The sequence below is a fragment of the Oncorhynchus gorbuscha genome, linkage group LG23, assembly GCF_021184085.1.
Source record: "Oncorhynchus gorbuscha isolate QuinsamMale2020 ecotype Even-year linkage group LG23, OgorEven_v1.0, whole genome shotgun sequence".
Taxonomy (NCBI): domain Eukaryota; kingdom Metazoa; phylum Chordata; class Actinopteri; order Salmoniformes; family Salmonidae; genus Oncorhynchus; species Oncorhynchus gorbuscha.
In genome coordinates this window covers 47,905,553-48,193,910 of record NC_060195.1, presented here as the reverse complement: position 1 = coordinate 48,193,910, position 288,358 = coordinate 47,905,553, and the positions used below count along the sequence as shown (strand labels likewise).

General features: G+C 43.0%; 7 protein-coding genes and 1 long non-coding RNA gene across 20 annotated transcripts in view; 4 read left to right on the top strand and 4 right to left on the bottom strand.

Moving 5' to 3' along the window:
* LOC124011239 (transmembrane anterior posterior transformation protein 1 homolog) overlaps positions 1–14,783 on the top strand; it is a 37,548-nt gene extending 22,765 nt beyond the window's left edge. Inside the window, exons 4-14 of the mRNA XM_046324397.1 lie at positions 4,606–4,768; positions 5,720–5,855; positions 6,091–6,188; positions 6,362–6,431; positions 7,025–7,105; positions 8,009–8,118; positions 9,080–9,139; positions 9,273–9,341; positions 9,619–9,695; positions 10,837–11,003; positions 13,637–14,783. Coding sequence (XP_046180353.1) covers positions 4,606–4,768; positions 5,720–5,855; positions 6,091–6,188; positions 6,362–6,431; positions 7,025–7,105; positions 8,009–8,118; positions 9,080–9,139; positions 9,273–9,341; positions 9,619–9,695; positions 10,837–11,003; positions 13,637–13,977 — 1,372 coding nt within the window. The 3' untranslated portion in view covers positions 13,978–14,783. The remainder of the gene's footprint in view (positions 1–4,605; positions 4,769–5,719; positions 5,856–6,090; positions 6,189–6,361; positions 6,432–7,024; positions 7,106–8,008; positions 8,119–9,079; positions 9,140–9,272; positions 9,342–9,618; positions 9,696–10,836; positions 11,004–13,636) is intronic.
* A 33,254-nt stretch (positions 14,784–48,037) lies between these two features.
* On the top strand, positions 48,038–170,836 carry prom1a (prominin 1a). Of its 11 annotated transcripts, none has more exons than XM_046323196.1 (28): positions 48,039–48,660; positions 84,837–84,895; positions 85,568–85,594; positions 93,865–94,070; positions 129,866–129,986; positions 130,248–130,311; positions 130,610–130,699; positions 133,655–133,678; positions 136,078–136,307; positions 136,486–136,560; positions 136,924–136,987; positions 137,264–137,423; positions 138,939–139,091; positions 139,321–139,444; positions 139,561–139,664; positions 140,582–140,666; positions 141,844–141,990; positions 146,333–146,404; positions 156,091–156,183; positions 157,709–157,762; positions 157,926–158,006; positions 158,094–158,162; positions 158,498–158,587; positions 163,263–163,378; positions 166,416–166,439; positions 168,210–168,313; positions 168,919–168,951; positions 169,243–170,836. In XM_046323196.1, the coding sequence occupies exons 1-26, from the start codon at positions 48,423–48,425 to the stop codon at positions 168,277–168,279; spliced, it is 2,640 nt and encodes an 879-aa protein (XP_046179152.1). In that variant the 5' UTR covers positions 48,039–48,422; the 3' UTR covers positions 168,280–168,313; positions 168,919–168,951; positions 169,243–170,836. The 11 variants fall into 11 exon arrangements, with proteins under 11 accessions (XP_046179150.1, XP_046179152.1, XP_046179153.1 ...); XM_046323197.1 differs by having other exon boundaries at positions 169,125–170,836; XM_046323199.1 differs by lacking the exon at positions 166,416–166,439.
* A 1,454-nt stretch (positions 170,837–172,290) lies between these two features.
* On the top strand, positions 172,291–174,225 carry LOC124011514 (fibroblast growth factor-binding protein 2-like). Its single transcript, XM_046324957.1, has 2 exons — positions 172,291–173,331; positions 173,561–174,225. The coding sequence occupies exon 1, from the start codon at positions 172,439–172,441 to the stop codon at positions 173,321–173,323; it is 885 nt and encodes a 294-aa protein (XP_046180913.1). The 5' UTR covers positions 172,291–172,438; the 3' UTR covers positions 173,324–173,331; positions 173,561–174,225.
* Positions 174,226–174,704: 479 nt separating this feature from the next.
* Positions 174,705–176,122, top strand: LOC124011257 (fibroblast growth factor-binding protein 1-like). The gene is made up of 2 exons (XM_046324449.1): positions 174,705–174,814; positions 174,972–176,122. Exon 2 carries the CDS (start codon positions 174,987–174,989, stop codon positions 175,647–175,649), a length of 663 nt encoding a protein of 220 aa, XP_046180405.1. The 5' UTR covers positions 174,705–174,814; positions 174,972–174,986; the 3' UTR covers positions 175,650–176,122.
* Positions 176,123–191,791: 15,669 nt separating this feature from the next.
* On the bottom strand, positions 191,792–217,190 carry LOC124010683 (annexin A5-like). The gene is made up of 13 exons (XM_046323342.1): positions 216,986–217,190; positions 216,740–216,780; positions 205,219–205,306; positions 204,322–204,416; positions 201,201–201,314; positions 197,185–197,275; positions 195,790–195,869; positions 195,419–195,469; positions 194,899–194,992; positions 194,454–194,549; positions 194,159–194,217; positions 193,896–194,018; positions 191,792–192,886 (listed from the first exon to the last, which is right to left on the bottom strand). Exons 1-13 carry the CDS (start codon positions 217,188–217,190, stop codon positions 192,827–192,829), a joined length of 1,197 nt encoding a protein of 398 aa, XP_046179298.1. The 3' UTR covers positions 191,792–192,826.
* Positions 217,191–229,197: 12,007 nt separating this feature from the next.
* LOC124011431 (cyclin-A2-like) lies at positions 229,198–234,542 on the bottom strand. Of its 2 annotated transcripts, none has more exons than XM_046324798.1 (9): positions 234,332–234,542; positions 233,924–234,228; positions 233,276–233,525; positions 233,045–233,145; positions 232,717–232,940; positions 232,334–232,538; positions 232,139–232,252; positions 231,221–231,354; positions 229,198–230,118 (listed from the first exon to the last, which is right to left on the bottom strand). In XM_046324798.1, the coding sequence occupies exons 2-9, from the start codon at positions 234,137–234,139 to the stop codon at positions 230,067–230,069; spliced, it is 1,296 nt and encodes a 431-aa protein (XP_046180754.1). In that variant the 5' UTR covers positions 234,140–234,228; positions 234,332–234,542; the 3' UTR covers positions 229,198–230,066. The 2 variants fall into 2 exon arrangements, with proteins under 2 accessions (XP_046180754.1, XP_046180755.1); XM_046324799.1 differs by having other exon boundaries at positions 233,924–234,187.
* Positions 234,543–252,724: 18,182 nt separating this feature from the next.
* On the bottom strand, positions 252,725–258,709 carry LOC124010767. The gene is made up of 4 exons (XR_006834486.1): positions 258,371–258,709; positions 253,214–253,487; positions 252,916–253,100; positions 252,725–252,797 (listed from the first exon to the last, which is right to left on the bottom strand). It is a non-coding gene; the product is annotated as an uncharacterized LOC124010767 (long non-coding RNA).
* Positions 258,710–259,381: 672 nt separating this feature from the next.
* On the bottom strand, positions 259,382–266,453 carry LOC124011460 (transmembrane protein 33-like). 2 transcript variants are annotated; one of them, XM_046324869.1, is made up of 8 exons: positions 266,321–266,453; positions 265,545–265,616; positions 262,377–262,471; positions 261,771–261,958; positions 261,328–261,395; positions 260,951–261,084; positions 260,681–260,764; positions 259,382–260,549 (listed from the first exon to the last, which is right to left on the bottom strand). In XM_046324869.1, the coding sequence occupies exons 2-8, from the start codon at positions 265,593–265,595 to the stop codon at positions 260,420–260,422; spliced, it is 750 nt and encodes a 249-aa protein (XP_046180825.1). In that variant the 5' UTR covers positions 265,596–265,616; positions 266,321–266,453; the 3' UTR covers positions 259,382–260,419. The 2 variants fall into 2 exon arrangements, with proteins under 2 accessions (XP_046180825.1, XP_046180826.1); XM_046324870.1 differs by lacking the exon at positions 266,321–266,453 and adding an exon at positions 266,222–266,244.
* Positions 266,454–288,358: the final 21,905 nt, after the last annotated feature.

Genomic DNA, 288,358 nt, shown 5'->3' with positions numbered 1-288,358 from the left:
GCTATCAGACTCATGGTGATGGCTGGTGCCAGGGGAACAGGGTTACACAGGGCCTGGCATTCACTAACATACACGGGCAGGACAGAGAGTACACTCTCTCTCATCGTGCATTTGACTTTAATAGCCTAAGCAATGTCATGTTATGGGTCATTCACTGGTCACTCCTCTGCAAAGGTCCACTAGAATGTGCCAAAGTGCTGTGTCTGAGTGCGGCCAGTAGAGGGTGCTAGAGCACCAGCAGTGAGTTCTTCCTTTTTTTGCCCCAGTATGAATTGGCATATAATATAGCATATGCTTCCTTCTTCCTCTCTTTGAGGTTATCAATGATCTCTAAATGATTTAATAAGTGAAAGAAAGATCTTCCAGGCCCCCAGTATTTATCAAAAATCAACAGTGACCCTAAGTCCATCTTGCCATAACGTTTATGATGATGAAGATTATGACGCTGATGTTGTTTGCTTCCCTTCATACTTCAATGCTCACTGCACACAATTTGGGAAGTAGATGAGACACCAGATTAAGCATTCAATTTGCACTTTCTGAATTCAAGCCCCTCTCTCGCACCCCAGCGTCACTGCCACCTTCCCAAAATAAAACTCCCGACAGACCGACTGAGCTATTGAGATGTTTGGCACCTCCTCTGCCAATCACCTTGTGAATTGTTATTCTAAGTCTTACTGCAGGCATTGAGAAATCTTAAAAGGTGATTTTTATATATATATATATATATACTTCTTCTTTAAGTTCACTAAGGTGAGGGTGTTGATGGATAGTCTTATTTGTGGGGTTTTATGTCGTTATTCAATCTATTGTTGATAGTGGATTCTTGAATATCGCAAAGTCAGCTCCATCCATTCGGGACAGGCTGCTGTACGAATCAAACACGCGCTTGAAAGCGCTATCCAGAAATCCACCGTCTGTAATCGATTTGAAATCTGGCCTTAGTTTGAGTAATACGTAGTGAAGTGGTGGGCATGCAAAGGATTAAGGTACTAGTATGCAGGAGTTATACTGGCTTAGATGTACGGTAGACTAGCCTCTGTGTGTGTGTACGTGTGCGTACAGTACTTGCAGATGTATGACTAGGCTGTGTGTGTGTGTGTGTGTGTGTGTGTGTGTGTGTGTGTGTGTGTGTGTGTGTGTGTGTGTGTGTGTGTGTGTGTGTGTGTGTGTGTGTGTGTGTGTGTGTGTGTGTGTGTGTGTGTGTGTGTGTGTGTGTGTGTGTGTGTGTGTGTGTGTGTGCAGATGTATGACTAGGCTGTGTGTGTGTGTGTGCATACATACAAATGTATGACTAGGCTGTGTGCATTTATGATGTGTGTGTGTGAGTACATTACCGGTCAAAAGTTCTAGAACACCTACTCATTCCAGGGTTTTCTTTATTTGTACTATTTTCTGCATTGTAGAATAATAGTGAAGACATAACTATGAAATAACACATACAGAGTCATGTAGTAACCCAAAAAGTTTTTAACAAATCAAAATGTATTTTAGATTTGAGATTCTTCAAATAGCCACCCTTTGCCTTCATGCAGCATTGCACACTCTTTGCATTCTCTCAACTACATTTGAAGTCGGAAGTTTACAAACACCTTGGCTAAATGCATTTAAACTCAGTCTTTCACAATTCCTGACATTTAATCCTACTAAAAATCCCCTGTCTTAGATCAGTTAGGATCACCACTTTATTTTAAGAATGTGAAATGTCAGAATAATAGTAGAGTGATTTATTTCAGCTTTTATTTCTTTCATCACATTCCCAGTGGGTCAGAAGTTTACATACACTCAATTAGTATTTGGTAGCATTGCCTTTAAATTGTTTAACTTGGGTCAAACATTTCAGGTAGCCTTCCACAAGCTTCCCACAATAAGTTGGTGAATGTTGGCACATTCCTCCTGACAGAGCTGGTGTAACTGAGTGAGGTTTGTAGGCCTCCTTGCTCGCACATGCTTTTTCAGTTCTGCCCACTCATTTTTTATAGGGTTGAGGTCAGGGCTTTGTGATGGCCACTCCAATACCTTGACTTTGTCCTTAAGCCATTTTCCTGACTGGTGTCTTGAGATGTTGCTTCAATATATCCACATAATTTTCCTCCCTTATGATGCCATCTATTTTGTGAAGTCCACCAGTCCCTCCTGCAGCAAAGCACCCCCACAACATGATGTTGCCACCCCCGTGCTTCACGGTTGGGATGGCTTGCAAGCCTCCCCCTTTTTCCTCCAAACATGATGACATGATGATGGTCATTATGGCCAAACAGTTCTATTTTTGTTTCATCGGATCAGAGGACATTTCTCCAAAATGTACAATCTTTGTCCCCATGTGCAGTTGCAAACCGTAGTCTAGCTTTTTCTATGGCGGTTTTAGAGCAGTGGCTTTTTCCTTGCTGAGCGGCCTTTCAGGTTATGCCGATATAGGACTCGTTTTAGTGTGGATATAGACACTTTTGTACCTGTTTCCTCTAGAATCTTCACAAGGTCCTTTGTTGTTCTGGCAATGATTTGCACTTTTCGCACCAAAGTACATTTATCTCTAGGAGACGGAACGCATCTCCTTCTTGAGCGGTATGACCGCTGCGTGGTCCCATGGTTTTTATTCTTGCGTACTATTGTTTGTACAGGTGAACGTGATGCCTTCAGGCATTTGGAAATTGACGTGTTGAGGTCCCCAATTTATTTTTCTGAGTTCGTGGCTGATTTCTTTAGATTTTCCCATGATGTCAAACAACGAGGTAGGCCTTGAAATACATCCACAGGTACACCTCCAATTGACTCAAATTATGTCTATTAGCCTATCAGAAGCTTCTAAAGCCATGACATAATTTTCTGGAATTTTCCCAGCTGTTTAAAGGCACAGTCAACTTAGTGTATGTAAAACCTCTGACCCACTGGGATTGTGATACAGGGAAATAATCTGTCTGTAACAAATTGTTGGAAAAATGACTTGTGTCATGCACAACCAACTTGCCAAAACTATAGTTTAACAAGAAGTTTGTGGAGTGGTTGAAAAACAAGTTTTAATGATTCCAACCTAAGTGTATGTAAACTTCCGACTTCAACTGTAGCTTCATGACGAAGTCATCTGGAATGCATTTCAATTAACAGGTGTGCCTTAAGTTAATTTGTAGAATTGATTTCCTTCTTAATGTGTTTGAGCCAATCAGTTGTGTTGTGACAAGGTAGGGGTGGTATACAGAAGATGGCCCTATTTGGTAAAAGACCAAGTCCATATTATGGCAAGAACAGCTCAAATAAGCAAAGAGAAATGACACGAGTATCATTACTTTAAGATGAAGGTCAGTATGGCAGCATGCCCTTTTTGTGTCTGTCTGCATGGCAGCGAAGCATGACTGACCTTTATATACACACACACACACACACCTCTGTTGTTGGCCTGAGCTGCAGTTAGTCAGCTAGGGGGCTATCAGATTCAGTCAAGGTCAGTCAATCTAGAAAATTTCAAGAACTTTGAAAGTTTCTTCAAGCTCAGTCACCAAAACCATCAAGCGCTATGATGAAACTGGCTCTCATGAGGACCACCACAGGAATGGAAGGAGAGGATAAGAGGATAAGTTCATTCAAGTTACCAACCTCAGAAATTGTAGCCCAAATAAATACTTCAGAGTTCAAGTAACAGACACACCTCAATATTGACTGTTCAGAGGAGACTGCGTGAATCAGGCCTTCATGGTGGTTTCTTTGCAGCAATTCGACAACTAAAGGACACCAATAAGAAGAGAATTGCTTGGGCAAAGAAACACGAGCAATGAACATTAGACCGGTGGAAATGTGTCCTTTGCTCTGGAGTCCAAAATGGAGATATGTAGCTCCATCCGCTGTGTCTTTGTGAGATGCTGTGTGGGTGAAAGGATGATATCCGCATGTGTATTTCCCACCGGAAAGCATGGAGGAGGTGGTGTTAGGGTGTGGGGCTGCTCTGCTGGTCACACGGTCTGATTTAATTTATTTTAACCAGCATGGCATCCACAGCATTCTGCAGTGATACGCCATTCCATCTGGTTTACGCTTAGTGGGACGATCATTTGTTTTTCAACAAAACAATCACCCAACACCTCCAGGCTGTGTAAGGCCTATTTGACCAAGAAGGAGAGCGATGGAGTGCCGCATCAGGTAACCTGACCTCAACCCAATTGAGATTGTTTGGGTTGAGTCGTCCCACAGACTTAAGGAAAAGGAGCCAACAAGTGCTGAGCATTTGTGGGCGCGCCTTCACGACTGCTGGTAAAGCATTCCAGGTGAAGCTAGTTGAGAGAATGCCCAGAGTGTGCAAAGCTGTCATCAAGGCAAAGGGTGGCTACTTGAAGAATCTCAAATATAACATGTTTTTTGATGTAACACTTTTTTTTGGTTACTACATGATTCCATATGTGTTATTTCATCGTTTCAATGTCTTCATTATTATTCTACAACGTAGAAAATAGTAAAAATAAAGAAAAACCCTTGAATGAGTAGGTGTCCTAAAACGTTTGACCGGTAGTGTACATGCATACAGTACATGCAGATGAATGACTTGGCTGTGTGTGTGTGTACATGCAGATGTATGTCAAGGTTCTATTTGTAACGTGTGTGTGTGTGTTCTGCCAGTGGCTCACGCCTGCTGCAGCCGGCCCAGGTGTGTGACATCTTGAAGGGACTGATAATGGTGCTGTGCTACTCCATGATGCACTACGTGGACTACAGCATGATGTACCACCTGATCCGGGGACAGTCCGTCATCAAACTCTACATCATCTACAACATGCTGGAGGTACAATGGGTTGGATTCAGAGCTGTTGTAGGAATGTGATCTAAAGGGTCCCCTCTATATAGCTTCCACTGATCCAGTCGTGTAAGGCCTATGTCAAGGAAAATCTATTGTTGTTGGCTGAAGTATTTGATTAGGGCCTCGGGATACCCTGTTTCATCTGAAATGGAGCAGGTGATATGTTATTAGGGGGAAAAACGAGTTGTAGCTGGCGTAAAAAGACGCTTGAGTGGAGTTCCTGCTTTCAGCGGGAATGGATGCGAGGTTGAATTAGCTGTATCCCTGAACCGGATATATCCGGTTGTTGGTAACTCCGCTAAGGATGTGCCGATATAAAACATACAATTTTGTTTTGTCATAGACTCAAGTCACGTCAATCAAGACTGTTCTCTCTGCTACCGGACGGCAAGCGGTACTGGAGTGCCAAGTCTTGGTCCAAAATGCTCCTTGACAGAATGACTATTTACATTGACCCACTCCCCCTTTGTTTTTACACTGCTGCTACTCACTCTTTATCATCTATGCATAGTCACTTTACCCCTACCTACATGTACAAATGACCTTGACTCACCTGTACCCCCGCACATTTACTCAGTACCGGTAACCCTTCATATATCCTTGTTATTGTTATTTAATTATGTGTTTATTTTTACTTTTTATTTTTTTATTTAGTCAATTATTTTCTTAACTTGTTTCTTAACTTATTTCTTGAACTGCACTGTTGGTTGAGGGCATATAAGTAAGCATTTCACCATTATCAGTCCCTTCAAGATGTCCCACAACACCTGTTGCATTCGACACATGTGACATAAAATTTGATTTGAGAAGTGACACACAGTCAAGCGCTGGTAATCTGTCATAGTCTATCACCCGTTGTATCACTTATACGAGGTCGCAAGTCACATCATTAACCCATGCTGAACTTGACTTGAACTACTTGCCGTCCCTGTTTAGGTAGCCGACAGGCTGTTCTCGTCGTTTGGCCAAGACATCCTTGACGCTCTCTACTGGACGGCCACAGAGCCCAAAGAGAGGAAGAGAGACAGCATAGGAGTCATCCCCCACTTCCTCATGGCTGTATTCTACGTCTGTATCCTTCATGGAGAACTAGGAAATGCACACAGGAAGAACTCTACTGTAGGAATTTGTGACACCTCAACTTCCATCACCTTACAGGCGTCACTTTTTTTAGTTAGTGTTGTTGTTTCTTTGATGATGTGTCAGTAATTTGAGTCCACACACGCTCTCACTCAAACACCCAGCCCTTTACTGCAGCGGATGCTGTTGCCACCATGTTCAGTGTTTTCCTGAGCCTCTGTCTCCAGTCCTGCATGCCATCCTCATCATGGTCCAGGCGTCAACGCTCAACGTGGCTTTCAACTCTCACAATAAGTCTCTGCTCACCATCATGATGTCCAACAACGTGAGTGTGCACACACTCAGAGACACACACACACACACACAGACACACACACACACACACACACACACACACACACACACACACACACACACACACACACACACACACACACATGTAATCGGAAAATGTAGAGGACACTCAAATATATTTTCCTGTATTTCCTGCATGTACAGTTTGTGGAGATCAAAGGAAGTGTGTTCAAGAAGTTTGAGAAGAACAACCTCTTTCAGATGTCCAACAGTGGTAAGTTACTGCCATAGGCATTACACTGTACATCTTAAATTGTGATATGGACATTTATTTTTAACACCATTTCTCTGATTCAAAACGCTCTACATGTTAGACAGTATTTTTCTATGCGATGGGTTAAGCCTTCTTCTCTCTCTCTCTCTCTCTCTCTCTCTCTCTCTCTCTCTCGTCCTTTTTGAAGCGGCAATCGGAGCTGTTTATTCAGCTTTGATAACACGAAAGAAATGCGCCATAGATTTAAATGCATTCTGAACTCTTCCTCTTTGTGCCTGCGGGCTGCATGTTTTCATCTTTGTTGCTGTCATTCTGCAGGAATGCAAGGACCTGAAAATAAGCTTTAATCATTTCCTATTTCCCCCCTCTTGCAATTTGCTTGTGTCTTTGAAGATCCAGTCTGTTTAGCAAGTTACACTTACTTCCAAACCACACAGATTTCCGACGAATAGGATATTTATGCCAAATGATGTATGTAGATTTGAAAGTACATGGAACAAATGACTGCCCTTTTTTGTCGATATTACATAGAATCATGTACCAACATAACTAAGTATTAGCTAGCTACGAATATGTATGTATTTGCATTTTAGATATCAAGGAACGGTTCACCAGCTACGTACTCCTTCTCATCGTCTGCCTCAGGAACATGGAGCAGTTCTCATGGAGCCCAGGTAACCAACATGCAAAGGGAATTCTTGGATCCATTTTATTGTGTTCACAGGAACGGGTGATTTAGTTGTTTTTTTTACCCCCGTTTTTCTCGCCAATATCGATCTTGTCTCATCGCTGCAACTCTCCAACGGGCTTAGGAGGCGAAGGTCGACGTGTTGGAGGAAACAGTGTTCACCTGACTAAAGCCTGCAGGCACCCAGCCCGCCACAAGGAGTCGCTAGAGTGCGATGAACCAAACCCTTCCCTAAAGCGGATGACACTGGGCTAATTGTGCGCCCCCTATGGGAATCCCCGATCACAGCCGGTCGTGATACAGCCCGTGAGCGAACCCGGGTCTGTAGTGACGCCTCTAGCACTATGATGCAGTGCCTTAGACCGCTGTGCTCAGGAGGCCCACAGTTTGCTGCTACTGCTGCCATTGAAAAAGTAATCACCCTGATCCTTGGTGCCCTTTTTAAAGCTGTTCCATTCAACCCCTAGTGGATAAGACATTGTGATGATGATAGTGCAGCCTTACTCTCATCATCATCCATCCTATATGACAGCTCTCTTAATACAGTCAGCTGGCCTGACAGATTTGGAATGTCAGTAACGGTGATGATGCTAATGTCGTACTCTGACCGGGTCTGAGCCTTATGGCGTAACCTAGACCTCATCCAAAACCATTTTGGGCAGACTTGCACCGCATGGATATGAAGATTGTATTTTATCTTGTGTTCGAGTCGAATCCACCACTGTTTAACTTATTGTACTCAGCCTAAAACAATATATGATTAAACCAAGAAATCATTAAATGTACAATTTGAGTCAATTAAAAAGAAAGTCCAGACATTCGGTGAGGTAAAGAAAGAATGGTGTATATTTTAGAAATTCACTTCACAAGTCAGTTGTCTTGTCTCCAGATCATCTCTGGGTGTTGTTACCTGATGTCTTCATGGTGATCGCCTCCGAGATCGCAGTGGACGTCATCAAACACGCCTTCATCACCAAGTTCAACGAGATCACGGCAGATGTAAGGATCACACGGATGATGACTAATGATTCGATGAGTTGCCGATAAATGAACTGAAAACCTTTCATTTCGCACACAGTCGCACACCAAGAGGGAACGGTGTATTTTGAGGTCAATCCCATTTTTAATTCACCCACTTCAAGGAATTAATTGAAATTCACAGTTCGCAAATAAAACAATCCCCATTAGGAATACATTGCACTTTTGAAAGTCTTGAATAAGAATTTCAATTAATCTACTGAATAAATTGATTAAGAAAACACATTTCCCTCTGGGTGTGTGACTGTGAAATGTATGTTCACTGGAGAGGGTCTGCTTCGTTCATGTTTGAAGGATTACACCATGGTTGGCCCTGTTTTTATGTACAGCGTGGGACTGTTGTTTAGGTTGCCTCCCACACTGCTGTGTGCCTCAATCTCTGTAGCGTGCCACGAGTCCCTCCGCTCCCCTCTGCCATCTTTCTAAATCACAACACATTATGCCCCAATAGGGCTACTGGGCTAGCAACGTCGTCATCCTCAGCCACAACAACGAGCTGTCCCACTGTCAGTCATGACCCATTCCCAGCTCTTGTGTGGCGAGAAACCTTGCCTAAGACCTGAAGGCATTAGATCGAAGGGCTGACAGTCTTAGGAGATGCGGGTTTGAATTCAGTCGGGATACATTGGTGCTGTTTATTCCGCGAGGAGGGGTTGGTCATAGGGGGGAGGAGTGTAATGGCGGCAGGTTTGGTGAACCATTCTCTCGCGTGACCTGAAAACTGCCTAGGCTTTAGCTCAGCCGGCTGACACGGTCTTCAAATCCAGTCGGTCATACTCACTTGTGGTCCAGTCTTTATCGTATCTGTGTTTTTCTGCAGAGCCATGGCAGATGGTTACAAGCTTCATATCAAACAACCGTAGTGATACATTCTAATAATGAACGTCTCTGTGATGATAACATGGCTGTTTTGTATCCCCAGGTATACAGTGAATACAGAGCCAGCCTGGCCTTCGATCTCGTCAGCTGTCGGCAGAAAAACGTACGTAGCATCTCTCGAACACCGTGATTAGGCATCCAGCTCCACTGTCCCTACAGTTTCAATCAATGTTTTTTCTTCTTTATCCGCTGCTGTAGTTGATGTGTGGTTGAGGCTTGTTTTTGTCAATGGGCAGGCCTGCACAGACTACAGCGATTCCGTAGCCAGGAGAATGGGCTTCATTCCTCTTCCTCTTGCAGTCCTGGTAAGATCAACCTTGTACACCAGTCCAATGCAGTGGTTCCCCTTCCATGATATGTAGATGGGCAGTGTGTTTTAAGTGGGCACTAATTATATGCTTTTGATTGACATCAATAAAAAATGCAATCAACTAAACAGTTCCGTCTTGTATAACGTTGTTTATTAGTTGCACGACAATGTAGTTGACATAACTACATTTTGTTGTCTTGATTTTTATTTCTGATTAACTGTAACGTGTGACAGTGTTTCTGCTGAAGCTTTTTCGATTTTGTAATTGACAGCTAATCCGAGTGGTGATGAGTTCAGTGAATGTACAGGGAGCCCTGTCCTACTCCTGTGTGTTCCTCTTTTACATGGGGTAAGACTCCAATCCAGTTCTTATTCTTTGTCATGTTCGATGATTTTCAATTACATAGCATCCCTTCCACGAGTTTCATAGACAAACCGGATGCGTCAGTCCCGCAACGGCTAGCGTTGTTTGCGAGCATAGCATTCACGCGTTATCCTATGCGTATTTAAATGGAGCGCCTCTGATGTCCGTGCCGGACTATTCCCATTGAGTTACTTTAGCATGGGTCTTCACGTTAGCCCTCTGCTTAGGCTTAGTTGGGGCTTTTTTTTTTCTCTTCACCCTCCATCTTTTCTTCTTCTTTTTTTCCACCCTGTGGGTATAAACCACTGAGCAATTAGCCTGAGGTGGAATACAACGTTGTCATCTCCAGTGCCCCCCCCCACCCCCTTTTTATTATTATTATATAATAGCTGTATTCCCAACAGACCCTGGTATCTGTGAAAAGACCACAGTCCAGCTTCCAAAAGCCTCGGAGGGGGGGGGGGGGGGGGGGCATTTGGTCCACAGACCTAAATGTGGCTGTCTCTTTCGATCGTATTTCAAATGCATCATAAGCTTTAGATATGCCGAAACCCTATTACGTTCCTGGAGCTGTTTCTATCCATGAACTGAGCGTTATAACCCTTCATACATAGTGTGTGGTATATGGCTGCTTTGTGGGTAGTGTTGCTATTCCCTAATGCGCAGGGCTCTACACAGACCTTTTCTAAGTTAAAAAATAAATGTAAAAAATGTAAAAAGGCAAACACTAAGAAATTTAGGAGCACAATGAAAATCATTTGAGGTATTAAAACTGGAACCCTTTATTTTTGTAGGCCCACTGGTGTTGCTAAATAGAAATTCCAGGTTGCACAGCTAAATATTTAGAGAATAATATGGTCACATGCGAGTAATATGGTCGCACTGTAGAGCCCTGATATGGTGAGATCGAGAAACTTTTGAATTGGCCATTAAAATAATATATATATATATATATTAAATATGTGCCATACCAGTATACCTTATAGTATACAGTATATAGTATACCTATATCAAATCTAGACCTGTTCACAATGGGGGGGGGGGGCGAAGACAAATGACTATACTGTAGTCTGCTTCTCTTCTCACTTTCACCTTGGATATCATTACTTGTCTTTTCCCTGTGTAGAATGGTGACCCTGAAAGTGCTTAACAGTATTGTGCTGCTGGGGAAGTCGTGTGTGTACGTGAAGAGAGCCAACATGGAGGACAAGCTGTTTGAAAAGCCCCCCACAGCCGTCCCCGGGAAGACGCCCAGTCGAACCAGCAAGACATCCAGGTGTACTGCCCCCTCAGGTACCCAGTGACAGACAATACCATTGTATTTATATTAATTTACCTTAATTTTTCCAGGCGAGGGAACATCTTCTCATTTATAATAATGAATAGGGAACAGGTAAAAACCTTGCATGAGACCATGAAGACTTGTGTTACCTCCCTAAGCCTTTCGCTCAGCGGGCTAACACAATCTTAAGGCATGAAGAGGACCCAGATTAGAACCCAGTCAGTCACATACAGCCTACCCAGCCTCAATAAGACACTCAATTACTCATTCTTCTGAGCAATCCCAGCTTGTCAAACCCAGCCTCAAGCAAGCAGATGCGTATTTCCCACTCGGGTCATTGACCCCCCGCATCGCCACACGCGCACGCACCTCTCCTTCATCCACATCAAAATTGCCACTGAAATTCAAAACTGAAACTGCTGCTAGGATGCGCATGACCGAGATAAATTGTGTGTGTGTGTGTGTGTGTGTGTGTGTGTGTGTGTGTGTGTGTGTGTGTGTGTGTGTGTGTGTGTGTGTGTGTGTGTGTGTGTGTGTGTGTGTGTGTGTGTGTGTGTGTGTGTGTGTGTGTGTGTGTGTGTGTGTGTGTGTGTGTGTAGCTTCAGTTTATTTTCTCCAGCATGGCAGACGATCCCGCTGAGAGCATTAGCGCGACAAGTGACACCACGTCACGTCAAAGCTTTTCTCACTCCTGTATTTTTACAGAGTTTTCAGGCAAAATAATCAGTGCCAATGCATATCAGGTGGGGTCAGAAAGTCACGGAATGCTTGCGCTGCTATTCTTAATTAGCCCATCTGTAACTGTACTGGACCCAACCCAGCTGTCTCTTCTGGGCTGCATTCATTAGTGCACGCCGTAGCAAAACGTTTTGCCTTGGAAAATGAATATGAGCTTCTCTTATTGGACGAGTTCAGGTAGTCACACCCTGTTTTAGTCCGTTTCATTCTGTTTGGTGCCTATTGAATACCTCCCTGGCGAAATAGGTTACTTTTAGCCCCCTGATTCCAATGGATTCCTTAACTATATTAACAGACTACATTGCCTCGTTCTTCATAACGATTTGGTTCTAATTGGAGGTGCCATATGTTTAAAGTGCCTATGGAAAGTTTTCAGACCCCTTGACTTTTTCCACATTTTATAAAGTTACAGCCTTATTCTAAAATTTTATTTAAAAAATATATATATATTTAATCCCATCATCAGTCTACACACACAATACCCCATAATGACAAAGCAAAAATAGGTTTGGAAATGTTTGCGATTTTATTTCAAATAAAAAACAGAAATCACATTGACAAAAGTATTCAGACCTTTTACTCAGTACTTTGTTGAATCGCGTTTGGCAGCGATTACATCCTTGAGTCTTCTAGGGGATGACGGTACAAGCTTGGCACACGTGTATTTGGGGAGTTTCTCCCATTCTTCTCTGCAGATCCTCTCGAGCTCTTGTCAGGTTGGATGGGGAGCGTTGCTACAGCTCTCCAGAGATGTTTGATCGGGTTCAAGTCCGGGCTCTGGCTGGGCCGCTCAAGGACATTCAGAGACTTGTCCTGTTGGAAGGTGAACCTTTGCCCCTGTCTGAGTGTTCTGAAGCAGGTTTTCATCAAGGATCTCTCTGTACTTTGCTCCGTTCATCTTTGCCTCGATCCTAACTAGTCTTCCAGTCCCTGCCGCTGAAAAACACCCCCACAGCAGGATGCTGCCACAACCATGCGTCAGGGATGGTGCAAGGTTTTCTCCAGACGTGACGCTTGGCATTCAGGCCAAAGAGTTGAATCCTGGTTTCATCAGACCAGAGAATCTTGTTTCTCATGGTCTGAGAGTCTTTAGGTGCCTTTTGGCAAACTCCATGCGTGCTGTCTTGTGCGTTTTACTGAGTAGTGGCTTCTGTCTGGCTGCTCTACTATAAAGGCATGATTGGTGGAGTGCTGCAGAGATGGTTGTCCTTCTGGAAAGCTTCTTCCATTTAAGAATGATGGATGCCACTGTGTTCTTGGGGACCTTCAATGCTGCAGACATTTTTTGGTACCCTTCCCCAGTCCCCAATTCCTAATTACATGGTTATACCACTGGTTCAGTACCACAATGCATTTTCTAAAGTAGGCCTGCTGTATCCCATGCTCATGTGTTGTTGCCTTTAGAGGAACACACATTTATTTCATGCATTCTGGGGAATACACACACGATTTGCTGCTCGCCTGGTGAAGTCTAATTTGCAACACACTCTTTTATATGCAAGTGAAGCATGTCGGCGCCTTAGGCAAATGGCTTTCTCCATAGAGTAGTAACCCATGTGCTGATATGCCTCTTCTACTTCACTCAACTTTATTTGAATTTATACAACGGGTGGGTCTAATCCTGAATGCTGATTTGGTTAAAAGCGCATTCCAGCTGGTGTCTATTCCACAAGTTACCACCGGCTAAATCTATTTACTATGTTCTATCTCACTGCGCAATCCACTGTCTCATCAGCCCAGGCAGGGAAGTTATAAACTTGATCTCCACTATAAAAAGCATGATTCATTGCTTACTATCTATGTGTGAGTGTTACTTACCGTTAGTGTTGCTAACTTTTCTCAAATTACCAAGTATTGTTTGTTTGTGTTAAATCTACCTCTCTCTCTGTCTCATTTGCCTCATCAGGTGATCTGTCAGGGGATCCGTGGTCTGAGCGGTCTCCATCCACTCCTTCCTGCACCTCCATCCCCCCCTCCTCCTCTGTCACCACCCAGCCTACTCCCACCGTCATCCCCACCCCACAGGCAGAGACTGTGGCCACTCCCACCACTTCCCCCACCACCACCCCAACCAGACCCTCCACCAGCCCAGAACCGGACCCTGACACCCTCACCCCCTCGCCCCCTGCCACTCCCGAGCAGAAGGAGGGGGATGGGACAGAGGGCACAGAGCTCAAGCACAGGACCCCTAAAAAGGACCTGCTGGACGTAGACCGCTTCACGATATGCGGAAACCGCATTGATTGACCCCTCTGAGCCCTTCCATTGACCTTTGACCCCCCCCCCTTCCCCCGATAGCCTCTCAGGAGAGGCGGTGAGCAAGACGCACCTCAGCACTTCTGCTCTCTTAGCGAAATCCAGTGGAAGCAGTGTATATTTATTAAGTTAGACATACAGTAAGTTATTGTGGACTCTGGGACATGCTGTTTAATTTAAGTTGACTTGCTGTTTTTCGTCTGCTGGGTTTGGGGCTCGACAAAGAGAACTACAGTTGGTTGAGCAACCGAAGACTGCCAGAGGAATTGTTGTTTTCATGACAACCTAGTTGTCTGTACCAATGATGTATATAAACCCTGGATTGCTTTATATTGGCCATTGAGAAGCTTTGAAGCCACCGGTCGGCCATATTCGCACTCCCCAGTATTACAATTCAATGTTTCAAGGACAAAATAACATTTATATAAGTGTTTTGTTGTTATAGTGGGGACAATTACATTTAGTAGTAAAAATAAATGTTTTAATAGTATAATATAAATACAAGTATGCATTAAGATGTCTAATAGAATAAATGTGTAAAAAAAACGAATGAAGACATTAATACATTTCTATAGCTTCTAAAATCTATTTTACAATGGAGGAGGAGTACCAAGATGGCTGCACGATGGCTTCAGTACAGCACCCCATTCCAGTCATCCAGGATGCTAGATACACTGTGTGTGTGTGTGTGTGTGTGTGTGTGTGTGTGTGTGTGTGTGTGTGTGTGTGTGTGTGTGTGTGTGTGTGTGTGTGTGTGTGTGTGTGTGTGTGTGTGTGTGTGTGTGTGTGTGTGTGTGTGTGTGTGTGTGTGTGTGTGTGTGTGTGTGTGTGTGTGTGCGAACATGGACCATGAGACATTGGTGCCCTTCTCAGATACACAGCAAAAGAGGAACAAAGTTATCTGTCAATGTTCTACCGTTTTATTTGGACATATTGGACAAAAACGACTGATTAGCTATTTGCTCATCAAAAAGCTTTACCCAGTTTATTGGAATTTTGCAGGATAAAAATCACTACTGGTATGAGCTCCATTTGGTCGTGTAAAGAACATCTCCACAGAAGTGAGATTTTTTTTTTAGACATCTTTCTTTTACAGATATTTTAATCTCATTCAATTTGACTTAAAAATAATATTTGATGGTTATTTGTTTGCCATTCCCGCACGTATTACTCATAATACATATTGCCTTTGGGGAAAAGTTCATACTAGCATTTTATGATGGCAAGAATCCCTAGTTTGCGCTGATGAAACGTTACCGTATTGTCTTAATTAAATATGCTACAGATGACAGGGTTTGGAGCTATTTCTCTTCATTTGACGCTCATGCAATGTTTTAATTACTATTGTAATAAGGATCTATTTTTGGAGCTGCCAGTTGTAATATTTTATAGTATTTTTGCGCATGGAACTTCCACTGAACTCTCTCCAAGGGTCACTTTTTGTAGTGTTCTTATGCAAGCAATGATGGAAAACTGTCCACTTTAATCTCATCTGTTTGGTTCATAACTTCACCGTGATATGAAATGGCCCTCTTTGGGATGATGATAATGATGATAAATAAATGAAAGTTATTTTGCAATTGTGGTGGCAATATCCAACAAGAACTGAGTGAGAGGGGAATCTCTCGGCCAATTGTCTCCTCAGGTGCTCCCTGGTCCGAGCGAAGCCCCTCCACTCCCCCTGCACCTCCATCCCCTTCTGTCACCAGCCCGCCCACCCCTTCCCCCGCCCTCACCATTGGAATGATGATTTTTCCATTGATGAATGAACATGGGGAGACCCTTTGTAGAGTAGATGTTATTTTTCAGTTGAGGTAATCTGACGGTCACACTCGCACCATGGGTGACCTCACCTTCTACAGACGGGGCGATGACTCAGGTTTTGTAAATCCACCCCCAGCCAAGCACGTCTTAGAGGGCTAAGCGTCTTACCTCGCAGGCTGAGCCGGCCCTAGCTCTCTCTCCTCTCTCAGGCTTCCAAGAAGCCGTTCCCTGGTAGAAGTAGTCTGGCTGGAGCCTGTCTAGTGACACGAAGCATTAAATGTACAGGCTCACTCTCGGGTTGTGTTTTAACAACTAGCGTTCACATAACTCCTACCCTAACCATATATACTGAACAAAAATATAAACATAACAATTTCAACAAGTTACAGTTATAAGGAATTCAGTCCGTTTAAATAAATTCATTAGGCCCTAATCTATGGATTTGACATGACTTGGCAGGGGCGCAGCCATGGATGGGTCACATGGGAGCCAGGCCCAGCCAATCAGAATTAGTTTTCCCCACAAAAGTGCTTCATTACGGACAAGCTGGATGGTGAAGAAGCTGGATGTGGAGGTCATGGGCTGTTGTGGTTACACGTGATCTGCAGTTGTGAGGCCAGTTAGAATACTGCCAAATTCTGTAACACAGCATAGGAGGCATATTATGGTAGAGAAATGAACATGTAATTCTCTGCCAACAGCTCCGGTGGACATTCCTGCAGTCAGTATGCCAATTGCACGCTCCCTCAAAACGTGAAACATCTGTGGCATTGTGTTGTGACAAAACTGCACATTTTAGATTGGCCTTTTATTGTCCACAGCACAAGGTGCACCTGAGTAATGATTATGCTGTTTAATCAGTTTCTTCACATGCCACACCTGTCAGGTTGATGAATTATCTTGACAAAGGAGAAATGCTCACTAACAGGGATGTAAACAAATTTGTACAAAACATTTGAGAGAAATAAGATTTTTGTGCAAATGGTACATTTCTTGGATCTTTTATTTCAGCTTATGAAACATGGGACCAACACTTTACATGTTGTGTTTATATTTTTGTTCAGTATATGTAAATTAACGTAACATGTTCCTTACGTTTTTGTTCATACACGCACACACAGTATTTTTGTGTCCAAAAAGTTTGATCCAGAACCGAGGACAATCAGACCCAAACTCAAATGGATGCAACGACAACTAGACCTGACCCATAACCTAGTGGGTCAGGATCTAGACCAGACCCGAGTGACAAAAAATGTGTTTTATCAGCCAAGTTGCTCTGCTGGTTAACTAATAGGTCTTTGTATGTTGGCTATGTCTTCTATAAGTCAATAAATTCACCTTATTAGCGTAAAATAAATAGGCGATAGGCTATGCAGGACCCGAGGGAAAATATTGGGTGTATTCCGGGTCGGGTGGAACCGTGAAGACCTCTAGCACACCTTGTGGTTTTTGATTGAATGTAGAACTATGTGTTGACATCTTTATGAGGCATAATTGTGAGGAAACAGGCTAAGTCGTAGTGAATGAGGATGCATGGAAATGTTGTCTAAAACAACTTGAAAGGATGAACGTACATATATCTGATCAAAGGCTGAACTGTTTCTCATCCCAATGGGAGTCTTCTGGCAGGGTCTCCCTCAAACACCTAGGAGGAATCCAGCTACTGTACATAATCCCATTTAATAAGCATGGCATTTTGTGCATTTCCTTTTTTTCCATCGACAGATCATAATGCAGCAAAGGAAAGGAAAGCGCTGACAAAATCCCCACATTTACCTGATGTGAAGTGAAAACATTGTGACTGTAGTTGCTCAACATTGACCCCTTGTGTTTGGCTACTCTGGGACCACATTTAAAATAGAACTCATATCCCTATTCAAAGGGTTTTTCCATTCACCTGATCTGGTTTGCCTCCCTCAGTGCGGATCTAATGTGTTGTGAATGCGCTGAAGGAAGGCGTTCTGTAGCCCTGATGAAAGGCCTTCCCACATGAAACCTGTCCAAAGGGGCCCTGACCCGCCACATTCTTGGAAATCAACAAGGACCGTATTGTGCGTGGCAATGCTGGGTGCTTCGAGGTCAGCAGAGGTTGTGGTCCCAAAGTATTTTGTGTCTACCCTCTGGAGGTGGGGGGCAGGGTCAGAGTCCGGGAGGACATTGAACACCTGTGTTGGGGGGGGTTCAAGACAGTTTGGCATCTGTTTATCTGAAAGTTGACACCTTAGTAGGCTGCACAGTCAAAAAAGCATACTCTAATCATTTTTATCTTAATATAGTCATTTTATTGGTGCAATAAACTGTTCTGAGAAGGGTAACTGACTAAAGGAACGAGAGAGAGCCCATTTTAGTGTGCCACAGCAGTATGGCAGGCTACTGTACATCTCAAAACAAATTATAGGCCTATATTCAGGAAAATCACGCACCCCAAAAATCGGAGGGGGCACAAAGTATGTAACGTGAGAATGGCTGGAGGGTGATCCTGAGGGGGGATCGGCCCCCTATCCGTAAATTGGATCATTTTTCATATACCTGAAACAGCTTTTTTTTGCTGCAATCTAGAGCCATAATCGTTATGATTAATCTATGTAAAAATGTATATATAGATATTTTTACTTTTCTGCATATCTAAGCGTACCTCTTGAGTTGTCTGTATCTGACTGGTAGTTTTTTTAAGACGCTGCATTTTTAAAACGCTAAAGCTGCATCTCTGCAAAAAAATATGGGTAAAAAATTGAAAGGAATGTGAGTCTTATTCAGTAAATTTAGTAATTGCTTACTTTCCTCATGTCTACCAACCTTGCCAGCAGGCATGCCATCTTAGATGGTAAAACAAGCTAACCACTCTAACTTGATTGGTAGCCTGAAATGGCTACTTGGTAGTTAGTTATGAGGTTGGGAGTTTGGGCAACTTCAAATTGCTAGGTGGCTAGTAGTATTACAGAAAAACAAAAATATTTAATATATATAGTACCAGTCAAAAGTTTGGACACACCTAGTCATTCAAGGGTTTTTCTTTATATTGAATGTTTTCTTAACTGTAGAATAATAGTGAAGAGTGTGCAAACTTGTGTGCAAAGGGCGGCTACTTTGAAGAATCTAAAATCTAAAATATATTTTGGTTTGTTTTACAGTTGTTTGATTACTACATGATTCCATATGTGTTATTTTGTCGTTTTGATGACTTCACTACTTTGTATGTGAACAGGAGAAATCTCAGGGGTCACCTGTCCCTGTTCCCCCTATGGGCATGACACCTCTGCCTATATTCATGTTCCATCTTTTCAATAATAATCTTCCAGTGTATCCTCCTTCCCTAACCTGATGAGGACTGCTTCCCATTGGAATTGTGTCGGGGGGCCCGACGATACCCTCGGACAGGGCCAACCAGGCAGGACATAACCCCGCCCACTTTGCCAAAGCACAGCCTCCACTCCACTAGAGGTATATCTTCAAACCACCAGCTTACTACCCTGAGACAAGGCTGAGTAGAGCCCACAAAGATCTCCCCCACTGCACGAGCCCGAGGGGGGCGCCAACCCAGACAGAAAGATCACGTCAGTGACTCAACCCACTCAATTGACGCACCGGTAAGCCAGTGACTCAGCCCCCGTAAAAGGGAATCCCAGTGAAGAAAAGGGAACCGGCCAGGCAGAGACAGCAAGGGCGGTTCGTTGCTCCAGTGCCTTTCCATTCACCTTCACCCCTCTGGGCCAGACTACACCCTACTGACCTACTGAAGAGATGAGAAAGCCCTGCCTCCAGCTGTTTGCTTAGAAATTCTAGGGACAATAAGGAGGCCTGCGTCTTGTGACCGTAGCGTACGTGTAGGTATGTACAGCAGGGCCAAATGGGAGAGATAGGTAGGAGTATGCCCATGTAATGCTTTGCAGTAAAACCTTGAAATCAGCCCTAGTATTAACAGGAAGTCAATGTAGAGAGGCTAGCACTGGAGTAATATGATCAAATTGTTTGGTTCTAGTGAAGATTCTGGCAGCCGTGTTTAGCAATAACTGAAGTTTATTTAGTGCTTTAATCTAGAAGTGACAAAGCATGGATTCATTTTTCTGCATCATTATTGGACAAAAAGTTTCTTATTTTTACAATGTTACGATGATGGAAAAAAGCTGTCCTTGAAGTATTCTTGATATGTTCGTCAAAAGAGAGATCAGGGTCCATAGTAACGCCGAGGTCTTTCACAGATTTGTTTGGGACGACTGTACAACCATGAAGATTAATTGTCAGATCCAACAGAAGATATCTTTGTTTCTTGGGACCTAGAACTAGCATCTCTGTTTTGTCCGAGTTTAAAAGTAGAAAATGTGCCGCCATCCACTTCCGTATGTCTGAAACACATGCTTCCAGGGAGGGTAATTTTGGGGCTTCACCGTGTTTCATCGAAATGTACAGCTGTGTGTCGTCTGCATAGCAGTGAAAGTTAACATTATGTTTCCGAATGACATCACTAAGAGGTAAAATATATAGTGAAAACAATAGTGGTCCTAAAACGGAACATTGAGGTACACTGAAACTTACCACAAAGACCACAGAGACAAACTGATGTTTCCGACAGATAAGATCTAACCCAGGCCATAACTTGTCCGTGAAGACAATCTCTCCAAAAGAATGTGGTGATTGATGATGTCAATAGCAGCACTAATGTCTAGGGGCACGAGGACATATGCAGAGCCTTGGTCTGATGCCATTATTGACCACCTTCACAAGTGCAGTCTTAGTGCTATGGTGGTGTCTAAAACCAGAATGGAGCATGTATTATACATTGTTTGTCTTCAGAAAGGCAGTGAGGGCCTGTTTTTTAACCTCAATTCAGAGGCCAGGTCTTAAATGACGGGACCAGACCCGCTCGTACACGATTTGTCTGGCGTACGATCTCCAGATGGCAGAGACGGGTATTTTAGATCCTGGTTCGAAGGACCAATTATTAAAGGAATTAAATTACTCTATGTTTTAATACCCAATTGAAATGAAACACTCTGTCAATTCATAAGTATTTGTAAGACCCTTATTCTATAATAATGGACAGAGCCTAGTCTTAAAGTCAATCAGCAGAGTTTATTCACAAGAGTACTGAACATGATACAGGTTACCACAGGTTATAAACTGAAAAGGACATCATTAGTTCCAGTACCAACCCGTCTCTTCTCCCACCCTGGTACAAAGGCAGTATCTCAAGCATTCCCACTTCCGTCTCCCTACCAATTTAATATAATTTATGAGCCAAGGTCTTCTCGTGTAGATAAGCATTCTAGCCAGTCTGAAGATATCGTTCATTCATTTCTACCAAGGAACAGACAGTCATTGTCCTAACTCTTGACCACATATACACACGTTATATTCAGCACTGGGATCAAGAAAGAAAACTCATACATATACAGCAACATAATAGCATTCGGATTAGTACATATACAGTAACATAATAGTATTCTGATTAGTCATTCCTGATTGAAATGTATACATAATTTGTCATCATTGATAAAAGAAAATCCCTTAATTAACACTGTGCTACAGCTTTTTCAAAATGTTTTCAGAGGAAGGGGAGATTCGATAAAGGCTGATAGATTTTTATATTTCTGGGTCAAGATTTGGCTTTTTGAAAGAAATGCTTCATTACTGCCACTTTTAGTGAGTTTGGTACAGGGAGCTGTTTATTGTGTTCAACATAGGAGGGCCAAGCACAGGAAGCAGCACTTTCAGTAGTTTAGTTGGAATAGGGTCCGGTATGCAGCTTGAAGGTTTAGAGGCCATGACTATTTTCATCAATGTGTCAAGAGATATAGGATTAAAAAACTTGAGTGTCTCCCTGGATCCTAGGTCCTGGCAATGTTGTGCAGACTCAGTACAACTGAGCTTTGGAGAAATATGCAGAATCAAATTTGCTCTCTAATGATCAAGATCTTTTCGTCAGAGGTTCATGAATTTATCACTGCTGAAGTGAAAGCCATCCTCTGTTGGGGAATGCTGCTTTTTAGTTAGCTTTTTGACAGTATCAAAAATACATTTTGGATTGTTCTTAATAAGTTAGAAAAATAGGATGATCGAGCAGCAGTGAGGGCTCTTGCGTGGTATTGTATTTCCAAGCTAGTTGGAAGCCTTCCAGTATGGTGGGGCGTCATTTCGTTCCAATTTTCTGGAAGCTTGCTTCAGGGCTCGGGTATTTTCTGTATACCAGGGAGCTAATTTCTTAAGAACGATTTTTGTTTTTAGGGGTGCAATTGCATCTAGGGTATTACGCAAAGTAAAATTTAGTTCCTCAGTTGAGGTAGGATAAGGGAGGTAAGGCAATAAATAGGCCATAGTGGCAAATAAATTGCAAATATAACAAGTATACACTGGAGGGAGAGATGTGAAGAAGATGAGTGTGCAGGTAGCTCAGTTGGTAGAGCATGGCGCTTGTAACGCCAGGGTAGTGGGTTCGATTCCCGGGACCACCCATACGTAGAATGTATGCACACATGACTGTAAGTCGCTTTGGATAAAAGCGTCCGCTAAATGGCATATATTATTATTATTATTATTATTATTATTATTATATATTAGAGATACTGAGGTGCAAAGGAGCAAAATAAATTAAATAAATAGTATGGGGATGAGGTAGTTGGATGGGCTATTTACAGATAAGCTATGTACAGGTGCAGTGATCTATGAGCTGTTCTGACAGCTGGTGCTTCAAGCTAGTGAGGGAGACATGAGTCTCCAGCTTCAGTGATATTTGCAGTTTGTTCCAGTATTTGGCAGCAGAGAACTGGAAGGAAAGGTGGCCAAACAAGGAACTGGCTTTGGGGGTGACCAGTGAAATATACCTGCTGGAGCGCGTGCTATGGGTGGGCGCTGCTATGGTGACCAGTGAGCTGAGATAAGGCGGGGCTTTACCTAGCAAAGACTTATAGATGACCTGGAGCCAGTGGGTTTGGCGATGAATATGAAGCGAGGGCCAGCCAACGAGAGCATACAGGTCGCAGTGGTGGGTAGTATATGGGGCTTTGGTAACGTAATGGATGGCACTGTGAAACTGCATCCAATTTTCTGAGTAGAGTGTTGTGGGCTATTTTGTAAATGACATTGCCGATGTTGAGAATAGATTGGATAGTCAGTTTTACGAGGGTATGTTTGGCAGCACGAGTGAAGGATGCTTTGTTACGAAATAGGAAGCCAATTCGAGATTTAATTTTGGATTGGAGATGCTTAATGTGAGTCTGGAAGGAGAGTTTACAGTCTAACTAGATACCTAGGTATTTGTAGTTGTCCACATATTCTAAGTCAGAACCGTTCAGAGTAGTGATGCTGGACAGGAGGGCGGATGTGGGCAGCGATCGGTTGAAGAGCATGCATTTAGTTTTACTTGCATTTAGGAGCAGTTGGCGGCCACGGAAGGAGAGTTGTATGGCATTGAAGCTCGTCTGGAGGTTAGTTAACACAGTATGAAGGGCCAGAAGTATACAGAATGGTGTTGTCTGCCGAGACGTGGATCAGAGAATCACCAGCAGCAAGAATGACATCCTTGATGTATACAGAGAAGAGAGTTGGCCCGAGGATTGAACCCTGCAGCACCCCTATAGAGACAGCCAGAGGCCCGGACAACAGGCCCTCCGATTTGACACACTGAACTCTGTCTGAGAAGTAGTTGGTGAACCAGGCGAGGCAGTCATTTGAGAAACCAAGGCTGTTGAGTCTACCGATAAGAATGTGGTGATTGACAGAGTTGAAGGGTCGATGAATACAGCTGCACAGCTGTCTTATTATCGATGGCGGTTATGATATTGTTTAGGACCTTGAGCTTGGCTGAGGTGCACCCATGACCAGCTCAAAAACCAGATTGCATAGTGGAGAAGGTACGGTGGAATTCGAAATGTTCGGTGATCTGTTGGTTAACTTGGCTTTAGAAGACCTTAGAAGGCAGGGTAGGATAGATATAGGTCTGTAGCAGTTTGGGTTTAAAGTGTCTCCCCCTTTGAAGAGGGGGATGACCGTGGCAGCTTTCCAATCTTTGAAATCTCAGACGATACAAAAGAAAGGTTGAACAGGCAGGTAGTAGCGGTTTAAACAATTTTGGCGGATAATTTTAGAAAGAGAGGGTCCAGATTGTCTAGACCGGCTGATTTGTAAGAGTCCAGATTTTGCAGTTCTTTCAGAACATCAGCTATCTGGATTTGGGTGAAGGAGAAATGGGGGAGGCTTGGGAAAGTTGCTGTGGGGGGCGCAGGGCTGTTGACCGGGGTAGGGGTAGCCAGGTGGAAAACATGGCCAGCCATAGAAAAATGTGTGTTGAAATTCTCAATTATAGTTGATTTAACAGTGGTGACAGTGTTTCCTAGCCTCAGTGCAGTGGGCAGCTGGGAGGAGGTGCTCTTATTCTCCATGAACTTTACAGTGTCCCAGAACATTTTGGAGTTTGTGCTACAGGATGCAAATTTCTCTTTGAAAAAGCTAGCCTTTGCTTTCCTAACTGCCTGTGTACAGTGCCTTGCGAAAGTATTCGGCCCCCTTGAACTTTGCGACCTTTTGCCACATTTCAGGCTTCAAACATAAAGATATAAAACTGTATTTTTTGTGAAGAATCAACAAGAAGAGGGACACAATCATGAAGTGGAACGACATTTATTGGATATTTCAAACTTTTTTAACAAATCAAAAACTGAAAAATTGGGCGTGCAAAAGTATTCAGCCCCTTTACTTTCAGTGCAGCAAACTCTCTCCAGAAGTTCAGTGAGGATCTCTGAATGATCCAATGTTGACCTAAATGACTAATTATGATAAATACAATCCACCTGTGTGTAATCAAGTCTCCGTATAAATGCACCTGCACTGTGATAGTCTCAGAGGTCCGTTAAAAGCGCAGAGAGCATCATGAAGAACAAGGAACACCCCAGGCAGGTCCGAGATACTGTTGTGAAGAAGTTTAAAGCCGGATTTGGATACAAAAAGATTTCCCAAGCTTTAAACATCCTAAGGAGCACTGTGCAAGCGATAATATTTAAATGGAAGGAGTATCAGACCACTGCAAATCTACCAAGACTTGGCCGTCCCTCTAAACTTTCAGCTCATACAAGGAGAAGACTGATTAGAGATGCAGCCAAGAGGCCCATGATCACTCTGGATGAACTGCAGAGATCTACAGCTGAGGTGGGAGACTCTGTCCATAGGACAACAATCAGTCGTATATTGCTCAAATCTGGCCTTTATGGAAGAGTGGCAAGAAGAAAGCCATTTCTTAAAGATATCCATAAAAAGTGTCATTTAAAGTTTGCCACAAGCCGCCTGGGAGACACACCAAACATGTGGAAGAAGGTGCTCTGGTCAGATGAAACCAAAATTGAACTTTTTGGCAACAATGCAAAACGTTATGTTTGGCGTAAAAGCAACACAGCTCATCACCCTGAACACACTATCCCCACTGTCAAACATGGTGGTGGCAGCATCATGGTTTGGGCCTGCTTTTCTTCAGCAGGGACAGGGAAGCTGGTTAAAATTGATGGGAAGGTGGATGGAGCCAAATACAGGACCATTCTGGAAGAAAACCTGATGGAGCCTGCAAAAGACCTGAGACTGGGACGGAGATTTGTCTTCCAACAAGACAATGATCCAAAACATAAAGCAAATCTACAATGGAATGGTTCAAAAATAAACATATCCAGGTGTTAGAATGGCCAAGTCAAAGTCCAGACCTGAATCCAATCGAGAATCTGTGGAAAGAACTGAAAACTGCTGTTCACAAATGCTCTCCATCCAACCTCACTGTGCTCGAGCTGTTTTGCAAGAAAAAATGGGAAAAAATGTCAGTCTCTCGATGTGCAAAACTGATAGAGACATACCCCAAGCGCAGCAATAGGTGGCGCTACAAAGTATTAACTTAAGGGGGCTGAATAATTTTGCACGCCCAATTTTTCAGTTTTTGATTTGTTAAAAAAGTTTGAAATATCCAATAAATGTTGTTCCACTTCATGATTGTGTCCCACTTGTTGTTGATTCTTCACAAAAAAGACAGTTTTATATTGTTATGTTTGAAGCCTGAAATGTGGCAAAAGGTCGCAAAGTTCAAGGGGGCCGAATACTTTCGCAAGGCACTGTATATTGGTTCCTAACTTCCCTGAAAAGTTGCATATCGCGGGGGCTATTCAATGCTAATTTGATTGCAGTGCTGGTCAAGGGCAGTCAGGTCTGAAGTGAACCAAGGGCTATATCTGTTCCTGGTTCTAAACTTTTTGAATGGGGCATGCTTATTTAAGATGGTGAGGAAAGCACATTTAAAGAATAACCAGGCATCTTCTACTGACGGGATGAGGTCAATATCCTTCCAGGATACCCGGTCCAGGTGATTAGAAAAGCCTGCTCGCTGAAGTGTTTTAGGGAGCGTTTGACAATGATGAGGGGTGGTCGTTTGACCGCAGACCCATTAAGGACGCAGGCAATGAGGCAGTGATTGCTGAGATCCTGGTTGATGGTGTATTTGGAGGGCAGGTTGGTTAGGATGATATCTATGAGGGTGCCCATGTCTACGGATTTGGGGTTGTACCTGGTAGGTTCATTGATCATTCCTGTGAGATTGAGGGCATCAAGCTTAGACTGATTATGATCAGTGATTAGTTCATTGACTATAATTGCCTTGGAAGTGAGGGATCTAATATTAAGTAGCCCTATTTTGAGATGTGAGATATCACAATCTCTTTCAATAATGACATGAATGGAGGAGATCTTTATTCCAGTGAGATTGCTAAGGCAAACACTGCCATGTTTTGTTTTGCTCAACCTAGATCGAGGGACAAACAAGGCCTCAATGGGGATAGCTGAGCCGACTACACTGACTGTGCTAGTGGCTGCCTGGCCTGCACCCTATCTCATTGTGGAGCTAGAGGAGTTAAAGCCCTGTCTATGTTCATAGATAAGATGAGAGCACCCCTCCAGCTAGGATGAAGTCCGTCACTCCTTAGCAGGCCAGGCTTTGTCCTGTTTTGTGGTATTCTCATCTTATCTAATCTGGGGAGTCCCAGAAAGAGGGCCAATTTGAGCAATCGGGGTAGAAGGGTCTTGGTCAGGGAGGTGACCAAGAACCCGATGGTCACTCTGATAGTGCTCCAGAGTTTCTCTGTGGAAATGGTAGAACCTTCCAGAAGGACAATCATCTCTGCAGCACTCCACCAATCAGGTCTTTATGGTAGAGAGGCCAGATGGAAGCCAGTCCTGAGTAAAAGGCACATGATAGCCCGCTTGGAGTTTGCTAAAAGGCACATAAAGGACTCTGACCATGAGAAACAAGATTCTCTGGTCTGATGAAACCAAGATTGAACTCTTTGGCCTAAATGCCAAGGGCCACGTCTGGAGGAAACCTGGAACCATCACTACGGTGAAGCATGTTGGTGGCAGCATTACACTGACACTCTACAAAATGGAGCTGACAGAGAGGGCTGCCTCGCTTCTAGTTCTTAGGAAACTTTGCAGTATTTTGTTTTTTATGTATTATTTCTTATATTGTTAGACCAGAAAATTGATTGTGTTATCACATACAGCCGGCCAGAACTATTGGATAACAGAATGGCGGAAACTCACCAGCTCTACCAGCAACACGACCAGGAATATAACTTTCCCAAAGCGGATCCTTTGTTCGCACCACCCAGGGCAATTGAACTGATTACAGAGGCCGACCCAAAACAACGCTGGCGAAGAAGAGGGATTCGAAGCGGTCTTCTGGTCAGACGTAGGAGGTGCGCACACCACACACCTCTTCCGAGTATATTACTTGCTAATGTTCAGTCCCTGGATAACAAAGTTGATGAGATCAGGGAAATGGTTTCTTTCCAGAGAGACATCAGGGATTGTAACATACTCTGTTTCACGGAAACATGGCTCACTCGGGATATACTGTCGGAGTCGGTCCAGCCATCTGGATTCTCATGGAGTAACTGTAATAACATACAGGCACTGAAGTCCTTTTGTTCAACCGACCTAGAATACCTCGCAATCAAATGCCGACCATATTATCTCCCAAAACTGCCCTCAAGGAACTTCACTGGACTTTATGCAAACTGGAAACCATATATTCTGAGGCTGCATGTATTGTAGCTGGGGACTTTAACAAGGCAAATTTGAGGAAAAGGCTATCTAAATTCTATCATCAGCATATTGACTGTAGTACTCACGCTGGAAAAACACTCAACCATTGTTATTCCATCTTCCGGGATGCATACAATGCCCTTCTACGCCCTCCTTTCGGCAAATCTGACGACAACTCCATTGTTCTCCTCCCTTCCAATAGGCAGAACCTCAAACAGGACGTACCCGTGCTAAGGACTATTCAACGCTGGTCTGACCAATCGGAATCCACGCTTCAAGATTGTTTTGATCACGCGGACTGGAAATATGTTCTGGTTAGATTCAGAGAATAATATCGATGTATATACTGTGACGGTTACTGAGTTTTCAAGAAGTGTATAGGAGATGTTGTGTGACTTAAAATCTACCCTAACCAGAAACCGAGAATAGATGGCAGCATTCGCACAATATTGAAAACGCAAACCACTGCATTTAACCATGGAAAGGTGACTGGTAATATGGCAGAATACAAGCAGAGTAGTCATTCCCTCCACAAGGCAATCAAACAGGCGAAACGTCAGTATAGAGAAAAAGTGGAGTCGCAATTTAACGGCTCAGACACAAGACGTATGTGGAAGGGTCTGCAGACAATCACGGACTACAAAAGAAAAACCAGTCACATTGTGTACACAGTCATCCATTCTAGCAAAGAAAGTGTATTAGGTATTTGTCGTGAAATTGTTAGATATTACATGTTAGATTTTTACCTTTATTTAACTAGGCAAGTCAATTAACAACAAATTCTTATTTTCAATGACTGCATAGGAACAGTGTGTTAACTGCCTGTTCAGGGGCAGAATGACAGATTTGTACCTTGTCATCTCGGGGATTTGAACGTGCAACCTTTTGGCTACTAGTCCAAAGCTCTAACCACTAGGCTACCCTTGCTAACCACTAGGCTACCCTTGATGCACTGTCGGAACTAGAAGCACAAGCATTTCTCTACACCCGCAATAACATCTGCTAAACACGTGTATGTGACCAATAAAATTTGATTTGATTTGGGATGTTTTTCAGCGGCAGGGACTGGGAGACTAATCAGGATCAAGGGAAAGATGAACGGGAGCATAGTACAGAGAGATCCTTGATGAAAACCTGTTCCAGAGTGCTTAGGACCTCAGAGACTGGGGCAAAGGTTCACCTTAAAATAGGACAATGACCCTAAGCACACAGCCAAGACAGCACAGGAGTGGCTTCGGGACAAGTCTCTGAATGTCCTTGAGTGGCCCAGACTTGAACCCGATCAAACATCCCTGGAGAGACCTGAAAATTGCTGTGCAGCAATGCTCCCCATCCAACCTGACAGAGCTTGAGAGGATCTGCACAGAAGAATTGGAGAAACTCCCCAAATACAGGTGTGCCAAGCTTGTAGCGTCATAACCAAAAACATTCGAGGCTGTAATCTCTGCCAAAGGTGCTTCAACAAAGTACTGAGTAAAGGGTCTGAATAGTTATGTTTAATATATATTTTCTACAATTTCGAAAAATCTGTTTTTGCTTCGTCATTATGGGGTACTGTGTGTAGATTCATGAAGAAAAAAACATTTAATCAGTTTTAGAATAAGGCTGTAACGGATCAAAATGTGTTAAAAGTTAAGGGGTCTGAATACTTTACGAATGCATTGTATATTCCGTACTTTCCCCTGTACCGGCCATGTAGTTTGAATAATCAGTGCCTTCCACCAATTTCCCCACACCCTTTCTGCATTGGTGTTGGCTTTTTCTTTTCTGCAACCTGTGGTCTTCGTCCCTCTATTTGAATTGTATATCCTCCCACCACCATTCAATATTTGCCCTTAAATCATGTCTTTCCCGTTTATTCCTGTCACTGTCAGCTTTAGGCCCTTTACCATGCATCCTGGAGTACTTGCTCTGCCTAGTGCTCTGTAGTCACGTTTCCCTTCATAACATTGCCAGCACACATGCCACAATTCCTCCCAGGATCACTGCAATCCTAACCCCCTCTACCTATTTTGGGCATTGGTGACAATGGGATGGATTCAGTCTGTCTGGGTAGCACACCAAGGTTTTCTTGCCATCCGGCGGGCTTCTGAGAACACAGTTCCATAGAACATCATCCATGCTAGTATTAAGTGGTTTGGAAATTCTAGGATTATCACCCTGATCTATAGATTACTAGATGCCATTAACCCCCTCCCGTTCTAAACAACTCATCACCCCCCTTTATTTAAAGGTGCACAATTTCTACACACAATGTCTATCTCCTACTCCTTATATAAAAGATGGTTGTTTTGAATGCAAAAGAATGGCAATCGGTATACGCCTTCTCCCTCTTCATTCTCTGCTACTTTTTTAACCTCTCTAAGCAGCTTCACTTAATCTTATTTCCGGGCGCACATCCTGTTTATTGCTGCACTCACACAGCACTTTCCTATCATCAACAATAGTAGCCTTCCAGCCAGAGCACCCACTGTTGTTAAAAACACTCCAGCCCATTCCCACAGCATATCCTTCAACGAGTCCCAGCGTACTGTTACTCCTCCCACAACCGTCTCCACTACCTCTCTATCTCCCTCCACTGCTGATTGCCCCCATAACTCTGGGACAGTACAGTCAGGACCCCAGACTGGAGCCATTCCTGCACTGCTTCCTACACGTAGTGTTGGTATACAGTACATATTGTTACTCCCAACCCAATCTAATCCTTTCTGCACTTTTCCATTGCACAAATCTCTCCGCCATTCATGAACTCTATATCCGCACCACAGCGGATTCTCTACGTGCATGGCTGGATGTTTACTTTCCTATTTGTTTCCCTAATTACCCAATAAACATTATTAAGCCATTCAAATGACCATTCCTGAGGAAAAAGCGTGTCCCATAATTCCCCCACTTACATAACTCCTACAAGAGCCCAGTTACTATTCTAACCCATTTCTTATCTTTCAATTGCTCCCATCTAGCCTTTGCTTAACCCAAAACGGTCCAGGCTCCCTCTGGCCCGTTCTATAACCACCTCTTTTAATTTCTTAGACATTAACCACGGAAACGGGCCCGTAGCGACGTATTGGTAGCTAGTCCAGTAATTGTTTAACCAGTCTAAATTATCCAAACATGGTTTCACATAATTATTTCAACACTTCTGTAGTTTGTAATCCCCACCCTACTCTTCCCCTATCCGTAGTGAAGACCTGTTTGTAAGACCTCAAATCACTTTTTAACAGTACCTGACCGCTGAAGCCCTGTACAATTATATAACCAGTATCCCACTTCCATTGGTCTTGTTTGACATATTGGGCATCTAGGAGTTCCTGATGAATTCCTTCTAAATTAATCTACGGGGAAGTCCCTTCCCTCCAGCATCTCTGCAATTGTCTTACTCACACACATATCCAGCTCTCTAAAATGTGTTTTGTTAACCCCCTTTCAAGTCCCCAGGACTAGACTGGCGTTGCACCCACGTCTCCTCTTTCACTTTCCCACATTCTTCTATGGGAGAGTAGGTGTAAGGTAACAGGTATTTTCCACACCCAGTCTTATTAATCTCACTGTCTATCCCTACCCTCATTATACTGTGACAACCTGGCCAATTTCCCCCCACCCATAGGATAAATGGTTACAGTTATTGGGGCCACACCCCCATGAGGGGCATGGTTGTCCATTCACCTACAGTCCTTTATTCGGTACGGATAAAGGACTGGGTCTACCTTAGTCTGTCTACTGCCTCGTGATTTTCCTTCAAGAGGTTCGCTCTGGGTCCCTTTTGCATTAACCAACTTCTCTGTTCTGGGATATGTCAGATTTGAGTGACCACAGGGTATGTTAGCCTTACACTCCTCCAGCCCTTGATTCACTGTTTTCTACACACTCCCTTTCCCATAAAGGAGTGTCCAGGTCCCCTTTGAAATACTGAGCACACCAATCTGAGTACAGCCTTGGTTGTTCTCCGTCCTTTTTAGTCCAGTTCACTTGTACGGATTTATCTTCTAGCCCAGTGCACTGTGACCCAGTATAAGTATTCCCTCAAAATATTTTCCCATTTCTACTGAAATTCCAGTTCCTGAATAGTGAACCCCTTTTAATGGAGTTCATTCCCAGCCACCCTTTCACATATCATCGGGAGGGCATGGGTCTCAAACAGTGGAATGTAGTCAATCTGGTTTAATCTTTCTGTTGTCTTTATCCCTACTTTATCATGCATTTGTTCCCAGCCTGGCTCCCCAATCATGTACAGAGTCACCTCCATCAGTACAAGAAACAGCATGCCCATGCTCCCATGGTAACAGTATTTACACATTGCTGGATGGCCCTGCTGAAGGAGAGGTTCATCGTCTGAGAGTGTTAGGGCGTCTAAAGAAGAACGAACACTTCCTGGAAGGCTCCCCACCACGCCCAGCTCTTCCTCCTTCTCCATCGTCTATACTCACCCTTTATGCAGTATCTCTGGCCTCCTACTTTGGGACCCTTTGTTTACCCTTCTTACCGCTTACTTTAGGTGGTTTCAGTTTCGGGTCTTTCTGACTCTGTAAATCCTGGTGCTACCTGCATAAAGAGTGAAAAAAAACACCTTTGCGTGGCACCACACCTTAATAGTTATTTCAAACAATTGTCCGGCTGCTCCCTCTGGCAGGAGCTTCCGAGTCCCTGAGATCATCAAGTGACCCTGAATTGCGTTCTTCCCCCTCCTAGCTCTAATGGTCACCCTCTCTGCATTTTCACACTTAAACAACAGGGCACCATCCCACTTACAGGTACAGTCAGTGGGCATCAATAGTTTATTACCCTTATTTTCTGACTCCTCAGCTATTTTCAGTCTAGGGAGTAGGTTAACTACTATCCATCTAATCTTATCAGGGCATCGTTCCTCCCCTGTAATCCTTCCTGGCCTTTCCTTCCCTGGACCCTTCCAGACTACTGGCAATGGCGTCCCGGGGCTGGTGGCACACTTGCAGTCTACCGCCACTTCAGACCTTCAGACACCTTGCTAGTCATGCCGCCCTTCGCAAACTCTAGTAGCGCTAAGGCTCTTCTGAGCCATATGTGGGTGTGTCCCCTTACAAGCACTAGGCCCGTCACATTCACTACCTCCACCAACAGATGAAATGCTACTTGAGCTCTAGGTTCGGTCATAGGGTCTGCCTTGGAGTGCTGATTTAGCCCACTTTTCCGATACTAGGTTATTAGCTAATCACAATGGGGTTTTTAATTGATCTACGCACTGTATTCCGTGTTAGCGTCTAGGACTTGTATTACCTTATCCTTTTGGTCGTATTGTCATTGAATAGGTCTGCCACCTGTGTCCTTTGCCTTATGGAGAGAGGACAGTGTGGTATCCCTAACGGTTCCTTTCCTGCCTATTTCTGGAGTCTCAAATGGCCACCCATTTAGTTAGTACGCAGGCGTATTTCTATTATCTTGGTTCCTATTGTTTATAAACGATCCTAATTTTGTCACTCCAGTGGTCATCATTCAGATTTTTCGCTATTCCATTTTTTTACAAGTGCAATAGACCTCTCTACCAGTCCGTTCGATTGTTTACTGGGGAGAGAACTCATACTATCCCAAATTCCTCAATTTCTTTTTAAAACGGGAACCATTGTCGTTCTCAATTCCCTAGTTATTCCTAAATGTTGGCACCATAATTGTAAAGTGACGAATGCTTGTTTCCCTGCTAGTACCTTTATTTATTGGCCTCACGATTGTATGTACAGGAGTCAGCAAGAGCACATGCATAATCCTTCTGGCCTTTCACTGGCAACGGTCCCATCATATCCTTTTTATGGAAAGACCAGGTTGCCGTTTTCCTGTTTTACCAGGGTTATACGTTTGACATATTGCACGGTCTTTCACTGTATTAGCCAATGTTTTACTTTTCACTGTATATGTCATGTATTGTCATGTTATGTCTTGTTCCTGTTCTTTCTCTTCTCTTCGTTTCCCCCTGCTGGTCGTATTAGGTTACCTTCTCTCCCTCTATCTCTCTCTCTCTCTCTATGGTCCCTTTCCTTCTCCCAGCTGTCCCTCATTCTCCTCTAACGACCTCGTTTACTCTCTCACACCTGTTCCCTCTTTTCCCTCTGATTAGGTCTCTATTTCTCTCTCTGTTTCTGCTTCTGTCTTTGTCGGATTCTCGTTTGCTTCGCCCTTGTTCTGTCCTGTCGTTATCTGCCTCTTCATTAGATGCTGCGTTTGATCAGGTGCCTCTGTCCTCTACGGCCCGCGCCTACCCGGAGGGACCTGCAGTCTGTTGCCGCTAGTCCTGCTATTCTCCTCTGCTGCTAGAAGGGGACTAGTCTACCGATACATCTGAAGAGGATTTATGTTTTCCCTGTGTTTGGACATTAAAAGACTCTGTTTCTGTTAAACCGCTTTTGGGACCTCACTCACCTGCATAACAGAAGAATCCGACCAAGAATGGACCCAGCGACTTCGGATCCTCTCCACTCAGCTGTCGAGATCCAGGGAGCGATGCTAGGCAGACACGAGCAGGAATTGTCTGTTGCTCGACATGCCGTTGAGACCCTGGCTGCCCAAGTCTCCGACCTCTCGAAACATATTCACCATCTCCGCCTCGATCCACCGGCTACTTCCAGGGCTTCCGAGTCTCCGGAGCCCAGAATTAATAACCCGCCGTGTTACTCTGGGGAGCCCACTGAATGCCGCTCGTTTCTCACCCAGTGTGATATTGTGTTTTCTCTCCAGCCCAACACGTACTCCAGGGGCACAGCTCGTATCGCCTACGTCATATCTCTCCTTACTGGACGGGCTCGTGAGTGGGGCACGGCAATCTGGGAGGCGAGGGCTGAGTGTACTAACCAGTATCAAAACTTTAAGGAGGAGATGATACGGGTTTTTGATCGTTCTGTTTTTGGGGAAGAAGCTTCCAGGGCCCTGTCTTCCCTATGTCAAGGTAATCGATCCATAACTGATTACTCTATAGAGTTTCGCACTCTTGCTGCCTCCAGTGACTGGAACGAGCCGGCTTTGCTCGCTCGTTTTCTGGAGGGTCTCCGCGCGGAGGTAAAGGATGAGATTCTCTCCCGATAGGTTCCTTCCAGCGTGGATTCCTTGATTGAACTCGCTATTCGCATAGAACGACTGATTGATCTTCGTCACCGAGCTCGTGGAAGGGAGCTCGCGTTATCCGTTGCCCCTCTCTCCGCATCACTACCATCTTCCCCCACTGGCTCAGGTGCTGAGCCTATGCAGCTGGGGGGTATTCGCATCTCGACTAAGGAGAGGGAACGGAGAATCACCAACCGCCTCTGTCTCTATTGCGGTTCCGCTGGTCATTTTGTCATTTCATGTCCAGTAAAAGGCCAGTGCTCATCAGTAAGCGGAGGGCTACTGGTGAGCGCAACTACTCAGGTCTCTCCTTCAACATCCTGTACTACCTTGTCGGTCCATCTATGCTGGACCGGTTCGGCAGCTTCCTGCAGTGCCTTGATAGACTCTGGGGCGGAGGGCTGTTTTATGGACGAAGCCTGGGCTCGGGAACATGACATTCCTCTCAGACAGTTAGGGGAGCCCACGGCCTTGTTCGCCTTGGATGGTAGTCCTCTCCCCAGGATTCAGCGTGAAACGCTACCTTTAACCCTCACTGTCTCTGGTAATCATAGCGAAACCATTTCTTTTTAAATTTTTCGTTCACCTTTTACACCTGTTGTTTTGGGCCATCCCTGGCTAGTGTGTCATAATCCTTCTATTAATTGGTCTAGTAATTCTATCCTCTCCTGGAATGTCTCTTGTCATGTGAAGTGTTTAATGTCTGCTACCCCTCCTGTTTCCTCTGTCCCTTCTTCACAGGAGGAGCCTGGTGATTTGACAGGGGTGCCGGAGGAATATCACGATCTGCGCACGGTCTTCAGTCGGTCCAGGGCCATCTCCCTTCCTCTGCACCGGTCGTATGATTGTAGTATTGATCTCCTTCCGGGAACCACTCCCCCCCGGGGTAGACTATACTCTCTGTCGGCTCCCGAACGTAAGGCTCTCGAGGATTATTTGTCTGTAGCTCTCGACGCCGGTACCGTAGTCTCTTCCTCCTCTCCCTCCGGAGCGGGGTTTTTTTTTGTTAAGAAAAAGGACGGGACCCTGCGCCCCTGCGTGGATTATCGTGGGCTGAATGACATAACGGTTAAGAATCGTTATCCGCTTCCCCTTATGTCTTCAGCCTTCGAGATCCTGCAGGGAGCCAGGTCTTTCACTAAGTTGGACCTTCGTAACGCTTACCATCTCGTGCGCATTAGGGAGGGGGACGAGTGGAAAACGGCGTTTAACACTCCGTTAGGGCACTTTGAATACCGGGTTCTGCCGTTCGGCCTCGCTAACGCTCCAGCTGTCTTTCAGGCATTAGTTAATGATGTACTGAGAGACATGCTGAACATCTTTGTTTTCGTTTACCTTGACGATATCCTGATTTTTTTCACCGTCACTCCAGATTCATGTTCAGCACGTTCGACGTGTCCTCCAGCGCCTTTTAGAGAATTGTCTTTATGTGAAGGCTGAGAAGTGCGCTTTTCATGCCTCCTCCGTCACATTTCTCGGTTCTGTTATTTCCGCTGAAGGCATTAAGATGGATTCCGCTAAGGTCCAAGCTGTCAGCGATTGGCCCGTCCCTAAGTCACGTGTCGAGTTGCAGCGCTTTCTCGGCTTCGCGAATTTCTATCGTCGTTTCATCCGTAATTTCGGTCAGGTGGCAGCTCCTCTCACAGCCCTTACTTCTGTCAAGACGTGCTTTAAGTGGTCCGTTTCCGCCCAGGGAGCTTTTGATCTCCTCAAAGAGCGTTTTACATCCGCACCTATCCTTGTTACACCTGACGTCACTAGACAGTTCATTGTCGAGGTTGACGCGTCAGAGGTGGGCGTGGGAGCCATTCTTTCCCAGCGCTCCCATTCTGACAACAAGGTCCACCCTTGCGCGTATTTTTCTCATCGCCTGTCGCCGTCGGAACGTAACTATGATGTGGGAAACCGCGAACTGCTCGCCATCCGCTTAGCCCTAGGCAAATGGCGACAGTGGTTGGAGGGGGCGACCATTCCTTTTGTCGTTTGGACTGACCATAGGAACCTTGAGTACATCCGTTCGGCCAAACGACTTAATGCGCGTCAGGCCCGTTGGGCACTGTTTTTCGCTTGTTTCGAGTTCGTTATTTCTTATCGTCCGGGCTCTAAGAACACCAAGCCTGATGCTTTATCCCGTCTCTTCAGTTCTTCAGTAGCCTCTACCGACCCCGAGGGGATTCTCCCTGAGGGGCGTGTTGTCGGGTTGACTGTCTGGGGAATTGAGAGGCAGGTAAAGCAAGCACTCACTCACACTCCGTCGCCGCGCGCTTGTCCTAGGAACCTTCTTTTCGTTCCCGTTCCTACTCGTCTGGCCGTTCTTCAGTGGGCTCACTCTGCCAAGTTAGCCGGCCACCCCGGCGTTCGGGTTACGCTTGCTTCTATTCGCCAGCGTTTTTGGTGGCCCACTCAGGAGCGTGACACGCGTCGTTTCGTGGCTGCTTGTTCAGACTGCGCGCAGACTAAGTCCGGTAACTCTCCTCCTGCCGGCCGTCTCAGACCGCTTTCCATTCCCTCTCGACCGATCAGACTATTGGTCGCATCTTACGCAGTCTTTCCTTTCGTAACCCTGCGTCTTGGGCAGAACAGCTCCCCTGGGCAGAATACGCTCACAACTCGCTTCCTTCGTCTGCGACCGGGCTATCTCCTTTTCAGAGTAGCCTCGGGTACCAGCCTCCTCTGTTCTCGTCCTAGCTCGCCGAGCCCAGCGTTCCCTCCGCTCAGGCTTTTGTCCAACGTTGTGAGCGCACCTGGAAGAGGGTCAGGTCTGCACTTTGCCGTTATAGGGCGCAGACTGTGAGAGCCGCTAATAAGCGTAGGACTAAGAGTCCTAGATATTGTCGCGGTCAGAGAGTATGGCTCTCCACTCATAACCTTCCCCTTATGACAGCTTCTCGCAAGTTGACCCCGCGGTTCATTGGTCCGTTCCGTATTTCTCAGGTCATTAACCCTGTCGCAGTGCGACTTTTTCTTCCGCGACATCTTCTCCGCGTCCACCCGGTCTTCCATGTCTCCTGTGTCAAGCCCTTTCTTCGCGCCCCCGTTCGTCTACCCCCCCCATCCTTGTCGAGGGCGCACCTATCTACAGGGTCCGGAAGATTTTGGACATGCGTCCTCGGGGCCGTGGTCATCAGTACCTAGTGGATTGGGAGGGGTACGGTCCTGAGGAAAGGAGTTGGGTTCCATCTCGGGACGTTCTGGACCGTTCGCTGATCGATGATTTCCTCCGTTGCCGCCAGGTTTCCTCCTCGAGTGCGCCAGGAGGCGCTCGGTGAGTGGGGGGGGTACTGTCATGTATTGTCATGTTATGTCTTGTTCCTGTTCTTTCTCTTCTCTTCGTTTCCCCCTGCTGGTTGTATTAGGTTACCTTCTCTCCCTCTATCTCTCTCTCTCTCTATGGTCCCTTTCTTTCTCCCAGCTGTCCCTCATTCTCCTCTAACGACCTCGTTTACTCTCTCACACCTGTTCCCTCTTTTCCCTCTGATTAGGTCTCTATTTCTCTCTCTGTTTCTGCTTCTGTCTTTGTCGGATTCTCGTTTGCTTCGCCCTTGTTCTGTCCTGTCGTTATCTGCCTCTTCATTAGATGCTGCGTTTGATCAGGTGCCTCTGTCCTCTACAGCCCGCGCCTACCCGGAGGGACCTGCAGTCTGTTCCCGCTAGTCCTGCTATTCCTCCTCTGCTGCTAGAAGGGGACTAGTCTACCGATACATCTGAATAGGATTTATGTTTTCCCTGTGTTTGGACATTAAAAGACTCTGTTTCTGTTAAACCGCTTTTGGGTCCTCACTCACCTGCATAACAGTATATCCCATTGCTTTCAGCTTTTCCCTAGTTCATTTGATCCCTTGGTGTCTTAACCTCTTAGTCCGACCCACACCGTATTCGGTCGCGTAATCATAGCCTCAAGCTCATTACCATAACGCAACGTTAGCGATTTCTAAAAATCGCAAATGAAATGAAATAAATATGCCTGTTCTCAAGCTTATCCTTTTCTTAACAATCCTGTCGTCTCAGATTTTCAAAATATGCTTTAGAACCAGAGAAAATCAATAATTTGTGTAAGAGTGGTGATAGCTAGCTTAGCATTTAGCGTTAGCATTTAGCACGCAACATATTCACAAAAACCAGCAAAGGGATCAAATAAAATAATTTACCTTTGAAGAACTTCAGATGTTTCAATGAGGAGACTCTCAGTTACATAGCAGATGTCCAGTTTTTCCTGAAAGATGCTTGTGTAGGACACAACGTTCCGTTTTGTTACTATGCATTTGGCTACCGAAACTAACCGAAAATTCAGTCACCTACACGTCAAACTTTTTTCCGAATTAACTCCATAATATCGACTGAAACATGGAAAACGTTGTTTGAATCCATCCTCAAGGTGTTTTGTCATATATCTCTTCATTGAAATGCCATTCCTGGAAGCCTGCATTGTTCTCAGATTCGGATGGAAAAATACTGGTAGGTGACTTTTGCGCACCAATTTCCACACAGACACCGTGCGGGACCCCTGGTAAATGTAGTCTCTTATGGTCAATCTTCCAATGATATGCCTACAAATACGTCACAATGCTGCAGACACCTTGGGGAAACGATAGGAAGTGTCCGTTCATTCCTGTCGCATTCACAGCCATATAAGGCGATCATGGAAAACGTGCCATCAGAAATCCTGTTGATTTCCTGGTCGCTCAAACATCTTGGTTTTGCCTGTAGGTTTTGTTCTAAGGCACTCACAGTGAAAATCTTTGCAGTTCTGGAAACGTCAGAGTGTCTTCTTTCCAAAACTATCAATTCCAAGCATAGTCGAGCAACTTTTCGTGACAAAATATTGCGCTAAAAACGGGCACGTCTTTTTATCCAAAAATGAAATACTGCCCCTAGAGTCTTAACAGGTTAAACCCATAGGGACACCAGAGATCAGCTCAACAGCAGCTTCCTCAGTAACCATTTGCCCATCAGAAGTATTTTCCCAGCTCCACCCCACCCCTACCACTAATATACTCCTCATCTGAGCAATAGCGTTCACTTCCTCATTTCCTTGCCAGTACTTTCCTTACTTCACATGAGCTTTCTGGTGTATTATTTAATGTTGCAAGTCCATTAGCAACTCAGCTATCTTAGCCTATACACCTGGTTCGCAAACTGCTTTCTCTTGGCTCCTTCGTAGCAATTTTGTTCCCATATCCCTAGGTCTTCTTTTAGGGCTCTATGACAGTAGTCACTATCAGTTATTATCTTCACGCTTTGCATGTGTTTGTCTTTAGTTTTCAATTGTCCATCCAGTATTGCTGATACTTCAGCTGTCTGAAGTTACCCGCAAAAGCCATAAGTGTCTAGTAAATGTTTATCTCTAGCCATATGTTGTCCCTCTTTTAGGCAACACTGTCTATATATTATATGTTCATCAGACTGAAGCAAGGCTGTCATGGGTACCGCCTGTGTTTGCATAACCCAGCTTCCTGTAGCAATCTGTTAGAGTTCAGATCCAAACTGCCAGCACTTCCTCTTGAGGAAGCACTGGGAGCCCAGGTGCTGTTGTTGTTTAACATCTCAGAGCTCGAATCATCTCCATCTGATTCTTCTAACTTTTCAGTTTCTAGTTTCAACGTTCATTATTTTTTATCTTTCTCCTACATTGCTGCAACATGACATCATGCGCCACTTTCATTAAAGACGTTTTGAGAGGGAGAATGAGGCCCTGAGCTAATATTAAGCGCTTAGTGGAGGGCTGGTTGGCAAAATTTCCATAATCCCCATAAGTGAACCGTGTCTCACGTGTTCCCTCATCCATCTTATCCACCCATGATCTAGGAGGGGTAACAATGAGCTGTTCTGTCATAAGAACATATACTTAGCAAAAATATATAAACGCAACATGTTTCATGGGCTGAAATAAAAGATCCCAGAAATGTTCTATATGCACAAAAAGCTTATTTCTTTCAAATGTTGTACACAAATTTGTTCACATCCCTGTTAGTGAGAATGTATCCTTTGCGAAGATAATCCATCCACCTGACAGGTGTGGCATATCAAGAAGATGATTAAACAGCATGATCATTACACAGGTGCACCTTGTGCTGGGGACAATAAAAGGCCACTCTAAAAATGTGTGATTTTGTGACACAACACAATGCCACATGTCTCAAGTTTTGAGGGAGCATGCAATTGGCATGCTGACTGCAGGAATTTCCACCAGAATTGTTGCCAGAGAATTGAATATTCCTTTCTCTACCATAAGCCACCACCCACGTTGTTTTGGTGAATTTGGCAGTACGGACTAAAAACCACAGACCACGTGTAACCAGGCCATGACCTTCACCCAGACAGCTGGTGAAACTGAGGAGTATTTCTGTCTGTAATAAAGCCTTTTAGTTGGGACAAACTCCTTCTGATTGGCTGGGCCTGATCCACAGTGGGTGGGCCTATGTGACACACTGGGTGTGGTGCACCTGTGGTGCCAGGTCTAGGTACTATGGCCCTGAACCTCTCCCTTCAGGTAACTGGTCCTGTCTATCCCACTTCTCAAGCAGCTGTAAATAGCGTGCCATTCCGTTTCTGAGGACACCATAGGTGTTGACGTTATAGGGGACACTGCATTACTGCTTGCCCCTCTCCCCCTGTCGCTTCCCCAGGGCCCCTCATTCACCATTTCTACCTTCTTATGTTACTATACCCACACACTGCACTAGGCACTCCCTTCTCATAGTGTAAGCTGAATTTATGGACTGCTTGTGTTACTATTGGGGGTGTGACGTTCATGACATTCTCTGGATCCACATACTCACATGTCCGTACACTCAAGGTGGGGTCATACTTACCAAACGCCACCAGCCATCTGTCCATTTTCCCTAAATTTCCCTCCTTTCTTCTTACATTTTTTTTTGCCAGGCCACCCAATTCTCCAGTGTTGCTTCTGCCACTACACCGGAGAGAGGGGCTCTGGTCAGTATCAGTCTATGCTGCCTTATAAACTGATTCCAGTAGAATTGCCCTCCTTTCAGCTCTACCATTACCGTAACCCCTTTTTTTACAGTTAATTTCTCCTCTCATTAACATCCCTTTTTCTTTTTCTGGCAAATTATCCCACACTTCTAGGATGGGTATTAGGGTCACTGGTATTGCTGAGCCTTCGTTTGAACCATTTGGATTCCTTTGACTTATATCTTATCCAAAATTAAAAAGCCTTTTCTTCACTAGTTACTTTAAGTTGCTTTATCTGCTACCGGGTGTATCCACCATGGCTATCCTGCACAGTTACTTTAGGTCATAAACCGTAACCATTTACCAATCTAGGGTTATAGACCAGTTGTCCCTAATTGGATTTTATCAGAGTTTTACTGTTTTTCACAGGGCCCCTACTAGTGTGGCACTTTGCCTTTAAATCTGTTAACCAGTTACTTTAGGTTCCTCTATAGATTTTTATCTATTTAGGGCCCCACCTTGGGCATCAAGAATGTCGAAGTGACAAGTATGGCCGCCTTCACTACTGCGCAGGTATTCTTACCTGTGGATCTTCTCTTGACCACACAGTGTGGGTCAACTACCACCGCGCGCCGGTGGGCCTGGATTATCCCGCGGTATGAGCCTCTTTGCTGGTGAGGGGGCCTCCCTGTCTTTTGACCCCAGGCTCCCCTCTTGGTCCATCTCTTGCTTGCCACAGAGGTTAGCTCACTCCTTCCTACTGTTAACACTTCACCGGTCATTTGTGATGCAGTATGCTTACGCGTCAGCGGGGCTATTTTTGTGTACAACACCAATGAGCAATCCAATATTTATTTATAGTCAGCTCTGCACTATTTTAACGTGGTTCAGCTCTTACTACGTGTTACACTACATGGCCAACAGTATGTGGACTCCCCTTCAAATGAGTGGATTCAGCTATTTCAGTCAAATCTGTTGCTGACAAGATGCAATCTCCATAGACAAACATTGGCAGTTGAAGGGCCTTACAGAAGAGCTCAGTGACTTTCAATGTTGCACCGTCATAAGATGCCACCTTTCCAACAAGTCAGTTCCTCAAATTTCTGCTCTGCTAGAGCTGCCACGGTCAGCTGTGCTGTTATTTTGAAGTGGAAATGTGGAAACGTCTAGGAGCAGCAATGGCTCAGCAACGAAGTAGTAGACCACACAAGCTCAAAGAACTGGACCGCCAAGTGCTGAAGCGCGTACCGTGTAAAAATCGTCTGTCCTCGATTGCAACACTCGAGTTCCAAACTGCCTCTGAAAGCAACGTCAGCACAATAACTGTTTGTTGGAAGCTTCATGTAATGGGTTTCCAAGATCGAGCTGCCGCACACAAGCCTAAGATCACCATGAGCAATGGCAAGCGTCGGCTGGAGTGGTGTAAAGCCCATCGCCATTGGACTCTGGAGTAATGGAAACGCGTTCTCTGGAGTGATGAATCACGCTTCATCATCTGGCAGTCCAACAGACAAATCTGGGTTTGGCGGGTGCCAGGAGAACGCTACCTGCCCGAATACATTGTGCCAACTGTAAAGTTTTATGGAAGAGGAATAATGGTTTGGGTGAAGGGAAATCTGAACGCTACAGCATACAATGACATTCTAGACGATTCTGTGCTTCCAACTTTGTTGCAACAGTTTGGGGAAGGTCCTTTCCTGTTGTAGCATGACAATACCCCTGTGCACAATGCGAGTTCCATACAGAAATGGTTTGTCAATATTGGTGTGGAATAACTTGACTGGCCTGCAAAGAGCCCTGACATCAACCCCATCGAACACCTTTGGGATGAATTGAATGCCGACTGTGAGCCAGGCCTAATCGTCCAACATCAGTTCCTGATCTCACTAATGCTCTTGTAGTTGAATGTAAATAATTCCCTGCAGCAGTGTTCCAACATCTAGTGGAAAGCCTTCCCAGAAGAGTGGAGGCTGTTATAGCAGCAAAGGGGGGACCAACTCCATATTAATGCTCATGATTTTGGAATGAGATGTTCAATGAGCAGGTGTCCACATGCTTTTGGCAGTGTAGTGTATCTCACCTATCACAAAGGATATGTTCAACCACGGGGTTATACTGTTTTTATAAGAGCGGCATAGTCTCAGATACTCCTGCTCGCGGCTGGTCCTCCCTTTCTAGTTGACATGACAACACCCTCACGGGTGACTCACACTCGCTAAGACCCGGGTATAGGGTTTCAGCTAAGACTAATATCTTGAAAGGAATTCTTAGTTGAAATCAGGGGTTCGACACTTTGTCTGAGTAAAGTCAAACTATAAATACCCAGTGCTCCTTTTGTGTGTCTTTTACACAACTACCCTTGAGCTCCCCTGTGGTACGAGCCCACAATATAGTCTGGCCGCGGACACCTAAGGTCAACCCGCTGAGCTTGTATGCTTCTCTTCTTCTTCAGCACTTTATTCAACAAATAATTGAACAAGTTAATGAAAACAAGTAACACTTCTCTTCTGGTTCCACGGTTTCACAACTGATGGATTTATTGTTTTTTAAATATAGCAATTACAATGTAAAAACTTCTAACAATAACAATCAAGTTCTGTTCTTACCCCAAAAGTCTTTTAACTTCTAATACATCATTCAGCTCCTTATCTGTCTTCGCCCAGAATCTCCGCTCCGCTTTCCCTATCTTTTACATGGGGTTTTATACCCCTTAACCGCCCAAGCCAATGCCTCCTTTGACTACAGACACACAAGAAATCCTCCCCCTTACACATGACATTTAAGCAAACACATTGTTACATAGCACATTGTCTCCTTTACATGTGATGTTCAGACAGAGTTAGGTAACACATTGTATCCTTTACATGTGATGTTCAGACAGTCAGGTAACACATTGTCTCCTTTACATGTGATGTTTAGACAGAGTCAGGTAACACATTGTATCCCTTACATGTGATGTTCAGACAGTCAGGTAACACATTGTATCCCTTACATGTGATGTTTAGACAGAGTCAGGTAATACATTGTATCCTTTACATGTGATGTTCAGACAGTCAGGTAATACATTGTATCCTTTACATGTGATGTTCAGACAGTCAGGTAACACATTGCCTCCTTTACATGTGATGTTCAGACAGAGTCAGGTAACACATTGTATCCTTTACATGTGATGTTCAGACAGTCAGGTAATACATTGTATCCTTTACATGTGATGTTCAGACAGTCAGGTAACACATTGTCTCCTTTACATGTGATGTTTAGACAGAGTCAGGTAACACATTGCCTCCTTTACATGTGATGTTCAGACAGAGTCAGGTAACACATTGTATCCCTTACATGTGATGTTCAGACAGAGTCAGGTAACACATTGTCTCATTTACATGTGATGCTCAGACAGAATCAGGTAACACATTGTATCCCTTACATGTGATGTTCAGACAGTCAGGTAACACATTGTCTCCTTTACATGTGATGTTTAGACAGAGTCAGGTAACACATTGCCTCCTTTACATGTGATGTTCAGACAGAGTCAGGTAACACATTGTCTCCTTTACATGTGATGTTTAGACAGAGTCAGGTAACACATTGTCTCATTTACATGTGATGCTCAGACAGAATCAGGTAATACATTGTATCCTTTACATGTGATGTTCAGACAGTCAGGTAATACATTGTATCCTTTACATGTGATGTTCAGACAGTCAGGTAACACATTGTCTCCTTTACATGTGATGTTTAGACAGAGTCAGGTAACACATTGCCTCCTTTACATGTGATGTTCAGACAGAGTCAGGTAACACATTGTCTCCTTTACATGTGATGTTCAGACAGTCAGGTAACACATTGTATCCTTTACATGTGATGTTCAGACAGTCAGGTAACACATTGTACCCTTTACATGTGATGTTCAGACAGTCAGGTAACACATTGTATCCTTTATATGTGATGTTCAGACAGTCAGGTAACACATTGTATCCTTTACATGTGATGTTCAGACAGTCAGGTAACACATTGTCTCCTTTACATGTGATGTTTAGACAGAGTCAGGTAACACATTGCCTCCTTTACATGTGATGTTCAGACAGAGTCAGGTAACACATTGTATCCTTTACATGTGATGTTCAGACAGTCAGGTAACACATTGTATCCTTTATATGTGATGTTCAGACAGTCAGGTAACACATTGTATCCTTTACATGTGATGTTCAGACAGAGTCAGGTAACACATCCGTCCTTTTAAAATTATTTTTTATTATATACATATATATATATATATATACAGTTGAAGTTTACATACACATGTTTGAATCATTAAAACTCGTTTTTCAACCACTCGACAAATTTCATGTTAACAAACTATAATTTTGGCAAGTCGGTTAGGACATCTACTTTGTGCATGACACAAGTCATTTTTCCAACAAGTGTTTATGTAACAGTATAACTTTAGACCGTCCCCTCGCCCATATCCGGGCGCAAAACAGGGACCCTCTGCACACAGCAACAACAATCACCCATGAATCATCGTTACCCATCGCTCCATAAAAGTCGCGGCCCTTGCAGAGCAAGGGGAACCACTACTTCAAGGTCTCAGAGCAAGTGACGTCACCGATTGAAACGCTATTTAGCGCGCACCACAGCTGACTAGCTAGCCGTTTCACATCCGTTACACTTACACAAAGATTATTTCCCTGTATCACAATTCCAGTGGGTTAGATGTTTACATACACAAAGTTGACTGTGCCTTTAAACAGCTTGGAAAATTCCAGAAAATTATGTTATGGCTTTAGAAGCTTCTGATAGGCTAATTGACATAATTCCCTGTGGATGTATTTCAAGGCCTACCTTCAAACTCAGTGCCTCTTTGCTTGACATCACGGGAAAATCAAAAGAAACCAGCCAAGACCTCAGAAAAATAATTGCACCTCAGGAGTAAATGTCAGTTGGCTTTTCATAGCCGATCATTAAGAGTATCTCTACCGCTCCTGCTGTCTCTAGAGAGTTGAAAACAGCAGGTCTGGGACAGGTAGCAATATATATAGAGATTACTGAATGTAAGTACATTATTTTCCTTTCAGAGGTGAATGTATATCATTTTAGTTGTCGTGATAAAAGTTTTTGTTGTTGTGTACTTTCCTCATATAGCATGGTGTTTTTTCACTGTAATAGCTACTGCAAATTGGAGAGTGCAGTTAGATTAACAAGAATTTAACCTTTCTGCCCATATAAAACATGTCTATGTCCTGGGAAGTTTGCTGTTACTTACAATGTCATTCTAGTCACAATAGCGCACATTAATAACAACTGTTCCGGTATAGGGACCCCAATCCCGTAGATCCTTAAGAGGTTCTCAGGTATTGATTGTTTTCACAGCTTTCTTTTTTAGAAGAATGTAGAATGGTCTTAATGTAATGCTCGAATTCCTGATAGAAAACACGGAAGAGTGTTTTTTTTTATTCGTGATTTTACATGTATGAATATTCAATTTTGCCATTGGTAGCACATTGGTTCCTTCGAAGGTGACGACAATCCGTGGTTTCATCTGCTTCACGTGCGATCAAGCAACTCTACCAACTCCATTTCAGGGCCGAGATCTGACAGGGGTGTCGCCATATACGATGAACCTCCGCCCTCCAGCAGAGGAACATCTGCATATGGTCCACCCACACCCGTCATTTCTTCTCTTCCTTTGACTTGGTCCTGCTGCTCTCTGGCTGCAGATGCTTGTGGTTGAGGCCTCTTCTTCCACCTCTTCTCATCTTTTCTTGTTTCAGTGTTACCAGAGTCTTGTCTGGGGACTGGGGGAGTCAACAAGAAATTGACTAGGCCCTTTCACAACAATATAAACATCTCGATACCGCCCAAGCCTACGTGGGTGATGGGTACTATATTTATTTGATATTATCTCAATCATATCAACTAAAACTGCCAATTTTTGTGCAATCAATTAGTTTAATTTCTTAGAGATAAAATTATATTTCAACAAAATAATGTTTCAGGAATGCTAATTGTATCTGCTACTAACAACAGATGGTGGGTGTCAAAATCCTCTTTCTTGTGCTTTTTGAGGTGGAACAACACAGTGGTGTTTTTACATATTGCATTTGTTTTAAACATGAATTGGTTAAAAAAGATGAGGAGGAGCATCACTCGCCAGTCACTGGGTTTGGCGGCATGCGCATTGATATGGGCTAGTGTGGATGAAATGCCAAGGCCGAATTATTGTTCCAGTCCGCCCCTGCCCGAGCCTCCCACATCCAGTAGAGTGAATGCGCACGCATTCTCTCGCGCAGCCATCCAAACCTTCCCGTTCCTCTAGCACACTGCACAGACGCTCCAGCCAATTTGACAGTCGGTCTGATATCATCTCTGAGGAACTGAGCGGTTGGAGGACCGGAGAAAAGAAACACGCGGTTTGCGTCCATATGAGGAGTCACTGACCGTGGGAACGATGATAATCACGAATCCTTCCCCGGACAGCAGGACTTAAAACCTGCAGTCCCACTGCTCAACCCTTCCCTTTTATTTCCACATTTTAGTAGAGATACGGACGTAGCGACATTTTTGTACCATCTCCCTCGTTGTAGCCTATTTTAACCCCTGTATATTGAGCTTGACAGTGTCTTGGGACGATGTGGAAAACCGGTCTTCTTCTCCTCTTTTGGGGACTATTAACGTCTGGTGAACTCCAGCAAGAAGAAACGGAGCCAGAGCGCCGAAGTCTGCCACCGTCGGGAAAGTTGGATTTTGGCTATGTGCCTCAGGGAGTTTACCAAACCCTCGCCTATTACGAACCTGGAGTAATAGGGTTACTGTTCCACATGGTGCACGCTTTCCTATACGTCGTGCAGCCCAACCCGTTCCCGGAAGGTAAGTGCGATGTTGTTTTGATGCCCATTGATGCTGTCCAATAACATTTCATAAGAATACACCGTAGGTAGTAACAAGCCATCTAGCTTCAACTCATTATAAGTGAAGCACAGTGAGGCACTTCGTCCTCGTTTAGCGTCAGCGCCGTCATTGTCGTTTACAAAGTTTGCCAATGGCAAGATAAGGTATTTGCTATGACACATGCGTGCAGAGATGTTCAAATCATCGCAGGAAGGGCTTTATCTTCTATTTGGCAGCTGTGAATATGTCACACAGGTTTACGCAAAACATGCCCATCCAATGCGTAAAATTGTGTTTATTTGCATCATATTTCTACATTCTTGTTGTGCTTTAAGAGTATTTTGCCTACAGTGTGCTGCCTGCCGGTGTCAACATAATTACAATTAAACCGACCCTTACTGACTTTGCATCATGTGGTCACTGGTCACTAAATAGTCTGGGCACACAATTCATGAGAAAATGCCAAGACCCAATGGGGAGGGAATGGGTTAGACGGTGGACCGTTGGTCCAATTTAATGCAATTAGGCCTAACTTTCCATATAACTCAAATAAGGTGTCTTCAAAGTAAGTATTTGTGTGGTCACTTGAATTGAGGGGGTTGGTAGACAATACTACCCCATCTCAGTGTTCATAATCATTTAGTAAATCTGGAGATTAGGAGTGTCTCCCTGTGTCACAGATTTAACTAGGTAATCCCATAATCTGGAATGCCATATGTTGCTGTGCTTTTAGTTTCAAGGGTTGTCAGAGGCATTCGTTGATATATGGCTCAAACTCACTTACACAATGGATGTTCAATTTGTTCATTGGATATCATTGTTGGGTTCTATTACACATCTATAGGTAAAGTTGAAATCCCATGTTAGAGATAGTGGGGTTTGTATTGTATGAACTGTCTATAGGAATTATGTCTTAAAAATGTTCCATGACTGCAATCAAAAAAATGAACACCGAAATTAATTATATGACCATTATTAGACAATTATTATTATTATTATTAGGCAATATATTTTAGACATCCATCCATATTACTGTAGGGGGTTTCATTATTATTTCAAATGAATCCTATGCTTAATTGAAACCAGATAGCCTCAGCTGTACAGTCACATGCCTGCCAATTAACTGGGACATAAAAATGCACACATGGAGATTTAGCATGATAATCCAGTGATCTGTCAGGCCTATTTTGATTGGAAGGGACAGGCTGTACCAGCCCCTAATGCTTCCCCATAACACTGTTGTGGCTGCCGTAAATCATCATGCATAGTGTGGCAGTGGACCATTTTCAAAGAAAAATTCATCTTGATTTCTGATTTCTTAATGCATTCATATAAAATGTATGACATACCTGTTCTCCTAGATTCATTTATTGGTGCACCACGGCCCCCAAACCAACAATCAGGGCTGTAAACTCCCAAAATATACCATTTGAAACCAATAGAGGCCAAATAATTAGTTCAGGTGGGAGGCAACAGAACTACAGGTAGGTGCACTGCACCAAAATCCCGAATTCAGACTTCTAATTATCCTTACACCTCTGAAGAATTTTGCCACTTCCATGCCAGTCGGAAGAACTTAAGTGTTTTATCTCTGAACACACAAAAGCTAGTTTTTCCAACGACAGTGGGATAAGAGGAAGCATGGGATGTTAACAGCACTCGGTGGATACTAGAGATCCTGACTGCCAATGTGTCCAGCCTGATACATGCCATTAAGGTATCCTGACACTCACACCTCACCATTGCTCAAAAAATAAGTCATGAAATCAGTTAAATAAATAAACTATTCATATACATTTGCACTGCATTGCTCCCCAACCCCAAAAAGAACACGTGTTCAAAAGTCAAGCAAATTATAAAATACAACATCTAATGAAGTAAAAAAATATGTAAAGTGTACAACATTACGCATAAATAAATAAAACAATATTCCCACAACCCCCGGCCAAAAAAAAAGTAATGAAATAACAAAATAAAAAAATGGCCAGCTCTAACAATGCAATCAACACACATTCATAGTATAAAATACACAATATCAAGACATTTATATAAAAAAAAAAAGAAGTTATAAAGCATTGTGAAAACAACATGGTATTGTTCTGTGTGTGTGTACACAGTATGTAACGATGGGTGAGTTGGAGATGCAAAAAAAGTTGAGAAGCAGCTGTGAAGAGTTTGTGAAAAGTATTTGCGTCTTATACATTTGAATATTTTTGTAATTTCAAAGACGCTCTCATGCAGAGCGACTTACAATTAGTGCATTCATCTTAAAATAGCTAGGCGAGACAACAACACATCACAATCGTATCATGTACATTTTTCTCCCCAACAAATTATTTATCAGCAAAGTCAGTGCTAGTAGGAAACGCCACATGGGGACGGGGGCGCGGAAGAGTCATGGTATTGATGTATGGACCGGTTTGGGTTTTATTTGAATGGTTGGTTTGTTAAATGTGATATGCCGTGTTGTAACGTCGATTTTTTTTTTTATCGTTTACACCGCTACTTGAGTCATCCCGATTAAAGCAGCCCCCACACCTCTCTGATTCAGAGGGGTTGGGTTAAATGCGGAAGATACATTTCAGATTAAACAACTGCTTTTCACACAGACATAGCCCCACCCCCTGTCACTCAAGGAGCGCATTTGTTGTTGCTTGACCACAAGACACTTGCGTTCAGTCTGCCTGGTCAATGCAGCGCATGCAAAGATGTTGATGACGATGTTGTTTCCACTTCTTAATATAAATCCACTAGCATTCTATAATTACACTATTAGTTTGTTTCTTACATCTGAAATCAGATAGTTTGTCTTTTCTTAGCATGTTTTAGCTAAATCGTGTTACCCGTTAATGCTAATCGCTAGTTAGCTGGCTAGCTAGCGAGCTAATACATGTACTGAGTCAGAGCAAATGTAGCTAGCTAATATAGCCTGATATCAGTGCAGGTGTAAGCCAAAATCAGCATGTTGATCGTTCAACAGTATCTGCTAAATCAAAGAGGAACTAGCAAAGCATGAATATGTTTGCTACATGAAGAAACATTTAATGTAGCCAAAGATTATAGGGTCCCCTAGGAAAAACTGGCCATGACTTTGGTTCGTACCCTGTCACAATAACTCCCTGGAATTTTAATTCATTGTCATGTCAAATACTATTCAAAGTGCCCACTATTATTTATATTCAAACTATGAATAAATATTATATTTCCATGATTCCAACAGTTCACCCAAGTGTATTGATCTAAATCACAAGTCAAATTGCAATTGCAACATTTGCTAAAAAAAATAGGGCCATGTTTTTTTTGTTCAAATCTTGCAGCCCTACATGGCAGTGTGTAAATGATCTCAAATGAGTGCAGGAAATGCAGAAATTGATGGAAATGCAGGAAATGATTTTAGTTGAAGTTTCATTGAACATAAAAACAATCAGAATGGCGAAAGACCCATGGACCCAATACCCATTGAAATGCATGTGTTGCCACCGTAGGGTCACGCACTACTCAAAGCACATGTAGAACTTTTATTATTAAAAAACACAAGATACGTCATAAGTCACATTTTTTAAAATACTGTGATATGATATTTTGGCCATATCGCCCAGCCAGGACAGAGAAGAGTTTTGACTGGGCTGAGTGGGAGCTGCCTTCCCGCAGGGGTCGGCGGGCCAAGAGACCAGAGGTGGTGGAACGAAGTGCTCTGGTTGGGATGTAGGGTTTGAGCAGAGCCTGAAGGTAAAGGAGGTGCAGTTCCCCTTGCTGCTCCGTAGACAAGCACCAGGGTCTTGAAGATGGTGCGAGGTGGAGCTTGAGGTGGTGGGCCGACATCCGAGCTGAGATGTCTGCCAGTCACGCAGAGATGCTTGTCGCCACCTCAGTGTCAGGAGGGGGAAGGAGAAGAGTAATTGAGTGTCAATGAGAACAGAGGAGAGAGTCCAGCTTTGGTAGAGCATAGAGTCTCTGTGACACAAGAGGAGAGTGGTCTGGAGGAGGGGATGGGATCGAGTGGGCAGGTTGTTGGGTGGCTGGGCATCACTAGCTGCAGGATCTAACCTGGAAAGAGACTTTTAGACTTTTACTCAAGTAGTATTTTACTTGGTGACTGTCGCTTTTACTTGAGTAATTTTCTATTAACATATCTTTACTTTTACTCAAGTATGACAATTGGGTACTTTTTCCACCACTCCGATTGAGTGCAGGAAATGCAGAAACGATAAAAGTGCTGAAATTTGTTGAATTGAACAGTATAAAACAAATAAAACAATCAGATTGGAGAAAGACTCATTGAAATCACTTAGAATGTATGTGTTGCCACCCTAGGATCACACTACTCATAAAGCCAATGTAGAACGTTTAGTATTCAACAACTAAAAATAATGTCAAATACCATCATTACCATCCATTAAAAAAAATACTGTGATATAATATTTTGGCCATATCACCCAGCCCTAGCCCTGTGCCACCATCTCGACCACCAGATGCTCTCGGACTATGAGAGAACACATAGTCAGATGACGCGAGAGCAGCTGGAGTAGCAGTGTTCTCTGGGGGAAACCATGTCGCCGCCATGGCCAAGAAGTCAAGGGACTGAAGAGCAACATGGGCTGAGATGAACTCAAAAGGCTCAGATGAGTTCCAAACGCTACCAGAGACTAGGAATTCCACACGGGTTGTGCGCGCAGGGTACACTAAATTAGGAAGGGTTACAGCCAGGAGCAAACTGAGATGTAACTTGCCAAAGCTGCAAAAGAGCAAAATGAGATCATCAGAAAATAACTAGGTAAGATACTCAAGTGAGAGTGTGGTGAGAGCCTTCCTCGAACAACTCGGCATAATGTCTTTGTTTCGGCAACAACACCGAAAAATGAACAATACAGACGCTTTTAGTACTAGCACTAAATGCCCAGTAGAGGTGAAGACACACCTCCCAGCACTGAATGCTGATTGTCTGGCAGAGCTGAAGAAAACACTCCCTACAATACAACACGCCTACAAATTAGCAAGACTGTTACACAAGTAGGCCTATAACTTATCCAAGTCCACAACGGCAGTCACACGTACTGAGCAATCAGACAGCTTATAGACTACTAGGTAAAAGACAGCACTTAAATTCAATTGCCCTAGCAAGACAATACCAACAGCTACTTATTGAATCCAAAAATGTACTTGTCGCTCTTGTAAGAGTTGATCCCTTTCCAAACTATAGATGATGCACTAAGACTGGGGCCAAGTAAGGCTCCTTAAATAGTCAGGGAAGACAGGTGAGGCCAGTCCTTCTTAAAAGACCCAATATTTACCAAGGGCTATTTACACACAAATTGGTCTGAAAATAATCCAAGCTCACAGTGGGAAAAAAATACATACTTGCTGATCCCCTTCCCCTATAGATGTGTGGGAGATTATGCACAAACATGTGTAGACTAACAGTGACATGTTTACATACAGGTCCTTTTACAACAATGCAGAGTTATAAAATGTAAGTGACATAAGGAGTAAATACACAGTGAATAACGAACAATAACAAGTCCAAAATAACATGGCTGTATACAGGGAGTACCAGTACCAAGTCGATGTGCAGGGTTACGAGGTAATGGAGGTAGCTATGTACATATAGGGGCAAAATGACTAGGATAGAGAATAGACAGTAGCGGCAGCATATGTGGTGAGTGAAGGTGTGTTGTGTCCTGTGTGTGTGTGCATAGAGTCAGTACAAGAGAGTTAGAGCAAAAAAGGGTCAATGCAGGTTGTCCGTGTAGTCATTTGATTAGCTATTTAGCAGTCTTGTTTAGTAGTATTTTGGCAAGGTGGTAGAAGCTGTTCAGGGTTCTGTTGGTTCCATACTTGGTGCACTGGCACTGCTTGCCTTGCAGTAGTAGAGAGAGCAGTTTATGACTTAGGTGTCTGGAGTCTGACAATTTCTGACCCATGCCAAATCTTTTCAGCTTCCTGCGGGGGAAGAGGTGCTGTCGTGCCCTCTTCACTACTGTGTGGGTGTGTGGACCATGTTAATTCCTTAGGGATGTGTACACCGAGGAATTGTTTAGGCTGTCTGTGGTGTATTGCACAATCATTTGTTCTGGGTCGGTCTGCGCTGGATGTGCATGCTGGCTCCGGTTTTAGTTCTGACGGCGCCTTTTCTCCCCATAAGCATGCTTGGCCCTTTTCCGGTCTGCTGACATAATCAGGTCCTCAAACTCAGGGGAGGTTATTAAAAATGCGTTGGGTTCCCCTGGGTCTGTCTCCACATCAGACATCATGTCTCCAGTTGCACCCGCAAATCACTGCTTCTCTACAGCAGAGAGTTATTTTGACCGACTGGCCGGAGCCTGTGAAATTACAGGCGACAATAAGTTATTCTGCCTAATTAACAAATGGTCTCCAACTCTGGAATGATAATATAAAAAAATATTTTAAAAAGCCCAAAAAGTACACACACTAAAAGCTGTGGAACAAGTCTCAACTTTTCAAAATTCAGTACTGCACTTCAAAATGTATGGATTGGTTTACATTTATAAACTAGCGAATACCGGTTTGCAGCTGCACCTGAGGCGTCAGTGTGTGGTGTATTAGCAGTGGTTACATGCATCAAAATCCTTGAGAAAATTGTAAGATATAGAATTATGTTACAGCCAGTCCATGTCTTTATGAGACCACTCACCTTCAAGATCTAGGTGAAACCAGGTGTATGTCGCAAATCTCTACTTCACAGGAGAGCCATTTGGACATAAACTTTTATTTTTATCAAAATGCATTTTTGGGCAGAAATGCCTTCTGGAACATGTGAACTTTCATGTGCCTTAATAATAACAAACTTGTATGCCATCTGCAATACAAATAACATTGTTAAATTACGAGCCTAAATTGGATTAGCCATGAAAAAGTTGGGGACCTTCCCACTAGCCATGATTGGCTGTGATAATGGGCAAGCAATGCCAAGAGATGAGTTCGGATTGGTCTGGTTTGTAGCACGCTTCTGTCTATAACATGTAGGTAATCCTTTCTAACGCAACTTTTTTACATTTACATTACATTTAAGTCATTTAGCAGACGCTCTTATCCAGAGCGACTTTTTTGAAAGATATCACGTAGTAAAGCAGCAAAGGTGTTGCTCTCCACTTTCTAGAGGACTTGAGTTTTGAAATCAGTTGAATGCCCAGAGGAGTTAGAGCATGATACCTAATGAGATGGAGAAAATTCTGCCGCTTGATTGCAAATATGCAGAGGGTATCGAAAAGAGAACACACAGAAGGCTATTGTATAAAACACCTGTCTCTGGATTACATCTTCAAACTAAGGGCAACCATGGCATCCGTGACAGAGAGGGAGAAGCGTCCATCCATGTATATGGGTAATATAGTCAAGCTAGCTACATTTTCAGATAGTTATAGCCTAATGTTATCTAGCTAGCTAACATTGAACCTGGTTGTTTAGCTACCTGCAGATTCATGCAGGGTAGTAACGTTATGAGTTGGGATTATGGTTCATTGTTTAGCTAGCTAGCTACATTTCTTAACAAAAGACTCCACTATGCAAGTAACTATTTCAATAGAATGTTCATGATGTCACTGCGACAACTGTCGATAGACGTAGCTGGTACATTTGGTCTGGCTATCTACTCCGATTCCAGAGCACTCGCGTCTGAGTGTGCCACAGTGCAGAATAACTGACGGATTTACGAATGCTCAAAACCCATTGAATGTGGCCGGTGTCAGTAAACGTTGGCAAAACAAATCGTAATTAAATTGTTGCCAGAAAAACAGTAATGTTCACCAACGCTCTGGATAACATAAAAAAACCTAACTAGCTCTGCTAGGGTGAGTAAAATGGTCAGAGTGAGTTGTCCTCTCATTTGTGTCTGAAATAGCTAGCAAGCTAGCCAACATTAGCCTGCTAACTTGGGACTGCTGCTGTTAGGTCAGAACGCTAGGATCAACCCTACTCCTCGGCCAGAGCATCATGTGTGTGGTCTGAACTCTCCGAGAGCAAAACGCTCTGAATGCACGAACACACCCGAGGACAATAGACACTGTGTTGGAGGCTATTAGCGTGTGTAAAGATCTTTGACCTCCCAGAGTCGGCAAAATCAAGACTGGTCAAGCTCTGTTTATATTCTGTCTTCTCAATACTGCTTCTTATCATTAAAGATATTCCGACTTACATGTACACACTCGGAAACAGGCCATTCTACGCAGTGGTTGGGATGGAGCTCACCACACCTAAGTAATGACAGGGGAAACACTTCTTACACTGGCAGAGGTGGTTAGAGGGTGTTCTCGTCCCCAGCACATTAGATTAAACCATCATGTCTATGGCACAGTGTTTCCTCTTGGTTACATCATCACAAACTGGTGCCGTGAGCACTGTAATGGACAATAATGCTTATGTCCATAACATCCATCATTTCATTATGATTTATGGGAGTAGCCTACATCACACAGCTGAACTGCGATATGTCACCATTCTGTTGTTAATAACACCTTTCCTCCACTACCCGCCAACCCGTAAGAGCTGTTATTAGCAATCTAGCAACATTTGTCAACTTGTCTGTCACTTCCACCCACTCATGCAACCATAGTGCTATCTGACACATATGGCCATACCCGTGCACATCAGCCACACATAATCACAGAGCAACAGAACCTGTACAGCAAATGTCTCATTCATGTTGTCAAGTTTCTGTCATCCTATAGGTGCCTCCGTTTGCTGTTATTTTAAACCGTTTGACCTATTTTAGTAGAACTGTTGTGTAATATAAGTCACTCTAAAACTTAAAACAAGATGTGAATGAGGTCTTCTTATGCCGTTTCTACTGTCATTCTGAGTCTGTTAGTATGAGACTAGGGGGATTATGCTAACTGAAGCCATGCGAATCCTGGTCGGAAAGTGCTCTGTGACAAATAGGTTTTCTCATTAACGGCACAATTCGAAAAGTATGTTTGATATCCCCTCTTCCAGACGTAGCTATGACAGGTGTAATATTGACTCCGTGGACTGGACACAGCAATTCGGCGAGGGAACAGGAATTAGTTAAGGCTAGGTAACAGTTGTCAGGGAGACACACACACACACACCGGCAGGCAATGTATTTTAATTTCCCTAATTTTGCATACAGTCAATTCATACAGTCAATTCAGAAAGTATTCACACCCCTTGACTTTTTCCACATGTTGTTGTGTTACAGCCTGAATTTTTAATGGATTCAATTGAGATTTTGTGTCACCGATCTACACACAGTAACCCATAATGTCAAATTATGTTTTTAGAGGGGTGTGAAGACTTTCTGAAGGCATTGTATGTCTGCATGCACTCATTTGATATAAAGGTTGAACTGAGACAGAGTTTGAGGCAACTGCAGCATTTTAGCGGTTTTAGCAACTCATATTTCCACTGTCCCGCAGGTGCTTCGCTGAGATACGCAGCTCCTTTCAATCCCAGTATTGAGTGTATCTAGTACTAAAATACATTGTTTTCATGGACACGATGGATTCTTTGTTTAACACATGAAGGGAGAAAGTGTTACATTTTAGTAGACCCTAGCCATGATACGCCACACTATAGAAGGCCTATGTCATGTTTCTGCAGTGGCACGGTGTCTGAAATATCAGTTATGTGCTGTGTCTGAAATGTCCATCATGATATGAATATGTTTATGCCTATGTTTTTGTGGATGTGGAAGGCAGTAGTGGGATGATGGGGCAGGGATTGGTCAGCTTGTCGCAGTGGGCATCAATCTGGGGTCACTTCTAATCACAATGGTCTCCCTCCTTAGCTCTGCTGGGTCCTCTCAGGACAACATGGCTGTGTCTGAATGTCCCTACTATGTACTCTAAACTAAAAGTGGACAAACAGTTTTTATAACACACTGTTTAATGAAAAAGGTATACAGTAAGCTATAAATATGAGCCTATGACTCATCCATACATACGGAGCACGAGTATGTGTCATTGTCTATCACGATTTGTTCCCTGACTGAACACCGACCCTTTTCCAGTTGTATTGCATTGTGGGTCTGAAATTGCGATATACTCCCTGAGTACTGCACATCAAATTCCCGCTGTGGTGCACAGTGAAATGAGCATGACATCCTGTCCATTTCAATTGGTTGCTTCTCACGTTCAGATAACACTTCTTGTGAGTGGGATACAATCAGAACACCTATCACTTGCTTATCAACCCGATGACATGTAAGCATATCTGTGTCTAGAGCTCTGCCTCACTGTTACTGTAACAGGACGTGAAAATGTGAGTGGGCTGGATGTATGACACAGTTTCCCTGGTGTGTATCAGCGCCTGTCACACACAGTCATGTCACTGTAGTGACTGTGGTGCCCGTAGTGTGGTAATGCTCCAAGACAGCCATGGGCATGGTCTTACTTGCCTAACATAATGCCAGCTGAACGCCTGTGGCAAAGTGCCACTCTGTCACGTAGCTAAGTCGGCCTATGCAGTCGCCTGCACCATATTGAGTCATTTCTTTCGTATGTTTTCAATTATTTGGGCTTTCTTTATAGACTTAATGTACTTTTAGCCCAATGAGGTAGGCTATAGGCTAACGTCTTGAAATGGACTGACAAACTCTGGTATCCAAAAGTTCTTCCCGGCTGTATGTAATAACACAAAAAATGTCCTAAGCGCCCGAAGCACGGCAGCCCTATTCGTCGCCGCCATTATCAGGTCCTTCGACCCTGCCTGAGGTCCTGAGCACTCTGCAGCAGGTTTTTATCAAGGATCACTCTGTACTTTGCTCCGTTCATCTTTCCCTCAAACCTGACTAGTCTCCAGTCCCTGCCAATGAAAAACATCCCCGAAGTATGATGCTGCCACCACTATGCTTCACCGTATGGAGTGTGCCAGGTTTTCTCCAGATGTGACGGTTGGCATTCAGACCAAAGAGTGCTGCAGAGATGGTTGTCCTTCTGAAAGGTTTTCCTATCTCCACAGAGAAACTATGGAGCTCTGTCAGAGTGACCATCGGGTTCTTGCTCACCTCCCTGACCAATGCCCTTCTTCCCCGATTGCTTAGTTTGGCCGGGCAGTCAGCTGTAGGAAGAGTCTTGGTGGTTCCAAACTTCTTACATTTAAGAATGATGGAGGCCACTATGTTCTTGGGGACCTTCAATGCTGCAGAAATGTTTCGGAACCCTTCCCAAGATCTGTGCCTTGACACAATCTTGTCTCTGCGCTCTACCGACAATTCCTTTTTGCACTGACATGTACTGTCAACTGTGGGACCTTATATAGATATGTGTGGGCCTTTCCAAATCATGTCCAATCAATTTAATTGACCACAGGTGGACTCCAATCAAGCTTGTAGAAACATCTCAAGGATGATCAATGGACACAGGATGTACCTGAGCTCAATTTCAAGTCTCATTGCAAAGGGTCTGAATACTTATGTAAGGAAGCTATTTCTGTTTTTTATTTTTAATACATTTGCAAAAATTTACAAAAACCTGTTTTCATATTGTCATTAAGAGGTAATGTGTGTAGATTGATGAGTACATATTTGTATTTAATCTATTTTAGTATAAGGCTGTAACTTAACAAAATGTGGAAAAAGTGAAGGGGTCTGAATACTTTCTGAATATACCGTATTTTCTTCCTATTACACAAAGCAAATGCCAAAACCCCTACCTTTGCTCTTATCTTTGGTTTCCCCATCACCATAGCTACCACAGTACTGGTTTGATTATTTGAAGCAAGTGATTCCTTTCTGTTAATTTACGCTAGGCTATGAAATGTCATACGAGTGTACCATTTATGCCGTTTTATGTAATGATATTGTGTCATTTGTGTCTGTTGGGATAAAGCATTATCTGATGAAGAATTGAGGATGTAGGCTAACCTATAACCGTTAATCCTGTTCTGCCAGGCTGTCGTTTCTCTCACCACAACGTCTTATAGCTTAACTATGTCGCACTGTCTAGAGGCCAGCAGCAATATAGCATAGATTCATGTGCACAGTCTGCCAACATTTGATATGCATGAGCTACAATATTGCCTGAAATCAACTCTCCGTCACTCATCCCATTCAAATGAAATAACGCTCTTAAAGATTACAGATGAAGGTTGAGTGAATTTCCTCCTCACGTTCCGAAATAACGCTGGAAACAAAATCCACTGCTTTTTGCAGACACAACTTGTTGAGACGGCTCTCAACTTTTCAAAGCAGTTTGAAGTCAGAGCTCTTCTCTTCCGTGCAGTTTATAACTAACTAGGCCTACACATGAATTTCTCCTCGACTTTAAGCCGACGCTAGAGAATCCAAGATTAATTCTGTCATATGAGCTCATGCCTCCCCCCCCTTTGTGATGGTTGCATTTGCCCCCCCCCCCCAGAAAAATACCTTTGCATGGTGTTCCACGTTCCACAGTGCAGTAATAAAGTAATAAAGAACCCTGCAGGAACTCGATTCCGCCAAGGGGATGGCAGCCAAATCACTACTGCTGAATGAAATGCTTAATTTTAGTGGAGCTACTTTCCTTCACATAGCTTTGGATGGGATTTCGCCCGAGCCGCAAGAAAAATAATTCCGAGTTCAGAGTGCTTGAAAGACTCCTAATTGCCCGCTTTTTTTCTTTATAAAGTGAATGATCGTTAAGTATGTCGGCAAATCTGTATGTGCTCTTCAACGGGGTGCCACAAATTGATTATAAAGGACATAAGGTATTTCCGGTAATTCTGATCCAAGAGGCAAGCGCTGTGTCTCATTAATTGAAGCTCGCCTTACCAAACACTAGGCTGGCGTATTGGCAGAGCGAGGATGGAACATATGATACGAGATATGGCATTGAGATGTCCTGGGACTTTGAGTCTTTCAGGTAATGCTATTCGCACAATGCCACCAACGTCGCTTCAATCGGCATAGGTTCAATCTGTCAAAGAAAGAAGGGAATGTGATGAAAAGACAGAGAGAGAACCACAGAGAAAACAGAGGGTAAAACGGAGGAAATCCACATAGCGATAGGAAACGAAACAGTCAAAGATCCAAACAGGAAGACAAACATGGCGTCCCTTAGAGAGAAAATAGGGAGAACAATATAAAGATCAAGAGAAGCAGTGAAGAAAAGGAGAGGGAGAAAGAATGAAAAAGAGAGAGCGCGTGGGAGAGACAAATAGAGAGAGCGCTGCCACATCATGAAGCGGCGGTTGCGGCCATGTCTCGCTCGGGCACGTCATATATGGGTCAGCCCAGGGAAGCCGAGCAGGCGAGCAAGCCACTGTCCTGGTGAATGGACGGCAAGTCATGCATCCTCTCCATCCTTTAGTTCAGCTTCATTGGCGGGTGCAGCCGTGCCCTCTGGGAGCTGGCACTGGGGACATGGTAAGTTGTAATTGCAGATGTGCTGCAGTAAGGGTCAACCTGCCAACGCCTGAGATGACTACTCGGACGACCTACTCTGCGTGGCATCAGCTTCAGTGCTACTTCAGAGTATCCTTTTAGCCTTACTACGTTTAAGAGACAGGGGGCCCTCAGTTAAATGTACCACTGATGGTCTGTGTCACAATGAAGAAGTGAGGTTAAGAGTGTGTAATTTAGCTCTTGAGGACTGGGATTGGTTGGTGTCAGGGATATATCAATTATCTCTCGAAAACCAATGCTAATGCTAATTGGTTTAGGGCGCACCCTAATTATCCTTCAATTACGTTTTCACACAGACACTGAGTGCAGTGCCTCTTTGCATGTGAGTAGTTTTTCCCCAACATAGAATGTCAAATAATCAAAAAGGTTAGCCTACTGAGGGGACCACAAGTAGGGTCCACTTTAAATCAGATGGCGGACTGAAAATTGCCCATGTGCTGCATGTTTAAGACCCGCGCTCCCGATAGCGAACAACACATGATGACACAGCTCCATCTGTTTTATTGACAGTGTGTGGGGTGGATTTAGGTTTCCTTCTCTGATCAATAGCCACCCGCCCTCTGTAGTTAGAGTTGTCTGTCCTTCATTGTTGCCGTAACACTGGTTTAGCTCCTGCAAACTGATGTTAATCAGGGATTGTGTCTACCTGCACCTCTGACGTGCATAGCCAATCCTCAGCCACCCACTGCTTTACAATCGTTAGCCTAGCTGTCATTGAGCTGTTCTTGTCTATTAATGTTCTGCATTATGTCATAATTCATGTTTTGTGTGGGCCCCAGGAAGTGTAGCTGCTGCTGCTCCCCCCCCCTAAAAAAAAATAATAATATATTATTATATATATAATTAGTGGGATACTGATTCAGATGACCTTTCCACTTTAACTATTTTGTGTGAGTCAAATCGCAGTTGAGCTAACTACAGTTCTCAAGTGTGTTTTATATAAACTACCAGTTATTCACCGGGAGTGAAGGTTTCCCACCTTCCCAAATCCCTATTTGTGAAATGTGTAAGATTTTCAGGACAACAGTTTTTCTGGCCTAGTTAGTAACCTTGAATATGGAACTAAAATAATACTGACAAATTCATAAAATGTTGGCAATAAGTAGGGCATAGAGTTCCGAATGGGTAAACCCATGAGTTTGGGGCGGGGGGATAATGTGTTTAAGGGGGAATTAAGAAGAATGTGTGAAAATCCTGAAAACTCGGCTAAACTTGGAATGTGTGATGTTCCACACCTTGCAGTAGACCTAGGCCTAAACCACTGTACTGTACAGTGCCTAACACTTGTGTAACAGTATAACTTTACGCTAACTAAGCTAGCCATTTCACATCCGTTACACTCACCCCCCTTTTGACCTTCCTCCTTTTTTCCTCAGCAACCAGTAATCCGGGTCACGGCACCAATGTAACAGTATAACTTTACGTCCGTCCCCTCGCCCATACCCGGGCGCGAACCAGGGACCTTCTGCACACAACAACAGTCACCCTCGAAGCGTCGTTACCCATCGCTCCACAAAAGCCACGGCCCTTGCAGAGCAAGGGGAACTACTACTTCAAGGTCTCAGAGCAAGTGACGTAACCGATTGAAACGCTATTTAGCGCACACCGCTAACTAAGCTAGCCGTTTCACATCCGTTACACTTGGATGTGGTTCCAATCTCTACAGAACAACGTGTGTTCATGTAGTGTAACAATGAGCTCATGCTAGTTTGACACATTTTATGGTCATTTCATACTGTTCTCCATGACAATTTCTCTCCCTTGGGTTTTTACTTAAGTGCTTTGAGTGAATCATGCAGCAAACAAAGAGGCAGCAATCAGGAGGCCATAACCCCAAAACAAAAACGAGACTGAAACCATTCCCCTTTTCCGAGCTCTGTTCTATGTGGCCTGTTACTCTTCTTTCCACCCGCCACAGTGAATAATAATGATTATTCTTAATAAGGATGTAAACAAGTGGAAATGATGTCTATGATGCTGCCTCGGGGTGAAAAGACTCAAATCAACGAGGAGAAAAACACGAAGGAAAACATTGTCTTTATCGCCAAAGCCCCAACAAGACGAGCCATTTGATGAGCTATGTGGAAGAAATATGTCCCTCTTGTGTTTAAAAAAAATGTATTTAAGGAAAATGACTAACAACAACAGGTTAAACTAATTTTGGCCAAGGAATCCGAGGAATAGGTTTAGACTATAAAAGACAATAAAATGTAATATTGTTTATGTTCTTAACCCTGGGAAACATGGCTCTTAGTCCACCAATTATAATTCTTTTATTTCAATATTTAAAATAAATAAATGCACTCTAACTTAAGCTTTAAAACTGCACATTTTTCCCTCTGTGCCATGGATTTTTTTTTTTATGACAGGAAATTAGCTGGAAACGGCCACATTTTCTCTCTGATGACAAGAGACGGGCCTTTTAAAATGTTCCTTCCCAGGGCCCGGGACTTGGTTCGCCTGTTCATGCCCTGCCGAAGTCATAGTAAAACTCCTTTGTATGCTATTTTTTTTTTATCTCACTCGAGTTCTGTTCTGATTATGATGGGGTCCCTACTGAATTTGCTATCACAAAAGGCGTCCTCAGCCCCAAAACATTTCAGAACCCCTGCTTTAGATACTGTTTGCATGAATGCATCTGCATGGTGAAAAAATGTGTATGTGCCTTGCTTTCAGTCTTGCCAACTAGTAACTTTATGGCCTCTGCATTCATTCTAACATTTGTCTGTATTTGTGTGTTTTTCTCAACTCGTCCATGTTTCCTATCTTTTTGAGTTCTCTCTGATGTGCTTTCATACTGTACGCACTGTACGTGTGTATGCTTAACCATGCCTACGTGTTTGTGTTTGTATGCCTGAGTAATACTCTGTGTTGGCACATGGACAGCATTAGTTGAGACAGTATTAGTGTGGACTTGGCAGATGCAGACAAGAGCTTCAGCTGCCTCTATAACACCTCTATTTGCCTGCAGCTTCACAAAAGAGCCTCAGCTGCCTCGATAAGACCTCTGTTTGCTTGCAGCTTCACACAAGCTCCTGAGCTGCCACAATAAGACCTCTGTTTGCCTGCAGCTTCACACAAAAACCTCAGCTGCCTCGATAAGACCTCTGTTTGCCTGCAGCTGCCTCGATATGACATCGGTTTGCTTGCAGCTTCACACAAGAGCCTCAGCTGCCTTGACAAGACCTCTGTTTGCCTTCAGCTTCACACAAGAGCCTCAACTGCCTCGCTAACATCTATGTTTGCTTGCAGCTTCACATATGCGCTCCTGATCCACTGCTACAACAGGAAATGCAAACGTGGAGTGTATTGAGTTTTAAAAAGGCTTCTAAAGTTTGTCCACTTTGGAAACTCAGACTTGATTAGCCCTAACGAAAAATGTATCAACCCCTACAAAATGTCTATTATAATCCACATAATAATGCACATTTCCCGTTGCTGCAGGATAATTTTTCTGCTGTAGAAAACGGGCTCAAATTAAGATCCCACACTTGTATCTGTCTAATAAAAACAGCAATTGAAATATAGCTTAATCTTAAACTAATTTGCCTTGTCTCCCAGCTTTCTAATTGAAATATGTGCGTTAAGTTTCTTCCAGTTGGTTATTACCTTATAAACCACTTAATACCTTTTTTATTAGCACTCAACTATTGATGCACGTCAGTGAAGGCTGCTGAGGGAACGACGCCTCACAATAATGGCTGGAACAGAGCAAATAGAATGGCATCAAATATTTGATACCATTCCACTTACTTCACTCCAGCCAATACCACAGGTCCGTCCTCCCCAATTAAGGTACCGCCAACCTCCTGTGATGCACGTCCTGAAAGACAAGACTTTCTCTCCATCTCGCTCTCTTCCTCAGACAGACCCGTTGGCTCTGTTTGTCAAGTGTGACCATTTTGTTCGCATATGCGCCTAAATATTTAGCTGCGACCGGAATTTGAATTTAGGAGCACCAGTGCGCCTAGAGAAAATGTGTGGTGCCAGGACAACAACCTCTTCCTCAACATGATCAAGACAAAGGAGATGATTGTGGTCTTCAGGAAAAGTAGGCTGAGCACGCCATCGACTGGGCTGGCTTATTGCCATCGACTGGGCTGTAGTGAAGCAGGTTGAGAGCTTCAAGTTCCTTGGTGTCCACATCACCAACAAACTAACATGGTCCAAGCACACCAAGACAGTCTTGAATAGGGCACGACAAAACCTATTCCCCCTCAGGAGACTGAAAGAAATTTGTATGGGTCCTCAGATCCTCAAAAGTTTCTACAGCAGCACCATCTAGAGCATGGTTGCAATACTACCTGGCATGGCAACTGCTCGGCCTCCGAATGCAAGACACTACATCACTGGGGCCAAGCTTCCTGCCATCCAGGATCTCTATACCAGGCGGTGTCAGAGGAATGACCTAAAAATTGTCAAGAACTCCAGCCACCCTAGTCATAGACTGTTCTCTCTGCTACCACATGGCAAGCGGTACCGGAGCACCAAGTCTGGGTCTAAGAGGCTTCTAAACAGCTTCTACCCCCAAGCCATAAGACTCCTGAACATCTAATCAAAAGGCTTCCCAGACTATTTGCATTGCCCACACCCCAAACCCCTCTTTTATGCCACTGCTACTCTTTGTTATTATCTATACATAGTCACTTTAATAACTCTACCTACATGTACACATTACCTCCATGACCTCGACTAACCGGTGCCCCCGCGCATTGACTCTGTACTGGTACCCCCTGTATGTTGTCTCGCTATTGTTATTTTACTGTTGCCCTTTAATTTCTTATTCTTATTCATATTTTTTTAACTGCATTGTTGGTTAGGGTCTTGTAAGTAAGCATTTCACTGTAAGATCCGACACATGTGACTAATAACAATTGATTTGATTTGATAAGCTGGAAGTAGAAGCCTAAGTGTTATTGTTTATTTGTTTACTCCAATTAGGGGAGGGGTGGTAGGGTTTGTGGGGAATGACAAAGGAAAATATATTTTAAAGGTGTGTGTGTGTGTGTGTGTGTGTGTGTGTGTGTGTGTGTGTGTGTGTGTGTGTGTGTGTGTGTGTGTGTGTGTGTGTGTGTGTGTGTGTGTGTGTGTGTGTGTGTGTGTGTGTGTGTGTGTGTGTGTGTGTGTATGTATATATATATATATATATATATATATATATATTAAGGGTGTGTATATACAGTATAAAAAATATATATAGATACGCCAAAAATATATGGGGGATTGGAAATGTTGCAGACAATTACATTGATGGAAGCTACAATCTATCTGCAATATTAAAGATGATCTACCCACTAAAAAAATTAAATAATACAAAGACATGAATGTCAGTCAATCCAGAAAATGTCAAGAGCTTTGAAAGTTTCTTCAGGTGCTATGATGAAACTGGCTCTCATAAGGGTGGTCCTTATGAGAGCCAGTTTCATCATAGCACCTGAAGAGGAGGAAAGGAAGACCCAGAGTTACCTCTGCTGCAGAGGATAAGTTCATTAAAGTTACCAGCCTCAGAAATTGCAGCCCAAATAAGTGCTTCACAGAGTTCAAGTAACGGACACATCTCAACATCAACTGTTCGGAGGAGACTGCGTGAATCAGGCCATCATGGTGGAATTGCTGCTTAGAAACCACTACTAAAGGACACGAATAAGAAGAATAGACTTGTTTGGTCCAGGAAACACAAGCCATGGACATTAGACCAAGGGAAATCTGTCCTTTGGTCTGATTAGTCCAAATTTGAGATTTTTGTTTCAACCGCTGTGTCTTTGTTAGACGCAGAGTAGTTGAACAGATGATCTCTGCATCTGTGGTTCCCACCGTGAAGCATGGAGGAGGAGGTGTGATGGTGTGGGGGTGCATTGCTGGTGACACTGTCAGTGATTTCTTTAGAATTCAAGGCACACTTAACCAGCATGGCTACCACAGCATTCTGCAGCGATACACCATCCCATCTGGTTTGCGCTTAGTGAGACTATCATTTGGAAGTCAGGTCATCTGATGCAACACTCCATCACTCTCCTTCGTGGTCGAATAGCCCTTGTACATCCTGGAGGTGTCTTTTGGATCATTGTCCTGTTGAAAAACTAATGGAATTCATAGCTGACCACCGCATAAACAATCAGTATTTACTACTGCAGGATAACCTATGCATTTATAAATGTTTATGTTGTAGGCTAATTAAAAACATGTAATACTGTATATAGCCTTTGTTATGTATTATTTCATTAATGCCTAATAGATGGGTTTGTTGTTAAGCAACAAAACGGACAAGTGCTCAACTTTAGGGCAATTGGTTAAGATTGGTGACAACATTCTTCTCCAATGTTTATTGAAAACATAAATACATTTGCAAAATGAGCACCGTCTCTGAAATGCATTGTTTCAGTTGTTGGTTAGGAAGCTAGTGAATATTTTAGATTATCATCAAAACAACTCAAAACAAGGCATGGTATCAAGAACAAGATAAAATTAGCTCGAACGAGCCACCCATGATTCCCAACATGGCAGCTTCTTGCCAATTGTTGCTAGCTATATAGCATTCCAGAATCACAACAACACATGGCCTTCTGCACCTTTGAAGCTTGTTCACCGTTTTTGCGAAGTTGTTCGCTAACCCATCTATTAGTTACCAAATTTCGTTATGTCAATAATACTTAATTTCACCGGCTATATCTCAATTTCCTCAGAGGAAGATGAAGTGACATCGTCACACCAGACTTCAAATAAAATCACATTTTGTGACAGTCCCTGCCAAGATGTTCCCCATTCAACACTCGTCAGGTTGTGCTTACTTCCCTGAACTAGGCTCTGCCTTTCCACAGACACAGTGGCTTTGTTCGGGAAAACGCAGAAGTTTGTCAATGCCATCCCTGACCCAGAAAATCACATTGCATTCTACTCTGCCTTACAAGCAGGGAGGGGTCGAGTGAGTTGAACAATACCTTGGAAATGTATCTCAAAGATATGCCGTTTTATACCGTTTCCACCAGTAAGCCTGTTATATGGATGTCCCCTATACGGAGGAGAAGGTTTAAGCTGGGGTAATATTCGTATTTTGACGGTGCGACTGGCTTTTTTTTAGCCCATTGATTAGTACTTTTCATTCCAACCCAAGGTCTCATCAGTCACAGTGCCTTCATGGGTAAATGTGAGTGATGGAAGAAAGAGTGCATGGGGCTTGACTTAACAGACTGTCTCTTTCTCTCTCTTTCTCTCTCTCTCTCTCTCTCTCTCTTTCTCTCTCTCTCTCTCTCTCTCTCTCTCTCTCTCTCTCTCTCTCTCTCTCTCTCTCTCTCTCTCTCTCTCTCTCTCTCTCTCTCTCTCTCTCTTTCTCTTCCCGCCTCTCTCCCAAACAGACACACAATATGTCCCTCCCTCTCTTTCTCTCCCTCTCTCTCTCTCACACACTTTACCTGGGTACGCTTCTTTGAGACATTGATGAAGCGATGCATTTTCTTTATATCTGTGTCTGCCTCTTCCGTTATACTCTGCTCAGTTGAGCGCAGAATAACAGATTTTGGATTATCACCTCATTTCGGTGGCCAAGACCCGAAATGGTTGCATAGTTGTACAAAAAAAATGGCATGCTGCACTAATATTAGGTTGAATAGGAATCGTATAACATTCTGGACTGCAGAAACTACCACAGACTACCATGTGTTTCACTTTCATTTTTGCTACTCTCCTCGTTCTAATTTAGACTATACAGGGTTTCTTCTGGATCTTAAAGGGGCTTAGGTGGTAGGTGTGGCAGGGGGCATGGAAGGGGTGTGACGGGGGTGCGGTCTGCCCGTCAGCTTGGTTGAATTTAAGAGAATATTTTAGAGGCCCCCCATCTTGGCCCCCAATTTCCTGCAATTATACACATTTCCCCATGCAGCCGAGATAGAATTTTGCAGTTGTAAAGCACATTTCCTGCAATTCTTTGCATTTTGCCATGGCTAATGCTGTGTTATTTTGCTCAAACATAATAGCAAAATCTAAATTCATTGTTTTTGGAATTTTCAATTCTCCCTGACTGCCTTGCCTAGCTTTTATTTTGGTGAATGTTAGTTCTCAAAGATCATATTATTAAAAAAGATAAAGGTCCATTATCTTTTGTACATACTCTATATCTGGTTTTAGTTGTTTAAGTGTACATTGAAAGCGCTTTTCGAAAAAAAAAAAAAAAAAAAAACATACAGTGGCCCGCCCAAGGATTTCAATGGTATAAAAACTACTGCTATAGGTAAATCCCTCAAAATATCCTACAGCAGTCATCATGATGATGAAGATAATACTGTGTCGGTCCAGTGCCTTGCATCCCAAAGTGCATAATTCCAAGGTTCACTCACCTTATGGTTCACAGTTGGGTGATATTCGGAGTCCATTTTGTGGACACACCCATGGTTATTGCAGTTCATTTAAATGAGAAAGACTGATTATGAATGAGCGTTTAGGTCATTCTTTGTGCATCACCAACCCAGGCTCAGATTCAGATCATCTTCAGAGATGCGCCACTGAACTGGGTACATGTATTGTGTGTCCCAGTGCGTGGGCTTAGACGTTCACTCAAATCAATTAAAGTGCTGTGCATGGACACCCAGGGGGCTAAGACTGTTTTACATGGACACCCAGGAGGCTAAGACTGTTTTGCATGGACACCCAGGGGGCTTATACTGTTTTACATGGACACCCAGGGGGCTAAGACTGTTTTACATGGACACCCAGGGGGCTAAGACTGAGGATTAGCATCACACTGTGGGTGTTTGGAGAGATGTAGGGTGGGAGGTTGCGTAGTGGTTGGAGCATTGGGCAAGAAATGGAAAGGTTGCTGGTTTGATTAACCGAGCCGTCAAGTTGAAAAATCTGGAGGTGTGTCCTTGAGAAAGGCACTTAACCCTAATTTGCTCCAGGGGTGCCGTAGTACTATAGCTGACCCTGTAAAACAACGCATTTCACTGCACCTATCTGGTATGTATATATATTAAAAAAAAAGTTATGATTATAGTTTAGATGGCGTCGTCATCCTCTATTGGTACCATTCGACCAGTGGTGGGCAATTCCAATCCTCGAGGGCCTGATTGGGGTCACAGTTTTGCCCCAACCCCAGCTAACACACCTGACTCCAATAATCACCTAATCATTATCTTCAGTTTAGAATGCAATTTGATTAATCAGCTGTGTTTGCTAGGGATGGAGAAAAGTGTGAGACCAATCAGGCTCTGGAGGAATGGAGTTACCCACCCCTGCATTGGACAGTATCTCGTTAATCCCTAGATTCAATGTTTGTGCCCCCATGGACATCTAATTAGCATAATATACAAATATTTCTGTTTAAGCAAGAGATATCATTTTGGGATGGGCTGCGTCTCAATCCCCTGCATCCATCGGGCTCCCGAGAGTGGTGCAGTGGTCTAAGGCACTGCATCTCAGCGCAAGAGTCATCACTGCAGTACCTGGCTTGAGTCCAGGCTGCATCACATACGGCTGTGATTGGGAGTCCCATAGGGTGGCACACAATTGGCCCAGCGTCGTCCCAGTTTGGCAGGGGTAGGCCGTCATTGTAAATAAGAATTTGTTCTTAACTGACTTGTCTTGTTAAATGAAGGTTACATTTAAATGTAAAAAATCTGCCCATGTTGACCTTCCTCATCTGTGGTAGAAGGTGGCAGAGCTACAGTGGTGTTTGTCAGACAAGGAGACATCCCAAGAAAATGTCTGTAGCATCCAACTACAAACAGACCCCTTTATGGAAAGATGAGACTGTTACGGACAAGATTGTGTTTTCCGTTTTGCCTACGATCCCCAGAAGTGTCATGGGACTTGTCTGAAGTCAGAACAGCCAATCTGACAACCTCCAATCTGTCCAAACAGTTTGGGCTACACACTAATTTCACCCACCATCGAAAGGTGAGACTCTCACCAACACATAGGCCTACATGTCAGTTGTTTTGCACTAGGACGCCCACATGCCTCACAAGACTCATCTGAAGGTAGCCTGTTTTCAAAGTATATATGGAAGTACTTCCATATAAATCTGTCAATGATGGGCAGTGTATGAAAATCTCACCCATACATCAGTTCTGTTTCCTCTTTTCCTCTTAGGAAAAGTAATAAACCTGAACTTGAATTAGCCCAGTTAACTCAACCCCTGAAGTTGCCCACTTGCTACATTCTTGCAGGGTGTGCTGCAGGCAGGATATCCTGTTTAATACAGGCAAAGATATGGATGCAGTAGAAGCCTATAGGAGCTCTTTGTTCGTTAGAGCCTACCTACTGGGCAAAACTGGTTGAATCAACATTGTTTCCATGTCATTTAAACCCCAAAATCTATGTAGTGACGTCAAAGCCATCAAAGTAAAGGAATTTACTTTTAACCTAAGTCCAATGACATGGCAAATTTGTTTATTTATTTGATGTTGAATTCACGTTAGTTGACAACTCAACCAAATGTAAATCAAAACTAGACTTTGAACTGACTTCTGTGCCCAGTGGGTATCTATCTAATCAGTTGCTGCTGCACACCCGTCCTAAGCGAAATGGGCTACCTCTGGGAAAACTCCAATGAAATATTTATCAAGCAAGGTTTTTCTTCTTTCTTCTTTATCTCCACTCAAAGGCTGATATAGAGAATATAGATGCTGCTGCGGTAAAATCCACCACTCAGGCTCGGAGGTGGTGAGATGCTAGCTGGCTCCCCCACGCTACCACAGATAGAGTTACGGCGACGGAGAGAAGTGGCGTGGGTGGGAAACCTAATCAGGCAAATGTGAGCTGCGCTGCCATTGATGGAGGAGGATTAGACGATTCTATTCACTGAGCCAGAGCTTGGATCCCATCCACGTCCATATCTCTCTCTCACTCTCCTTCCAGAGCTGCTCGTCATTAGTGCCTCCCGATACACATGCGCACTCACATACACTCACTCATTCACTTATCAGACCTACACGTTCATAAACCTCTCCTAGATGCCTAGTCCTCAGGTCGAAGGAAAGGTTAGTCATCAGGCGAGTAATTCACTGGAATGTTTTCCTTTGTACAAGTGCTTCTAATCTATGCCTCCATAAAACATTTTCCTTCGCCTCTGAAAATAGTGAGGTCGATACCCACAGGGGATCCCATCCATGTCAAAGACACAACAGGTTGTCCAAATACCTCCTCCGCCTTGTCACATCAAAGGAGTCTTAAGTCCTCTGGGAGACAGCAAAGGAAGTTTTCCAGTGCGTGGAACAAACTGTGAAACACACCTAAGTGTTCGGATGAGATTTCAGAACATTTGTTTGTGTAAAAAACATTGCTTGGGCTTACACAATTAAGTTAATACCATAGGGTCGGGTATCATCTCACTCTCAAAAGAGACCTGCATTGCTGTGTTTTTCCCATCGCTGATTTATTATATTCCTTCAGATCTTTTGAAATCAAAAGGAGCAACCCCTGTCTCGAGTCAGGTGATATCAGACCCAGAGTAGGTGTCAGCCATCAGATGAATCAGAAGCACATAGAGTTCCGAGTTTAGCCGGCAGAGAAGTAGCCTGGGCAGCCGCTTTATGGATCTCCACTGTCGTCTGGGCTTGATGTGCACAGCCGGTAATACACTCGTGTCCCCTGGTGATCCGGGTCTTACATAAAACATTCTCCACTCAGGCTGGAAAAGGCTTCGATTTCCTCCCTAACTAGATTTAATGGCAAGAAGGCTAACATTCCTAGGCATTAGCCACACTAGCGTGGTGTTGGAAAATGGTGTTTCACAATGAAAGGAGCCATATTTTCCTTGTTTTTTTGTTGTTGCCTTCTCGCCATGAAATCCAGCCTGAATGGAGAATGTTTTATGTACGAACCGTTCGCCGGGGGACTTGTGTGGATCAATCCCAGACTATAGTGGAGATCCATCCATAAAGCCCACTACTTCAGTGGCTACCCAGGCTAGTACAGAAGTAGCGGATGGGGAACCCTACCGTACTGTTACAGTATCTACCGTAATTGCTGGACTATTAAGCGCACCTGAATATAAACCGCACCCACTGAATTATTAAAAAATATGTATTTTGTACATAAATACGCCGCACATGTCTATAAGCCGCAGGTGCCTACCGGTATATTGAAACAAATGAACTTGGTCACTATCTTCCTCCTCCTGTGCACTGAAACCACTGAAGTCATCTCCTTCGGTGTCGGAGATGAATAGCCTCAGAATTGCTTCATCCGATGTTGGATCGTTTTCATTGTCGCTCTCGTCACTTTCATCCGGAGGCAAATACCCCGCTGAGCTCATGCTTCCCCTTCAACACGCAGCAGTCCAGCCTTTCGAAACCCGTTGATGATAGAGGATTTTTTGAAAATGCTCCACGCAGTCAGGACCCACTGGCAGACTTGACCATAAGTTGCTCTTCGCATGCAGCCCGTTTTAGTGAAGGATTTCTCCCCACTTGTCATCCAAGACTCCCACTGAACAAGGAGCGCCACCTTAAATGCACGATTTACACTGACGTCGAGTGGCTGCAAATACTTTGGGCCATCTGCTTTTCTTCCCTCTGAAAGCCTTTGTTGTCTTTTTGCACTGAGTCAGTTCCTCATGCTGCTGTTTCCAATGTCTTATCATCGACTCATTAAGGCCAAGCTCCCGTGCAGCTGCTCTCTTTCCTTTTCCAACAGCCAGATCGATCGCCTTCAACTTGAAAGCTGCATCATATGCATTTCTCCGTGTCTTTGCCATGATGAGGGTGACAAAATTACTACCGTAATCAGAATGATGGGAAGTTTGAGCGCGCTCAATTTTACGCCACATTATGTGACGGTGCTCAGTTTTTTGGCGGCATGAATCTTGTGAAAGCGGGAAAAATCCATAAATTAGCCGTGTCATTGTATAAACCGCGAGGTTCAAAGCGTGGGAATAAAGTAGTGGCTTATAGTCCAGCAATTACGGTAGTCTCCCACTGGCATGGAGTCTTACCGGTCTTATTATGCAACTATGTAATTGAACCCCCCTCCCCTTGCTCTACTACCTCTTGGAGTCACACAGTAAGAGACACGGCTCTTTTGTTTACCACTGCGCCGAAGGGACTGTTTACATCCGCCCGAGGAATGGGAATTCATGCACCATATTCAAACCATGTCAGCTGGGTTTAGGGCTGGCAGAATAGGAGGGTGACAGCACAGCAAACGTCTGACCTCCATTGAGTGTCTGTTTCTAAAGCCCTAATATCACTATATCCCCCTGACTCCAAAAGCCATTGGATCTCCTCCCCTCCTGGCTATGCTTTACCCTGAATGTTACGACTGCATGGCGTCTACATTTCAGTCTTGATAATAATATTGTTGTCACAATAAATCGGGCACAATTTAATGTCGTCATGAGTCAGATTATGGTGAGTGCAGGTACTGACACATTAGCAGCATTTTAGGTCAGTAAACTAGTTTGCCGACAAGCCTGAAACAGCATACTTTTACTGCACAGGCTACTGCATACCTCATCAGTGCATTTATGCATGTTTATTGTAATGCTTGATGACATATTATAGTGTTCAGGTAGTGAGTTATCTCCTAGAACTCTAACTTTGGAAAACTGACACTAACATTTGCTGAACATATTGCTGTCCTATATTTCAACTATAATTTTTGCTTTGGTTTATTATAAGCATGAATAAAATAAAACCTGATTATGCCTAAATATTGTATTTATTATTTTATTTTTTATAACGATGTTACTTTGGGATATTTAACCAGACATAACAATTCCAATGTAGATGCAAGCTTTTCAAACAGCTGTGGTACTATGTGTTGTGAGCGTACATTTTTGTGTTTACCAAAAGTCTAACTCATTTCGGGTTCAGTGGGAGGTCAGAGCAGACTATATCACTTCTGATTGGTCAGTTTGAGGTTGTCACTACCAATGTCAACACTAGCTGTGTTACCTATGCTGTGAGGTTTTCCGGCTTTGAAGTGAAGTCTCTCTCTCACTCTTCTCTCACCCACCCGCCATCTTTGACTGACCAGATAAACAACTATTGTTACACAAGAGTTTACATCCTAAAATTGAACTCCAACTCAGTATTAAGTACAGAGCAGACCAGTACAATGTAATTAGCTCAAAATGAGGACAAGAGAATCTCAAACAAGGCCCTCCAATACCTGCCTGCCTCTGTGTGGATTGCCAAAAGAGGCTATTGTCCATCACACAAAGTGGAACAGGAAATAAATTAGGAACTGTCACATAGTGAGGTAGTGAGGTAAAGGGCGCAGGCCAGTTTCTCCCTATTAGCGTGAGAGAGTCTCCTCGGGCTAATCCCATTAGCAAATCAGCTAGCAGCACGGCAGCTGACATGGGTGTACACATGCTAATTGGAATTAATTGGGTGAACATAATAGTAATCTCACCTTTGTTCATTGCTTGCCTCCTCTTCTCCACACAGCATGAGGTTCAGTGAAGCACAGGGATAATAGTAACACCTGACTCAGATTTTCAGTCAAATCATGTTGACTGTAGGTAGCTAGTAGCAACCCGTGTGGCAGATAATGGCAGCGTTAATTTGGATTGACAGGCGTTAACTGTTATGACATTTAACGCCTGCCGCACCAATGTGTCGGAGGAAACACCGTACAACTGGCTACCAAAGTCAGCAAGCATGCGCCCGGCCCGCCACAAGGAGTCGCTAGCTTACGATGTGACAAGGACATCCCCACCATCCATCCCGACGCTGGGCCAATTGTGCGCCGCCTCATGGGTCTCCCGGTCGCTGCGACACAGCTTGGGATCGAGTGTCTTAGACAGCTGTGCTACTCGGGCGGCCCTTAAATTACCCTTTACGTATTGATCAATAACCAGGTTAACCATCCAACCATTTAATGCGGATGAATTACCTGATGCATGGAAAAAGTCACGACCGGGCTGATGGAAACATGAAATGCCGCTACAAATTAATAAAAGCTGACAGACAATTTGTCCGTTCGACATGTTGGGATATTTTTGTCTGTAAAAAAATTAATTATGCCAGATATGGCAGTGGAAACACCTTTATGCGCAAATATTTATATAATAACCGTTATATTGAAGTAAACTTTGAGTCACTCAATGACTCAGGAAAGCACAAGGTGGTGAAAGTGCACTGTGATTGGCTTGATGTTCCTTTCCAATAAATATTGAGGGTCTTCTGGTGACATGATTACATTTAACATTACATTTAAGTCATTTAGCAGACGCTCTTATCCAGAGCGACTTACAAATTGGTGCATTCACCTTATGACATCCAGTAGAACAGCCACTTTTCAATAGTGCATCTAAATCTTTTAAGGGGGGGGGGTGAGAAGGATTACTTTATCCTATCCCTGACCTCAGGGCAGGGATTTTCAGTACCTGGTTGACTGGGAGAGTTATGGCCCGGAGGAGAGGTGCTGGGTCCCCACCAGGGACACCCCGGTCAACCAGGTATGCCCCCAGGTAGGAGAGGGGGGTTACTGTCACACCCTGATCTGTTTCACCTATCTTTGGTATTGTCTCCACCCCCCTCCAGGTGTCACCCATCTTCCCCATTAACCCCTGTGTATTTATACCTGTGTTCTGTCTGTTGCCAGTTCGTTTTGTTTTGTAAAGCCTGCCAGCGGTTTTCCCCCTGTTCCTGTCTCATGATTGTTCCTGTTTAACCTTTTCTGCCTGCCGTCCAGTACCTTTGCCCCAGCTATCTGGATTATTGTCCTTGACTTGTCTTTTGCCTGTCCCTGTTGGCTTATTAAAATGTTAACTTGACGTTGTCTGCATCTGGGTCTTACCTTAACATGATAACTTTATGCCTTATAATAGGGCATGAAATGAATGAATCCATCACATCCATACATACACACTACTCCATTTAGGTACAGTTACTCTGTTACTATGTTGATGATCAATATTCGGCTGCTGTTTGAAAAATACAAATAATCTTGCCCTTATCCATAATAATCTCATAATGTACAGTTGAAGTCTGAAGTTTACATACACCTTAGCCAAATTAATTTAAACTCAGTTTTTCACAATTCCTGACATTTGATCCAAGTAGACATTCCCTGTATTAGGTCAGTTAGGATCACCACTTTATTTTAAGAATGTGAAATGTCAGAATAATAGTAGAGAGAATGATTGATTTAATCTTTTATTTCTTTCATCACATTCCCAGTGGGTCAGAAGTTTACATACATACATACAATTAGTATTTGGTAGCATTGCCTTTAAATTGTTTAACTTGGGTCAAACATTTAGGGTAACCTTCCACAAGCTTCCCACAATACGTTGGGTGAATTTTGGCCCATTCCTCCTGACAGAGCTGGTGTAACTGAGTGAGGTTTGTAGGCTTCCTTGCTCGCACACACTTTTTCAGTTCTGCCCACAAATTTTCTATAGAATTGAGGTCAGGGCTTTGTGATGGCCACTTCAATACCTTGACTTTGTTGTCCTTAAGCCATTTTGCCACAACTTTGGAAGTATGTTTGGGGTCATTGTCCATTTGGAAGACCCATTTGCGACCAAGCTTGAACTTCCTGACTGATGTCTTGAGATGTTGCTTCAATATATCCATAATTGTGATGCCATTTATTTTGCGAAGTGCACCAGTCCCTCCTGCAGCAAAGCACCCCCACAACATGATGCTGCCACCCCCGTGCTTCACGGTTGGCATGCAAGCCTCCCCCTTTTTCCTCCAAACATAACGATGGTCATTAAGGCCAAACAGTTTTGTTTTTGTTTCATCAGACCAGAGGACATTTCTCCAAAAAGAACGATATTTGTCCCCATGTGCAGTTGCAAACCGTAGTCTGGCTTTTTTATGGCGGTTTTGGGGCAGTGGCTTCTTCCTTGCTGAGTGGCCTTTCAGGTTATGTCGACATGAGACTCGTTTTTACTGTGGATATAGATACCTTTGTCCCTGTTTCCTCCAGCATCTTCACAAGGTCCTTGTCTGTTGTTCTGGGATTGATTTGCACCAAAGTACATTCATCTCTAGGAGACAGAACGTGTCTCCTTCCTGAGCAGTATGACAGCTGCGTGGTCCCATGGTGTTTAAACTTGTGTACTATTGTTTGTACAGATGAACGTGGTAACTTCAGGTGTTTGGAAATTGCTCCCAAGGATGGACCAGGCCTTGGCTGATTTCTTTTGATTTTCCTATGATGTCAAGAAAAGAGGCACTGAGTTTGATGGTAGGCCTTGAAATACATCCACAGGTACACCTTCAATTGACTCAAATGATGTGATGATTAGCCTCTCAGAAGCTTCTAAAGACATTACATAATTTTCTGGAATTTTCCAAGCTGTTTAAAGGCACAGTCATGTTAGTGTATATAAACTTCTGACCAACTGGAAATACAGTGAATGATAAGTGAAATAATCTGTCTGTAAACAATTGTTGGAAAAATGACTTGTGTCATGCACAAAGTAGATGCCCTAACCGACCTGACAAAAACAATAGTTTGTTAACAAGAAATTTGTGGTGTTTGAAAAACAAGTTTTAATGACACCAACCTAAGTGTATGTAAACTTCCAACTTCAACTGTACGTAGTCTACCAATACCCACACTCTCTCTGCGAGCTGTTGGCTAGAGCACACGTGCCAAGTCCAAAGTGGGCACATTTGCTATATAAGGCAACAGTTTTTGTGACAAAACCGTCACTACAGTTGAAAATGCAATGGAAATCCATTTAACTAGTATTTTGTATTGTAATTTAACCACAAAGTTTTTTTTTATGTGCACTACATCATCATGCACAGCCTTTTATTCGCAATATTTCAGTTTGATGGAAACATCCCTGGTGGGAAAATGTGCATATTGCTTTATGCAGATGTTTTAATATTCACATGAAAATCTGTCGGCAATTGAATGAAAACCTAGCTACAGGAGAAAAGAAATTGGTCCACCAAGCCAGTGATATAATTGAAGTTATGGAGAAAAATAATCTCATGTTACATATTTTATATGGTATAGACAACAATAAGTGCCTCTCCTCAGCTTAATTAAATCACCGATAATGTTTGTAGTCATTTTTGTAGTGATTTAAATCCATTTAAGTGCATTTTTTGCTTTTGGTATGCGTCAAGTACAATAAAAATACATTTTTGTCAAAATACAGTTCCTTCAGGAAGAATTCAGATCCCTTCCACATTTTGTTATGTCAAATCCTTATAATATTTTTTTTCTTCTAAAATACTCAGCAATACCGCATAAAGACAAAGCGAAAACAGGGTTTTTAAAAATGTTTATGAGACTCGAAATTGAGCTCAGGTGGATCCTGTTTCCATTGATCATCCTTGACATGTTTCTACAACTTGATTGGAGTCCACTTGTGGTCAATTCAATTGATTGGACATGATTTGGAAATGCACACACTTGTCTATATAAGGTCCCACAGTTGACAGTGCATTCTAGAGCTAAAACCAAACCATGAGGTCGAAGGAATTGTCCATAGAGCGCCGAGACAGGATTCTGTTGAGGTACAGATCTGGGGAAGGGTACCAAAACAATTCTGCAGCATTGAAGGTCCCCAACAGCACAGTGGCATCCATCATTCTTAAATGGAAGGAGTTTGGAACCACCAAGACTCTTCCTAGAGCTGGCCGCCCCGCCAAACTGAGTTATCCGGGGAGAAGGGCCTTGGTCAGGTAGGTGATGGTCACATAGACAGAGCTCTAGAGTTCCTCTGTGGAGATGTGTGAACCTTCCAGAAGGACAACCACCTCTGCAGCACTCCACCAATCAGGCCTTTATGGTAAAGTGGCCAGACTGAAGCCACTCCTCAGTAAAAGGCACATTACAGCCCGCTTGGAGTTTGCCAAAAGGCACCTAAAGACTCAGACCATGAGAAACAAGATTCTGTAATCTGATGAAACCAAGATTGATCTCTTTGACCTGAATTCAACTGTCACGTCTGGAGGAAACCTGGCACCATCCCTATGGTGAAGCATGGTGGTCACAGCATCATGCTGTGGGGTTGTTTTTCAGCGGCAGGGACTGGGAGACTAGTCAGGATGGAGGGAAAGATGAGCGGAGTAAAGTACAGAGAGATCCTTGATGAAAACTTGCTACAGAGCTTTCAGGACCTCAGACTGGGTCGCAGGTTCATCTTCCAACAGGATAATGACCTTAAGCACACAGACAAGACAGTGCAGGAGTGGCTTCGGGACTAGTCTCTGAATGTCCTTGAGTGGCCCAACCAGAGCCCGGACTTGAACCCGATCAAACATCTCTGGAGAGTCCTGGAAATAGGTGTGCAGCATAGCTCCCCATCCAACTTGACAGAGCTTGACAGGATCTGCAGAGAAAAATGGGAGAAACTCCCCAAATACACATGTGCCAAGCTTGTAGCGTCATACCCAAGAAGACTCGAGGCTGTAACCGCTGCCAAAGGTGCTTCAACAAAGTACTGAGTAAAGGGTCTGAATACTTATGGAAATGTGATATTTCAGTTGTTGTTTTTTATGAATTTGGACAAATTTCTAAAAAACTGTTTTTGCTTTGTCATTATGGTGTATTGTGTGTAGTTTGATGGGGGGGGGCATTTAATCCATTTAGAATAAGCTGTAGCGTAAAATAAATTGGATAATGTCTGAATTCTAACCTAATGCACTGTATATTGCAGCCTATTAGAGGATCTGGAGGCATGGCTTGTTGGAGTTTTTGGCCTTGGGTTAGCCTTCTTTTTGCCACCCATGGGCAAAAGTGTCATGCCAGTTCATGTGCTATGTACTCTGTCAATACAGTTTGAGCTTGTACACTGCCAGTACTACAGTCTTAATGAGACTGACATAAATGCATGTGATACTAAATAGCTCCATTGTTAAGACAGTCACAATTTCAGAACAATGTGATTTGCCAAATGTATTTTATCAGCCATACATTTTAATGTAAACATATACTGCATTTCTTAAAAATACAATCAAATGTAATATATTTCACAAAACATTTCCAAATGGATTTAACATTTCTTTTCTAAATAAATTGTGAAGTACAGGTGAAAATATTGTTTTAATGTATTTCATTAAATTATTTTGAAATACATTAAATACTTCTCCCAATGCATTTAACATATATTTTGAGTTACATGTTTCATACATTTCTATATACATTCCGTAATATATGTTGGAATGTATTTAACATGTTTTTGAAATACCTTATATGGCCAATTTTCTTTTTACATTGCACATGTATCCTAATATATTTTAAATTCACCCCCCCCCATATGATTACTACTTTTAAGCTGCTGCTGCTTGCTATGCAGGCCAGCCCCTCTACCCTGATATGTACTGTAGGTAGCTAGCTAATGTGATTACACAGAAGGTATCTGTAACAGGCTGACCAAACTGGCTCTGTCTATCCCACCAGACACATTCATGACACGCAGGTTAAAATACCAAAGTCAACTGTGAACCAAACATAGTAATAACATTCATGGACATTTAGCTACCTTACTGTTCCTAGCTAATTTGTCCAGGGAGGTAGACATTGGGTTGTTATTTTACCTGAAATGCATATGGTCTTTTTTTTAGCTGCATCTTTTTAGAATTTTTACCCATTTAGAGTCATACAAAATGGTGTGTTCCCCACTCTGACAATTAATCTACAGATACAAAGGGGAAACCTAGTTAGTTTTCTGTTAGTTTTCTTAATCTCTCCTCGTTCATCTTTCTTCTTCTGTGGATTTGATATGGCGGTTGGCAACCAACTTTAAGGTACAACTGGAGTGGAGTGAACCGGAGTGGACTGAACTGGTGTGAATTGTGGACCTCGTTCATCTTTCAAGGGTATATGTTCGTTAAAAAAAACAATCAGTAGATGGGAGAGGCGAGACTTGCATCGCGTCAAGCTCTAAAATGGAAAAACATCTGTAAATGTATTTTGCAACACTCGCACACACAACGCGGCCGGTTTGGTCAGCAAACCCACTTACCTGGTTAATGGATTTCCCCCTTTATCAGAATGTGAGGGGATATTGACAGTGGTCGATTCAATGTCAAATTGAACCGTCAGAAAAGTGAAACCAGAGGTCTTAGATTCACTTTTCAACTCTGGGGGGGAAAGCAATGGGGGAAACGTGAGCAATGTGTCAAAATAATTTTTACTAATAACTATTTTCTGGTAAGGACAGGGATGTACGCGCCAATCAGATGCGAACATGTCCTAATTTCAACACAATTTAATGTCAAGACAAAGACAATGAAGTAGGTTTTCCATGGAACCCGTGTTAGTTTGCCACTCAGATCTTCATAAAAGCAAGAATAATTGGGTGAAAGAGAAGCCCGAAGCGACCTCCTCCTCTTAAAACACAGCCCATCCTTTAAATAATAGATGGCCCATCTTTGCTAAAAAAAAAAAGGTGCCTGTCAACGATTCCCTCCCTCCTTAGCGTGTCTTTATTAGCATTTTTTTTGTCTATTTCTGCCTGTGATATAAAAAAACTGCATTGCAGCAAAGGAAAGCCCCTTGTCTTTCTTTTTCCATCTCATTCCAGGGCACTTTAAGCCTCTGAGAAGCATTGCTCTACGCTGTCATCATTTGTGAGAAATGAACAACCCCGCTGCAGGTCAAATAGCTGTGGGAAGAGTACCCCACTCCATGCTCTATCAAGCTCATGCCCCCAATATGCCACATAGAGAGGGCATCGAGTGGGTTGGAGGAGAGGCAATCTTGGAGAATGTTGTCGCAGTATTTTTGTCTTTGGCAGTGTGTCTCAGTAATATGACGTCCGCGGAAACGGTGCTTGACCCTTTCACGTCACGAAAGTGTGGTGCTTGACCCTTTCACTGCATGAAAGCGTGGTGCTTGACCCTTTCACTTCATGAAAGTGTGGTGCTTGACCCTTTCACGTCACGAAAGTGTGGTGCTTGACCCTTTCACTTCATGAAAGTGTGGTGCTTGACCCTTTCACTTCATGAAAGTGTGGTGCTTGACCCTTTCACGTCACGAAAGTGTGGTGCTTGACCCTTTCACTTCATGAAAGTGTGGTGCTTGACCCTTTCACTTCATGAAAGTGTGGTGCTTGACCCTTTCACGTCACGAAAGTGTGGTGCTTGACCCTTTCACGTCACGAAAGCGTGGTGCTTGACCCTTTCACTTCACGAAAGCGTGGTGCTTGACCCTTTCACTTCATGAAAGCGTGGTGCTTGACCCTTTCACTTCATGAAAGCGTGGTGCTTGACCCTTTCACTTCATGAAAGCGTGGTGCTTGACCCTTTCACTTCATGAAAGCGTGGTGCTTGACCCTTTCACTTCATGAAAGCGTGGTGCTTGACCCTTTCACTTCATGACTTTGCTTTCGGCCTCATGTCAGTTTGACTCCTAACAAAATAACATCAGTGGCTATGTTGTCCTCACATTGAACTGAAGGGTTCTTTTGGATTTTTTTGCCTCGTAATCTGAACAGCTTTCGTATATTTAAAAATATATAAATATCTTTATAGCTTTGTTATGTGTTTAGATTTGACCTGCACAATACATTTTTACTTCAACATGTCCATAGTAAAAGTGGATGTCTACAGTTCTGCAGTTACTATAAGGTTTCATCCACCGCTAGTGAAGATGCAATAGCCTTCTGTTTTCCAGATCAGTGGATAGCTTTGCTGAACACACATAATTAAATAAAGACTATTATTTTGTATCTCTTTGACTGAATCCCTATGGATATGGTATATGATTTACTACTGTACAATTTAGAGGGTAAAGGTGGTCCTCGGGAGGTTGTGTTGTAAACGTTTCTGTACTGTACTTATGGGGGGGGAACATGATGTTGCGTAACCAACTATGACTTTGCTGAGCTGTGACAAGGGGGCTTCACACTGTGTCTGTTTCCTCCATGTTGTTTCAGATCTCGTCATCAAAGTCGCCAAGGATAAATTTGGAGCCATTCAGTCGGAGTATCAGAAGGTAAGTGTGTGTTTGTGCACACACTCTATGTTTGATGGTTGCCTGTGGTTGTTCACACGTTTTTATGATTTCACATTCTTATTAGTGTCACAGTTTTTCTTATGATACTGAAACGACGCATATTTCAGATGTTGCGAAATTGGCACCACCCTTTCTGTTCTAAAGCAATGTGTTAATTGCTTGTGGAAGCCAAGGTATGGCCGTCCTTTGTGTTAGTACACTGGAAAAACAGTAATTGCCTCTGGCACTGTGTATGAAAACAAACAGAGGGAGAAATTAGTTGTGTTTTTGTCTAATAAATAGCTTTAATTAACAACTCGTTTTCTTTGAAGATCTAGGTTTCTCCCGAATCTTCAGAAGAAAAGTGTTAGAAAGTTTCCAGACAGAACTTCAATGATTTATTTATTAATCAGGATTAAACTGTTTTGAAGCCCCCCCCCCCCCCCCCCAGTCAATGGCATGCCAAAACGTTGAAACGACTTCAAAGATGGAGTGTACAATAATATATTAGAGCCTGTAGATGCTCTCTGTGTGCAAATGTCTGGATATGCATGTCAATTTTAAGTTTGATTTTCTGCTTCATTATTTGGTTTGTATGGCTTTGCCCTTTCTTTGACTCTGCGTTGGCTTTGTCTTCTGCATGCCTTCTTCATCTGACTTGGCAACCCTCAGCCAGAGAACATTGTTCTGACGCTCCAGGTAAAGTCTGCACACCACCTAGCTTCCTTTAACTTCGTTCACCTGTCTGGTCCATGTCCTTCCCCACCCTACCCCTCACCCATCTAGCATCCCTTTAGCTCTCCCTGCCATCACATCTGTTGAACTGCCACAGCGGGCAAAACTGCTTGCAATGATGTCAGACTTCGCAATGATAACGTCAGGTTGTACACGCGTGGCAAAATGACATTTTTTTTACCCATCTTTTTAGCATACTGGGAAAAATACCTCTTTCACTGATTGTGCTGTGGTTATTTGGCATCTCTTCAACCCAAAAAACAAAACAAACAAAAAAAGGATTTCAATTAGAAAATGATGTCATTACTTGGCACTTCCCATGACATATTTTGCCAGCTGGGCTGGGAGTCTTGGAAACTACTTGTGGTTATGTTCATCATTGGAAATCCAGTCAAAGTTATATGACAGTCACTGTATACCCAATGGGTTCATATGGGTTTGTACTATACCATATTAAGTGCCTTCATTAATAATGATCATGCTAGTCGTACAATAACAGGCACAATAACTGTGTATGAGCAATTTCCTAAAGGGTCAGATTTGTTTCGGACCAGGGATTTCGATGGCAACCGTGTAGTTTCCTGAATCCTCTGCAGTGTGTTTTCCCCTCATTTACATTTACATTTAAGTCATTTAGCAGACGCTCTTATCCAGAGCGACTTACAAATTGGTGCATTCACCTTATGACATCCAGTGGAACAACCACTTTACAATAGTGCATCAAACCATCCTAGGTATTCCTTAAAGAGGTGGGGTTTCAGGTGTCCCCTCTTCTCTCCCAGACAGCCAGTCAAACCATTGCCATGCCGAGCCTCACTTGAGCCCTACATGTGCTGACGTGGCCAGAACTCCAGTTAATTCCTAAGATGCTTATCATCATATCTCTTACCATTATGTCAAGGGCAGTCTTTAGAGCGCCGTTTTAACCATGTAAAGGGTTGTTGGTGAGGATTGGACAGAGATGACAGTTTACTGCTACCTTTACCATCCTGTGATACACTCTCTGGAAATCGGACAGTTATTCTGGTGAGAACATTTCTCTCCTCGTTATGCACTGAGAGAATGGCTGTGTGTCTGTGTTTTCATCCCTAATTGAATAAATGCCAGTAGCAAGCGAGTAGCGGACGGCCCACCTGGGATCTTAACCTTGAGAATTAATCAGATCACATAGCGTTGAGTTACACAAAGTGCCCTTGCCAGTTGCCACCCAGTTCAAACAGCTGTGGGTATTTGTGGGCATTTGACAGAAAGATCCATCTAAACGAGACTGTAGTGGACGTGCAGAACCCTCAACAAAGACAAACGAAACCGGGCAAATAATGAGGCCAAACCGTCAGGGCTGGTCAGACATGGCTGCTACATTCATTATAGTGAAAGTCACATATTCCCTCCAGCTCTGAGATTTACCACGTCTAATAATGTGGAGAAAAATAAGCCAGGGCGAAGGGGGCTTTAGGTAAGACAGGGTTTTTCTTTATCCATAGCCTCCAGGTACTACCTGACTGACACCCAATGAGCCTTACTCAGCCAAATAGTGGCTTTGAAAGTTGGATTAACTGAGCAGCTGGAGATTTAGAAACGGTCCCCAAAGATGTCGAAATTAGCAGGAGAGGAAAGGAAAGAGGTTCCAACTAGATTTGAGCCCATGTGGCATTCGATATGAGTCAGAAAAACATTTATTCTACTGTCAAAATTGACGACAAAGTGCAATTAGGATCATTTTGGAATTTTGTGAAACTTGTGGCCGTTACTGTATCACAGTGTAAATGAAGGTTGGGTTTGTTTTAACCCTGACCACATGCCCACATCGGGCAGCACACAAGTCATTATCAATTCAGGGTGCAGCTACACGCGACCCAATCGTAATGCTCGTGGTCAATTTGGGTTGACTTTGGATATCCCTATGGGGCTAGTTAAGAGTCCATCGGTAAATTACACAATGTACATGGGACAATATGTTCACCCAGGGGCACCCCAACTGTTTCGGATCAGCGACCCATTTAGATTTTTTTTCAAAATTGCGATCCATCATGTAAAAAAAAAGAAGGATGTAACCAAAGCCGGATGTTTACTTTTTTAAAATTGGGGCTATTGACAGTCTATTACAAATCAGTCTGACAGTACTTTTGACAGAATTTCAATCTGAAGGAAGTCTGGTTTGAAGTGACTGAAATGCATCAGAAAGGTATTGGGAATTTCAAAAGATCATCAGGCAATAATTTGTTATTATATTCTGTGTAGATAAAAAAAACATCATAATTGACGGTATTCTTTTCCCACCAGTCTGATTTCGTGCCTGGTCTTGTCCACTCTGTGCTAATGAGTCCTGTGAGGCTCGAGAGAAACAGAAGACACATACGTGTTGCTGAGATGATCATTCAGTGACGGGGGCGTAATATTTTTTTGTTGCTTAAACCGTTCAAAGAATAGACACACATTTGTAGGGAGAAAACAGAAACCAATCTGTTCATTATAACCGCATTTAGTGGCTAATGGAGGTTACTGACGCATGAAACAAGTGCAACTGCTTACTTTTTTTCTCGTAACTCCATTTTCAAACCAGGTGTAAATCACGTGGCGAATTTGCAGAAGAAATATCCAAAAAAGTATGCATAAACATGGTAGCAATTGAAATGGAACAGTTTGGAGATAATGGGAAAATTATTAGACCGAAGGTGAGTACAGTCACGGCCAAAAGATTTGAGAATGACACAAATATTAATTTTCACAAAATCTGCTGCCTCAGTTTGTATGATGGCAATTTGCATATACTCCAGAATGTTATGAAGAGTGATCAGATGAATTGCAATTAATTGCAAAGTCCCTCTTTGCCATGCAAATGAACTGAATCCCCCAAAAAACATTTCCACTGCATTTCAGCTCTGTCACAAAAGGACCAGCTGACATCATGTCAGTAATTCTCTCGTTAACACAGGTGTGAGTGTTGACGAGGACAAGGCTGGAGGTCACTCTGTCATGCTGATTGAGTTCGAATAACAGACTGGAAGCTTCAAAAGGAGGGTGGTGCTTGGAATCATTGTTCTTCCTCTGCCATCCATTGGGTTATCTGCAAGGAAACACGTGCCGTCATCATTGCTTTGCACAAAAAGGGCTTCACAGGCAAGGATAAGATTGCACCTAAATCAACCATTTATCGGATCATCAAGAACGTCAAGGAGAGCAGTTAAAGTGTTGTGAAGAATGCTTCAGGGTGCCCAAGAAAGTCCAGCAAGCGCCAGGACCATCTCCTAAACTTGATTCAGCTGCAGGATCGGGGAACCACCAGTACAGAGCTTGCTCAGGAATGGCAGCAGGCAGGTGTGAGTACATCTGCACGCACAGTGAGGCAAATACTTTTGGAGGATGGCCTGGTGTCAAGAAGGGCAGCAAAGAAGCCACTTCTCTCTAGGAAAAACATCAGGGACAGACTGATATTCTGCAAAAGGTACAGGGATTGGACTGCTGAGGACTGGGGTAAAGTCTTTCCGATTGTTTGGGGCATCCGGAAAAAAGCTTGTCCGGAGAAGACAAGGTGAGCGCTACCATCAGTCCTGTGTCATGCCAACAGTAAAGCATCCTGACACCATTCATGTGTGGGGCTGCTTCTCAGCCAAGGGAGTGGGCTCACTCACAATTTTGCCTAAGAACACAGACATGAATAAAGATTGGTACCAACACATCCTCCGAGAGCAACTTCTCCCAACCATCCAGGAACAGTTTGGTGATGAACAATGCCTTTTCCAGCATGATGGACCACCTTGCCATAAGGCAAAAGTGATAACTAAGTGGCTTGGGTAACAAAACATCGATATTGTGGGTCCATGTCCAGGAAACTCCCCAGACCTTAATCCCATTGAGAACATGTGGTCAATCCTCAAGAGGCAGGTGGACAAACAAAAACCCACAAACTCCAAGCATTGATTATGCAAGAATGGGCTGCCATCAGTCAGGATGTGGCCCAGAAGTTAATTGACAGCATGCCAGGGCGGATTGCAGAGGTCTTGAAAAAGAAGGGTCAACGCTGCAAATATTGACTCTTTGCATCAACTTCATGTAATTGTCAATAAAAGCCTTTGACACGTATAAAATGCTCGTATACTTCAGTACTCCATAGTAACATCTGAAAGAAATATCTAAAGACACTGAAGAAGCAAACTTTGTGGAAATTAATATTTGTGTCATTCTCAAACCCTTTGGCCATGACTGTACACAACAGTTCACCTGACACAAGACTGAATCCAAACATTACACTGTTTATTTTACGTGCATTTGACATTTACTGTACTTTTCACCGCATTTGTTGGCAACAACATTTAAAAATATATTTTACATTCTGTAACATAAGATTATTCATGTAAAATGTGGGGTAGATGCAAGATAAGACAAAACAATTACAAGGGTTTGAGTGAGAGGACTAACTGGTGTCTCCAAGTGGCCACACACCTCTCCAAAGCTTGCACAGTTCGTAAGCAATTTTGATGCACTTTTATGACTCAAAAGAAGTGTCCAACTATAAGGTACTTTTTTTGAGCTCTCCTAGCTGTGCCGTTGATGAACTAGAGCAAACACACCTATCGTTGTTTACTTTGGAACACAACTATGCATCCCCGCCGTCACACAATTACTGTTGTTGTTTTCGCAATCCAAAAACTGTCCGTTATAAATCCAAATCTGGTTGAGATGGGCATGATTTGAAAGCTTGTTCTATTGCCAACATGACTAGCTAAGTTATAAAATATGATATTACAGTGTTAGGCTTTTACAAGGCAATTCAGAGAAGCAGATGGTCATTTTGGTGGGCATAGAATGGAGTCATGAGTGCATTCAGGTGTGTGTGCCACGGCAAACTTTCCTCACAATAAACAAACAGGCTCATTCTGTTCAGAACAACCCAGGGTATGACAACATGTCATCTTGTAACTGTACATCAAACATAGTGATCATAAACGTTGACACTGTATATGACATGAGTTTTATGATTTGGTAATATGAAGTGTTTGGCATACTTTTATGACATCAAAGCGGTATTTATTATAATCCTCAGCTTCTCATCTTTCAAAGTACAGTCCATTGAGTCATCTTCATTTACAGCATTTCCCTCACTCAGACAACAAAACATTTGCTTAAATTGCACAAATTATCGGGAGGGATGGGGGGGACTTCTTGTCGCGCGCAGTGCTCAGGTTCTGAATTGTCTCTCAGTCAAAACCCTGACAGCACTGAGAAGTGAACAGCCAGAGCTCTAATGTCATGTTTAGGATGTTACTGAACAGCCACTATGTTCCAATTTAGATGCTTATTAGTGTCAAAATTTGCCATTGGAACAAATATTGAAAGCGTTTAATGAGAAAACTAAAAGTTGTGCTTACAGGAAAATATTGTCTAATTTACATTGTGTCATTTATTGATCGTCCCTAACAAGCCCCGTAGATAGGCTATCCAATGTCAAACCAACTTTGCCACAGTCGCCTAGTTGAAGCTAATTGGCAGAATAATCTGGCTAACACTTCCCACCCGCAAACACACACAAGAGACACCCACATCAAACCACACCCCAAGACCAACTTTGATTTCAGTTTGATTTCAATGTTGGCCGCTAGCATTTCGTAATAAACCAAATCAGGAAGTGCAGTTGCCCTTTAAAAATATGAAGATTAGAGAGAATCAGTAGGGAAAGCCACGAGAAGAGCCCAAGTCATTCAGACGTTTTGATAGCGACCCCTTTGATCCTCTCATAACAAAGCAGCCCATTGAACATCATTGTGACAAGTTACATAAGGTGCAGGAATTACAGATCCCAGATTTTTCCAATTTTCAAAGCCCTCACTTACTTCAGTTGACATAGGAGGAGATCAGTGGGACGGCAGCCTTACATAACAAGGAGAGATGGGAGACAGTGTTCACGATAACCAACAGGATCATTTGAGTGCTCTCAAGTTCGGCCCCATGTGCTCAAGCCTATGTGTGACTCCGCACCAGGATTCGGTCTCATGTAGCAAAACGTGAAATGGTGTTTTTTACGTTGGATAAAAGTAGAGACTAAGGGCTACAACATTGTATATCATACACTGCATTTGAGGAACAATGGGAAAATAATTCTGCTATGACAGTTGATCAAATTGTAAACTCATTTTTGAGAAAATCGCCTTTGAATGTTTTGGTATCTAGTGAAGAACTCCTCTTTGTCTACACCCATTCAGCATCGTTCACACCCTCTTAAGCTTTAGCCCGACCCATCTCGATTCGCTCTCGGAGTGCACACTTGATGCTCTGGCCAATGATTTGTTTACCTATGGATAACATGAAAACAGCCTAACCAGCTCTGCTGGCAACAATTTCATTACGATTTTTTGCAGACGTTTACTGACACCGGCCATATTCAACGGGTGTTGTACACACGTCATGTAACTTTAGCTAACGAACCAGCCAGCTAACGTTAGCTAGTTAAACAACAATGAACAAAGTGTCAACAATGCCTAACATTAGGCTCTAACTAGAAAAGCAAACACCTCTGGGAAAGGAATAATAATGTCCGCTAGGTAGCCAGTCAGCTGACAGTACACTTTAGCTTAAGACATATAGCTAGCTGGCTAGGTAAACAATGAACCTAGCTAGGTAAACAACGTTTAAGATCCCACACATCACGTAACGTTAGCTATGAGCCAGCCAGCTAACGTTAGCTAGTTAAACAACAATGAACAAAGTGCCAACAATACCACAGTGCTGGGAGCTAACCAACCAGGTCCAATGTTAGCTAGCTAACATTAGGCTATAACTAGAAAAGCAAACGACCTTGGGAAACAAATAGTAACGTCAGCTAGGGAGCCAGCCAGCTAATGTTAGCTAGCTAGCTAACAATACACTTTAGATTGAAATGAAACCACTTTCTGTCAAAATTAGACACGTGAAATATCTGAAAATAATAGCTGTATATATCATCATGCATGATGGACGCGTCTCCATGTCAGGAATGCCATACCACAGTTGCCCTTAGTTTGAAGACGTAATCCGGAGACAGGTGTTTTCTCCGTCTCTTTAGCGGCTTCTTTAAAATTGTGGAATTGGAGTATACTCCAATTCCACTGATTTCAAAACTTGATCCTCCAGAAAGCGGAGAGCAACACTTATGCAGCTCCACTACACAAAACAATTTTAAAGAAGCCGCGTTTGACAGGATTACCAAAACAGACTGATGAGCACAAATAGACAGAAGCCTTCAATATGGCAAACCAATTCGAACTCCAGCCCACTCATTATCTCAGCCAATCATGGCTAGTAGGAAGGCCAACCCTTTTTCTCTTGACTCAACCAACAAGGCTCGTAATTTAACCATTCTATTCATATTTACAGATGGCATACAAGTTTGTTATTAAGGCACATGAAAGTTCACATGTTCTAGAAGGCATTTCTGCCCCAAAAAACGCATTTTGATAAAAAAAAAAATATGTTTTATGTTCAAACGGCTCTCCTGTGAAATCGTGACTTGCGACATACGCCTAGTTTCATGAATCAGGTCACATATGGTCATTACCCCTACCCCATCTCACCTAGCTACCCCACCCCTAGCTAACTGAAGAAGCATTTCTACTTCTGAAGTATCATTAGTAGCACTAATTCTTACTTCCCCCTTCACTAGAATTTGTCCCAAATTCCTTAGGCAAATTGTACCTATTGAACTAAAGATTTCTGTCTCCTTTTTATTTTTGATTTAATGCGTGTCCTTTGTGATGATCTGCCCTTATTTAAAGCTGTTTTGATGCTAAGTGTAATTCAATTTATGTTTCTATTGATTTGACATTGTGTATGGCATTATTCCTGCTATCATGTTTGCTGCATAGAATGTAATAGAATAAAAATCACACTGACGCAGAAATGATGTCAAATGGCATCACTGTGCTGTGTCCACTGGCTTGACACGTCACACATTTGGCATTGATTCTGAGGATAACATCTCCACAGCCGTCGCTGTTGTCCAGCTTTGTGGCCAAATTGCAAAAACTGTCAAACATGGCTATAGAGTACTATGTACTGTGTTTAATAACATATATATTTTTTAAACGTTCCTCTTAGCATTCATGTAAAGTGTTGTCAATGCCAACTGTGGCCTCTCATCATCATTCTAGACTCATCTACTCCTCCCTCTCTACTTCTACCCCTCTCCTCACTCCCTCTCTCTCCTTCCCCCTCTCCCCTCATCCCCCTCTCTCCCCCTCCACTCCTCCTTTTCTCTTCAGGCCATCTACTATGAGACAGGTTTCGTGGTGTGTGCTGTGCTCGGCCTGCTCTTCATGGTCCTGCTGCCCCTGGTCGGCCTCTTCTTCTGCCTGTGCCGCTGCTGCGACAACTGTGGTGGCGAGATGCACCAGCGCCAGCGGAAGAACGCAGACTGCCAACGGGGCCTGCTCACCACACTGCTCTTCGCCACCTCGCTCGTCATCACGTGAGTCCATATGCGTTGATATCTTCCTTCCATGCGCCACTGGTAGTAGTCAACTCAAAGTGTTTCCCCTGTCTTTTTATAGGTCGAGGAGGGTTCACTTAGCTCTATTCCCCTTCTGCTTTAAAAGTATTTGACTTCAATGGGTTTAAATTGAAAATGTTATTTCAACAGGCCCTGGGTGTTGTTTTAGGGGGTCTTTTGTGCCTCGTCTGGATTATAATCTAGGGAAAACACTGGGTAACTTTGAAGGCTGCTCTAGAAGGTTTGAGGCCACCTGGTCTACCTCAGTGCTGTAAATGTAACACTATAATACCACACATGAATCATGGCTTATATTAATCATGGCTTACAATCTCAGTTTACATCAAGAGGCCCCCTGGAAATCTTCCTCAAAAGGCCCACTATTACATTTTTAGGCACGGTAGATTTAGACATTTTACATGGAGATATATATTATACATTTTTACTCATTCTCAACGGTCTTTTGACTTCATTTTTGCTGTTCCTGCTTCAGTGTTTTCCCTCACAAGATTTTACGAGCGTAGCACATCACCTAGTGGCTGGCATCACCTTAAAAACCTCAGAACATTAGATATCTAGTGGTGATTGTGAGAAACAAATGGCCAAATGTACTTACAGCACATTATTGTCTAGGCAGTAGAAATAGCCAAATATGGAAACAATACAGACAGTATCTGTGGCTTGCCTCTGGCTCTACGGTGGAGGAGAGAGGATTCACCAGGCTTCATTTCTCTGTTTGATGTTCTTGACTTTACGGCTTTATTGGAGAGAGAGAGTGCAGCATTATTAGAAATTCCAGAGTGGAATCCTAGCTGCCCAGAGACAAGTGTCTGAGAGAGAAAAACCACCTAGAGCCCTTATTTAATCTCCCCGGCCTCCAGACAAAGACTCCTCACCGATTCTAATGAAGCAATTACACTGGGCACAGGAAGGAGGAGACTGCCTCTCGAGCTGAGGGATGTTTTACAGTGAGGACAGGAGTTGGTATTTCCAAGAAGAGTTTTGATTTGTGTAAGTAAGGCTTGCAGGAATATTACTAGAAAGGGAGAGAGAGGATGAGGCATAAAAAGGACAGGGGTGGTGTATTTTACATTATTTCCAAGAACTGTTTGATTAAATGCCAATGCTTATTTGAAGGTGTAGGCCCATAAGGCTTTCAGGTGTGGAGTATACGCTGAGTGTACAAAACATTAAGAACACCTGCTCCTTCCATGACATTGACTGACCAGGTGAATCCCAGTGAGAGCTATGATCCCTTATTGATGTCACTTGTTAAATCCACTTCAATCACTGTAGATGAAGGGGAGGAGACAGGTTAAAGAAGGATTTTTAAGCCTTGAGAGAAATGAGACAAAGGTTGTGTATGTGTGCAGTTCAAATCAAATCAAATCGAATTGTATTAGTCACATGTGCTGAATACAACAGGTGTAGGTAGACATTACAGTGAAATGCTTACTTACAAGACCCTAACCAACAATGCAGTTTAAAAAATATGAATAAGAATAAGAAATAAAAGTAACAAGTAGTTAAAGAGCAGCAGTAAAATAACAATAAAGAGGCTATATACAGGGGGCTACTGGTACAGAGTCAATGTGTGGGGGCACCGGTTAGTCGAGGTAATTGAGGTAATAGGTAGAGTTATTAAAGTGACTATGCATAGATAATAACAGAGAGTAGCAGCGGCGTAAAAAGGTGTGTGTGTGTATGTGTGTGTGTTGGGGGGTGGGGGTGGGATAGCCATTTGATTAGATGTTCAGGAGTGTTATGGCTTGGGGGTAGTAGCTGTTTAGAAGCCTCTTGAACCTAGACGTGGTGCTCCGGTACCTCTTGCCATGCGGGAGCAGAGAGAACAGTCTATGACTTGGGTGGCTGGAGTCTTTGACAATTTTTAGGGCCTTCCTCTGACACCGCCTGGTATAGAGGTCCTGAATGGCAGGAAGCTTGGCCCAGTTGCCATACCAGGCAGTGATGCTACCTGTCAGGATGCTCTCGATGGTGCTGTTGTAGAACCTTTTGAGGATCTGAGGCCCCATGCCAAAACTTTTCAGTTTCCTGAGGGAGAATAGGTTTTGTTGTGCCCTCTTCACAACTGTCTTTAATGTCCCCATGTTTTTTTCTTGGGGATGTGGACACCAAGGAACTTGAAGCTCTCAACCTGCTCCACTACAGCCCCGTCGATGAGAATGTTGGCGTGCTCGGTCCTCCTTTTCCTGTAGTCCACAATCATCTCCTTTGTCTTGGTCACGTTGAGGGAGAGGTTGTTGTCCTGGCACCACACGACCAGGTCTCTGACCTCCTCCCTATAGGCTGTCTTGTCGTTGTCGGTGATCAGGCCTACCACTGTTGTGTCATCGGAAAACTTAATGATGGTGTTGGAGTCGTGCCTGGCCATACAGTCTTGAGTGAACAGGGAGTACAGGAGGGGACTGAGCACACACCCCTGAGGGGCTCCTGTGTTGAGGATCAGCATGGCGGATGTGTTGTTACCTACCCTTACCACCTGGGGGTGGCCCGTCAGGAAGTCCAGGATGCTGTTGCAGAGGGAGGTGTTTAGTCCCAGGGTCCTTAGCTTATTGATGAGCTTTGAGGGCACTATGGTGTTGAACGCTGAGCTGTAGTCAATGAATAGCATTCTCACATAGGTGTTCATTTTGTCCAGGTGGAAAAGGGCAGTGTGGAGTGCAATACAGGTTGAATCATCTGTGGATCTGTTACGACGGTATGCAAATTGGAGTGGGTCTAGGGTTTCTGGGATAATGGTGTTGATGTGAGCCATGACCAGCCTTTCAAAGAACTTCATGGCTACAGACGTGAGTGCTACAGCTCAGAAGTTATTTAGGCAAGTTACCTTGGTGTTCTTGGGCACAGGGACTATGGTGGTCTGCTTAAAACATGTTGCTATTACAGAATTGGACAGGGAGAGATTGATAATATCAGTGAAGACACTTGCCAGTTGGTCAACGCATGCTCGCTTGACACGTCCTGGTAATCCGTCTGGCCCTGCGGCCTGGTAAATGTTGACCTTTTTAAAAGGTCTTACTCACATCGGCTTCGGAGAGCGTGATCACACAGTCGTCCAGAACAGCTGGTGCTCTCATGTATGTTTCAGTGTTATTTGCCTCAAAGCGAGCATAGAAGTAGTTTAGCTCGTCTGGTAGGCTCATATCACTGAGCAGCTTTCAGCTGTGCTTCCATTTGTAGTCTGTAATGGTTTGCAAGCCCTGCCACATCCGATGAGCTTCGGAGCCGGTGTAGTACCATTCAATCTTAGTCCTGTATTGACGTTTGCCTGTTTGATGGTCCCTGGCCACTAGGAGTGCCGCCTCTGGATGAGCGTTTTCCTGTTTGCTTATGGAGGAATACAGCTCATTGAGTGTTTTCTTATCGTGCTAGCAATCTGTCTGTGATGGTATGTAGACAGCTATGAAAAATACAGATGAAAACCTACCTCTAGGTAGGTTGTGTGGTCTACAGCTTATCATGAGATACTCTGCCTCAGGCAAGCAAAACCTTGAGACTTCCTTAGATATTGTGCACCAGCTGTTGTTTAAAAATATACATAGTTCGCCGCCCCTTGTCTTACCAGACGCCGCTGTTCTATCCTGCCGATACAGCATATAACCAGCCAACTGTATGTTGATAATGTCGTCGTTCAACCACAACTCCATGAAGCATAAGATTTTACAGTTTTTAATGACCCGTTGGAAGTTTAATCTTTCTCGTAGGTCATGGATTTTATTTTCCAATGAATACAGTGGGGGTTTATTCGATTTCCTGTGATTTTTCTCCATCTTCTCTTCTTTTCACGCAAATGATAGGGATTTGGGCCTTGTCCCGGGGAAGCAGTATGCCCTTCACGCCGGGCTCGTCGGACTCGTTAAAGGAGAAAAAAGCTTTTGCCAGTTTGCGTTGAGTAATCGCTGTTCTGATGTCTATAAGATGTTTTTGGTCATAAGAGACAGTAAGCAGCAACATTATGTACAAAATATGTTGGTTTTTTAAAGTTAAAAACAACGCAAAAAAACGAACAAAAAACACTTATTTCTTATTTTTCCACCACAGCCATACCAGAGCCATACCGCAGTTTGACAGTCCACTACATTACTGAAAACTGGAAATTGCTAAATGTCTGCTTCCAGACATCTTACTTCTCCGATGATCATACGGGTGAAGAAATAGCCCAGGGTCTCAGACTCTCTGGCATCGTGGAAGATGAGCGAAGACCGACAGGTGTGCATGACAACTGACAGCTGGAGCAGCATGATAAAAGCATTGTGCTTGAACAACTGGACCCGCCTGCAGTGCTTTAGGCACAGGCTTCACCTCGCCATCGGTAAATGTGACATTGGATAATTAAAGTGCGTTCAAAAAAGTTATGTTCAGGCCAGCTGTAGGCTAATGTGTTAGTTGTTGTGTCATTCTGCCAATCCAATAGCAAATAACCACAGGCTGTTTTAATTATAACAACAAATTAACTCAATTAATACATTTTCAATCAAAATGATTACATGAATTACATATTCAAACAGCTAGTGGTCAAACATTCCCAAACAATAGAATAGACGTGTGGGTGTGTGTTGCTCATTTGTTTTGCACAAATAGGCATTGAGGTATATTTTTTGAAATCTTTGAATTATGTCTTGGCCTTTTTTAATTTGTTTAGAGGAAAAACAAGAATTCGAGATATATTTTGTGAATCATCCAAACCACTGAAAAAGATTTAGATATGACTTTTAGGCCATATCGCCCAGCCCTAGTTAGGAGCACGTAAAACTTCAGCCACCTTTCTCCGGCGCCATGATTCAGAGGGTGAATGGGCAAGACAAAAGATTAAAGTGCCTTTGAACGGGGTATGATAGTAGGTGCCAGGCGCACCGGTTTGGGTCAAGAACTGCAACACTGCTGGGTTTTTCACTCTCAAAAGTTTCCCATGTGTATTAAGAATGGTCCACCACCCGAAGGACATCCAGCCAATTTGACACAACTATGGGAAGCATTGGAGTCAACATGGGCCAGCATCCCTGTGGAACGCTTTCGACTCCTTGTGGAGTCCGTGCCCCTGACAAATTGAGGGTGTTCTGAGGGCAAAGGGGAATGTGCTCTTAATGTTTTCTACACTTAGTGTAGGTTGGTATGCCAAAGATGTCTTAGAAAAGCTGGTGTAGCATGAAATCGTGTTTTGTAAGGTAGGTCCTATTTGCCTTTAGTTGTGTCACTGGTACGAGGTTCGACTGGTTCAGAACCCCTCGGAAAAACAAACACGTTTAGATATAAACCATTTGAAGGGACAGTGAGCTGAATGTCTCGTCTCAGGTCACACATCCGACCAGACAGACAGGTGCACTGACTGCAGTCGAGGTAAAGATGCTAGAGGATAGGGAAGATAAGACAGCTTGTCCTCTGTGTACTCTCCCATCCATTTCACATTTAGCTCAGGCTTGAAATAGAGCAGCACAGTCACCATACATTCTTAATCGCTTTGTAAATGTTGGAATCGTGTCGCTTCCAATGTCAGTCCCTGCCACCACGTGACTTTCCTAATGTTTTTGAATGAATGCATTTATTCTCTGAATGATGCAAGAGACTAAAAAACAAATAAGTACAGTTCTTCAAAAGAAATTGATGGAGACTACCGATTATGTTTGGACCACAGGAGAATAATCAGTAGCACGACATACTAGACCTGTATGGTTGATGATGATAATGATGATTTGCTGTCGACAAGTAAGTAGAGGTTCCCTTGTCTCGAAATGGGCCCCATGATGTGATCCACTGGGGTCAATTTCCAGAACAGTCTATTTCTAGACCATTTAGTTTGCCCAGTACTACAGAACCAAGTTGCAAACTAATATTTGCCAATGTAGTGGACCCAAGTATGTTATTTCTGTCCCTGTCTAGAAATATTAACATGAGATACAGAAAAGGTGTACAAATATACAGTGCCTTCAGAAAGTATTCACACCCCTTGACTTTTTCCACATTTTTGTTGTGTTACACACAATATCCCATAATGTCGAAGTGGAATTATATTTTTCGGAATACTTACAAATGAATAAAAAATGGAACGCTGAAATGTCTCGAGTCAGTACCTATTCTACCCCTAATGTTATGCCAAGCCTAAATAAGTTAACGCATAAAACTGTGCTTAATGTCACAGAAGTTACATAAACTCTGTGTGAATGACTACCTCATCTCTGTATCCCACACATACTGTAAGGTCCCTCTGTCGAGCAGTGAATTTCAAACACAGATTCAACCACAAAGACCAGGGTGATTTTCCAATGCCTCGCAAAGAAGGGCACCTATTGGTAGATGGGTAAAAAAAACACACAGAAACAGACATTGACTATATCCCTTTGAGCATGGTGAAGTTATTAATTACACTTTGGACGGTGTATCAATACACAAAGTCACTACCAAGATACAGGTGTCCTTCCTTACTCATTTGCCAGAGAGGAAGGAAACTGCTCAGGGATTTCACCTTGAGGCCAATGGTGACTTTAAAACAGTTACAGAGTTTAATGGCTGTGATAGGAGAACATTTAGAATGGATCAACAACATTGCAGTTAATCCACAATACTAACATAAATGACACAGTGAAATGAAGGAAGCCTGTACAGAATGGAAATATTCCAAAACGTGCATCCTGTTTGCGTTAAGGCACTAAAGTAAAATAGGCAAAGAAAGGGGAAAATAAATGAACTTCATGTCCTGAATACAAAGTGTTCTGTTTGGGGCAAATCCAACACAACACATCACTGAGTACCACTCGATATATTTTCAAGCACAGTGGTGGCTGCATCATGTTATGAATATGCTTTTTGGTGGAATTGAAAGAAACAGAATAGATCTAAGCACAGGCAAAATCCTAGCGGAAAACCTGGTTCAGTCTGCTTTCCAACAGACACTGGGAGACAAATTCCCATTACAGCAGGACAATAACCTAAAAACACAATGCCAAATATAGACTGGAGTTGCTTACCAAGACTACATTAGGCCTTTCACACTGGCATTGTTTTTAGTCCTGGGCTATCTTAGCTCCAGGCTAGATAGACTGTCCCTGTGCTAGCTTAGCCTGTGTTCACACAAGCATTTGTTAACCCTGGTCTGTGCTTTAGCCCTGGGCTAGAGATTCACACTTGTATTCCAAATTCCTTGGATAACGCGGACAAACACAACATGCGACCAACATTCTACCGCTGACACACGACCAATGTTAGAAGCAATACAGCATTTATTATTTATGAACACATTATTGCCTCTTGCTTCTAGCCCAGCATTTGATTTCTAACACAGTGGTTGATGGTTTGTATAAACCTTGCTGTCTGCCTGTTCCGACAATCGGGAACAGTGTTTAACTTTTGAAATTCGATCTCACCCCTGTACTGCAAATGCATGCAAACGATCTATACATCAGGTTTTCTGATCCCGGCGAAATCATGCAGCAATATTATTAGCATGGATATATGCAATTAAATGTCAATAGAAAAGCATTGAAAACAGAGGGAAATGTAGCGTGTGCTGCCCTTCCAGCTGTAGAGTTTGTAGCTTTAGTTGGCTAAGTGAAAGGAGGTTAGCCAGCCTGCATAGCAACCATTTTTTAGGCATAGCAACCAATGTTTTTGCATGGATTAAAGTATTTTTCGGTTTAAATAGTATAAAGGTACTAGTCATGTCACACCCTGACCATAGTTTGTTTTGTATGTTTCTATGTTTTGTTTGGTCAGGGTGTGATCTGAGTGGGCATTCTATGTTGTGTGTCTAGTTTGTCTGTTTCTGTGTTTGGCCTGATATGGTTCTCAATCAGAGGCAGGTGTTAGTCATTGTCTCTGATTGGGAACCATATTTAGGTAGCCTGTTTGGTGTTGGGTTTTGTGGGTGATTGTTCCTGTCTTTGTGTTTGTTACACCAGATAGGGCTGTTTTCGGTTTTGCACGTTTTTTGTTTTTGTATATTGTTCATTTATCATCTTCATTAAAGATGTATCAAAATAACCATGCTGTGTTTTGGTCTCGCCTCTCCTCTTTGGAAGAAGAGGAGGAAATCCCTAACAAGTCAAAATAACGTGCAGGGCTAACCCTGAAAAGCAGGTGCTAACCCTGCTCCGGAGCAGGGCCAGCTAGCCCTGGGCTAAAGTTGGTGCTAGCCCACTTTACAACGTGCAAGTGTGAACACTCGCTTAGCCCCAAGCTAAAATCTCCCTTAGCCCAGAGAAAGCGCCTATTGAATGTTCCTGAGTGGCCTAGTTACAGCTTTGACTTAAATCGGTTTGAAAATCTATGGCAAGACATGAAAATGGCTGTCTAGCAATGATCAACAACCAACTTCACAGTTTGAAGAATTTAAAAAAGGAATAATGGGCAAATGTTGTACAATCAAGGTGTGCAGAGCTCTTAGAGACTTATCCTGAAAGACTCAAAACTGTAATCCCTTCCAAATGCGATTCTAATATGTATTGACTCAGGGGTTGAATACTCATGGCGCTTGTAATCAAGATATATCTAGAATGTATGCACACATGACTGTAAGTCGCTTTGGATAAAAGCGTCTGCTAAATGGCATATATTATTATATATTATTATTATATTTATTTTTTTTGCTTTTATTTTTTTGTACAAATGTTAGAATTATTCTTCCACTTTGACATTACAGAGTATTTTATGTTGAACGTTGATCAAAAAATGACAATGAACTACATTTGAATCCCAGTTTGTAACACATCAAAATATGGGAAAAGTCTAGGGGTATGAGTACTTTCTGAAGGCACTGTATGATGTATTGGGGGCCCCGTTCTGCCTTATGTCTTTAACAACGTAAGATGTGCTTGATTAATAATTAACGACGTGACCCAATTAATGTGTTGAAACAAATTCTCATCACTGCCCTGCTTTCTCCGGGTGCACAGAACACTGCCAGTGTGGTGTTACACACCATGGTGAGTTGAACACACAGACGCACTCATAGGCGCAGACTCACACATAGACACGCATAAGCACATGCACATTTGCACGCACACAAACCCGGGCACATGCCTACATACAAACACATAGACACACACACTTTCACACTCTCTCACACACCTCAACACACACACACACACACTCACACACCACAGGGACACATCTTGCACATGGCTATTTTTAGTAGATTCTTTTGATATTGGGTTGAGTATTAAGTTAAATCTGTCACAAAGGAATCAGAAATGACTTCAGAGAGTTGTAGGATTTAAAGGAATTGCCATGGTATTCTTCAATCAGTAGACTTGGGGGCTGTATTGTTTTGGCTTCTACTTTGTATACTCTACATGTGTCACTGTATCAGATGAAACCTTCAAATCAACCTTTTAATCTTCCATGTATTACATTGTTATCACCTCACCTGCTGGTACTTGTCTTCCACACTCTCTTGTTCACAAGTAATACACAATTTGTGGCATTTTGGCTGACCTGACCTTAATATAATGTGATGTATTGCCCACTCACATGTTTAATACATTTTCAGTTATGAAACATATGAGATGGATTGTTTTTGCTTCTTAACATAAGCACACACTACAGTATAGAGCCATACAGTCCTTAACCTGTATATGAGTACTGTATGGCTCTTACACACACTACCTCTCCCTGCACATCATTATTGTCAGATGATTATATCCCTCCACAGCCACCTCTCTCAGCCAACAGTGAGCTCCCCAGAAGCTGTTGCCAAGGCACTAAACTCCTGCCGTTGTGCCTTGTTGTCATTTGAGAGCGATATAAAAGGGTGGCACCGCTGTACTATAGCTCTGCGAGCAAAGCATCTGCTTTAACAAGATACAGATAGGCACGACAGAGACAGGCGGAGGGAGACAGGCGGAGGGACGGACAGACGGACGGCAGATGGACGAACGGACGGACGGACAGTACAAACTGGCAAGCGAGCACACAGACAAACAGACAACACAGGCCGACCGACTGACGGGGGAGACAGATCGACCGTCCCACAGACAGACAGGGGAGGGCCCATCTTACATCTTAGTGCAGATTTTGAGTCATCAAAGCCCAAGCTAATAATATCAGGCCCCCCGAAAAGATGAACCCCAGTCAGGTCATCACAGGTGACTGAGGAGAGATATTATTACCCCTGTTAATGAAAGCGTATTATGGTGTAAATAATGATTACTGTAGCATCATTAGCTGTTGAACTATTGAACTTTCTCAGGGTAAATTCAGTAATGACGCAGTCACGCCCTGACCAATTTTTCGGGTTTTTAAAAAGCGCTGTTGCTTAATGTTCACTCATCTACAATCTTAAGTTGAGGGAATGGAGAAAAAGGGCCGAACATTATAGATGATAGTAGGGCTGACTCCATTTAGTCGACTGATTGTTTGGTTGACTGAGATTTCTTTTGCCGAGCAGTCGCAATCATTCGTTTTTTCATGGCGCACAAGACACCTGTCTGATTCGTCTCAGTGGACTGATCCATTGCCGAGGCCATGGGGAGGGCACAGTCCATCACTCTGAGACATGTGTTACTGAAATTGTATATGGTTATATTATGTAAAAAATAATGGTGCAACACTAATAAATCAAATATAATTTTATAACAAATGCGCTTTCTCCCGAGTTGGATACGGTCGCTGTCCGCGGTTCTGAAACATAATCTTCAGTACGCCATAGAATTGGTGCCTTTCCCTATGTTGCTGTGTGCATAATAGCAAAAGGAACCAGTATATTGGGATTGAGAACAATGCAGCGGAGGCAGCAGCAGCAAAGATGAGAAAACAGTCCTTGCCTTAAGCCCTATTCGGACGGGATTAGTTTTACTGGGTGGTCAGGTAATGTAATTATGTGCACAAGCACAAAACAGCACATCTGTAATTTTTGTCTAGTCTGAATCTGCCATGTCAGTAATTTGAACATGGCAGGAGAGTAAGAATTCCAGCCAGAATGTTTTTTGGCAAACTCCAAGGTCCTCTGATAATGCTAGTCTCGTGGAATAACTTTTTAGACAAAAATGTAACGAAGTGCTGCTCATAACCTAAATATGAAGGGCCTACATACAGAGCATTCAGAAAGTATTCAGACCCCTTGACTTTTCCACATTTGGTACATTACAGCCTTATTCTAAAATTGATTAAATACATGTTTTCTTCATCAATCTACACACAATACCCCATAATGACAAAGCAAAACAGGTTTTTATACATTTTTGCAAATGTATTACAAATGAAAAACAAGAATACAGTGGGGCAAAAAAGTATTTAGTCAGCCACCAATTGTGCAAGTTCTCCCACTTAAAAAGACGAGAGAGGCCTGTAATTTTCATCATAGGTACACTTCAACTATGACAGAAAAAATGAGAAAAAAAAATCCAGAAAATCACATTGTAGGATTTTTTGTGAATTTATTTGCAAATTATGGTGGAAAATAAGTATTATCTGTCATATCTGTAAATTTATTTGGAAAAAAATAAAGAATTACAGGGGGAAGATTGGATTGTCCGAATCGTCCTCTGGAATAACGGACGTTCTGGGGTCATAATTACATAACCAACGTTCTCTGGTAATTCTAGTCCCGTGCAAATAGGGCTTAGCCTAATTGTCTTTGAAAATTGACGGAGCAAGCTGAAACTTAATTAGGTCTATAATCAATAGCCTAACTGTTAAATGTGCCTGGCTTTGTAAACCATCCACATATGTCTACAGAAATAAGACAGATCTTGCTTCTGTTGCCTGTTTGAGTGTTTGTTTAATAGCCAGCTCATTCTGTGACCACCAAGCCTCATGCGATGGGCAAATGTTGGATGAAGCAATTTCACAGATTTGGCTGTTTTTCATCTTTTCCATGCTGTAATAAAGGCTTTACGATTGTTCATTTTTTGTTCAAACAGAGGGGTATTACTTCTGATTTATTTATTGTTGTTTACACTGTATACAGGCAGAAAAATCATATTGTAATCTAACAGCACCTGTTTGTCACAGAAAGTATGACATTATATTTATATAATATACACGGAGCTCTTGCTGCATTTTTCTTGATCTCCTTCCTATTGTTATTATTAGAGTTATTGTTATGATCATCATTATAATAATAAGTCATGTCAATATCATTAGTAGGCTTTGTATAGTAATCTTGTATAACCACCTTTAAGCTCTGGCCTAAGAGCGTGTCCTGTTTAGTCTACCATAATATACTAAGGCCTATATTTAGGCTACTGTATCAATCAATCATTCATTTGTTCATGCCATCACATAGCACACGAGACATTCCTGCTTTGAAATGCAATCACGCATTTTACTTTTAATTAAATAACAAATGGAGCTTTGAATAATTAGCCTAAACAATAAATAAACGAATGCCTTCAACTGTTTTTAGTCTTCTGTAATAAAGGCTTTATATAAAACAGACTCTGTTACACTTATTTATTTAGTGGTGTTTACACTGTTCCAAATGGTCAGAAAAAATATTGTAATCTAACAGCAACTGTTTGGCACACAATATTCACGCAACGCTTGCTCCTATACCCTCCTTTTTCTGGATCTCCAGTAGTTTCCACAACTAAGTCAAATGTCTTCCACAAATCTGACTTCCCCTTTCCCTCCTGAGCAACCAGTAAATATTAGCCCGTTTCGAGTTTATTTTTCATATCCTCCACATCTGTTTTACTGTCGACATTACTGTGTTTGGAGTTTGTTAGAACCAAATGTTTTATTTATTTAAAAAAAAAATATGTTTCCTTTATTACCCTACAACCCTACCACCCCTCCCCCAATTTATTAACGTGATTTTGATAGGCTATAGTTCAAGCACTACTGGTCACATGCATGCAATGCTTACATGTTTCGCGTAAAGAGAGCAATGGTCAAGGGATTAGGGAATGTTTTTCCGAAACAAGTAAGAAACTTAATGGCTGAAATTATGTTGCAAGCTTCAGCATGGACATACGCAATAAACACTTGCTGTGCTGTGAGGCCTTTTCACTGCAGTAGGGAGGAGAGCAAGACAATGTGCGCCAGTCACACAGGCACTCGCTGTCATTTATTTTTAACACAGTGTGATTATTGGGCTCATTCTTGAGTTATTTGTGTGTCTTAATTATTTCTTCAAACAGTGTGCTTAAAGCACATGTAGTTGGTTTTATTCAATATATGGAAAAATAAGTTTAAACGTTTCGACCAAACGATTGGTCGAAAGAACAGGAAGACTCTCTGTCGACCAAGATTTTTTAAAATCGGGGACGGTCCTAGATGAAAGTGATATTGCGATATTATTTAGAAAATACGGATTTGTTTCCTGTTTGTTTTGCAACCAAGACTGTGACATGAACTCTTGGTGGATCTCGTAGTTTGAAATAGAAGCATTTGTGTGGTAGATAAAGACGTCTTTCATTCCTTTGTGTAACTTATCTTTGTGGACAGATAGCAGCTCTGCTTCTGTCCCCTACATGTTACAGTTTGGAGCATACAGTGGTCCTGTTCAGCCCTTTATGTGGCCAGTGGGAACGGCATTATCTTTCTGGTTAGGAAAGGGAAAAGCTATGTCACACACACACAGACACCGGCACACACACTCACACATGTGAATGGACACATTCATGCACATGCACAAACAAACATGTGGCAGGAATTCCCTGACATGAATGTGTTACACACACATTATTGCACACAGACAAGACACCACACCACACCACACACGCACACACGCACACACGCACACACACACACACACACACACACACACACACACACACACACACACACACACACACACACACACACACACACACACACACACACACACACACACACACACACACACACACACACACGCATGCATGCACACACAAACACGTGTTAGGAATTTCCTGACTTTAATGTATTATGTTTACAAACCTGTGTGTGTGTGTGTGTGTGTGTGTGTGTGTGTGTGTGTGTGTGTGTGTGTGTGTGTGTGTGTGTGTGTGTGTGTGTGTGTGTGTGTGTGTGTGTGTGTGTGTGTGTGTGTGTGTGTGTGTGTGTGTGTGTGTGTGTGTGTGGTTGCGTGCAGCTATACTGGGCACTGGCTGGCCCAGTGAATGACCATAGGCAACATCACAGTGATGCCAGTCCTCCGCTTGACTGGGGATATTTGTGTCCAGTGGCAGCATGGAGGGACTTCTCACTGGAGAGAGAGAATTTAAGGGACCCTGAAATCACAGCAATAGAATTGTCTTGAGCGTTGGTTAGATGGCTAAGGACCCCATCATATCATAGCATATAGAAATAAACAAACGTACAGTATGTTGTCTTATCATCAGGTGAATGATAATGGCAAGGAGAAGTAAGCAACATTTTTAAGTTAATAGATTTGTGTTTTGTTTCATTATTTTGACCTCACCACATTAACTCTTACATGAACTCTTATTAGCTACAAAAGGTGACTCCAAACACATTTTCACTAAGAACAGCTTTTTAGCTAGTTAAACAAAGGTTAGGCACCACTCTCCTTGGTCAAATAACCCTTACACAGCCTGGAGGTGTGTTTTGGGTCATTGTCCTGTTGAAAAACAAATGATAGTCCCACTAAGCTAAAAACCAGATGGGATGGCGTATTGCTGCAGAATGCTGTGGTAGCCTTGCTGGCTAAGTATGCCATGAATAAAAAAATAAAAATCACAGACAGTGTCACCAGCAACGCACCCCCACACATCACACCTCCTCCTCCAATCTTCACGGTGGGAACCACACATGTGGAGATCATCCGTTCACCTACTCTGTGTCTCACAAAGACAAGGCAGTTGGAACCAAAAATCTCAAATTTAAACTCATCAGACCAAAGGACAGATTTCTACCAGGTCTAATGTCCATTGCTCGTGTTTCTTGGCCCAAACAAGTCTCTTCTTCTTATTGGTGTCCTTTAGTAGTGGTTTCTTTGCAGCAATTCGACCATGAAGGCCTGATTCACGCAGTCTCTTCTGAACAGATGATGTTGAGATGTGTCTGTTACTTAAACTCTGTGAAGCATTTATTTGGGCTGCAATCTGGGGTGCAGTTAACTCTAATGAACTTATCCTCTGCAGCAGAGGTAATTCTGGGTCTTCCTTTCCTCTGGCGGTCCTCATGAGAGCCAGTTTCGTCATAGCGCTTGATGGTTTTTGCGACTGCACTTGGAGTTCTTGAAATTTTCCAGATTGACTGACCTTCATGTCTTAACTTGTTCACGCTACCAGGTTCCCCAAGGGCACCCCCCCACACTCAACTCAAAAGATGGCGCAGAGAATGCAAAAATATTCTTAGAAATATTTAACCTCCACACATTAACAAGTCCAATAGCTCAAATGAAAGATAAACACCTTGTTCATCTACCCAGCGAGTCAGATTTCTAAAATGTTTTACGGCAAAAACATAGCACATATTTATGTCAAACCACCACCAAAGACACAGCCAATATATAGCCATTTTGTCGAACAAAAGATGCAATCACAAACGCAGGATTAAAAGAAAAAAATTCAATAACCTTTTGAAAATCTTCATCAGATGACAGTAATAGGACATGTTACACCGTTTACATTGACATTATGTTCAGAACATGCTAAAAAAATGTCCGGAGAAATTATATATAACTCCGCCAGATAACGCCAGATAACAGCAATACACATCATAAACTTTGACTAAATATACATGTTCTACATATAGTTAGAAAGATACACTGCTTCTTAATGCAATCGCTTTGTCACATTTATTTTTAACGTTACAGAAATCATTCATTTTTCAATAATCTGAGATGGCGGTCAGACATAAGCAATATTTCTCCGCTTTGTTGGAGTCAACAGAAACACAAAATTACAACATAAATATTCCCTTACCTTTGATGGTCTTCGATCATAATGTAGTGGAAGAAGTCATACTTACCCAAAACATTGTTTGGTTTCAATTTGTGTGTCTTTGTATTAGCAAATGCTGCAAGTTCCAGCTGAAATACTACCAAAAATTACTTCTGGTCATGAACAGTTGCGCATCAAAACTTCAAAATTACATATTATACGTCGACTAAACTGGTCAAACTGAGTGCAGAATCAAGCTTTCGGATGTTCTAAATGTACAAAACTATTATCTAATCTCTCGGACGAACGTGCTTCTTGGCAGGCTATCTGGAACAAAGGAACGTGTCTCCAAGAAGCGCACTCCCGTAACCTTGAATTTTCTCGCGACACTCAGTCTTTTGCCTACTAAAGGCTCAAAACCCTGTACTGAATGAGGACATCTAGTGGAAGATATAGAAAGTGTCTCCAGATCCATAGCTGGTTGGGAAGGGTGGGGGCGATGACGCCAAAGTCCCCCAAGTTTGAGGCTCCCAAAAATAGTTTGGGAGATTGCCTGCCCTGTGAGTTCTGCTATACTTACAGACATAATTCAAACGGGGTTAGAAGCTTTAGAGTGTTTTCTATCCAATAATTATTATTATATGCATATATTAGCAATTTTGGACAGATTTTTGTTCAGTTTACTATGGGCACGCAATTCCTCCAAAGGGGGCATTATTCTGCCTATCCTTAACTGGTTTTAAGTTAATGATGGACTGTCATTTGTCTTTGCTTATTTGAGCTGTTCTTGTCATAATATGGACTTGGTCTTTTACCAAATAGGGCCATCTTCTGTATACCACCCCTACCTTGTCACACACAACTGATTGGCTCAAACGCATTAATAAATAAATAAATTGGTGACTACCTCATTAAGCTGGTTGAAAGAATGCCAAGAGTGTGCAAAGCTGTCATCAAGGCAAAGGGTGGCTACTTGAAAGAATCTCAATTATAAAATATATTTTGGCTTGTTTAACACTTGTTTTGGTTACTACATGATTCCATATGTGTTATTTCATAGTTGTGATGTCTTCACAATTATTCATCAATGTACAAAAAAGGGTAAAAATAAATTAAAACCCTGGAATGTGTAGGTGTGTCCAAAATTTTTGTGGACCCCATACCCCTAATTTATGAAAGTTGCCAATCCAAATATAAAGTTAAGAGGAGAAAAGGCCTGGAAGGATGAGAGATGACGAGAAGCGATTCAGTTGTCCATTTTATGTGTGGATTAATTGGTGGAGTAGAGGACCTTGTGCATTTCAGGTAAACAGGAACAGCAAGCTAGCTAAATAAGACAAATTAGCTAGCAAGTGCAAGCTAGCTAGCTAAATTGCCAGTTTGGCCAGTTTGGGTTCCATGTAACGTCCTTTTTCACTATGATAGTAAGACATTACAAGGGGACCATAGGTGCTTATGACAAATCTATCAAGGTATGGTTATGATGGTGCCAATATGCAATATTGGGTTCTTAATTAGGACTGGAATTGATATGGCAAACCCTGAGTAGTTTATACAACCCTGAGCAGCCAACCACCATGGTTACTTGGCATGGAGTCAATGACGCTAGCATTGTTGTCAGTTTTGCAGTCTAAGGCAACAAATCAAGGTCTGAAACGCCTGTTGTCTACATACATACAGTATGACTACCCAGGGTTCTTGGAGGGGAAGGACCGTGCTGTTTCCTGCAGGTGCGCTGCACACACACACCCACATACACAAACACAAAAAGACCTGTTGTCCTCCATCGTACAGCTAACTCGGAGGGGAAGGGCTATGTTACAGTGTACTTTGTGTTAGGTGCTCGGAACTGACACTGTGTCCTTACATGACAGGACCCTGGGGGGCTAAGTCGTGTGTTAGTGTCTCGCAATGCCAAAGGCCTTTTAGTCAGCGTAACACTGAATTATGTATTCACTGGTTCATTCTTCATGGGAGATGTTGCTGAGCTAAATTCAGATTTTGAGTGTGACCATCTGTGATTTGAAAAATGGAAGAATCCTTCCTGAGTTATATCCTGAGAATAAATGGATGAATATTTTGTAAATGTTTTTGATATAGTTTATATTGTGTGTGTGTGTGTGTGTGTGTGTGTGTGTGTGTGTGTGTGTGTGTGTGTGTGTGTGTGTGTGTGTGTGTGTGTGTGTGTGTGTGTGTGTGTGTGTGTGTGTGTGTGTGTGTGTGTGTGTGTGTGTGTGTGTGTGGTTGTTGCCTTAATAGTTGTCTTTATTAAGAGTAGTGACATACTGTGTCATTCACGAGGTTTGCTGTGCTCTTAAAGTTTAGTTCCACTTTTTAAGTGGTATTGTATGCTGTATGCTGTACGCTGTCTTTTCTTGAAAAGATAATGAATAATGAGATTATGGGCTCTATTTTAACAAACCTAATGCGATGGTAAATCTTAGCGTTGGCGGTAGCGTTATAGGTTCGGGGGGGGGTATCACGTTGGCATGAAGGATCGGGAGACAGACGCAGAAAGGCCTCTGTAGTGTCCTAAGTTTTCATAGCTGTGACCTTAGTTGCCTACCGTCTGTAAGCTGTTAGTGTCTTAACGACCGTTCCACAGTTGCGTGTTCATGAATTGTTTATGGTGCATTGAACAAGCATGGGAAACGGTGTTTAAACCCTTTCACATGAAGATCTATGAAGTCCTGAAAAGGGGATGTTTATTTTTTTGCTGAGTTTATGTTGACTGTTTTGCTGCTCCTGATATTTTAACTAAGCATTGGTTATAGGCTACTGATTAGGCTACTGTGTGCCTCCACTGGCCAAATCAATGCCATAATCTATTGAGGTACCGTTAAGGCCCTCATTTGGTGAGTCTTAGGGACATAGTACACACCTCAAATATTTCCACCCCTCTTCTCAGCGCAAGTGAGCTAATATAAGACCGGTAAAGAACCAATCCTGGCGCCAGTGTTGGAAAATAGCAGAGCTTTTGCAAGTTGAAATGAGTGTGAGTTTGACAAAAGCTCCGCCTTAACGCCAGATGAAAACAATCCTGTATGTTAAATGGTTTGAAAGACGATGGCAGCCATTTTCCTTCCTTAGCCTAAGTGCTAAGCACAGTTCTGTGGTATGTAGGCTTCACCTGTATCTTAACCAGAAGCATCCATTTACCTTACATTTTACACCTAATTTTAGACCATATACTCATGGCATTGTTCAGTCTTCACACAAAGCATGGTGCTAAACCCCTTTTGCTTTTGCTTGACCCTTTGGACTAAAGATCATATCAGTGAATGTGACGTAAAAGGAGAAGAGTACTTTAGTGTGCATTTATTATACGTGTGCTCCGGCTTCAAAATACCAGGCATCACTTCATCAACATAACCAAGACCTGTTGATTTCAATCTAGCTTGTGTTGTGTTACCCAGCTGTTATTTAAAGGCCGATAATTAGTGGGCACTCTACCTTTGAGCAAAATATGAAAGGCAACATCTTACTCCATGCTGCATCTTGCAGACCAGATTGTGAGACTGTGGGTCAGTTCCTGTTAGGAAGTTGTACAGAGTAGCAATGGCCAACCCTCCTCCTGTAAAGCTCCTGGGTATGCTTTTCTTTTGCTCCAGCTCTGCTCCAATACACCTGATTCTGTTGATCAGCCACTCGTATGAGTATCTTTCGTATCTTGTTTGGCTGAATCGGTGTGTTGGAGCAGGGTTGTTATAGTCCTGCACACCCTGAATAGAGTGTTGACCACCCCTGTCATTCATAGAAAACAGAAACGGGGCTCTCTAGAGACTGGAGAGAGTGAAAGAGAGGAGGACTGGGAAAGCACTGTCCTGTCCTAGCACAACACAGCTGAATACAGGCCATTGTTAGCCCAAGCAAAGCCATGGAGCCACTAGACCGTGTAATGCTACACTGCCGTACTGGCCTATATGATTTGCTATAGGCCAACAGTTTGCGCTACACTGTGTTCACAGTTATGATGAATTGTTATTGAGTTATGTTATCACGTCTCGTTGACTTTGTTGCTATACAGCTAACTATCGCAAGACGAGTCGCTGTTTTTCTCCTTCCGACTGAAACATTTTGTTTTGTTGACTCGTTGAATGGGGTTGCACACGCTGTAGTCTGTTGACAGTCTCCCTGCTCTGGTGAGAGCTACGGTTTCAGGTCAGAATGTAGTCCCTAGATCAGGGTCCCTTCTCTTCCACAGTTCCTGCCATCTTCAAAGCCCCTTTGTTCGGTGGAGATTCCGCTGACCTTGCTGGACAATGCTGACACAGAGGGAGAGATAGAATGATAATTAGAATGTACGAATGAATGGGTTAGGGACCGAAAGAGAGAGAGAAAATGATGGGAGAAGGGACATTAAAGTGAAAGAATGAGGGAGAGGGAGGCAGTTGCACAAAAGGCCTTTGTCGTCTGGCAGCCATTTTGAATCTCCCTTGATCCGCCTGCCTCAATGCCTACTGCCTAGCTTTAGTCACATCATGTCCATGCAACCTACATGTTAGCCAATAGCCACCATAATGATTTCCATTTTGCTCTCCCAAGAGCTTGTATCTATATGAGCATCAGCACAAAACCTCAGGACTTGGCACACATACCACACGCAAACGGGCAATCTCTCTCAGTTAGGGCTGCACACTTTCTGATACAGCTGCCAATGACATACACATGATGATTCATCATTTCAATGCATGATGAGCACACACTGAGCACACACACACACACACACACACACATACAGAGCATTCTCACACACTGTGAGACCAGCTCCAGTCCCAGGGATGCAGTGTGAATGAACAGCAGCCTGAGAGACCGAGCAGAGAGACAGCTGGGTTGGGTATCTCTCAGCGGTGGTAAACACTCAAGCGTTAGGGCTAATATTCCGTTAGCATAAGCGGGAGAGTGAAGGAGTGAGCATGAATGGCAACGCTCATTATATTCACCTACCCAGGTCAAGTCTCCTTTATCTCCATGATGCCCCTGCGAGGCTGACACTGTTCATACACGCACACACACACACACACAGAAGAAACATGCACACACACACAAACACACTGTACAGTACATAGTACTCCCCCACTCCTCCCACACACACAGACACACACATCTGGGATGAATGACTCATGAGTGACTAAAAATAGATCGGAATGCATGCTAATAATAATTTACCTCATTTTCCTAACACAGACAAAGCACACACTGCAAATGCACACACTCCATCTCAACTGATCAAAACATTCAAAACCCATAGGAAAACAGACATTCTGACTCATTCTTACAGTGAGTCATCCTATCTCTTTAATTTAGCTGCTTGCTAATTATTTTAAAACATTTCATATTTCTATAGATGACGTACAGTACAATATTGTTTGTCTACTGCACTTTGACCAGACATCCCAAATGCACCCTATTCTCTATACAGTGCACTACTTTGCACTACAGTATATAGGGAATAGAGTGCCATTTGGGACATAACCAATGTTAACATTTTGCCCAAAAGAACATGCTGCTGGTTGCGTACCTCAACCTCTATAGACACTTCCACCGTCTTTTCTCAAATCCTTTACTTATAAGCCCCTCTCTCACTACCGTACCAAGCAGGGCGGTTCCCAAACTAGGGGTTGCGACCCCCCCATGGGGTCGCCTGATATGAAAATGGGGTCGCGGGATAATTTCCAAAATCCTGAAAAGAAATATATCATTTCTGTCTCAGTTGCACTTGAATCATTCCCACAGTGAATGGCTCGCTACTCTATGAAACCACACACTATTGCAGAGACTTTGATATTACCGGCCTCAAACTGACATGATGAATACATTACATTACATTTAAGTCATTTTGCAGACGCTCTTATCCAGAGCGACTTACAAATTGGTGCATTCACCTTATGACATCCAGTGGAACAGCCACTTTACAATAGTGCATCTACATATTTTAAGGGGGGGGGGGGGTGAGAAGGATTACTTTATCCTATCCTAGGTATTCCTTAAAGAGGTGGGGTTTCAGGTGTCTCCGGAAGGTGGTGATTGACTCCGCTGTCCTGGCGTCGTGAGGGAGTTTGTTCCACCATTGGGGAGCCAGAGCAGCGAACAGTTTTGACTGGGCTGAGCGGGAACTGTACTTCCTCAGTGGTAGGGAGGCGAGCAGGCCAGAGGTGGATGAACGCAGTGCCCTTATTTGGGTGTAGGGCCTGATCAGAGCCTGGAGAAACTGAGGTGCCGTTCCCCTCACAGCTCCGTAGGCAAGCACCATGGTCTTGTAGCGGATGCGAGCTTCAACTGGAAGCCAGTGGAGAGAGCGGAGGAGCGGGGTGACGTGAGAGAACTTGGGAAGGTTGAACACTAGACGGGCTGCGGCGTTCTGGATGAGTTGTAGGGGTTTAATGGCACAGGCAGGGAGCCCAGCCAACAGCGAGTTGCAGTAATCCAGACGGGAGATGACAAGTGCCTGGATTAGGACCTGTGCCGCTTCCTGTGTGAGGCAGGGTCGTACTCTGCGGATGTTGTAGAGCATGAACCTACAGGAACGGGCCACCGCCTTGATGTTAGTTGAGAACGACAGGGTGTTGTCCAGGATCACGCCAAGGTTCTTAGCGCTCTGGGAGGAGGACACAATGGAGTTGTCAACCGTGATGGCGAGATCATGGAACGGGCAGTCCTTCCCTGGGAGGAAGAGCAGCTCCGTCTTGCCGAAGTTCAGCTTGAGGTGGTGATCCGTCATCCACACTGATATGTCTGCCAGACATGCAGAGATGCGATTCGCCACCTGGTCATCAGAAGGGGGAAAGGAGAAGATTAATTGTGTGTCGTCTGCATAGCAATGATAGGAGAGACCATGTGAGGTTATGACAGAGCCAAGTGACTTGGTGTATAGCGAGAATAGGAGAGGGCCTAGAACAGAGCCCTGGGGGACACCAGTGGTGAGAGCGCATGGTGAGGAGACAGATTCTCGCCACGCCACCTGGTAGGAGCGACCTGTCAGGTAGGACGCAATCCAAGCGTGGGCCACGCAGTGTGTGGGGAGGCAGAGGCACAGGAACTCACATCAATATCTTTGTCAGATAACACTGTGAAACGAATAATTTATGCTATTGCTAGCCTCAAGAGGAAACTCTGACTGATCGATTCCGAAAACTCTCCAAATGGACGTTAGCTGTGAGGGCTGAGATGCCCCATGCATTGGCTGTTGTTCACTATAGATGTCAGGAGATGCTATTCATGTTGCCACGTTGTTCTGTCTCATGATTCCCAAGCATGAAACGTCTTAGGGATGTTCAGTGTGCAGCGGGGCTATATTGGCGAAAAACAGATTCCGTGTGTGATTGAATGGTGGGCTTTTGCACAGCTGGGGCTCCGTCTTTGGGGGGACGGCGGGCAAAGCCACTTCACTCTAGTTATGGATGTGTCTCCCTCTGCCATATAGACGCATTATCCGCCGAGAGCAAATGGCAGGAAAAGAGCTGAGCACAGAACTTGGAGATACACTGCAGCAGGTAACTTTGATTGTAAACTACATCAAACCACATCCACTGTGCACACCGGTTCACTAAACTATGTGGAGATATGGGATCTGATCATGACAATGTTCTATTTCACACCAAGGCTTGGTGGTTATCGAGGGGGAGTGTTGGAAAGATTTTTTGCATTGAGAGAGGAACTGTTGTCATTCACAATGGATGTAAAATAAAATAACAGACCAGCATCAGTAAGTGTCCCACACAAGTGATGACTGCTCACCTCCAACGCTCGGAAGAGCACTTTGGGACCTACTTCCCAATCCGTTTGACTGTGATCCTGGCTCAGATGACATGCCGGTAAGTGAAATCGAACAGCTGATCGAGCGGTCATGTGACCAAATGCTTCAGACAACACATTCACTGCTCATTACGTAAGAGTTTTGGTTCCTGACTCAAAGGGAATACCCTGCCGTCGCCCTCTGAGCATTAATGTTGCGTTCAAAACAACTGGGAACTCCTGAATGGGAACTCGGAAATCTCTGACTCCTGACTTAAGTGTGTTCAAGACAACTGGAAACTCGCGAAAAAAACAAACTCCAACTGGTATTTTTTTTGTTGAGTGGTCGGTAAACTCGGAATTCCAACTCAGGAACTCTGGCCTCTTTCTAGAGCTCTGACATTCCAACCTGAAGATTACTGACATCATGAATTTAAAAAATATATATATATTTACCCCCAATTTCTTGGTATCCAATTGTTAGTAGTTACTGTCTTGTCTCACTCTTGTATGGGCTCCGGAGTAATGAAGGCTCACTGCGCCTGGCCCGCCACAGGAGTCACTAGTGCATGATGAGACAAGGATATCCATACCGGCACAACCCTCCCTAACCCAGACGACACGCGACCGGCTGCGACAGAGCCTGGGCTCGAACCCAGAGTCTCTTGTAGCACAGCTAAGAGCTGCGATGCAGTGCCTTAGACCACTGCGCCACCCGGGAGGCTTGGTGTCATGATTTGACCTTGTATTTTTGAGAGTTCCCAGTTGTCTTGAAATCAAATCAAATTGTATTTGTCATATACACATGGTTAGCAGATGTTAATGCGAGTGTAGCGAAATGCTTGTGCTTCTAGTTCCGGCAATGCAGTAATATCCAACGAGTAATCTAACCTTACAATTTCACAACAATTACCTTATACACACAAGTGTAAAGGAATTAATAAGAATATATACATACAAAAATATATGAATAAGTAATGCAGTGGATGGTATAGAGTACAGTATATACATATGAGATGAGTAATGTAGGGTATGTAAACATATAAAAGTGGCATTTTTTAAAAAGTGGCTAGTGATACATTTATTACATCAATTTTTCCATTATTAAAGTGTCTGGAGTTGAGTCAGTATGTTAGTGAGGGCTGTTAAACAGTCTGATGGCCTTGAGATAGAAGCTGTTTTTCAGTCTCTCGGTCCCTGCTTTGATGCACCTGTACTGACCTCGCCTTCTGGATGATAGTGGGTTGAACAGGCAGTGGCTCGGGTGGTTGTTGTCCTTGATTATCTTTTTGGCCTTCCTGTGACATTGGGTGGTGTAGGTGTCCTGGAGGGCAGGTAGTTTGCCCCCGGTGATATGTTGTGCAGAACTCACTACCCTCTGGAGAGCCTTACGGTTGTGGGCGGAGCAGTTGTCGTACCAGGCGGTACGTCTGTAAACGTTTGTGAGTGTTTTTGGTGGCAAGTCAAATTTCTTCAGCCTCCTGAGGTTGAAGAAGCGCTGCTGTGCCTTCTTCACAACGCTGTCTGTGTGGGTGGAGCAATTCAGTTTGTCAGTGATGTGTACGCCGAGGAACTTAAAACTTTCTATCCTCTCCACTACTGTCCCATCGATGTGGATAGAGGGGTGCTCCCTCTGCTGTTTCCTGAAGTCCACGATCATCTCCTTTGTTTTGTTGATGTTGAGTGTGAGCTTATTTTCCTAACACCACACTCCGAGGGCCCTCGCCTCCCCCCTTAGGCCGTCTCGTTGTTGTTGGTAATCAAGCCTACCACTGTAGTGTCGTCTGCAAACTTGATGATTGAGTTGGAGGCGTGCACAGCCACGCAGTCATGGGTGAACAGGGAGTACAGGAGAGGGCTGAGAATGCACCCTTGTGGGGCCCCAGTGTGGAGCATCAGCGGGGTGGAGATGTTGTTACCTACCCTCACCACCTGGGGCCGTCAGGAAGTCCAGGACCCAGTTGCACAGGGCGGGGTTGAGACCCAGGGTCTCGAGCTTGATGACGAGTTTGGAGGGTACTATATTGTTAAATGCTGAGCTGTACTTGATGAACAGCATTCTCACATAGGTATTCCTCTTGTCCAGATGGGTTAGGGCATTGTGCAGTGTGATTGCGATTGCGTCGTCTGTGGACCTATTGGGGCCGTAAGCAAACTAGAGTGGGTCTAGGGTGTCAGGTAGGGTGGAGGTGATATGGTCCTTGACTAGTCTCTCAAAGCACTTCATGGTGGCGGAAGTGAGTGCTACGGGGCAGTAGTCATTTAGCTCAGTTACCTTAGCTTTCTTGGGAACAGGAACAATGGTGGCCCTCTTGAAGCATGTGGGGGCAGCAGACTGGGATAAGGATTGATTGAATATGTCCGTAAACACAACAGCCAGCTGCTCTGCGCTTGCTCTGAGGACGCGGCTGGGGATGTTGTCTGGGCATGCAGCCTTGCGAGGGTTGACACATTTAAATGTTTTGCTCACGTCTGCTACAGTGAAGGAGAGCCCGCTGGTTTTGGTAGCGGGCCGTCTCATGGCACTGTAATGTCCTCAAAGCGGGCAAAGAAGTTGTATAGTCTGTCTGGGAGCAAGACATCCTGGTCCGCGACAGGGCTGGTTTTCCTTTTATAGTCCGTGATTGACTGTAGACCCTGCCACATACCTCTCGTTTCTGAGCCGTTGAATTGTGACTCTACTTTGTCTCTATACTGACGCTTAGCTTGTTTGATTGCCTTGCGGAGGGAATAGCTACACTGTTTGTATTCGGTCATGTTTCCGGTCATCTTGCCCTGATTAAAAGCAGTGGTTTGCATTTTCAGTTTTGCGCGAATGCTGCCATCAATCCACGCTTTCTGGTTTGGGAATGTTTTAATAGACGCTGTGGGTTCGACATCGCCGATGCGCTTTCTAAGAAACCCGCTCACCGAATCAGCGTATTCATCAATGTTGTTGTTTGCCACAATGCGGAACATATCCCAGTCCACGTGATCGAAACAATCTTGAAGCGTGGAATCCGATTGGTCAGACCAGCGTTGAACAGACCTGAGCGCGGGAGCTTCCTATTTTTGTTTCTGTCTATAGGCCGGAAGCAACGAAATGGAGTCGTGGTCAGCTTTTCCGAAAGGAGGGTGGGGGAGGGCCTTATATGCATCGCGGAAGTTAGAATAACAATGATCTAGGGTTTTGCCAGCCCTGGTTGCGCAATCGATATGCTGATAGACTTTAGGGAGCCTTGTTTTCAGATTAGCCCTGTTAAAATCCCCAGCTACAATGAATGCAGCCTCAGGATATGTGGTTTCCAGTTTACATAGAGTCAAATTAAGTTCGTTCAGGTCCATCGATGTGTCTGCTTGGTGGGGATATATGCGGCTGGGATTATAATCGAAGAGATTTCTCTTGGTAGATAATGCGGTCAGCATTTTATTGTGAGGAATTCTATGTCAGGTGAACAGAAGGACTTCTATAGAGTTCCTGTATGTTGTTATGATCACACCACATCTCGTTAATCATAAGGCTTACACCCACGCCCTTCTTCTTAACAGAAAGATGCTTGTTTCTGTCGGCGCCATGCGTGAAGAAACCAGCTGGCTGTACCGACTCCGATAGCGTGTCTCGAGTGAGCCATGTTTCCGTTTCCATGAAAGCACCATAAAACTCATGGTAGGCTACCCTTTGTCGGCTCATATCTGTAGGATGCTGGATTCAGTGCTCTCATCGGCATTAAAACCAAATATCGACCCAGGTTGGATGTGACAGTAGAGATGAGGTGCGCACTGTCGACCACACCCCATGACTTTGGGAAGCTCTGACACGCCATGCATCAAGCACACCCATCTCATTATTGGTGGTGAGAGAAGAGACATTATGTCAGAATAATTTGCAGTAAGGCGGGTCATGTTTAACAGAGGACGCATGACTAGACCTTCGCCTCCCGAGCCCGTTGGGAGTTGCAGCAATGAGACATGATCAAAAAAAGGGGTCAAATATTTTTGGGAAATTAAAATTGTCTTTTTTTTCACGTCGCAATAATTTAATTTAATATCATAATGGGGTCGTAGGCCAAAAAAGTTTGGGAATCCCTGACCTAGCAAATCATATCATTTTTTGAAAATAAGGTTATTATTTAGCAACTCGGACCATATTAGAAACTAGGGTTAGTATTCATCAAACTCTGACCATTTTAGAAACTAGGGTTAGTATTCATCAAACTCTGACCATTTTAGAAACTAGGGTTAGTATTCAGGAGGGATAGAAGGAATCATGGAAATTAGGACTTAATATATGGACAAGGTTCCCGTTGATGTTCCTGGAGCTAATTAACACTAGAAGCACAACACACAGAGCCACAGTATGGACTGTTTTAAGTACGGAAGTGACTCTTTTAGATGTATAAGTTATTCACAATATGCAGTAATGTGTTTAGCATGTACTTTACAGTAAGTTTACTGCCTGAAAGGTTACATGACAGAGTGTAAAGCCTCGATCTCAAATCATTTCAGTTGAGTGAGCCACAGCATATCACCTTCAACCATTTCAGTGTGTATTTTTCATTTTAAATTAGTTAACTTTCCCGGGGGGGGGGGGGCATAAGCAGATTATGTTGGTCAGTTAGTCTGTATTCAATTTTAGGCCCTGTACACTATTCCTATAATGATGGTGGAACAGGTCTTGGTTTTGCTGTAAGGACTTGTACTGCCACCTGCTGGCATTTATATGTTATTGCTGTGCTTATACAAGGATTCCATTAAGTATTTTTGTCAATTATCTGAAAATGTTTATTTATTATCTACACCCATCTAGTTCCTCCAGAACAGCCTGAATTCTTCAGGTCATGGAAATGTTGCCCAATTGATATCAAGGGACCTAACTTGTGCCAGGAAAACATTCCCTACACCACCGCCACCAGGCAGTTTGCCTGTTTTGCTTTCGCCAAATCCTGACTCTGCCGTCAGCAGGACGCAACAGGACCCGAGATTCGTTACACCAGGCAATGTTTTTCCACTCCTCAATTGTCCAGTGTTGGTGATCGCGTGCCCACTGGAGCCGCTTCTTCTTGTTTTGGCTGATAGGAGTTGCAATAGACCATCCGTGACAAGGACCGACGAGTTGTGTGTTCCGAGATGCCGTTCTGCATACCACTGTTGCCGTTATTTGCCTGTTTGTGGCCCGCCTGTTAGCTTGCACAATTCTTGCCATTCTCCTTCGACCTCTTGTCAACGAGCTGTTTTCGCCCACAGGACTGCCGCTGATTGTTTTTTTTTGTTTGTCGCACCATTCTCGGTAAACCCTAGACACTGTCATGTGTGAAAAGACCATGAGGACAGCCGTTTCTGAGATACTGGAACCGGTGCACCTTGCACCGACGATCATACCACACTCAAAATCGCTTAGGTCACTGGTTTTGCACATTCTAACGTTGAATGCCTTGATGCTTGTCTGCCTGCTTTATATAGCAAGCCACGGCCACGTGACTCACTCAGGTCCTCTGGCACTGGCCTTTTAACTGTCCCAAAGCCTAGGACCAAGAGGCATGGAGAGGCAGCCTTTAGTTATTATGCCCCCAGCTGAAACTGTGGACATATTTAAAATGTTTATCTTAAAACACATTTTTAGCTTTGCTTTTCCTTAGAGTGCTTTTTAGTTGTTCAGTTTGTCATTCTTTAGTTTTTTATTTTGTGTTTGTTGTGTAGTAAATAGTTCAGCTTTTATTTTCATTGTTTGTTTTCTTCTGTAAAGCACATTGCGTTGCATTCCAAGTCTGAAATGTGCTGTATAAATAAAGCTTGGTTTGAATATGATTTGTCTGTAGGAGCGAACCATTTTCGTGAATGGGCAGAGATGGGCAGATTGTCGTCACCTGGAACGCATTCCATATTATGGCAAAAGCAGCTAAAATATGAAGAGAAATGTATTAGGTACAATTTGGTGTTATTTACACTGTACAGAAATATAAACGCAACATGCAACAATTTCAAAGATTTTACTGAGTTCATATAAGGAAATAAGTAAATTTAAATAAATGTATTAGGCCCTAATCTATGGATGTCATATGACTGGGAATACAAATATGCATCTGTTGGTCACAGATACCTTAAAAGAAAAGGTTGGGGTGTGGATCAGAAAACCAGTCAGTATCTATCTGGTGTGACCACCATTTGCCTCATGCAGCGCGTGTCTCCTTCGCATCGACGTTATCAGGCTGTTGATTGTGGCCTGTGGAATGTTGTCCCACTCCTCTTCAATGGCTGTGAAAAAACTGCACATTTTAGAGTGGCCTTTTATTGTCCCCAGCACAAGGTGTACTTGTGTTACGATCATGTTGTTTAATCAGCTTCTTGACATGCCACACCTGTCAGGTGAATGGATAATCTTGGCAAAGGAGAAATGCTCCCTAACAGGGATGTGAACACATTTTTGCACAGAATTGAAGAAAAATAAGCTTTTTGTGCATATGGAACATTTCTGGGATTTTTTTATTTCAGGTCTTGAAACATGGGACTGACATTTTACATGGTGTTTATATATGTTTTCAAATCTTAAGTAATCATAAGAAAGATAAGGACAAATCAGATCGCAGATCTAAAACATTTTTATTTTCTATTAATATAGAAAAAAAGACAGTACATTTATTTTATAACTGATACAAAATGCAATTAAAGGTCAGTTGAGATTGGTTGACATCAGTTGAGTTGAGTCAGTGTCCTCATCAGACCTTCTGTCTCTTCCGATTGGTTCCCACGTCCTGGGCAAAGGTTTGATTCCCATGTTCTCCTATACTTGGGCCTTGTCACATTTGGGACAATGGCAATGTCACTCTCCTCAACTGACCTAATAATACATTTGATTTTAAGTGCCTTTCAAGTCTCCCTAAGACACAACAAATATATATATATATACAGTACCAGTCAAAAGTCGACACACCTACTCATTCGAGGGTTTCTTTATTTTTAATAGTGAATACATCAAAACTATAAAATAACACATATGGAATCATGTCACCAACAAAAAGTGTTAAACCAATCAAAATATATTTGAGATTCTTCAAAATAGCCACCCTTTGCCTTGAGGACAGCTGTGCACACTCTTGGCATTCTCTCAACTAGCTTCATCAGGTAGTCACCTGAAATGCATTTCAATTAACAGGTGTGCCTTGTTAAAAGTTCATTTGTGGAATTTATTTCCTTCTTAACGTATTTGAGCCAGTGAGTTGTGTTGTGACAAGGTACGGGTGGTATACAGAAGATAGCCCTATTTGGTAAAAGACCAAGTCCATATTATGGCAAGAACAGCTCAAATAAGCAAAGAGAAATGACAGTCCATCATTAACTTAAGACATGAAGGTCAGTCAATGTGGAAAATTTCAAGAACTTTTCAAGAAAGGGTTTAAGGGCAGTCGCAAAAACCATCAAGTGCTATGATGAAACTGGCTCTCATGAGGACCGCCGCAGGGAAGGAAGACCCAAAGGTACCTCTGCTGCAGAGGTAACTTAGAGTTACAAGTAACAGACACATCCAACATCAACTGTTCAGAGGAGACTGCGTAAATCAGGCCTTCATGGTCGAATTGCTGCAAAGAAACCACTTCTAAAGGACACCAATAATAAAGAGAGACTTGCTTGTGTGATGAGGTGGGGTTGGACCCAGGTGCAGCAAATGGACTAGACAAGGCATCAATGGTTTAGGATAACGTAAATACTTTACTGAAAAACAATAAGGTAACAGAAGGATCACAGTAATACTGAAAAAACAACAAACACTAGGACTAGAAACTTACTCAGGCGACAAACACACAGGGCAACCAAAATCAAGCTTCTACAAACAAGGACAGAAAATACACCTCTTTTAAAAGGGAAATCATAATGAAATGGTAAGCAACACCTGAGTAACAAAGTATCTAGGGCGGTCTCTGCTGCCAGGAGGAATCATGACGACAGTACCCCCGCCCCCTCAGGAGTGGGTCCAGCTGCGGAGCCACCAGAATTTCCACCACAGGAACTCCAGTATCCGATTAACCCCTGGATGCCCAGTTAATTTAGAGTAGTGTCCCCATTGTAGTAGTCGGGACCAGGTTGATCGCGGAATGTAAAGTCTGTTAGTGGGTCCCCCGCACGGGGTCAGGTTATCGGGGTCCCTCTCCTCTTTAGAGACATTGTATTGGCGGGACAGGGCGTCTGCTTTATGATTCTTGGATCCCGGGCGATAGGCTAGTGTGAAATCGAACTGGTTAGAAAACAGAGCCCACCTAGCCTGGCGAGCATTCAACCTCTTGGCTTTTTGGATGGAGATCGGGCCCCTTGGCGGAGTCTGAACAGTCGCCTTGCTGCTTCTCGCCCACCGACTGGGTGGTCAAAGACTTGACGCAGCTCGGCAGTAGAAGCTAATATGGAGCTGCCGGATGGTGGCTGCTGTTCCCACAAAGCCGTTGCCCACGCCAGGGCCCTGACGCAGAGATGATGATGTAAGCGATCATGGCCTGATCAGTGTGGAACGAGGAAGACTGTGGCTCAAACACCAGAGAGCACTGAGTGAGGAAATCCTTACATCCTCCCGGGTGGCCGTCATACCGCTCAGGGGGCTGGGAACTTGGGTTCCTGGTGCAGGTTCACTGATGAAACCCTTACATCCTCCCGGGTGGCCGTCATACTGCTCAGGGGGCTGGGAACTTGGGTTCCTGGTGCAGGTTCACTGATGAAACCCTTACATCCTCCCGGGTGGCCGTTATACCGCTCAGGGGGCTGGGATCTTGGGTTCCTGGTGCAGGTTCGCTGGAGGAACTACAGCGGCGCCTGTAGCACTGGGCGATGAGACTTGGGCATTGGCTCCTCCTGAATTGGGGGCGTGCCGTGGATGGAAGGAATCGGTGAGTGCCCGGAGGGTCTCGTGGTTTGTTCTTGCCGTCTTCCCAACAGTGCTCCTTGATAGGTATGACCTCTAATCTGGTTGATCTCTGCTGGGTCAATGTTGTGGCAAAAACATGCTGTGATGAGGTGGGGTTAGACCCAGGTGCTGAAATGAAATGACAAGCAACACCTGAGTAACAAAGAAATTATCTAGGGCCCTGGTGGAACCATGACAGCTTGGGCCAAGAAATTAGCAATGGAATGAGCAATGGACATTGGACCGTTGGAAATCTGTCCTTCGGTCTGATGAGTCCAAATTTTAGATTTTTGGTTCCAACCGATGTGCCTTTGTGAGACGTGGAGTAGGTGAATGGATGATCTCAACATGTGTGGTTCCTACCGTGAAGTATGAAGGAAGATGTGTGATGGTGTGGGGGTGCTTTGCTGGTGACACTGTCAGTGATTTATTTAGAATTCAAGGCACACTTAACCAGCATGGCTACCACAACAGCGATACGCCATCTGGTTTGTGCTTAGTGGGACTATCATTTGTTTTTTAAGGACAGTGACCCAACACACCTCCAGACTGTGTAAGGGCTATTTGACCAAGAAGGAGAGGGATGGAGTGCTGCATCAGGTGACCTGGCCTTCAGAATCACCCGACCTCAACCCAATTGAGATGGTTTGGGATGAGTTGGACCGCAGAGTGAAGGAAAAGCAGCCAACAAGTAACAACTGCATATGTGGGAACTCCTTCAAGACTGTTGGAAAAGCATTCCAGGTGAAGCTGGTTGAGAGAATGCCAAGAGTGTGCAAAGCTGTCACCAAGGGAAAGTGTTGCTACTTTGAAGAATCTAAAATATGAAATATATTTTCATTTGTTGAACACTTTCTTGGTTACTACATGATTCCATATGTGTCATTTCATAGTTTCGATGTCTTCAATATTATTCTACAATGTAGAAAATATAGAACTATGAAGAAAAACCCTTGAATGAGTATATGTGTCCAAACATCTGACTGGTATTGTCTATATAAAATAAAAAAACACAAGATAAAACAATAAAGAGTTCAAAAGATAGACTACCTCTTCCATTTCTTCCATAATGAGCCTTCTAGATGGAAACAGCCTGGGCTGCTAGAAGGGCCGGACTCCCTAGTCCTCTTGAAGGTGACCCATGGTGGCAACCTAGGGATCAGGAAACTGCCAGAGTCCTCTGATCCTCTCATTCTCTTGGTGAGCGGGACCCTCTGGTCTTCCGGATCTCTTACGGGAGACTCTTGACGCTTCACGTCTAAACCATTATAATCTACGGAATGAAAGACAATACACACAATCGGTCACACTTAAAAGACAGCATTTGTCTTCAAAAACGTTCTATGTGATGATGTTTTCCTAATAAACTTGGAATTTTATACTTGCAATTGCTCAAAGAACTGTCTGAGTGAGTGCTTTCTGGTTCTGCCTCTCTGCTTCTAAACCAGGTGACCCACGATGGAACCACCTGAGGGGCAAGTATGAGACAGACAGGTGCTCTGGTGATCTCAGGGCCGGAGCTCTGGAGAATCTCATTGTGCTCGCCCACCATGACCTCCAGGTCCACAGGGGCCGTGGCCAGGGCCACTGTCTGGTCCACCTCAGCCCTCAGGGCATGGGTCCTGGCCACTGGGAATTCACGGACCTGATCTTGATCTGAGGATGAGGAGGGTGTGGGCTCGATGAAGAGGCCCACTTCTCTGGACTCTTCTAACGGGTCTTCTGACTCCAATTCAGATTCAAAGCCTGAGTCGTAGCCCTGGTCAGGCTGATAGTGGGAGTCAGACTCGTAGCCATCATTATACAGATGCAGCGACATTTTAGCAATAAAAGGTACACAGATTGTCTCAAAACGACCTGTCTTCTCAGAAGGTGAAAGTGTTTATGGGGGAAATGTTGATTCTGTTTCTAGAATGTGGATTTTAGAATGTTATCGATGGTTTCCACGGCGAACAAAGCTTTCTGAAGCAGGTGATGTCATAATGGTTGGCTATGTGGCCAAGGAGAGATGGACATTCAAATCCAAACAACTTCATTGCCCCCACCCCCAAACTTCTGTGTGGAGTGGTGTATACAATACAACACATACAAACAATCAAAATAATGCGAAGCAATAAAGGCAATAGTAGACAGGACATCATGTACAGTCATTAGCTGGCTCCATGCCCTAGTTCAAAGAATGTTTCAACTCCAATGATTATTTGTGGTATTTGTAAACTGATTAGAGGTCTGTACAGGTTTCATAAATGTATAGACAGAAGGTGTGAACAAAAGTTTGACATGAATTGCCTTTCAACAAAATCATAAGCATATAAAGACTGCATTTATACCGGCAACCCAATTCTGATCTTTTGCCCAATTTTTGGAAAAAGAGCTGATCTGTTGGGTCAAAAGACCAATTAGTGGGAAAATAACAGAATTGGGCTGCCTGTGTAATTAAACGATATATATATATATATATATATATATATACACATAAACAAACGTGCAGTCAATAACACAAAATAAATATCTATGTACAGTGTGTGCAAATGTAGAAGAGGTAAGGAAATAAATAGGATAGGTGAATAGGCCATAGATAGGCGAAAACAAAATTACAATTTAGCATTAACACTGGAGTGCAGATGATGATGTGCAAGTAGAGATACTGGGGTGCAAAAGAGCAAGAGAATAAGTAACAATATGGGGATGAGGTAGTTGGGTGTGCTATTTACAAATTGGCTGTGTACAGGTACAGTGATCAGTAAGCTGCTCTGATAGCTGATGCTTAAAGTCAGTGAGGGAGATATAAGTCTCCAGCTTCAGTGATTTTTGCAATTCGTTCCTATCATTGGCAGCAGAGAACTGGAAGGAAAGGCGGCCAAAGGAAGTGTTGGCTTTGGGGATGACCAGTGAAATATACCTGCTTGAACACGTGCTACAGGTGGGTGTTGCTGTGGTGACCAGTGAACTGAGATAAGGCGGGGCTTTACCTAGCATAGGCTTATAGATGACCTGGAGCCAGTGGGTTTGGCGACAAATATGTAGCGAGGGTCAGCCAACGAGAGCATACAGGTCACAGTGGTGGGTAGTACTGTAATGGGGCTTTGGTGACAAAACGGATGGCACTGTGATATACTTCATCCAGTTTGCTGAGTAGAGTGTTGGAGGCTATTTTGTAAGTGACATCGCCGAAGTCAAGGATCGGTAGGATAGACAGTTTTACGAGGGTATGTTTGGCAGCATGAGTGAAGGAGGCTTTTTTGCGAAATAGGAAGCCGATTCTAGATTTAATTGCAGCCATAAAGCTTAGAATATCTGGATTACAATATTTAAAATGCTCTTATTTTGGTGTATGCTAGCCTATATCTCTTTTAATGTTCTGTGTGGTTGTATTTCTTGTTTGTCCGCAGGGCTGGAGTACTGTGTGCGTATGCAGCTAACCAGAACCTGAGCTCACAGCTCAAAGGCATGAGGAGATTGGTCAGTAGCAACCTGAGGGACCTGCAGAGTTTTACCAACGAGACGCCAACGGTACAGCTTTTCTTACCATAGCTGCAATGACAGTATTTCTGTAGGTGTGCACACACACACAAGGCTAAGTCGAGAATGTAAGAGATGGTCAGATTAAATGTATATTGTATGCTTCTCAAAGGGGTGCGTGCGTACATACAGTAATAGGTGCATGGGTATGTGTGAGATAGAGAGAAACTGACAGAGTAACACAATCTCGGACAAAAAAACAGACTCACGTGTCTCAATTTCTGTGACTTTATTCTGCTCTTCTTTTCACAGCAAGTTGATTATCTAATAGCACAATACGCCACTGCCAAGAACAAAGTCATTTCTGACTTGGATAGTAAGTACAGCGCCTGAGGCCGCGTCTCCATATTGTCTCTGTTCAGTCTACTGCACAAAACTCTGAATCTTATGGCCATATCAAGTTAACAGCATATTGAATGTTAAGTAGATACATAACAGAGTTGTGGTCCAATTTCATTTTAATTCTGTCGATTGAGGATGTCAACTGCAATTCCAATTCTTCTCCATTGCTTTTCTGTGGGAGAAATTGGAATTTTAACATCTATTTACGTCCTGAATTCAAATGGAATTGACCCTAACCCGAATACATAATGATGCTATTTCCGCATCCTCAGATGTGGGTCCTCTGCTTGGAGGGAAGATCCATGAGGAATTGGGGAAAGAGGTCTGTCCTGCAATGGACGGAGCGCTCCATATGGCTGGTGGTATGTCCTGTACTTATGATATCATTTCCTCTTTCAGACCGATGCTGTCATTGTTTTTATTCTCTACCACACTGACAATGCTGTCCTCAAATTGGACACAAGTTATCAGGATCTTTTAAGAATACCCTGAGTGTACAAAACATTATTGTATTTATGTATTACTTAACCTTTATTTAACCAGGTAAGAATCAATGAGGTTAAAAAATATATTTTGCGAGGGAGACATGCAAGAAAGCCAAACAGGGAAATAGCAGCATGTACATAAAATATTACAAAAAAATATAAATACACACAGAAGACAAAGTGTCACAAGTTGCAGATACGGTAGAAGATTCAAAATAACTGCAACTATCAAAAACAAGTCGCGTCGATCAGAGTCTTAAAACAGGCAAGGACACTAACTCCTTAACTTGAATATCTTTTGAAGCATGCGCCAGGATGAAGGGGCATTATGGGAAAAATAAGGCTTCCTCATCTCAGTTCTAGCCTTAGGAACAGACAAGAACAGCAGCGACTGTGAACAAAGACTGTATCGAGTAACTGATCTGGTCAGTAAGGAACAGAGATACAAAGGGAGTTGTCCCATCAATGCTTTGTGTACGAAGGTATACCAGAGCTTTAGCCTCCTGGTGGAGAGACAAGGTCCATTGCACAATAGCATGCAATTCACAGAGATGGGTGAGTGATCTAGCATTTGTGATACATTTTAAAGCACCATGATACACTGTGTCCAGAGTTTTTAAGGTACTTGCCGTGGCCTTTATAGAGACAATATCACCATAATCCAGCACCAATAGGAAAATGCTTTGAACAAGATCCTTTCTGCCTGACATTGAAGAGCAAGATTTGTTCCTAAAATAAAAATCTAATTTCAACTTCCATTTACATTACATTTAAGTCATTTAGCAGACGCTCTTATCCAGAGCGACTTCATTTCTTGGTCAAGTTATCAATGCAGTCAACAGTCTTCCTTATATAATTTATATACACCGTAAAAAGGATGGGACCAAAATTTGAGCCCTGGGCAACTCATTTCGTAATCCTTCGAAACTCAGATTTCATACGCTGGCTGTGCTACACACTGTTCTGTCAGTACCAATCCAATGCTTCAACACTTAAACCAACCTTTTTTAAGTTTATACAACAGCAGGGCATGGTCAACAGTGTCGAAGACCTTCAACAAATCAATAAAAAGGGAAACACAGTCCTGAGGCCCTACAACATTAGTTACCACAGTAATTGTACTATGCTTGGCTCTAAAACCTGACTAGAATTGAGATGAAGCTGTTATTATAAAGAAATCCAGCATCCCTGTGGAACGCTTTCGACACATTTTACATGCCCTGACGAACTGAGGCTGTTCTGAGGGCAAAAGGGGGTGCAACTCAATTTTAGAAAGGTGTTCCTAAGGTTTTGTACACTCAGTGTATATATACAGTGCATTCTGATAGTATGCAGACCCCTTGTCTTTTTCCACATTTTGTTATGTTACAGCCTTATTCTAAAATTGATTAATTAGTTTTTTCCCCCTCATCAATCTACACACAATACCCCATAATGACAAAGCAACAGCGTTTGCATTTTTTTATGTATTACAAATAAAAAATGGAATTATTACATTTACATAAGTATTCAGACCCTTTACGCAGCACTTTGTTGAAGCACATTTAGCAGCGATTACAGCCTTGAGTATTATTGGGTATGACACTACAAGCTTGGCACACCTGTATTTGGGGAGTTTCTCCCATTCTTCTCTGCAGATCCTCTCAAACTCTGTCAGGTTGGATGGGGAGCGTCGCTGCACAGCTATTTTCAGATCTCTTCAGAGATGTTCGATCGGATTCAAGTCCGGGTTCTGGCTGGGCCACTCAAGGACATTCAGAGACTGAGCGCTCTGGAGCAGGTTTTCATCAAGGATCACTGTATTTTGCTCTGTTCACCTTTCTCTCAAACCTGACTAGTCTCCCAGACCCTGCCGCTGAAAAACATCCCCACAGCATGATGCTGCCACGACCATGCTTCACCGTAGGGATGATGCCAGTTTTCCTTCAGATGTGACGCTTGGCATTCAGGCCAAAGAGTTCAATCTTGGTTTCATCAGACCAGAAAATCTTGTTTCTCATGGTCTGAGAGTCCTTTAGGTGCCTTTTGACAAACTCCATGTGGGCTATCATGTACCTTTTACTGGCCACTACCATTAAGGCATGATTGATGGAGTGCTGCAGAGATGGTTGTCCTTCTGGAAGGTTCTCTCATCTCCACAGAAGAACTCTGAAGACCATCGGTCACGATTGCTCAGTCTGGCCAGGCGGCCAGCTCTAGGAAGAGTCTTGGTGGTTCCAAACTTCTTCCATTTAAGAATGATGGAGGACACTGTGTTCTTGGGGACCTTCAATGCTGCTTAAATGTTTTGGTACCCTTCCCCAGATCTGGGGTTTTTGCTCTGACATGCACTGTCAACTTTGGGACTTATATAGACAAGTGTGTGCCTTTCCAAATCATGTTCATTCAATTGGATTTACCACAGGTGGACTCGAATCAAGTTGTAGAAACATCTCAAAGATGATCAATGGAAACAGGATGCACACACTTGTGCAGAGTTCAATTTCGAGTCTCATAGCAAAGGGTCTGAATACTTGTGTAAATAAGGTATTTCTGTTTTTTATTTTTAATATATTTGCAAACGTTTCTGAAAACCTGTTTTCGTTTAATCTTGATATGGTATTGTGTTTAGATTGATGAGGAGATTTTTTAAATTCCATTTTAGAATAAGGCTGTAAAAGAAAAAATCAAGGGGTCTGAATACTTTCCGAATGCACTGTATATAAACAATATAGAGCAGTTTTGTAGTTCTTATAGAAAGATCTTGTTACTTAGCTCGTAACATGGCGTACTACGACTTTAATCGCTTAAGTAGACATCCTTTTCTTTCCTTTTTACTTTTTTGTCATAAAGTCAAAGTGGAGAGGGCCATTAAAGGTAACAGTAAATAAACCCTGACCTTGTGATCCCTGGCCTTGTAACCTTGAGACATCACCCTGGTGTCACTCTTGTGATTGGTCCCCTTGTGGTATTCCTGGCTCTTGAGCCAATTGTAGCCTGGTCCAAGATCAGTTTGTACCATTGGCATGACAATGGCCATAGGAGATGGCAAGACAGCACAAACAGATCTGGAACCAGACTAAATCACGAGGCATCCTTGTGTGTCTACAATATACAGTGCCAAGAAAAAGTTTGGAATTACCTGGATTTCTGCATAAATTGGTCATCAAATTTGATCTGATCTTCATCTAAGTCACAACAATAGACAAACATAGTGTTCTTAAACTAATAACACTCACATTATTGTATTTTTCTTGTCTATATTGAATATATCATTTAAACATTCTTGCTGCTTTTTGTCCTATGTTGCTCTGTCTGTATGCTATGTCTTGCTTGTCCTATGTTGCTATGTCTTGCTTGTTCTATGTTGATATTGTCTATATTGTAATTGTTTTTAATAACCTGCCCAGGGACTGCGGTTGAAAATTAGCCGGCTGGCTAAAACCGGCACTTTTACTGAAACGTTGATTAATGTGCACTATCCCTGTAAAAATAAAAAATAAACTCAAACTCAAACTCAGTGTAAGTTGGAAAAAGTATGTGAACCCATTGGCTAATGACTTCTCCAAAAGCTAATGCTAATTGGAGTCAGGAGTCCGCTAACCTGGAGTCCAATCAATGAGACGAGATTGGAGATGTTGTTTAGAGCCCTATAAAAAACACTCACAAAATGTGAGTTTGCTATTCACAAGAAGCATTGCCTGATGTGAACCATGCCTCGAACAAAAGATATCTCAGAAGAAATGTAGACTTGCATAAAACTGGAAAGGGTTACAAAAGTATCTCTAAAAGCCTTGATGTTCATCAGTCCACGGTAAGACAAATTGTCTACAAATGGAAAGTTCAGCACTCTTGCTACTCTCCCTAGGAGTGGCCATCCTGCAAAGATGACTGCAAGAACACAGTTCAGAATGCTCAATGAGGTTAAGAAAAATCCTAGTGTCAGCTGAAGACTTACAGCAATCTCAGGAACATGCTAACATCTCTGGTGATGAATTTACGATACGTAAAACACTAAACAAGAATTGTGTTCATGGGAGGACACCATGGAAGAAGCCCACTGCTATCCAAAAAAAACATTGCTGCACGTCTGAAGTTTGCAAAAGTGCACCTGGATGTTCCACAGCACTACTGGCAAACTATTCTGTGGACAGATGAAACTACAGTTGAGGTGTTTGGAAGGATCACACAACACTATGTGTGGAGAAAAGAAGGCACAGTACACCAATATCAAAGCCTCACCCACACTGTAAAGTATGGTGGAGGGAGCATCATGGTTTGGGCTGCTTTGCTGCCTCAAGGCCTGGACAGCTTGCTATCATCGACGGAAAAATTAATTCCCAAGTTTTTCAAGACATTTTGCAGGAGAATGTAAGGCTATCTGTCCGCCAATTGAAGCTCAACAGAAGTTGAGTGATGCAAAAAGGACAACGACCCAAAACACAGAAGTAAATCAACAACAGAATTCTGGAGGGCCCAGTCAGAGTCCTGACCTCAACCCGATTGAGATGCTGTGGCATGATCTCAAGAGAGCGGTTCAAACCAGACATCCCAAGAATATTGCCAAACTGAAACAATTTTGTAAAGGTCCAAAATTCCTCCTGACCGTTGTGCAGGTCTGATCCTCAACTACAGAAAATGTTTGGTTTGAGGTTATTTCTGCCAAAGGAGGGTCAACCAGTTATTAAATCCAAGGGTTCACATACTTTTCCCACCCTGCACTGTGAATGTTTACACGGTGGGTTCAATAAAGACATGAAAACCTATATTTGTTTGTGTTTTTAGTTTAATAAGACTGTGTTTGTCTATTGTTGTGACCTAGATGAAGATCAGATCAAATGTTATGACCAATTTATGCAGAAATCCAGGTATTTCCAAAGGGGTCACACACGTTTTCTTGCCACTGTATTTGGAACTGTACAAACTTACCTTGCGTGCCATCTTAATTATGACTCGATATGAATGTATTAAGTTTATGGCCTTACAAGTTCCAATCTTGCTCCAACAGTGGATTGAACCTGCAACTATTGTTCAGCTGTTCAATTCTAATTGCTGCCCCTGTGTGAATGTGTGTGTTTTTGTGTGTGTGTATAATCACGGCTAGGGTATGACTGTGCATGTGTGCGTGTATTTGGTGTGTGTGTATGTACTTGCGTGTGCATACATTGAGTGTTTTTGTGAATATGCCATGTACATTTGTGTGTGTGTGTGTGTGTCTATACTGCACTCTCACACAAACTTACCACCTCTCCATCCTACCCCGTCCCCATCCCAAGCCATGCGGGAGACCAAAGACGCCCTGGAGAATGTGAGTATGTCTCTGGAGGTTCTTCAGGAGGCGACAGGGAAGCTCCACTTCAACCTGAGCCTGGTGCGCTTCAGCCTCAATAGAACCCTCAACGACCCGGGCTGCAACGACGAGGACTCGGACGCCACCACCGCCCAGCTCTGCCTCTCCATCCGTAGCTCCCTGGCACAGCTCCACGTCAGCGCCAACTTCACCCGGGTAAGCTGGCCCGCTTTATTGAAGATGATAATAATAGTCATACAGTGATATTTTGATTTGTATAGCAATATACTATTTGCCATCTGGTGTATTTAGCATGTGTTTTTGCGCATTGTGTGTGCTGCGCTGCCTGAGGAAAATCACGTTGTAAGTGTGTGTTGTGTGTGATGTGCTGCAGTTACCTGATATGAACAATCAGCTGGAAAGTTTGAATCAATTGATGAAAACGGACCTCAGCAATATCATTCAAAAGGTGAGTCTAGAAATGTTGCAAAAGCTTTAGGTTAAAATTGGAAGTTGTGACATTTTTTAAAATGTATTTGTGATACTGTCGCAGACGTGCCTTTCTATGGATGTGGAATCTTAATGACCAGTTTCTCACAGCAGGAAAATAATCCTGCAGCAACAGGAAATGTGAAGTATTGTGTGGATTATAATGAATTTCCATTTTTGTTTGGGGTTGATATATTTTTAGTTAGTGCGAGTCAAGTCTAACATTTTAAAGTGGAAATTACAAACTTTAGAAGCCTCTTTTAAACCTCAAATACACTACAAGTTTGCATTTTTCTTGCAATCATCAACTAGATCCCACACCTGTACTTTCTCCTCCAAACAGGGCTACTCCTCATTCAATGACACTCCAGGCATGGTGAGTGACCAGATGAGGAACGTATTCGAGGGTGAGTGACATCTCTCTTTAACCTCATGTAATGCTCCTAAAAAGTTTCAGAAGAAACTATATGAAGGGTTATATAATTTTGAGTGTTCAACTTTGCATTACCAAATCAGTCAAATCATGTATGGTATGAATACTCATTGAAGGTAAACGCCTAATAAAACCAATTGCCATATTCCAATTAATGACCTACACCTGAACTGTCTTACCCCAGTACCCCAAAATATAAGGTTGTATTACTCCATTAATTCACCAATGCCTCTGCCTCCCTCTCTCCCAGGAGCCCGGGGCATGTTGGACATCATCGGCACCAACATCAGCAGCTTCTCCAAGGTGTTCCCTGTACACAGCACTATGGCCAACTTCACCAACTTCATTAGTCACACACACTCCAAGATAGAAGACTCCTACCCCGAGATCGACCAGATCGACTTCTACAGGTACAATCGGGAACTGGGCCTCGCTTCACAAACCGGGCGTCCCAAACGGCACCCTATTCCCTATACAGTGTAATAGTTTTGACCGGGGCCTACGATGTGCTCAGAGTTTTAGAACAAACACATTTCTGTTTTTAACTGAACATCGTCGGGAGTTATTGCATCATTCCAAGCAGCAGAGGTCACTGTGACATAATGTAATAATGAATCAGGAGTTTGTTTAGTCAGTTATCTTTTAAGTATACGCTGGACCTGCCCACGCGTACATGGCCTCCTGATGTTGCCCTCTTTGACCAGCTGTGCTTATTACACCCATTACATTTGATTGAGCCCTGAGATGGGGGGCTGCGTTGCCGCTGGGTGCCCATGGAACCTACAGGCCGCGACAGAAAGCGTTGTGATGCCGCCATGCATTTTTCATGCCGCGGGCGGGAGCAGGCGGTCAGACAGACTACTTTGGATGGAGAGCATTTTTGTTGCTGCTTCAAGTTCAGCCTACCTCGCCTCTCTTTTGTTGGGCGTGCAAGATCAAATGTGCCTTATGTGTGGTATCGATGAAGTCTGCTGCGTGTGCGGAGAAATGTACTTCCCAGTGGTAGGCTACAGCTCCGACATTGACTGGAAGTAAATATCCTGTTGATAACACATTTATTTGTCTATGCCTGCAAATCTGTGTCTATTGTAGCCTATTAAGAGCAACAATTTGTCGCAAAATATTCACAAATGAATAGCCACATTTTTGTTGCTTCAAGTTCAATAACCTACCCCTCCTTTCTTTTGTTGTGTGTGTGAGATCAACTGTGTGTATACCCAATGTGTGGCCTCAGTAAATAGCCTGTAGGCTGCATGGGCGGAGAAATACAGACCACGGGACAGTTGTCGTTCCAAGGGAATCACCTTCCTAAATAAGATAGGCTATAGTTTATGCTCCAACATTGACTGGAAATCAACATTGATAACACATTTATTTTACTCTGTCTGCAGATCGTGCCACTCTTAAAAGTTATGCAAAACCTAGCTTAAGTCTAGTGCGCTCCTATTCTAATTTCAACCCCAACTCTGCTTTCTTTCAAACTACTGTAGGTCTAGCCTATTGGCTGATATACCCAATAATACCAATAGTGTAATATAATTGGCCTGGTGTGAATCTCTGGTAATTTAACCTATTTATTAGGCTATTTTTGCATTTTGATCTGGCTTAAGGTGGCAAAATTGCTGAGACCGGGGGGCTGCAAAGCAAGCAGCATCTCATACACCTACAATAACATTGCGGGACTACGGTCAGGCTCGGGACCAGTTCTTGTGGGAGCGGGTGGGAGTCGGACAAGAAGTTAGCGGGAGCCGGCAGGTGCGGTATGAAAAGCTGAGGGAGCCATGTGAAAAGCTTCTGGAGCGGGATGAAGGAATCAGTCCCGTGCAGACCTCTACCCAGACCTCTACCCGAACGTAGTCTGTAGCTCCATCGTTATTATCCATCGTTACTCGTCATGATGTACTGACTCCAGGGTTTCTCTACAGGTGGATTTGCTGTATTGGCCTGTGCTGCATGGTGGTTCTCATCCTTGCTTTCAACTTCCTGGCCATACTGTGTGGCACCATAGGCTATGACAAGCATGCCTCCCCCACCACACGGGGCTGTGTCTCCAACACCGGCGGCACCCTGCTTATGGCGTGAGTAGTAGGCTGGCAGGCTGTACAATTGGCTCATTCATCCCCCTCCTCTCCCCTGTAACTATTCCCCAGGTCGTTGCTGTAAATGAGAATGTGTTCTCAGTCAACATAACTGGTAAAATAAAAAATAAATGACAAATTGTGGCCAGCTGACAGGCTGTTTTTCTGGCTGACTGACTGGTTGGCTGGGCATCTGTCTGTCTATCTGTCTATGCGTGTCTCTCCACAGCGGTGTGGGCTTCAGCTTCCTCTTCTCCTGGATACTGATGGGAGTGGTGACCGCCACCTTTCTGGTCGGGGGAAACTTGGAGAAGCTGGTCTGCGAGCCCTTCCACACCAAGCAGCTCTTCAAGGCAAGTTATGATGTGGTAACTCTTAATGTGAGACTGTCTAGGTATTGTAAATGGTCTTGCTGTATAATAATGGTCGAGAAACTGAATGATGGTCTTACTAGTCATTTGTGTCCCAGGTTTTGGACACTCCTCACCTGGTGAACCCTGAGTGGAGGAACTTCATCCCAGGGTACATGTACAATGACTCAGACCTGGATCTCACAGTGGAGAGTCTCTACAGGTAATACTTTACAGGATGTATGTATGTACCACTTCCTGCTGGGGATTCATCTGTGTGTGTTCTAGTGATGGTTTATGTTTTACATAGACCTACTGGAGAACTATATTGATTACTTATGAATCGAACTGGATGATAACACTAGCTATTTCTGTTTTGTGGTATTTTTTGACTGGAATAAATGTCACAGGAGTCTCCTCACATTCTCTCTGACATTGCTTAGTAAATTATTTAAAAGATTGAAACTAGGGAGAGGGATTTAATGCTTGAGGTTTCTTTCCGGCCTAGATTTCATCAACTTTCATCATCTCTCGATTAGAACAGGCAGCAAATCTGTGTTGTAAAACCATCACGTTGTATTCCCTATTAGAAACAGGGTTGTTCGAGCCCTAGTTGCTGATTGGCTGAAAGCCATGGGATATATGACAATATTTATTTGAGGCAAGTCAGTTAAGAACAAATTCTTATTTTCAATGACGGCTTAGGAACAGTGGGTTAACTGCCTTGTTCTATACTATATACTACTATACTATATTTGCTTAAATATAGTTTAGTTGCCTCAGCTACTCCTGCCCAGTCAAAAAGTGACCCATGAGATAGTGTGTACAGACATGACCATAGGTATTCCTTTACTCTTACTTTACCCTTGCACCCTTGAATGTGTACAAATGGGAAACGTTGGCCATGCTGACTTGATTTTATTGCTATGGAAAAGCTCTCTATGAGTGACTTGTGAGTACACTGCTTGTAAAATGACTGGAAGGCAACAATACGAAGTTAAGGAGAGTGTATGAGGTTCCAAATGTATTCACCGGATGGCGGCCGAGAGAGCAAGCTAACCAAAAAACAATGTATGAATGGACATGTGACGATGATTCATTCTCTCTCTCTTTTCTCCCTCTCTTGTTCTCCTCTCTCAGTAATTGCAAGGAGAACAGAGGTATTTACTCTGCCATGCGCCTGGACAAAGTCTTCAATGTCACACCCTTCCTAAACTCTAGCCTGGTCAGTATTCACATGCAGTGTGCACTCACTGTACTGCATTCTGCATACCTGTGCATGAAAGTCAAACTCACACCTAGTCCGACCTGGGCTTACATACCGAGTACTTTCTAATACTTGCGCTTGGTTTAGCTTGCCGGGTACAATGTAACCAACGCAATATTCCAAATGAAAACACTGAGGCCTGAAGAGGGATGTCAGCTCGTTGAGTGAATCCAATACCTAGGCTTTAGCTCAGCAGGCAAACACAGTCTTGCGGTGTGCAGCAGACCCAGGCGATTACAAACAGGCTAACACTCTCTATTTCCTAATGGTGATTCATTAACATCAGCTAAATGGTGTTATCCTTGCCAAAACAAAGAGCAGGCTAGCGATCTGTAGCGTTAGGATTCCTTCACCATTACCTCAGCTTGTATCATTGGGACTTCCTTGACGTGATGCCAGTCCTGTCTAGTGTCAACCAACCGGACCATTCTGTATTAGTCAGCCAGCTGGCAAGATCATCTTGCTTCTGTTATTGTACGGACTAGCAATAGAGCTGAGCTGGCTAGTGTAGCCTAAGTTACAGTACATTGCACAAATTGGCTGTATTTACAGTTCTTCCTATGTTCATGTTCGTGTCTTTTTTTTATTCTGATTTCACCTGCCAATTTTTAGATGGAGCACATTCAAATATAATGATAATATCTTGTCATATTTTCTATTTGAATGCTACAGCCTCTGGTTTTTAATGAGATTCTTTGCTGCTGAAGATTTGTGTCGCTTGAGGCTTAAAAAAAACTCCTCACTGTATTTTTTGGTCCAATGTTACAAAATGAAACGAAAACAGGCCATCCTAATCTGTACTCTGTATCAATTAAGAATTTGAATGGGTCTCAATGTAAAGTTTATGTTGCCAGGGTAACAGAGTCCTTTCCCCCAACACACACAAATCAAAAACAAAGGGGTTTGTGTAACACTGGCTGGTCTAATGTGTAAACAAGTTTGTTCTAGGCTTGTCTCTGAAATAGTGGTCTTGACCATTGAAGTCTATTTCTATTCCATTTGTATGGTCTATTTATATGGCGTAAACAAACTGACTAGCTCCTGCGTCATAACACATATGTAGCCAATACATACTGCATTCATAGCTATTGCTTATCCTTTTTGTAAACGGACTGTTCTCCCTCTCTGTTTCCAGTACACCAAGGAGGTGGGGAAGATGTTTAACGATGTGAAGATTGACCTGAGAGTTATCGTTCTGCTGGAGTCTGAGGGGAAGCAGAACCTCATTGGCTTCTCTGAGACGGGCGTCAACAGGATCAACTACGCAGCCTATCTAGAGGAGGTATTATACTGGCATTGAGGGGGCATCTCAATCCAAAATGACTTTCTCCCCTGGTCTCCTAGCATTCTTCTATAGTTTAATGTGGCTTCCTCCACTTTTCTTCTTTCCTTTATGTCAAAAGTATGGTGTCCTTTCTTTCGCCTTAATAGTGAGTTGTGTTGTGGTGTTGGAGGGCCAGGGAGGGGGCACTCTTCCCTCTGGTCTAAGGACATCCCGATGCCCCAGGGCAGTGAAGGAGACGTTGCTCTGCGTAAGGTGCCGTCTTTCGGGATGGGACGTTAAATGGGTGTCCTAACTCTCTGTGGTCACTAAAGATCCCATGGCACTTATCGTGTCCTGGATAAATTCCTAATCTGACCTTCATACCATCATGGCCACCTAATTATCCTCATCTTCTAATTGGCTCACCCCTCTCCTCCCCCTGTTACTCTTCCCCAGGTCGTTGCTGTAAAATATATTATGTTCTCCGTCAACGTACCTGGTAAAATAAGGATAAATAAATAATAGTCTACTTTGGCTTCCTTTCCTAAAAAATTGAAATATCACATTTACATATGTATTCAGACCCTTTACTCAGTACTTTGTTGAAGTCTCGAGTCTTCTTGGGAAATTACGCTACAAGCTTGGCACACTCTGCAGATCCTCTCAAGCTCTGTCAGGTTGGATGGGGAGCGTTGCTGCACAGCTATTTTTAGGTCTCTCCAGAGATGTTAGATCGGGTTACAAGTCCGGGCTCTGGCTGGGCCACTCAAGGACATTCAGAGACCTGTTCCGAAGCCACACCTGTGTTGTCTTGGCTGTGTGCTTAGGGTCATCCCTGCAGCATGATGCTACCACCACCATGCTTCACCGTAGGCATTCAGGCCAAAGAGTTTAATCTTGGTTTCATCAGACCAGAGAATCTTGTTTCTCATGGTCTGAGTCTTCAGGTGCCTTTTGGCAAACTCCAAGTGGACTGTCATGTGCCTTTTACTGAGGAGTGGCTTCTGTTTGGCCACTCTACAATAAAGGCCTGATTGGTGGAGTGCTGCAGAGATGGTTGTCCTTCTGGAACATTCTCCCATCTCCACAGAGGAACTCTAGAGCTCTGTCAGAGTGACCATCAGGTTCTTGGTCACCTCCCTGACCAAGGCCCTTCTCCCCCATTTGCTCAGTTTGACCAGGAGGCCAGCTCTAGGAAGAGTTGGTGGTTCCAAACTTCTTCCATTTAAGAATGATGGAGGCCGCTGCTCTGACATGCACTGTCTACTGTGGGACCTGATATAAACAGGTGTGTGCCTCTAAATCATGTTCAATCAATTGAATTTACCACAGGTGGACTCAAGTTGTAGAAACATCTCAAGGATGATCAATGGAAACAGATGCACCTGAGCTCATTTTCAAGTCTCATAGCAAAAGGTCTGAATACTTATGTAAATAAGGTATTTCTAAAAAACCTGTTTTCGCTTCTTCATTATGCGGTAGATTGCTGAGGATTCTTTTGGTACTTAATACATTTTAGGATAAGGCTGTAACGTAACAAAATGTGGAAAAAGTCACGTGGTCTGAATACTTTGAGGGCACTGTACCTTCAAGGGGCACACTAGCGTACTCGTACAAAACACAACTCAACAAAAAGACCGGTATCATTTCAGATGCTAACCTGCTAACCTGCTTGACTTATCTTGGCAAATAACTTTATTGGAATTTATTAAATACCGGTAGTAACCGCGGTAGGTGTTCCAGAAACATCCATAACTGTCAAATCACGTCTTATCTCATTTTAGGACGTACATTTACGACGGGATAACAGAATGGGATGTAGGATTTTGCTTCTGTAATGGAAAAACCCAGGATTTATCCCGCCTTTTACTTTTGAGATAAGATAAGAATGACAGGATTTTGTTCTGTAGTACGCCCTTGACTTTGATTACAGTGATATCTAACAGGTTTAAGTAACACACATGCAAATTGTGTGATTGAATTGCGAGGATCGACCAGCAAGATGATTAAAAAGTCTGATGTACTCATTTACAATCTGCCTCTGTGTTTAGAATGTGTAACTGCTCCATTGACTTCATGTAACATACTACAGACATCCCTTCCTGGCTTTACAGTACCGAATGAGGGCCAAGACTTTACATATGCGCGTACAGATGTAGGATCTTTTACCAGGGAGCGGACGGCAGCTGGTGTCTTCCTGGGGTCTTGCTTGGGCATACAGCTTGACATCTGTTAATAGAGTTGGCTACATTTCTAGAATTACAAGCTAGGTAATCATTCTTGCATTTATTTTGCGGTGAAGGCAACGATTTCACAGTGGCTGTGCTCCACTGCTAAATGAATATCGTGGAATTACGGATGTATCTCTAGAGATTGAATAGTTTATAGCTACTCTTGCCAAAATCAGTGTTCCATAAGCTATAGAGTTGGCAGTTTTCCACCCTTATACCTCAGACTATTTATACCGAACAAAAATATAAACGCAACATTTTCAACAATTTTACTGAGTTACAGTTCATGTAAGGAAATCAGTTGATTGAAATACATTTATTAGGCCCTAATCTATGAATTTCACATGACTGGGAGACAGATGTGCATCTGTGGGTCATAAATACCTTTAAAAAAAGGTAAGGGTGTGGATCAGAAAACCAGTCAGTGTCTGGTGTGACCAACATTTACCTCGTGCAGTGCGACACGTCTCCTTTGCATAGAGTTGATCAGGCTGTTAATTGTGGCCTGTGGAATGTTGTCCCACTCCTCTTCAATGGCTGTGCAAAGTTGCTGGATATTGGCGGGAACTGGAACACGCAGTCGTACATGTCCATCCAGTGCATCCCAAACATGCTTGATGGGTGACATGACTAGTGAGTATCCATGTCATGGAAGAACTGGGACATTTTCAGCTTCTAGGAATTGTGTTCAGATCCTTGTAACATGGGGCCATGCATTATCATGCTGAAACATGAGGTGATGGCGGCGGATGAATGGCACGACAATGGGCCTCAGGATGATAAAATGCAATTGTGTTCGCTGTCTGTAGCTTCTGCCTACCTATACCATAACCCCACCGCCACCTTGGGGCACTCTGTTTACAATGTTGACATCAGCAAACCGCTCGCCCACACAACACCATACACGTGTTCTGTGGTTGTGAAGCTGGTTGGACGTACTGCCAAATTCTCAAAAATTATGTTGGAGGCAGCTTATGGTAAAGGAATAAACCAAATTCCCTGGCAACAGCTCTGGTGGACATTCCTGCAGACTGCATGCTCCCTCAAAACTTGAGACATCTGTGGCATTGTGTTGCGTGACAAAACTGTACATTTTAGAGTGGCCTTTTATGAAACATGGGACCAACACTTTGCATTTCTATTTTTGTTCAGTATATGTCTTCTCTATCAGAATCTGTTGAATAATCTGTTGAATTCAGGAGAAACACGGTCGTCTTATGGCCTCTTACTGCAGCATGTGTAACTCTTTACTGTTGAATTCAGGAGAACATTAAGTTACCAAGGAACACGGTCGTCTTATGGCCTCTTACTGCAGCATGTGTAACTCTTTACTGTTGAATTCAGGAGAAACACGGTCGTCTTATGGCCTCTTACTGCAGCATGTGTAACTCTTTACTGTTGAATTCAGGAGAACATTAAGTTACCAAGGAACACGGTCGTCTTATGGCCTCTTACTGCAGCATGTGTAACTCTTTACTGTTGAATTCAGGAGAAACGCGGTCGTCTTATGGCCTCTTACTGCAGCATGTGTAACTCTTTACTGTTGAATTCAGGAGAAACACGGTCGTCTTATGGCCTCTTACTGCAGCATGTGTAACTCTTTACTGTTGAATTCAGGAGAGCATTAAGTTACCAAGGAACACGGTCGTCTTATGGCCTCTTACTGCAGCATGTAACTCTTTACTGTTGAATTCAGGAGAAACACAGTCGTCTTATGGCCTCTTACTGCAGCATGTGTAACTCTACTGTTGAATTCAGGAGAAACACGGTCGTCTTATGGCCTCTTACTGCAGCATGTGTAACTCTTTACTGTTGAATTCAGGAGAACATTAAGTCACCAAGGAACACGGTCGTCTTATGGCCTCTTACTGCAGCATGTGTAACTCTTTACTTAAAACCGACAGCTATAATGCTTTATGACTTGTTATAAGCGTGCATGAGCCTTTATAGTGTGTTATTATAAGGCTTGTAACATGTTATGCATCTCTATGTTGCACAACTGACTCTATATTATGCAATTGTAAGATGAAAATACATTTTAAGGGGGGTCATACATGTTTATGGCAAGTGTTATAATGCAAAATAACAGAGTCATACTGCATTATTATCCTATGTCTGTTCATTTTCAGGTTAACAAAGGGGTGACTCAGGTGGACTTGCTGTCGTACGCCAATGAGCTCGAGGCACAGACAGACCTTATGGTGAGAGGAACATACAACAACCCCCCCCCCCAAAAAAAAATCAAGACTGCTCCAACCATCCACACAATGTTTTCTCAGTGTACCAGTTGCAAGGCACTTGCATTTTACAGTTGCATTTTACACCACGATCCAAGACCGGGATCAAATGGAATGGAAGTTCAGATCTAAAACTGTGAAAGCTCCGTGTGTCTTTATCAACTGCACAGCCTCGCCGGCGGTTTGCTGTCGACAAACACACACACACACTGAAGGAGTCTGTGGAAGCACTTTTTAATGTTCTGCCTTGCCTTTGGGGGGCCGGGGTTTGAGGCTCACACAAGCTCCCCATTCATGGCCCAAAATGTTGCTGAGTCCAACTCTGGGTCCTCCTACGCCTGCCATGTGGCAATGGAGCTAGTTTAAAGTGGTGTTCTGTGGGGTGGTATGTGCTTATGCCTGTGCCCCCTAGTATTAATTTGGTGCCCATCTATTCTGGTACTCATTTTTCCTGTTGGCATAGAAGACACACACTCGCTGGACACTGAGACTGGTTCACCCATGGAGATCCTATAAATTATTTGATTCTGTATGTAATTCTGTGGATTCACTATGTCGTTTTTATGCCGCATTACATTCATTGATTTAAGGCAGTCTCTTATACTAAGTAGGTCTGTGTATTGTAGAGTTTTGCTCAGATTGCATATTGCTCTAAATATTTATAAATCTATACGTACGTATGTATGTATGTATGTATGTATGTATGTATGTATGTATGTATGTATGTATGTATGTATGTATGTATGTATGTATGTATGTATGTATGTATGTATGTATGTATGTATGTATGTATGTATGTATGTATGTATGTATGTATGTATGTATGTATGTATGTATGTATGTATGTATGTATGTATGTATGTATGTATGTATGTATGTATGTATGTATGTATGTATGTATGTATGTATGTATTGTAGGACTAGATTACAAAAGGGTATTTGAATGACATCTGTGTGTGAGCGTGTGTGCGTATGTGTTTGTTCATCGGAACCTGTGTGTTTATATACAGTACCAGTCAAAGGTTTGGACACCTACTCATTCAAGGGTTTTTCTTTATTTTTATTAGACATCAAAACTGAAATAACACACATGGAATCATGTAGTAACCGAAAAAGTGTTACATCAAAATATATTTTAGATTCTTCAAAGTAGCCACCCTTTCCCTTGCTGACAGCTTTGCACACTCTTGGACTTCTCTCAACCAGCTTCACCTGTAATGCTTTTCCAACAGTCTTGAAGGAGTTCCCACATATGCTGAGCACTTCTTGGCTGCTTTTCCTTCACTCTGCAGTCAAACTCATCCCAAACCGTCTCAATCGGGTTGAGGTCAGGTGATTGTGGAGGTCAGGTAATCTGATGCAGCACTCCATCACTCTTCTTCTTGGTAAAATAGCCCTTACGCAGCCTGGAGGTGTGTTGGGTCATTGCCCTGTTGAAAAAAAATATATAGTCCCCCTAAGCGCAAACCAGATGAAATGGCGTGTCGTTGCAGAATGCTGTGGTTGCCATGCTGGTTAAGTGTGCCTTGAATTCGAAATAAATCACTGACAGTGACACCAGCAAATCACCTCCACACCATCTCACCTCCTCCTCCATGCTTCACGGTGGGAACATCCGAGATCATCAGTTTACCTACTCTGCGTCTCACAAAGACTCGGCGGTTGGAACCAAAAGTCTGAAATTACGAGTCATAGGTTCAGCAAATTCCCCTTATTGTTTGGGATATCGTTAAATGTTTCAATTATTCAATTCAATGTTCATCAATAATAAAAAGCAGTTTCTGACTAAAGAAACGAGACTAACAAGGGAAATACATAAACTAATACAGTTAGATAGCAATAAAAATGATACCACAGAGATAAAAAAATAAGAACATAAAAAGAACTGGAGGAACTTATTCAAGAATGATCTAATGTAATCTATTACAAAAATTAAGCAAAGTGGATGGAATATGGAGATCAATGCATCAAATTCTTCCAGAATCTTTAACACAGGAACACATTTTAAAAGAGGAAGCTAAATATTTTAAGCAGATGTTTTTCCGTCTTACCCTTCTTTTCCGTCTTATCCTCACCCACTGAATGACAATTACTGTTAGGAAAAAAATGAAAATTAACAAATGTATAGAAAGCTCAGTGCAAAGGACAAATTACAGAGGAATAACTTTTTGAGGCAATTAAATCCTTTCAGTCTAGAAAACCCCCAGGGCTTGATGGCATACCGGTAGAGGTATATCAAGCCTTTTTTGATATACTCAAAGCTCCATTGTTAGCTTGTTTGAACTACTCCTATAGAAATTATAGTCTGTCACGTACTCAGCAGGATGGTCTGATTTCACTATTATTAAAACAAGACCCAGATAAAGATCCAGTCTAAAAACTTAAAAACTGGAGGCCTCTTTCACTTCAATGTTTTGATGTAAAAATACAAGCGAAATGCATAGCACTCATTTACATTACATTTAAGTCATTTAGCAGACGCTCTTATCCAGAGCGACTTACAAATTGGTGCATTCACCTTATGACATCCAGTGGAACAGTCACTTTACAATAGTGCATCTAAATCTTAAAGGGGGGGGGGGGGTGGAGAGGGATTACTTATCCTATCCTAGGTATTCCTTAAAGAGGTGGGGTTTCAGGTGTCTCCGGAAGGTGGTGATTGACTCCGCTGTCCTGGCGTCGTGAGGGAGTTTGTTCCACCATTGGGGGGCCAGAGCAGCGAACAGTTTTGACTGGGCTGAGCGGGAGCTGTACTTCCTCAGTGGTAGGGAGGCGAGCAGGCCAGAGGTGGATGAACGCAGTGCCCTTGTTTGGGTGTAGGGCCTTATCAGAGCCTGGAGGTACTGAGGTGCCGTTCCCCTCACAGCTCCGTAGGCAAGCACCATGGTCTTGTAGCGGATGCGAGCTTCAACTGGAAGCCAGTGGAGAGAACGGAGGAGCGGGGTGACGTGAGAGAACTTGGGAAGGTTGAACACCAGACGGGCTGCGGCGTTCTGGATGAGTTGAAGGGGTTTAATGGCACAGGCAGCCAACAGCGAGTTGCAGTAATCCAGACGGGAGATGACAAGTGCCTGGATTAGGACCTGCGCCGCTTCCTGTGTGAGGCAGGGTCGTACTCTGCGGATGTTGTAGAGCATGAACCTACAGGAACGGGCCACCGCCTTGATGTTGGTTGAGAATGACAGGGTGTTGTCCAGGATCACGCCAAGGTTCTTAGCGCTCTGGGAGGAGGACACAATGGAGTTGTCAACCGTGATGGCGAGATCATGGAACGGGCAGTCCTTCCCCGGGAGGAAGAGCAGCTCCGTCTTGCCGAGGTTCAGCTTGAGGTGGTGATCCGTCATCCACACTGATATGTCTGCCAGACATGCAGAGATGCGATTCGCCACCTGGTCATCAGAAGGGGGAAAGGAGAAGATTAATTGTGTGTCGTCTGCATAGCAATGATAGGAGAGACCATGTGAGGTTATAACAGAGCCAAGTGACTTGGTGTATAGCGAGAATAGGAGAGGGCCTAGAACAGAGCCCTGGGGGACACCAGTGGTGAGAGCGCGTGGTGAGGAGACAGATTCTCGCCACGCCACCTGGTAGGAGCGACCTGTCAGGTAGGATGCAATCCAAGCGTGGGCCGCGCCGGAGATGCCCAACTCGGAGAGGGTGGAGAGGAGGATCTGATGGTTCACAGTATCGAAGGCAGCCGATAGATCTAGAAGGATGAGAGCAGAGGAGAGAGAGTTAGCTTTAGCAGTGCGGCGCGCCTCTGTGATACAGAGGAGAGCAGTCTCAGTTGAATGACTAGTCTTGAAACCTGACTGATTTGGATCAAGAAGGTCATTCAGAGAGAGATAGCGGGAGAGCTGGCCAAGGACGGCACGTTCAAGAGTTTTGGAGAGAAAAGAAAGAAGGGATACTGGTCTGTAATTGTTGACATCGGAGGGATCGAGTGTAGGTTCTTTCAGAAGGGGTGCAACTCTCGCTCTCTTGAAGACGGAAGGGACGTAGCCAGCGATCAGTGATGAGTTGATGAGCGAGGTGAGGTAAGGGAGAAGGTCTCCGGAAATGGTCTAGAGGGGAGGGGATAGGGTCAAGCGGGCAGGTTGTTGGGCGGCCGGCCGTCACAAGACGCGAGATTTCATCTGGAGAGAGAGGGGAGAAAGAGGTCAGAGCACAGGGTAGGGCAGTGTGAGCAGAACCAGCGGTGTCGTTTGACTTAGCAAACGAGGATCGGATGTCGTCGACCTTCTTTTCAAAATGGTTGACGAAGTCGTCTGCAGAGAGGGAGGAGGGGGGGAGGGGGAGGAGGATTCAGGAGGGAGGAGAAGGTGGCAAAGAGCTTCCTAGGGTTAGAGGCAGATGCTTGGAATTTAGCGTGGTAGAAAGTGGCTTTAGCAGCAGAGACAGAGGAGGAAAATGTAGGAGGGGAGGGAGGAGGGAGTGAAAGGATGCCAGGTCCGCAGGGAGGCGAGTTTTCCTCCATTTCCGCTCGGCTGCCCGGAGCCCTGTTCTGTGAGCTCGCAATGAGTCATCGAGCCACGGAGCGGGAGGGGAGGACCGAGCCGACCTGGAGGATAGGGGACATAGAGAGTCAAAGGATGCAGAGAGGGAGGAGAGGAGGGTTGAGGAGGCAGAATCAGGAGATAGGTTGGAGAAGGTTTGAGCGGAGGGAAGAGATGATAGGATGGAAGAGGAGAGAGTAGCGGGGGAGAGAGAGCGAAGGTTGGGACGGCGCGATACCATCCGAGTAGGGGCAGTGTGGGAGGTGTTGGATGAGAGCGAGAGGGAAAAGGATACAAGGTAGTGGTCGGAGACTTGGAGGGGAGTTGCAATGAGGTTAGTGGAAGAACAGCATCTAGTAAAGATGAGGTCGAGCGTATTGCCTGCCTTGTGAGTAGGGGGGAAGGTGAGAGGGTGAGGTCAAAAGAGGAGAGGAGTGGAAAGAAGGAGGCAGAGAGGAATGAGTCAAAGGTAGACGTGGGGAGGTTAAAGTCGCCCAGAACTGTGAGAGGTAAGCCGTCCTCAGGAAAGGAGCTTATCAAGGCATCAAGCTCATTGATGAACTCTCCGAGGGAACCTGGAGGGCGATAAATGATAAGGATGTTAAGCTTGAAAGGGCTGGTAACTGTGACAGCATGGAATTCAAAGGAGGCGATAGACAGATGGGTAAGGGGAGAAAGAGAGAATGACCACTTGGGAGAGATGAGGATCCCGGTGCCACCACCCCGCTGACCAGAAGCTCTCGGGGTGTGCGAGAACACGTGGGCGGACGAAGAGAGAGCAGTAGGAGTAGCAGTGTTGTCTGTGGTGATCCATGTTTCCGTCAGTGCCAAGAAGTCGAGGGACTGGAGGGAGGCATAGGCTGAGATGAACTCTGCCTTGTTGACCGCAGATCGGCAGTTCCAGAGGCTACCGGAGACCTGGAACTCCATGTGGGTCGTGCGCGCTGGGGCCACCAGATTAGGGTGGCCGCGGCCACGCTGTGTGGAGCGTTTGTATGGTCTGTGCAGAGAGGAGAGACCAGGGATAGACAGACACATAGTTGACAGGCTACAGAAGAGGCTACGCTAATGCAAAGGAGATTGGAATGACAAGTGGACTACACGTCTCGAATGTTCAGAAAGTTAAGCTTACGTAGCAAGAATCTTATTGACTAAAATGATTAAAATAATACAGTACTGCTGAAGTAGGCTAGCTGGCAGTGGGTGCGTTGTTGACACTACACTAATCAAGTCGTTCCGTTGAGTGTAATAGTTTCGACAGTGCTGCTATTCGGGGGCTAGCTGGATAGCTAGTAGTGTTGTTTACGTTGCGTTAAAAGAACGACAATAGCTGGCTATCTAACCTAGAAAATCGCTCTAGACTACACAATTATCTTTGATACAAAGACGGCTATGTAGCTAGCTATGTAGCTAGCTACGATCAAACAAATCAAACCGTTGTACTGTAATGAAATGAAATGAAAATGTGATACTACCTGTGAATGCGACCGGCGACGACAAATAGCTGGCTAGCTAACCTCGGTAAATTAAGATAATCACTCTAAGACTACACACTCTAAACCTAAACTACACAATTATCTTGGATACGAAGATACAAAGACAGCTATGTAGCTAGCTAACACTACACTAATCAAGTCGTTCAGTTGAGTGTAATAGTTTCTCCAGTGCAGCTAATCAGTGGACGTTAGCTAGTTGGCTAGTGAAGACTACGTTAGGACGGCGAAATATGATAATTACGCAATTATCTTTGATACAAAGACGGCTATGTAGCTAGCTGAGAAGAAATTGCTAAGATTAGACAAATCAAACCGTTGTGCTATAATGAAATGTAATGAAATGTAATGAAAAAGTTATACTACCTGCGGGAGCGAAGTGCCGATGCGACCGCTCGCTCATAATTAAAAAGGTTTTACCAGGTATTGTTCATCCTGATCAGACAGGTTTTTTACATGGACGATACATTGGAGATAATATACGACAACTACTAGAAATAATGGATCATGAAACACTTAAGAAGCCAGGCCTGGTATTTATAGCAGATTTTTGAAAGACCTTTGAATAAGTAAGACTGTATTTTATTCATAAATACCTGGATTGTTTTTCAATTTCGGTGATTATCTTAGAAAATGGGTAAAAGTAATGTGTAGCAACCCCAGTGTAAAACAGTACATAGCAGCTACTTCTCAGAGAGTTAAACAAGGGTGTCTGATGTCACCATATCTATTCGTTATGGCCATCGAAATGCTAGCTTTTAAAATCAGATCAAATAAGAACATTAGTGGATTAAAAATCCAAGGTTTAAGCTTAAAAACAAAGGTGTCAATGTATGCCGATGTCTCAAGTTTTATATTAAGTCTGCAAGCTAGATCCCTGCTGTAACGCTCCGGGTGTCGTGGGTGTGGAGTCAGACGCAGGAAACAGAGAGTGCAATGCTGTGCTCTTTAATGCACAAACGCAACACAGGGTGCTCACAACCAAACTGCCCCAAACACGGGGGACGAAAATAGTACAACCGAAATACACGACCAGGAACAAACACGTTCCTCTACTACAGAAGCGAAGGTCACAATAATTAATCCTGCACAAAGAAACAGGCGGGCCGGCTGTCTAATACAGCCCAACTAATCATTCACTAACAGGTGCTAACAATAAACATACAAGGAGGGGGAGGAAAGACAATCAGTGGCAGCTAATAGGCCGGTGACGACGACCGCCGAGCGCCACCCGACCGGGAAGGGAAGCCACCCTCGGTCGGACTCGTGACACCTGCAATGTCTAAACTTTTCTGGACTCTCTGGACTAAAACCTATTTATGATAAGTGTACAATATTGCATATTGGATCTTTAAAAAATAGAACTTTAACATTACCTTGTAGTTTACCTGTAAAATGGGCTGACGGTGAAGTAGACATTCTTGGTATTTATATCACAAAATATATAAATGAGCTCTCCACAATGAATTTCAATAGAAAACTTGTAAAAATAGACAAGATCCTGCAACCACAGAGCGGTAAATACCTGTCTATTTATGGAAAAATTGCCCGAGTCATATCTCTAAAAGCTACACTTATTCAAGTTTTACTTCAACCCTAAATAGTTCTCAAGTAGAACTAAAAAATAAGAACTAAGAAAAGCTCATCCATCGTTTAAAAATTGCCTTTTTGCTTTTGTGCAGATTGCCATGTCTCATTTTCAATTAATCGAAAATGACACTATTTTCAAACAAGCATTGCAGATCTGGCTACAATTTCAATTTCATCCCCCTGAAAAGATAGAACAAATATTATGGCTGAACTCAAATGTGCTGGTTGATAAAACACATGTAGTTATGGGAAAGATGTTTGAAAAGGGCATTTCGTTTTTCAATTATATTGTAAATTAGAATGGTAGAGTTATGTCTTTCATGGAGTTATCAGATTCATATGGGAAGGTCTGCTCAATCCAAGAATACAAAACAATTGAATACAGCAATACCCCAAAAATGGAGGAGGTGGGTCGCAGCGGGAGGAGGTAGGGAACTGGTCTGTCTGCCCAATATAAAGGATCAGAACTGGTGGGGGAATAAAAATAGCATAAATAGGAAAGTATACCAGTTTCATTTGAGGACCAGGATGTTGACAGCGGTGCCATAAAGATTGCAAAATAGTTTTTTTGATGAACCGATTCCATGACACAGGGTGTATGAGTTGATATATAAAACGGCACAGTGGTCTAAGGCACTGCATCACAGTGCTAGCTGTGCCACTAGAGATTCTGGGTTAGAGTCCAGGCTCTGTCGCAACTGGAGGAGACCGGGAGACCCACTGGGCGGTGCACAATTGGCCCAATGTCGTCCGGGTTAGAGGAGGGTTTGGCTGGCAGGGATGTCCTTGTCCCATCGCGCACTAGCGACTCCTGTGGCAGGCCAGGTGCAGTGCTCGCTGACACGCCTGCCAGGTGTACAGTGTTTCCTCCGACACATTGGTGCGGCTGGCTTCTGGGTTAAGAGGGCATTGTGTCAAGAAGCAGTGCGGCTATGTTGTGTTTGAGAACACACAGCTCTCGACCTTTGCCTCTCCCGAGTCCGTACGGGAGTTGTAGCGATGAGACAAGACTGTAACTACCAATTGAATACCATGAAAAGGGGGTAAAAAAAAGATTCAAGACTTTGTGCTTGTCAGCGAAAATGATTATATTGAATTCTTACCTCCAACAAAAAGTTGAATATTTGGGGCATACAATCATCAAATCTCTGCAGATGTTGTTGTGATGATACAGAATCAATATACCATTTATTTTGGTATTGCCCTGTTTCTGGTCTCAGGTTCAGGATTAGCTGAAAATGCATAGCATTGGTCTAAAATTCCCCCTTGAAATAGTACTGTTGGGAGATCTGTCGACGTGCCCTTGAGTAGGGCGTTGACCCTGGTTGCTTCTGTGTGTCGCTCTGGATGGGAGTCTGTTAGATGACTAGTGTGATGTCGTTGTTGAGCGGCTTCACTGAAAGTATGTTGTATGTTTTAAATATTTGTACAAATTTTAAAAAAACATTTGGACTCATCAGACCAAAAGACTGATTTCCACCGGTCTAATGTCCATTAATCGTGTTTCTTGGCCCAAGCAAGTCTTTTCTTATTATTGGTGTCCTTTAGTAGTGGTTTATTTGTAGCAATTCGACTATGAAGGCCTGATTCACACAGTCTCCTCTGAAAAGTTGATGTTGAGATGTGAGAATGCCAAGAGTGAGCAAAGCTGTCATCAAAACAAGGGGTGGCTACATTGAAGAATCTCAAATATATCAAATATATTTTGATTTGTTTAACACTTTTTTTGGTTACTACATGATTCCATATGTGTTATTTCAGTTTTGATGTCTAATAAAAAATAAATAAAGAAAAAAATAAAGAAAAACCCTTGAAAGAGTAGGTGTGTCCAAACCTTTTACTGGTACTGTGTGTGTGTTAGCCTCGAGGTTAGAGCATTGGTACAGTATCCGAAAAGTCACTGGCTCGAATCTTGGAGCCAACAAGGTGAAAAATTGGTTTCTGTGCCATTGAGCAAGGCACATTGTCCAGGGGTGCTGAACAATGGTGACCTTTTGGATACTATCATTATTACCTTTTTGTATGTGTTTGTGTGTCTACTCTGAACCTCTGTCTGTGTGTGTGTCCACAGCCCAAGGGGCCCCTCCAGACCTCTCTAAAGGGCCACGCCAACAGTCTCCGGCAGATCCACAGTCAGCAGGTCGTCCCTATGGAGCAGGCCATGGTAATCAACAATCTATCTTCAATCATTCTTTTTTTAGATTAACATCCATGTCTGGGCCCATCAGTGCTCGGCTTCAATAGACTGGCAGAAATGGCCATGGCCCATAGTCGTGCTCTATTTACCCTAATAGAAAAAAAGGTGCTATATCTAGAACCTAATAGGTTTCCTCATAGGTGAACCCATTTGAAGAACCATTTTTTCTATAGACTATAAATTCTATAGACTATTATTGACCTACAAGAATCAGACCCTGATCAAACCAATAGGTCAGATACTTTCAAATAGTTGAAAATGTATGCGGTGCGCTCGATTTATTTGTACGCTTTTGGGAGTACGTATTAAATGGTTTGCTCTTTTGGGACTATTCCATTGTTTGCATTGTACCGGGCAAACCAAACCAAGTGCAGCACATCTGACATATGTATTTGACCCAGGTAACAATGGTTGTGCAGTCAGGACATTAGAACCCTGAAAGACACTCAACGCTAGAATATTGAAGTAGTTGACTGTTACATTCACATGGGCAAATCAATCATATATTTTGCTCCACCTCACACAAGTATTTTACTCTTTAATAAGTTCAAAGGCATAAGGACCCAACAACATATACTTACACGACATCACTGTAGGCCACATATAATGTGCTTTTCCCAGAATATGATAATATACCCATTTAATAGTCAGTGTACTTCAAAGTAATTCCACGAACTGCAATCTTGTTACCAAGAAAGGCTGAGTTTTAGAGGTCTGTCTTATCTTTTTATTTGAATATTTCCCTTTGAACTCTTTTTACTTCAACTAATGGCTTCCAAGAAATATGTTAGAGCGAGGGTAAGCATGTGTCTCCACAATGGGCCTGTGTTCGTCTTGTAATGTTGAGGGTGATGACATGCCTTGCTCATATCGATATCATATCAAATTATTGATGTCATATCAAATAATTGATATTGGTGCCCACCACTAGTGTGAGTTGTCCATGCTCCTTGTACCTCGAATCCAAGGGGCTTTTCCTGGCATGCCCTGACCATTACCATGAACTTTCATTCTCTTTCAGGTCAGGATATTTAGTACAGCATGCTGATTCAGACCTGTATGACATGATTGATTTTGCATGAGCAAGATTGGGTCCGTTACATGCCTTGTAAAAAATAAATCATTCATGATATGTAGATTAGTCTGTCTGTAATTGTTAATCCTGTAATTATTCTTCAGTAGTCTGGTGCATGTGCTGACTAATGACCATGTACGTACTTTATACTGGGACCAGCATGGAGTTTGTCACTTTTTTTACGTGTTGCACGTACAGTATCAGTCATCACGAGTGGTCTTCACGTGTTCAAATAGTATTGAAGAAAATGTATTACGAATTCATGCGAAAACACTTTAATTGGGGTTTTGACATATTTTGCAGCACATTTCTCACGACCAAAATCCACATGAAATGGTGTTGTTGGAGTATGTCTCTAAACCCTGACCTTTAAACCTCTGGGGTGTTAACATGTGTTGTGCATTTCCCCTTTTAAAGAGTATGCTGAACCAGAGCATCAGACTACTGGAGAGGACGGCCTCAGACCTGCCGGTAAGTGGGCCACCTACGAACCATGTACCCCAACAGTTCACACGGACTCAATTAACATCAAGCATTCGTAGTACATCCATAAACGCTGAACAAAGACTCCGGAGCAGCTCCATAGACTCTTATGAAAGCTTCTTGAGCATTATTTTCCCTCTGTTCTGTCCAGAACAAAGTCGCCGATGTACTGGCGACCATCGAAGCAGCGCAGTATCTCATCTCCCAGAATGCCACACAAGTCGTCAACCAGGTGATTACTATGGCTTCCCAGTAATTGTTTACATTTCGATGCTACAGTAAAACTCAGTAGCTAACATGTTATTCCTCTCTCCATTAGGAAACGGAAAAGTACAAGCAAACCATTGTTGGATATTTCAGGCAATACATAGAGTGGGTCAGGACTTCTGTAAGTATTTGTGTTCCAAACAGTTTGTTAATGCCTTGGTTTTCCCCCCTGTAGCATAAGAAGGAAATGAGATATATAGCAGAAATATTGCATCTCTTGTCGTAAATTACAGTCTTACTGTTTGAACAGAATGCTTCTCCCAACTTAATTGAATTGTGCCAATAGTGACAGTGCTGCTGACTTGTTTTCAATCAACTTGGTCATCAATCGTGAATTGTCCAAGTGTAAAGCTATAACGTCCCTTTATTTTCCAGAAATTCCAACTGTCGACTTTCATAATTGTTTGCCAATGGTATAACTCTAACATATGCTCTTTGTTTGCATGGTTTACCCAGCTGACCATGGAGGTAGCGGCTTGCAAACCCTTCAGCAACATCGTGGACACAGTGGAGATCGTAGCCTGCAGCTTCTTGGTTGACTCATTGGTAACTAAAAACGCAATATAAGGGATCCTTTTAAAACATGCCTGAAACGTCTGTTGGGCCGTTGGGGTGCAGACAGGAAGGCATGCAGGGCATAACTTGAAAGGGGTGAGGGGGTTGGAGGTTGGTCTCTTGAGAGGGTTCACATTGTCTTTGTACCGGTACAGTATGTTCACACAGCCATGTGCTGCGCTCTGCTAAAATATGTGATGTGTAGGGGCACACACACGGTACATTCTACTGGCATGGGTCCACACAGCTCCTCAGTGTTCTCCTCCAAAACCCCCTAGCCCGCCAGGCCCAGAAGACAAGGCGGGTTCTTTCTGAGGGCCCCAGGTTTTAGCGGACGCTAATGGCATGATATAATGAAGGCTCAGGCGAGATACAGGGGACTATGTGTGTGTAAGGTGAAGGGTCTGTAGTGGAGATGGGTGGGGGTAGGGAGTTTAGGGGTTTGGGAGGTAAGGGGGGTTCTGTGACCCTCAACAGAGCTCCATCAGACAAATGAGGCCCTCTTCTCCCCCCCCTAATCACCCCATCAATCCCACCCAATCACACATAATCACCCCCAACCTCGCCTGATTTAGAACATACAGTGGGGCAAAAAAGTATTTAGTTAGCCACCAATTGTGAAAGTTCTCCCACTTAAAAAGCTGAGAGAGGCCTGTAATTTTCATCATGACAGACTAAATTTGAAAAAAAATCCAGAAAATCACATTGTAAGATTTTTATGAATTTATTTGCAAATTATGGTGGAAAATAAGTATTTGGTCAATAACAAAAGTGTATCTCAATACTTTGTTATATACCCTTTGTTGGCAATGACAAGAGGTCAAACGTTTTCTGTAAGTCTTCACAAGGTTTTCACACACTGTTGCTGGTATTTTGGCCCATTCCTCCATGCAGCTCTCCTCTAGAGCAGTGATGTTTTGGGGCGGTTGCTGGGCAACACAGACTTTCAACTCCCTCCAAAGATTTTCTATGGGGTTGAGATCTGGAGACTGGCTAGGCCACTCCAGGACCTTGAAATGCTTCTTACGAAGCCACTCCTTTGTTGCCCGGGCGGTGTGTTTGGGATCATTGTCATGCTGACAGACCCAGCCACGTTTCATCTTCAATGCCCTTGCTGATGGAAGGAGGTTTTTACTCAAAATCTCATGATACATGGCCCCATTCATAGTGTGTTACTGATGGTAGGCTTTGTTACTTTGGTCCCAGCTCTCTGCAGGACATTCACTAGGTCCCCCCGTGTGGTTCTGGGACTTTTGCTCACCGTTCTTGTGATCATTTTGACCCCACGGTGTGAGATCTTGCGTGGAGCCCCAGATCGAGGGAGATTATCAGTGGTCTTGTATGTCTTCCATTTCCTAATAATTGCTACCACAGTTGATTTCTTCAAACCAAGCTGCTTACCTATTGCAGATTCAGTCTTCCCAGCCTGGTGCAGGTCTGCAATTTTGTTTCTGGTGTCCTTTGACAGCTCTTTGGTCTTGACCATAGTGGAGTTTGGAGTGTGACTGTTTGAGGTTGTGGACAGGTGTCTTTTATACTGATAACAAGTTCAAACAGGTGCCATTAATACAGGTAACGAGTGGAGGACAGAGGAGCCTCTTAAAGATGAAGTTACAGGTCTGTGAGAGCCAGAAATCTTGCTTGTTTGTAGGTGACCAAATACTTATTTTTCACCATAATTTGCAAATTCATTCATTAAAAATCCTACAATGTGATTTTCTGGAAAAAAAATTCTAATTTTGTCTCATAGTTGAAGTGTACCTATGATGCAAATTCCAGGCCTCTCTCATATTTTTTAAGCGGGAGAACTTGCACAATTGGTGGCTGACGAAATACTTTTTTGCCCCACTGTACAAGTCAGGCCCTGGAATCCAGCACATGATCAGTGAGAGGCAGTTAGACCTGGCAGTGCACAGTGAGGAACCCTACAGAGTGCTGCAAAGACGAAGAGTCGAGAATAAGAGAGAGAGAGACGAAGAGACTAGAAGAAAATGACAGCCAGCCTTGTGTAATCTTGACATCTGCCCATGTATCCAGTCTGCATGGGGCTTTGTTACCAACACGGTCCCAATGGCAGGAAGCATCTCTATGAAATTAAACAAATAGCCCCCCCCCTCCGCCACTTAGAGCCCACATAGGTTCCAGCGCCAGCTAATTGACTTGGACTGCCAACAGGATGCTTCTGGACACACCGTACGGACCAAAGCGCTTGTTAAAGCTCAATAGGTCATTTTACTAGTGTCCCGGAGCAACAGAGCAAAGGTGCAGCAACACAGGAAAGAGCCTGTAAGTGCTCCAATAGCGCCTCTAGTCTTTCCTCTGTACAGTAGCTACACACAACTGGGTATCCACACTAAAAGTTGATACAGTAGAGAAAGGTCAACAGCACAGTGTGTCTGGCAGGGATGGAGGAATGGAACTACTTACCTAACATGGGGACAAGAGAAAAGTTGTGACACTTTGGCTATCAATGTGATTGGAGCAGAGCCAAATTAAATTATGACAGTGTTCATTCATTCCACGGACCGTGGGGCTGTTATGTCATGGCTATGATTACTTCATCTCAGATCATTTGAGCAGAGTTGAGTGGTTAGAAATCGCACTCATCGCTCCATGTGCTTCCCCAACGCTCTGCTAAAAACTGCCCGGTGCTCACAGGGAAGAAAATAGCCTCTCAAAATTCACTCCGTTCATTAAAATCAAACAATTTAACCAACACCTATCTATTTCTTTTGACTACCTGGACCTACCAATTGTTTTTTAATGTATTGAAACCAAACCATAAGGATTTTGATGAAAAGTATTTAAAGTGAATGTAAGAAGCAAACATAATTTCAAGTAGACTACATGTCATATTAAACAGCATATACACACTCTTAATAAGTCAGGAGCCAGACAGGAAGCCTAAGAAGGGATGAAAATTAATTATTTAGAGTATTTTATATAAATTATTTCAAGCCTACAAAGAAATACAATGTGAAGCATTTGCGAGTGTGACAGAGTAGGCAGGTGTCACGCTGGTATAAATGATTCGGGAGACAGACACAGGTATGCGTAATAGTTTTTACAAAATTTTACCCAAAATATGGCGTGCCGTGTAAAGGCACGGGGACGAAGACAAAACAAACACTATGCCAAACACAGGGTAGAAACCCCCCAAAAAAGAGCAAGGAATACCTCGAATAAATAACACACGCCGCACAATGATTATCACTACGGGACAAGACCCGTAATCATCTGCGCAATCCACAAGGGCACGAAAGCCCAAAACACACAGCACAGGTATTCACACGCACCAACAGACATTGTAACAATAATGGACAGTCCAATAGAAACCAAAGGGCACACTTATACAAGTACTAATCAGTGGGAATAGGGGACAGGTGTGCGTAATGAATGTTCCGGAGGGATCCGTGACAGTTGGTTATAGTTTGTAAATTGCACATATAGGCTGTGACTTACTTATAATTAAATGCAAATTAGACAAAAAAATGCCTTTGAATCCATTTTTAGAAACACGAGTTTGGCCAGTCTGTGGCTTAAGGCTCATGCGATGGTGCCTGGAGAGCCGGCCAGCAGCGAAAAATATCCTCGCCACACTTGCAGAGCCACACTTTTGGCCACTCTTGCCAGGCTGGGCAGAGATGTTTATTTGTATTTTTTACATGGGTACAGTAAGCCTAAAGGTCTTTTAGGCAAAATAACCCAGTCAAAACTGAAAGCTGAACGTGTGATTATGCCAGGCTTATTGGTCTATTGTCTAGATAATATAATGAAAATGAACTAAACGTTTTGGAGATCAGATTTTTGGTTTATAAGTACTTTGCTACAATGACACATTTAGTTATCTACCCACCTCATTCCTTTCTTTTAGCATGTGCATGGGATTACGTGTCTTTTCAGATTCCACAATTTTTCTTTAGTTGTGGACACTGGATCGCCACGCTCCCTCTCGTAGTCCTCATCTTTATAAGTCACCTTGATTTGGCACCTGTGTGTTTTCTAAATTTTTTCATGAAAATAGTTAGCGAATTCCATGACAGTAGCTAAAGCAAGGGGCTAGAGCAGCACACAAGTAGACGACAAATGCATGCTGGGCCGGGCACGCCCTGAGCTCGTGAAGTCAGTGCTACTGGAGCGAAAATGGAGCAGGCGAGAAGGTCGACGCCCCAGCCTCTGGGAATTTCGCTCCACTCTCCAGTAAAAGCTCCAGTTCCGCTCTACTCACATACTCAGCTTCATGTAGACTTTATGACTCAGTGTTTTCCACCTTTAGAGTTGGGTAAACTGTGCTGGCCCCTCTGCAAAAACATGCACAGTCACAAACAGGTACACATACTGTGCAGAACTTTGTGTCCAACGTGATGGAAAGTCCTCTACGAAAGATAAATATACACAGTTGACAGTGCAGAGAAGTGTAGCCAGTTTATGGTGCTATACCTCAGGCTCCAGTGTTGAAAGTCTTCCCAGTAATGAGATATTAAATTATATATTATGTTCCATGGCTATCTGTCATAAAACCATAAATATATTTATCATGTAAAAAATGTTTTTTATATATACATATATATCATGTATTTAAAAAATTATGATCAAGAGAAAGTATACCAAACCTAAGATTGCTTTTGACTGATACTGCATTCTCTCTGTTTTCCCTGTCTCTCAGAACACATTCTGGTTTGGCCTAGGCTGCTGTGCCCTATTCCTCCTTCCTAGCATCATCCTGTCAGTAAAACTGGCAAAGTTCTACCGCAGAATGGACACAGAGGATGTTTACGATGAGTGAGTATCTCTAATCTTAAACTGTCCAGTGAAAATCTCACTTTTAAAAGTCCATATTCTGTTAACTCATACCCAGATGTTGTTGACTCGTCCTATACTAGTATTTGTGGCCAAAGCAAAAATTGTAGGGAAAAAAATCAGTAAAAAACCCACCTCAAACTTATATCTTAAATCTTTAAAAAATGCTTGTTATTTCCTCATAGAGCATGATGTCATGTTGGCTCATTGGCTGAGCTGGCCAATCAGCAGTCTACTCGCATGAGTATTTTAATGACGTATATGCCCACACCATTCTGTTGTTGGTGTGTGCCCATATATGCTTTTTAACATAGTTAATTACCATTTTTTGGAAGGAAAACTATTTAACTCATATTGGAATTAATTATAGGTCATCTTTCATAGAAATCTATGAACACTGAACAGTTACTTTAAATACTATGTCGTCACATACAGTATGTCGCGTGTCACTACTTCACAGGAGAGGCATTTGAACGTAAACAGATTTTTTAAAATCAAAATGCATTTTTTGGGCAGAAATGCCTTCTGGAACATGTGAACTTTCATGTGCCTTAATAACAAACGTGTGTGCATCTGTAAATACGAATACAATTGTTGAATTACGTGCCTAGTTGTTTAGCCACGGAAAAAGGCAGGAACCTTCCAGCTAGCCATGATTGGCTGAGATAATGGTTGGGCAGGACATGCCGAGAAATGAGTTTGGATTGGTCTGCCATGTAGCAAGCGTCTGTCTATAACATGAGCTGCTCAGTATGTGTAGGTAATCCTTTCTAACACGGCTATTATGAAAGATATCACGAAGAACTGCAAAAGTGTTGCTAATGCTCTCCACTTTCTGGAGGACCGAGTTTTGAAGTCAGTGGAATGTCCGGTGGAAGCATCTAAGGAGATGGAGAAAATTCTGCCGTTTGATTGCAAAGAGAAACACCTGTCTAGTTAGCGAACATCAAACTTAGTTGGTTAGCTTTAGCTACCTGCAGATTCATGCAGGGTAATAATGTTATAAGTTATGATTATGGTTAACTGTTTAGCTAGCTAGCTAAATGTCTAAACATAAGGCTCCACTCTGCAAGTAACCATTTCACTGTACCTTTTACACCTTCTGTATCCTGTAAATGTGACAAATAAACTTTGATTATATTTGATCTAGTTTGTGTTTACCAGAGACGGTAATGTGAAGGACAACATGACCTGCACCAAAGTCAAATTAAGATATAACGTTAGGCCAACAAGACAGTGTGTAAGTTCTTAAATTCTCCGGTAGAAGGGCCTGCTTATAATTTGGCACACTCACAACCGTAAGTTATTTTCTGTAATTAGCTGGCCATTAACTTGTAAATAATGATCTTGTTGTGAGTTTATTTTCCTGTAGTAATGAATACAAATTAGCTCAAATTAAGATGTTGTCAGCTATATGATATTGTCATTATTTGAACTCGTTAGCCAGCTAACTTAACATTAGCTAGCAAGCTAACAAGCTATAAACGAACCAAAGCATTGTTTAGAAAGTTGCTTTTAGTTGCCTGGTTTGCTCGATTGACATAAACTAAATTCATTTTTAAACGGGTGGGTTTATTGGTGTTCAAATACACCAATTATGCTATTTTGGACCACCAAGTTGCTGATGTCATGCAGCCTGTTTTAGTGTTTATACTTTTTCATAACGACAGCAAGTTTGATGTCAGACGACAATAGCATGTTCATGATGTCACTGCAACAACTGTCTACAGACATGTCGCTAGACGTAGTATAAACCAGCCTTTAGTCTTGATGTCTTTGGTTGTTTAGTACAGTACCGTCGTACTCACTCTGTTTAGCACATGACCTTACATTTGAATCCTTAAAGAGATGGGTGGAGCTCAGGCTTAAGAGGGTGTGAAGGATGCTGAATGGGTGTAGACAAAGAAGAGCTCTCCAGGAGGTTTACCAAAACATTCAAGGGCCATTTTCTGAAAAGTGTGGTTACAAATTTATCAACTTTCAAAGCAGAATTACTTTCCCAGTGTTCCTCAATTGTAGTGTATGATATACAATTTTCTAGCTCTGAGACTACTTTTATCCATTGTAAAAATAAATAAATAAAACATTGCAAATGTTGCTACATAAGACCGAATTGAGCCGGTCGGTCACATATCGGGAAGAACCCTTTGATCATCCTCTTAAGTGAACTATAGCTGAGGTTTGGATGTCCCCTACTGTGAATTGGTAGTGCAACCCAGTGATTAGTTTGATGTATGGTGATCCCTCTTACAGCGTTTCCCCTACAATTGGTCCACCCCACCTAGCTCTTTCCCCATGCCTATTTGGTTAAATTGATTTGAGACTGGAAAGTCATCTTGGGGAACACTTCCTTATTAGACCCTATGATATGCATTAACAAGACTGAAATTGGGTCTGAGTCTGATTAGTTCTCATGTGCCAGGATTACAAAGTGGTAATTAACACAATTTGACTCAATCCACAACAGACAAGTTCAGTAGGAGGTCATAGAATTGCTTCTTTCCTGTCTCTGGTCCAGCCCCTTTTTCTATCTTGCCTTACTTTCCTTCCCCTATCTCTGCCTTCCCCTCTTCTGTCTATTGCAGTTCATTTGCAGTAGTAACTAGTTGTAAGCAACAGTATCTTAACTCTTTCTACTTAATTCTCTTTCTCTCTCTCTTTTCAGTTCCTCTGTTTCTGGGACTTGGCATTTTACTTTGTGATAACCATTCCTACTATTTCCATCTTCTTCCATCCTTACTTTTCATTTCATTTCTCTCCGTCAAGCACTTTGCACTTTATGAAGAAAATTTTTAAAAGTGGCGTATTAAGTACTATTCACATTGTTTTATGCATCCTTCAGTAGCCCTCACCTCTCCCATGCACTTACAGTAGTGAATGAATGCGATAGACAAGTCACCAAATGTCTTGATCAAAGACGTGTATCGACGTAATCTGATCAGTGCCCAAAAACCTTTTGGTGCATTTCTATTGCCGAGCATTTCATACATTTTTTTTGTTCTTTTTTCTATCTTTGTAGCATTGAGACAATTCCCATGAAAACGTAAGATACATTTGACCCATTTTACCTCTCCTTTCTCCTTGCAGTAGAACTCATCCGTACATCTGCGCTTTTCTGTGGATTTTGTACATAGATTAAATTGCTGATTACTTGGTGCTGGTTCTTGGTGTTTTACATTTTTAGCTTTGGAATGCATCCGTCGGTGTATCGTTTTGGCTTTCCTTTGCGTGCAATCTTGAAAAAGTGCCCCTTGTTGATCATTAAGGGCTCTGATTTCTTGTTTTTAGTATTTGATTATTAGGAGTTAGTAACACAAGCATTTCACTGCACCCGCTATTACATTTTTTTTTTTAAGTATTTAACCTAACTAGTCAGTTAAGAACAAATTGTTATTTACAGTGATGGCCTACCCCGACCAAACCCGGACGATGCTATATCATCTGCTAAACTGTGTATGCGACTAATACACTTTGATTTGATTCTTACAAGCCCACCTTTTGTTTTTGGAAGTTAAGGTGTAAGATAAAGTACTGTGGTTTATGCATTCTAGACTTTCTATATAGAACCATACATTTGTTTACGTTTAGAATAGACGCTAGCATCTTCCCAAGTTTTCCTACTTAGAGAGAAACTTTTATTGCCGAGGGTTGATAGCATGCCCTGTCTCTCACGTCATATCTTTTCATCATGTTTTTTTGGTATGCAATGTTTTGTTTCAGTATGGAAATTGGTAATAATGGTTATCATATTGAGCATTTACAAGGTATCCAAAAACCCTGTAATGACAAGGTAAACAAAATATAAAGCAGCCCGATGGAAAAAATCTATTTGCATGGCCTGTTTCAGGGAGGGATTGGGGCAGGGGCGGCATGTTGGCTAGGGGGCAGTCAGTCACTCAGTGGGGTGGTTAAATAAGGTGGCTGGGACACAGTGCATGTCCAAGGGGTTGGCTAGACCCTCAGACACATCTGGATGTCAGCTGATCTTTCCAATGGATGCTACACTGGTTGCTGCTCCAGCATTGGGAGGTCAAGCCAGCTAGTCCACTGTTTACCGCTTGTGTGTTTTGGTTTTGGGTTTCACATGATCTTTGGAGCATTTACTAACCCACTGCATGCTCTGTGCACAATGACTTGATCAAGTGAAATGAAACTCCTTGCATGTCTCCTCTTCTTTAGAATTGGGCAAACTGCTGTGAATGTACACGTGATCCTTTTGCTCCGAGAGAGGCAAAAAGAGAGGCAAGCATGTCTGCTTTGGTGTGGTGCTACTGAGACAACTGCTCATGTGACGAACTTCTAATGACCTCTAACTGCATGTTTTTCACTGAAATGTACATTTGGACGGCCAAGCAATGTGAACCAAACACAGAGAGCATCACCACAGAATGACAGACAGGGGAACGTGACAATAACACACATGCTGAGACTACCACCTATGGCTTGTCTTTTATTACAATCTACCCAGTATCATCATCAATCTACCATGACCATGGTTTCACTCTCTACTTCCCTCTAAAAGTCAATATAAAATCAGTTTGGATAGAGTGGATGTTATTCCCTCAGTTCAGTGCATATGGCAAATTTACTGCATACATTCACCCTGGCATCATACCATCCCTTGTTGGCCTCAAGCCCTCAGCGAGGGTCGATGGAGTGGTTCTGCTCTCTGTGTTTTGGGGAAAACCTGCTGCTCCCTTCAAGTGCAGGATCTGAAAGCAAGAGACAGGACTAACAAAATGGTTGACCCAAAGAATGTTCCCTTTTCCTGGCATTGATGTTGTCCCCCTTTCCTGTACCCCTGTGCCACTAGCATCCTTGCCTATGACACTATGACTAGGTTCCCACGGGCCTCCGCTCCCCCCAGGCATATTGACTGGTGAGAGAGGCCCAGGCTTTTTGACCGACTCCAGAAAGGTACTGAGAACCACTGAATACGCGGACGACATCTCTCCCGCCGCCTCATCAGCATCGTCTTCCCCTCCTTTATTCTCTCCTCATGCAATTTCCATGCCATCTTCTCCTGCTGTTTGTCTGCATGCCGTTGCCACACTGAAAAACCTCCAGAACTTTGACAGTTTTCTCTCTCGTCTCCTCCTTTGCTTGACACCATATTTCCTTATGTAACCCCCCAATTCACCCTTCTTCAACAGCTTGTTTTTAGCACTCGCATGTCTGCTTCACTGGCTTTGCAGAAAGTCTTCAACGGGGAGGATTGCTGTTTTTGGAATCACTAATAAACCCTAAACCATAAATGGCTCGATGGTATTTGTGTCTAACCACGTGTAACTGCTCTATAAATGTGCAATAGACGAGGCCCGCTGTGCGTGTTTGCTGTTCCTAATGACTTATACAGTTTAAGATGAAAGTCTTCCTTCTCTCATTTCAAAACTCACATTTCATTGCTTTCATTTCCCCCCTGAGTCTCACAATGGCAAAAGCAATAAGCTTCTGAAATGTCAAATCAAATCTGATGCAATTAAATGTCAATGTTTTCTGACACAGTATCTTCTTTTCTACAGTGCCATTGGAAACTGGAACTGAAACACTAGATTGTAAGTTTCTACTATATTTGTAGATACTGTTCCTGTTTTCTATGATACGTTTTAGCATAGAAATATACCACTTTATATGCTATCTGTTGGCTTTCCACTTAGACTATTTTACATCAATGCATTTTTACTCAGATGTTGCATGCGGTGTTAAATTGCATTTCATCTATGTTTAGGACACCATCAATTTCCCACCCCTTGGACAAGACAAAGCTTCAAAAATAAGTCCTTACCTGATGTATTTTGTGTGTGTTCCTCTCTTCCTCGGTCTGCACGGATCTTTTTACTGACAAGATCCTAATGACCAGTCACAGCCTGTTCTGGATATCCGCTGTCCAATAGGACCCCCCTCGGACACTACAGAAGGTGCTGTCATCAACCCTTTCTTTGATCCTCCCGGGGGGGGAAACTATAAGGAAGCCATACATCTGAGCCAGTGTCGGTCGACCTTCATCCTTCACCTCTCACATAGCTGTCTAGTGTGTTTACATTAGTCTGGCCACAATATCAGAGCCGAGGCTGAGTTCAAATTGAGGACACAACGACAATTACATGGCTGTGTACTCTCAAATCTTTTGTACTTCTTTCGCGTTGTCTAAACGGTGAATGAAAAGATCCTTTGAAATGTCATGTAGAGCTGCTACTAGAGCATTGCCATTACTGCTCATATTTGAGGGGTCTTTGCGATGATGTTTTACTAACTGATGAGGCGTATCACGTGAAACAAACAGGTTTGAGGCAAACTCCAGACGGTTGCCTTTTAGACCTGTTTTACCATAGCCTTTTGACTGGTGTCCACCATCTTGTTGAATATGAGGAAAACTGTATCTCATATCAGTGTATAACAGGTAGAATATCACATGAACCTGGACAGAAATGTCAAGAGACTATAACATTCCTTACCTGATCAATTGATTAACATTAAATGCAAAGTATCCTGTTGCGTATACTAACACGGCACGTTAATAAAGATATTTTCCGGGCTATTGTAGTGGTCAAACTTTAAATTGGAGAACTGCTATTTGAAGCCAAATCCTATTTTTACTGTAGGTCTCAGGTCTTTAGTTGTATAACAGTTATGCATAATATATTGTTTCAATCTTTTTTGTTGTTGTAAATCCCACAGTAGCTTTTGGTACCTATGGAAGGGGGAATGTATTGAATAGTAATTTGTATATAAGAGATGTATTGCTTAAAGTGATTTATGACACCCATGTGTGGACTATGCTGAACAACGTTAACATACTGTAAAAATGTGCCACCCCCCCAATAACATAGCCCATCTGTTCTCACTTGTTTACACGTTCCTTCTTTCCTACTGTCTGCCTCACAAAGATGGGGACATTAGCCTGCTTAACTACCATGTGCTGTCAATCAAATAGCATTAATCCAATCCAAAAGAGGCTTGTTGACGAGTGGAGCGAGGACATCTTATTGGTATAACTGATCTTGCCCATTGAGTCTCGGAAAGAAATGCCACTTCCCAATCAACCATTACTACTTAATAAGTACATGCCTGCAGACTGCTTACCTTAACAAGTGTATGATTAATCACATAACACGCTATTTAATGACAGACATTTTATATGCACCATCTGGTTAGATAGTGGGTGCAATGTTTCCTGCAGACTGCTTACCTTAACAAGTGTATGATTAATCACATAACACGCTATTTAATGACAGACATTTTATATGCACCATCTGGTTAGATAGTGGGTGCAATGTTTCCTGTTTCCTGGTTGTTTTAAGGGTATAACTGTAATGGTGGCACTGGAGGGTGCACTGGGGGGTGCACTGATGGTGCTCATTGGAAATGTGTGTCCTTGTAATGATGTTTGTTTTTTTGAAAGTGTACAAATGTGAATAAACTTTCAGTTGCATTCTTGTACACAAATCTTTTTGATTGATGTTCCCGTTAAGAGGTGTGTCTCAGTGACCGCTGGAGAAACCAATCGTTACCCAAGTTTTCAAGGGCAAGGGGGTCGCTATTTTGGACACCCATGTCCGTTGTTTTGTGTCAATTATTATCTGCACATGACCAGGAACATTTGACATGAGACAATGGGCTTACACGTGTTAGCTATTACCTCAAGGCCACATAGTCTTATATAATGTTGCCTTTGTCGTCGTCAGACATAGAACATACCATACCCCATTATGTACCCGCTGTTTTGGATATGAGATTATTATATTTTGCTATGGGCTAGGACTTGAGGTTTCCACAGTCATTTGGCACCCACACCCACATCTGTGCAGCCCAGAGACATTTTCTGACCTGCATGTGACCACTTCTCCCTCACCCTAAATGTACAACTGGTTAAAGAAGAAGATTGAGTAATGAGTTTAGAGACTTCAGAGAGAGTGAAGCTGATTTTATTTCAAATCCTAGGTAATTGTATTTCGATTCTTAACCTAAGCTCATCGTTCCTCAGGCTGTCTGCAGGGATATATTTTGGTTCACCACCTTTGCAGCTCTTTGTACTCCCTGCAAACCCTGTGTAGCCACTGACATGCAACAGGAGAGAGAGAGAGGAAGAAATGCCCGGCCCCTCGTTTGGCTTGCGGCCACAGAGTGCAATTCCTGATTCTACAAAGCGAAGCGATCCTGCTCCGGAAGTTTACATTACAGATCCCGCGTCACTCACAAGGAGCCCTTTCTCCCCCGTTATGATTGATTGCTAGGAAAATAAAGTTGCAAGAGGCATGTGCTGCTACCCCCCTCTCTATAGCACAGACACACACACTCGCTGTTACATACTATACATGCCTTTGTCTCGAGTCAGCAACTCTATTATGGGTTATTCTTGTTCTTCTCTGATTTCTATCCTCAGGTTTCTCCACACTTCTGTTCCAGATTTGATTGTGTTTATGTTTGGAAGGAAATTATAGGCTGTGCTGTATGGTTGTAAACATCTAACTTTAAAACAGCCGTGAACCTTGAACTGTCCTTATAGAATAGCATTTTAAGACACTCTGTGGTATTGAGTTGAAAACCACACATACCAACGGTGTGTAAAACTGACAAAAAAATGTAAATGACATGGTGAACCATTACAGAAATCTTATGTTGGCATCCGTGTGCCAAGCTTCTCAAAATGAATGGCAGTCTGGAATTTTTTTTAAGCGATAAAATCCACAAAGTTGTGCTTGACATATTTGTCAATGAAACACTGATATACTATACTAGTATGGGCGATTATATAACACCTGGTTAAACTTGAGGGCATCAATGTTCTCTGACTATTTCCTTCGCCTCCCTCCCAATTGGTTTCGCATGTGGTCCTGGCTTTCATTGACAGTCTCCAGATAGCCATAAATTATAGTCACATTGCACTACACTACTCCCCTCTTCAGGATGGCTCTTGTAACCCAGGATTTTTTCACCTGAATGCCCTCTTTGTGTGCTGAGCCCATAAATAGCAGGGGGGACCCTCAGCTTCTGCAGTCCCACTCTCACTCCCTCTCTCACACTTAATCATCTGGCATAACCATGTGGACTCGGGCTAGCGCACTGCTGCTCCTCGCCTGCTGCCTCTGGGCAGTGGAGGGTCAGAACGAGAACGGCAATGGTGGTGGTGCTGCCGCCACTGCTACTGCAGAGAACAGGAAGGGTGTCTGGGAGGACCCCATCCAGTTCAACAACAAGGGAAAGGACTTGTGCACCATGAGCGTCACCGGCCAGGGAGATGTCACCAAGCTGAGGATATCGTGCCAGGGTGCCGAGAGAACCTACTGGTGCGAGTACACGGGCAAGCCCCAGATGTGCCGTGCCTACAACAACAACCCTCGCCATTATTTCACCCAGATCATGTGGGACCTGAGGAAACTCCAGAACGCCTGCCAGGCACCCAAGGCTATCAAGCCTCAGATGTGCAAGAGGGCACCGGAAGACGCCCAGATGTTGTACTCCGCTTCCTCCACACCAGAGGCAGCATCAGCAGCCACCCCCCAAAAGCCGGAGAAAGCCCAAGAGCCACCCCAGGCGAAACCAGAGACTCCCAAGGCACCGATCGTCAAACAGGCCAAGCCAGCCGCAACCAAGCCTGAGCAGCCAAGACCAGAGCAGGTAAGACCTGAGCCAGCAAAACCAGAAGCAAGACCAGCACCTACAAAGCCAGTGCAATCCAGACCTGTGCAGGCAAAACCGGAGCAGGCAAGACCAGCAGCTGCAAAACCAGCAGGAGCAAAACCAGCAGGAGCAAAACCAGCAGTGAACAAGACAGCAGTACTGAAGAAGCTTCTGACACCCAAACCAACCACTCCAAAACCAACCAAGCCCACTGTCAAGGGCAATGCCAAAAAGATTGCACAAGAGTATTGTTGGCAGTCACTTCAAGGCATCTGTTCCTATGTCATTGGTTGGTTTCAGAACTAATAATGAAGGTCAGTTGAAATAAGTTGGCTGCTGATATTTTCTGAATTGTAGCCATTGTGTAATATATCATGACGATAACTTGATGAGCAGTTGTATGTCTCTTAAAGTCATTTGACTTAAGTTCTATAAAAATACGACCAATATGATTTCATGTTCAGCTCAAAGTCTAGTCCGTGTTTTACTGAGTAGAAAATGTCAACCAATTCACTGTATTTCCCTTTGCTTTCTGTTTCCCAGATTTAGATTCCCCTGTGAAGATGATTTCAAAGGTCTGACTAAAGAGGTGCTCAGAGTGGTTTTCCAAACGTGGACTTTGCTAATAAATGTCACAGAAGAGAATTTGAACACCCTCTCCATGGGAATGATCGTGCTGACATTTCTGTCAATCAAACATCTTTCCTGGCAGCCATTTTACCATGAGTTGTGAATGTTCCATTGAGACCAATACCAATCCAAAATGTTTGGTGAAATTGTAATTCCAAGGGTCACAATAACAACTGAACGCATCCATACCTGAATGTGTGGATCGGGTATGGACAGATCGTTAAATCCATCGTCTTTCACACGGTACTCATTTTGTCAAAAAATGAGTACCATGGTTTTGGTGTCAGAAAGCATTCTACACATTTCGACAAACCTATGGTACCCTATAATGTACTCTCCTAAGGCAGATACACCGTTGGTTTTGCCATTTTTTGTATGTTTGTTTATGCGTATGTTTGTATTACCATAAACCACATATTGAATATGCTGTGTTGGGGAAAAACATGACAAGGTTTTTGTGTCATTTACATAGTAGATTGGCATATTCTGCAAACTCTACCACTGGTTCATTGTACAGAAATGTCATAATCAATGTATGAATGTCTGTATATAATGAATAAAGTGTGTTCTTAATTCTTGTTGGTGTGTCTGTGTTCCTTGCTGGCTTGCTTTAGGTTTAAAGCCTGTCTCTCCCCACTTTTTAAATACCAGCAGGGAATAAGTCAAAATGAACAATATTGGAAACATTCATGTTTACATTTGTGTTCAATAATACCCTTTTTGAGATGCAGTGTCTCTTTTCCCCAGTATGTGACGCTGTTGTATCTTCTTTCAAATATATTTTTTTCAATGACTGCTGCAGTCAATGCGTTGCTCATTGCACTTTTACTAGGCCGGAGTGCGCACACTATAACATGTGTAGAGAAAAGTCCCTGAATATTTTTTTAGGGGTAATCAATTGTGTATTTTCAGTATGCACCCTTTCACTTGTTATAAGTGACAATAGACTGTGTAGGCCTAATTAAGGACAACGACTTCTGACAAGACACCAACAGATAAACCCAGATACCACCAGATGAAACAAACAGTGCGCTTTAGCCTATGTTCGTTCCACGTTGGTGGAATAAGGGAGTGGTGGTGGGTGTGTCGGTGCTCTATAAATGCCACGTGCTCGTTCCCGAGGTGTCACAACGGGATTGAACCATTTCCATTTCCCCAAATCCACAGGTGAGCTGAATAAAATAACCACTTATGTTGTTAAATATGATGCGCCATTGTCCTCCATAAATCTCATCTGCATGCTACTGTGTTGTGATAGGTAGGCTACAGTAGCAATTATTTGAATGGGAGGTAATTGTACACAACTATGCCATTTTCTTTGCAGATATTTTAGCGGGATATGACACTTCTTACCAACCTAACCGTCGTGCTGGTTATTGCCTGCATATCTCAGCAGTTTATGGTGACTAACTGTCAAGGATCCAAAAAAAGGGGGATGAAGAAGAAAGAAAACCAGGGACCAAAGGACGGAGGACCACCCGTCCAATCTCCAGATAAGAAAAACAGCAGCCCCAAAGGAAATGTGTTTAAGGGCAAATTCTCCGCCAAAAACAAGACGCAATGCACTTGGGTTGCGACAGGTGACGATGCCTTTGTGCTTAGCGTGAACTGTAAAAAAGGGCAAACAAGTTTCGACTGCGAATATGTGGCCAAACCAGCCACTTGCCCTGGGTACGAGTCCAACACCAAAGCCTATTGGAAACAGATTGCGCGCGCTCTAAAGAAAAATAAGAATTTATGCTTTGACTCAACGGCTTTGATTAAAGCAGGTATGTGCAGAAAAGCTCCCAAGGACGCGCATTTCAAACTTAACTACACACCCAGAGATGTTGTTACACTTCCGAGGACTACAATTCAGCCGCGTTCCTCTCTCTCTGCCTCTTCATTCGGTGCCAAATCTTGCGCAGTTGATCAAAAGAGACTGGCGGAAGAATATTGCGCGGCTTCCTGGTCGAGTTTGTGTACTTTCTTTTTTTCCATGGTCCAGAATGATGATTGCTGAGAGTATAAATGTATTTAAATTTCCTCTCTCCCCATTGATTTAGTCATAAACAAAATTGACACGTGTTACTCCTCCTGGAGATGTGTGCATTTTGATGGGTTGTGATGGATAATTTTATTTAAAATATCAAGACTGATTGAGTTTCAAGATTGATTGTCTCATACCACCCATACCAATTTTCCCTTTTTGCCATGTGTTGTATTCATTGTAAAGCCACAGTACTTAATAAATGTGTTTTCTATGTACTCAACTCTTCTCTTCATATGCACTTGTAGTTGAATTTCTGCAGCTCTGTAACCTGGGAGGGTGGATTGAAGTTAGGCTATTATACTTGTATACTTATATATTATACTTGTATACTTATATATTATTACTTGTATACTTATATATTATACTTTTCAATGATGTGTTAGCTTTATACCCATTCCTCATTATTTTCTAATGACTAAAGATTATTGCATGATTTACTTCTACTTGGCAGTCTAGAGTGTTATTCCTACCACCCAGCATGGACTCACTCGTGCACACGAGAATACATGCATGCGCGCACACACACGACCCTACTAGGCGTACTCCACTGCATTTTCCAAAATATTAGGAGTTTGAGCATGTTGGGTAATTACACACTGTAATTATACCAAGTCAGTTAGAGGGATCATTTAGAAGATTGATGCTGCATTCCTTGGCACTGACTACTGACTTTTCATTGGCTTTTTCCAAGGCGAAATGCAATTCACATGTTCTAAACACTCGTCTGTGACGTTTAGCTACGCCTTTCATGTAGATCACTACAACAATGCACAATCACGATGTCTGTAAAATTACATGACTGCTTGAAAGCTAATGGATATTTTGCTATAACTATAAAACTATTGCTATCAGGCAATCAAGGGAAGATACTTTTGATACATTTTTCTCTCCAATAATTGGATTTCAAACCTTCTTTGCACTGAGGGCAATTTGAATTAAATGAACCCCAACCCTCTTCATTGATGAGATAATTGCCTCTTGGATGGTTCTTTAGTCTTGGTCCAATAGCTTTTCATGGATCATCATTCTTGGTATTTTTATTATCGTTACACAGTGAGGTTCTTGCATTCCTAGGCTTTTCAGAGACCCATAGGTGCTTTAAGGCCTAGATTGAATCAGATCTAGCGTTAACCGGTGATCGCCGGTGTTGGAGTGTTGGAGGTGTATCTGCGTTGGAGCTATCGAATCGGTGAGCATCTACCCTTGATCATTGTAATTAGATGTTCAAAACGACAGAAGTGTAGTCTATATAGAAATAATGATGCTCAAATTTCTATAAGACTATTGGAGGTGTAGATTACATCTCACATTCCAGTGGTCAAACTTGTGAACAAGGCTGCATTCATGCCGATTGCAATCTCCGCTTTAGATATAATGCCTGGAACCCCTTGTGGATTTGACAGCTCTAATGCAGTTCCACTCCAACACTGCCAAAACAACCGCTATGCGGATGTTTGCTAAAGCAGATCTGTTCAAACAGAGCCCTAAGTTAACGAATTAGGTCTATTGACAAAGCCAGTTACAAACATGTAATTTTCTAGCCCATATGCCAGCAGATGGCGATATTGAGTCGTTTCATTTTACCGTCCAAATGCATTGCACGCAGCCAGTAATACATTCGTATTCCCCGTGGACCGGTTTGTGCATAAAACATTCTCCATTCAGGCTGCAGAGGCTTCCATTACCTCTTTAAATGTTTTTAATGGTGAGAAGGAGGGAAAAAGGGGGGAAACATGCATACTTTCTTTATAAAACACCATTTTCCACTACCACACCAGAGTGGCTATTGCCTAGGAATGCTACCTACCGATGTTGCGCCCCCATTTAGCCAGGGGTGAACAACAGACTGCTGCAAGCTGATTGGCTGAACGCAATATGCAACATCTCTGATTAGCATTTAGCCACTCTAGCATGAAAGTGGAAAATGGTGTTTCGTAAAGAAAGCACGCATATTTTCCCCCCCAAAATGTGCCATCTCGCCATTAAAGTTAGGGAATCATTTGAAGCCTTTGCAGCCTGAATGGAAAATGTTTTTTGGTACGAGTGTTTTGCAGGCCGCATACAATTCGCTTGGACGGTAAGATAAAACGACTCAATATCGCCATCTGCCGGCCTTTGGGCTAGTAATTTTTCAGCTACTGGGCTTTTCCTGCCTTCTTGTTACAGGCCAGCTGTTATTTTTGACTGATCTATGGATTGGAGGTCAAAGGGTTTCTCACGTGAGAAAATTCTGACAAGGCACCACCCACCCTGACTAGGGTTAAAATACTATTTGAAATAATTGTAATATTCATATGTGTAAACATACTGAATTGTAATTGGATGCAATTTACCGCCTTACGACCACCCAAATGGTTAGGTCATGGGCAGTTTGGTCCTGGTTGGCGATACGTGAACATGCCAGTTATAGCTAGCTAATAAAGAGCTACGTTAAGAAATATCCTGTAGTACTGCATTTTATTATATTGTACAAAGTGTGCAAAACAAGACAATAATATCTTATACTTTTGCTATGCTTGAATGATTGAGTTTGGCAGGTTTCCACCCACGGTGACCCAAAAAGTAATGGTATGACCAATGTTTTGGGTATGCAAATTACCGTATTTGTGTTTTATGGGGCTAGAGGGCAAATGCACCAGACTTGCAATATGGTTTTGGATATCTTTGGAACTTGACTTTCATATAAGCGAGAAATCATATTTAAAATGTCACCTGTATTATTAAGACATTGACAGCTGACCCTGCTTGTCAAAATGGTCACCCAAATACTGAGGTTTCCAAACAAGAAAAGACATGATAAAAATATGTGGGTGGTTCATTTAAAATAGTTTACTGATTAACTTAATTGTTTTGAAATGTTTGTCAAAACATACTAGTGAAGCAGAGATATCTTTAGGAGTCATTATACTGTAGAACATGTGTTCCTCAACTTCACACAAAGGTGATGTCACTTATGTAATGATAAAAAGCCTGTTGCACTCTTTCCCCTCTCTCTAAGACTTTTCTTTCACTACAGGTGCTCCCACACACCACCACCCACTTCAGACAAGCACCTACACGACCAACACCAGCACTTGACCCACATCATCATGCTCCCTGGAAATACATAGAAAAGGCGCCAAAGTGAATCTAAGAACATAGAAAAGGCGTCAAAGTGAATCAAGGAATATAGAAAAGGTGGCAAAGTGAATCAAAGAATATAGAAAAGGCGTCAATGTGAATCTAGGAAAAATAAACAGAATACAGAGTACTTCATGTTGAAGTCGGAAGTTTACATAAACTTAGGTTGGAGTCATTAAAACTCGTTTTTCAACCACTCCACAAATTTCTTGTTAACAAACTATAGTTTTGGCAAGTCGGTTAGGACATCTACTTTGTCCATGACACAAGTAAGTTTTCCAAAAATTGTTTACAGACAGATTATTTCACTTATAATTCACTGTAAATCACAATTCCAGTGGGTCAGAAGTGGAGGTAGCTGAAGGTTCAAGTTGCCAAACGTCAGCCTCGAAACCTTAATGATTTGGAGAAGATCTGCAAAGAGGAGTGGGACAAAATCCCTCCTGAAATGTGTGCAAACCTGGTGGCCAACTACAAGAAACAACTGACCTCTGTGATTGCCAACAAGGGTTTTGCCACCAAGTACTAAGTCATGTTTTGCAGAGGGGTCAAATACTTATTTCCCTCATTTAAATGAAAATCAATTAATAACATTTTTTACATGTGTTTTTCCGGATTTTTTTGTTGTTATTCTGTCTCTGTTCAAATAAACCTACCATTAAAATTATAGACTGATCATTTCTTTGTCAGTGGGAAAATGTACAAAATCAGCAGAGATCAAATACTTTTTCCCCTCACTGTATCTGTATCCACAGTAAAACGAGTCCTATATCGACATTACCTGAAAGGCCACTCAGCAAGGAAGAAGCCACTGCTCCAAAACCACCTTTAAAAAAGCCAGACTACGGTTTGCAACTGCACATGGGGACAAAGATCGTTCTTTTTTGAGAAATGTCCTCTGGTCTGATGAAACAAAAATAGAACTGTTTGGCCATCGTTATGTTTGGAGGAAAAAGGGGGAGACTTGCAAGTCGAAGAACACCATCCCAATTCTGAAGCATGGGGTGGCAGCATCATGTTGTGGGGGTGCTTTGCTGCAGATGGGACTGGTGCACTTCACAAAATAGATGGCAACATTAGGAAGGAAAATTATGTGGATATATTGACACAACATCTCAAGACATCAGTCAGGAAGTGAAAGCTTGGTTGCAAATGGGTCTTCCAAATGGACATTGACCCCAAGCATACTTCCAAAGTTATGGCAATATGGCTTAAGGACAACAAAGTCAAGGTATTGGGGTGGCCATCACAAAGCCCTGACCTCAATCCTATAGAACATGAAAGACTGAAAAAGCGTGTGTGAGCAAGGAGGCTTACAAACCTGACTCAGTTACACCAGCTCTGTCAGGAGGAATGAGCCAAAATTCACCCAATTTATTGTGGGATGTTTGTGGAAGGCTACCCGAAACGTTTGACCCAAATTAAACAATTTAAAGGCAATGCTACCAAATACTAATTGAGTGTTTGTAAACTTCTGACCCACTGGGAATGTAATGAAAGGAATAAAAACTGAAATAAATCATTCTCTCTCCTGTTATTCTGACATTTCACATTCTTATAATAAAGTGGTGATCCTAACTGAGCTAAGACAGGGAATATTTACTACAATTAAATGTCAGGATTTGTGAAAAACGGATTTTAAATGTTTTTGGCTGAGGTGTATATAAACTTCCGACTTCAACTGTATATAATGCATGAGTATATACATGAGTATATAATACATGTGCATATAATACATGAGTATATAATACATGTGGATATAATACATGTGTATATAATACATGAGTATATATTACATTAGTATATAATACATGTGTATATAATACATGAGTATATAATACATGTGTATATAATACATGAGCACATAATACATGAGTATATATTACATGAGTATATACTACATGAGTATATATTACATGAGTTTATATTACATGAGAATATAATACATGAGTATATAATACATGAGTATATAATACATGTGTATATGGCTGTATCACATCCGGCCGTGATTGGGAGTCGGCGCACAATTGGCCCAGTGTCATCCGGGTTTGGCGGGGTAGGCCGTAATTGCAAATAAGAATTTGTTCTTAACTGACTTGCCTAGTTAAATAAAGGTTAAGAAAAATATCATACGTGTGTATCGAATACTAGTCTTTTTTATTTGGTTCAAATTAGCCCTCCAGATGGTGGTAAGCTGAGGAATGGAAACAGGGGAAATATAGCCACTCTCAAATTCCTAGATGATGCTATGGATGCAAGGTCTGCGAGGTCGACATAATAAACATACCTTGTTTAAATGACCGGTGACAGCACGTCATCTTACAGATGGTGCCTTATTACTGTAATTACTGCGCCACCACGGCCTGTTCACTGCCTTACCCCCCTTATTTTACCTCATTTGCATACACTGTATGTAGAGTTTTCTATTGTGTTATTGACTGTAATGTTTGTTTATTCCATGTGTAACTCTGTGTTGTTGTCTGTGTCGCACTGCTTTATTTCATCTTGGCCGGGTCGCAGTTGTAAACGAGAACATTTTCTCAAATGGCCTACCTGGTTTAAATAAAGGTGAAATCAAAATAAATAAAAAACATACTGTAAAACTCTTGTCAATCTTCAACAAACTTTTAATGGGCATGTCTGGGACCCGAGGCTTGAGTAGACTATAGGTGATTCAGAGATTTGAGCACATTTCCTCTCCCAGCATGTTGGGCTCATTAGATGGGAGAGGAATGGTACACTATTGAGCAAACATGGAAATCATCCAGCAAATGTATGCAGATGTACGCAGAGTGAAATTGGTGTTGATTTGATCCCCAAAAGAGTCGGTGTAATGGTGTCCGTGTGTGGAAAGAAAAACCATGGATAAGCCAGAAAAACCAACAGCCAGATAATTAATAAGGACAGTAGAGGACAGAAACGTGGTCAACTTTACCAATAGTAGGACCAGAAGCCCATTGTAGAACATTCTAATACAGTAGTTCGTCTCTGGAATGAGCTCTGAACAAAAGGCTAGTATCACTTGATTTATTCGCATTGTTATAGATATTGGTATTTCTTGCAATGCTTTAGGGCATGGTATTGCCACATGGGTAACTGTTGCCAAGGCTGATAACTGGGAAAATTATACTTGGCTCCAAGATCTAAGTCATGTCGTATAGAAATATGCCTGATTATCAACATTAACTGACCTTTAAAGTGGCTTGGTCTGAAAGCTCTACAATGCTTTTATAGTACATGCTCTCAGTCATTGCTGACAGTGTGGCCATCCTCTAAAACAGTATGCCCACCAGTTAGTTTATGGGCATACATGTAATACAGTTCTGATGCCACTACAATAAAACAAGTTTATACAGCTCTATAGCTCTATATCGCGTTGAAGGAAGCTCCATATGTATTTCATATCCAGTAGTTAAATGAATCTGTCATACTAAAAATGTTTTAGTGCACCCCTGATTGTAGTTGGATACCTTCCGCTTGAATAACACCGAAAGGTTTGTTTCAGTTGTACATTAACATGCACATTGTTGTACATTGCTTTGACCTTGTTGGATTGTAGATAGATTGTTAGATTGAATTTCCACCCATATCCCCCTCAATGCAAGGTGTTCTTTACTGGTGTACTTTAACATGTTGCAACTTTTTTTTAACCTTTATTTTACTAGGCAAGTCAGTTAAGAAAAAATTCTTATTTTCAATGCAACCTAGGAACAGTGGGTTAACAGCCTGTTCAGGGGCAGCACGACAGATTTGTACCTTGTCAGCTCAGGGATTTGAACTTGCAACCTTCCGGTTACTAGTCCAATGCTCTAACCACTAGGCTACCCTGCCGCCCCTGTTCTGTACATTCTTTAGGAAATTCAAATAATACATTTTGGTTTTCAGATTGTAGTGCCCCGTCAACCCTTACCAACCTAGATTATTAATGTTTGACCCACCCAAAACTGGACCCACCTGGAAACATGAAGATAGGAACACGCCAAGCCTTTATCGATCTAGCATCACACCAGTCACTCCAGGTGATACTACTATACAGCACCTGAAGGAGCAATAAACAGAACTCAATCAGAACGTATAGCTAATTCTCAACATGCATCAGATGAGACTGTGGAGAGTGGCCCTTTTGGCTGTCTTTAGGCTGTCTTTATTCCGAGTAACTGTGGCAACATGACTCAACGTGCCGACTGAACTATAAGAACTGAATGTTTCATACTTGCCACTGGGAAAATGTGACCTGTTCAGTGGAAATTGGTCACACTTTTTTTTTAACAAGTCTAGATTTGGTTCAAACAGGTTTCTTGGAATAACGTCATCGGGGGCAAAACAATGAATTATAGGATAAGATCATATGACAACATGTGACATGTGTCAAATATCGAATAGATTGGGGGTATTTGTTCTTGTGATCATGCCTAAAATGTACTGCAATGCAATCTGAAGAGGATTTTTGTAAGTGTAGGAGCACGAGGAGGATAAGGATAATTATAAACTGGGTGGTTCGAGCCCTGAATGGTGATTGGCTGAAAACCACAGGTATGACAAAGTATTTATTTTTACTGCTCTAATTACCAGAGGTGAAAAAAGTACCCAATTGACATACTTGAGTAAAAGTAAAGATACCTTATTAAAAAATGACTCAAGTAAAAGTGAGTCACCCAGTAAAATCATAATTGGGTAAAAGTGTAAAAGTATTTAGTTTTAAATATACTTAAGTATATAAAAAAAGTAAAAGCATAAATCTGTTCAAATTCCTTATTTTAAGCAAACCAGATGGCACCTTTTTGTAGTTTTTAAAAAAATGTACGGATAGCCAGGGGCATGCTCCAGCACCCAGACATAATTTACAAACGAAGCATGTGTTTAGTGAGTCCGTCAGATCAGAGGGAGTAGGGATGACCAGGGACGTGTGTGAATTAGACCATTTTCCTCTCCTGCTAAGCATTGAAAATGTAACAGGTACTTTTGGGTGTAAGGGAGAATGTAGTGAAGTAAAAGTAAATGTAATCAAAAATATAAATAGTAAAGTATAGATACCCCAAAAACTACTTAAGTAGTATTTTAAAGTATTTTTACTTAAGTACTTTACACTAATGCTAATTATGTTGGTAAGCAGTATATAATAGCAATAAGGCATCTCGGGGGTTTGTGGTATATGGCCATCATATGGCCGTCGTACAGTATGTTGTATCCAGGCACTCTGCATTGCATCGTTCTTAAAAACAGCCCTTAGCCGTAGTATATTAGCCATACACAGTGCATTGGGAAAGTATTCAGAACCCTTCATTCATCTTTCCCTCGATCCGGACAAGTCTCCCTGTCCATGCCGCTGAAAAACATCCTCACAGCATGATGCTGCCACCACCATGTTTCACCTTAGGGATGGTGCCAGGTTTCCTCCAGAGGTGACGCTTGGCATTCAGGCCAAGTTCAATTTTGGTTTCATCAGACCAAAGAATCTTGTTTTTCATGGTCTGAGAGTCCTTTAGGTGCCTTTGGCAAATTCCAAGCAGGCAGTCATGTGCCTTTTACTGAAGAGTGGCTTCCGTCTAGCTACACTACCATAAAGGCCTGATTGGTGGAGTGCTGCAGCGAGGGTTGTCCTTCTGTTAGGTTCTCCCGTCTCCACAGAGGAACTCTGTAGTTTTATCAGAGTGACCATCGGGTTCTCGGTCACCTCCCTGACCAAGGCCCTTCTCCTCTGACTGCTCAGTTTGGCCGGGTGGCCAGCTCTAGGAAGAGTCTTGGTGGTTCCAAACTTCTTTCATTTAAGAATGATGGAGGACACTGTTCTTGGGGACTTTCAATGCTGCAGACATTTTCTGGTACCATTCCCCAGATCTGTGCCTCGCCACAATCCTGTCTCGGAGCTCTACAATTCCTAAGACCTCATGGCTTGGTTTTTACTCCGACATGCACTGTTAACTGGTGTGTGTATAGACAGGTGTGTGCCTTTCCAAATCATGTCTAATCAATTGAATTTACCACATGTGGACTCAAATCAAGTTGTAGAAACATCTCAAGGATGATCAATGGAGACAGCATGCACCTGAGCTCATTTTCAAGTCTGATAGCAAAGGGTCTGAATACTTTTGTAATTAAGGTATTTCGTTTTTTTGCAAAAACATTTCAAAACCTGTTTTCACTTTGTCATTATGGGGTATTGTGTGTATATTGATGGGGAATATGTACCTTGTCAGCTCGGAGATTTGAACTTGCAACCTTCCAATTACTAGTCCAACTCTCTAACCACTAGGATACCCTGCCCCCCCAATCACATCTGTAGCCATGAAGTGCTTTGAAAGGCTAGTCATGGCTCAGTCCAATTTGCATACCGCCCTAACAGATCCACAGATGATGCACTCCACACTGTGAGAATGCTATTCATTGACTACAATAGTGGCACAATAGTGCCCTCAAAGCTCATCAATAAGCTAAGGACCATGGGACTAAACTCCTCGCTCTGCAACTAGACCCTGGACTTCCTGACAGGCCACCCCCAGGTGGTAAGGGTAGGCAACAACACATTTGCCACGCTGATCCTCAACACGGGTTCCTTGGTGTTCACATCACCAACAAACTAACATGATCCAAGCAACACCAAGATAGTCGTGAAGAGGACACGACAAAACCTATTCCCCCTCAGGAGACTGAAAAGATGTGGCATGGGTCCTCAAAAGGTTCTACAGCTGCACCATCGAGAGCATGGTTGAATCCCTGCCTGGTATGGCAACTGCTCGGCCTCCAACCACAAGGCACAACAGAGGGTAGTGCGTACGTCCCAGTACATCACTGGTGCCAATCTTCCTGCCCCAAGGACCTCTATACCAGGCGGTGTCAGAGGAAGGCCCTAAAAATTGTCAAAGACTCCAGCCACCCTAGTAATAGACTATTCTCTCTGTTACCGCATGGCAAATGGTACCAGAGCGCCAAGTCTAGGTCCAAGAGGCTTCTATAAACAGCTTCTACCACCAAGCCATAAGACTCCTGAAAATCTAATCAAATGGCTACCCATACTATTTGCATTGCCCCCCTCTTTCACACTGCTGCTACTCTCTGCTATTATCTATGCATAGTCACTTTAATAACTGTACCTACATGTACATAGTACCTCAATTACCTCGAATAACCGGTGCCCCCGCACATTGACTCTGTACTGGTACCCCCTGTATGTTGTCTCGCTATTGTTATTTTACTGTTGCTCTTTAATTATTTGTTACTTTTATTTCTTATACATGTATTTTTTATTTGCATTGTTGTTTAAGGGCTTGTAAGTAAGCATTTCACTGTAAGGTCTACTACACCTGTTGCACATGTGACAATTAACATTTGATTTGATTAGAATTTTGTTTAATAGCAGAAGGTGGGTGCCAGATGTTTTCAAACACAAGGAAAATACCTATTGAAAGGAATTTAAAAATAAAATATACCCAAGTCTATATTTCACTTAAAAGAGATTCTTCAGGTGTGATTTCTTTATCACTGTACAATTTGCAATACGATTTGTACATCCTGATAGTAAATGAAATAAGTGTTAGTATTTCCTTTGAAACCACCTTTAGGTTTAGCGTTTAACCAAAACAAATAAAGTTGTTTTACGATGAGACAAGGTTTCCTTTTCAGGATATATATATATATATATATATTATCATGACAGCTGAAATCAGATAAGAAAAATAAGATACCCCAGGAATGTAGTTGAATATCACCCATGCACCGAAGTGCCTTTGAACGTCGTCTGGTCTTGTAAAGTTTGTTTGACCTTTCAATGCTTTATAGAAAGATGTTGAAGTGAATTGGATTTTATATGCAGGATTGCATTGTGCTGTGATGCTTTCACTAACAAGTGACTAGGATGCATGACAGGACACAGGAAGCACATTCCCTCAGTAGTTTAGTCACAGCTGGCACATCTAATGTAAGTCAGATCCGTGAGGATACGCCCTCACTATGAATACAGATAGAATTGAATAGATCTTTATCCGTTTGACATTTGCACGGAAATCCTTCCCTCTGATGTCTCTGTGCCCAACCCAACACCCCCCCACACACACAAACACAGAACAGTTTGGGAGCAACACAGGGTCACCTGCAGAGCAGTGGCCCCTGGAACAGTTTGAGGGTTAAGTGCCTTGCTCAAGGGCACAATGGCAGTAGGCAGCACATAGGATATATTACAACAACCCTACCGATAAGAGGTTTTAAACACGTTAAAATGTATACACTCACTACTGTAAATCTCTTTGGATAAGAGCGTCGGCTAAATTACTCAAATGTAAACATCGTGTATCAATCAATCAAACCAGCACTGGACTCCTAAGTCTTCATTGGATAAACGCAAACTCTGTGGAAGCACAGTGCTGTTCACTTTATTTTTTGGTCTCTATTTACTTTACTTATTTATTTCAATTCTATTTCACCTCGCATTCATGACAGTCCCGGACAATTGCGTTCATTAGGAGTCAACGTTAGCGTTTTGTCATTCTTGCACAGCCCCGTAATGCATCGAGAAAGTCAATAGCAGCCAGTGAACAATGATGTTCTCTTCCGAAAGGAACAGAACGTCGTTGAGACATGGTGGGACCGCAAAATATCGTACCTCCCCTCCCGTACAGTGTCCCTATGCCACCTGTTTCACAGTACACAAGTTAAGTAGACATTAACTTCATTCGTGGCTTAACCTAATCATTCATTAACATCCCTTTCACCTCTATAGATATGTACTGTATATGAATCATTACTCATGCCTTTGATCTACAGTAAGAACTTCACATGCCTGCTCTGACCACCAGAGCCATAGGCTATACATAAATACATACAATACATCTCTATATATGGCTGCCCCACCCAACTCTTGTCACAGTTAATGTTGACAGTGTCTGCTGTCTCGGTCGGGCACCACTTTGATTCTGTGCATTGTGCTATAGGTGATGGTCATCGAAACGATGTCTTGACAGGCTGTTCTAAAGCACGGATTAGAGATTCAGTCGTAGAGATAAATCTCTACAGGTAAAGCTTTACAGGTGGGTCCACATCAGTGTGTTCTGTTGGGAGGAAAGGCCAACGCTTGCTACTGTATTCATGGGAAGATAAGATACCAACATTCCTCTCGTAACTGATAACATGAAAAGGCCGATATTATTCGCTAGTCAATGCATGCCACAATTGCACAACAAACACTTTCACAGCCACTTCATTCTTCTACACGAACCCCCGAGAGGTGTTTGTGTCAGACTACTCTTTCCCTTTAAGATGAATTGATTGTACCCAAATAGCTTCTGGAATATCCTCAGCGAGTATTATACTGCATACACAGTTCCTATTTCTATAGGGTTTGTTTCATATAGAACTACCACAGAAACATTGAACCACTGCCACATGACCTTCTACCAGCGTGAGATTAAGAAAGACTTTCTTTCCCTCCCTTTCCCAATACCCACACCTTGGAATTTGGGAACACTGCCTACACGCCTGCCAAAATTTCACGTGATGTCCACCTCGCCAGGACATGTCCACTTCCTGCTGTGCCGGTTGGTGGGTGGAGCCAGTTGTATTGTTCCTGTATGGACAGAGGTGGCCTGATTTCCCCTGGCCCCTGATTGGCTAAAAAAACAAAGCCTTGATCATCCTCACACATTAAGAAAACACACCCAAGCAGGAGATTTGGGGCATGGCGTGTGTGTGTGTGTGTGTGTGTGTGTGTGTGTGTGTGTGTGTGTGTGTGTGTGTGTGTGTGTGTGTGTGTGTGTGTGTGTGTGTGTGTGTGTGTGTGTGTGTGTGTGTGTGTGTGTGTGTGTGTGTGTGTGTGTGTGTGTGTGTGTGTGTGTGTGTCAGCGAGCTGATTGGTTAATAAAAAGTTTTAGGGCTGGGGCCAGGAAGTTATTACAGTCTACAAACAATTCATTGTTTGTGTGTGAGGTGTAAAGTGAGACTGCACATTTCCTCAATGTGTTTACGTGAAGGTAGGGTAGAGTACAATCCAATGTGGGTGAGAGAAGCTATCAGTTTCAGGGCATGTGGTGACGTCTGGAACGCTCCATTTTTGATCCGTTAATAATGTTTTTTTTAATAATAAAATGTATTTGTGCATGTGTGGAACAAAAGCATACACACCACGTGGCCGCCCAGGACCAGGATAGACCACCCCTGTGATTGCCCATGAATTCCTCAGTGGTCATAATCCATACACCATGGTCATAATCCAGACTGTAGACTTCTCAAATCAGGCCAACCTTTCCCCATTCTGACACTTTGTCATCGAATTCCCCTAAAGAGAGCCACTGCTAGGACCACTGACCCTAATCACTCTTCTACGTAATGACAGTGTAAGAAAAGGGGACAACGATCACCCAATCTCGATTGGCCAGTCAGTCACAAATCAGTTGCAGAGGCTACGACAACAATTACTCAAAACTACCAGCGAGATGGGAACCTTGCAGCAAAAGCCTGCCAAAACACGAAAAGATTTTCACAGCTTGAACCAGTGAATGATTTAGTGTCATAATATGAAAGTGTCTGGCAACCACTTGTTATGCAATAGTTGATTCTCTAGGCTAGATCTGGGGCTATTACTGTGTCATTATGGTCCAAACATTCACCTGCTCATCATTCCTTTTGCCATTTGAAGTGCACTAAAAACTAAAGTCCCTTGTTTTTGAATTCACCACCTTGAATTCACACCCGTGTTTAATGACAACCAAATCCTCAAAACATGAGTCTTTCTTCGCTACTCATTCTAGGTTTTGGGGGTGTGTCTATCTGTTTGGTTAGTATCTGAGAACAACGTGCACATGCATAGAATAATGTCGTTTTTAGCCTATAGGGGACCTATCTAGAGTAGGCGACATGTTACAACACAACTACTGTGGTAAAAAAATAAGGAGCTACAGTAAGCTTTGTGCGTTTCTGCCATCTAGTGGCAGAATGTTGATATCACCAAAGACTCAACCATTTTCACGACTTGTGAACTAAGGACTCGTCAGTCAATCATATGACGTTATGTGTTACCATGTCATGGAGATACACAGTGTTCATTTTAGGACTATATTCAATCTGTATCGCTGAAGCGTTACTCATTTAAATAGTTTTACTATTTTCTACATTGTAGAATAATACTGGGGACATCAAAACTATGAAAAAACAAATGGAATCATGTAGTAACCAAAAAAGTGTTCAACAAATCAAAATATATTTGAGATTTGAGATTTTTCAAATAGTAACCCTTTGCCTTGATGACAGCTTTGCACACTCTTGGCATTCTCTCAACCAGCTTCATGAGGTAGTCACCGGGAATGCATTTCAATTAACAGGTATGCCTTCTTAAAAGTTCATTTGTGGAATTTCTTTCCTTCTTAGCGTGTTTTAGCCAATCAGTTGTGTTGTGACAAGGTAGGCGGGGTATACAGATGATAGCCATATTTGGCAAAGACCAAGAACTTTGAAAGTTTCTTCAAGTGCAGTCGCAAAAACCATCAAGCGCTATGATGAAACTGGCTCTCATGATGAACCGCCACAGGAATGGAAGATCCAGAGTTACCTCTGCTGCAGAGGATAAGTTCATTAGAGTTACCAGCCTCAAATAGCAGCCAGAATAAATGGTTCACAGAGTTCAAGTAACAGACACATCTCAACATAAACTGTTCAGAGGAGACTGCGTGAATCAGGCCTTCATGGTTAAATTGCTGCAAAGAAACCACTACTAAAGGACACCAATGAGAAGAAGAGACATTCTTGCGCCAAGAAACACGAGCAATGTACATTAGACCAGTGGAAATTTGTCCTTTGGTCTCGAGTCCAAATTGGAGATTTTTGCTGTGTCATTGTGTCATTGTCAACTGCTGTGTCATTGTGAGACATGATGTGGGAGGATCTCTTCATGTGTATTCCACACCATAGAGCATGGAGGAGGAGGTGTTATGGTGTGGGGGTGCTTTACTGGTGACACTGTCTGATTTATTTAGATTCAAGGCAAACTTAACCAGAATGGCTACCACAGCATTCTGCAGCGATACGCCATCCCATCTGGTTTGTGCTTAGTGGGACTATCTTTTGGTTTTCAACAGGACAATGACCCTTACACACCTACAGGCTGTGTAATGGCTATTTTACCAAGAGTGATGGAGTGCTGCATCAGATGATCTGGCCTCCATAATCCCCGACCTCAACCAAAATGAGATGGTTTAGGATGAGTCGGACAGCAGAGTGAAGGAAAAGCAGCCAACAAGTGCTCAGCATTTGTGGGAATTCCTTCAAGACTGTTGGAAAAGCATTCCAGGTGAAGCTGGTTGAGTGAATGCCAAGAGTGTGCAAAGGCAAAGGGTGGCTATTTGAAGATTTTGTTTAACTTGTTTAACACTTATTTGTTTACTACATGATTCAATACGTGTTAGTTTTGATGTCTTCACTTTTATTCTACAATGTAGAAAATGTTAAATTGGTACTGGTACAATAAATCTGATTCCTGGCCCTGCGTCTGAGTGGTCAAATCTGGTTTATTTGCCCTCAAGTGCTTTTTAGACTGTTATTGGCTTATTTTGTTACTTGCTTGCCATGTTGACAGTTTTGACAAGAACATCAGGGAGCTAACTAGCTTGTTAATTGTTTACAAACAAATGAGTGAATGTGCTAGAAAACTAACAGCTTCCTAGCTAGCTAGTTCAGTCATTTTTGGCTCGCCAGAGTAGTTGTTTCGAAAGTTGGATCGTCTTGCCCTTTGAGGCTTTAAAAGTGTTCTTACACTATGATTTTGAACATTCAAAGCAACTGGGAAACGTCCATGGCAGGCATTGTTGTGGCCTTAGCTTGCTACATAACTTCTGAGTGATAGGAACCAGAGCACCACCACCAATCAGCCTACACCACAGTGCACACACCAGTCATTATTATGACATCTAGGGTAGCCATTTTAGCAAATGACTTCTGTCTGAACACACATAAATCAGATTTGGTCACTGGTAACTTGCTGTTTGGACAGTCAGTATTCCAAAACGGATTTGAGAAACAAAACGGATTTAAACATTAAGGCCTGCAGCGTGAACAAGGCTTTAGAGGCGATTGATATCTTACATATCTGCCCAAGTGTTCATGCATAGACAATTGCATATCATTACTTATTGACACTCCTGTTGCAATTCACCACTTCATATGTAATTCATGAGTGAAACACCATAGTAGACATTATCCTTTTAATAATTGAACAGCAGCGTTATACAGATGTAGGATCTTAATTTGAGTCAGTTTGCTACAGCAAGAAGATAATCCTGTAGCAACAGACATGTTCATTCATACGTTGATTATAATTAATGTTGGGGTTGATAATTTTTTTTTTGATAGGACAAATCAAGGCTGACATTTTAAAAAGGAAATTACAAAGTTTAGAAACCTTTTGAAACCTCAAATACACGACAAGTTTGTATTTCCTGCCTTGCAGGAAAATTCTCAGCAACAAAAGAGTGATCAAATTAAGATCCTACATCTGTATATCTAACTCCCATAGACACATACTATAGAGTAGGATAGCATGTTGATTTAAGAAACAATAAAGAAGAGAAGTTCAAAGTTCAAAGTTATAGCAAAATTATTCTCATTATTCCCTGAAATTGTTCGACAAAACAAAGCATAGTTTGGTTGACATGACCATTAGGCTGTGTTTACATAGGCATCACAATTCTGATCTTTTGCCCAATTATTCACAAAACATCTGATCTGATTGGGCAAAATACCAATTACTGTAAAAAGATCAGAATTGGGCTGCCTGTGTAAACGCAGCCTTAGTGTCAAAGAATGAGCTGATTATTTGAACAATATAAGAAAAAACAGGGAACACACTGTTGAGTTCAATATGTGCTGAAAGTGGGCAATCAAGACACAGCCAATACAGTGAAGTGGTATCTCAAGCCAATCGTCGAACAGAAGCCAATAAAGTCAAGTGTTAATTAATTGTAATTGGCAGAGAGTATCAAGTGCAGCCCATTGCCGCTCCATAACGCATCATCATAGAGCAACATCGTTGCACATCATCAAAAAGCGCCTCAGTCATTTCCTCCACAAAGGTAGAGCAGGGCCTTTCCGTAGTCCCCAGCGGTGTCGTCCTGTGAATGAGTAAACAAATAAACACAAAATGTCATTTATGGTACATTCAGTACTATCAGACAGACGAGCAGCCTATGGGTTTGCATAGGCCCGAATACTCAGTTTGTGCAACTCATGTCAAACACATTCGACAGACAGCTTTGTCATACAACAGAGAGTTAGTCTGCAAAAACCATTGTGCAGCGTCTTCACATCGGTTGTGTAAACAACATTGCGTCAAATGGGTTGTACATCAGTTGTGTCAAATGAGGGGACTGTCGTTGTGCACTTTGTCAACCTGACGCAGGACAGAGCAAGGAAGGCTGCTCATCATTACTAAGGCAGAGAGCATGTCACGTTGAGTCATGTGTTGAGAATACTGACAGAGTTGCCAGTGTCATAAATGGATGATGTAGGCTGTAGATTGCGAGGTTGGAATTAAGGACACATGACAGGAGGTGGCATGTATGCACTGGTCCTATCCATTTGGAATTACACCAGTCTAGTACGCCCTCTGTGATACCTGACATCTCCCATGTGAATGGGGCTGAAACCAGATGTGGTATTCTTCCTATCCAGATACGGATGAGCTAAAGACCTAGGAGGATACGCACGAGAGCAACAGTTTGTCACAGTAGCCAACTCGCTACATTATTTTGGGATCCTGTGGCCGGGGCAGATGGAATAACGGGACCTGTTACTCAGGTGACATCACAGTGTATTGGTGTGTGGCAAAAATGTATCTCATGAATCTAGTGGCACTGGAGAGGTGGTTGCTGGGTATAGAGGTAGATTATTAGTGTTAGTCATCTGGGATGAAGGTGAGACTAGTGCATTGTAACTGGTTAGAGGAGAGACTAGTCCACTGTACCGGAATGGTTAGCTCATTGGACCTGAATAGTTATAAGGGAGACTAGCCTTTTGTACCAGAATGCTTAGAGGAGAGAATAGCCCATTGTACCTGAATAAATAAATGCGAGACTAGCCTTTTGTACCAGAATGGATAGAGGAGAGATTTGCCCCCTGTACCTGAATGGTGTTGTAGAGTGAGGCCCCATACATCTTCTTAAAGCAGGCTCTGATGTCCAGCATGTCGGTCTCACTCCTGGACACCATGATTCTCATCAGAGTCTGGTCATCAGTGCCAGCACGCTAAAAATAAACAATAGACATCACAATTACAAATGCCTAAACCTAAACTACTGAATCACTTTTGGAGATATGCGATGGCAATTCAAACTTTCTCACAAATCGTCCACGGAAAGATTGATGATAAACACAAAAGAGCATACCCTCATAGACCCATTGAGAGACTCCGCAAAGTAGGCTGGGACACTCTTAGCACACTTCACTATGGAAAAGGAAGATGGCATTCCCAAATGATTTATTCATGTTTCATTATAATGCATGCATCCAATATGTACAGTATGTAAGTGACTGTTTTTTTTAGGTTTGATTTATCAAAATGCAATAGAGAAATCCCATTCTTTAAGTGTGTTATATTTCAGTTTTGTATATTTATCTTCTTTTTTATTGTTATTTTTTTTACCTTACTGTGTCTTGTTTATCATCATTGTAAAGTCTTACCAACAGCCAGCATTAAGTTCTCCAGGTTTCCAGTAGTCTCACCCTCAATGCTGTCCTCGATATCACTGCCAGCCAGCTTCTTGTAGGCGTCAAACACTTACAATCAAAAATAAAAATGAGAATGTGATGTTAATTGATGTTACAATAAAAGTGCAGAATGCTTTTATGTTTTTATGATTGAACAAAATGGCCGTAATCACTCATTTACACCGTGGAAATAAAACATCCAGAATCCCAGAGCTGATTAAAGAGCAAGCACTAAAAGTTAAAGCTTGCACTTGGAAGGCATTTTAACACGCGCGCGCGCACACACACACACACACACACACACACACACACACACACACACACACACACACACACACACACACACACACACACACACACACACACACACACACACACACACACACACACACACACACACACACACACACACACACACCTAGGCGAAGGTGTTCATGGCTCTTGTTGCCCAGGATGTTGATGAATTTCTCCACGTCTGTGCCAACCTTCCCCTCGCCAGCAGCAAACAGTTCCTGAAACATATACTGGTCACTGGATTTCTCTGAATATTATAAGGCCATGGAGTGGATGACAAAAGGCCAAAAGAACCTTCAGGAGACCTATATTATACATGCATGTGTAATTAGTCAATGTACCGTAGCCTACAATACTGATCCAAGTATGGAAACTCAAAACCTACAAAAACAATAATAACTTTGAGGACAGAAATGTCCTTTCCAGTTAGCAAATGTCCTAAATAAATGTTTCACGTCGATCATTTATCAGAGAGCACTGTGATACTGCCTTGAAGCTTGCTTTGTCCTTTAGGCCTATGGTAGTAGTTTGAAGGCATATCCTAAAGCAAGTTAACACTTGAGCGCTGAAGAAAAAATGTCATTATGTCTTGCGCTATAGCATATCACTTAGCGAGCACCCACCCACCCATAGGGTTACGTTACCTTCGCGTCGTTCTCAATCCTGTCTTCATCCACCCCTTCGTCTCTGCTCCCCTACAACAACAGGGGGAAAAACAGAGGAGCGAAGGGGAAGAAAGAACAAAGGCAGAAGGTCAGTGCGTCATGGGAGAAGAGCCATGTCTACCCTTTCGTCACCTAATTTCGCTGAGTGTCGCCCAACCTGACGACCTGATGGGTTAGGTTACCAGACAATGATATACAGTATGCGTCACTCCCGCCTCCTTCCTCACTCTATGCCCACCTCAACTTAACCGCTCATGACTTTGTAATGGCATCACCAAAGCACTCTCATTATTAGAAGGAAATATCTCTCTCCTCCCTTTGTGTCATCCCTCCTTCCCCCCTTCGTTTACCTGCAGAAGGATCACTAGAAGCTTTTGGAAGTGGCCCGAGGTGTCACCAGTGATATCTTTCTCCAGTTTGCCACCGCACTCTGAGATAGATGAGAAGAGAGAGAAGGGAAGGGCAGAAGATTGCTTACACTTATCTCTGACAATAGTCGCCAATGGCAGAAATTTGCTCTGATTGGTCGTGCTCTGTTTAGCCAAAGGTCTCCGCCAGGGGGATTTGATTAGAAGGGTAACAGATGGATCAGGCTTCTCCAGTGTTCAACTCAGATGGCCAGTGTGGCTCTTTTCCTTGGCTTATTGTGCCAGTTTGTGCTGTGACAATGGTGTGATAATGACCATAGGAGTTGGCAAGGCAGCACCCTTATGAAAAAAATAACATGAACAAAGTCACGTGAGGAAAAAGGCAAACCAGCAGTGGGATGCAGGATGCAATGTTGCTGGAAGGAACTTGCCAAAACCTGCAACTGGGAAAAAGACAGTGAAAACAAAATACCAGGGTATCATAACCCAATACAGGGAAAATTGAAGGAAAGAGAGAGGAGGATTCTTATTGAATTGCAATATCATAAATGATGTTTTACTGAAAACAATTATATTGCATTCATTTACAATTAATTTAAAGAGTTTCGTTCCAAAACATTATATATACATTTTCAGAAATGTTGGTAAATTAGCTAGTACTGTTTAAAAACTCTTCAGGATTGGTGGGTCCCCTGGAAGGGTTGAGCTAACGAAAGCTAATGTGATTAGCGTGAGGTTGTAAGTATCAAGAACATTTCCCAGGACACAGACATATCTGATATTGGCAGAAAGTTTAAATTCTTGTGAATCGAACTGCACTGTCCAATTTACAGTAGCTATTACAAGTGAAAGAATACCATGCTATTGTTTGAGGAGAGTGCACAGTTGTAAACATGAAAAGTTAGTAATAAACAAATTCTAAAATAAGAATGAGTGGAAGAGAATGACATTCAGATTGAAAGCAAGGTTCCATCAATATGTGGACGACCGGTGGCCGGTATTGCATTCTGGGAGACAATCTGTCTCTGCTTTAGCTTTAGCCAATTTTTTCCCATTTTTGAAAAAGCACAGATCCAGCATTTGAAAGCAGAAACATTATGGTATCAAGGTTATGCAGATGGTTGTAAAATGTGGAATGTGTCACACTGAAAACATCACGTGGATTGTGTTCGACCCAACTTCTCTCCACTGTTGACTAAACATGGTTACGGATGTTTTTGTGGGATGATACCGCGACACTCATAAAGGTGATTTATTGAACGCCTATTTATACCGTCAGCTTTTTGTTACCTGTTTTCCTTGTGGAGCCTCTCACCTGTCTCGCAGATGAAGAATGAAATATGTTATGAATGTGTCCTGAGACATTCAACCGCTCACCTTTCTTGTAGACTTTGACGATGTCTTTAATCTGGGCGCAGGTCCTGGACGCTAGGATCTCAATTAGCACGTCGTCATCAGTCCCCGCTCCCTGGGGAAGAGCAGCCAGAGACCGTCAGAAAATGTCCCTCAATACTCAATAACTGGCTGACCATTATGTAACAACCAGCTAGCAAGCGCTTTTATTGAATTCAGTACATGTGGACATGTTTTTTTTTAAAGTGCACGATTAAAGATTTTTGCACAATCAAGGTATGGAAAGCTCTTAGAGACTAACCCAGACTCAAAAGCTGTAATCGTTGCCAGAGATTCTACTACAAAGTATTGACTCAAGGGTGTGAATACTTATGTAAATGAGATACTTCTGCATTTAATTTTCAATAAATACGTTTGGGGAAAAAAGATAATCTAAAAACATGTTTTCAATGTGTCATCATTGGGTACCATGGGTAGATGGGTGAGGAAAATTCCTTATTTAATCCATTTTGAATTCAGGCTGTAACACAACAAAATGTGGAATAAGTCAAGGGGTATGAATGCTTTCTGAAGGCAAAGTATGTACAGTGCATATGTAAATTCTTGAGTTGACTTTTTTCACAATTTGTTACGTTACAGCTTTATTCTAAAATGTATTAAATTGTTTGTTTGGTCCTCATCAATCTAACCCATTATGACAAAGCAAAAGCAGATTTTTTTTTATTAAAAAAATGTCTTAAAAAAACAACAACATTCACATCACATGTGCGTAAGTATTCAAACCCTTTAACTCAGTACTTTGTTGAAGCACCTTTGGTAGCGATTACAGCCTTGAGTCTTCTTGGGTATGATGCTACAAGCTTGGCACATCTGTATTTGGGGAGTTTCCTCCATTCCTCTCTGCAGATCCTCTCAATCTCTGTCAGGTTGGATGGGGAGCGTTGCTGTACAGCTACTTTCAAGTCTTTCCAGAGATGTTCGACTGGGTTAAAGTCCCGGCTCTGGCTGGGCCGCTCAAGGACATTCAGAGAGGACATTCATTTTCCCGATGTCACTCCTACATTATTTTGGCTGTGTGCTTAGGGTCGTTGTCCTGTTGGAAGGTGTACCTTCGCCCCAGTCTGAGGTCCTGAGCACTCCGGGACAGGTTTTCATCAAGGATCTCTCTGTACTTTGCTCCTGACTAGTCTCCCAGTCCCTGCCACTGATGTCATCCCTGATGACATCGTGTGGGTGAGCAGTTTGCTGATATTTTTTTCTATGTCAAATTGAATGCACAGAGATACTGAGCCCCACTGTCGTGCCATTCATCTGCTGCCGTCACCTCATATTTGAGCATGATAACGCACAGCACCATGTTGCAATGATCTGTACACATTTCCTGGAAGCTGAAAATGTCCTAGATCTTCAATGGCCTGCATACTCAGATACTCATAGTTCGGGATGCTCCATTTCCCGCCAATATCCAGCAACTTCACACGGCCATTGAAGAGGAGTGGGACAACATTCCACAGGCCACAATCAACAGCCTGATCAACTCTATGCGAAGGAGGTGTGTCACAATGCATGAGGCAAATGGTGGTCACATCAGATACTGACTGGTTTTCTGATCCACGTGCCGACCTGTTTTTTAAGTTATCTGTGACCAAAATACTCACATCTTTATTCTCAGATGTGTGAAATCCATAGATTAGGGCCTAATTAATTCATTTCAACTGACTGATTCCATATATGAACAGCAACTCGGTAAAATCTTTGAAATTGTTGCATGTTTCGTTCACATTTATGTTCAGTGGTGTGTGTGTGTGTGTGTGTGTGTGTGTGTGTGTGTGTGTGTGTGTGTGTGTGTGTGTGTGTGTGTGTGTGTGTGTGTGTGTGTGTGTGTGTGTGTGTGTGTGTGTGTGTGTGTGTGTGTGTGTGTGTGTGTGTGTGTGTGTCAGCCAGGGGGCTGATTGGTTAATAAAAAGGTTTAAGGTGAACATTCACCGTGCACCACTACCGTGGTAAAAGTGTGGGTGTCTTGAGTCACTTATAATTCAGACAGTGAACGTAACCCCTGACCCTGCCAAAGCTTAGAAGTTCCACAGTATTATTTGACAAGCTGCTATGTCTTGGACAAGGCCAACAAGGAGACATGGAAGGTAAAAAACATGACCAGAAATATTGCGGGACAACTTCACTACTGTAGCCTATAATGGAATGGCTTTCTGCAAGGAAATAAGAAAATACTTCAGGAGAGCTAGAAGGTTTAACTATTGGCACAAGTTAACATTCACTTGAAATAATCACATGACCAATATCCTGCACATACCTGATGGTAAAAATACCATTACGATTCATCATGATACATAAAGAGAAGTATGTCTGTTCTACACAAAATTACACAGCTGTGCTTTACCTTGAACTGCACGTTACCCTCATTCTATATGTACAGTTGAAGTCAGAAGTTTACACTCACCTTAGTCAAATACATTTAAACTCAGTTCTTCACAATTCCTGACATTTAATCCTGGTAAAAAAAGTCTCTGTCTTAGGTCAGTTAGGATCCCCACTTTATTTTAAGAATGTGAAATGTCAGAATACTGTAATAGTAGAGAGATTGAAATATTTCAGCTTGAATTTTGAATTTCAGCTTGAATTTCTTTTATCACATTTCCAGTGGGTCAGAAGTTTAGCATTGCCTTTCAATTGTTTAACTTGGGTCAAATGTTTTGAGTAGCCTTACACAAGCTTCCCACAATAAGTTGGGTGAATTTTGGCCCAATCCTCCTGACAGAGCTGGTGTACCTGAGTCAGGTTTGTAGGCCTCCTTGCTCGCACACACTTTTTCAGTTCTGAGGTCAGGGCTTTGTGATGGCCACTCCAATACCTTGACTTTGTTGTCCTTAAGCCATTTTGGAAGTATGTTTGGGGTCATTGTCCATTTGGAAGACCCATTTGCGTCCAAGCTTGAACTTCCTGGCTGATGTCTTGAGATGTTGCTTCAATATATCCACATAATTTTCCATCCTCATGATGCCATCTATTTTGTGAAGTGGACCAGTCCCTCCTTCAGCAAAGCACCCCCACAGCATGATGCTGCCACACCTGTGCTTCACGAATGGGATGGTGTTCTTTGGCTTGCAAGCCTCAACCTTTTTCCTCCAAACATAACCATGATTGTAATGGCCAAACAGTTCTATTTTTGCTTCATCAGACCAAAGGACATTTCTCCAACAAGTACGATCCGTTTTGGAGCAGTGGCATCTTATTTGCTTTTGTACCTACTTTTTTTCTTACCTAATTTTGTACCTGTTTCCTCCAGCATCTCACAAGGTCCTTTGCTGTTGTTCTGGGATTGATTTGCACTTTTCGCATCAAAATACGTTCATCTCTAGGAGACAGAATGCGTCTCCTTCCTGAGCGGTATGACGGCTGCGTGGTCCCATGGTGTTTATACTTGCATACTATTGTTTGTACAGATGAGCATGGTACCTTCATGTGTTTGGAAATTGCTCCCAAGAATGAACCAGACTTGTGGAGGTCTACAATTTTCTTTCTGAGGTCTTGGCTGATTTCTTTTGATTTCCCCATGATGTCAAGCAGAGGCACTGAGTTTGAAGGTAGACCTTGAAATACATTCACAGGTACACCTCCAATTGACTCAAATTATGTAAATTAGTCTATCAGAAGCTTCTAAAGCCATGACGTAATTTTCTGGAATTTCCCAAGCTGTTTAAAGGCACAGTCAACTTTGTGTATGTAAACTTCTGACCCACTGGAGTTGTGATACAGTGAATTCTAAGTGAAATAATATGTCTGTAAACAATTGTTTGAAAAATGACTTGTGTCATGGACAAAGTAGATGTCCAAACCGACCTGCCAAAACTATAGTTTGTTAACAAGAAATGTATGGAGTAGTTGAAAACTAGTTTTAATGACTCCAACCTAAGTGTATGTTAACTTCCCACTTCACCTGTATATTGCATGCTTGACTGCACAATATATGACTTATTCTTGGATCCATAACCACACATAGACTATACATTGCTGTACTTTACCTTGAGTGCTTTGTGGAGTTGAGAGGCGTCATAGGAAATGGGAGGCGTCATCAACGCCACAACGAGCGTCTCGAACAAGCCTCCGAGCTCCGACTTTAAAGCACTCACAAGGTCCTGAAGAAAAATAAAGACACTGTTAAGATAATTTAGACAGCAGAAGGGTTTTCCGTTAGACTTCTCTTTTTATTAAGAAATATCCGAACAAATAGAGCCACAATTGCTTACTCAATCGGTACATTTGAATTATTCACAAGATCCTGAGGAAAAAAATGCACTTTGAACAATGGAAAAAAAAAATATCTCGATCAATACATTTAAATAATTAACTATTTTCACGATTCATATTCTGATAACTTTGACAATGAAGGAAGCGTTTGCTTTGGATTTTCTTTAAGTAATAGGAAAATATTTGCATAAACGAGCAGAAGTCCTTAAGTCAATCAATACATTTGAATGATTAACGGATGTTTTGAGAACTTGTGCCAACAGAATTGTAAGCTAACGTGTGGTTTATGAGAGAGAGTTCAAGTTATTAGTGTTGACTCTAAAATACATCAGTTGAGTCAACCCTAAGAGAGAGAGAGTTATCAGGGACCCTGTTAACTAAATATATTATTGGCTTTCCTCTTATGATAAGGCATCGGCCACTTCAACACATTACTCACAGAAGTGTATGTCGGGAATTTATTTTTATTAGCTGTTTATCATAGATTATATTTTTGTAATGATCTGAACGGGCAGGAGGGAGAGAGGGAGAGAGAGAGAGAGAGAGAGAGAGAGAGAGAGAGAGAGAGAGAGAGAGAGAGAGAGAGAGAGAGAGATGAAATGAATGAAGAACAACATAAAAGGGAGATTGGAAAGGAAAAAGAAGAGGGAGAGGATGGAGGTGTGGGGAGAGAGAGATTGTGAGTGGTGGGTGGGTGGGTAGGTTGGTGGGTGGCAGGTAGAGAAACTTATGGCATGCGTGGGTGTATAATACTTCAGAACCCTCATGAGGGCCAACTGTATATTGTAGGCATTGGACAGATGCTATTTGTCACAGATAAGTCAAAAACCTCTTTGCTAGCTGCAATTGCTATACAGTCACGCCAACCTGCCTATACTAATAAACCCCAAATCTGACAGTAACAGTAAAGAATTTTGGCAGTGTGTGGATGGAATACTCTACTCCCTTATAGTAACATTAGAACATATAGTGTACTGTAACTGTCCTTACAAAAAAAACATGAAACAAATCATGTGAAAAAAAACACTTTAAAATGTGGTTTACAGACACGTGTCAACACAAAACATGTGAAAAAATGCCACGTACAATTTAAAAAAAAAAATGTTGCAAAGCTGGTTGAGAGAATGCCAAGAGTGTGCAAAGCTGTCATCAAGGCAACGGGTAGCTACTTTGAAGAATCTCAAATATTAAAGTATATTATGATTTGTTTAACACCTTTTTGGTTACTACATGATTCCATGTGTATTATTTGATAGTTTTGATGTCTTCACTATTATTCTACAATGTAGAAAATAGGCCAAATAAAGAAAAGTGTCCAAACTTTTGTGTCTAAACTTTTGACTGGTATGTAAATGTGATAACTTCATTTTTTTTATTGATACATTTACAAACCCCAAAAAATCACCAAACCAATTTTTGCTTTGTCATTATGGGGTATTGTGTGTAGATTGATGAGGGAAAAACATTTTTTAAATCAATTTTAGAATAAGGCTGTAATCTAGTAAAATGTGGACAAGTCACGGGGTCTGAATACTTTCCGAAGGCACTGGGTGTGGTTCTCAGAACACGTTTGAAGTTTCAAATTTGTGTTTTTTCACGTTTATGTCTCACCATTTCCAGCTACATCTGGTCTTCCATTCAGTGACCGGCCCTGCTAAGCTTCAGAGGCAAACCAGCAGTGGGATGCAGGGTGCTATGTTGCTGGAAAAACGTGTGCCAAAACTTGCAACAGGCAGCAAAAGCAAAGGCCATGGTAACCAAAGATAGAGAAAATTGCAGGAAAGAGGGAGGTGTTTTATTTAATCACTTTATCATGTATATTTTTTACTTTCAACATTTTTTTTTGCGTCCATTTACAATTCATTTTCTCCTTGCATTTCAAAATGATTTCCTTGCAATACTTTGTTTTGCTATCAATATTTGTGAGTTCATGTTTTGCTTTCGATACCGTTATTTTTGTTTAAAATACAACGAAAATTATATTAATGGCAAAAAATAACACACTCACTAGAGGATTGGGCCATATAATAAAACTATTACTATATTACACTATTAATCACCACCACAGTTTCAGTAAAAAAGCTGAGGGATGGGGCTGTAGAAATGCAATTACTCTCAAATCCATAGACCACGCTATGTGTGTAAGGACTGGCTATCCATGACATCAAAATTATAGTTTTAGCCATGTTTTTAGGCTTTGCTTACAAACATTGGAGCAAAGCAAGCTTATATTTTGGGTTCTGAGGCGGTATGACAGTTGAACTAAGCTTATGAGGCATTTATACGTTATATTCTTCAAAAATCAATGGGGTTCATATAATTCATTTAGAAGTCCAAAAATGGATGGAGCAACTAAGGACTTCCCCTTTAACCAGGCAGTGACCTTCAGACAGCAGAACTGTGTCGCCATTTGAACGTGATCCATTAACACCCCCCCCCCCCCCCCAAAAAAAAAAATCCTGTCCACTGTTCCATGAATTTCCTGCAAAAGCATTTCCTTGTCCCTCGTTGGGCTTTTTAGATGTGGTTTCCCTAATACCCGAAACAACGTTTTAAACATGCGCAACTGCAAATTTGGCAGTGGTGTTAACATGTTAACTGTAAATGTAATACATGTGCAAATATTTAAGCTCCACATGTGAAACTACTACAACTATTTCACATGTGGAAATTTGATTTCATATGTGAAAATGCCATTTTCACATGTGTTTTTTGTTGTAAGGGTGTAATATGACCACATCTTATTGTTTTCCCATTAGGTAACCCCCGAGTAGACCAGCTTGTCTTGGCTGATTAATGGTGAGGTTGGTGACAACGTCACAACAGTGTTGGTGACATGATCTGTAGGCATCAATCAGACGATACGTGTCGCCTGTCATCGGCTTCCTGTCTCACCTTTCCGTGGGCCTTCTTGTACGCCGCCTTGATTTCCTGCCGTTGATTGTTGCTGCGCGATGTCAGGAGCATGAGAATGGTGCCCTCATCAGTGCCTGTCAACATACAGTAATTTATCTTAAATCAGTGACATGAGAACGTGTCTTGATAATTAATTGCAGAACTCATTAAAACAAGGCCACCCTTAACAGTATGGAATATCTCTTGTAAGTTACCACATTGTCCATTATATTGGTGTAGCGCACCAAGTAAGGAAATGAAGTCTTTGTTTTCAACGATAAAGGGATGATTCACCCAAAAATGTAAGTTTGTCAGTTATTTCCATGCCCCAAAAGTGGTCTAATGTCGAGCTGAGTCCGTATTCTATAAATAGAGTGTGGTTTAAATGGCAGCAACATGGTGTTCTGTGTCAAACTTGGTCAAACTCAATGTGGCTCGGACCACACTACAGGAATTCAAGAAAATCTACGGACCTCAATTAGATTGGCACCATGTAATCGCATCTAGAGGATGAACTCCCCTTTAATAAGCAGTAGATCAACATATACACCTATTCTCACCAGGGAAATAACGAGTTAAATGGACTAATGCACAAACAATCAATACCAATACCTTTAAAAGGCATCAATACCTCTGCGGTAAAACATTGAAGTAGAGCAAAACAATTAATACCAGGGCTGAGACAAAGCCACAGCATTTCTTGGGCAATGTTGAAATAGAGTCGTTATCCGTACTTAACTATGCCATAAAGCAGGTCCCAGTTTATAATGTGATCTGGTTCAAAGCACAGAGTTCAGATTGATTATTAGATTCAATGATACTGTAAAATCACTTTAAAAAATGTCTGCTAAATTGCACATATTATTATATTTATAACATTAAGTGCATCTAACTCACCTATGCCTTTCATGGCCTTGTGCAGGAGCTCAGCATCCTGCTTGGCATTGAAGTTGACAAAGTCTTTCACACTGCCTCTGTGGGAATCCTGTGGGAAAGAAATAACAACGGATGAACATTGGGAACTGAATACAGAGGACATTGCCAGCATTTCCTTAATATGTGTTGTTGTGGGACAGACATGGGAGAAAATGTTTTGCACAATCAAACTATAATCTAGCTAGCATGTTTGGTTGCAGAAGGAAACTTTTAACATCAGAAGGGGGATACTCGTGGAATGTTGTGCAGCTGTGTGTCTCCATGCTATCCCCCTGAACTGAAACTTGTTCACAAGGTTGTTCTCAATAGACACTTTGCAATACTTTATTTTGTCCCTTCCAGATGGTTAGGCTACTGTAATGTAGTCTGTGTTAATCTACATATACGTTAACCATCATTGCTAATTCAGAAGTAAACACATACTGTTCGAGCTCACGTTGATAGGCCCATGTCATGTAGAGTCATAATTCTTTCAATTGTACTTGGTTTCCATCTCTGAGGAAAATATCATTTGAGGAGAAAAGCAATAAAACATCTCTTTCAGCCTCAGCCTCAGTCTGATGCCAGCGAAGGTTTAGATTTGAGAAAATTAGCTTCCCCTCCAGTCAGCAAAACTCCCTTCCCACAATTTGCTTTGTTGTGCATATTTGTCTACTTAACAAGATCATACTGGTATGTGCTGATAATTTTTTTTTTAAATGAATCGACTGAATATCCGATTCCGCTACATATTGAGATTGCTGCTGGTTGGCTATGTTTAGCTAATGGTTGACATGTTAGCCATTATCCGTTGGTGAAGCATTATCAAATCAAATCAAATGTTATTGGTCACATACACATGGTTAGCAGATGCTATTGCGAGTGTAGCGAAATGCTTGTGGTTCTAGCTCCGACAGTGCAGTCAAATCTGACAAGTAATCTAACAATTCCACAACAAATCAAATCAAATCGTATTTGTCACATGCACCGAATACAACAGGTGTAGACCTTACAGTACAATGTTTACTTTACTGTACAAGCCCATAACCAACAATTGAGTTAAGAAAAATACCTAAAAAAATAAGAAATAAAACTAACAAATAATTAAAGGGAAGCAGTACAATAACGATAGCGTGGCTATATACAGGCAAGGCTAACTACCTCATTATGGGTCAAATTAAAGGCTATCAGCACAAGGTATTCAATTCTTTAATCATTACAGATATTGATATTAGAGAGCAACTGGATTTACAAGACCAGGGGTGAATAGATATAGGGGTGAAGACTAAATCAGTGGCGGCTGATGACTTAATATTTGAGGAGGATGATGGATTCATATTATTTGGAAGGAAAAAAACAAAGAAATGGAATGAAGATCTCGATCTGATCATGACCTGAGCCACTCGCATTTACATTCAAGTTCACATGGTTCATAATAACCAGAAAAGGGTTTGAGAAATAATTAATTTAATTAAATGAGTAAAGTTACCAGGAGGCAGCAACCTGACGGAATACCACACCTAAGTTTTTTTTTTTATCCTCTAATAGTGAATGGACATTAAAGGTTAGTGTCTTAGATTTTTCATTAACAATTAAAGATGTCTTCTCTTTCCCTGCGGGCATTGAAGTAATAACGCAAAGACAGACAGGCAATCTGCACAAACAGTAATCAACCAATGCAAATAGGTCTACAGGACAATCCATTGTTAGATTGATGGCATTTGGCTGTATTTACTCAATGGTTGAAACCCGTCGCGAGTCACACCTAACAAAAGAGACTCTCTGTCTGTCTGTCTGTCTGTCTGTCTGTCTGTCTGTCTGTCTGTCTGTCTGTCTGTCTGTCTGTCTGTCTGTCTGTCTGTCTGTCTGTCTGTCTGTCTGTCTGTCTGTCTGTCTGTCTGTCTGTCTGTCTGTCTGTCTGTCTGTCTGTCTGTCTGTCTGTCTGTCTGTCTGTCTGTCTGTCTGTCTGTCTGTCTGTCTGTCTGTCTGTCTGTCTGTCTGTCTGTCTGTCTGTCTGTCTGTCTGTCTGTCTCAAGTTTCCAACGCAGAGTGATTAGAGTCCTCTTAGATGTATGTGTAGGGATTGCAAGTGCAGACTGAGCAAGGACATTGCTACGCCGAGCTAGAGACCCATCAGTGAAGATTGCCAACCTGACTACCTCAAGGGATATTCAAATCAGGTCTCCCCCAATGAAACCCTATTCTAGGTGGGTGGGCTCAGACCTACGCTATCCCTGTTACCGTCCTTACGGTAATACAACACTATGCAAATTAACCACCATTATGAGGAAGTGGTGCATGGAAGTCAACATCTGACTGTCTTTTTAATCATCAAATCAATTTGTTAGAAATATTCATAACTAGCTGAAGAAGCGACTGGAATTGCAAATAAATAAATAAATGAACCGGATTAAATTTGTTTCAAGAAATTAGAGCTTGATGTCACAGCAGGGGAGCTGTTTGCTGTCATATTGTACGTTTAATGAGTATATCTCCATAGTGAGTGAATAACTTGACATTTCAAATGAATACGTGGAAATGAGATGCTCTAAATTGGTAATAATACACTTGTTATGTTATTAGCATATTCTCCAGTTCACTATGTAGTTTGGATAATGATCCCATGTCAACCAGAACTGGTGTGGTCCATTTCACTGCTGTATTTGCAATGTTTTGAACTAACACCGCGGTAAACAAACAAAAAAAACTTACCATGAGATATAACTTGTTGATGAGACAATGTAGAATTGATCAAATCTGAAAAAGCAATTTTGCAAGCATCACATCAGTTCACATGTCATCATTTACAATGGCACTGAGAGTCACGCTTCTAAGAGCATCAACTTAAACAACGACAAATGGTCTTTCGGATTTTGTAGGAAAACATGGAAATTCACAAGTCGAATTAATTAAGTGTAGGATATCAAATGCACAAATATGTTTGTCTATATTAAATGCACTAATGATTTTCTAAAAAGTAAAAAAAAAAACACTGCAGTATAAACCATGTGAATAATAACAAGAACTAAAAGGTATCTTACCAAAGGTGTCTTGTTCTTTACCTCTGAGAATGGAAAGTGCAGTAAATATACAGTAGGCTGTGAAAATGTAATGGGTATTGACACTCCTCTACTCCATGCTTCTTAATGCTCACTAAGCGCTCAACAACAACAGTTTGGGGAAGACCTAACTGAACTACTCCACTGTCCAAACAAAGTATCCTATTTCAGCAGCTGTCAATCAAACGGGGGATTATGACCTAATGCATTCTGACGTTTTCACAGTGTAGTACTGTATATGGATGATACATTTGCCACCCTAACACATGAACACGAGAGCCTGTTGTAACAATGGACAGGGATCCAATGAAGAAATATGACATTTCACCTTAGAACTGACCTAAATAGCGTTATAATCTGGGATTTCAGACATCAGACACTTTGTTTCACCCACATCCCAACTATCCCATTCCAGCCTTATGTTTCATTTACTGGAATCACATATCAGGTGGATTGATGCTCTATTCTCCAGCATTTTGGATTTGAGATCAAATGTTTTATGTGACGACAGCACAGAATGTCACTTTTTATTTTAGAGTATTTTCATACTGTTTAGAAATGAAAGCACTTTATGTATATAGTCCCCCCGTTTGACAGTGTCATAAGTATTTGGACAAATTCACTTAAATTGCATTCAATTTAGTCCAAAGTTTAGTATTTAGTCCCATATTCCTAGCACGAAGGACTACATCAAGATTATGACTCTACACACTTGTTGGATGCATTTGCAGGTTGTTTTGGTTGTGTTTCAGATTATGTTGTTCCAATTAGTAATGAATGGTAAATAATGTATTTAGTCATTTTGGAAACACTGTAATTGTAAATAAGAATAGAATGTGTTTCTAAACACTTATACATTAATATATGCATGCTACCATGATTACAGAAAATCATGAATGAATTGTGAATAATCATTAGGCGAGAAAGTTACAGAGTCATAAACATCATACCCCCCCCCTACAAATGCTAACCTCCCCTGTTATTGGTGTTGGCGAGAGGTTAAATATGTTTTGGGGCATGATCTTTGTGCATCTGTAACTTTCTCAATCATCATTATTCACAATTATACGTAATCATGGTAGCATCCACGTGAATGTAGAAGTGTTCAGAAACATTTTTTTTTTTTACAATCAAAGTGACTCGAAAATGACAAGTGAATTTTGACCAAATACTTATGATGGGTGACTTCAAATGGGGGACTAAATACATAAAGTGCATTCATTTCTAAATGGTAAAACAGATACCAGGATTGTATGAAAATACCCTCAAATAAAAGGTGACATCCTGTAATGTCGCCAGATTTTTTTATTTAAAAAAAAAATCTCACATACAAAATGCTGGAGTTCAGAGCCAAATCAAACACTTTAGCTTCACTGTCTAAATACATTCAGAGGAGTGTACCTAAAACAACTTATCAACCTTGATAGGTTAAGTTTAGATAGTATGTATAAGCAAACCAGACCTGGGTCAGATACATCTGAAATATTTTGGAATTCTTGAGATGCAATTGATTTAGTTTCCCCCGGCACAATGGAACAGTAATAAAACACAATAATACAAATGTAATACATACACCCAAAAGTGTAAACTCGAAGCTAAATCAAGAGCGGACACCTCAAATATTTACTAGGATTTGAAAGTGATATACCGCTGTGCCACTCGGGAGCCCACATAACATTGACTTGTTCAACATTCCTCCATCTCTCAAACAATGTAGTTAGCCCAGATCTGAAGCGAACATGGGCTCATACATATGAATGCTGAACAAGTCAATGTTATGTGGGCTCCCGAGTGGCACAGCGGTCTAAGGCACTGAGTCTCAGTGCTAGAGGCGTCACTATAGACCCTGGTTTGATTCCAGGCTGTATCACAACCGCCCGTTATTGGGTCCCATAGTGCGGCGACACAATTGGCCCAGCGTCGTCCGGTTTAGGGTTTGGCCGGGGTAGGCAGTCATTGTAAATAAGAATTTGTTCTTAACTGACTTGCCTAGTTAATAAAGGTTCAGAATATATTATTTTTAATTAGGTAGCTTCCCAATAGTTTCACTTGGCAACTTCATTCACACTACAAAGTGTGAAATCAATGCAACCTACCCAGAGCAAATGTGCAGATCTTCGTTTTTTTGATCTTCGCTCCTGTCACATTGTATTTGGAAAGACCGAGCAAGTCAAGGTTACAATAGATCTCACCAATCTTCATACTGAGTCTGACTTTCATGTTCTGTGATAAAAAAAAATGTTTTAAGCGCTTACAAACACAAACAGTTGCCTCCTCTTCACCAGCTTCCCTTGTCTACACTCTACTCTGAAAGTAGCACGTTGAGATGTGGGAGAGGCTGAGTGAGTCGTTTGTGATAGACGGAATGAGATCGTTGATAGGAGTGAGATCAGCAGATCACAAAGACACCTAATCTCTCCCATATATGCCCATTCCTGTCCTGCACACAGCAACCCTGAATTAAAATGAGCACTTGCGAGGAGACAGGAGCCCGGGTAAGCATCGTCTCTTATCGAGTCGTAGCGCACAGATCTCGGTTTCATCTTAGGGGTTTTGGAGTTGAGTCATGGCTAAACAAGCAAAGATACCAACACATACCAACAACAACATACAGGGAGAATCTTACACCAGCAAAGACTAACCCTAACCCTAACCCTAACCCTAACCCTAACCCTAACCCTAACCCTAACCCTAACCCTAACTCCATCTTCAACCGCGAGTCTGACTGTATGATAAAAAACTGAGACTTTATAATAACTTGAATGACTTCAACTTTAAGAATTGTATAATATAAGCAGAAATAAAGTATTTACAGATAGTGTATGCTGCATACTATTATCATATATTGAATTACTTCTAAAGTATTCATAAACATTATAAGTGGTACATTTCATAACCATTTATTACATTGCTTTCAATTTCTAATGCATTTCTAATTGCTTATTTGTTTAAGTTATTAGGTATGATGTGTAACCTAGTTCCTCCTGTGATGGGTCACCTGTTTCAAGTGGAAAAGTTTTAGACTTGTCTCCCTAGGGTGCCACATTTAGGCCTAAGAGTGCAGTGCTATGTATCCTCCTTCCTCTCGAGAATACCGCCACCAGTTGTTGGAGTTTGAAGTTTGCCCCGAGTTCAGACAGAGTTCACCCCTCTGCAGCAGCAGCTTTTCTTCCTCACCCTCGGTTTCAACAGCAAGTCGATATGGAGGGATTATTATTTACAATCTCCACCTCAGTTAGGACAGAATGATATACATCCCACAGGACAGCTCACTCTCCAAGTGCTGATAGATGGACAATAAATTCAATTCATAAATCGAGGCGTCTGTTTCGGGTTCCACCCGCTGCTTATTTGGTCCCATACTCTGAGGAGGTCCTATACTCTGAGGAGGGGGCTGATAAAATGGAGAGGGATTACATTTCCACAGATATTGAGAGGACTGTCTGGGAGCGCTTCTCAAATCAGATCATGAGATTTGGTTGGGTTGAAGTGACTTCCTTAAATACTTTTTGTCACATTGGGATGAATTGCAGTGTGAGGTTCTAGACGTGGGTGATAAAAAATATGCCTGTTTCTCAGGTTCTGAACTCACAGTGGGGGAAAAAGTGTTTATTATTAAGCTACTATAACCTCAGACTAAGCAGGCCTGAGAATCAATTAAAAAAAATGTAAAGGGGCTAACATGTTTGCTATTAATAAATATTAATTAATTTGTATTATTTTACATGTCCAGTCATCACATTACGGATGGTATAAAGCTTATAGAAAGAAGTGGTAAGTAACCATAATTAATTAATTAAATTCATTAATCCATCCATCTATCCATCCATCCATTCACTTCAATTGACAGGGGCAGAATCCGTTACGATAACGAAGGCCCCGGGGCCATGGTGATCACTAGGGGGAGACAAGATAGGAGATGTAGACTTGCTAAAGGTCATACGTTGGTTTATTGAGCCCTGCAGATGACAAGTGGTGACAGACGATATTAGTCAACTACTGAATGCCTCCGCCCACCAAAATAAAGAAGAGAAAAAGATAAATATGCTGCATGTCGCCTCCACTGTGGGCTCACACACCGTCAGCTGGTGACAGAACATACTACAGAACATACTGTAGTACCCAAACAGGTCACATAAGGAATTATCATCATAGCCACGTGTCTCTATGTCCAGTGTGAGTTCTTATCTCCAATTTTGTGTGGCTTGTCAGTGAAGTAGATGGACCCACTGTAACCAAGGAATTTGAACTTTTCAAATTCCTTGACTGTTACAATGTTTGATGTCAAAAGGTTTGGGCATCTCTGGTTAGTTTAAGCACATCATAGTTAAAGTAAACCCACTTGGGTTGTGTATGTGATGGGCAAGGTAGTATATGACACTCAAGGTTGTAGCTAAGATTAGCAGTTCAGCACATAGTAGCACATCCTTGACCTTACTAAACAAAGCTTTGTTGGTGAAAACGTGACACTTTTGTCTTGTTGATTAGAAGAAAAAGAATAGGACAAAAAATACCGCCATAATAGTTGGTAATTCAGAGAATAATGTTCTGTCTGTCAATGCCACGTGAGTTTATTTTTGCTGAGGTAAACTGAAGACAAAATCGGAATCTAAATCGAATCTGAATCTAAATGTACAATGTCACAAATGAGGCTATAGTGCCTTGAAAAGGTTTTCACACATTTCTGATGATCTTATTTTTGCATTTTTTTTAAAACTTAATGTTATCAGGTCTTCAACCAAAATCTAATATTGATGAAGGGAAGCTGAGTGAACAAATACAAAATGGGATACTTATTTCATTCATTTAATAAACAAGAGATATACAACACTCATTGCCCCAACACTAATTGAAAAAGTAATACCCCCCTTACACTCAATGACTGGTTGTGCCACCAACCAAGGCATAAGCGACATAAGCTTTTATTTTTAAAAATGTAGGAACTCGGTATCTTAACTTACAGTTGAGCGTTAGAATAGTAGAGTGCAGAAGGTGGAAGTTTGAAATGTGGTTGTGAATCAGCAGTTTATCTCTTGTTGTGTCAGTCACTGACAGTCCCTTAATTAGCCATGTCAGCTAACAATTTTTAGATTGGTAAATTACTCTAGCCAGTTATCTAAAAACGTGAAGTAATCATGGCGGAATACTGACCTGTCAGGCAGGGCACTTGCCCAGGGCCCTGACCCTCATTGACCCATGTCATCCGAAAAGTAGACTCTAGTTTGCCAAAAAAAAGCACCTGGATGATCTTCAAGACTCCTGAAAGAATGTTCTATGGACAGATTAGTTCAAAGTAGACCGAAAACCAAACACTGCATTCCACAGTAAGAACCTCATACCCACAGTCAAGCATGGTGGTGGTAGTGTGATGGTTTGGGGATGCTTTGCTGCCTCAGGACCGGGATGACTTGCCATCATTGAAGGAACCATTAATTCTGCTCTGTATCATATAATTCTACAGGAGAATGTCAGGCCATCCATTCGTGAGTTTAAGCTGAAGCACAGCTGTGTCATGCAGCAAGACAATGATCCAAAACACACAATCAAGTCCACACCAGAATGGTTGAAAAGCAACTCATTTGGGAAGCTGTGTGTATGTTTGTGTACGTCTATGACACATTTTCTGTGTCATACACGATAACCCGCAAATATCGCTGAGTTAAAGCAGTTCTGCATGGAAGAGTGGGACAAACTTCCTCCACGGCGATGTGAGACTGATCAACCACCACAGGAAGCGTTTGGTTGCAGGTATTGCAGGTAGAAGGTGGCACAACCAGTTATTGAGTGTAAGGGGGCAATTACTTTTTCACACAGGGGCATTGGATGTTGCATAACTTCATTTAGTAGTTTCCTGCAGTCAGACCAAATCACCCTCTGGTGGCGTCATGGGTGGAACGTTATTCATATTTTTCATAATTAATCAACATCATAAAATACACAGAAAATCTGGTGTTTCTATGTCAAATGGTTTTGTTATATTTCATTCATTGTTATATATGTTGTGCGATGTATATAACGTGTAATATTGGAATGCAAAGTCAAAATTGAATACATTTCAACTCTATATCTGACATGGTGTCTTCTTTTTGTTAAGCCCATAACCATGTGTGTGAGATGTATACTTTTAAGACTACCAGGAAACACTCCGTGTGACCCTGATTTAGCCCACTGCAGTCAAAGTTTAAATAAATGAAATAAGTATAACATTTTGGTGTTATTTTTTTCACTCAGGTTCCCTTCCCATCTAATATTAAGTTTTGGTTGAAGATCTGATAACATCCGTGTGAAAAATAGGCAAAAATAGAGAAAATCAGAAAAGGGGCAAATACTTTTTCACGCGTCTGCATAACGGAGCCGAGTGAAGGACGCATTTTGTTGATGTTGTGAGCTACTTGAATGGTGGATTCCGCTATTGAAGGTTAATTAACCTTCAAGGTGAGGAAATCATTGATAAGCTCTAAGTTCTAGAAAAGCAACAAATCTTCCCATTCATCACAACGCAGTGAACACACACACACACACGCACACACACACACACACACACCTACCCTGGCACCCCCACCCCTATGGACCGCTTCCTTATGATGCAAAACACAGGTCCTCTGAACTAGATGGGTTGGAAAATGACATATATACACACCCAAGGCAGTAATACATTAAAGATATGACCCTTTTCCCAGAGGGACTTAATCAGAAATTGGTTTGACCTGGATGTGGGGTAGATTTATTAACTAAATAAATGGCCAAGCTCCCTTCTGATTTCTTATTGGAGACATTTCCTCAATACTAGCCAAACAAATCACCACTGAGATGAGAGGAGCGCAAATTGCTATCCTGAAAGCATCACTTTAATCAGCGAATTAAAATGCAGATTGGATCTTGCATGTGTTTTTCTCTTGGAAAGGCAGATTTTTAAAAAAGTGACTGTGGAAATGCATTCGAAAGATTAATAGAAGTAGGTTAATATTGGTTGTGTGTTTATGTGCGGTACAAATTGCATGAAAATATCATCAATATTTAATGCGGAGAGACTCCTGCTCTGTTTTGTGGCCAATCAATACTATAATGAGTTACACTGTATACTGGCATAGATTGATTTGATACCACTTCGACATGCCTTGAAAAGAGAAAATAAACTTAAAGGTCTAGTTCACCCAAATCATATAATTTGTTCCCTTACTCTGTAACCAGGTTTGATAACAAACCATGCTTTGGTTTAGTTTCCCAGGCACTGTTTCCACATTTGTGGCACAAATCCCATCCTAGTCCTGCTACCGATATTATAATTCAAATGTCCAAATCATCCGAAAGTACTGAATCGCGACAGTCACTTATAGATTAATTGTTTTGTTGTTGCTAATATCAGTTCTAGGACTTGAATGGGATTTGTGCTAAAACTTTAGCATTTGTAAACAGTGCCAAGGAAATAAAACCAAGCCGTGGATTGCTGTCATACCTTGTCCAAAGACTGGTTTCCTTACTCTGTAATCAATGTGTCATTTTGTAATTTGGGTGATATCTTAATACTATCAGAGTATATTCTCAGCAAATGTTACATTGTATGCACTCCTCAGAAAATATCTACTGATGCAATGGTGAATACATTGTTACAATATTAGGCACAGTACATACATGGAAACAAGATGCAATACATGATTAAAACAAGGATTGCCGATTCACGGTCTCTGTCAATCACAACTAAGCAGTCCAAAGCACTGCTGTGCTCTCTATGATCCATTATTCAGTTGAGAGGAGAATAAGCAAGTTTATAGCAGGTTATAGGCATGTTAAGCTCCATAAGCGTATAGCTCCGGTGAGTCGACAAGCCGTGAGGCACAGTCCAAGAAACTTCTGAAGAAGGCTTTATGGTAAGTGTTCTGCAAACCATGAGGTACATTACATTCAAACAGGTTCATAGAGAAAACAGTCTTTCCTTTCCACAAGCTGTGAGGGATAGTCCAACACGCTTTCTTTATGACAAAGGTCTACAGCAGGGTTCCCCAATAGGCGGGCCACGGGCCAAATTTGTCCTGCCAGTGATTTTATTTGGCCCAAGTTTTCTGAGCAAAGAATAAACACATATTTTACTATTATTAATCATTTTCATTATTTGACATAAGACCGTAAAATCCCCAGGAAATGTCAGAGTGATTTTTATTTAGGAAATCTGTTCCCAAATATTACCATGCATAAATAGACAACGTGTGATTGTATCCAAATTTGAAATGATTCTGATTGGAATTCTTGAATTCAATTTACAGTGTACAAATGATTTATAACTATGGTCCAGCCTCCTCGACCATCCGCTCAAGGATAAATCGGTCCTTACAGCATAGTCTGACACCTCTTGAAAAGAAAGGTATTTCACCCTATCAGAAAATAGAGTATTTCCTTCCAACAGTGTCTTTGGCACAGTCCAATAGAATTCTTGATCTTCAAAATACCGTCTTTCCATTGAACATGCTGCGAGGCAAAGCCCAACATCCTTTCAGAAAAAAAACAATTTCCTTATAACAAAAGGTCTTTTTAGGCACAGTCTAATACAAGTCTGGAGAAGACCGTCTTTCCATCCAACAAGACACAGTCTAATACAAGTCTGGAGAAGACCGTCTTTCCATCCAACAAGACACAGTCCAACAAAGTCAGCACACTCTTATTCTTCCGTTACAGGACATAGTTTCCTCTCTGACCATGGCGAGGGTCTCTCAGAGAGCGCCCGGGCTGCAGACTAGATCCCACGGAGTTCCTCAGCTGCTTGAGGAGCATCCAGAGCAGGAGCCCCATGAGCAGGAGCAGTAGCAGCAGCAGCCCCAGGTACACGCTCAGGTTCCAGCCCCAGCCCAAGGCTACGGGCAGCGAGGTGGACGCCACCAAGAACCTCCTCGGCGAAGGCATGGGTCAGCTCTGGAGTCCCTCCTGGTGCGTTCTTGGTCCTTTATAGTTTGGACCAGTGCTGAGGTGTGGTCATGGTTGTCATTTTAGAATGTTAGATCCTTAGGGCTGGTTGGTCTGGGAATTTACTTTCCCTCCATGGTTTTGTTTTTCCTCAGATATTCCATGTGTCCTCCTTTTGAGTTGTGTCGTCATCGTTATCTAGAGAAGAAGCAAGGGAGAGGCGGTCCATGGTGTAGACTTGTGCTCTCGTCAAGACAGACTGGGGAAATGTGTGGTAAGCTTTCTGTTGCTGGGCTCCGTACTCTCTTCTGCTGTCAGCGCTCAACACACACCAAGAGAGCAAGAAACCCCTCTCACTGCCATTGGCTACCTCTGTCCACAATCACAGGCAGAGAATCAAATCATAGGCGAGCTGGGAACAGAAAACATCAATATGTTGTTTAAATCGGTATTATGTCTTTGGAGTGAGAGTTTGATTAAATGACTCATACACAATGACGCATACACATTGCTGGAGAAAATATACAGACACGTGTTTACATTGTTTTTACATGATCAGTCTGCTTCTTTTATCTCATGAAACAATATATTATGTAGCCTAGCTGTATGTGATGGTATATACAGTGCCTTGCGAAAGTATTTGGCCCCCTTGAACTTTGCAACCTTTTGCCACATTTCAGGCTTCAAGCATAAAGATATAAAAATGTATTTTTTTGTGAAGAATCAACAACAAGTGGGACACAATCATGAAGTGGAACGACATTTATTGGATATTTCAAACTTTTTTAACAAATCAAAAACTGAAAAATTGGGCGTGCAAAATTATTCAGCCTCCTTAAGTTAATTAATACTTTGTAGCGCCACCTTTTGCTGCGATTACAGCTGTAAGTCACTTGGGGTATGTCTCTATCAGTTTTGCACATCGAGAGACTGAAATTTTTTCCCATTCCTCCTTGCAAAACAGCTCGAGCTCAGTGAGGTTGGATGGTGAGCATTTGTGAACAGCAGTTTTCAGTTCTTTCCACAGATTCTCGATTGGATTCAGGTCTGGACTTTGACTTGGCCATTCTAACACCTGGATATGTTTATTTTTGAACCATTCCATTGTAGATTTTGCTTTATGTTTTGGATCATTGTCTTGTTGGAAGACAAATCTCCGTCCCAGTCTCAGGTCTTTTGCAGACTCCATCAGGTTTTCTTCCAGAATGGTCCTGTATTTGGCTCCATCCATCTTCCCATCAATTTTAACCATCTTCCCTGTCACTGCTGAAGAAAAGCAGGCCCAAACCATGATGCTGCCACCACCATGTTTGACAGTGGGGATGTTGTGTGGGTGATGAGCTGTGTTGCTTTTACGCCAAACATAACATTTTGCATTTTTGCCAAAAATTTCAATTTTGGTTTCATCTGACCAGAGCACCTTCTTCCACGTTTGGTGTCTCCCAGGTGGCTTGTGGCAAACTTTAAACGACACATTTTATGGATATCTTTAAGAAATGTCTTTCTTCTTGCCACTCTTCCATAAAGGCCAGATTTGTGCAATATACAACTGATTGTTGTCCTATGGACAGAGTCTCCCACCTCAGCTGTAGATCTCTGCAGTTCATCCAGAGTGCTCAGTTTTTTCAGTTTTTGATTTGTTAAAAAAGTTTGAAATATCCAATAAATGCCATTCCACTTCATGATTGTGTCCCACTTGTTGTTGATTCTTCACAAAAAAATACAGTTTTATATCTTTATGTTTGAAGCCTGAAATGTGGCAAAAGGTCGCAAAGTTCAAGGGGGACGAATACTTTCGTAAGGCAATGTACATTCACATGTTGAGGATAAGAGGAAACATTATTGTTGCACAAAGGGCCTTGAAATAATTAGAATAGCATTTTCTGAAGTGTCAATCATATCATCTATTTGTAAGCAGCTTTCACCCATTTCAGATGGGAGCCTCAGCTTTGAATCGTGGCTTTCAAGTACAAAGAGCCAGATGCCAACCATAATAAACCATAATAGTACATTGATGAGAAAAGATGCATTTATGTCACAGATGCCTAGATCTGTTACGTTTTGTCAAACTTAGGGATGTGATTTGAATGCAAGCATGTTCATAAAGGGGGAATTCGGGAATAAGTGGGACACTTTCGACATCTATCCAACATATCAGCCCAACACATGATACATTTCTGAAATCCTCAAGATGTTTCCCAGTCACGCAAAAATGACAAATGTTGATATCATATTCACAGGAGGCATGACACGCGCATTTGTGTAGACTGAACCAAAATCCTATTTTCAGTTTGCGTTTGGTGAACTGGGACATCAGGTTAGATCAACTGGGAGTGTCCTAAGTGTCACCCCAATGACAAGTCAACTCAATGTGGTGTGATTTCAGAAATGTATCATGTGTTGGGATAATACTTTAATATATATAAATATATTAAAAATATATGCCATTTAGCAGACGCTATTATCCATACATTCTACGTATGGGTGGTCGCGGGGATCGATTGATGTTGAAAGAGATTACAGAAGACGGAAATGCAAAGTGTCCCCCTTTTTCCGAATTCACCTGGGTGGGTCTTAAATGGGTAAGAAAAATAAAACGTAACATTTATGTTTAAATTATTTGTTCATTTTTTTTGGCACCAATAGCACGAAGCAGAACTATAGTAGGCTTCAGTTTACATTGCATGTTGGCAGTATTATTTAAACATAAGTATAACATTTTATTTTTCTTACCCAATTAATTTAAAATGGCATCCACAATCTGCCTTTGTCATTCTAATTGTTTACATTTGCATCTCGTGGTTTTTAATAGATGAAAAAGATGACTGTAAAAGTGAGTAAAACTTGTGCGTTGTTTATCAGTTGAGATTTGAGAAGTTACATTATTTTAGTCTATTCTTTTAATTGTGGAATGATTACAATCAACAGTCTCATAGCAGAAAAAAATATGACATGTAGTAGCATAATTGTTTACTTTGAAGTTGAAAAACTAATTCAAATCAAACTTGAATCCACTGCAGGATGTCCTCAAACTATCTGACTGATCAAACAAACCTCTCTAGCAAACAATATATTGTAGTAAAAATGAGTTGGACTTCAGGCTTAAACAGTGGTGGTGAGGAAAGTAAGTTATTTTTTTATATATTTTTTAAAATGTTTAAGTAAATTTAAAAAGTATGTGGTTACTAAAGAAACCAGGAGTTACACCTCTGCTCTAAGGCAGGGATGGGCAACTCCAGTCCTTGGGGGCCTGATTGGTCTCACATTTTTGACCCAGCTCACACACCTGACTCCAATAATCAATTAATCATGGTCTTTACTTTATAACGCAATTAATTCTTTGCTAGGGATGGGGAAAAAGTGTAACACCACTCCGGCGATCGAGGATGAGTTGCCCGTCATTTCAACCCTGGTGCAATAGTCTCAAACTATTGAACTATGCTAAATAACTTCTATTCTGTCACCATGACATGCAACTCATCTTCAAAAGCATTCCTCTCCAAGTTGAGGGAATCCATGTGGCAAAACAAACAAAAATGGGTTTACAAAAAGCTTGGTGATGAAACATCCATTGGATTGCAGTCATTAAAACCTCTTCAGGATTGGTGGGTCCCCTGCGGGACGGTTGAGCTAACGTAGGCTAATGAGATTAGCATGAGGTTGTAAGTAACAAGAAAATGTCCAGGACATAGACATATCTGATATTGGCAGAAAGATTAAATACTTGTTAATCTAACTGCACTGACCAATTTACAGTAGCTATTACAGTGAAAGAATACCATGCTATTGTTTGAGGAGAGTGCACAGTTTTGAACATGAAAAAACTATTAGGCACATTTGGGAAGTCTTGATACAAAATTTTGAACCACAATGTAATGGTTAATTGGATCAGTCTGAAACTTTGCACATACACTGCTGCCATCTATTGGCCAGAAATGTAATTGCACCTGGGCTGGAATAATACAGTTTGGCCATTCTCTTGCATTTCTAAGATGGTACAAAAAAAATAAAAATAATGTTTTTTTTTCTTCTTTGTATTATCTTTTACCAGATCTAATGTGTTATATCCTGCTACATTCCTTTCACATTTCCACAAACTTCAAAGTGTTTACTTTCAAATGATACCAAGAATATACATATCCTTGCTTCACAGCCTGAGGTACAGGCAGTTAGATTTGGGCGTCATTTTGGGTGAAAATTGAAAAACGGGGCCGATACATAAGTGCCATCATTAAGAAAAGGCTACATCCAGTATTTCCTTTCACAAGATAAGCAATTTCACAAAAGTTATAGTTCATCATACAGAAGACATTGCATTATAGATGGAAGGGAAATTGAGAAAACAAGGCTTTTAAAATGTCAGGGACACAAAAGGACTGGTTGGAAAAACAATGGTTACATTGTAGAGTCTGGGTTATCATTCCAATTCCTCTGAGAGGATTTGAGAAATACATGGGTGGTATTTATTTACACATGTGTACATGGAACGCAATTCCCTTTTTATGCACCTTTCTCTCTACATGAATTTTGACCTTGAACTTAATCATGAAAATAGCATGCTATTCACCAAATATTCGTTTAGGGTGGATATCAACGAAATTAAGGCAGCGTTTCCAAAACTCTGACCACACTTATTGTTATTTGCCCTAATACTACACAGTTGATTAAAATGATCAAAGCATGATGATTAGTTGAATCAGCTGTGAAGTGCTAGGACAAAAACCAAAACCTACACCCTGAGGACCAAGTTTGGGAAACCCTGAATTGATGTGGGGCAGAGGTGTGTCAACCGATGCACTGTAATTCTCCATGCACTGTAATTTACAAATTGGTAAGAGCTATTGATAAGAGCTAGGCTAATGAGTAAGCCGTTTGGATAAGGGGATTGTGAATTTAACAATTGTTTATATCCATTTGAAATTTTGATCGCTGGAGACAAATGTGAAACCGGTCACATGACACCAAACTGAAGCATAAACATATCACCTTTTCAATGGTGAAGTTTATTTAATGCTGGCCTTATTACTTGCAGATATGAAAAGTGGAGACCCAAGCCATAGGCTTCTGTAGCCATGTGCAATTGACAGTATTAGCGCCAAACCTACCAAGTTGATTTGTGATTTTTAGAATGTTTTAATTATATGCCCAGATATTAGCCACTATAGGTAACCGTCAGTTATACCAAAATACACTTATTACAGTCATTTCCCTCTTAGTTTCCTTACATTTTGCATCATTCCATTATATCTTTAGTTTACCTTTGTTTCCTGTGTTACATTCCTGTGGTTGTTCTGAAGATCGCTAGCAATAGTGGATCATATTGGGCATTACAAGTTGTGCAATAATTTGGAACATATAACCTATTTGAATCATTGTGGAACGCAGACCATACGTCGAAGTTTAAACCTGGGGCACGGTTTCTGACACCTCAACTGTTGTCATCACAGTTCCATGATTCGTGATGATTATTAGGGTAGATTTATAAAACTACTGGTCGACCACATTGTACACTTCTCAACTTCCAATATTTCAAGGATAGAACAATTTAATATGGAAACTGTCAGGATTAATCAAACCACTACTTTTGATTCACCAATATATTTAATGTGTTTTTATATATATATATATATATATACACTTTCCTAAACAATATACAAGATCAGAGTATTTTTCTAATCCACCAATTGGTGCTGAAATGATGAAAGTGTGTGTATTTACACTGCTTTCCTTCATTGATCCCGAAAATTCGAATAGAAAAAAAAGTGAAGTCCACCAAATTAAAGGGGTGGCGTTAGATAAACGTACTGAAAATCCTATTGATTGAAAACTCCTTGAGAAATTATGTTGTCCAGCAAGTGGGAGGAATTTCCGAGGTTGAATTCAATTTAAATCAGTGCGCACAAGGGAATAACACCGGCAAAACCCATTACACACCTGCATAAAGGTACATCTGAATATCATATAATGAGAAGTGTGTAGGAAAAGTGTACATTTCCTAAATCTGAAGGAAATTGGGTGCAATAGTGCTCTGCTCCCACCATGAGGCCAAAACAAGACATAGCATACTTACACATTCGACTAATGCCACCCACAAATTGTGATGAGGAACTTTCACACTTCACAAATTAGAAGATCTGGGGAGCAAAGGGGTGGTCTCGGTCAGATCCTATTCGGCTCGCTGCAGGTGAGAACGCAGCCCGGACCAAACAGGAAATAACCAGAAGCGCGCAGTATAATTGGCAAGTGGCTGGTTTGGCCACATATTCACAGTCGAAACTTGTTTGCCCTTTTTTTGTTGCAATTCCCTCCCAGCACAAAGGCATCGTCACCTGTCGCAACCCAAGTGCATTGCGTCTGGTGTTTGGCGGAGAATTTGCCCCTGAACACATTTCCTTTGAAGCTGCTGTCTGGAGACGGGCCGGGGGGGACTTTGCTCAACCTTTCTTTCTTCAGACTTTTTATTTATTTATTTTTGACAGTCCGCCACCATAACCTGCTGAGATATGCAGGCAATAACCAGCAAGACGGTTAACTTTGTAAAGAGTGTCATGTCCCACTAAACAAATCCCTCCCTTTCAAATAATTGTTAAAAACAATTAGTCAGCTCACCAGTGGATTTGGGAAAATGGAAATTGTTCAATACCCTAGTGACACCTGGGGAACGTGCACTTGGCATTTGTTGACCGACACACCCACACCTCCCTAGCTCCAACGTGGAACATAGGCCAACCTGCGCACAGTTTGTCAGAGCTTATTTGGTGGTATCTTGTCACACGTTTCCCTTAATTAGGCCTGTAAACATGTTTTGTCTATTGTCGTTTAAAAACGAGTGAAAACCTGCATATTGAAAATACAGATTGGATAACCTGTCCTGAAATGATTTGAGGTTATAGTATATGCACTCCTAAACTATTCTAGTGAAAGTGCAGTGAGCAACACATTGATGGCAGAAATTAATGGAAAAAAATAAACCTTTAAAAGGAGTTGACACAACAGCATTACATTTTTACATTACATTACATTTAAGTCATTTAGCAGACGCTCTTATCCAGAGCGACTTACAAATTGGTGCATTCACCTTATGACATCCAGTGGAACAGTCACTTTACAATAGTGCATCTAAATCTTAAAGGGGGGGGGGAATACTTATCCTATCCTAGGTATTCCTTAAAGAGGTGGGGTTTCAGGTGTCTCCAGAAGGTGGTGATTGACTCCGCTGTCCTGGCGTCGTGAGGGGGTTTGTTCCACCATTGGGGGCCAGAGCAGCGAACAGTTTTGACTGGGCTGAGCGGGAGCTGTACTTCCTCAGTGGTAGGGAGGCGAGCAGGCCAGAGGTGGATGAACGCAGTGCCCTTGTTTGGGTGTAGGGCCTGATCAGAGCCTGGAGGTACTGAGGTGCCATTCCCCTCACAGCTCCGTAGGCAAGCACCATGGTCTTGTAGCGGATGCGAGATTCAACTGGAAGCCAGTGGAGAGAACGGAGGAGCGGGGTGACGTGAGAGAACTTGGGAAGGTTGAACACCAGACGGGCTGCGGCGTTCTGGATGAGTTGAAGGGGTTTAATGGCACAGGCAGGGAGCCCAGCCAACAGCGAGTTGCAGTAATCCAGACGGGAGATGACAAGTGCCTGGATTAGGACCTGCGCCGCTTCCTGTGTGAGGCAGGGTCGTACTCTGCGGATGTTGTAGAGCATGAACCTACAGGAACGGGCCACCGCCTTGATGTTGGTTGAGAACGACAGGGTGTTGTCCAGGATCACACCAAGGTTCTTAGCGCTCTGGGAGGAGGACACAATGGAGTTGTCAACCGTGATGGCGAGATCATGGAACGGGCAGTCCTTCCCCGGGAGGAAGAGCAGCTCCGTCTTGCCGAGGTTCAGCTTGAGGTGGTGATCCGTCATCCACACTGATATGTCTGCCAGACATGCAGAGATGCGATTCGCCACCTGGTCGTCAGAAGGGGGAAAGGAGAAGATTAGTTGTGTGTCGTCTGCATAGCAATGATAGGAGAGACCATGTGAGGTTATGACAGAGCCAAGTGACTTGGTGTATAGCGAGAATAGGAGAGGGCCTAGAACAGAGCCCTGGGGGACACCAGTGGTGAGAGCGCGTTGTGAGGAGACAGATTCTCGCCACGCCACCTGGTAGGAGCGACCTGTCAGGTAGGACGCAATCCAAGCGTGGGCCGCGCCGGAGATGCCCAACTCGGAGAGGGTGGAGAGGAGGATCTGATGGTTCACAGTATCGAAGGCAGCCGATAGATCTAGAAGGATGAGAGCAGAGGAGAGAGAGTTAGCTTTAGCAGTGCGGAGCGCCTCCGTGATACAGAGGAGAGCAGTCTCAGTTGAATGACTAGTCTTGAAACCTGACTGATTTGGATCATGAAGGTCATTCAGAGAGAGATAGCGGGAGAGCTGGCCAAGGACGGCACGTTCAAGAGTTTGAGAGAAAAGAAAGAAGGGATATTGGTCTGTAATTGTTGACATCGGAGGGATCGAGTGTAGGTTTTTTCAGAAGGGGTGCAACTCTCGCTCTCTTGAAGACGGAAGGGACGTAGCCAGCGGTCAGTGATGAGTTGATGAGCGAGGTGAGGTAAGGGAGAAGGTCTCCGGAAATGGTCTGGAGAAGAGGGGAGGGGATAGGGTCAAGCGGGCAGGTTGTTGGGCGGCCGGCCGTCACAAGACGCGAGATTTCATCTGGAGAGAGAGGGGAGAAAGAGGTCAGAGCACAGGGTAGGGCAGTGTGAGCAGAACCAGCAGTGTCGTTTGACTTTGCAAACGAGGATCGGATGTCGTCAACCTTCTTTTCAAAATGGTTGACGAAGTAGTCTGCAGAGAGGGAGGAGGATTCAGGAGGGAGGAGAAGGTGGCAAAGAGCTTCCTAGGGTTAGAGGCAGATGCTTGGAATTTAGCGTGGTAGAAAGTGGCTTTAGCAGCAGAGACAGAGGAGGAAAATGTAGAGAGGAGGGAGTGAAAGGATGCCAGGTCCGCAGGGAGGCGAGTTTTCCTCCATTTCCGCTCGGCTGCCCGGAGCCCTATTCTGTGAGCTCGCAATGAGTCATCGAGCCACGGAGCGGGAGGGGAGGACCGAGCCGGCCTGGAGGATAGGGGACATAGAGAGTCAAAGGATGCAGAGAGGGAGGAGAGGAGGGTTGAGGAGGCAGAATCAGGAGATAGGTTGGAGAAGGTTTGAGCGGAGGGAAGAGATGATAGGATGGAAGCATGACTTACTTTGGAAGAGAGACTACGCCTCAAAAAGGTTAGAGCCCCAGAGTGGAGGTGTCATAACCATAAAACCGAAGTCAAATCGTCAAACATTTTTCCACAATTCATTTTTCCCATCGGGGATTTTATAAAAACTTAAAGGGCTGTGCTTCGTGTAGACTTAACCTGACTTGACATTTTGATGGCGGCGCCGGATGAGATGACCGAAGTTTTACGGGCTCATAACCAATACTGCACGTGTTTTTGTTGTTGTTGATATTTGTAACTTATTTTGTACATAATGTTTCTACCACCGTCACTTATGACCGTGATTACTCACCTCGTACTGAACAAAGTTTTTTTTCTTTACCAAGTCGGACGCGTCATTCGCATGAAGAGACGGAGATGTCGGGGTGCCTTGTAAGGATCCGACGGCGAGTGAGTAATCAATCCCTCTACCATCAGTCCTATTAGCCTACGTGCAATCATTGATTAACAAAAAGGGATGAGCTCCAATCACGACTATCCTACCAATATATAATAATAATATATGCCATTTAGCAGACGCTTTGACTTACAGTCATGTGTGCATACATTCTACGTATGGGTGATCCCGGGAATCGAACCCACTACCCTGGCGTTACAAGCGCCATGCTCTACCAACTGAGCTACAGAAGGACAAGGGGACATTACAGTTTTTATCTTATGTTTCACCCGAGTCGTGGCCAAATGACGACATGGATAACATACAGCTGGCAGGATTTTCGGTCCATCGGCAAGATAGAACAGCTGTCTCTGGTAAGACAAGGGGTGGAGGTCTGTGTCTATTTGTAAATAACAGCTGGTGCAAAAATCTAATATCAAGGAAGTCTCGAGGTTTCGCTCACATGAGGTTGAGTATCTCATAAGCTGTAGACCAAACTATTTACCAAGAGAGTTTATCTACATTCTTCGTAGTTGTCTATTTACCACCACAAACCGATGCTGGCACTAAGACAGTACTCAACGTGCTGCATAAGGCCATAAGCAAACAAGAAAATGCTTGAGGCGGCGCACCTAGTGGTCGGGAACCCTAATGCAGGGAAACTTACATCCGTTACATTTCTATCAGCATTTTACATTACCAACTAGAGGGAAAAAAATGTAATAAACACTAGACCACCATTACGCCACACACAGAAACATGTACAAAGCTCTCCCTTGCCCTCCGTTTGGCAAATCAATACGGAAGTGGTCAGATGGCGCCGATATTAAGCTACAAAACAGGCAAAGCGTTAAAGGACTAAGATGGAATCATAATACACCGGCTCCAACGCTTGTCGGATGTGGCAGGGCGGCACGAGCCTACCAGACAAGCTAAGGCAAGCTTCAAAGCAAGCAACAAGCATGCACGAGCGGATCAGCTGCTACGGACAACTGTGATCACACTCTCCGTAACCGATGAGTAAGACCTTTAAACAGGTCAACATTCACAGGGCCGCAGGGCCAGACGGATTACCAGGATGTGTACCCCGAGCATGCGCTGACCAACTGGCAAGTGTTTTCAATGACATTTTCAACATCTCCCTGATCGAGTCTGTAATACCAACATGTTTCAAGTAGACCACCAGTGTTCTTGGGCACAGGGACTTCAGTAACCTGCCTAAATGACTGACGCGTAGCACTCACATCTGTAGTCATGAAGTGCTTTGAAAGGCTGGTCATGGCTCACATCAACACCATTATCCCAGAAACCCTAGACCCACTGCAATTTGCATACCACCACAACAGATTATGCAATCTTTATTGCACTCCATACCTGGACAAAAGGAACACCTGTGAGAATGCTGTTCATTGACTACAGCTTCAAGTTCCTTGGTGTCCAAACTATCATGGTCCAAACACACCAAGACACCTATTCCCCCTCAGGAGACAGCAAGAGGTACTGGCGCACCAAGTCTAGGGCCAAAGGCTTTTTAACAGCTTCTAGCCCCAAGCCATGAGACTCCTGAACAGCAAATCAAATATCTACCCAGACTGTTAGCATCATCCCCCTCCCATTTTACACTGCTGCTATACTTTATCCATGCAGTTGTCACCTCTACAATACCGCAGTCAGTTCCCCCACAGACAGTACTGTCCTGTATATAGCCTCAGTATTTATTTCTCCATTAAATGAACCTGCATTTTTGGTTAAGGGCTTGCAAATAAGCATTTCACTAAAATAAGCATTGTTGTCAGCTCATGTGACAAATTGATTAACTCTGAACCCCATAAAATATTTTGATAGAGGTCACCATGTCAATTCACACTCTAAAATGCAAATTAAACATCAAGATACGAGAGATTAGAAATCTCTAGCAGACACCTTCCCTAAAAAAAAAAAGTGTTGAATAAATTTGCACACAGTTCAAAGGAACTGAACCTAAAATGTAATTAATTTAAGTTAATTCGAAGGTCTACATTTGACTCAATTCGGCTGACTCGTCCAGATCATGGCATTTTATTTTATTGTAGCCACATTAGCATTTTGGGGAGAAGAGCGGTGATTGCAAGTGAATATATTAACAAGTCACATTACACCAGGGTAAACCTACATGAAACAGAGCTCTTGAAGTTTCTCAAATCCCCTATGGGGAAAAAAGTGAAAAAACAATTGGAACCAATACCTTGTTTGACTGCAAGGTATGAGTATTATGACTGATAATGTGGTAATCTATAGACCACTGAACACAGCCCATTCACGTCAGTTAGAGCTGCTATCGAACATTTCCTCCCACATGTTGGAAGACCAATAAAACAATAAGTATTTGACACACGTTCAGCTTCTTGATAAGATGGATTTAATTTGAGACTTTCCAAACTTGTATTAAGTTCGTTTAGGCATTTGGCAATGTGAAACAAATCAGACCAAATGGACAATTACCATTTTACAATCAAAATTATTCTATAGCGCAAAACTGCATGAAGACACCTGAAATGTAACAGTCAGAGCGTTGCAGATGTGATTGCAGAGTACAGTGAAAATCTTAGGCAGAGCTCCAACATGCATGAAATAAAACAATTGAAATAGAAGGGAAGGAGTAAGAGGTTCTTGGCAGGAATGGAATTTAATTACAAGATATTTTACAGCACAGATGCCTTGATTGATAACAAGTGAACTCTTTTTAAAAGGCAACGTTCTGCAGAATGTTGAACCAAACTAGACTTCCGTGTCCAACTTTGGCTAGAATACCATTGAGCAGAATGTGCTATAAAAAATAAATAAAGTCCACACAGCCCATATAAAATATCAAGTAATCAGAAAACCAAGACAGCTAGTCCGGGAAAGATTTCAGGAAATATTCACAAGCATGTGTTTGCGGGAAAAATAAGCTGACGTTTTATTACAAGAATGCAGACTGAAAGATGCATCTGTACAGCTTTCTAACAGTTAAAAACCACTGAACACATTTGTCTAGTGAGAAGAGACCGACAGATGACATTGCTTGATTAACTACATTAAAGCTCAGTGTTGCATCAAGCATAAAAGACAACCCTACAGGATTGTACATATAAAAATACATAAAAGATCACTAAATTGTGCCCAGAGCTGCAAAAGATTGCAGATGTCTCATGTAAAAAAATAAAAATAGAATGTGCATGAAAAAAAAAAAGATTAAACCAGTTCAGCATTGGTGAGCAAAGGAAAGAAGTCAATTCAATAACAACTTCTCTGGGGGCTCGATGAGGGAGACCTCTTGGTACCTGGACAACGAGAAACACAATGGTAGAAAAACCAACACTGTTCAATCTAATAGAAATCTGTAAAATTAACATATTAAGTGGTTACCAAGCACGTAACAACAAAACACGTGGTGTTTGTCCCATGAGCTGAAATAAGAGCCCAGAAATGTTCTAGACGCACAAAAATACATTTCCCTCAAATTTCTCATTTGCCAAGATGATCCATCCACCTGACAGGTGGGGCATATCAAGAGGCTGATTAAAAAGCATGATCATTAGACAGTGCTGGAACAAAAGGTGACAAATGTGCAGTTGTCACAACACAATGCCACAAATGTCTCAAGTTGAGGGAGGGTGCAATTGGCATGCTGACTGCAGGGTTGTCCACCAGAGCCAGAAAAGTGAATGTTGATTTTTCTACCGTAAATCACCTCCAACATAATTTGAGATTTTGGCAGTACAGCCAATAGGCCTCAACCGCAGACCACAACTACACCAGCCCAGAACCTCTACATCCAACTTCTTCACCTGGGGGATCATCTGAGACCAGCCACCAAGACTGCTGATGAAACTGATGAGTATTTGTCTATTTTTATTTACCTTTATTTAACCAGGCAAGTCAGTTAAGAACATATTCTTATTTTCAATGACGGCCTGGGAACAGTGGGTTAACTGCCTGTTCAGGGGCAGAACGACAGATTTGTACCTTGTCAGCTCGGGGGGTTTGAACTCGCAACCTTCCGGTTACTAGCACAACGCTCTAACCACTAGGCTACGCTGCCGCCCCATAAATAAACTATTTGATGGGAAAACTAAATCTGATTGGTTGGGCCTAGCTTCCCAATGGGTGGCATCGTTGCACCCCTGCCCAGTCATGTGAAAGCCATAAATTATGGACTAATTTCTTTCTTTCAATTGACTGATTTCCTTATATGAACTCTAACTCAGTAAAGTCGTTAATTGTTGAGTTTATATTTTTGGTCAGTATAAATTAGCATCAAATGAAAGAGATACTAATTGGTTAACATTAGCAAAATATGCCAAATTTGGTATATACAGTGGATGATGGTGACCACTAGTGAGTCATGAACAACTTTCAGATAAGAATTTTGAAATCACTTACTTTGCACCCTTGTACTTCTCCCGTACTGACTGCTGTGCATGCGTAGCAGTGTTGAGATACATTTGGTGCAGATCCTCTATGCAAGGCATCAGGTCGTCTAAAGAGTAGCCAGTCACCTCTGCCAGAGACTTTGACTAATAAAAAAAACAGTCAGGATAAAAAAAATTTTTTTTTTTTAAAAACAGCACTGCAAATGTATTTGTTTTTAGGGCAAAGACAAGTCGTCATTTGAGTTTGGGAGAACCTGTTTATCAATTGCAAACTTTCATTCCACAGGCTAGCAGTCTTTTCAGGGTAAGACAATCTCACACTACAGCAGTATAAGGATTTTTTTTTAGGTTTAACAGTTAAAAAATTCAAATACAAGCAAGAGATTGCGTGTCAGGGAAGAGGCTGAGGATCAAAAACACATGGGCAGCAGGGGGGGATTAGAGATGGTGTATTCCTATGTTGTCAGTAAGCAAACCTGTCAACTAGGGTATCGCCTACCTATCAAACAATTAACTTAAAACAGCAGACAGTTGGAAATAATGTTTTGTATGTGCCAAGTCAGGGTATAGAACAAGGGCACTTAACCTTCAGTGACACCAAATTGGCCAAAGCATCATTGGCCCACCAATGACACCTTGGTCACAAGTGAGAAAAAAAGCCTGATTGCTGTGAAGCCTTGCATATAAAGGATATTTTTTTTGTGTTAATGTTTCTTCAAAAGCAAGTAGTGCCCGTGGCAGAGTTACTGCAGGGAGGGATTTCCTGTTAGCACTAGCTACTAAATCCTGGACTACTGCATTGTGGCCAAGACCTGTTGAAGACACTACATGTTGTTGCCCTATTTTGAATGGGGGCATGGTGGCCAAACCAGAAGGCCAAGGAAACTCCTACCCTGTTGGAACACTTACTGTGGCATTGCAAACTTACCCACGAGCCTCCTGTTACTGTGTGATTTGCCAAAACTAAAGCGGCAGCAGAAGTCTGAGAAGGGAAGTATTTCAGGAATGGGTCCGAGTCAACTAGACTGAGCTCCCCTAGGAACTAAGACAAACATAGAACAATAAAACAACAATTTCAACTTAAATTTCTAGATGTGAACACCACAATGTGTGCTCTGCTCACCATTGACAAGCTCTCCACCTGGCTGCTGACTGGCTGGGTGAGAAAGTACTGCGTGAGAAACTGGTTGATGGTGGGAGAGGCAAGATCAAAGGAGAGCACTTTCAGCACCAGATGCTCCATTCGCAACACTTGCTTCTTCGTGTAGGTGTCATCCGTGATGTAAACAAACTCTGCGACCTCCGGGGGATAGATCTCTTCAAATTTCCTGCATTAATGAAAACGTATCAGATGTTGGTGCCAATCTTTTCCATTCATTTGGGACAGAGGCCTAATACATCAAGTGAGCGCTACAGAGCAAACAGCAAAGACTAAGTCCACTCTGCACACCTTTGAGACACACAAACTCCCTTTAATAATGCTGTGGAGGAGTCTATAATACTTACGAAGCCAACAGCATTGCAGCGGTCCCGACCAACTGCAGCTTCCCCCGCAGGACTGACATGGAAGACAGGAAACGGTCGATGTAGTTCACGGCAAGGTACAGCGTCTCGTTCTGGAGCTTGTACTCCTCTCCAACCTCCACCAGCCAGTCAACGAGGATGGCCCGCATGCTGTTGGTGATGTCTGGCTGCTTTTTCATGTAGCCCGCTTTTGGTCTGGACTTAACCTAAGGACAAGAGTCCAAAGACAAAGGGTATCCACAATACTCTAGTTACAGGTCCGTTATTTCAGCGCCAACTGAAAAATTACTGCATGCGCAAGTTTGCTCACCTCCATTTCTCTAAGATATGTGTGTATTTCTGCAGCATACTCCGTTGCCACGTTCACTGGCTTCTCGTCACCTTCAATAACCGACATATCCATGGGAGAATCTGTGTAGATATATATCAAGATAACTGGAAAATGTTTGACTTTCTAATCCATATTGAGAAAACACAATGCTCAGAGTTTTAAAAGGGTAAATAAGTTATGGGATATATAAAGTCTGATTGGATCACTCACCTTCAAAACTAACATTCATGTTAGATACACATGTTGCTGGTATATCAAGAGAGGAGAGAGGCTGCCTGAGAAGGGTAACTGTTGGGTTCAGTGACAGGGGAGGAATCTCTGTGGAGGGCTTGGCCTTGAGGGACACCTGTTTCTTGGAGCAGGCACTATCAGGCTCATCCTCATAAATCTGGAAAGCTGGTTGCTTGCTGCCCAGCTTGTCTGCATAACTTTTGGGTACTTCATTTTCACAGGATAGCACCTGAAATGAGGGCAGATCATTTCAAAGAGCAGACAATTATTTCCATGCTCATGGTTTCTAAAGTAAAAATTAATACATCTGATGGACAAGAATTGTGTTTGAGAATGCAAATAGTCCATTCCAATGAGCAGAAGAGACTGACAGCATAATGGCGGACTAACGTTAGTTGGAAGTAAATCTACTCAACATTTCTAGACTCAAATACTCAGTAAAATGTAAATAAAATTCTAAATGAACTGCTTGGTAGTGAAAATTAACTTTAAAGTGTTTCCCTAAATGTAGCAAATTAGCTAGCCACCAGGCTCAATCTGCATGCTACTGCTATGTTAGCTAGCTAGTCTACAAATCTGTAAGTATATGGAGTTGGCTGGCTAGTGGCTAGTTAGCAAGTTACCAACCTGTTTTGTGCCGCGCAGAGTTTGAGGTTTGCTGCGTTTTTTGTTTTGCAAGGCTCCCAGGACAGTTCTCTGTGGCGCTTTTGGGACAATGTTCTCCTGGTTGTCCACACGGTTTTTGATTGTACCCCTCAGTCCGGACAGCATATTTTCTCGGTTTTGGTATTCTGGCAGTGGAACATCAACTGCGCTTCCTTGTCCTTGGGTTGATCCTGACATGTTAGCTTATGTTCCACCGTTCGTGGCTCACTGACGTCAAACAAGTCACTGCAGATGCGTGCAATTTGTCACAGAAGATTAAACAAAACCTTGATGGTAAATAAAATATAAACTGGATTTAGAAATGAGCTTGGAACTAGAGGCTAGGTTAGCTAGTTATCGCACAAGTCTCGTGTTGAGATGGCAACGTACCGTTAGCAAAAGTCGGCGCTGCAAATTTGAAACCCTATCTGGACCGTTGACGCAACAAAATCCTCTACATGAAAACACAACATTAGCTGGCCATACGGTTTGAGAAAATGTTATAACTGCTAACTAGACAAAGTCCCTTGTTTCTCAGAACATGCAGCTAGAGATATGCTGCTTTTTTTCTCAATTCAAGTAGCCCGCGACCATTGAAAAGGCCAATCAGAGCCGAATGCGAAAGTACGTCACGAAGCTACGGCGGCTGATAGAACTCAGATTCCCTGTGTCCGCGGATGCCGCGAATGCACAGCCGTTGAGATTTCGGTGTACACTTTTGTCAGGCGGGACAACCTGAAAATGAATACTCAAAGGCTGATTTTTTTATCACTGTAATTCATATAATATTGTATAAACAATTATGATCTCTCTGAGAGCATCTCAAAGTATTGTTACACTCACATATGTTATACAGAGTAGACAACCTCCCATGACAAATGAATCACAAATGATTGAACATTTTATATATTTAAATACTCTATTTTATATATTTTTATTTGAACCTTTATTTAAACAGGGAGTTACCATTGAGACCAGGGTCTCTTTCACAAGAAAGCCTGCATATGCAGTTCATAAGACAAAATCAAATCAAAATGATATACTAATGTAAAACAAACTAAAATACAGCACAACACAAATATTCAAGAACAACTGTTACATTCCTCAGTAAGAAGTTCCCAAATCAATATTTGAAATTGAGGAGGGGGACCAGAACATCCAATTGTAATGTATTTTGTAGTTGGTTCCTGCAATGATGCGCATTATAACTAAAAGTGGATTTACCAAGTTCTGGGGAGACCAGAGAAATTTAAACAGTTTTGTATCTAATGTTTTTATACTTTAACAACAAAGTTTGAAGCTTATGTGGTAGAGCTTTGTAAACAAAAAGGCAGTAATTATGTGATCTACTGGACATTGAAGACCAGCCAACCTTTTGAACCATGATGCAGTGGTGAGTATTAAAAATACCACCTTTGATAAAAACTAATGGTGCTCCAATAGACGGAATCCAAAGGTTCAAGAGTAGTGGCTGCTGCAATCTTGTAAATGCTGTCACCATAGTCAAGAACTGTCAGGAATGTTGACTGTACAATCTGCTTCCTGCTATTTAGTGAGAGGCAAGATCCATTTCTAAAAAATAAGCCAGCCCACTTTAAATTGTAGCTTTTTAACTAGCTTTGTAGCTTTTGTAGCTTTTTTAAACATTACATTTTTGTCAATGCAAATGCCCAAATATTTATAGGCGGGAAGCCGATCAATGGGAGAACCAACCATGAATAAACACGTAGTCCATCTTAATTTCTGGGTGAGAATTAGAGTACATGTATTTAGTCTTGCCCCCATTAAGTACAAGTTTTAAACCAACCAGGGCTTTCTGTAAGGTAACAAGGTCAAATTACAGCTCTAACAGCCTGTTCAACAGTTGGGTCTTTGGGAATAAATAACAGTGTTGTCTGCATACAGATGAATATTACAAGTTTTAACAGATAGACCAATATTATTTATGTAAATAGTACAGATCTCAACAGATCTCAGTACCGACCCCTGCTGTACACATACATATACTTGAATAGAAATATAACTTGTCAAACATTAACAATTATATTTTCATGTGTAAACCTATAAAAGAGAACATACAACAGATGATATAGCGAGGCCAACAGAATATAGGGCTTTAGACATCCAGATGTTGTTGAGAATTGATATAAATAATTCATATTATGTAACATAATTGATGCTAGTATCTTCCAAAAAACAAACAAAGCTGAAAAATAAACTCTATACAAAACAACAAGCCATTACAAATGAAGCGTCAAAGTTTGTATCCTCATTGGAGAAATTCATTAAAGAATCCAAATCGTAGTTATTCAAACATTTCCAGCAGCAATGACACCTTTGGTCTTGACATTCTGTCCTTTGAATTTTGTCGATGAAGAAGTCAGTTATCGTACCTGGGGAAACGGAAACAAACACACACGTTACTCTGATTGTAGTTTTGCATAACCATGTTGTCACATTCATTATGCACCCAGGAGATGTAGGATCCCTGGCAAGCTAGTCTACTGTGATGGCTGATTTTTTATTTATTTGAGAGAAACGATAATGTTACAGCAATAACTGTGACTAAAGTCTTTCGAGGTGAGTTGGTTGCTTCTAGTATTCCTCTTGCAGACTCGTCTAGAATGTTACAATATTCAGGAGTAAGGAAGTCCGCATTCCCTTTGTGAACATGAAGATCAGACAGACAGACAGACAGACAGACAGACAGACAGACAGACAGACAGACAGACAGACAGACAGACAGACAGACAGACAGACAGACAGACAGACAGACAGACAGACAGACAGACAGACAGACAGACAGACAGACAGACAGACAGACAGACAGACAGACAGACAGACAGACAGACAGACAGACAGACAGACAGACAGACAGACAGACAGACAGACAGACAGACAGACAGACAGACAGACAGACAGACAGACAGACAGACAGACAGACAGACAGACAGACAGACAGACAGACAGACAGACAGACAGACAGACAGACAGACAGACAGACAGACAGACAGACAGACAGACAGACAGACAGACAGACAGACAGACAGACAGACAGACAGACAGACAGACAGACAGACAGACAGACAGACAGACAGACAGACAGACAGACAGACAGACAGACAGACAGACAGACAGACAGACAGACAGACAGACAGACAGACAGACGTGCAAGGGTTGCAATATTCAGTAATACAAAAAAAACAGTTTGCAGCACTGGTAGGCCTATTTACTTTTAATGAGTCAATCAGCTGAAACTTTTTGGCCAAATGCAGCTGATACTCAAGCGTCAGATGAATCATCTTGAGTGTGTGCCCCACTGAATCGTCATTGATATCTGAAAATTAGAGCCGCAAATACAAATGTGAGACTGTCTACAGTGCATTCGTAAAGAATTCAGACCCCTTGACTTTTTCCAAATGTTGTTATGTTACAGCATAATTCTAAAATGGATTAAATTGTCCCCCCCATAATTAATCTATACACAATACCCCATAATGACAAAGCAAAAAGTTGACATTTTTGCAAATCTATTACAAATAAAAACAGAAATATCACATCTATATAATATTCAGAACCTTTACTCAGTACTTTGTTGAAGCACATTTGGCAGAGATTAGCGCCTCGAGTGTTATTGGGTATGACACTATGAGCTTGACAAAGTCCCTGCCGCCACTACCATAAAGGTCTGATTGATGGAGTGCTGCAGAGATGGTTGTCCTTCTGGAAGGTTCTCCTATCTCCACAGAGGAACTCTGGAGCTCTGTCCAAGTTCTTGGGCACCTCCCTGACCAAGGTCCTTCTCCCCTGATTGCTCAGTTTGCCCGGGCGGCCAGCTCTAGGAAGAGTCGTGGTGGTTCCAAACTTCTTCCATTTAAGAATGATGGAGGACACTGTGTTTGGGGACCTTCAATGCTGCAGAAATGTTTTGGTACCCTTCCCCAGATCTGTGCCTCGACAAATTCCTGTCTCGGGGCGCTCTATGGACAATTGCTTCGACCTCATAGCTTGGTTTTTGCTCTGACATGCACTGTCAACCTTATATAGACAGGTGTGTGCCTTTCCAAATCATGTCCAATCAATTGAATTTACCACAGGTGCACTCCAATAAAGTTGCACTCCAGGATGATCAATAAACAAGGATGCACCTGATAGCAAAGTTTCTGAAAACCTGTTTTACATTTTTTATACATTTGCATTAAAATCTAAACCTGTGTTTGCTTTGTCTTTATTGGGTATTGTGGGTATTATTGGGTAATGCATGCACTGGACCCAGGCCATGCAACCTCCATGATCATTGGAAGCAAACGAAGGAGGTGACAGAGCAACAGCTCAAAAACCAGGGGCCTGTAAGACATACTTTTTCTTGCCACTGTATGTGAACCCTTTGGAAATACCTGGATTTCTGCATAAATGTTTTCTTTGGACATCAGTGGCTTCTTCAGGGGTGTCCTTGCATGAACACCATTCTTGTTTAATGTTTTACATATCGTAGACTTGTCAACAGAGATGTTAGCATGTTCCAGAGATTTCTGTAAGTCTTTAGCTGACACTCTAGGATTCTTCTTAATCTCACTGAGCATTCTGCTCTGTGCTCTTGCAGTCATCTTTGCAGGACGGCCACTCCTAGGGAGAGTAGCAACAGTGCTGAACTTTCTCCATCTATAGACAATTTGTCTTACCGTGGACTGATGAACATCAAGGCTTTTCAAGATACTTTTGTAACCCTTTCCAGTTTCATGCACGTCAACAATTCTTAATCTTGGGTCTTCTGAGATCTCTTTTCTCCGAGGCATGATTCACATCAGACAATGCTTCTTGTGAATTGCAAACTCAAATTTTGTGAGTGTTTTTTTATAGGGCAAGGCAGCTCTAACCAATGTCTCCAATCACGTCTCATTGATTGGACTCCAGGTTAGCTCCTGACAATTAGTTTTGGAGAAGTCTAGGGGTTCACATACTTTTTCCAACCTACACTGTGAATGGTTAAATGATGTATTCAATATAGACAAGAAAAATACAATAATTTGTGTGTTATTAGTTTAACCACACTATGTTTGTCTATTGTTGTGAATTTATACAGAAATCCAGGTAATTCCAAAGGGTTCACATACTTTTTCTTGCCACTGTAGGTATAATCTTGGGAGCAAAAACTGCTTTAGGATGTAACCTCACTTTTGATTCGCCAGCCGTGAATTCCAAACATTAAGGGTGTACTAATACTGACACCAAGGCCATGAGCAAGGTAGTCTTGTAGGATAGACCTTCAGGATCAGCATTTTGAACATTCAACCTTGAGGTGTCTTGTTAAAACCTTGTTTAAAACACGCAAGTCCAGGAGGGATGCATCGCTCTTGGGAACTAAGAAGTACCGTATGTACCATCCGCTCCATACTTCTGACACGGGGAACGCCCAAACTGTCTGCTTTTGAAAGAGACAGGAAATCTCCTCTCTCAAATCTCCTCTCTCAATTAAGCCATGAAAAGGAGGACAGCGCACAGCGAACTGCAGACCGTACCCAACCTTCCCAAGTTCTCTCACGTCACCCCGCTCCTCCGCTCTCTCCACTGGCTTCCAGTTGAAGCTCGCATCCGCTACAAGACCATGGTGCATGCCTACGGAGCTGTGAGGGGAACGGCACCTCAGTACCTCCAGGCTCTGATCAGGCCCTACACCCAAATAAGGGCACTACGTTCATCCACCTCTGGCCTGCTCGCCTCCCTACCACTGAGGAAGTACAGTTCCCGCTCAGCCCAGTCAAAACTGTTCACTGCTCTGGCTCCCCAATGGTGGAACAAACTCCCTCACGACGCCAGGACAGCGGAGTCAATCACCACCTTCCGGAGACACCTGAAACCCCACCTCTTTAAGGAATACCTAGGATAGGATAAAGTAATCCTTCTCACCCCCCTTAAAATATTTAGATGCACTATTGTAAAGTGGCTGTTCCACTGGATGTCATAAGGTGAATGCACCAATTTGTAAGTCGCTCTGGATAAGAGCGTCTGCTAAATTACTTAAATGTAAATGTAATGTAAATGTACCCCCTCGTCACGGACCTCATCACCACCCATGGTGAAATTGCACATGCCCACCACTGGACGTGGCACCCTGCCAGTCTCACATACATTATCTCCTAAATGGACAGAGCGCCACCCTGAAGACTGTGATAATTTGTTTTCATATTCACCACTCTTTGACAATCTGAACATGGGGAAGGAACTGTGTATTCTGATACCGGGCCCACCGGGTTTGGGGAACTCTGCAACCAGTAATTTGCCCCCCTTTGACAGAGCCCCTTCTGAGCCTTGTTGCCACAGTAAGATGGCGCCAACGGAGATGGCAGCATCGCGACTAGCTCTTAGAAAAGTTTGCAGTATTCTGTTTTTTTTTTATGTACTATTTTTTTACATTATTAGCTTTGGAAATGTATTGTATCATTACATAGACCCGGAAAGAACTATTGGATATTAGAGCGACGGTAACTCACCAGAACTACCAGCATTACGACCAGGAATAGTAGATCCTTTGTTCACTCCCCCTTAACTTATTCCAGAGGCCGACCCAAAACATAGTCGGCGGAGGAGAGGCACTCGAGGCGGCCTGCTGGTTTGACTTAGGAGGCGCCCACACCACCCACTGCTTCTGAGTATATTACTCGCTAATGTTCAGTCTGCCCCACACGAGCAGATAACGGGCCAGGTTTTTTATAAATGTTATTCTATTTCACCTTTATTTAACCAGGTAGGCAAGGGCGGGGGGGGGGGGTTCATGATTAACGACTCATGGTGTAATTCTAGGAACACACACAACTCAATTCATTATGTTCAACCAATCTAGAATACCTCACAATTAAATGCCGACCATATTATCTCCCAACAGAATTCTCCAAAGTCATCGCCACAGCCGTTTTACATCCCACCTCAAGCAAAAACTTGACGGCCCTCAAAGAACTTTATGCAAACTGGAAACCACATATCCATATCCAGCATTTATTGTAGCTGGGGATTTTAACAAAGCAAACCTGAGGTCTCCTTTGACAGCTCTTTGGTCTTGGCCATAGTGGAGTTTGGAGTGTGACTGTTTGAGGTTGTGGACAGGTGTCGTTTATACTGATAACAAGTTCAAACAGGTGCCATTAATACAGGTAACGAGTGGAGGACAGAGGAGCCTCTTAAAGACGAAGTTACAGGTCTGTGAGAGCCAGAAATCTTGTTTGTTTGTAGGTGACCAAATACTTATTTTCCACCATAATTTGCAAATAAATTCAAAAAAAATCCTTCAATGTGATTTTCTGGATTTTTTTTACCTAATTTTGTCTGTCATAGTTGAAGTGTACCTATGATGAAAATTACAGGCCTCTCTCATCTTTTTAAGTGGGAGAACTTGCACAATTGGTGGCTGACTAAATACTTTTTTGCCCCACTGTATATGAATTATAACCAACATGGTAAATCAATGTCAATAACATTATTTTAACATAAGATGACAATGGTGTGCTAATTGCATTTAAGAAAAACATACACTCGCTAGTAAAACATACACTCGCTAGTAAGGCTTCTTTAACAGTCTCGTACCTCCTTTCGTTTTGTCATTATCAATCTCCCATTTTAGAAGAGGAATAGGAATCAGTTATCTCAGTTATCAATTATAATCAGTCCTATTTTTTTTATTTGACCTTTATTTAACTAGGCAAGTCAGTTAAGAACAAATTCTTATTTTCAATGACTGCCTAGTGGGTTGCCTGTTCAGGGGCAGAACGACAGATTTGTACCTTGTCAGCTCGGGGGTTTGAACTTGCAACCTTCCAGTTACTAGTCCACTACTAGGCTACCCTGCCGCCCCAGTTTGCTATCCACAGTTCCATAGAGAATGTCTTCGCCATTAGTCCCTAAAGCAGACGGGTGTGGTAAATGTTGACCAGTTTGATATACAGTGCCTTCAGAAAGTATTCACACCACTTGACTTTTTGCACATTTTGTTGTGTTACAAGGTGGGATTAATCTCAGTGGTGTAAAGTACTTAAAATATTTGTACTTAAAGTACTACTTAAATAGTTTTTTGGGGTATCTGTACTTTACTATTTATATTTTTGACAACTTTTACTTCACTACATTCCTAAAGAAAATATTTATATTTACTTTTTACTCCATGCATTTTCCAAAACAAACAAAAGTACATTTTGAATGCTTAGTAGGACAGAAAAATTGTCAAATTCACACACTTATCAAGAGAACACATGGTCATCCCTACTGCCTCTGGTCTGGTGGACTCACTAAACACAAAAGCATAATTTGTAAATAATGTCTGAGTGTTGGAGTGTGTCCCTGGTTATCCGTATATTTTAAAAACAAGAAAATGGTGCCATCTGCTTTGCTTAATATGAAGAATTTTCAATGATTTATGCTTCTTCTTTTGATACTTAATTATATGTAAAAACCAAATACTTTTTGACAATTACTATTGTATTATTTTACTGGCTGACATTCACTTTTACTTGAGTAACTTTCTATTAAGGTATCTGTACTTTTACTCAAGTATGAAAATCGGGTACTTTTCCCACCACTGATTAAAATGGATTTAATTGTCTTTTTTTTCCGTCAACGATCTACCCAAAATACTCTAAGGGTGGGTTGCACCAACATGGTTTAAATTCATCTAGGATTATAATTAATCAAAGATGTGTTGCACCACTTTATTGTAAATCTGGATCAGTAAATGTATAATTAACGGTTTTAAACAATGATTTGTGACATGTTACACCAATATATGAGGTAAGTAGCTATCCTACTTGACAAATGCGGCCACAAAGTTGCTGTTCCTTGATAAAATGATACAAATGTAAAGTTAGAACTACTGCAACTCCATCGTGAACGATACCAGACAGATATCTAATTCGTTATCAAACGTTAGCTACTGTACAGTCATGGCCAAAAGTTTTGAGAATGACACAAATATTAATTTTCACAAAGTCTGCTGCCTCAGTTTGTATGATGGCAATTTGCATATACTCTAGAATGTTATGAAGAGTGATCAGATGAATTGTAATTAATTACAAAGTCCTTCTTTGGTATTCAAATTAACTGAATCCCCCAAAAACATTCCCACTGCATGTCAGCCCTGCCACAAAAGGACCAGCTGACATCATTGATGTCAGTGATTCTCTCGTTAACACAGGTGTGAGTGTTGACGAGGACAAGGCTGGAGATCACTCTGTCATGCTAATTGAGTTTGAATAACAGACTGGAAGCTTCAAAAGGAGGGTGGTGCTTGGAATCATTGTTCTTCCTCTGTCAATCATGGTTAACTACAAGGAAACACGTGCCGTCATCATTGCTTTGCACAAAAAGGGCTTCATAGGCAAGGATATTGCTGCCAGTAAGATTGCACCTAAATCAACCATTTATCGGATCATCGTGAACTTCAAGGAGAGCGGTCCAATTGTTGTAAAGAAGGCTTCAATGTGCCCAAGAAAGTCCAGCAAGCGCTAGGACCATCTCCTAAACTTGATTCAGATGCCGGATCGGCAAAGACTTTTGGAGGATGATCTGGTGTCAATAAGGGCAGGAAAGAAGCCACTTCTCTCCAGGAAAAACATCAGGGACAGACTGATATTCTGCAAAAGGTACAGGGATTGGACTGCTGAGGACTGGGGTAAAGTAGTTTTCTCTGATGAATCCCCTTTCCGATTGTTTGGGGCATCCGGAAAAAAGCTTGTCCAAAGAAGATAAGGTGAGCGCTACCATCAGTCCTGTGTCATGCCAATAGTAAAGCATCCTGAGACCATTCATGTGTGGGGTTGCTTCTCAGCCAAGGGAGTGGGCTCACTCACAATTCTGCCTTAGAACACAGCCATGAATAAAGAATGGTACCAACATATCCTCCGAGTGCAACTTTTCCCAACCATCCAGGAACAGTTTGGTGACGAACAATAACTCAAAACTTTTGGCCATGACTGTAGATAACTAGTTTATAAACAAAGCTAGTTAGCATAAAATGTCATGTATTATTGTCATTACTTATTTAGGCATGTATTATTTGTCAGCTAGCCACTTTGACACGTCATGTCACGACTCCCACCGAAGGTGGCTCCCCTGCCTGCTCGGGCGGTGCTCGGCGGTCGTCGTCGCCAGTCAACTAGCTGCCACCGATCCCTTTTTCCTTTTCTGTTTGTTTAGTCTTATTAGTTGCACCTGTTCCTTTTGTGTTTCTTGATTTTTGGTCTATTTAAACCTGTTAGGCCCGCCTAGGGTTTTGCAGGATTATTTTGTGTTCTCTGTCGATTGTGGATGTGTTTTCGTTCTCTGGATCGTTTGCCCTGTGTTTTGAGTTAGTCATTGTCTCTGATTGGGAACCATATTTAGGTAGCCTGTTTGGTTTTGGGGGTGATTGTTCCTGTCTCTGTGTCATTTCACCAGATAGGCTCGGTCACTTTGGTTTTTCTTTTTACTTGTTTTGGAAGAGAAGAGAACCATTCTCCTTGCGCAGATGGTGCTAAATACATCAACACGGTCGGTCCCTGGGATTGGGCTGGCCAACACGATTCGGTTTGCTTGGAAGGAAAAGGAGTTGGAGCCTTTAGGACGGGAATCTTTTGGAAGGGTGATTCTAAAGCTGACGGTGAAGGACGTGTTTTGTTTCCAAGGCAACTCGTTGGAGGGAGCATACGACGTGGCACTATATACAGAGGAAAAACACGATGATATCCTGAGAAGGGCAAGAGCAGTGGGAGGTGAGAGGCCGATGTGCCACTACAAAATAACAAGCCTGGCGAATAATAACTTTAGGGTTGTAACTGTCAACATTTACAACCCTTACGTTAAGGACGAAGAGGGCTTTTCTGGGGAGATACATGGATAACGTCTCCTCAGCAAGGCACCTCAAAGACTCCCTTGGGTTTTGGAATGGGAGGAGAGGCTTCCAGGCCCTCCTCAGAGAGGACCCAAAGGGACATGGTGGCTACCTCCATCCTCCTGCTATGTTCTCCCTAGGGGCTGACAGGGGGACGTTGTTTTATGCACGTCAGCCCCCATTTTGCAGGCACTGTATGGCCTACGGTCACATATTCGCCTCGTGCAGTACAAGAAAATGCAGATTTTGTGCATCTGAGGATCACGAGGCGAGGGATTGTGACAAGCCTAAGACGTGCCATGGGTGTGGCTCGTCAGCACACCTGTGGCGGGGGTGCCCGGCCCGTCAGAGGTCATATGCGTCTGCGGCTGGGGGTGGAGCAGGGGCGGAGGATGGGGGAAGAAGAGGAGGGGAAGGAAGCACGCCTCATGACCAAAGTTCAGGTCCAGAGGGGGAGGCCAAAAGGAAGGAGGAGGAGCAAGAAGCGGCGGATGGAAGAGAGAAGGAAACGGAAGGCACGGGAGTAGGAGAACCAGGAAAAGCGGCAGAAGAAGGCAACTGAGTGGAGGAGCATGAGAGAGAAGAAAGCGAGGGAGGAGTGGTGGAGAAGGAGACGGTGGAAGAGCAAGTGGACTGGGGGGAAAGTGCCCTGGTGGGAGATATGAGGGGTATGGTGGAGGAGCTGGCGGGGGGGGGGGGGGGGTGGTATCTCTCCACTGCCGTCATCACCAAAGAAGAGAATGAAGAGGAGGGTGCGATTGGCCGACAGTGAGAGGGAGGGGATGGCCAAGAGAGTGATGGGGGTGGGAGAAATCTCTGGGTTGCTGATGGTTTCCCCAGGCCCTCAACTTCTGTTGGGTGGGGACACACCTAACAAGACTCAGGACTGGGTACAGGAGGAGGTGGGGAGTTTTTTGTTTGGGGACTCAGCCTCCCCGATTTTTTTCCAAACCAGCTGCAACACTGGGGAGGGGGAGGATTGTGGGGGTAGACCCAGGGTGCAGGGCACCCCGGAGCCAAACACTATTCCTGCATCCTGGGATGGTGTGATGGAGGAAGAGGGGGGGATGTCGGGAGTACGGATGGTGTTCTCACCGGTAGATATGGAGCAGGGGAGCATCGGGTGAGTCTCCTGGTTTTTTTTTTCTGTCTGGGTTTAGAATTTGAGTGTATTACATGTTTTTATTTTTTTCATGGGGTCTAATTTTACTTTTGTTAGTTTAAATGTAAGGGGTTTAAGGGATTTTGTTAAGAGGGCAGTTTTTAGTTATTTAGAGGGTGTGAGGTTTGATTTTTGTTTTTTACAGGAGGTTCACCTGAGGGATGGAGGGGATGTTAGTAGGTTTAAGAGGGAGTGGGACAAGGGGGAGTCGGTTTGGGGTGTTGAGGGGGTGCACTCATCAGGGGTAGGGATTTTGTGTGGGCACAGGGAGGTAAAAGTGGAGGATTCTTTTGTGGTAATGCAGGGGAGGGTTATAGGGGTGGATGTCACGATAAGGGATTGCAAATTTAGATTAGTGGTGGTGTATGGGCCACAGGTGGTGGCAGACAGGAGGGAGATGGTGGACTGTCAGACGCCCCTGTGTGTCACAAATAGGAAATTAGTGATAGGGGGGATTTTAATACAGATTCAGGAAGAGGGGGGATAGCAGTGTCGGCGCCATTGCCAGGCTAATGGCTTGCCATGGTCTGGTAGATGGTGGTCTGCACACTACTCCGAAAATGGACGGTCCTACATGGCGCAACTCCAGGGGGGTTGGGCGGAGGCTCGACTATATTTTTGTACCCAGGTCTTTGGGTAAGTTGTCTGGGCGGGTGTTGCCTGTTTTCTTTTCGGATCACGACGGGGTGCTCCTGCAGGTGGGGTCGCCAGTCTGCCTCTTTGGTAGGGGGTACTGGAAGCTAGATCGGGATGTGCTGGAGGAGCAGGCTTTTGTTGACGGGTTTTATGGTTTCTTTTGGAGGCTTGAGGGCCTCCGGTCCATGTGCGAGGGGGTGTTAAGAGTGGTGGGAATTAGTTAAGGTGAGGATTAGGGCTTTTATAATAGGGTATTGTAAGAGGAAAAAAAGGGAGGAGAGGAGGGAGGTGGATCGTATCCAAAGGTTAATTGAACTCGAATACGAGGCAGGCAACCTCGGCGGGTCGTTTGACTGGGAGAGATCCGCAACCCTAAAGGCGCAGCTCAGGGAGTTGCAGGAGCGGAAGGCTCGAGCTTTCCTGGAGCGTGCGCATAGTGGCTTTCTAGAACATAATGAGACTTGTTCTGCTATGTTCTTTAAGTTGGTTAGGGCCAGACAGAGTAGGAAGGTAATGCATGGTGTTAGGGAAGAAAATGGTAGTATAGTTAGAGAACCAGAGGATATGGTCAGGGTGAAAACTGATAATTTCCAAGGTTTATTTAAGGAAAGGGAAATAGATGTAGAGCAGGGAAATGTGTTTTTAGAACACTTGTCCAGGCGGTTGCCGGAGGACATTAGAGAAGTGATGGAGGCCCAGATCTCACTAGAAGAGGTTGAGAGCGCTCTTAGGAGGATGGGAAAAGGGAAGGTGCCTGGGATGGATGGGCTGCCTGCTGAGTTTTATCTTAAATTTTGGGGTATACTTGGACCAGTGGTCCTCGAAGTCTTGAAGGCCATCCTTGAGACGGGGGTCCCGGGGGGATCAATGGCTGTTGGTGTGCTGTATCTTTTATATAAAAAGGGGGAAGTAACAGACCTTGGCAACTGGCGGCCGTTGACCATGCTGTGTGTAGATTACAAGCTACTTGCAAAGGTTTTAGCAGACCGGTTGCGCACAGCCCTTCCCTACGTCGTTCATGAGGATCAGACGTGCGGGGTAGAGGGCCGCTCTATTAGATGGAACCTACAGTTAATCAGGGACTCCATCGCTTGGGTTGAAGATAGAGGACTGCCTTTAATGGTAGCAGCGCTAGATCAGGCGAAAGCATTCGATCGCGTGAATAGATCCTTTTTATTCAGAGTGTTAGGTCGATTAGGATTTGGGGAGAAGTTTATAGGATGGATTCGTACATTATATGTCGGAGCAGGGTGCCGAGTTAGTGTAAATAGTCACTTGGGTGACGTTTTTGACCTCTCGTCTGGGGTCAGGCAGGGGTGCCCACTCTCGGCTCTCCTCTTCGTTCTGTACATGGAGCCTCTGGGGGCTGCCATTAGGGCAGACACAGGGGTGGAAGGCTTGCTGATCCCTGGAAGTGGTGGGCTGCGTGTTAAGATGACGCAGTACGCCAACGACACTTCCTTGCTGTTGTGCAAGGACTCGTGCCTGACAAGGTCCCTTGCCATCTTTGGGGATTTCACCCGAGCGTCGGGAGCAGTTCTGAACCATGCAAAGTCTTCCGTCAAGTTTTTCGGAAGATGGCGCGGTAGAACGGATGTGCCTGGGGGGTTATCTCTCTGTGAGGGGGCCCTGAGGATTCTCGGGGTCCATTTTGAGACCTCCGGCTCAGCGACGCTAAACTGGAACATGCGTATCGCAGTGGTACAGAGGAAGCTAGCAATGTGGAAAGCTAGGTATTTGTCTTTTATGGGCAAAGTCCTGGTCCTAAAGGTGGATGTGTTGCCGTCTCTTTTGTATTTGGCATACATCTACCCATTGCCGGCTTGTCTGAGGAGGCCTCTAGTGAGGCTCGTGTTTCAGTTTATGTGGAGTGGCAGGTGCGAGTGGGTTGCCAGGGCACGCATGATCTGTCCCATCTGGGAGGGAGGTAGGGGGGTACCACATTTTCCCCTCAAGCTGGACACAATTTTTGTTTCTTTTTTGTTAACGGAGCTTGCTCAGCCAGTGATACACCCGTCCGGTTACCTCCTGCGGGTGTTTTTCTCGTATCAGGCGAGAAGCATAATGGTGTGGTCTAACACGGGTCCTCGGGCGGAACAGCTGCCGTGGCACTTTGGTCATGCGGCCAAGTGGCTGCGTGCGCACCCTGAGGTTGAAGTTGCCCGAATAGGTTTAGATCACAGGCACCTGTATGAGGAGGTCAGAAAGGCAGGGAGTCCGGTGCCTGTAGTGGGCATCTCGGAAGTGGTCTGGGAGGGAGTGCAGGCGCGGGGTCTGGGCAACAGGCTCAAGGACCTGAATTGGTTGAGCCTTCATAAGTGTTTGCCGGTACGTTCCATCTTGTACCGGTATAGTTTGGTGCAATCCTCCACCTGTCCAAGATCCTCTTGTGGCAGGGAGGAGACTGTGCGCCATGTCTTTTGGGACTGTGCCTTTGCGGAGTAGTATGGGCTAGGACATGGGTGTTGTTAGGTTTGGTAAAGGGGGATTTTGTATTGACGTGGGCCAGGTTAGAGAGGGGTGTAGGGAGATCGAGAGTGACGGATAGGGACAGGTTTCTGCTCTGGCTTCTCATGAGTCTCTTTAAACGGGGGCTGTGGGAAGCAAGGCAGAACATGGTGAAGACAGGGAGAGATTGGGGGGGTGGAAGGGATAGTGAGGAGGGTGGAAGGAGATTTGAGGGGGAGGATGAAGAGGGATGAGAGGAAGTGGGGGCAGCATGCTGCTCGGGAGAGGTGGAAGGGGGGGTTTAGGGTTGGGTGTCATTTTGATTTGTAAGAGGATAGATTAGGGACGGTGAGATAGGGAAAGGTATTTTGTAGGGTGACAGGGAGGGAAGATGCTTCCCTGAGGTTTTGTTTGGGGTTTATGTTTAGTTTAATTAGTTTAATTAAAATATCATTATTTGAGTATGTATGTAAATTATGAGTTGTAAAGAATGAATGGTATTGAAGATAATAAATTATTTTTTATTTAAAAAAAAGGTTTGGTTTTTCACATTTCTTGTTTTGTTAGTCTATTCATGTATAGTTTCGTTATTAAAGAACCATGAATAATAACCACGCTGCGTTTTGGTCCGCCTCTCCTTCGACACAAGAAAAACGTTACAGGACCACCCACCACAACAGGACCAAGTGGCGTGGTGACAGGCAGCAGGAGCAACGAAGTCTGGATTATACGACTTGGGAGGAAATAGACAGGTGGGCGGTCGACCCAGGAAGAGTGCCGGAGCCCGTCTGGAATTTGCTGGAGCAGTGCGAAGAGGGGTATAGGAGAATGGAGTTGGAGAGACAAGCACGGCGGCGCGGTAGGAAGCCCGAGAGTCAGCCCCAAAAATGTCTTGGCGGGGCACACAGGAAGTGTGGCGACGCCAGGTAGGAGACCTGCGCCAACTTCCTGTGCTTACCGGGGGGCGAGAGAGACCAGGCAGACACTGTGTTATGGCGGTGGAGCGCACGGTGTCCCCAGTGCGGGTGCATAGCCCGGTGCGGTACATACCAGCTCCGCCTATCGGCCGGGCTAGTGTGAGCATCGAGCCAAGTGCCATGAAGCCGGCTCTACGCATCTGGTCTCCAGTGCGTCTCCTTGGGCCGGCTTACATGGCACCAGCCTTGCGCACGGTGTCCCCGGTTCGCCTGCATAGCCCAGTGCGGGCTATTCCACCTCGCCGCACTGGCAGGGCGACCGGGAGCATTCAACCGGGTAAGGTTGATCAGGCTCGGTGCTCTAGAGCTCCAGTGCGCCTGCACGGTCTGGTCTATCCAGTACCACCTCCACGCACCAGCCCTCCGGTGGCAGCTCCCCGCACCAGGCTTCCTGTGTGTGTCCTCTGCCCAGTGCCAGCACCACGCATCAGGCCTACAGTGCGCCCCCTGTCCAGCGCTGCCTGAGTCTCCTGCCTGTTCGGCACTGCCAGAGCTCCCGCTCCTCAGTCCAGAGGCGCCAGAGCCCCTCATTCCTGAGGCGCCAGAGCCCCTCATTCCAGAGGCGCCAGAGCCCCTCATTCCAGAGGCGCCAGAGCCCCTCATTCCAGAGGCGCCAGAGCTCCTCAGTCCAGCGCTGCCAGAACCTACCTCTACAGCGTTGCCGGAGCTTCCCGTCTGCCCAGCGCCGCCAGTGCCGCCAGTCTGCCCAGCGCCGCCAGTCTGCAAGGAGCCGCCAGTCTGCAAGGAGCCGCCAGTGCCGCCAGTCTGCCCAGCGCCGCCAGTCTGCAAGGAGCCGCCAGTGCCGCCAGTCTGCAAGGGGCCGCCAGTGCCGCCAGTCTGCAAGGGGCCGCCAATGCCGCCAGTCAGCCAGGGGCCGCCAGTCAGCCAGGGGCCGCCAGTCAGCCAGGGGCCGCCAGTCAGCCAGAGCCCCTCAGCCCAGAGGCGCCAGAGCCCCTCAGCCCAGAGGCACCAGAGCCCCTCTGCCCCGAGCTTCCGCCCCTCTGTCCAGAGCTTCCGCCCCTCTGTCCAGAGCTGCCCCTCAGTCCAGTGGGGTCATTTAGAAGAGTCGCCGTGGTTAGGAGGCCACTGAAGCGGACAATGGGGCGGACTAAGTCTATGGTGAAGTGGGGGCCACGTCCAGCACCAGAGCCGCCACCACGGACAGATGCCCACCCAGACCCTCCCAAATAGGTTCAGGTTTTGTGGCCGGAGTCTGCACCTTGGGGGGTGGGTACTGTCACACCCTGACCATAGAAACATACAAAGCAAACTATGTTTTGTTTGGTCAGGGTGTGATCTGAGTGGGCATTCTATGTTACATGTCTAGTTTGGGGAAGAGATGCATTTATCCTGGGACACACCCGAGCCCAGGCGTGTCCCATTTCGCTGACGACCCTCCCAGCTCCGCCCACCGACATCCTATTAAGGAAAACGAGAGCAAAGAGAAAGGATTCGGCAGACAGAGTGGGAGGGCCATCACACCATACATTCTCAAGCCGATAAGTCAAAACTTTAACTCGGCCACTCAGCAACATTCTGTATTGTCTTGGGAAGCTCCAGTGCATATTTGGCCTTGTGTTTTAGGTTATTGTCCTGCTGAAAGGTGAATTTGTCTCCCAGTGTCTGTTGGAAAGAGGACTAAACTAGCTTTTCCTCTTGGAGTTTTCCTGTGCTTAGCACTATTCCGTTTAATTTTATCCTAAAAAACTCCCTGGTCCTTGCTGATGACAAGCTTACCCATAACATCATGCAACCGCCACAATGCTTGAAAACATGACGAGTGGTACTCGGTGAAGTGTTATGTTGGATTTGCCCCAAACATAACACTTTGTATTTAGGACATAAAGTGAATTTCTTTGACACGTTTTTTTTGCTGTTGTTTTTTTATTTGCCTTATTGCAAACAGGATGCATGTTTTGGAATATTTTTATTCTGTACAGGCTTCCTTCTTTTCACTGTGTCATTTAGGTTAGTATTGTGCAGTAACTACAATGCTGTTGATGTATCCTCAGTTTTCAGTTATCGCAGCCATTAAACTCTGTAACTGTTTTAAAGTCACTTTAGGCCTCAGGTTGAAATCCCTGAGTCGTTTCCTTCTTCTCCGGCATCTGAGTTAGGAAGGATGCCTGTATCTCTATAGAGACTGGGTGTATTGATACACCATCCAAAGTATAATTAATAACTTCAGCATGAAATATTCCATGTCTGCTTTTTAAATGTTTTACCAATCTACCAATAGGTGTCCTACTTTGCGAAGCATTGGAAAACCTCCCTGGTCTTTGTGGTTGAATATGTGTTTGAAATGCATTACTCGACTGTGGGACCTTACAGATAATTATATGTGTGAGGTACAGAGATGAGGTAGTCATTCAAAAATCATGTTAACTATTATTGCACACAACGTGAGTTCTTTTAACTTATTATGTGACTCGTTAAGCACATTTTTAATCATGAACTTATTTAGGCTTGCCATAACAAAGGGGTTGAATACTTATTGACTCAAGACATTTTAGCTTTTCATTTCTAGTCATTTCTAAAAGCAGAATTCCCCTGTGACATTATGGGGTAAATGTAATGAATTTTAAATTCAGGCTGTAACCAACAAAATGTGGAAAAAGTCAAGGGGTTTGAATACTTTCTGAAGGCACTGTAAGTACAGGGATGTGTGAAATTGACATTTGAGTTCAGTATAAGAGTTTTGTACTTGCCTCCATCTCTATTGTACAGCTCCAAAACTGAGGGAGGACCAGGGACTTCAATATCATACAATAGCTCAGATCTCTATGGGCAAGAAACGACAAACTCTTTGAAGTACTAATTTCCATTCACCCATTAGAAAACAAGCATTGGATTGTATGGAAATGGGATTAAATGATAGACTGTGTGGTAAAAGCTTTACCTGCAACACTCTGAGAACTGTCTTGACATGCCAACACATGGACAATGCGGCCCAAGTTCTCAGCAGACAAACACACAATGTCATTGATTTTGTCTCCGGACAGGTAGTAGTCTTGGTCCTTGCATTCACAGTAGTGGTTGTAGATGTAACTCGCACATACAAAAAGGTCTGCGTCTGAAACGTGCCTGCGAAACACATTGTAGGCATTAAAAAAACACCCACAGTTCCCCTTATTTATACACCAATTAAAAAATGCTCCAAGTCTCTTTCACAATAAAAGGTAGCCTTATACTCTCACCATACTCCCAAGTCCCGTTCATCACTGTTAACGAACATGTGTAGAGGGCCTGGAACCGAGGCAAGGTAACTTATGTCAAATCGAAAAGTTTAAAAAATGACATGGCATTAATGCTTTCTGTAAGGTTGGCCTCAAAGGACAGGAACTGTTTGACTTTATTGGTGTATCCCTTCACTTCTGAGCCAGCACACACAAAGATCTTCTGCGGGGTTTCAAGAGCCTCATCAAGTTGCAGCCTGGTTATCTTCTGCCCTGGCAATGTCTTGGACACAGGCTGGAAAAGATAACCACAATCACCATTCATAGATTGAAACCTTATTTATTTATTACACAATGGAAACTTGTATTTTTGAGGACATGGTACCCATCCCACCGAACAGCACAGGGTCCGCTGCAGGGCAGTTTCTCTGGAGCAGGTTAGGCTAAGTGCCTTGTACAGGAGGACAACGGCAGTAGGCATTCATATGAAGCCCCTGAGAAGTGGTTGTATTCTGCTAGCCTCTGTGCCAGTCTGGTTCTGCTTTAGCCAACAATGATGAATGAGTTGGCTAAAAACAGACTGGCGCCCAGGCTAGTATTTCAATGAGGTTGAATATGTAAGACCCCACTTATACCACAGCTTCTCCTTTTTTTCATCCCAAAACAAGTTCTCACACCATCATGATCAGCAACCGGTAACACGCTGGGGCATTGGGGCATTGTTCAGAGACAGATTTCAAAAGCATATGTAACGGATGTGAAACGGCTAGCTTAGTTAGTGATGTGTGCTAAATAGCGTTTCAATCGGTTACGTCACTTGCTCTGAGACCTTGAAGTAGTAGTTTTATTTATTTATTTTTATTTCACCTTTATTTAACCAGGTAGGCAAGTTGAGAACAAGTTCTCATTTACAATTGCGACCTGGCCAAGATAAAGCAAAGCAGTTCGACAGATACAACGACACAGAGTTACACATGGAGTAAAACAAACATACAGTCAATAATACAGTATAAACAAGTCTATATACAATGTGAGCAAATTAGGTGAGAAGGGAGGTAAAAGCAAAAAAGGCCATGGTGGCAAAGTAAATACAATATAGCAAGTAAAACACTGGAATGGTAGTTTTGCAATGGAAGAATGTGCAAAGTAGAAATAAAAATAATGGGGTGCAAAGGAGCAAAATAAATAAATAAATAAAATACAGTTGGGAAAGAGGTAGTTGTTTGGGCTAAATTATAGGTGGGCTATGTACAGGTGCAGTAATCTGTAAGATGCTCTGACAGTTGGTGCTTAAAGCTAGGGAGGGAGATAAGTGTTTCCAGTTTCAGAGATTTTTGTAGTTCGTTCCAGTCATTGGCAGCAGAGAACTGGAAGGAGAGGCGGCCAAAGAAAGAATTGGTTTTGGGGGTGACTAGAGAGATATACCTGCTGGAGCATGTGCTACAGGTGGGAGATGCTATGGTGACCAGCGAGCTGAGTTAAGTGGGGACTTTACCTAGCAGGGTCTTATAGATGACATGGAGCCAGTAGGTTTGGCGACGAGTATGAAGCGAGGGCCAGCCAACGAGAGCGTACAGGTCGCAATGGTGGGTAGTATATGGGGCTTTGGTGACAAAACAGATTGCACTGTGATAGACTGCATCCAATTTGTTGATTAGGGTATTGGAGGCTATTTTGTAAATGACATCGCCAAAGTCGAGGATTGGTAGGATGGTCAGTTTTACAAGGGTATGTTTGGAAGCATGAGTGAAGGATGCTTTGTTGCGAAATAGGAAGCCAATTCTAGATTTAACTTTGGATTGGAGATGTTTGATATGGGTCTGGAAGGAGAGTTTACAGTCTAACCAGACACCTAAGTATTTGTAGTTGTCCACGTATTCTAAGTCAGAGCCGTCCAGAGTAGTGATGTTGGACAGGCAGGTAGGTGCAGGTAGCGATCGGTTGAAGAGCATGCATTTAGTTTTACTTGTATTTAAGAGCAATTGGAGGCCACGGAAGGAGAGTTGTATGGCATTGAAGCTTGCCTGGAGGGTTGTTAACACAGTGTCCAAAGAAGGGCCGGAAGTATACAGAATGGTGTCGTCTGCGTAGAGGTGGATCAGGGACTCACCAGCAGCAAGAGCGACCTCATTGATGTATACAGAGAAGAGAGTCGGTCCAAGAATTGAACCCTGTGGCACCCCCATAGAGACTGCCAGAGGTCCGGACAGCAGACCCTCCGATTTGACACACTGAACTCTATCAGAGAAGTAGTTGGTGCACCAGGTGAGACAATCATTTGAGAAACCAAGGCTGTCGAGTCTGCCGATGAGGATGTGGTGGTTGACAGAATCGAAAGCCTTGGCCAGAACAATGAATACGGCTGCACAGTAATGTTTCTTATCGATGGCGGTTAAGATATCGTTTAGGACCTTGAGCGTGGCTGAGGTGCATTCTAAATGGTCGGTAATCTGTTTGTTGACTTGGCTTTCGAAGACATTAGAAAGGCATGGTAGGATAGATATAGGTCTGTAGCAGTTTGGGTCAAGAGTGTCCCCCCCCTTTGAAGAGGGGGATGACCGCAGCTGCTTTCCAATCTTTGGGAATCTCAGACGACACGAAAGAGAAGTTGAACAGGCTAGTAATAGGGGTGGCAACAATTTCGGCAGATAATTTGAGAAAGAAAGGGTCCAGATTGTCTAGCCCGGCTGATTTGTAGGGGTCCAGATTTTTCAGCTCTTTCAGAACATCAGCTGAATGTATTTGGGAGAAGGAGAAATTGGGAAGGCTTGGGCGAGTTGCTGTTGGGGGTGCAGTGCTGTTGACCGGGGTAGGAGTAGCCAGGTGGAAAGCATGGCCAGCCATAGAAAAATGCTTATTGAAATTCTCAATTATGGTGGATTTATCAGTGGTGACAGTGTTTCCTATCTTCAGTGCAGTGGGCAGCTGGGAGGAGGTGTTCTTATTCTCCATGGACTTTACAGTGTCCCATAACTTTTTTGAGTTAGTGTTGCAGGAAGCAAATTTCTGCTTGAAAAAGCTAGCCTTGGCTTTTCTAACTGCCTGTGTATAACGGTTTCTAGCTTCCCTGAATAGCTGCATATCACGGGGGCTGTTCGATGCTAATGCAGAACGCCATAGGATGTTTTTGTGTTGGTTAAGGGCAGTCAGGTCTGGGGAGAACCAAGGGCTATATCTGTTCCTGGTTCTAAATTTCTTGAATGGGGCATGTTTATTTAAGATGGTTAGGAAGGCATTTTTAAAAAATATCCAGGCATCCTCTACTGACGGGATGAGATCAATATCCTTCCAGGATACCCCGGCCAGGTCGATTAGAAAGGCCTGCTCGCTGAAGTGTTTCAGGGAGCGTTTTACAGTGATGAGTGGAGGTCGTTTGACCGCTGACCCATTACGGATGCAGGCAATGAGGCAGTGATCGCTGAGATCTTGGTTGAAGACAGCAGAGGTGTATTTAGAGGGGAAGTTGGTTAGGATGATATCTATGACGGTGTCCGTGTTTAAGGCTTTGGGGGGGGTACCTGGTAGGTTCATTGATCATTTGAGTGAGATTGAGGGCATCAAGTTTAGATTGTAGGATGGCTGGGGTGTTAAGCATGTTCCAGTTTAGGTCGCCTAGCAGCACGAGCTCTGAAGATAGATGGGGGGCAATCAGTTCACATATGGTGTCCAGAGCACAGCTGGGGGCAGAGGGTGGTCTATAGCAGGCGGCAACGGTGAGATACTTGTTTTTAGAGAGGTGGATTTTCAAAAGTAGAAGTTCAAATAGTTTGGGTACAGACCTGGATAGTAGGACAGAACTCTGCAGGCTATCTTTGCAGTAGATTGCAACACCGCCCCTTTGGCAGTTCTATCTTGTCTGAAAATGTTGTAATTTGGAATTAAAATTTCAGAATTTTTGGTGGTCTTCCTAAGCCAGGATTCAGACACAGCTAGAACATCCGGGTTGGCAGAGTGTGCTAAAGCAGTGAATAGAACAAACTTAGGGAGGAGGCTTCTAATGTTAACATGCATGAAACCAAGGCTATTACGGTTACAGAAGTCATCAAAAGAGAGCGCCTGGGGAATAGGAGTGGAGCTAGGCACTGCAGGGCCTGGATTCACCTCTAGGAGGAGAAGAATAAGGGTACGGCTAAAAGCAATAAGAATTGGTCGTCTAGAACAGAGAGTAAAATGAGGTTTCTGGGGGCGATAAAATAGCATCAAGGTATAATGTACAGACAAAGGTATGGTAGGATGTGAATACAGTGGAGGTAAACCTAGGTATTGAGTGATGAAGAGAGAGATATTGTCTCTAGAAACATCATTGAAACCAGGAGATGTCATTGCATGTGTGGGTGGTGGAACTAATAAATTGGGCAATGTATAGTGAGCAGGACTAGAGGCTCTACAGTGAAATAAGCCAATAAACACTAACCAGAACAGCAATGGACAAGACATATTGACATTAAGGAGAGGCATCCTTAGTCGAGTGATCAAAAGAGTCCAGTGAGTGGAGTGGTTGGTTTCGGGGTCAAAGGCGATTTAGACAGCTAGCCAGTTATAGTTATAGATAGTTCCCCTTGCTCTGCAAGGGCCGCGGCTTTTGTGGAGCGATGGGTAACGATGCTTCGTGGGTGACTGTTGTCGATGTGTGCAGAAGGTCCCTGGTTCGCGAGGGGACGGTTTAAAATTATACTGTTACACATATTCCAAACCAACGACAAGGTATGTTTATGGGTCACCTCTAATAATGCACATTAACGTTACAGTACCATTTGGGAGCCTCTTGGTTTTCTGAGATGTCACACCAAGCTGTGACGAATGTTACAGCCAGTGTAAATCAGCATCACAATTCATCGACAGTTACTAAAGACTAAATTGGCACAGTAAAAAAAAAATGTCCTTTTTCCACTCAGGCTACTATTTACCTAGCCATAACATTAGTGACGTGTTCAGGGCCTGTGATCAAAATGTTGGAATAAAAGCTATCCAGCCAAATGATCTAACGTTAGATAGTGTGATAACTTTGGGATCCCGAGTGATGCAGCGGTCTAAGGCACTGCATTTCAGTGCAAGAGGCATCCAGGTTGTATCACATCCGGCCGTGAATGGGCGTACCATAAAGTGGCGCACAATTGGCCCAGCGTCGACCAAGTTTGGCAGTCATTGTAAATAAGAATGTGTTTTTAACTGACTTACCTGGTTAAATGAAAAACGTAAAAATACTGTAGGCAACTCTGCAGATAATCAACTCGATTGAGGCTGATCTCCATGATGTTATCTTGGCTTGGTGTGAATTTTAATTGATTAGCTACTGTAGCCAACTCAATTATCCAAAGAAGCTGGGTTTCTGTCCAGAAACGTTAAGAAGCTATTTCCAACCGGGTTACATGCATCTAAATCAACGTTAGCTGGCTAGCTAACATCCGAAATTAGCAAAAAAATATTTTGTCTGAATGGGATTATCAAAAACAGTACAGCTCTGTGGGATTATTCTGTAGTAGGGATTTGCGCACCATAGTGCGTTCGTAAATTCACTCTGGTTATCTACTCCGATTTCAGAGCGCTCTCATTTGAGTGCAGAATCTACGAACGCTCAACACCCAAATGTGGCGGGTGTCAGTAAACGTTGGCAAAAAAACGTTATGAAATTGTTGCCAGCAACAGTTAGTGAGGTGTTCTGTGTGACATGAAGTAGCTAGCCAACGTTAGTTTGGGTGCCGTTGTGAGGTCAATATGCCCCATAGTCAAAACGCTCGGATCAACCCTACTTCTCGGCCAGAATTTACAGTTTACGAATGGTCAATCTGACAACGCTCTAAATTTACGAACACACCCCTAATTGGCTAAATTAGCTCGTTTGCGTTACTCGAAATCCACGTAACACACACGGACCAGTATCATTAATATATTCCATATAGCGGACACATCGTTGTTCAAATTAGCTAGTTTATCGACATAGTAGCAAATTCACGTTGTCGAGCTAGCATTTGAGCACACTGGACCCGTTACCATGGACAACAATGTCCTTTGAAGAAGCTTCAAGATAATTGGGTGATGGTGAGATTAAACCTAGATTCTGATTGATTTAGCGTGGTCCAGTGTCTTCCTCGATATTACGACAACGTAGCTACTAATTCCATGCCGAAGCGAATTGATACAAATCATATTTATATTAGTCAATATTACAAATGTCATTCAACAAGGTCATTTCTTTAATATTTTATTGATTTAAAATGGATGAATTTATTCCAGATCTACACAAACGGTTTCTACAAGTAAATAATAAATACATTTAACATGGCAATGTGGGCATGCAGCCAACTGTAAAACTAGGGGTATTAGCCACGAATCAGTTGAATTGAAGACATTTTTAAATTAGAAAACCTATTCAAAATGCAACTATACACTTGTATTTGAAGCCAGCCTAGTCCTTCCCATTTACTGCATACCATGTGCAGACTGAGGAACTGCTGGTATAGTGAAACTGTTTAATTTTTTAGCATAAATCCTTTGACTGCATGTCCTTGTACCATTCAAATCTTCAGAAGTACAGCAGGTATTCCCCTTTCTTTTCAGTGCCATGTAACACACCAAGTAGTGAGTTACATGGCATAGATCACATGTGAATTTCAAAGAGAAAAATATATGTTAAGACAATCATAATAACCGATGCTTTCCACGTAAGAAAAATGTATAAAATGGAATTGGTGGATGTAGAAATCGCAGAGCAACTGACATCTCGTTGCCTTCGGAAAACAATATGATTAATACAAAAAGAATTACAACTATGAATATTAGTACAATTTAAATTAAATATCTAATCTCAGAAGTTAATCTTTTTTTGCAATAGAAGAACAAGTATTTTCCATAAATAAATAAATCATACAGGACAGACCAAAGACAATTACCATCATAAGGTCAATCCTTAGAAGAAGTAGAACACATCAGATAGTCAGCTGGTGTTCTTCCCAAAGAGAGAGAGAAAGGGGGGTGGAGGAGGGTGAGTGAGTGTCCAGCTACTCCATAAAGCCATTTAAAAAACAAATATCGGGGGATTTTCAGTGCATCGCAGGCTGAGCCTAAGCCTCCGCTGTAGCAAATGAACAGAGCAGCAGGAACACAGACCTGACATGTAACATTCAAATGTATTTTACTCTGTTGTTGCTCGTCGGTCCCTTTCGAGTTGACATGTCGCCACACCCCTTACAGTACAAACTGTGGTTGTGGGGGGGACAGGGAGTGAGGTCACACTCCGGTGGGGGCCAGGCGACTCATAAAGGCGATACTGTTGAGGCACATCTTTCTGAAGAAGGCTGGGCAGGCGGGCTTCATGATGAAATGCTCCAGCAGAATCCGCAGCTCTGAGAATAGGGTGCTGGGAAGGGTGGACAGGGAGATGAAGGGAAATTATGGTTTGAGAAATGCAATTTGCCATATTTACTTATTGTACAATTATCCAACATATTGAAATTACTACACCTACTGAAGTCAATTGAGGCTACTTACCGGCAATATGGGTTTCTCCTTGAGGTGTAGCGGAGAGTTAGAAACCTGTAGTAAATGAAAGGCTGCAGCAAGCTTCCCTGGCCACTGTTAACACAACAAAAACCACGAGTCAATCAAGTGACTGGGTGGGGGCAGATGGACGGACAATCAATTAATTCTTATCTCCGTGCATACTGGTATTGCAAGACAGACAAAAATGGAAAAAAGCTCTGATTTCAGTCTAAGGTACCATTCAAATGTGCAGAGAAATGTACCAAGAAATAGACATACCTGAATAGCATGAATACGGTGGCTGGCATGAGGAAGATCTCGTTGCAGGCGATGAACTTCAGGATGTTCTGCTGGTTGGCTGTGAGCTTGTTGAGAAAGTTCCTCACAAAGGGCAGGCTATTGGGGCCCATTGCCTACAAGGGGAATAATATACATCAGGATGACCAAATAATGATTAAACTAGCACTTAAAGAGCACCTTACACACTACATTTTCCATGCATTTCCTAAATTAGAAATGCCTAATGAGCATAAAGGTCATTGTCACCATCCAAATCACAAAATACCATTTTTCAAGTGCTGGCTATGCTTTACCCAACTGGCTTTTTATTGCTTCACTAACATTTAAATGTTTTGCAATCAAGAGAGGATACTTACATCAAGAACCTTCTTTGTGTAGGCAGTTGCATGAAGCAACGAGAAGAGGAAGACTGGGAATATGCTCACTGTAGACAGCAGTTAAAGGGCAAATAGCAGTTAAGATGAACAACAATGCAAAACAGACATTAAAAGGGCAGCTTCAAAGTGTTTTCAAGCAAAGCCTTCTTGTTAATAGGAAAATAGGTTTAGTAGATTTGCATAACTGAAACAATGACCCCAAGCATTACAAAAACCTTCCTGCATTATCAATTAGCATTCTCCCCGAACCAGTTTGTGGTGATATACCAAGCTCTAGCTTTATCCGAGACCCTTATGACAGAACCACCAAGGCATGGTTACATTAGCCTGACATGACAATGATCCTGGGATTCAGCTATGCAACACAAACGGGTCTGGGACCAGGGTATTGTGAAAGCCTTTACGTATGGTTGAGAGGATACTTGTGATGGGGTTAGAGTTGACCAGGATGAGGGAGTACAGCAGGTAGTGACAACTATCCTCTTGGAGTGCCTGGGCTAGAAAGGCCCTGCTGAGCTGGAAGTGGGGGAGCCTCTGGTGTAGTCGCAGAGCACTGGTGAGGGCGTTGGCCAGCAGCGCACGCTGGTAGAAATTGGCAGCCGCCTGGGGTCTGGAAAAAGTTTTTAAAAGTTTAAAACAAACAAATGCATTACTTTGAGGGAACTCGGACTAGTTAACTACATTTCAGTGTATCAAAAAGGTGAAACAATTTGGACGACAATATGCTACGAGATTGAATATGTGGTGGCATCACGTGACCATTCAAGACATTCATTTGATAATGACATCAGCATAGCATTGTAAATTTTGCAGTTCTGGGTCAGCTATTGTTGCTAACACCCCAGGTGTTAATGTTAACAATAACGCAAAACCCAAACTCCACACTACAATAGTTGGTTGATAAATTGAGTCAGGTTAGTTACAACTGGGGTTGGACTGAAACCCTCCTGCAGGATGGTAGTGCTCCAGGAAAAGGGTTGGAGAGCCCTGATATAGACAAAGTAAAACATCTGAACATTGACCCTTACCCTAAGAGTGGTAGAATGAACATTACTGAGCAATAGATGGTGAAGAGCCGTGAGAGCCACATTGCCGTCTCTAGTTTGTTAGCCAACATGAATTGCTGTGAAAAGAAAGAGTACATTCAAGTTCATGAGGTTAGAAAAACTTAAAATATATTTTAAAATCACCTTCCACAAGCCTACATTGTATCATTGAGCACTATCCAAATGATCTGCAATACACCAAAATGTGAGACCCCAAAAAAATATTTTTAAAATTATGTCTACAAGGACGCAATTACATTGTACTACAAATTTGGGTCTGCGCACGTCAGCATGTTTTTGTAATACAACTGCACAGGACAGCCAATTAGTAGGGATGCATGATATATCGGTGAACATATCGGAATCGACCGATATTAGCTAAAAATGCCATCATCGGTATCGGCCCGACGTCTAGTTTAACGCCGACGTGAGTCGCGTAAAATGTTGCGCTACACGTGCAACACAGCATTCCTAACCTGGCCCACAATGTCTGCTGTGTGGATCGAGCAGTCAAGTCAAGTGGTCATTTGAAAAATTAAGAACAACATTTCAGCAAGACAACTCAAGGGCGAAATTCATTAACGCCAAGATAAGGGAGTTCATTGCCCTTGACAATCAACCGTTCTCTGTTGAGTGATGTTGGCTTTCGCGACTGGTCGAGCACCGGTACACACTACCAAGTGCGTTTTTCAGATGTTACCCTACCGGAGTTGCACAGTAATAGCGGCAATGTCATTAGCTTCCCAACACCATTTGGGTCTTTGCGTGTCAAAAAAGATACATGTCCAACAACACCATTTGACGCGTTAAATAAGCTTTTAATTTGACATGTCAAATAACACAGTTCTATTATAGAATGTTGTGTGTTCTGAATTTGCACGTGCAAGCCAAGCGCCACCACTACTATACACAGTCAAAGCTGTAAAAAAAAGTCTACAAACAAACAAACACCGGCCACAATCTATGCGTTTATAATACCACGTTGGTAATAAAGCTTTATTTGTTCAACCGCAACCTCTGGGGTACCTAGCTAGCACCAATACAACAAACCTGAAAACAATGACAAGTAAAACTGCAGTCATTTTCATTATTCTTAGCAATGATTTAGGAATCCTTGTGAGTAAGTATTAGCTAGGTAGCCACTTGTTGTTGTTCGCCTATTGAAATTGAATTTCAGTTCATGAAAATAAATAGCTAGCCAGCTACTTAACCCTGTTTCCCAAAGCTAACATTATAAGCATCCAGCTAATTTCTGGCTAGTGAGGCTCAACCGGACCGGGGTATGTGTTGTAAAGCTAGCTACAATAAGGATTTGGCACAAAAGTTTAATTTGCGGTTGGCCTTCAAAATAAAAGTACCTATTTGAAAGTGATGCATAAGGTCACAATTGGTGGAATCATGCCATATTTAAACGATATAATGTCAAACAAGGTTGGAATGTGAAGCAATGTAATGGGGTGTCAGTCTACTCTGACACCCACAGAACACAACTGAAGAGTTTACGCAAAGATTCATGTTTTAGCTCTTACCGCGGGACTGGGACTGTGTGAAATCCCCTCCCCAGTCAGCCTATTGTGTGTATTGACATTCATATTGCACTGTACAGCTTTACCTAAGGATAGGGGATCAATGAAATGGGCTATCAGTCTACTCAATACCCAATATATTTCCCCCCCCCCAACATCCTCCTCAGAGTTCAGACTCCAAAACATCTACGCAGTATTGTTTTTCCCTCAGGAACAGTGTTCAATAGACATAGGTTGTCAATAAATGTGGCTCAATTCACAGTTGTTTCAGAGTCCCACAATAAGAGCTATGGTGCTAATGTTCTCTGGGTGTCACGGAGTAGACTGATACCCCATGTCATTGATCCACAGGTAAGGCTGTACAGTGAACTAAGTATGCCCCCAATGCAATTCTTATGTATAATACATCCAGTGTGATTTCAACAGACTTCGGTCAAATTAACAAATTGTCTTTTGCTGATTTTATATAACATTCCAAACTCGTTTAGCATGATCTGTTCAATTATGGCATAATTCTACTATTTGTATTCATTTGCATCATTGTCAATTACATACTTTTGTTTTGAAGGCTAACAGCAAAGTCCACTATTGTGGCTAATCCTAATTGTGGCTAGCTTCACATATGGATCCGACAACCATTAATCAAATAAGAAATGTCTTATAAATTAGGGTTATTTTAGATAATGACACCAAGCTATATAGTTAGCGAGCTAACTATAGGGAAGAACATTGTTTGCATCCATGAGCTAGTTTGATTGTTTTTTAAATTAATGACCAGCACTGTAGGTGCGCGAGACAACTTTAGCAGTGTAATAAATGTGTAATAACTACATTTTAAAAAATCATGACTGTTAAATTATTACGTGACATGCAGTCATATTCAGGTCCTGACCCAAATGGCATTCCATAGAAATTCTGGTTGAATGAAACTAACAAATAAACAACGAAACAGCACGGCAAGTAAGTGAAAGAAATAGGTTTTTAATTGTGTTTTCCTGGTAATGGGGACATACGTAAATGCCAAAAAAAAAAAAAACCTTTTGGTCAGTGTGGAGTGTGTAACATTTATCTAACTAGGCAAGTCAGTTAAGAACAAATTCTCATTTACAATTGACGGCCTACCCCGACCAAACTCTGACAACACTGGGCCAATTGTGCACCGCCCTCTGGGACTCCCAATCACAGCCGGATGTGATACAGCCTGGATTCAAACCAGGGACTGTAGTGACGCCTCTTGCACTGAGATGTAGTGCCTTAGACTGTTGCGTCCGTGTGCATTTTAAATGTACTAGAATGCTTAAAGGCTGCAATTTAAAAAAAATATTGCTATCATTTTCTTTGGCAAGGAAAATATCATCCAAAAATGTCATATCGGTGCATCACTGTCAATTAGTGTAGACAAGGGTCCTTGCGTTGAGTACTTGCACAATGTATAAAATAGGCTTTAAATTGGGTTTATACTCAACCAAACGTCCGTAACAAAACATCACTGGAGAGTGCGTAAAATTACAACATGCAGCCAAATGTGTGTTGTAAAGTCAGTGCTCCTACACTACAGAGTATACATCCTGACTAACAAGTACAATCTATGATCTCGATGAAGTAGAAGTGCATGATTACTCACCACTGGCCCTAATTGAGGGGGAGGGGCACTTGTTTGCTCTGTGTCAGCCATCTTTTTGACTCTCGTTTACCCCTGAAGAGAGAAGGAAACAAAGACGTGGTTTAATGAATAACTTCCAGCACCCTGACATAGAAAGCCAACTTGACTCTGAAGAAATGTCAAGAATGAAAACGCTGATCAGCTTAAACACACGTCCATGAGTTGCTTTTGCATATGCCGAGTGCGGACGTTAACATTTTAGCTGGTTGCTTTTGACGTTAACCGATTCAGGCTAACGTTACCCAACATACTCATCCAGCCAACGTGACTGTCAGTTCGGGCATCAATATCTTTGGTTTAGCTGGAGCAATGTCAGAACATGGCAAAAGTCGCTGTTCAACTAGCTTAGGTAGCTAACTTAGACAGCAATTATTAGCCACACCAACGTGAGACAGATCAGGAAGTGAAAACTAGCCAACTATAGTACTTAACAAGCAAATGTGTTGCCTTTAATATGAGTTCATTGAGAGAACGTTATCAAACTGGCTAATCCCGGTAAATAAGTGAGCTAGCCTAATGTAAGCTAGCGAACGCATGACCACCTTCACACTCTAGAATGTTCGGACGCTTGTTAGCTAGTGCTAGTATCGTTAGCTAGCTCAATTCTGGCTAGACTAGCTACCAAGCATGTAATGTACCGTAAACTATCTTAAATATTCTCTGCGTGGACCGTCTGGCTTCCATGTGGCGAACACGAACAATTCGGGTTAGGCTATATTTTCTTTTCTGAAAATTACCTGAAACTGTCGAGAACAACGTCAGATGTGCCGTTGCATCAATGACTCTGTTATTTTGTTGGCTAATTTTGCCAAATACTCAGCGATATTCTTATTCGGTGGGGTTTTTGTCGGCGGTTGGCAGCCAACGTTATGGTGCATTACCACCACCTACTGTACTGGAGTATGGACCAGAGACGGGGAGAATCTAAATCCCACCTGCCAGCCCCGTTTCCTTTAAAAAAGGTATCAAAATATTTGAGAATATTGTATCTAATGACGTTCTACTCAGTGTACTATTTAAACTCATTTCCTGTATCCACTTCTCCCTCATACTGGATCTCAGCCTTTCTATTTCCCCTTCATACTTCCCACACAGTATCATTACATGCCCTATTGTTTATATTTCCTGTAAATAGTCACACATTCCAATTGGATGCTTTCCTATCACATTTAGTCTTATTCAACCCGGCTGTGTCCTACCCGTAATCTTAGCCCCCTCTCTTCCGTCCTCCCCGACTTTCGCCTGTACTTGGAATAGATGCCTGCCCTTAGTGTCTCTATTCCACTACTCATGCCATCTCTGCACCATCAAATCAAAGTTTATTTGTCACGTGTGACAAATACAACAGGTGTAGACCTTACAGTGAAATGCTTACTTACAGGCTCTAACCAACTGTGCAAAAAAGGTATTAGGTGAACAATAGGTAGGTAAAGAAATGAAACAACAGTAAAAAGAAAGGCTAAATACAGTAGCATGGCTTTAAAAGTAGCGAGGCTACATACAGACACCGGTTAGTCAGGCTGATTGAGGTAGTATGTACATGTAGATATGGTTAAAGTGACTATGCAGTAGTGTAAAAGAGGGGGGTTGGCGGGTGGGGGGTGGGACACAATGCAGATAGCCCGGTTAGCCAATGTGCGGGAGCACTGGTTGGTCGGACCCATTGAGGTAGTATGTACATGATTGTGTAGTTAAAGTGACAATGCATATATGAGAAACCGAGAGTAGCAACAGCGTAAAAAGAGGGATTGGGGGGGAGGCACACAATGCAAATAGTCTGGGTAGCCATTTGATTGCCTGTTCAGGAGGCTTATGGCTTGGGGGTAAAACTGTTGAGAAGCCTTTTTGTCCTAGACTTGGCACTCCGGTACCGCTTGCCATGCGGTAGTAGAGACAACAGTCTATGACTGGCGTGGCTGGGGTCTTTGACAATTTTTAGGGCCTTCCTCTGACACCGCCTGGTGTAGAGGTCCTGGATGGCAGGCAGCTAAGCCTCAGTGATGTACTGGGCCGTGCGCACTACCCTCTGTAGTGCCTTGCGGTCAGAAGCCGAGGAATTGCCGTACCAGGCAGTGATGCAACCAGTCGGGATGCTCTCGATGTTGCAACTGTAGAACCTTTTGAGGATCTCAGGGCCCATACCAAATCTTTTTAGTTTCCTGAGGGGGAATAGGCTTTGTTGTGCCCTCTTCACGACTGTCTTGGTGTGTTTGGACCATGATAGTTTGTTGTTGATGTGGACACCAAGGAACTTGAAGCTCTCAACCTGCTCCACTACAGCCCTGTCGATGAGAATGGGGGCATGCTCGGTCCTCACCTCACCTGGAGACACCTGAAACCCCACCTCTTTAAGGAATACTTAGGATAGGATAAAGTAATCCTTCTCACCCCCCCTTAAAATATTTAGATGCACTATTGTAAAGTGGCTGTTCCACTGGATGTCATAAGGTGAATGCACCAATTTGTAAGTCGCTCTGGATAAGAGCGTCTGCTAAATGACTTAAATGTAAATGTAAATGTCCTCCTTTTCCTGAAGTCCACAATCATCTCCTTAGTCTTGGTCACGGTCCATATCAGGATGTTTTCCTCTGCCTTGCTCATTGAAACTACAACATCAATATCTCCACTACTGAATGCTTGTTTAGCCAGTACATCAGCTGCCTCGTTCCCCTCCATCCCCACATGGGCTGGGAACCAAGTAAATCTGGTCTGTTTACCCATCGGTCTAACCCTGCCATGGGTTTGTAGTATGTCATTAAGCAGGTCTTGTCTGCTATGTGAGCTAAAGGACTGGAGACTTATCAACACTGCACATGAATCAGAGCAAATAACTACTCTGTCTGACTTGACTTCCTCTACCCATTGCAAAGCCAACAGTACAGCCATCAGCTCCACCATATATACAGCCAGGTGATCTGTAATACTTTTCCTGACTGACACCCCACATTCCTGCAGTACAAATGCTGACCCAGTATGCCCTGTCCTTGATCTTTTGAACCATCTGTGTAAATGGCCACAAAATCCTGGTATACAGAACAGTATCCAGATGTCTATGAAACAAATCAGTTGGATTAACCCTCTCCTTATCTTTCCTTAGTCTCTCCAACACTTATAGATCACCTACTGGAGGCGGGAGTAGCCATTGTGGGTTCACAGGAATAGCTACCATTGGGAAAAATTCCCTTCCAGAGAGTCCCATCTCCCTTGCCTGGGTATTACCCACCCACACAAAGCTCATGTTCCCAGCAGGCCTGTAAAATCCCTTTCGCAGGATGAGACACTCCATGTCCTTGTAAATTGACCCAATAATTAATTGCCAGCTGCTGTCTCCTAATCTGCACTGACATATCCCCCTTCTTCATCTGTAGTGCAGGCACTGGGGACGTCCGAAAATCCCCACTACATACACTGTATGACATCTAGCCTTTCCAGTGAGGTCCGGGCTGCTGAACCATATGCTATACTGCCAGTCGATTACAGATTGGATCAATGCAACATACATGGTCCTCAATGAGGACGCCCAGCCCTCCACTCCTTCCCTGTCAGACAGCGCGTCACATTTAGCACCTTTTTACACTTTCCCACCACTCTCTCAATGTGTTCTGCCCAGGTCAGCCTGGCCCTAGTGTCAAAGTATACCCCAGGGAACCTGAAGGTCCCCACCCTCTCCAAGTGTCTCCGATATAACCTCAAGCGTACTTCATCTCCCACCTTCCTCCTGGTAAAGAACACTGTCTCAGTTTTCTCAGCAGAGAACATGAATCCCCACATTAATGCCCACTGCTCTACCTCATCAATTGATTCCTGTACCTTCCTGACTATAGCGATATGCGCCATTCCCACATTGAAGTAAAATTTATCAGCTGACCATGGCTTGCACCAGAAAGGGGAAAAGATAATTAAAATCATCTTTGTTTTGTTTTATTATCTGAAACTAGCTAGATACATTTCAAGTATGGCTTCTTTTATGTTTCCTAGCAAGATTTCTGAATAAAAGATTCATCTTACTGGAATTATTTTATTGTAAATATACAGAAACCTACTGATCCTATATCAATATACAGAAGCCTATAGCCATGAAATCCTTTGAAAGGCTGGCAATGGCTCATATCAACACCATTATCCCAGAAACCCTAGACCCACTCCAATTTGCATAATGCACCAACAGATCCACAGATGATGCAATTTCTATTGCATTCCACATTGCCATTAAACTACTGGACAAAAGGAACACCTATGTGAGAAAGCTATTCATTGACTACAGCTCAACGTTCAACACCATAGTGCCCTCAAAGTTCGTCACTAAGCTAAGGACCCTGGGACTAAACACCTCCCTCTGCAACTGGATCCTGGACTTCCTGACGGGCCATCCCCAGGTGGTAAGGATAGGTAACAACACATCCGATATGCTGATTCTCAACACGGGGCCCCTAAGGGGTACGTGCTCAGCCCCCTCCTGTACTCCCTGTTCACTCATGACTGCACGGCCAGGCACGACTCCAACACCATCATTAAGTTTGCTGATGACACAACAGTGGTAGGCCTAATTACCGACAACAATGAGACAGCCTATAGGGAGGAGGTCAGAGACCTGACCGTGTGGTGCAAGGGCAATAACATCTCCCTCAACGTGATCAAGACAAAGGAGATGATTGTGGACTACAGGAAAAGGAGGACCAAGCACACCCCCATTCTCATCGACGAAGCTGTAGTGTCATGTTTGTCATTTATTGTCATGTCTTGTCCCTGTGCTCCCCATGCTATTCGTTTCCCTCTGCTGGTCTTGTTTGGTTCTATCCCTCTCTCTCCCCCTCCCTCTCTCACTCTCTCGCTCTCTCTTCTCTCTGTCGTTCCGTTCCTGCTCCCAGCTGTTCCTATTCCCCTAATCATCATTTAGTCTTCCCACACCTGTTCCCGATCCTTTCCCCTGATTAGACTCCCTATTTATTCCTTTGTGATCCGTTCCTGTTCCGTCGGTTCCTTGTTTTGTATTCACCATGCTGTGATTGCGTTTCGCCCTGTCCTGTCGTGTTTTTTGCCGTGATTGTGTATCACCCTGTTCTGTCGTGTTTTGTGCCTTCATCAGACGCTGCGTGTGAGCAGGTGTCTCAGTCGACTACGGCCTGCGCCTAGCGACCTGCAGTCTGTGGCCGCTTCTCCAGTTGTTTTCCCCTCTACAAATCTAGAGGATGTCAGTTATTCCGTTTTGAACATTATTAAACTCTGTTTCTGTTAAGTCGCTTTTGGGTCCTCTTTTACCAGCATGACAGAAGGAACCGACCAAGGAATGGACCCAGCGACTTCAGACGCTCGTTACACTGCCGTCGAGTTCCAAGGAGCCATGCTCGGCAGACACGAGCAGGAATTGTCTGCTGCTCGCCATGCCGTGGAGAACCTGGCCGCTCAGGTTTCCGACCTCTGGACAGTTCCAGAGTCACGTCTCGTGCCACCTGTTACTCCCTGGCCTGCCGAGCCTCCAGAACCCAGGGTTAATAACCCACCTTGCTACTCCGGGCAGCCCACTGAGTGCCGCTCCTTTCTCACGCAGTGTGAGATTGTGTTCTCTCTCCAACCCCACACATACTCTAGAGAGAGAGCTCGGGTTGCTTACGTCATTTCACTCCTTACTGGCCGGGCTCGAGAATGGGGCACAGCTATCTGGGAGGCAAGGGCTGATTGCTCTAACAGATTCCAGAACTTTAAAGAGGAGATGATTCGGGTTTTTGACCGTTCAGTTTTTGGTGAGGAGGCTTCTAGGGCCCTGGCTTCCTTATGCCAAGGTGAACGGTCCATAACGGATTATTCCATTGAGTTTCGCACTCTTGCTGCCTCTAGTGAGTGGAACGAGCCGGCGCTGCTCGCTCGTTTTCTGGAGGGACTCCACGCAGTGGTTAAGGATGAGATTCTCTCCCGGGAGGTTCCTTCAGATGTGGACTCTTTGATTGCTCTCGCCATCCGCATAGAACGACGGGTAGATCTTCGTCACCGGGCTCGTGGAAGAGAGCTCGCATCAACGGTGTTTCCCTGCTCCGCATCGCAACCATCTCCCTCCTCTGGCTTTGAGACTGAGCCCATGCAGCTGGGAGGGATTCGCATCTCGAATAAGGAGAGGGAACAGAGGATCACCAACCGCCTGTGCCTCTATTGCGGAGTTGCTGGACATTTTGTTATTTCATGTCCAGTAAGAGGCCAGAGCCCATCAGTAAGCGGAGGGCTACTGGTGAGCGCTACTACTCAGGTCCCTTCATCTAGATTCTACTACTATGTCGGTCCATCTACGCTGGACCGGTTCGGGTGCTACATGCAGTGCTTTGATTGACTCTGGGGCTGAGGGTTGTTTCATGGACGAAGCATGGGCTCGGAAACATTACATTCCTTTCAGACCGTTAGACAGGCCTACGCCCATGTTTGCCTTAGATGGTAGTCATCTTCCCAGTATCAAATTTGAGACACTACCTTTAACTCTCACAGTATCTGGTAACCACAGTGAGACTATGTCTTTTTGATTTTCCGTTCACCGTTTACACCTGTTGTTTTGGGTCACCCCTGGCTTGTATGTCATAATCCTTCTATTAATTGGTCTAGTAATTCTATCCTATCCTGGAACGTTTCTTGTCATGTGAAGTGTTTAATGTCTGCCATCCCTCCCATTTCTTCTGTCCCTACTTCTCAGGAGGAACCTGGCGATTTGACAGGAGTGCCGGAGGAATATCATGATCTGCGCACGGTCTTCAGTCGGTCCCGAGCCAACTCCCTTCCTCCTCACCGGTCGTATGATTGTAGTATTGATCTCCTTCCGGGGACCACTCCTCCTCGAGGTAGACTATACTCTCTGTCGGCTCCCGAACGTAAGGCTCTCGAGGATTAACGCCGGTACCATAGTGCCTTCTTCCTCTCCGGCCGGGGCGGGGTTCTTTTTTGTTAAGAAGAAGGACGGTACTCTGCGCCCTGCGTGATTATCGAGGGCTGAATGACATAACGGTTAAGAATCGTTATCCGCTTCCCCTTATGTCATCAGCCTTCGAGATTCTACAGGGAGCCAGGTGCTTTACTAAGTTGGACCTTCGTAACGCTTACCATCTCGTGCGCATAGTGGAAAACGGCCATAATACTCCGTTAGGGCATTTTGAGTACCGGGTTCTGCCGTTCGGTCTCGCCAATGCGCCAGCTGTTTTTCAGGCATTAGTTAATGATGTTCTGAGAGACATGCTGAACATTTTTGTTTTTGTCTATCTTGACGATATCCTGATTTTTTCTCCGTCACTCGAGATTCATGTTCAGCACGTTCGACGTGTTCTACAGCGCCTTTTAGAGAATTGTCTCTACGTAAAGGCTGAGAAGTGCTCTTTTCATGTCTCCTCCGTTACTTTTCTCGGTTCCGTTATTTCCGCTGAAGGCATTCAGATGGATTCCGCTAAGGTCCAAGCTGTCAGTGATTGGCCCGTTCCAAGGTCACGTGTCGAATTTTAGGTTTCGCTAATTTCTATCGGCGTTTCATTCGTAATTTCGGTCAAGTTGCTGCCCCTCTCACAGCTCTTACTTCTGTCAAGACGTGTTTTAAGTGGTCCGGTTCCGCCCAGGGAGCTTTTGATCTTCTAAAAGAACGTTTACGTCCGCTCCTATCCTCGTTACTCCTGACGTCACTAGACAATTCATTGTCGAGGTTGACGCTTCAGAGGTAGGCGTGGGAGCCATTCTATCCCAGCGCTTCCAGTCTGACGATAAGGTTCATCCTTGCGCTTATTTTCTCATCGCCTGTCGCCATCTGAGCGCAAATGATGTGGGTAACCGTGAACTGGCCATCCGCAGCCCTAAAGACCGACCGTTCCTTTTGTCGTTTGGACAGACCATAAGAACCTGAGTACATCCGTTCTGCCAAACGACTTAATGCCCGTCAAGCTCGTTGGGCGTTGTTTTTCGCTCGTTTCAGTTTGTGATTTCTTACCGTCCGGGTAGCAAGAACACCAAGCCTGATGCCTTATCCCGTCTGTTTAGTTCTTCTGTGGCTTCTACTGATCCCGAGGGGATTCTTCCTTATGGGCGTGTTGTCGGGTTAACAGTCTGGGGAATTGAAAGACAGGTTAAGCAAGCACTCACGCACACTGCGTCGCCGCGCGCTTGTCCTAGTAACCTCCTTTTCGTTCCTGTTTCCACTCGTCTGGCTGTTCTTCAGTGGGCTCACTCTGCCAAGTTAGCGGGTCATCCCGGTGTTCGAGGCACTCTTGCGTCTATTCGCCAGCGCTTTTGGTGGCCGACTCAGGAGCGTGACACGCGCCGTTTCGTGGCTGCCTGTTCGGACTGCGCGCAGACTAAGTCGGGTAACTCTCCTCCTGCCGGTCGTCTCAGACCGCTCCCCATTCCTTCTCGACCATGGTCTCACATTGCCTTAGACTTCATTACCGGTCTGCCTTTGTCTGCGGGGAAGACTGTGATTCTGACGGTTGTCGATAGGTTCTCTGCTAAACTTCCTTCCGCTAAGGAGACGGCACAAATCATTATTGAGAATGTATTCAGAATTCATGGCCTCCGTTAGACGCCGTTTCAGACAGAGGTCACGTCACAGTTTTGGAGGGAGTTCTGTCGTTTGATTTGCTCCGTCAGTCTCTCTTCCGGGTTTCATCCCCAGTCTAACGGTCAAGCAGAGAGCCAATCAGACGATTGGTCGCATACTACGCAGCCTTTCTTTCAGGAACCCTCGTCTTGGGCAGAACAGCTCCCCTGGGCAGAATACGCTCACAATTCGCTTCCTTCGTCTGCTACCGGGTTATCTCCGTTTCAGAGTAGTCTGGGTTACCAGCCTCCTCTGTTCTCATCCCAGCTTGCCGACAGCGTTCCCTCCGCTCAAGCGTTTGTCCAACGTTGTGAGCGCACCTGGAGGAGGGTGAGGTCTGCACTTTGCCGTTACAGGGCACAGACGGTGAGAGCCGCCAATAAACGCAGGATTAAGAGTCCAAGGTATTGTTGCGGCCAGAGAGTGTGGCTTTCCACTCGCAACCTTCCTCTTACGACAGCTTCTCGTAAGTTGACTCCGCGGTTCATTGGTCCGTTCCGTGTCTCCCAGGTCGTCAATCCTGTCGCTGTGCGACTGCTTCTTCCGCGACATCTTCGTCGCGTCCATCCTGTCTTCCATGTCTCCTGTGTTAAGCCCTTTCTTCGCACCCCGTTCGTCTTCCCTCCCCCTCCCGTCCTTGTCGAGAGCGCACCTATTTACAAGGTACATAAAATTATGGACATGCGTTCTCGGGGACGGGGTCACCAATACCTAGTGGATTGGGAGGGTTACGGTCCTGAGGAGAGGAGTTGGGTTCCGTCTCGGGACGTGCTGGACCGTTCGCTCATCGATGATTTCCTCCGTTGCCGCCAGGAAGTGCGCCAGGAGGCGCCGGTGAGTGGGGGGTACTGTCATGTTTGTCATTTATTGTCATGTCTTGTCCCTGTGCTCCCCATGCTATTCGTTTCCCTCTGCTGGTCTTGTTTGGTTCTATCCCTCTCTCTCCCCTCCCTCTCTCACTCTCTCGCTCTCTCTTCTCTCTGTCGTTCCGTTCCTGCTCCCAGCTGTTCCTATTCCCCTAATCATCATTTAGTCTTCCCACACCTGTTCCCGATCCTTTCCCCTGATTAGACTCCCTATTTATTCCTTTGTGATCCGTTCCTGTTCCGTCGGTTCCTTGTTTTGTATTCACCATGCTGTGATTGCGTTTCGCCCTGTCCTGTCGTGTTTTTTGCCGTGATTGTGTATCACCCTGTTCTGTCGTGTTTTGTGCCTTCATCAGACGCTGCGTGTGAGCAGGTGTCTCAGTCGACTACGGCCTGCGCCTACCCGAAGCGACCTGCAGTCTGTGGCCGCTTCTCCAGTTGTTTTCCCCCTCTACAAATCTAGAGGATGTCAGTTATTCCGTTTTGAACATTATTAAACTCTGTTTCTGTTAAGTCGCTTTTGGGTCCTCTTTTACCAGCATGACATGTAGTGGAGCAGGTTGAGAGCTTCAAGTTCCTTGGTGTCTACATCACTAACAAACTAACATGGTCCAAGCACACAAAGACAGTCGTGAAGAGGGCACGACAAAACCTATTCCCCCTCAGGAGACTGAAAATATTTGGCATGAGTCCTCCGATCCTCAATAGGTTTTACAGCTGCACCATCGAGAGCATCACTGCCTGGTATGGCAACTGCTCGGCCTCCGACCACAAGGCACTTCAGAGGGTAGTGTGTACGGCCCAGTACATCACCGGGGCCAAGCTTCCTGCCATCCAGGACCTCTATATCAGACGGTGTCAGAAGAAGGAAAAGGTCAAAGACTCCAGCAACCCTAGTCATAGACTGTTCTCTCTGCTACCACACGGCAAGCGGTACCGGAGCGGCAAGTCTAGGTCCAAGAGGCACTTAAAAAGCTTCTACCCCTAAGCCATAAGACTCCTGAACATCTAATCAAATGGCTTCCCAGACTATTTGCATTGCCCCCCAGGAACGCTGCTGCTACTCTCTGTTATTATCTATGCATAGTCACTTTAATAACTCTACCTACATGTACATATTACCTCAATTACCTCGACACCGGTGCCACCGCATATTGACATTGACTCTGTACCGGTACCCCATGTATATAGCCCCACTATTGTTAATACCTGCTGCTCTTGAATTATTTGTTATTCTTATCTCTTACTTTGGGGGGGGTTCTTAAAACTGCATTGTTGGTTAAGGGCTTGTAAGTAAGCATTTCACTGTAATACAACAACCTGTTGTATTTGGCTCACGTGACAAAATACAATTTGATTTGATTTGAGATCTAGGCCTACTTTAGTCAAGATTCAGTGTTTAAACTTAATTGGTATTGTGTAAATACACTGGAAATACAACCTCAGTAAAAGATATGGCAACTAATGAGTCCAGGTTCTCACATGTGCAGTAGGCTAGGAAACGTCTACAGGGTATATGTGCATAAAGTTTCATTGTATTGCATCATGTCCACACGGGGATCCTAACAGGGGATTAATTACAGTGTTGTAGCTCAAATGGCTTTGATCTATTAATCATATATTTGTGGTACATGTCATATTTAACAGTACTTTAAACAGAATCCACAATTTATAAGTGTCAAGCCAGCAAACATTCATCTGGAGACCAACCTGAAATCCATTAAATTGGCCAATACTCCTCTTTATCACACACACACACACACACACACACACACACACACACACACACACACACACACACACACACACACACACACACACACACACACACACACACACACACACACACACACACACACACACACACACACACACACACACACACACACACACAATAACTGAAACAAAACGAAAAAATAAAGGCCAAAAAAAATAAAAAAATAGGACCAATTCAGCCATTTATCTCAATATCAAATATTTTCTGGGTAACAATTTAAGTACCTTACTGTGATTATTTTCAGTTAAATTAGTTTAAAAAACTCAAACTAAAATAGCTTCTTAGCAAAGAACAATTTCTCAAGCTAAAATTTTGCTAGGATTGTCTTGGAGTGGTCTGAGTGGGGAGTAACTAGCTGTTATTGGCAGAGAGGTTTGGAACTCTCTTTCTCATTGGTCTATTAACTAATTTCCCGCATGGTGATGTCACAAGACAGGACAAAACTCAATCCCACCTAAACTGGCTGAAATTTCAGGCTGTCTTTTGAAACAGCTCTTACACTAAAAGGGCATCATCATTTTCACAATGTCACAGTGCAACCTCATAGTGTGGAAATATATGTATAATACAGAAATACCACGTTTTCGACTGCACTGGGCCTTTAGCAAAATTGACCTCAATGCTGCCCCTACTTAATAAATGGTACTTGCAGGGCTGGCTGTGATATCTAGCTGCAAATACCATTGATTTAATTTATATTTAGTATAGCGTAATCTGGACATTTGATTATATGATGCAAGACAATAAGGTTAATCCAAAAGCTAACATGTCTAATAAATCCACATTGTAACTAGGTTTGACCAACGGTTTGATTATTTAGGCCTATTGACACAATTGGAAACCATGAGACCATCTTCACCACTGATGAGAGGGACAGTGATAACAATTGCAATGTGATTTTCTCTCCCAGCGTTTCAAAAGCTGTTGTGGAGGAATGGAGGGATTTGAAATCACTCATCCAAGATGGCATAGCAGTTCAGACGTCTTTTGACCTCGTCTTGTCTTTTGTCCTCAACTTTTTTCACATACATTTTTTACATTTTCCATAAACTCATCTTCAAAAACACTCTCCTGCAACCCGCCTCACCAATTAATATTTATAAAAAAGTATTATTTACCTCAAATCTGTAACAGGGCTCCGGGCAGCCGAGCGAAATGGAGGAAAACTCCCCTGCGGACCTGGCATCCTTTCACTCCCTCCTCTCTACATTTTCCTCCTCTGTCTCTGCTGCTAAAGCCACTTTCTACCACTCTAAATTCCAAGCATCTGCCTCTAACCCTAGGAAGCTCTTTGCCACCTTCTCCTCCCTCCTGAATCCTCCTCCCCCTCCCCCCCCTCCTCCCTCTCTGCAGATGACTTCGTCAACCATTTTGAAAAGAAGGTCGACGACATCCGATCCTCGTTTGCTAAGTCGAACGACACCGCTGGTTCTGCTCACACTGCCCTACCCTGTGCTCTGACCTCTTTCTCCCCTCTCTCTCCAGATGAAATCTCGCGTCTTGTGACGGCCGGCCGCCCAACAACCTGCCCGCTTGACCCTATCCCCTCCTCTCTTCTCCAGACCATTTCCGGAGACCTTCTCCCTTACCTCACCTCGCTCATCAACTCATCCCTGACCGATGGCTACGTCCCTTCCGTCTTCAAGAGAGCGAGAGTTGCACCCCTTCTGAAAAAACCTACACTCTATCCCTCCGATGTCAACAACTACAGACCAGTATCCCTTCTTTCTTTTCTCTCCAAAACTCTTGAACGTGCCGTCCTTGGCCAGCTCTCCCGCTATCTCTCTCTGAATGACCTTCTTGATCCAAATCAGTCAGGTTTCAAGACTAGTCATTCAACTGAGACTGCTCTTCTCTGTATCACGGAGGCGCTCCGCACTGCTAAAGCTAACTCTCTCTCCTCTGCTCTCATCCTTCTAGACCTATCGGCTGCCTTCGATACTGTGAACCATCAGATCCTCCTCTCCACCCTCTCCGAGTTGGGCATCTCCGGCGCGGCCCACACTTGGATTGCATCCTACCTGACAGGTCGCTCCTACCAGGTGGCGTGGCGAGAATCTGTCTCCTCACCACGCGCTCCCACCACTGGTGTCCCCCAGGGCTCTGTTCTAGGCCCTCTCCTATTCTCGCTATACACCAAGTCACTTGGCTCTGTCATAACCTCACATGGTCTCTCCTATCATTGCTATGCTGACGACACACAATTAATCTTCTCCTTTCCCCCTTCTGATGACCAGGTGGCGAATTGCATCTCTGCATGTCTGGCAGACATATCAGTGTGGATGACGGATCACCACCTCAAGCTGAACCTCGGCAAGACGGAGCTGCTCTTCCTCCCAGGGAAGGACTGCCCGTTCCATGATCTCGCCATCACAGTTGACAACTCCATTGTGTCCTCCTCCCAGAGCGCTAAGAACCTTGGCGTGATCCTGGACAACACCCTGTCGTTCTCAACTAACATCAAGGCGGTGGCCCGTTCCTGTAGGTTCATGCTCTACAACATCCGCAGAGTACGACCCTGCCTCACACAGGAAGCGGCGCAGGTCCTAATCCAGGCACTTGTCATCTCCCGTCTGGATTACTGCAACTCGCTGTTGGCTGGGCTCCCTGCCTGTGCCATTAAACCCCTACAACTCATCCAGAACGCCGCAGCCCGTCTGGTGTTCAACCTTCCCAAGTTCTCTCACGTCACCCCGTTCCTCCGCTCTCTCCACTGGCTTCCAGTTGAAGCTCGCATCCGCTACAAGACCATGGTGCTTGCCTACGGAGCTGTGAGGGGAACGGCACCTCAGTACCTCCAGGCTCTGATCAGGCCCAACACCCAAACAAGGGTACTGCGTTCATCCACCTCTGGCCTGCTCGCCTCCCTACCACTGAGGAAGTACAGTTCCCGCTCAGCCCAGTCAAAACTGTTCGCTGCTCTGGCCCCCCAATGGTGGAACAAACTCCCTCACGACGCCAGGACAGCGGAGTCAATCACCACCTTCCGGAGACACCTGAAACCCCACCTCTTTAAGGAATACCTAGGATAGGATAAGTAATCCTTCTCCCCCCCTTTAAGATTTAGATGCACTATTGTAAAGTGACTGTTCCACTGGATGTCATAAGGTGAATGCACCAATTTGTAAGTCGCTCTGGATAAGAGCGTCTGCTAAATGACTTAAATGTAAATGTACATGTAATCCTCCAAGAAGCTAGCCAGAAACTCAAAGAAGCTAGCCAGAAACTAGCCAGGAGCTAGCTAGAAGCTAATCCAGAAGCTAATCCAGAAGCTAATCAAGAAGCTAGTTCAGAAGCTAGTTCAGAAGCTAGTTAGCTTCTTTACTGTCAAATCGTTAGTATTCAGCTAACCACGGTTTGTGGTCATCAGCTAACCTTTAGCTCGAAAATCTATGGCCAGTTTTGTACGGCGCAGCGCGGCTCGGAACGGAACATACCGGACAAATTTTTCTCTCCATGTCCCTGGATTTCAACCGCTAACTCTGGACATTCATACTCACAGCTAGCTAGCTGCTATCCATGTGACTATCGGCTTTCGTCGATTCCGGAGCAAACATCAATAATTCCGGAGCTAGCCAGCTGAAGAGTTCCATCAATCACTCCTGGGCTACAATCACCTATCCGGACCCGTTTTACTGCCTACGCGGAGCCCCACCGGGCCTTCACAACTGGACTGCCGACGTTATCTACCCGAAGGAGTTATCCGGCTGGCTCCTCCGTCGCGACGTTACCTGAACGCCCATCTGCGGCCTGCTAACCGTTAGCTGTCTTATCGGCTGCTATCTGAATAGACAATCGGACAATTTTTTTTAATTTTTAAAAATTATTATTATTTTTTATTTTTTTCTTCTTGGGCCTCTATAACTAGTATCTATTGTTTTTATTTTTGTTGTTGTTTTGTTGTTGTGTGATTTGGATTAATCCCCTCCACCACACGGAACCCCACTAATCTATTTACGGAACGCAAGAGGTGGCTAATAACAGACCTCCATCCTATGCTAGCTTGCTACCGATGGCCTGGCTAGCTGTCTAAATCGCCGTGACCCCCAACCAACCTCTCCACTCACCGGACCCTTTTGATCACTCGACTAAGCATGCCTCTCCTTAATGTCAATATGCCTTGTCCATTGCTGTTCTGGTTAGTGTTTATTGGCTTATTTCACTGTAGAGCCTCTAGTCCTGCTCACTATACCTTATCCAACCTATTAGTTCCACCACCCACACATACAATGACATCTCCTGGTTTCAATGATGTTTCTAGAGACAATATCTCTCTCTTCATCACTCAATACCTAGGTTTACCTCCACTGTATTCACATCCTACCATACCTTTGTCTGTACATTATACCTTGATACTATTTTATCGCCCCCAGAAACCTCCTTTTACTCTCTGTTCCAGACGTTCTAGACGACCAATTCTTATTGCTTTTAGCCGCACCCTTATTCTACTCCTCCTCTGTTCCTCTGGCGATGTAGAGGTGAATCCAGGCCCTGCAGTGCCTAGCTCTACTCCTATTCCCCAGCCGCTCTCTTTTGACGACTTCTGTAACCGTAATAGCCTTGGTTTCATGCATGTTAACATTAGAAGCCTCCTCCCTAAGTTTGTTCTATTCACTGCTCTGCCAACCCGGATGTTCTAACTGTGTCTGAATTCTGGCTTAGGAAGACCACCAAAAATTCTGAAATTTTTATTCCAAACTACAACATTTTCAGACAAGATAGAACTGTGTTGCAATCTACTGCAAAGATAGCCTGCAGAGTTCTGTCCTACTACCCAGGTCTGTACCCAAACAATTTGAACTTCTACTTTTAAAAATCCACCTCTTTAAAAACAAGTCTCTCACCGTTGCCTCCTGCTATAGACCACCCTCTGCCCCCAGCTGTGCTCTGGACACCATATGTGAACTGATTGACCCCCATCTATCTTCAGAGCTCATGCTGCTAGGCGACCTAAACTGTAACATGCTTAACACCCCAGCCATCCTACAATCTAAACTTGATGCCCTCAATCTCACACAAATGATCAATGAACCTACCAGGTACCTCCCCAAAGCCTTAAACACGGGCACCCTCATAGATATCATCCTAACCAACTTGCCCTCTAAATACACCTCTGCTGTCTTCAACCAAGATCTCAGCGATCACTGCCTCATTGCCTGCATCTGTAATGGGTCAGAGGTCAAACGACCTCCACTCATCACTGTAAAACGCTCCCTGAAACACTTCAGCGAGCAGGCCTTTCTAATCGACCTGGCCAGGGTATCCTGGAAGGATATTGATCTCATCCCGTCAGTAGAGGATGCCTGGATTTTTTAAAAATGCCTTCCTAACCATCTTAAATAAACATGACCCATTCAAGAAATTTAGAACCAGGAACAGATATAGCCCTTGGTTCTCCCCAGACCTGACTGCCCTTAACCAACACAAAAACATCCTATGGCGTTCTGAATTAGCATCGAACAGCCCCCGTGATATGCAGCTGTTCAGTGAAGCTAGAAACCATTATACAGAGGCAGTTAGAAAAGCCAAGGCTAGCTTTTTCAAGCAGAAATTTGCTTCCTGCAACACTAACTCAAAAACGTTATGGGACACTGTAAAGTCCATGGAGAATAAGAACACCTCCTCCCAGCTGCCCACTGCACTGAAGATAGGAAACACTGTCACCACTGATAAATCCACCATAATTGAGAATTTCAATAAGCATTTTTCTATGGCTGGCCATGCTTTCCACCTGGCTACTCCTACCCCGGTCAACAGCACTGCACCCCCCACAGCAACTCGCCCAAGCCTTCCCCATTTCTCCGTCTCCTAAATCCGTTCAGCTGATGTTCTGAAAGAGCTGCAAAATCTGAATCCCTACAAATCAGCCGGGCTAGACAATCTGGACCCTTTCTTTCTCAAATTATCTGCCGAAATTGTTGCCATCCCTATTACTAGCCTGTTCAACCTCTCTTTCGTGTCGTCTGAGATTCACAAAGATTGGAAAGCAGCTGCGGTCATCCCCCTCTTCAAAGGGGGGGGACACTCTTGACCCAAACTGCTACAGACCTATATCTATCCTACCATGCCTTTCTAAGGTCTTCGAAAGCCAAGTCAACAAACAGATTACCGACCATTTCGAATCTCACCATACCTTCTCTGCTATGCAATCTGGTTTCAGAGCTGGTCATGGGTGCACCTCAGCCACGCTCAAGGTCCTAAACGATATCTTAACCGCCATCGATAAGAAACATTACTGTGCAGCCGTATTCATTGATCTGGCCAAGGCTTTCGACTCTGTCAATCACCACATCCTCATCGACAGACTCGACAGCCTTGGTTTCTCAAATGATTGCCTCGCCTGGTTCACCAACTACTTCTCTGATAGAGTTCAGTGTGTCAAATCGGACGGTCTGCTGTCTGGACCTCTGGCAGTCTCTATGGGGGTGCCACAGGGTTCAATTCTTGGACCGGCTCTCTTCTCTGTATACATCAATGAGGTCGCTCTTGCTGGTGGTGAGTCTCTGATCCACCTATACGCAGACGACACCATTCTGTATACTTCTGGCCCTTCTTTGGACACTGTGTTAACAACCCTCCAGGCAAGCTTCAATGCCATACAACTCTCCTTCCGTGGCCTCCAATTGCTCTTAAATACAAGTAAAACTAAATGCATGATCTTCAACCGATCGCTACCTGCACCTACCCGCCTGTCCAACATCACTACTCTGGACGGCTCTGACTTAGAATACGTGGACAACTACAAATACTTAGGTGTCTGGTTAGACTGTAAACTCTGCTTCCAGACCCATATCAAACATCTCCAATCCAAAGTTAAATCTAGAATTGGCTTCCTATTTCGCAACAAAGCATCCTTCACTCATGCTGCCAAACATACCCTTGTAAAACTGACCATCCTACCAATCCTCGACTTTGGCGATGTCATTTACAAAATAGCCGCCAATACCCTACTCAACAAATTGGATGCAGTCTATCACAGTGCAATCCGTTTTGTCACCAAAGCCCATATACTACCCACCATTGCGAACTGTACGCTCTCTTTGGCTGGCCCTCACTTCATACTCGTCGCCAAACCCACTGGCTCCATGTCATCTACAAGACCCTGTTAGCACTTTCATGCGTGAGTTCCAAATATCTCTAAAGGTCGCCCCAGCGTGAGTTTTTTTATGCACGTGATGTTAGAATGTTCTCTCCATTCCAGAATGTGATTGATACGTAACAGTACATTTGATCCGCGCTGCCCTCAAACTAAAGCACGCAGCCTGTTTATATTTATAGGTTGTTTTAACTTCAATTTCAAATGATTTTCAAACAAGTTTTTATGTTCTAAAAACAGTTTGAATTTAGGTGTGTTCCGCCTCCTCATTCATTCACATAAAAATAGTCATTTTTACTTTTGCGGATAATTACATTTTTGGGACATTTCTGAAACGGACAAAATTCCCCAAGCACTTCCCAATTGTTTGTGCAGTTCACGTCTGCAGACATTTGCCCATCTCCGGTCAGAACAGGATCTGCACACGTGTTCACATTTTCTATTACACATTTCTATTGTAGCGTACTGTATGTATGGAGCATAATATATTTGTGTATATTCTTTATCACCGCGGACACGTGAGGTAACGTTACTCATTTTATAACCTTTATGGTGTTATAGTCAATCAGGCTTATGTAGCCACATTCTTCTATTAGCTCTGTAAAACAATGCTAAATGCGTCAGAGAAGTATTATCTTGTGTTGCATTTTGAAGCTACCATGGCCTTATGACTCTCAAGTGGTGCAGCGGTCAAAGGCACAGCACATCAGTACTGGAGGCGTCACTACAGACTCCCTGGTTCAAATCCAGGCTGCGTTTCCATCAAATTAAGTGCCTTATTACGTTATAATAGTTATAATAATAGTTTCCGTATGCCGTTTCTGCTGTAGCTGTAGATCATTATATATTCCTTATAACTGCGGACACGTGAGGTAACGTTACACATGTTATAACCTTTATGGTGTTGTTGTCAATCATGCTTACCTAGCTACGTTATTCTATTAGCTCTGTAAAACGATGCTAGTTGCGTCAGAAAACTATTAGCATGTGTTGTATTTTGAAGCTACCCTGGCCTTATGACTTCCAAGTGGCGCAGCGGTCTATGGCACTACAGACACCCTGGTTCAAATCCAGGCTGTATCACAACTGGCTGTGATTGGGAGTCCCATAGTGCAGCGCACAATTGGCCCAGCATTGTCCGAGTTTGGCCGGTGTAGGCCATCATTGTAAATAATAATTTGTTCTTAAATTCCTTGCCTAGTTAAATAAAATAAAAATATGACCATGGTTTGTTTATTTGGTCTATTCAGCATAGCTCTGTTCTGCCCTGCCTTGCCCCCTTGTGGAGCTCAAAAGTTAGTTTCCTACTGTTATAACTCAAATCTGTGATTTTGTCAATGCAATAAACTATTTTTTTATAGCAGTGTTTATTATGTTACTTCTTTGTAGTATTGTTTTATTGCTATATCCTTATATTGTATTCTAATGAATAATTCCTCTTTATTCTGTACTTTCAGAAACCAGAAACATTATTTGCCAATATCATAACTGGAGCTGGACATCTTTGGAGCTGAAGAATGAGGACAGCTTTTGTATGCTAATGTACACTCCTTAACAGTTGTACTGGATGAAAACACAGCAAGAAAACACATATGCCAATGTAATATTAATCTATTTTATTGCAGTACTGGTAGTTGGTTCAACAACTTGCTTTACTAGAGGACAAAAAACGGAATATGCATAACCCATATTTAATATCCATGCAGTGACTGAACAACAACTGCATTTCCACCCCCATCGAATAAGAGCGTCTGCTAAATGACTTAAATGTAAATGTAAATGTAAGGCATAGTATCATGGCTGCAACAACACAGAATGGCGCAGAGTGGGAGGTTACGTGGTTGACTGCCGGCACGCGCTACTTGTATCAATAAATCACTATCAGAAAATGTTTTGTATGGTAATTATTTGTGTATTTACGATTTTATTCACATGTTTTCAATTGTAGGTGACAAATCATGCATTCCGATTCTTGCACAGATTGTAATGGGCACATATTATGTGTGTAAAATACCTTTTTGAAGGTTGTACTGATTATGATGAGCTAAGCTAATTCCAGCTGTGTAGCCATGTTTGTTGACATACAATGCATTCTGGGAATCACGTCTGTTTGACCAAAGATGTTATAACAAAATGAGGTGAGTAAGAGTTCACAAATTTTTTGAGGACTTCCGGAAATTAATGGTGGGATGTGAACGACGGTAGATGACACACCCCTTCAACATGCATACTACAAACAGACCAAACTCATCTCGTCTTCTCTTATTATCTTCGGTTTCTGTGAGGAAAAAATGCATGGCTGCGCGCTGAAACTAATCATCGGATTACTTTCGATTTCTATAAAGTGTTTTACCTAGTTATTTCGATCAATGGTGAGCTCACTCACCCATGATGTGATTAATTATATACAGTAATTGCTATTAGCTAATTCATATTGTAGTTTACGTCAGCCGAGAGTTAGAAAATATGACTGCTTGTGTTGGGTCAATCTTTCCTCAGCGCTAGGACAAATGTAGCCTACATTTTTCCGGTTAGGATGATTGTGTTATGCTATATCTTCTTCTGTGAATATCTGAACAATGCATCCAAAAATAAACTGCTGACATTCTGGACATAACTTTGTAAGGACTGTGTTTGTGTAAATAGTTTCTGAAAAAAAGTGTGGCCAGCTCAAACGCTGATTGTTGCGTCATTCGAAACTGCCGTTCTAAACACACAGGGACCACTGTAGAACGATCACACCCGTGTGATGGTACGTGTAAAAGGGCTAGGTAAAGTATTTACTTTGCTACCATGACCTTTTTTTGCCTTTACCTCCCTTCTTGACCCAAACTGCTACAGACCTATATCTATCCTACCATGCCTTTCTAAGGTCTTCGAAAGCCAAGTCAACAAACAGATTACCGACCATTTCGAATCTCACCATACCTTCTCTGCTATGCAATCTGGTTTCAGAGCTGGTCATGGGTGCACCTCAGCCACGCTCAAGGTCCTAAACGATATCTTAACCGCCATCGATAAGAAACATTACTGTGCAGCCGTATTCATTGATCTGGCCAAGGCTTTCGACTCTGTCAATCACCACATCCTCATCGACAGACTCGACAGCCTTGGTTTCTCAAATGATTGCCTCGCCTGGTTCACCAACTACTTCTCTGACAGAGTTCAGTGTGTCAAATCGGACGGTCTGCTGTCTGGACCTCTGGCAGTCTCTATGGGGGTGCCACAGGGTTCAATTCTTGGACCGGCTCTCTTCTCTGTATACATCAATGAGGTCGCTCTTGCTGGTGGTGAGTCTCTGATCCACCTATACGCAGACGACACCATTCTGTATACTTCTGGCCCTTCTTTGGACACTGTGTTAACAACCCTCCAGGCAAGCTTCAATGCCATACAACTCTCCTTCCGTGCCCTCCAATTGCTCTTAAATACAAGTAAAACTAAATGCATGATCTTCAACCAATCCACCCTTATCTCAGCTCGCTGGTCACCATAGCATCTCCCACCTGTAGCACACGCTCCAGCAGGTATATCTCTCTAGTCACCCCCAAAACCAACACGAACTACGAAAATCTCTGAAACGGAAACCCTTATCTCCCTCACTAGCTTTAAGCACCAACTGTCAGAGCAGCTCACAGATTACTGCACCTGTACATAGCCCACCTATAATTTAGCCCAAACAACTACCTAATTTCCTACTGTATTTTATTTATTTATTTATTTTGCTCCTTTGCACCCCATTATTTTTTATTTCTACTTTGCACATTTCTTCCATTGCAAATCTACCATTCCAGTGTTTTACTTGCTATATTGTATTTACTTTGCTACCATGACCTTTTTTTGCCTTTACCTCCCTTCTCACCTCATTTGCGCTCACATCGTATATAGACTTGTTTATACTGTATTATTGACTGTATGTTTGATTTACTCCATGTGTAACTCTGTGTCGTTGTATGTGTCGAACTGCTTGCTTTATCTTGGTCAGGTCGCAATTGTAAATGAGAACTTGTTCTCGACTTGCCTACCTGGTTTAATAAAGGTGAAATAAATAAAATAAAATCTGTTGTAAATGCAATCAAGCCCTGGGGTGAGATCTGTGACATCAAGGGAGTACGCTGGTTGAAAACACAGATATGTAGCCCTAATATGCACTGACTGCAGCGAATATTTGTGATACCGAGATGCTGGATGGGTTTTAGAACAGCGAGAATCACTTGGAAAGCATCAGAGACCATGGTGAAAACAGTCATCAAGTGACTGTGGCCCAGGCAACAGCTGCAGATTGGTTTCAGCACCATGGACAGCACCGTGCCCTTTTCCGCATGCTTTTCAATCCGTTTTTTAAATGTTTCAATGAACCTGTAAATGAGACCATGTGATGGTTGTATTCACATAACAATTGTGTTTTGTTATGGTTTCACTAGATGGCGCGGTCAGCCCTTCAGTTGGGTCCCATTGCCTCTCTGCAGTGTGGAGTTGACTGTC

What these genes read in the sequence shown, in the direction of transcription:
- LOC124011460 (XM_046324869.1), bottom strand. Translation starts at nt 265,595, where the DNA reads ATGGCTGACACAGAGCAAACAAGTGCCCCTCCCCCTCAATTAGGGCCA. An exon ending in ACACAAAGAAGGTTCTTGAT is followed by an intron (nt 261,085 to 261,327) that starts GTAAGTATCCTC and finishes TTCCCCTTGTAG; the next exon opens with GCAATGGGCCCCAATAGCCT. An exon ending in AGGAGAAACCCATATTGCCG is followed by an intron (nt 260,550 to 260,680) that starts GTAAGTAGCCTC and finishes CACCCTTCCCAG; the next exon opens with CACCCTATTCTCAGAGCTGC.
- LOC124010683 (XM_046323342.1), bottom strand. Translation starts at nt 217,190, where the DNA reads ATGCCTTCGCCGAGGAGGTTCTTGGTGGCGTCCACCTCGCTGCCCGTA. An exon ending in TCTGAGAGACCCTCGCCATG is followed by an intron (nt 216,781 to 216,985) that starts GTCAGAGAGGAA and finishes TTTTTCTGAAAG; the next exon opens with GATGTTGGGCTTTGCCTCGC. An exon ending in ACAAGAAGGCCCACGGAAAG is followed by an intron (nt 201,315 to 204,321) that starts GTGAGACAGGAA and finishes ATTTTTCTTCAG; the next exon opens with GACCTTGTGAGTGCTTTAAA.
- LOC124011431 (XM_046324798.1), bottom strand. Translation starts at nt 234,139, where the DNA reads ATGTCAGGATCAACCCAAGGACAAGGAAGCGCAGTTGATGTTCCACTG. An exon ending in CTCTGCGCGGCACAAAACAG is followed by an intron (nt 233,526 to 233,923) that starts GTTGGTAACTTG and finishes CCCTCATTTCAG; the next exon opens with GTGCTATCCTGTGAAAATGA. An exon ending in CAGTAACAGGAGGCTCGTGG is followed by an intron (nt 231,355 to 232,138) that starts GTAAGTTTGCAA and finishes TTTTTTTATTAG; the next exon opens with TCAAAGTCTCTGGCAGAGGT.
- LOC124011514 (XM_046324957.1), top strand. Translation starts at nt 172,439, where the DNA reads ATGTGGACTCGGGCTAGCGCACTGCTGCTCCTCGCCTGCTGCCTCTGG.
- prom1a (XM_046323194.1), top strand. Translation starts at nt 48,423, where the DNA reads ATGTGGAAAACCGGTCTTCTTCTCCTCTTTTGGGGACTATTAACGTCT. An exon ending in ACGCAGCCTATCTAGAGGAG is followed by an intron (nt 141,991 to 146,332) that starts GTATTATACTGG and finishes GTTCATTTTCAG; the next exon opens with GTTAACAAAGGGGTGACTCA. An exon ending in ACAGAGGATGTTTACGATGA is followed by an intron (nt 163,379 to 167,575) that starts GTGAGTATCTCT and finishes CCTCTTCTTTAG; the next exon opens with AATTGGGCAAACTGCTGTGA.
- LOC124011257 (XM_046324449.1), top strand. Translation starts at nt 174,987, where the DNA reads ATGACACTTCTTACCAACCTAACCGTCGTGCTGGTTATTGCCTGCATA.